General features: G+C 57.8%; 9 protein-coding genes and 2 long non-coding RNA genes across 24 annotated transcripts; 6 read left to right on the forward strand and 5 right to left on the reverse strand.

Moving 5' to 3' along the window:
* The first annotated feature begins 998 nt into the window (after positions 1–998).
* LOC124100872 (uncharacterized) lies at positions 999–4,554 on the forward strand. 3 transcript variants are annotated; one of them, XR_006854445.2, is made up of 6 exons: positions 999–1,196; positions 1,536–1,752; positions 2,830–2,946; positions 3,117–3,227; positions 3,541–3,671; positions 4,195–4,554. It is a non-coding gene; the product is annotated as an uncharacterized LOC124100872 (long non-coding RNA). The 3 variants fall into 3 exon arrangements; XR_006854446.2 differs by lacking the exon at positions 3,117–3,227; XR_006854444.2 differs by lacking the exons at positions 3,117–3,227; positions 3,541–3,671 and having other exon boundaries at positions 1,004–1,196.
* Positions 4,555–6,758: 2,204 nt separating this feature from the next.
* Slc8b1 (solute carrier family 8 member B1) lies at positions 6,759–25,602 on the forward strand. Its single transcript, XM_046456536.2, is given in 16 exon segments — positions 6,759–6,780; positions 6,783–6,913; positions 13,117–13,269; positions 13,340–13,392; positions 13,713–13,770; positions 13,875–13,980; positions 14,050–14,217; positions 14,750–14,857; positions 16,244–16,303; positions 16,385–16,515; positions 17,880–18,021; positions 20,243–20,364; positions 21,685–21,838; positions 22,404–22,484; positions 23,181–23,248; positions 25,275–25,602. Coding segments are annotated over 16 exon segments (1,755 nt in total). The 3' UTR covers positions 25,473–25,602.
* Positions 25,603–26,317: 715 nt separating this feature from the next.
* On the reverse strand, positions 26,318–83,018 carry Tpcn1 (two pore segment channel 1). 3 transcript variants are annotated; one of them, XM_046456535.2, is made up of 28 exons: positions 82,807–83,018; positions 74,387–74,617; positions 54,393–54,520; positions 49,327–49,503; positions 48,265–48,378; positions 47,549–47,679; positions 46,825–46,913; positions 45,348–45,382; positions 44,890–44,948; positions 44,615–44,714; positions 42,444–42,560; positions 42,114–42,238; positions 41,400–41,448; positions 40,946–41,009; positions 40,168–40,212; positions 37,259–37,315; positions 37,137–37,190; positions 36,456–36,528; positions 35,129–35,236; positions 34,234–34,305; positions 33,626–33,715; positions 32,501–32,616; positions 31,818–31,864; positions 31,229–31,297; positions 31,056–31,140; positions 30,197–30,336; positions 30,008–30,088; positions 26,318–28,529 (listed from the first exon to the last, which is right to left on the reverse strand). In XM_046456535.2, exons 2-28 carry the CDS (start codon positions 74,496–74,498, stop codon positions 28,419–28,421), a joined length of 2,448 nt encoding a protein of 815 aa, XP_046312491.1. In that variant the 5' UTR covers positions 74,499–74,617; positions 82,807–83,018; the 3' UTR covers positions 26,318–28,418. The 3 variants fall into 3 exon arrangements, with proteins under 3 accessions (XP_046312491.1, XP_046312489.1, XP_046312490.1); XM_046456533.2 differs by lacking the exon at positions 82,807–83,018 and adding an exon at positions 77,271–77,425; XM_046456534.2 differs by lacking the exon at positions 82,807–83,018 and adding an exon at positions 77,257–77,423.
* Iqcd (IQ motif containing D) lies at positions 77,767–102,930 on the forward strand. Its single transcript, XM_046456537.2, has 5 exons — positions 77,767–77,890; positions 97,953–98,762; positions 100,539–100,772; positions 101,418–101,489; positions 102,410–102,930. Exons 2-5 carry the CDS (start codon positions 98,046–98,048, stop codon positions 102,797–102,799), a joined length of 1,413 nt encoding a protein of 470 aa, XP_046312493.1. The 5' UTR covers positions 77,767–77,890; positions 97,953–98,045; the 3' UTR covers positions 102,800–102,930.
* Positions 102,931–103,793: 863 nt separating this feature from the next.
* Positions 103,794–110,050, reverse strand: Rita1 (RBPJ interacting and tubulin associated 1). Its single transcript, XM_046456538.2, has 4 exons — positions 109,623–110,050; positions 109,349–109,485; positions 108,640–109,011; positions 103,794–104,798 (listed from the first exon to the last, which is right to left on the reverse strand). Exons 3-4 carry the CDS (start codon positions 108,945–108,947, stop codon positions 104,309–104,311), a joined length of 798 nt encoding a protein of 265 aa, XP_046312494.1. The 5' UTR covers positions 108,948–109,011; positions 109,349–109,485; positions 109,623–110,050; the 3' UTR covers positions 103,794–104,308.
* A 63-nt stretch (positions 110,051–110,113) lies between these two features.
* Positions 110,114–125,712, forward strand: Ddx54 (DEAD-box helicase 54). The gene is made up of 20 exons (XM_046456459.1): positions 110,114–110,319; positions 111,817–111,946; positions 113,853–113,923; positions 114,392–114,580; positions 114,696–114,745; positions 116,157–116,198; positions 116,298–116,393; positions 117,030–117,151; positions 117,228–117,289; positions 117,391–117,522; positions 118,495–118,705; positions 119,581–119,715; positions 120,066–120,296; positions 120,381–120,454; positions 121,099–121,311; positions 122,445–122,587; positions 122,672–122,785; positions 123,277–123,381; positions 123,710–123,822; positions 125,135–125,712. Exons 1-20 carry the CDS (start codon positions 110,146–110,148, stop codon positions 125,365–125,367), a joined length of 2,640 nt encoding a protein of 879 aa, XP_046312415.1. The 5' UTR covers positions 110,114–110,145; the 3' UTR covers positions 125,368–125,712.
* Positions 125,675–131,536, reverse strand: Cfap73 (cilia and flagella associated protein 73). 7 transcript variants are annotated; one of them, XM_046456462.2, is made up of 8 exons: positions 131,353–131,536; positions 129,846–130,044; positions 129,183–129,287; positions 128,691–128,891; positions 127,976–128,197; positions 127,573–127,731; positions 126,251–126,339; positions 125,675–126,160 (listed from the first exon to the last, which is right to left on the reverse strand). In XM_046456462.2, exons 1-7 carry the CDS (start codon positions 131,406–131,408, stop codon positions 126,256–126,258), a joined length of 1,026 nt encoding a protein of 341 aa, XP_046312418.1. In that variant the 5' UTR covers positions 131,409–131,536; the 3' UTR covers positions 125,675–126,160; positions 126,251–126,255. The 7 variants fall into 7 exon arrangements, with proteins under 7 accessions (XP_046312418.1, XP_046312420.1, XP_046312422.1 ...); XM_046456464.2 differs by having other exon boundaries at positions 129,846–130,035; positions 131,353–131,534; XM_046456466.2 differs by having other exon boundaries at positions 129,930–130,044; positions 131,353–131,532.
* Positions 131,537–141,297: 9,761 nt separating this feature from the next.
* On the forward strand, positions 141,298–164,882 carry Rasal1 (RAS protein activator like 1). Of its 4 annotated transcripts, none has more exons than XM_046456552.2 (21): positions 141,298–141,672; positions 144,549–144,605; positions 146,847–146,960; positions 147,063–147,124; positions 149,699–149,828; positions 151,589–151,670; positions 151,760–151,891; positions 152,913–153,001; positions 153,405–153,522; positions 153,617–153,770; positions 154,096–154,160; positions 154,425–154,537; positions 155,980–156,172; positions 158,702–158,839; positions 159,566–159,710; positions 160,747–160,919; positions 161,825–161,962; positions 162,038–162,173; positions 163,050–163,170; positions 163,882–163,958; positions 164,172–164,882. In XM_046456552.2, the coding sequence occupies exons 1-21, from the start codon at positions 141,608–141,610 to the stop codon at positions 164,309–164,311; spliced, it is 2,442 nt and encodes an 813-aa protein (XP_046312508.1). In that variant the 5' UTR covers positions 141,298–141,607; the 3' UTR covers positions 164,312–164,882. The 4 variants fall into 4 exon arrangements, with proteins under 4 accessions (XP_046312508.1, XP_046312509.1, XP_058439136.1 ...); XM_046456553.2 differs by having other exon boundaries at positions 141,468–141,672; positions 146,847–146,933; XM_058583153.1 differs by lacking the exons at positions 141,298–141,672; positions 144,549–144,605 and adding an exon at positions 146,130–146,243.
* Positions 164,883–165,893: 1,011 nt separating this feature from the next.
* On the reverse strand, positions 165,894–194,656 carry Dtx1 (deltex E3 ubiquitin ligase 1). The gene is made up of 9 exons (XM_046456503.2): positions 193,899–194,656; positions 179,636–180,326; positions 169,632–169,693; positions 169,209–169,370; positions 168,914–168,975; positions 168,363–168,521; positions 168,128–168,289; positions 167,938–168,027; positions 165,894–167,166 (listed from the first exon to the last, which is right to left on the reverse strand). The coding sequence occupies exons 1-9, from the start codon at positions 194,155–194,157 to the stop codon at positions 166,942–166,944; spliced, it is 1,872 nt and encodes a 623-aa protein (XP_046312459.1). The 5' UTR covers positions 194,158–194,656; the 3' UTR covers positions 165,894–166,941.
* A 15,343-nt stretch (positions 194,657–209,999) lies between these two features.
* Positions 210,000–220,576, forward strand: LOC131424633 (uncharacterized). The gene is made up of 3 exons (XR_009227985.1): positions 210,000–210,843; positions 216,315–220,243; positions 220,344–220,576. It is a non-coding gene; the product is annotated as an uncharacterized LOC131424633 (long non-coding RNA).
* A 1,315-nt stretch (positions 220,577–221,891) lies between these two features.
* Positions 221,892–255,770, reverse strand: Oas3 (2'-5'-oligoadenylate synthetase 3). Its single transcript, XM_046456483.2, has 26 exons — positions 255,501–255,770; positions 253,409–253,691; positions 252,889–253,064; positions 251,191–251,429; positions 250,119–250,272; positions 249,381–249,734; positions 247,956–248,238; positions 245,297–245,472; positions 244,645–244,889; positions 244,130–244,274; positions 243,283–243,456; positions 241,746–242,031; positions 240,940–241,124; positions 240,423–240,661; positions 239,627–239,774; positions 236,619–236,954; positions 235,779–236,049; positions 232,869–233,047; positions 231,581–231,816; positions 231,069–231,213; positions 228,515–228,688; positions 227,084–227,366; positions 226,354–226,541; positions 225,191–225,429; positions 224,177–224,330; positions 221,892–223,127 (listed from the first exon to the last, which is right to left on the reverse strand). The coding sequence occupies exons 1-26, from the start codon at positions 255,681–255,683 to the stop codon at positions 223,050–223,052; spliced, it is 5,553 nt and encodes a 1,850-aa protein (XP_046312439.1). The 5' UTR covers positions 255,684–255,770; the 3' UTR covers positions 221,892–223,049.
* Positions 255,771–256,683: the final 913 nt, after the last annotated feature.

The raw sequence follows: 256,683 nt of genomic DNA on the forward strand, positions 1-256,683 counted from the left end.
TAATATTTTTAACTTTTGCATATTAAAAAAAAAACTTCATAAGCAAAGTTGAAAGAGAACTGGGAAAAAAAGGAAGACATTTTAGAGCATGTATCATGAAAAAGGGCTTGCATCCCTAATATACGAAGAAATCTGAATTTTCATGGGGAAAACTGGGACTCCAGCAGACAAAGTGATTTGTTGAAGTCACACAACGGGAAACCGAACAGCGATTTGAACTCAGTTCGCAAGCAGCGTGGAAGCTGCCCGTTGTGGCCACCAGGGGGCGCACTCTACTGAGTTCCCGACCCTCTTAGTCACTCAACATAAGTGCGCCGCCTCCCTCAGAAAGGTCCTGTGTAGCAGCTGAACCCTGCAGACTGCCCCACTCCAAAGCTCATTCCCTGAGAGTACTGAGCCAAGACGATGTCATCATTATGTGCTCAGTTTTCTCATCTCTAAAGAGGGGCCCAAAACAGGACCTAACTCACAGGACACAGGGAGAATTAAGAGCTTGCACAGTGATGCCCAGTGAATGTTCCTCATCAGTGTTGGTGCCTTTAAGAACACTGTATTTGTCTAAGGTCATTGCGCCCAAAATGTGGATGACATTTCTCCTTGGTGTGTTCACACGCCACTGTAGACTAAAGTCACCATCTGGGAGGAAGGGCTTTGGCATTTTTCAATTTCCAGATGGTGTGCGGCAGTGGTCAGGCGCAGCGAGCTAAGAATTCCTGCAGGCTTAGGGCTTTTTGAGGGGGTTTGGTCCGGGTTTGGGCTTGTTCTGTTCTGTTTTGCAGGACTGGGGCTGGAACCCAGGAGCGCGCTGCCACAGGGCTGTATCCTTGACCCTTTGGAATTTTTACTTTGAGACTAGGTCCTGCCAAATTGCTGTCACTGACTTCAAACTTTCGATCCTTCTGCCTCAACCCCACCCCCACCCCCACCCCAGTAGCTGGGATCACAGAAAAAGCCCAAGGAGTGAAGCAGCCCAGGACAAAGGGCACTTAAGGTGAGCATCGGCCAATGGTCAAGTCACTTTCTAGAAGGATTATTCTAACCGAGATGCCTCCTAGCAATGCCAGTAAAGAAACTCTCACAACTGGTGCAGTCTGCTGGAAAGGTCCGGAGCATCCGCCCTGGGGAGGTGTAAGTAGGTGTCCTGTGACTATTCGCCAGGAGCTGCCAGGATTGGTGCAAACTTGCCTCGGTTGAAGGTGAGGCTCAGGAACCCTTAAGGAGCCTTCAGAGTCTCTGGGACAGAGGCTAAAACTGAAAGTTCTGACTGTAGCCCCGTGCAGAGGCCCACACGTGTAATCTGAGCCACTCAGGAGGCTGAGGCAGGAGGATCACAAGTTGGAGACCATCCTGGGCAACTTAGCAAGACCCAGTCTCAAAATAAAATCTACAAAGGGTTAAGGATACAACCCAGTGGTAGAGAACTTGCCTAGCATGTGCGAGACCCTGGGTTCAATTCCCAGAACTACGAAAATAAAAAGTCTTATTTTCTTTCCTCTTTAAGTTCCCCTTCCTGCTTCTGCTTCTGCCATCCCCAGGTTCCTGCGTGATTTCTGGGGCAGGCGCCCACACCCTGGGCCTCTGAAGCAAGCATGCTGAGCGTGGAGAGACCCTGGCCTTACCTCTGAGGGAAGGAGGACGCCCGGCCTGGAGAGTGAGTGGAGGCTCAAGTGCCATCTCTCAGACTGGAGTGCAATCCCATGTAGGCCACTTCCCAAAGCGTGCCCTGTGGACAGGCGGCTGCATCTCCCTGAGGTCAGTTTCCCTTCTCAGTAAAATGAGGTCATTGTTGCCTCCCCCTGAAGGATTTTGATGGCATGGGTGTGCACAGAATAAATGCTACTCTGCAAAAAGTGTATTTTGATTGACGTGGCCTTTGTTCAGAGGACAAGGACAGGCTCGGTCCAGAAGTGATGTTGTAGGAAGCAGTCCACCCAATGGGATTCGAGGGTCCCTTTCCCACCTGCCAGCAAATACAGCTCCCCTCTGTGGCTCTTCTCCTTGCCTAAGCATTCACTATTGGGGACTTCCTTGGACTGAGGCAGGTGACAATCTGTGTTTTCCAAATGTGGTCACACCTCGTCTCACATTCTCTTCCTACCATGTGACTTTGTCCGACCTTGCACGGAGAGGTAGGGTCCATTTCCTCTCCTTGAATCTGGGTGGGCATGACTGTAGTGCAAGTGACATGATGGGAGCATGTCACTTCCACAACTGAGTCATAAAATCCATCAGAGCTTCTTTGTTGTTCTCTGAAACCTTTGTGCGGTCCCCTGTCGGCCAGTCTGCGCCCCCCCCCCCATCAGGCCACCAGGGACTAAGAGTCCCAGAAATCAAATCAGCTCCCACAGAGGGATCCTGCGGAAAAGCACAGGACTAGATGAAGGAGGACACATCCCCAGGCAGCCCCCGGCCATCTGCCCCAGCCCCAGCCACGGTGACCACACACACAGGAGGCATCTGAGCCAGAACCACTAAGCTGAGCCCTTCGCAAGTTCAGGAGCCTCAGGGACACAGATAACAAAATGTTGTCATGTCAGGTCCCTGTCTCTGGGGGTGGTATGTTACGCAGCCCGAGGTGACTTATACAAGCATAGAACCCTTGTCTCCAAGGAAAGGAAATCAGCATTGTCCTCGGGGACGCCAGTCAGTCCGATTCTTTAATTCTCAGTGGTACATTAATGAGAACGAGAACAAGCTTCCATTTATTGGACTCTTTCACCCACCAGGCACTGCGGTGTGGGCTTTGCTCTGCGTATAGAATTTCAAAGAGCCCTCCCCACAGCCCAGTGAGCGAGGGCCCCAAAGTCCTGCTTTGTTCTCCGCTTCCAGATGAGGAAACCCAGGCTCAGAGAGAGGACATGACTTGTTCCCAGTCAAGTGGCTGGCAAACGGCAAAGCTGGGGTCTGAAGCTGGGTCCGAGTGACTTCTCAGGCGGCTCCTACCAGGTACCACTGGCCCTTCCCTGCCTGGAAAGAGGCCCTGACTGTCCACCGTGCGCGGTGAACCAGGGGCTATCTTTCAGGCCTCGTCTGTCTCCTTGCCATGTCCCCAGGTTCCTCTCCTCCCTGGACCTCTCCAGGGGTCTCTCAAGAGACACTCATGCTCCCCCTTGCAGGCCCCCAATCCAGTCCAATCCTGGGAGACAGAGAGGTTGTGACCTGCCTAACCAGTTGACCTACCATGGTGACATTGAGGCCTTCCCCTGGCTGGGCGCCTGAATCCCAGGGTCAGAGCCCCTTAGGGGAGGAGGACTTTGGCTTCAAACTCAGCAATTCTGGAGCTACTTCCCCAGGCAGCAGGTGGCAGAGGGGGAGGGGGCCAGCTGACCCCAGAACAAGTTCAGCACTTGATACAGGCATCCATGTGCTTGCTGGCTGCCCAGACATGGGGACAGGTTGGACCTGGGCCCTGCTATGAGGATGGGGCACACAGGCACCTAATGGCCACACTGTAGTAATAATGAGATAAGAATGACAACAGTGTCTTCCATTGAGGGAAGACCCCAGGGGGTAGGTACCACTGTCCTCCCCATTTTACAGGGAAGGAAACTGAGCTCAGAGAGTCTGAGTAGTTCTAGAAGGTCACACGGAAGCCTAATGCTCTGTGATTCCAAACTCATGCTTGGGACCTCGTCACCCGCCGGGATGGGAATTAGAGGCGGGCACTAGAGGTAGGGAGCCCCACGGAGAGTGCGGATGGAGAAGAAAGCACAGTCCAGGGGGAAGCCTTGAAAAAGGGATGCTAGCAAGGGAAATAGGAGCTTGGTCAGGAACCTCACCTTGAGGCAGATGTTTGCAGATAGGTGACTTTTGAGTTGGGCCTGAGTAAGATGGGCTGGGCCAGGTGTGGTGGCTGAACACACCCTTGGAATTCCAGTGACTCAGAAAGTGGAGGCTGGAGGATGGGAAGGTAGGAGGCCAGCTTCAGCAGCTTAGTGAGCCCTATCTCAAAAGTAAATAATAATAACAATAATGGAAAAGTTTGTCAGGGGGAGGAGGACGGGGGTGGCATGGGGCAGCGGCTTGGAGGAGCCCAGATGTGTGGCTGTGTGTAAGGTCTGGGGGTGTTCAGGGAATGGCTAGCCTCTGGCCCAGGGTACAAAGGGGTGGGGGTTAAGAGGTCAGAGAGATGGGATGAACTCTGTCACTTTGGAGATGGGACAGCAGGAGTGGCCCTGCCCCCAACTGCCTCAGGTCCGGTGCCAGCCCCTGCAGAGCATAAACGGCATGCCAGCAGAGGGAAACAGGAGCTTCATCAGGAACCTCAAATCGGGGCGGATGTTTGCAGATAGGTGTGGCCTTCCCCACTCGGGATCGTCCCTAGTTCTTCCCATCGCCTTTCATTACCAGGATCCCGCCCTGGGAAGGGAGTCTCCCCGTTCACCCTCTAACTGCTCCCTCTCTGGCCTCCTGCTGCCTCCTGCTTCTGCTTTCGTGGTGAAAGCAGAACCAAAGGCTGGGGACAGAAGGGAAAGTGGACAGCAGGATCAAACTCGCTCTTGCCCCCCCCCCCACCTCCCGCAGCCTGTACCTTTAAGGGTGTGGGCGGGGCAATGTGGAAGGGCGGGGCGAGCTGGGGGGCGGGGCGAGCTGGGGGGCGGGGCGAGCTGCCCGGCTGACTCCGGGCGGGGCGCCCTGGCCAGCCGCGCGGGGCGGAAGGTCGGGCGCGCCCCCGAGGGACCGGGAGGCCGCGAGGCCCGACGCGGGGAGGCGCGGAGTGTGCAGATCCCAGGCCCGGCCCGAGGTAAGCGGCGCCGCCCGCCCGCTGCCAGCGGACCCGGCACCCCAACTTCGACTCCTCAGCGCCCGCCCCGAGTGGAACTGGGCAGCAGAGTCCCGAGGGCTCGCGCCCAGAAAGCGCAGCCCCCTCTCGTGTCCCCGTCCCTTCGCACCAGCACTGGACCCGGGGACCCGCCACGGGAGGGGCCCCATCAGTGCTGATTTGGGAAGTGAAAGGAAGTCGGCGGCCAGTAGAGACCTGCTGGTCCTCGTGCGCTGGGACACCAGGGGCATTGACCGCACGCTCCGCGGGCCAGCATGTGTGTCCATTTTACAGATGAGCCATTGGAGGCTCCGAGAGAAGTGACCTCCCCGAGGCTGCACGGACAGTCCGCGGCAGACACCCAACTGCCAGGCGGGTGTTTTTCCGTCCAGGTCGCTGCCAGGTGGAGAGGCTCCAACTCGCTTTGGAGTCCAGGAGGACAGCGCATCTGGTCAGCAGGTGAGGGAGCTCCGTGCCACAGGCGCCCCCTGCGCCCTCAGGTCCCCTTCTCTTCCTCTGGGCCTCCTTCTCCTCCTCCACCTCCTCCTCTTCCTCCTCCTCCCTCCACACTGAGCCACCAAGACATTGAGAAACATCTGTTCAAAGAATCACCAAGAAAAAGAGAAAAAGAAAAGATCGACATCGACCTTGTTTTTCCTGATGGCAAAAATAAACAGACTCACCCTGGCCATGTGGACCAAGTTCTCCCAGTTGAATTGCTTTGAAGGAAAAATGAAGCCCTTATCCACGGTTGTTAAGGGACAGGCAGATGCCAGCACCCAGCCCCCTGCCACTGCCAGGAGGCCGGTGGCTTTGAGCAATTGACTTCCCTCTGGGCCTCATTTCCTCACCAGAGGAGCAGATGACTTTGTGGCTGACCACCTTGCCTTGTGACCTTGGGTGGGCTGCAGAATTCCTCTGAGTCCCAACCTCTTAAAGCAGCAAGGGTGATGGCAACTGGATGAGGGAGAGGTGGCCCAGAGTGGGGACAGGACTGACTTCACCGCATCATGTCTCAGTTTGCTCTTTTGTGAAATGGGAATGAGAACAGGGTTTTGACTGAGTGCGGTATTCTGGTAAAGGGCTTAGCACTCTTGTTTTTGGTCCTGGGGATTGAAATCAGGGACACTTTATCAGCTCTTTTTCTTTTAATTTTAATGTTAATGTTTTTTTTTAGTTGTAGTTGGACACAGCACCTTTATTTTATTTATTTATTTTGGTGTGGTGCTGAAGATCGAACCCAGGGCCTCACACATGCGAAGCAAGCGCTCTGCCGCTGAGCCACGACCCCAGCCCCTTCTTTTTCATTTTAAGACAGGGTCTCACTAAGTATTTATTGATTTATAATAATATTTATTATTGCTGGGTAAGGCTCTGTCTGCAATCCTCCTGCCTCGGCCTCCCCAGTCGCTGGAGTAGTAGTTGTGTGCCACGCACCCTGTGCTCTTGGCTCTTTTATAAAACAGAATGACAAATTGCTTAGCAGGCTGAGGGACTGATGGATGGCCTCTCAGACTGGCAGCCACAGGCCAAGGACATCCAAGAAGATGTTTGCCTTGATTCTGAGGAATTTCTGGGTCCCCACCACTGTTACCTACCCCCGAGGCCCCGGAGGCATGGGTCCCTGGAACACCCTTCCAGCCCGGGTGTTCCCGTCTCAGCCCTGATATTCCGGGGCCAGGTGTCTGTGTGTCGGGGGATGGGGGCAGTTTTGGTGGAGACTCCCTGGGGGCTGAGGAAGGCCACAGTGTGACCTGCACGCCACATGGCCAGGGCCCTGACTCTGCTCACCGAGCTCCATCTGCACTGTGGTTGGGTAGGGGGAGGAGGGAGGGCAGCACCTTAGCTGGTCTGAAGCCACTCTTGCTGTGTCCTGGGATCTTCCGTAACACTGTCCCCTCTCTCACTCCGCCCCCTAGGCTGCTGGAGCCCCTGCCATTGGAGCTGACTTCCTACAGACAGGGAAGTGGAGCGAGGCTCAGGCGCTGTGGGGTCAATGGCCAGCAGATGGCTGGGTCTCCCGGGGCGCTGAGACGGCTCTGTGTGCTCCTGATGGCAGAGACAGTGTCTGGGGCCTGGGGCCCATCAACAGGGACCCACATCAGCCCCCCATTTCCAGCCCTGGCTGTGAACCAGACCCCCATGGCAGATGTGAGTATCCAGGCAGGAAGCTGGGGTCGGGCAGGGGTGCATTCATTCCATTAACAAACATTTATTATTGCTGGGCGTGGTGGCACATGCCTGTAACCCCAGCAGTGGGGGAGGCTGAGGCAGGAGGATCACAAGCTCAAAGCCAGCCTCAGCAAGGGCTGGGGAGATGTGTATAAATGAGCATCCACTATGTGCTGGGCACTGAATGGAGTCCTGGATATAACAAAGAAGAACAGACAGACATCCTGGCCTCCCTGTGCTGATGGTCTCCTAGGCAGGGACAGACAGGAGTAAGCTGGTGGCTTTCCGATGGTAACAAAGAGTAGATAAAGTGTTCAGCAAAGAGTAGATAAAGTGGTGCGGGGAGGGGTATGAGGTTTCCAGCGACTTCAGGTTGGGTCACAGAATGTTTCTGTGAGGAAGTGACCTTTGAGATGAGCCCTGAATGGAGAGGGAACATTTGGAGGGAGAGCGCTGGGGCAAGAGGACCAGCAGGTGCAAAGGCCCTGAGGTGGGAGTGAGCTTGGTGTGTTCCTGGAGCAGCTTGGAGGCCAGGATGGGCTCAGGGTGAGTCAGGGAAGACCGTCAAGAGGACCAGGAGGGAGTAGCGGCCAGTTATGAAAGGCCCTGTGGGTGGAGGCTGGGGGTGACTACTTTAAGGCAGTTGGTAGCCCCTGGAGGGTTTTAAACAGGGGGAGGTCAGAATCCAGTTTATTTGTTCAAGGGACCTCTGGTTGCTGTGGATAGAACGGGTTGAGAGGGGAGACGTTGGTTGGAGAGAGAGATGGGGGACGCTCTGGTCATCCAGGGGCACAGGGCAGGTGTGAGGGACAGGGACCAAGTGGAGGGACAGAAAGCAGGGCATCCTGCTGGGTCAGGTGGGCACAGTGGTGAGAGAGGTGGCGAGTAGTTCCAGGCTTCCGGCCGGATCAACCGAGGGCCTGGGGGTCCGTGGACTCAGACAGGGAGCCCCCGGAGGAGCCATAAGGGTCCTGGGGTTGGAGGCAAGAGAGCCCCTCCAGCGCCTACTGGGCCCAGCGATGCCTCCAGGGGCCCCATGTCGCCCCAGCCTGAGGTCGCCCCAGCCTGAGGTCTGCGGGAGGAGGGGCCACAGCAGATCCCAAGTAGGAATGAAGGCGGGGGCTGCTCACAGGGTCACAGGGTCTCCTCCACAGGGGTCAGGCGTCTCCTCCAGCAGGGGTCACTGTCGGCGCCCACACTTGGAGCCAGGGGACAGTTATGCCCGGTTCACAGACGGAGAGGTGGCTTGTGGTTGTGAAATCGCTGTCTCTTGGGGCAGGGAAACAGTGATCCCTGTGCAGACGTGGGCTGTCCCAGGGTCCCATGGAGCCTCAGGAGGGGTTGGGGGCCCAGGAAGGAGGGAGTGACCCACGGTTTACAGGAGCCCCACTGGCGGCCCTGGGGGCTGGGCGGTGGGGACAGAGGCGGGGATCAGGGACACCCTGGCACAGGCGCACTGGTGAGGTGTGGCAGTGGCCCTGGGACCGAGCCTGACTGGGGACTTGGGGGAGCAATAGGAACAGGATGTCCAGAGCCACCCGGGGCCTTAGTGCAGGCTGGCTGAGTGTGGCCTCAGCACCTGGGGACAGGTCTGTTGTGGGCCACCAGGGTCTCTGGGGAAGGGAGCACAGCTGCAATGAGGGTGTCGGTGGCCAGATGCTGGACACTTGGGCTGACCCTGGAGGTCCGAGGGGCCAGGACAGAAGATCAGTCTCCCCCTGGAGAAAGGGGGCGCAGCTGATGTCACTGAGTACCAACTGTGGGCCAGGAGAGTCTCTGGACATGGGTTTCAGGGGCCAGGAACATGACCTGGGGCAAACCCAGACCGCTGCTGGCTTTTGAACAAAAGAGAGCTCTCTCCATGACGCGGGGAATTACGTGATGTGCATACGAGGGTCCTAATTACATTTTCTTTGAGGGGGTACCCGGGATGGAACCCAGGGGCGCTCCACCACTGAGCCCCATCCCCAGCCCTGTTTGGTATTTTATTTAGAGACAAGGTCTCACTGAGTGGCTTAGGGCCTCACTTTTTGCCAAGGCTGGCTTTGAACTGGCGATCCTCCTGCCTCAGCCTCCCGAGCTGCTGGGATCACAGGTGTGCACCACCGCGCCTGGACTTAATTACGTTTCTGTTGGAACGCGGCCACACACGTCATTCACGTGAGCCCACGATTCTGTGCCAGCCCCCCTGTCCTGACTGCATTTGCCGGAGGAGGTGCCTTGACAGCTGGGGACATTCGGGAAAGACCCCTTATGAAATCCCAGGTGCTAACGAACTAAACAGAAAAGTCTTGAAGTGTCCCCTCAACCACCCGGTTGCTTAATTCTTTGGCTCTTGGTGGAGCCAGGGTAGATTCTGGCCACCTGTGACCCCACATTAGATCTTCAAGCAAAGGCAGAAGAGCATGTAAGGAAACATATGTGGCCCCTGTATAGAAACCAAAGCCCAGAGACGTCGAGGGGCTTCCCGAAGGTTACACAGCAAGCTGGGTGTCACTCAGGCCTCCCCGTGTGTCCTGCTGACCCTGTCGTCCACATGGCCCTGTTGGTTCAGGGTTGGGAGCTGAGGGCCCTGGGGACAAATCACACCTGTGGACTTCTCTGCTGGGTGGCTTCTGCTCTTTTCTTTTTGGCAGGATTTTGTTTTACGACTTGTAGGTCTTGGGCCTGGCATGTGCCGTTCACTGGCCACAACTCCAAGCAGTCTTCTGGTTTTAGATCACGGGCCCGGTCCCTGCCTTGTCCACCCTCACCCCTAGACGTGGTATCCCGTGGGGTCTCCTGAGGCAGAGACTCAGGAGGTCAGAGGAGGCTGGGAAGTCACCAGCCTGACCCAGAGCGCCACCAACTGAACACAGAGAGAGCTGGGTACGGTAGCGTGGACCCATTATCCCAGAGACTCAGGAGGCTGAGGCAGGAGGATCCCAAGTTGGAGGTCAGCCTTGGTGATTTAGCAAAACCCTATCTCAAAATAAAAAAAAATAAAATAAAAAGGGCTGGGAATGTAGCTCAGGGTAAAGCCGCCCTGGGTTCATCCCCAGGACCAGGAGGGGAAGAGAAAGGTACAAATCCAAAGCGTGGGGCTGAGGGTGAGGCTCACCGTGGGGGACCCGCTCAGCCTGAGGCCCCAGGTTCAAGTCGCAGCACATCCCCCACCAAAGACTCAGATGATAATGTTGCCCCTGATATTTACTGAGCACCTACTGGGTGCTGGTCTGGCCATGATTGGGTCACCTCTATTTTCCTTATCAGGGGGTTATTGTCCCCATGATTCAGAGGAGGGAACCGAGGTTCATTTCTTTGCCCAAGGAAGGACTGAATCCTGTCTAGAAGGACTCAAGTCAGAATTCCACCCCTGGGCCCGTCCTGAGGGGCTCAGTGTTCGCAGCTCAGGGCAGGGCGATCACTGCTGCTGGTGGGGACGTGGCTCAATGGAACAGGAGGTGACCCAGGCAGCACCTGCTTCACTGGGACCCCCACCCTGGGTCCTCCCTCTCTGGGCTGGGTGGGACCCTCTCCTGCCAGAAGCCCCCTGGGTGACCTCATTCCCTGGGAAGTCCCTGGGCCCCAGCAGAGCGGGGGCCTGGGTTAGGACAGGGGTGAAGCCCGTCCCCCCACTGGGCAGGAGGGCTGGCTTTGTGTCGGAGTGCGAGCTGCGGCCGTGGACCACTCACCCCGGCCTTTCTCCCTGTGCTGGGGGCGGACGGCCTCACCCCCGTTTTCTTGCTGGGAACAGTGGTTGGCCACCCAGAGATGCCCAGGCTGAGGTTGTGACCGTCACACCCCCACTCCAGCCTCCGGAGCAGACTTTTTCCATAAAGGACCAGAGGAGAAATATTTCTGGTTTTGTGGCCACATGACCTCGGCAGCCGCCCTCTGGGGGCAGCATGTGAATGAGGGATGTGGTGGTGCCCAGGCAACGCCGAGGGACGTGGACATTTGGACTTTGTTTAATTTCACATGTCATGAGGAAAAAAAAAAAAAAAGAAACACTTTGTTTTTTCTTTTCTTTCCGAGCACTGGGGATTGAACCCGGGGCGCTCTACCCATGAGCCACATCCTCACCACGTTTATTTTTTGAGACAGGGTCTTGCTAAGTTGCTGAGGCTGGCCTCGAACTTGCCATCCTCCTGCCTCAGCCTCCCAGGTCGCGGGATGGTGGCGTGCGTCCCCGCACCAGGCAGCTTGTCTAGTTCAGGCAGTAGCCGTGCTGACAGGGGCGGATGTCGTGGACAAACCTTTGGGACAAGTGGGAGGAGGAGCACGTGTAGGCTCCTAGGCGTATGGTGACATTTCTAAGGTCATCACCATGACATGGGAGCTCCTACAGGTCAATAGGAAGGGCCAGCGGCGCAGCTCAGCGGTGAGCACCTGCAGGAGTGTGCACGAGGCCCCGGGTCCCTCGCCAGCCCCAACTGAGCCCCAGCGCCCTGGGGAAAAGAAGAAATACGTGTGGCCATCGGCTCATGAAGGGAGTGCTGGGCTTCCCGGCCGCCGGGGGCTTGTAGTGACAGCCCTGTGACCGTGGCGGGGCCAGACTTCCCGTGGCCAGGACAGGGGCAGGTGGAGGTCTGCTGGTTCCCCTTTCTAGTGCGAGAGCTTGGGGAGGGGACTTTGGCAAGCTCTGTTTCAGTGACCGTCCCTCTGTCACACACCATCAGGGCCCCGCCTGTGTTTCGGTGGGCTCCCTTGGCCTCCAGAGGTCGGTGTCCTGCAGGACCGCTGGGCACGCTGGGCACGAGTGAGCTGGTGCGTGAACTCCCGCTCCCTGGCCCTGGCCCGAGCTCCTGCAGCCCAGGGCTGGTTCCACCCCACTTCCCCCACGTCCTCCATTCCTTCCTGAAACACCAGGCCTGAGTGTGCTCCTAGAGGGCGCCCAAGTGGGACAAGCTGTGACTCAGCACTGTCACTTCTAGAATTCTCTCCCTCAAAATATCCGCATGTGTGCCTGGAGAGTCATATGCTAGGAAGTTGGTGGTCGCTGATGTTGGAAAATGAATCACACCATGTGCCCGGCTGTAAGGAAACGGTGGCCATGCTTGTCTGTCGTCCATTGAGTGAAAACTGCCGCAGTTACTAAGGGCAGCAGTGGGCCGAGGACGGTGGTGGTTAAAGCCAGCAGCTCAGAGCTGGCGCGGTGGGGCACACTGTCATCCCAGTGACTCAGGAGGCTGGGGCAGGAGGATTGAAAGTTGGAGGCCAGCCTCAGCAACTTCATGAGATTCTGTCTCAATGAAAGAGGGGTGGGGGATGTGGCCCAGCGGTAGGGTGCTCGCCCAGCGTGTGCAAGGCCCTGGGTTCAACTCCCAGCTCTGGGGAAAATAGCGAAAACAGCTCCGGCTGCAATCCGCTCTGCCCCCGAGTGGACCTGGGACATGGCCTCAGTCTCCCCGTCTACATAATGGGCATCAGTATTCCTACCTTCTTCATAGGATTGTTGTGCAGATTAATTTAAATATGTTTTATTCGATTTGTGCTGTTTTCTCGCAGTGCTGGGGACTGCCCCTGAGGGTGCTCTACCCTGAGCCCCAGCCCCAGCCTCTTTTCATTTTGACACAGGGTCCCACTAAGTGGCCCAGGCTGGCCTTGAACTTGCCATCCTCCCGCCTCAGCTTCCCGAGGAGCTGGGTGAAAGACACTGTGCCTCCATGTTGAGATCACCAGTCTGTTGTGTCTTTTTGTATGTGAATATGGACATATCTGTTCCTTGGTGAAAGCAAATTACAGAAATGAGGCTTAGAGTGAACTCATCCCGCAGACAGGCTTGTAGGTCAGGTGTGCACACAGACGTCACAGAACCGGCAGGCGTGTGTCAGGATGTGCTCCAGACTGATCATGCAGGGGCCACTGGGGACAGGGGAGAGATTCTGGAGGACGGGATGAGAAGAGGGGTTCTGGGGTCTTGCACAGGCCGTGGTTCAACCCTGACACTGCAGAACAACAGCAAGAAACATTTTAAAACCGTCTCGTTTTGTTTCCTTTCGAAACAAACATGTTTGCCTGAATTATTTGCCTTAATTTCAGACACGAGTTCATCTTTCAAAATAAAAGTGTGCCGTTGGCTCTTGGAGGACCTGGGGGTCCTGGGGACAGGCCAGAGGAAGGTCACATCCTCCAGCTCAGAGGGCCCTGGTCCAGCGATCCTCTCCATCTCTGTCCCTGGTGTCCCCTGCCCCCTGCAGTGTCGCAATGTGTGTGGCCTGAATGCTTCTGACCGCTGCGACTTCGTCAGGGCCACCCCCGACTGCCGCAGTGGTGGGGGCTACCTGGACTACCTGGAGGGCATCTTCTGCCACTTCCCCCCCAGCCTGCTCCCTCTGGCTGTCACCCTCTACGTGAGTCTGGGCTGTTGGTGGGGGGACGGTGGCTCAGGAGGGCCTGGGCTCCACTGTCCCTCCCCCTCAGGTGTTCTGGCTGCTCTACCTGTTTCTGATTCTGGGAGTCACCGCAGCCAAGTTGTGAGTCTGACCCTGGGCCCGCCTGCAACTGAGTGGGGAAGTGACCCTCAGGGATGGCCCCTGAATCCTGGGGGCAGGGGATGGGGACCCAGGGCAGGGGGCAGGGGGCAGGGGGCAGGAGGACATGGGCAGGAGCAGGGGACAGGGGATGGGGTGGGGGGCAGAGGGTGGGGACGGGGTAGAGGGTTGGGACCTAGGGGACAGGGGCAGGGACCCTGGAGTGGGGCAGGGCCGGACAGGGCAGGGGGCAGGGGCCCTGGGGCAGGGCCGGGCCTGGTGGCAAGGTGGCCAGGTGGCGAGGTGCCCTGTCTGCTCCCCAGTTTCTGCCCCAACCTGTGGGCCATCTCCAGCGTCCTCAAGCTGTCCCACAACGTGGCAGTATCCTTGACTGCTGGGCCTCCCCTGGAGGGCGGGAAGGTGGGGAGGAGGCCTGGGGTGGCTCGCGGCAGAGAGGCCCTGGTGGACCCTTGACCCGTTCCCATGGTGTCACCTTCCTGGCCTTTGGGAATGGTGCCCCAGACATCTTCAGCGCCCTGGTGGCTTTCTCGGACCCGCGCACGGCTGGCCTGGCCATCGGCGCTCTGTTCGGTGAGTATGGCCCTGGGCGGGGGGCTGGCAGCGGGGCGTCCCTGGCTGAGCCTGGCCGCTGTCCTCCAGGCGCAGGTGTGCTGGTGACCACCGTGGTGGCCGGAGGCATCGCCATCCTGCACCCCTTCCTGGCCGCCTCCAGGCCCTTCCTCAGGGACATCGCCTTCTACATGGCCGCCGTGTTCCTGACCTTCACCGCGCTCTACCTCGGCAGGGTCACGCTGGCGTGGGCCCTGGGTGAGCAGGCTCAGGGGACAGGAGCCATCCCTGGGGTGGCCAGGAGCTCAGAGACGCGAGAGGTGGCCGGTGGGGTGGAGGGTCGACTTGATTCCAGGGACGGAGCCAACAGGGACTAAATGGCCCCAGTGACCAAAGGGGCAGGAGGGGCCGTCCAGAGCATCCACGGTCCCCACTCCTGACCAGGGGCACAGCCACATCCCGGCAGAAACACACCCTCCCGACGGCTCCAGGAGGGCACGTCAGGGGACCAGCAGGGACCTACAGCCCGGGAGCTGGCACCAGGCGCTCTGTGGCCGAAGGCAGGGCTGGGGCTGGACAGGGGTCACAGGCCCTCGAGATGTGGTCCCGGCAGGAAGGGAGCAGGGCCGACTCTCAGGCTCTGACCTGTGGCCACCTGGGCGGGACCCGGTGCCCCGGCCTGGGGTGGTGAGGCCCACAGGACGGAGGACGGGCTCCATCTGGAGCTGCCAGCCCTGGCTGGTGGCCCCTGTGGCCAGAACGACACTTGCTGATGTCCCCCTGAGCGCAGGTTACCTGGGCTTTTACGTGTTCTATGTGGTCACCGTGATTCTGTGCACCTGGATCTACCGATGGCAGCGGAGAAAGTCCCTGGTCTACTCCATGCCGGGGACACCAGGTAAGTCCCCAGGAGAGGACCAGGGGGACCGGGAGCGCCAGGCCCCTGAGGGCTATCTCATGTCCCTTGAGGCCCATCTCCTCGTGGTCACACCCCTGTCCCTCCGCCAGGCCCCTCCCTGCGCTGGCTCAGCCCCCCGCCTCGCCCGCTGGCCCCCCGTTCCCTGGCTTCCCGCCATGCCGTGGCCAGCGTCACTGCCACATGCCCCAAGGCCCCGCGCTGCCCTTGGAGCCTTCTTTACTTTTGATTTTGAGACAGGGTCTCGCTAAGTTGCTCAGGCTGGTCTTGAACTTGGGAGTCCCCAAGGCGCTGGGATGGCGGGCGGCGCCACCTCGCCCCACCCCCCTTTTACTAGGAAGGAGGCAGCCTGGGGGGTGTCAAGCCCCCGAGGCCAAGGAACTGGAGGAGCACAGACAGGAAGGACCCTCAAACCCAGACCCCCAAGGCTGCTCCCTTACCTCAGTGCCAGAAGGGACAGCTGGGGACCCACAGCCGTCTGCTGTCGGCCCTCGTGTGGCTGGTGGACGGTAGCTCCAGAGGGCAGGACGCTCCTGGCGCCGAGCAGGTGCTGGTAACTCCTCCTACGGGAAGTCTGCCGAGATTTTCCCTCCCTCTCCTCTCTGCCAACTGAGCTGTCAGAGCTTGTCCTGTCACGTGTCACCCCCGTGCTTTCCTACAGCCCTGTGGGCTGGGTGCCAGGGGATCTAGGCCTGGAGAGGGAGAATTAGGGCTGCAGCTCAAGGGGACCAGTTTCCTTCCAGGCCTGGAAGAGTCCAGAGCCTCCTAAGGAAAGTTCCGACTAGTTGGGACCATACAGGGTTCCAAACTCCGCACAGTACAGTACTGAAGTCAGTAAGTGGGACCCAGGTCGTCTTCGGATGTCCTTAGTAGGTCAACGCTAGTTCCGCGTACTCGCACTTTGTGAGCTGGGCGTCCTGGCTGGGGACGGTTTCCTGAGCCTGCCCGAGACGGCGGAGGCCGAGTGGAGCTCAGTGATAGGGCATCCCCTGGCACACGAGGCCCTGGCTCGGTCCCCAGCATCAAGAAGAAACAAATACAGGGGCCTGACTCATGCTCCCCTAAAATGGCCCTGGCCTGCCGGGTGTGGTGACTTACACCTGTCATCCCAGCGGCTCGGGAGGCTGAGGCAGGAGGCTCTCGAGTTCAAACCAAGCCTTAGCAAAAGTGAGGCGCTAAGCAACTCAGTGAGACCCTGTCTCTAAATAAAATACAGAATAGGGCTGGGGACGTGGCCCCGTGGTCGAGTGCCCCTGAGCTCAATCCCCGGTACTAACAACGTCAAAAAAGGCCCTGTCCTGGAGTGTCCCCCAAAGTGGTGCCCGTGGTCTGGGCTCTCAGCTCAGCCCCTGTGGACACCTCCTGCAGAGACGCAGTCTGATTCCGAGGAGGATCCTGTGTCTTCCAACACCAACAGCTACGACTACGGTGAGTCCCGCACCCTGGGCCCACCGGGTGGCCGAGGAGGGGCCCTCCAAGCGACCACACCCACGCTGCCTCCACACACAGGTGACGAGTTCCGGCCACTGTTCAACCAGGAGGAGAGCACGGCCCGCATCCTGGTCCACGCCCTGAACCCCCTGGACCTCAGGGCATGGAGAAGCAAGTCGGTGTCCTGGAGGGCCCTCAAGGTGCTCAAGGTGCGGCCCACTGAGCCCTGGCCAGTGCCTGACCTGGGCACTGCCCTCCATGAAGGACAGAGAGAGGGAGGAGGGGACCTTCCCGGTGAGGGGGCCAGGGCTGGGGCGAGGGAGGGGTCAAGGCCTGTTCACCTGCTGCTTCTGAGGCTTGGTGTCCCCGAGGTCTAGCTCCAAGCTGGGTCCCCAGGACATGTCCACCACTGCCACCTTCCTCATCTGGCCTCAGCCCCTGTGGGCTCCTGGAGGTAACCAAGAAACCTCCAACATGGACATGTTTTAGGCCTCCTCAGTCCTGGGGGCAAATGGTGAGCTGTTTGCTTCCCACGGTGGCTCTGGGTGCGTCGTGACCATGGGCCAATCACGATCCTCAGAGCCTCAGTTTCCCCCCGTGTAGTGGGGATGGTCCAGTGCCTTCCCCCTGGTGAGGCTGTAACAGCAAGTTGTTCCCACTGCAATGCTCAGTAACAAACGAGCCCAAGACTCTCATTCACTTGCAGTGACAAGGGTGACTATTGCCGAAGGTCTAGTGGTGCAGGGCGGCCCAGGGTCTCGTTCTGGGCCCAGTGGGCACCTACCGCGTGTTCTTTCCTTACTGGGAGAGGGCACAACACACGGTGCAGGAAAGGCCCTGCTCCAGCCACACTTGCCAACAGTGCATGTGTGAGGGCCGAGCGCAGGGCCTGGGGTAGGGCGGGCACCCCATGCTGGTGACTGACTAGACATGGCTAGAAACAGGGTGCTGTCCACCCCTCTGGGTGGCTGTCTACGGGTTCCTTAGCCTCTCGGGCCTGCTTCTGAATTATTTATAGTCCCTGTCGGGGTCCCATGGTAGGGTGAATAATGACCCCTGAGGACACCATGGTCCTGATCCCCAGAGCCCGTGGATGTGCCACCCGATGGGAGAGAGGGCTTTGGGGGTGTGGTCTGTGGTCTCGAGATGGGGAGCTTATCTGATATTCTGGGGGGTCCTGTGTAATCACAGGGTCCTCGTCAGGAGAGAGGGAGGCAGAAGGGTCACATCAGAGGAGGAGTCAGGAAGGTTGGGATGGCATGAGGCCAGGAGCCCAGGGAGGCAAGGGGTCCCTGGGAGCTGCAAAAGGGGACGGACAGTCCCCTGGAGCTTCCAGGAGGAACACGGTCCTGCTGACCCCTGGGCCTTGGGCCCTCTGCCTCAGAACGTGCGAGAATGCACTTGGCCGTCTTCACTTGCTCAGTGCTCAGTGATGGGAACTGTATGTGCCCAGCCCACGCTGTCCCGAGGGTGCTTCTGTGCTGGGTCCTGTTCAGGGGCTGCCGAGCTCGGTGTGTGGCCGGCCAGGACTCGGCCTCCCCACCCACACCCTCCCCCCTTGCCCGCTTGGCAGCTGCCCGTGGAGTTCCTGCTGCTCCTCACCGTGCCCGTCGTGGACCCAGACAAGGACGACCGGAACTGGAAGCGGCCCCTCAACTGCCTGCACCTGGTGGTCAGCCCCCTGGTCCTGGTCCTGACCCTGCAGTCGGGGGCCTGTGAGTGTCCCACCCCTGGGCTGCCCCACATCTTCTCCCCGGCCACAGCAGGCAGGCCCCGGGGCAGCAGAGTCCAGACCTGGAGCTGCCTCTGTGTGCCCAGGCCTTAGGGACCCCAGCTGGACGCTTGTCCAGGGACCTTCAGCTGGCCCAGGCCTGCCGGCTGCAGACTGCGGTCACGTCCACCCTGGCTTGGTGTCCCCTACGTTAGAAGGGGGGGAGAAGGGGGAGCCCAGGGTTCAGAGCCCCCAGCCTGTGTGAGGCCCAGGCGCTGTCCCCAGCCCGTAAAAATGTCCAGCTAATCAGAAAACAAGACCTGTGGAGATTCACACCAAACTTTAGATGTGGCCTTCTCAAGCTCTGGGCCCTGGAGGCCAGGCTGGCCAGAGCCAAGAAGGGACACCCCAGGGACACCTGCCGTCCAGACCAGCTGCCCAATGCCCTCCTCGCCTCGGGGTGGGGGCGCCTGGCTGGCTCAGCACTGTCCTTTGCTGATGTCATCTGCTGGTCCCCAGGGCATCAGCATCCCCCTGGCCCAGAATAGCCTCCTCATGTCTGTCCCATCCAGTGGAGGGGACATGGGTCTCATCAGACATCTTCCAACTCTTGCCGTTCAGATTTCTTCCTGTTGTCTAACTTTAGTGCCTCATGGTACTCTTTCCCCTCCATTGTCCAGGCTCCTCAGGAGGCTGGGAGGAGAGGACACAGCGTGACCCTGGGGCTCTCTGTCCATCGCTGCCTCCATCCCCGTGCGCTGGGCGCCCTGCCTGGCCTGGGAGCTTGCTTTCCCAGCCCTGTGGTTGGTCTGGTCTCGCAGGGCCAGGGGCCGAGCCAGACCTGGGGCAGCTGGGCAAGGCTCTGCCCCAGCAGGTCCCCAGCCCCTCCCTGGCTCCCTGAAGAGGGGGTCCAGAATCCTCCCCGCTCAGGCCAGCTTCTCGGCCGCCTCTCAGTCTGCTCCACTGGACTCCATGTCCCCAAGTCAGCTCTTGAGTCAGACAGAATCACTGGACAGGAAGCCCATCACCTGCACCAGCAGGATTGGTCTCATTTCCAGAAAATCCATGGTCCTGCGGAAACAGACGCAGTGGACCTAAGGCCCCTCCTCCCATCCTCCTGGGCCCGGCTCTGAGCCGCATGCACATGGGGATTGGCAGGTGATGGAAACGTCCCCGAGACAGGAGAGGATGGAGCAGGGACCCCTTGAGGTGCCATTCTGGGGCGTTCAGTGTCTTGCCCACACATCCCTGATCATCTGGTGGTGGCAGGTCCAGCCTGGCCCAGGCCCATTCCAAAGTGCTGCCCTTCACACACTGTGGTCACTCCCCTGGAGTCCTCAATGGCTCCCCAGTGCCTCTTAGAGGGATCCCGTCCCTGGCTCTCTGGAGGCCTCTGGGACTGGAAGGCAGCACCTCCCGGCCTCTCTGGGCCCTTCCCTCCCCAGCTCTTCCCTCTTCCTGGGCCTCAACCCGGCCCTGCTGCTCGTTGGGCTCCAGGGAGCTCTCCCTGGTCCCTGCCTGCGGCCACCCTCCAACATTCCTCTGGCACAGGCTCGGCAAGTGCTGGACAAAGGTCTCACCCAGGTGGCACGTGCCAGAGCCAGCACTAGCAGACACTGAACGCTGTCGGTCACCTGTCGGTCCCCTCTCGGTCACCTGTCCCGTACTGTGTTCAGGACTTTGTGAACTTAGCCCCCCTCAGTTCTTACGCCCACCAGATGTGAGAGACCAAGAGCCAGACCACAGAGAGGACCAGGTCTTAAGTGCGTGTCTGGGCGTTTGGACCTTTGGCTTTCTTTGAAGCCGGTACCACCTCCTGGTGGCGAAGGAAACTCGGGGGTATCCCCCTGCGGAAGGCCCCTTAGTGTCGGGTGCGAGGCTCTGGAACCTTCCCCTTGCTGATAGGAGAGGGCCGTGTGGGGCTGCCCGGGGGTCCGCTGCCCGCCCGGGAGCCACCTGGGAGCTCAGCCAGGCACTGGGCTGGTCGTGATGGCTGCGCGGAGGTGGGGGCGGGCACCGTGGGCACAGAGGGCACAAGCTTGGCCGGGGTTTTGCGTGACCCATGGAAGGCAGGGACCGGGCAGGCAGGGCTGGCCGGGGGAGTATCTACCGTCATCCCTGGGGCTGGGACTCCCGCCAGATCTCGGGGTCCCCCGTCACTCTGGGAGCCCCAGGAGCAGTGTGGGCAGGTCCTGCTGGGGCTGCAGCGCTGGTCTCCTCCGCAGATGGCGTCTACGAGATTGGCGGGCTCTTCCCCGTGTGGGCGGTGGTGGTGATCGCGGGAACCGCGGTGGCTTCCGTGACCTTCTTTGCCACCTCCAACGAGGTGCCCCCCAGGCTCCACTGGGTAAGACTGGGGCCCCAGCTGGGCGAGGGGCCCTCGGTGTCTGGGGCATGGGCCGGTGGTCACTTTCTCCTGTGACGGGGACCTGAGGGCTCCTGTCCGAGTCGGGTTATTTGGGGGATCCTCTGCTTTATGGAGGTGCAATTCCCAGGCCGCACAGTTCCTGCCCACCCCGCGGCAGTGTTGGTGTGTCCAATGGGGTGGGGTGGCCATCGTCCCCGTCCATCCAGGACGTCTTCACCCCAGGGAGAATTCAGCCCCACAGAGTCAGCACCGTCCCCTCCCGGCCTCTGGCACCTGCGGCCCCACTCTGGATGCTGTGACATGCGGATCTCACCCTGCAGCACGTGGCCTCGTGTGCTGGCTCTGTGCTGTCCTGGGCAGCTGGGGGGCTGCCTACCCCCCATGGTCAGCGCCTGTGTGAAGGGCTCTGTGTGGAAACCCACTCTCCTGTCCTCTGTGCACAGCCCTGGGGTGCCGTTGCTGGGGCAATGGCAGCTGTGTCTGCTTCCTGAGGACCCACCAGTCTGTTCCCAGAGCTGGTGAGGAAGCATGCTCCCTGTGGTGACACCGGGGATGGGGGTCTGTGTGGCAGCTCTTCCATTCCCTGCAGTCTCGCAGGCCAGGGACTTTCAGGCAGTGCATGTGGACTTCTTCTTCAAAAACCCCCTCAAAGTTCTCAGGCCGGGGACATAGCCCAGCAGCACGGCCCTTGCCTGGCTCGTGGGAGCCCGGCTCCGTCCCCAGCACCAGAAAGAAATCATTTAAAGGTTTTCATATGTTATATTTATTGACAAAATATGGTTTGCTTTGGGTTCTTTTTAGCAACTGGGGCTTGGACCCAGGGCCTCCTGCTTGCTGGGCCAGGTCCCATCCCCGGCCCTTTCCAAACTTTTGTTTTGAGATGGGGCCTCGCTAAGTGGCCCAAGTTGGCTTCGAGCTTCCGTCCTCCTGCCTCAGCCTCCCGAGCAGCTGGGGTCCCGGCGCCCACACCTGCTGCTGGCCGAGGACCGTGCTGTGTGACTGCACTTACACAAGTGTCATGACAGCAGATCCGTGGAGATGGGTGCCGAGCCCTGTGGTGGGGGTTGGGCGGGGTTGGCGGGAGGGGGCTGTTGGGGGTGATGCGTGGCATTTGATGACAGCTATGAGGAACCCTTTCCCCCAAAAATGACCACGCTGACCCTTGCCGAACACCTCCCTGCGCGGGCCCCGGTCACGTTCTCGGCTCCCTCTCTGCCTCTCGTCTCATCCCATGGATGCGAAGTGGAGGCTGTGTCCTGGTCACTGGCCGGGTCCCAGCAGGGTGCGTCTCCTCCACAGCTCTTCGCCTTCCTGGGCTTCCTGACCAGCGCCCTGTGGATCAACGCGGCTGCCACGGAGGTGGTGCACATCCTGCGCTCCCTGGGCGTGGTCTTCCGGCTGAGCAACACAGTCCTGGGGCTCACGCTGCTGGCCTGGGGCAACAGCATTGGAGGTGACTCCCCGGGCTGGGTTCTGGGCGAGCAGAGTCCCGTCCTCAGCCCCAGCCAGAGGTGCATGTGGGCAGCGGTCTGTCTTCAGCATGTGCACTGGGTGACATGGCCTGAACTGTCCCTGAGCCAGGAAACTACAGAGTCTCTGCCTCTTCCCCAATCTCTGACACCTGGGCACTGGGTAGCTTCTTTGAGTTCAGGCAAGATGCAATGCCCACTGCAGCCAACCATGCTTAATACAGCTACAGCAGCCAGGTACAGTTGGCCAGGTTACGCACTGCATCCGGTCATCCAGACAAGGGAGGGGGGACCTAAAATCTAGGCCTCCCTCCACTTGGCTCTCGGGGCAGCTTTTCCTGATCCACAGAGGCGCTGTGTGGCCGTCCCCTCCCGCAGCAGGTGGGACTCGGGTGAAATGTGGGTAGCAGCAGGTCATCCTGTAGCCAAGTCAGTCCTGCTGGGAGGGCGTGGGAAAAGTGGGAGACTCCTGTCCCCGGACACCGTGGCCGCGGTGTCTGGTGGTGAGGAGCTGGGAGCCACCTGCCACTCAAGGCCCCGCTTCCGCAGACGCCTTCTCAGACCTCACGCTGGCCCTCCAGGGCTACCCGCGGATGGCGTTCTCCGCCTGCTTCGGGGGCATCATCTTCAGTATCCTTCCGGGCTGTGCTGGCCAGCGCTGGGCGGGGTCCCAGGGCGCCGGGTCCTTGGGCTGCGGGGAGTCAGTGTTCCCCGGGCAGCGGTCTCCCCTGGCCCTTGGCCTCTGCGGTGGAGGGACAGGTGGGGACAGAGTGTGACGGGCGGCGAGCTCTGGTGAGACTGTGCCAAGCAGGCAGGGCCAGGTCTGCCCTGGGGCTGCTGTTCCCGGGCCCTGGTCCGCCTGGGCAGAGGGCAGCCGGGTGGCCCCGGGAAGAGGGCCTTTCTCCTGGCCACCTTTCTTTGGTGGCTGCTGGGGTCCAACCCAGGCCTGTGCACGAGGCCAGCCTCACCGCTGGCTGCCCCCAGCCCTAAGGGCTTTGAACCCGCCGTCCTGGAGATGGCCTTGACCCACGCCACGCACTATCCTGGGTTCCCGGGGACTGTGGGTGGCGGCTCCCTCTGCGGGGCTCACGGTGCCGAGCCCTCCTGACCCCTCGTTCCGTCATGAGGCCTGAGTGCGCAACGCGCTCAGCACACCCTCTTCCAGACACTAACCCTGGAGCCCGGCTCTTCCGTGGGGCCCCTGGACGTGGGCAGTAGGCACAGATGACAAAGCCAGGCTCCTTCTGGCCCTGGCACCCCAAGTCCCAGCAGGAGGGCGGGAGGGTCGTGGCCGCTGCCCCGTGGAGCTTCCTGAACTGGCTGCAGACATCCTGGTGGGCGTGGGGCTGGGCTGCCTGCTGCAGATAGCCTGGGGCCACGTCCCCGAGGTGAAGGTGAGCGGGGGGACTCGGGGGCTTGGGGGGCTCGGGGGGCAGAGCGTCCCTGGGTTCAAAAACAAATGAAGAAGAAGAAAAAAGGAAAGAGAGGGAGGGAGGGAGGGAGAGAGGGAGCGGGGAGAGAGGACCTGGGCGAGGACAGAGGAGCACCCCACAGGGCCAAGAGACCCTTCCCACCTCAGCGACTCTCATTTCCTGGGGTCGGGTCCCAGGAACTCTGAAGTGAGAATTATCTGCTGAGTTGAAACAAGCGCATTCCTTTTGCGTCGCCAAAGCAGCTAGGAGTCAGAGTGGGACTCAGGCGGCGCCCACCTACTGGCCCGCTGGGTCCAGGCCGTCCTGAAGTCTCTTGGCTGTGTGACTTTGAGTGAGGTGGGACATCTCTGTGCCTCAGCTTCCTACCTGTAAAATGGGGTAGATGGCCCCTCCAGGCCTCCCAAGTGGGGACAGGGCCAAGCTGATTGCGGGTCCCAGGGCTGCCCGCGGGGTGCTGGGAGGAGGAGAAGGCAGGCACCCACGGGTTTGGGAAGGTCAGAGATGCACAGTGGGTGGCAGGTTCTCAGGGGCCCTGTGGCCTCCTGACCCCTGGGGGGTGTCTGGGAATGTGCGGGGTGCTGGGCCCTGAACCAGGGACCTCTCCCCCCATGCTGAGCCAAGCTCCCGCCCTGGGCTGCACCCAGCCTGCGCTGCGTCTTCACCCAGCTGCCCATGCGGGTGATGTCAAGAGACTGTCCTGACAGGCGGGAGACAGGGCCAGGCTGGAACAGGAAGGACTGGGTGACGCAGGTGGCTCCTGTGGCCAGATAGTCGAGTTCTAGAGAAGAAGGTAGCCAGGGTCTGGGCAGTGCTTTCTCCTTGCAGATGAAGCCTGAGGCCAGCAGAACCTGACGGCCGCCTGCCCAGGCTGCCCGGGCTGCCAGAGAAGGAGGGGCGTGGGTGGCCGAAGCTGGTTTAAGCCCTTGCAGGGGAAGCACTGGGGGGCCAGGGGCTGGTGGCTGGTGGAGACCAAGTCGCTCCCCAGTCTCTGGGAGCCAGGGGTCCTGAACAGACCCTCTGCTGCTGACTTGCAATTCGTGGCCCTGCGTTCTGGCCAGGCCGGCTAGCAAACAGCTGCGTGGGCTTGGGAAGTTGGCTTCTCGGAGAGGCGACACTGCTACACACGGTCAACCCCGTGGGCTCCAGAGCTCCCTTCTCATCATGGATTCTAAGGCCATTCCGAATAGAGGCACTAGGCCCCCGGCCTGTTCCTTCTCTTCTGTGTATGTGTGTGTGTGTGCGCGCGCGCGCGCACGGCCATTAGGTTGTGAGACATAAGGGACACCAGGTTGGGCAGATGTCCTTGGGACTGTCAGGGGGAAAACACAAGTTGCTCTTTTAAAAAAAGATTTTTGATTTTTATTATTTATCTTGCGGATTGAACCCAGGGCCTGGCACATTCTAGGCAAGCACTCTAATTTTTTGAGATGTGGTCGGTCTCGCTAAGTTGCCCAGGCTGGCCTTGAACTTGCAGCCCTCCAACCTCAGCCTCCCGAACAGGTCACAGGTCACTGCGCCTGGCCGGCTTATTTATTTTGAGCTGGAATCTTGCTGAGTTGCCCAAGCTGCTCGTGAACTCCTGGGCTCTGTCCCAAGTCTTAGCTTCCTCGACTATAAAACGGAGGTGATCATAACACCTACCAGAAGGGACCACGGTGGCACCGAAGCAGCCAGTGCTCCCAAGGCCCCCCACACAGAGACCCTGGGTGGAGCCTGAGCAGCCACCGTTCCTTCAAAATGCTCACTTTCAATGTCATCACAAAGGCTCAGCGTAGAACAGCTGACAGGGTTGTAGGGCCAGGCCCACTGACATTCTGCTACGGTTGCTTTATTATCTGTCCATCCATCTGTCCGTCAACCCGTCCCATTTCTTATGAGAAGCTCCCAGGCAGGTGGGACTGGAGGTTGCTTCTTCTGGGGTCATGGCTGGGTCCCCGGGTGGGGTCCACCCCCATAGGTGGCCCAGGCGCTGTCTTGTTCTCCACAGCTGCAGCCCGAGGGCCTGCTGGTGTGGGTGCTGGCCGGCGCCCTGGGCCTCAGCCTGGCCTTCTCCCTGCTGGCGGTGCCCCTGCAGTGCTTCCGGCTCCGCAGGACCTACGGCGTCTGCCTGCTGCTCTTCTACCTGGGCTTCCTGGCCGTGGCCTTGCTCACCGAGTTCGGAGTGATTCACTTGAACAGGACATGACCAAGGCCACCTGTGGTGTGTTGGTGGCACCGAGGGGGCTCCTGCAGCCTTCTGCTGGGGACTGGAGTGGGCAGCTCCGCAGGTGGCTCTTGCTGCCGGGGCACATCAGCGGAGCCCTCCGGCCTGGACCCCAGCCCCGTTGCTGGCCTCTGGGGAGTGGCCTGGCTGTGGCCTGACTCCAGCGGAAGCCAGACCTCCTGAGTGACCCAGAGTCCTCAGAGGGAAGGGCTGGGCCTGGGGCAAAGGAATCGGCCTGGCTGCGGCCCTGGCGACCTGCCCTCCCTCTCGCTGGCCTTCGGGCCTCCTGCTCCCTCAGGTGACTCGGGTGAGGGCCCAGGTAAGCCCCCGGGTGTCGGACCCACAGGGACAGCCCGCGGAGCTCTCCAGTTGCCAGGTTCCCAAAGCCACAAGAACCAGGCGGATCAGCATATCTGCTCAACCAGGACTGCGCAGCCCTTGGGCCGTGGCCCTGGACTGTAGAACTCGGGGCTCCCCCGCTGCATACCAGGAGTTTGCCCACAGGCCTGCACCCACCTCAGGGAGCGCCAGGGCCTCTGGCCTTCTCAGGAAGCAACTGCTGCCCACTGCCCTATGCCCTTGGTCAAGAGGGACTCGCCACCTTTTTCCCAAATAAAAAAAAAAAAAGAAAAGAAAACAGGATTAAATATTTGAAGTATTTTCTGAGCAGCCACAGACTCGGCCATCCTTCTGCAGCTGGGACCAGGTGGTGACTGGCTGGTGGCAGGCCCCTTGGCAAGGCTGGGGCTTGGGGCCTGGGACGGCCACCGTGGGACCTCTGCCCTCTCCCCGACACAAACCACAAGCCACGAGGCAGCAGCCATATGTACAAAGCAGAGGCTTTTATTAATGCGCCAGGAATCCAGGGACACGGCGGGTCCCCAGGTAACAAGTCACCTGTACAAGACCCCGGCGCCGCCCTGCCGTCATACAAAATGATTGTCTGCGAGGTGGAGTAAGGCTGGGTGGGGAGAAGCAGGGGGCAGGAGGCGTCCTCCCCAAAGTGCCACCGCCTCACCAGGAAGGGTGCACAGGGCCACGCTACCCCTGCCAGGCTGTGACCCGGAGGGTAGCAAAGGCCACCTGGTCCCCTTCAGCTGTAACAGGTGAGGGAGGCATCTGAGCTAGAGGAGGTCCCAAGACACTCAGGGATCACATCTGGGGTGACAGCTGTCCCCTGCTTGGTGGGAGGGCTTGAGGGTCAGCTAGACAGGACCACAGGGAACCCTGTGGAGACAGCTGTCCCTAGTCCCCCCCTCCTGTTGGCACACCTTGCCCACCTGGTTCTGACTGAAGCCAGGGGCTCTGCCAGGCCAGGGCTGGGAATGGACTGGGCACCCCTGGAACAGGGCCGGCCTCCTGTTGGGGGCTCAGCCCCCGGGTAGAGGAAGGGACTAGAAGGGCCCTGGGTGCTCAGGTCAGGAACCCCTGTCCTCCTCTAGCAACTGCCCCCTCCCTGCTTCCAAAATGCCCGTTTGAATACACAAGGTAAAAGGCACCCGGTTGTGCAAATGAAGTCCCTTCTCTGGAGAGAAGGGTGTGGCCTGGGGCTCCACGTTGAGCTCCCGCATGGCCAGTGGCCCTCCAAAGACCAAGAGGCAACGTCAGCCTCCTGACAATCCTGGGATCGCGGCTTAAGGACCCAGTTTCCCCAAGGGCTTTAAGAGCGGACCCCCCCCCCCAGGCCTGCAGAGGCTGCTGCAGGCCGTGGGGCCATGGGGATCAGGCTCCCTGGGATCAGGCTCCAGGGCCCTCTGTCCACCCCTTGCCCCCGGCCACAGGAAGCGTGGAGGTGGCTGGAGCCAGGTTGACCCAGGACGCCAGGCTGGTGCCTGCTCCTGGCCGTCTATCCTCCCCTGCGTCTGCTGGCACCTGCCTGGACAGCTGGGCCAAAGCCCCCTCTGACCCCACTCTGCCACCACCACCAACACTGCCTTGCTCGGACATCCCGGGACGCCCATGGCTGAGTGTTTGCCTGGACTCCTGGCCAACCAAGGTCAGGCCAAGCCCACTCTGGCCTCAGCGCCCAAGGTGCGGTGGGGGCTGTGCTGGGGCTGCCACTGCTTGTCCCCATGATTGTCCCTGAGTGGCCTGCTCCAATCCAGCAGTGAGGATACACACACGTGTGAAGGGCCACCGCTGTCCCCGGCACAAGCTGCCACCCCAGCGGATCACAAGGAGAGGGAATGAGCCGAGAGGTCCCTCAGGAACCGGCCAGACCCTGGGCCTCTCACCTGCCCCTCTTCTTGGTGGCCTGGATTCTGCACAAAGTCACTGTAGAAGCACATCCAGCGACAAGGTCTGGACCGCAGGGTGGGAGGGGCTCGGGGCAGCTCAGGGGGCAGGATCCCAGGCCAGCTAGTGCATCTGCAGCGCCCATCTGGCTCCTGAGAGCTGCCCGTAGGCGTGACCTTGGTCCTCCTCACTCTCCCACAGGTCACAGGCGTGGCCCCCAGAAGCATCTATGACACCATCTTTGACACTGCCAGGGGCACTTGGGTTCCTTCCTTCCTTAGTGGTTTTGTCCCTAGAGCCAGACACAGGTGCTGTGACAGGGCCACGGGGTCAGTGGGGACACTGGTGGGTGGAAGCCTGCCTGTGAGCCCAGCAGGGACATGGGGCGGGGGGACTGGCCTTGTGAGAGTGGCCTGGTTATCAGGCCAGGCTCAGGGGGTTCCGTAAAGGGGCTTCTGGAGCCCTTCACAGCGGCCGAACGCACTGGCCAAGGCCTCAACCGGCCACCCTGGGGTTCAGGAAGACGGGCCGGGCGACCCCAAGGTCAGCTGGTCCTCGGCTCTCCTCTCTGCAGGTGTGTGCATCCATGTGAGGCGTCCATGTATGTGATGCGCGTCCCCACGTCATCTTGGTGCATGGTGGGAAGGTAATACTACGTGTTATTGCATAGAAGAGACGGTGTCCCCGCTGGGGCTAGGTGACGGTCTGGGAGCGCGGGCGGCCACCGGGGGGCTGCGGGGCGGTGGGGATGGTGACGCTGCCCAGATGCTTCTCCTGCTCCCGAGCGTGCTCCTCGTACCACTCCTAGGGAGAGACGGCGTGCTGAGGGCCACCCTCCCCGCCCGCCCTGCACTGCCCCCGCCCCAGCTGGGGGATGGGGCAGATGTGCCGGCCCACCCCCTGGGCTGGACCCCTGCCCCACCCATGGGAGTCCTGGGGTACCACCCTCCCCCAGAGGTGGCAATGAGGCCTCTCTGTGCACAGAGGTGGGCACCCTGCTGGTGATGGAGGCCCACCAGTAACAGTGCCCACCCACGACGGGCATTCATGAAGGGATCCCCGGGGCCACCCCTGAGCTTGGCACAGTGGGTCCCCACCAGAGGAAGCCCAGGCTCCGAAGCTGTGTGGAGCTGGGGTCTAACCGCCAGATGCTGCTGCCCCCCGAGAAGGCAGTGAACAGTTCGGAGGGGTCCACTTGCCCCCCCCCCCAGGCCTGTGTGGAGCAGTAGACTTCCAGGAACTGGGTATGTGGATGATGGCGTTAAAGACTGTCACCCCACATTTTTAAAAGAACCCGAACCACAGACTGGTGGGTGGGAGCCTGCCTGTGCGCCCAGCAGGGACATAGGGGGGTGCTGGCCTTGTGAGGGTGGCCTGGTTATCAGGCCAGGCTCGGGGGGTTCCGTAAAGGGGCTTCTGGAGCCCTCCACAGCGGCAGGGACATAGGGGGGTGCTGGCCTTGTGAGGGCGGCTTGGCTCGGGGGGGTTCCGTAAAGGGGCTTCTGGAGCCCTCCACAGCGGCCGAACGCACTGGCCAAGGCCCTCAACTGGCCACCCTGGGGTACAGGAAGTACCCAGGTACCCAGGTCACCCCAGGTTCATGCCTCTGCCGTGGCCTCAGCAGAAGGGGACAGAACTACAGACAGACAGAAGGGCAGCCTTCTCCCAGAGGGGATCCCATGTGCTCCTGAGCACTCGTTCCCACTGCTCTGTCCCCTGTCACAGGTGGGAATGGAACCCAGAGCTGGGCCCGACACTGTTTCCATGTCTCTGACCCTAAGCTCACTGGGCACTGCCCCTCCGCCCAGGAAGGCCAACTAGACTAAAGGGCATCGGTGTCAGGGCCCACGTGGCGCTTGGGTACTTAGCACAGTCACCAACATGGAAAGGTGGGAGACAGTGGGAAGGAAAGAACTGTAACTTATCTTTTCTCTTAAAAACAAAACAAAACAAAAACAATCGGCCAAACCCCGCAGCAGGCCATGCGCAGGGGGTCACTCCCACTAGGTGACGCTCGGCTGCAGGTGAAGGAAGGCGGCCTCTACTCTGGGCAGCACATCCTCGTCCAAGTGGCCATGTCCCCAGCCCTCCCTGTCCCTCCTGCTGTGCATAGTTGAGGCTGCAGCTCCCGCTCAGAGTGACAGGTGCTGGAGACTCATCAGGGCAGTGGCACCCAGAACAGGCCAGACGGGTGTGGAGGCTGGGCCAGCAGTCCGACCCGACACCTCAGGCACTGGCGGCCCCTCCAGGATGCCGCTGGGCAGGGTGGCCGTGGGCCCTACCTGGATCTCCTCCTGGTACATCTTCAGGCTCAGGTCGCTTTTGGTCCTCGATCTCCGTCCCAGGAACGTCAGGGAGTTTTGCTGGAGAAGGGCGAAGGCTGCTGGATGTGGTTGCAGGGCCCCCTGCCACCCAAGAGTGCCACCGACACTTGCGGGGAGGGGAGCAGCCATGCTAACCCCGCCCCTCACCTGGTACTTCTCCATCTGTGAGAGGGTCTCGAGCAGCCGGGTGATGTCGGAGGCGGCCCCGGGAGCCCCCCGGTAGAGCTCCAGCATGGCCACCAGCTCCTCTTTGGAGATCTCTTTCTCCAGGGTGATGCCACTGTCAACTGCAGAGAGGGGTGGCATGGAGCCTGCAGCTCTGCAGCCACCTCCCTGGGGCCCCCTGCAGGGTCCCATGTCACCCCCCTCCACCTGGCATCTGGGACCCCTCCCTTCTGCTCTGGGTGTCAGCTTCCTGCAGACAGAGGCCTCGGGAGGGCCAGATTGTTCCCAGAGAGAGAGGGGACACGTGGGGACCGGTGCACAGGCAGCTCTGGTGGAGAAGCTGGAAATAAGGGGTCAGTATGAAGAAAGCTGGGCATCTGGGGGCACCACCTTCCCAAGGCCGGCGCCGGGGGAGCCCCGCTGGCCTCTGCCCAGTCGACTGCGTCCACAGCGCCTCAACCACAGTGGCACAAACTCGATGTTCAGAAACGTGGCGGAACTAACAGAGGAAACGGTTCCTACCACCTCCCCCGGTCAGGCCGAGACTGGGCTGTCCACTGTCCCTCTGGTTCCAGGCTCTGGGGGCCAGGCAGAGGGACGAGGGGTGTGGCTGCCACACCAGGCCCTGCTCTGTCCAACCTTATAATGTGACACGCACGTCTTTAGTTTAAAATGAGGTTGTGAACACTGTTCTGCTATCAGATGGTGGAAAATCAATACAAGGAGGAGACCTAGGCAGGAGGGTCCCGAGGGACGGACAACCATGGTCAGCCTGCCAAGGCTGAGACAGACAGACAGACAGGCAGAGGGGCAGCAGTGCCCGAGACGCGCCCCAACAGACCTTCCGAGCCCTGGTTCTGGCGGCTGTAGTTCATTCGGAAGACGAAGGCTTCCAGGATGAAGGCCACAATGATGGTCATCACCACCTGGCCAGGAGGGAGGGGGTGGGTCAGCGGCTGTGAGCACCCTGGGAGCCCAGTTAGGTGCTGTGGCCCAGGCGCGGGCAGGGCCTACCATGGTCACGATGTAGAAGGTCATGAAGTACAGGCGGCTCCAGTGGGAGGTCTGCGAGGTGACCCCTTCCTGTAGAGCAAGCGGGGAGTGGGTAGGGCGACTCCAGGCTGTCCCTGGCCCTACCCAGGACCAGGCCTCCCCACTCAACAGACCCGTCCTCATTTGCTTTTGCTTGTGGAGGACAGAGGAGAGGGTCCTCGCTCCCCTGGGTCTTAAACTTCCTTCCCACCATGGAAGCCTGGGGTGCGACCCGGGAAGGCCAGTGGCCCTGGGGTCTCTATCAGAAGAAGGGTGGGCTTGGGGAGCTCAGAGAGGGGGACGTGTGCCCAGCGCTTCCCTTCAGAGACAGCATCTCCCCACATGGCCCAGATCCCGCCTTGGCTTTCTGAACTGGGACCTCAGGCTACACGGCCCCTCGATACCCACGTGGGGAGACAGCCAGGCTCGGGCAGCATGGGGCTCGGGAGGGGGAGGGCGATGCCAGCCTGTGCCACGGCCCCTGCTGAGCCTGGCCAGCCTGACACGGGCCTCCAGGCCCTGCGTGGTGAGGGGCCCCGAGGACGGGGGAGCCCCGGCGCCGAGCCCTTACCATGATGATGTACCAGTTGTTGACAACCGTGAGCTCGAACAAGGTCACTGCGGAGGGAGGGGAAGGGGCATCTGATCAGAGCCCTCCTTCCAGACAGCTCAAGGCCACTCCCTCCCCTGGACACAGGCACCAAAGCCACAGAGTGGACACAGGCAAGCCTCCCTGGGCACCTGCTCCGTGGGGAGTCCTGCCATCTTGGCCTTTCCCCAAAGGGCACCCCCTTTGCCTCGACAGCCCGTGACAGCCCAGGGCTGGGGCAGGTCTTCCTGGGTGCAGACCTGCGCTGTCAGGAGGGGCCCCCTTCCCCACCCAGCAGGACCTCGTCCCTCCACCCCTGCCCCCATGGGGGGAACAGGACGGAGCTGGGGTAGGCCTCAGCCGGGGCAGCGTAGGACCCTGTCACAGCATTAATGTGGCTGGGTCCCTCTGCGGCTGGCACTGTGGCCTGCACTCTAGTGCCAGCCTGCACCCTCCCAGCTGAGGCGTGAAGTCCTTTCCCCCAAACTGGGGAAGTTTCAGGTAAAGGAATAAAATCTGGTGGCCAAGGAGCCCTCGGCCTGGCCTGGACTCCAGCCCTCCAGCAGGGCCAGAAGGGACTCCACAGAATGGTGGCCAGTGGTTCAGGAGGGACAGCCGTGCCACCTCTGGGGCCTGCGGTGACAAAAGAGCCGCCCCTGGCTCACCGAAGCTGTTCAGGATATTGTCAAAGTTGTTGAGGTAGTAGTAGCCCTCCTCCACCACGGTGCTGTTGCCCTCTGTGCGGTTCAGCCAGCGGTAGGCGTCCGCCACCGTGCTGGTGCTGGGGAAGCGGGAGCAGGCGGGTCAGGACACGGCTGTCATTTCCGGACCAGCTTGTGTAGACGAGGCCCGGCCTGGCTCTGCTGTTGGCAGGGACTGGGTTTCCTCCCAGCCCTCTCTGGCCCCTGACCCTGCTGGCTCTGCCCCCAGCTGCCTTCACCAGGCCTCTCACAGCTCCAAGGCCACCTCTGCATGTGCCCAGCCAGAGGGTGGCTCCAAGGCGGCACCTTGCTCCGGGCTCCCAGAGCTTCACCCCTGTGAGGAGGCCGACTTCCCGTTCCCCACTCGTCCTTTGTGGCCCTTCTGTTAAGTTCCACGTGGACACTCTGGAAAGTCAGCTTGGGCCACGGGGGCTTTTCAGAAGGCAGGGACCTGAGCCTCTGGCCAGTGGTGCCACCTGGCCACACAGCTGGGTCATGCCCTTGAAAGAGCTCCTCTGCTGTAAGGCCTGCGCCTGGCCAGCACAGTCTCCGGCCACAAGCTCAGCTCAACAGTGTCCACATTACTTTATTAGCGCTTAGAGAGGCCACACTGCCGCACCTAAAAGAGGACACTGAACTGAAAGGTGACGGCAGTGCCTGCGGCCCTGTGAGCTGGCTCAGAAGGAGCAGGGCAGGGCGGTCACCGGTCTCCCTCCCACTCCATCTTGAGCCTCGCAGTCTTCCTGCCATGTGTCCATCTGTCCCATCCTAACAGGCTGCCCCTAGGTCCCTGGCCACTCCTGGAAGGAAGTGACTCGAGCCACTGTGGTCTGGGGAAGGGCAGCTGCAGGCAGCACAGCTCCTGAGCCCTGCTGGGGCCCGGGGGACTTGCTCCGATCCCCTCACCCGAGTTGACCCCGTCCAGAGCCCCCCTGCGGCGCCGGGCTCCCTGAGCACCGAGAGCCACACAGAACCACCCCAGGCCTGCAGGTGCCGTGGCTTGACAGGGACCTGGAGGCCGGGCCAGTGCAGTCCCAGCTGAGGCCGAGGCGCAGGCGGCAGGCCTGGGGGGTGCAGCGGCTGACTCACTTGCAGCAGTTGGGGTAGAGCAGGCCGCAGAAGAACTCCATGCCCACGATGGCGAAGGCGTAGTAGAAGGTGAGTAGGGTGAGGCCGAGGCTGGGGGCGCAAAAGCACAGGTGACGGGGGGCCAGGCGGGGCCGGCTCCTGCGGTGCCCGGCCTCCTGGGACCCTGAGCTGACTGCAGGAGAGGCATGCCCCTAGCCAGGCTAGCGACTGGACCGACTGGACAGACTGGACCGTGCCTGCAGGGGAGGGGCCTGCGGCTCCCGCATGGGGTAGGACGGCTCAGTGCAGGACTCTAGGGACAGGCGCCCCTTGGCCAGAGACTCGCCCTTACCTGTGAAGGCAGGTCACAGGTGCCCTTACCTGTGGACGCAGACACGGGGGTAAGTGAGTTGGCAGCTCCCCGCCCCCCTACTAGATACTCAAGACAGGTCAGCAGAGGAGAACGGTGCCGGGGACCTGTGTGGTCAGATCGGCCTCCTTCGAGACCCTCGACCCTCGAGTTCCAGTCTTTCCTGGGCCTCCTTGCCCCACTACCACCCAACTCCTGGCCCCCACGGGGCACGAGCCTCCTGGTGCCTGGACCTGCGGGCCAGGAGGAAGGGCAGTACCTGGCCATCCGGGGCAGCAGCTCAAACATGGTGTCCAGCACGTTGCGGTATCGCTTCTTCAGCTTAAACAACCTGGGCAACGGCAGAGCTCCGTCAGGCATAGAGGCAGGACGCGCCCAGGTGGGGGTGCAGGGCCTCATGACGCATGCAGCTGAACGGGGCCCCAGAGTGGACGGGACGCTGCCCCTGGGGTGGAGCAGTGCCACGTCTCCTAGGGCATCACGGGGGAGGAGGCAGCAGCCACCATCCACCAGTTTACAAATGAAGCAGGTGGCCTGTGGGCAAAGCCCTGCTGTGGAGGAGGGGACAGACACCAGGCCCACAGAGGGGCTCATCAACAGAGGGTGGCAGCCTGAGAGGAGGGACATGCAGGCCCAGCCTTGGACACCACAGCAGCAGGCTCTGCCTCCATGGTAGGCCCCGGCCGCCTGCCTCCCTCCCTCCAGGAAGGAAGGACGTGGGACTGCAGGTGGGCAGGCGGGGAGGAGTCCCCACTTCTGAGGGGCCCAGAGAGGCAGATGCTGTGGGTGGAGGGGACCCCATGGGGAAGACAAGTCCCCTCCCATAGGCGGGCCAGGGAAGCACCCGGCGCCCTGCGTGTCCCTGCTGAGCCAGTCTGACTGACGACTCTGGGCATGTGGTATGGGTGGTGGCCGAGCTCCCATGAGCCAGGATCTGGGGCGCTCACATGGCCAGGAACACGGGCAGCGTCCCGTCCACTCTGGGGTCCCATCTAGCTGCATGCGTCATGTGCCCCAGGGGAAGGCAGTGGCCCTGCTCAGGCTGTGTCTGTAGGGCTGTGACATCTGCAGACTCCAGCCCCAGGTCTCGGGCTCATTCTGGGTCCCTCCACTTCCCCAGAGTTCACCCTCCCTCTGTCCCCAGCCCCTGTCACCTTAGCAGCTGGAGGGGACGCAGGACCACTATGAAATAGAAGGGTTCCATGTTGAGGGCCAGAGCTAGCAGTCCCAGGAGGGCGAAGGCCGTGACAGAGAAGTCGAACCTGGTCCGGGAGAGAAGCAGGGGCTGCCAGCGGCCCGGGGGCCGGGGACCCTCCTCCATCCACTCTCAGTCTCTAAAAGCCGGGCCCAGCAGGGCGAAGGCAGGCCACGAGGGGCCACGTCCAGCCAGGCCCAGGGAGCACCCTCCTGCTGTCTTATGGTCACTGAGGTCCAGCGGGCCAGGCCTGTCAGTGCAGGTCCAGGGATCAGGCCTCACACGAGCTCTGGGGGACAAACACCTGGGGGCTCTGCAATGGTCTAATGACAGAGAGCAGCAGGCACGGCCTCTGCTGTGCCCAGGACCTCTGTCACACTGAGGCCTGTCCATCCCAAGAGACCTTGTGAGGGAGAGAAGGGGACTCCGGCGAGACCCCCACCAGAGTGGGACACTGGCCCTTCCCTCAGACACACATACACACAATCTCCTGGACTTTCTGGCACTTTCTCTGAGTGCTGGGGATGGAACCTGGTGATTCCTTCCTGCTAGGGGAGCGCCCAACCGCTGAGCTGGTCCCCGCCTTTCTCCTTCCCCTGGGAGTGGTCTTCCAGGTGGCCCACGGGTGGCCCACGCTGGTCTTGAGCCTCTGGGCTCGACCTCCCTCCCGCCTCGACCTCCCAAGCTCTGAGGCTGCAGTGCCCCCACTACCCTCCCGTCCTGGATTCCTCTGGTAGACTGGCTTGACTCTACCTAAAACACCACACGTCACAGGTGGGTGGCCTTCAGTGGGAGGGGAGGGACGCCTGAGCTCAAGGAGGGCAGGGTGGGGCCCTCGCTGTGGGCACTTGGTTTCAGGAAAGGAGGACAAGACTCCAGAGGGGCCTACGGGACCTCAGGGCCACTTCCTGGAGGGGGGCTGGTGACGAGGGGCTTCTGACAGGAGCTGGGCCCTGGGCGGCCCTGGGCTGTGCAGAGCTGCTCCAGGGAAACAGGCCTACTGCCCTCAGCCTTCCCCCCGCGTCCCAGGGGGGACAGGATGGCAAGGGGACTCGATGGCAGGGCACAAGGGAGGACATGATGGCAGGTCACGGGGAGGGGACACAATGGTGGGGCACAGGGGGGACAGGACACAATGGAGGGGCACAGCGGGGACAGGATGGCAGGGCCCAAGTAGGGGACAGGATGGTGGGGCGCAGGGAGGGGACACGATGGGGGGGTGCAGGGAGGGGACAGGATGGCGGGGCACAGCGGAGACTCCAGGCTGGCAAGAGTGGCCCACTCACAGGTTCCAGCCTGAGGACAGGTACTCCACGGGGCCCAGGCCAGCGACTTTCAGGAATAGCTCCACCCCGTAGACTGTGGACAAGGCGGCGGTCAGCACCCCGCGCCCCCCCGCCCACTCGGCTCAGGCGTGTCCTTGGGGATCCCAAGGCCTCAGGGCCTGGCCCAGATGGGGGCTGATGGGGCTGCCCCGTCCTCTTTGGGGATGGCCCAGAACCCAGGCATTTGCTGACACACTCCCTGGGCACCTCCCATGCCAGGCGAGGTGTGGGCACCAGTGGGCGACGCTGGGCCACGCCTGCTGGCCGGGCCTGGGGTCTGGGCAGTGAAGGGGACAGCATGGTGTCAGGGAAGTCCCTGATGGGACAAGGAGGCCAGGCAGAGAGAGGGGCGAGGAGCTCACACAGAAGGAGCCTGGGCACAGGCCGAGGAAGGTGTGGGTGTGGACAGCTCGCGAGTCTCCACGCGTGTGAGCAAGGACAGCGAGAGTGGCAAGGGGCAGGCTTGCCAGGCCTGGTGAGCTGGAGGCCACTGTGCTGGGGGTGGTCAAACCTGGGCCCTGGACCTGCCCCGAGGGCGAGGAGAGACCCGGAGGAGGGACAGGGCTAGGCTTCCGCCCCCCTCCCCGAGGGTCCCTGTTTGGGGAAGCCAAGGTCCCTGGCTGCAAGGCTCCGGGAACTTACTGGTGAGAAAGACCAGGTAACTCCAGGGTACGCGCTTGGAGAAGAAGTTCCCGCCTGAAAGACAGAGGAGCCCGCTCAGGGTGAGCAGCCAGCAGGGAGGGGGCACCCCAGCCTCAGCTCACCTTTCAGCATAAATGTCTCCACGAGGATCCACATCCCGTTGACTGCTACCACCAAGTCTGAAATAGGCCACAAGGGGACAGAAAGGACAGGGGGCTCGGGACCCTGCAGTGGCAGCTGCGTCCCTGGTTGACTCCTGGAGAGCTCTGGGGCGAACAGAGAACAGGGCCACCCCACCCACTGAGGGGGAGCTCCCTCCTGCTCAGGGATCTCACTGTGGAGCCCAGTCAGTAGGGCTCCACTCGGGGACAGCCAGGAGTGCCACAAAGCCCCCTCTACGTCACCGCCAGGACACCAGGAGACGTCTGGACTATGCCCCGTTGGTGTGAATGCAGGGCACATGCAGGGGGCTGAGGATGGAAAACCGTCCCCTGGGGCGTCTGTGAAGGACTCCGTGAGCTACTTGGCAGAGGTGCAGAGCACCGAGCCCCTCACCCAGCAGGCCCTCGGCCAGGGATCCCCCAACAAGGCACTCGCCAAAACCCAAAAGGAAGAATACAGCCAGCGGCTCCTGGCAGTGCCACTTAAATGGTCACGCAGGCGCTGGATGAAAGATCACTGCTGGGCATAAGGCAGCCTGTGACTGGGGTGAGGAGGGAGCCGGTGGGGCCTCTAGGACAGGTTCACTGAGAAAGAAAGTGTCCAGTGTGCCGCTGTCGGCTTCAGACGGGGAGAGACACCTTACAGGGTTTAAAAATCAGGAAGAAAAACCATAATGAAAGTCACCCACAGGGGAGATGACAGGGAAAGTCTCAACTTCCTGAGTGTGTGTGTTTTGCAGATCTGACTCGGAACCATATAAAGAGTCTACATAATCAGAAGCAATCCCCCAAAATCAAAAACAAGATGAAACAAAGGAAGACAAACGCGTATCCACCCAGAGGAGGCACCGGTGAGCCAAACAGTGGCAGAGTAGCCCAGAGGGATGCGGCTAGTCCCCACACCCCTGGGACTGTGCTGGGACTGATTGACTATGCCAGTGGTGTCGGGCACCTGTGCGTCAAGACTGGGGGTCCGGTCGTGTCAGATTGCTGGAGTGAGGCGGGCACCCCGCAGTCCTGAACACTGAGTATCAGGATGAACACGCAACAGTCGTTATTTACTGTTCTGTTTATTTACCTATTCATTTTGGTACTAGGGATTGAGCCCAGGGGCACTTAAACCACTGAGCCACATCCCCAGCCCTTTTTTAAACTTTATTTATATAGAGACAAGGTCTCACTGAGTTGCTCAGGGCCTTGCTAAGTTGCTGAGCCTGGCTTTGAACTTGAGATCCTCCTGCCTCAGCCTCCCAAGCCATTGGGATTACAGGTGTGCGCCACCGTGCTCCACACAGTTATCTTTTAAAAGGTAATATGCTGGGCTGGGGCTGGGGCTCAGTGGTAGAGGTCTTGCCTCACACGTGCAAAGCCCTGGGTTCGATCCTCAGCACCACAGAAAAATGAATAAATAAAAAAGTATTGTATCCACCTACAACTAAAAAATAAACATTTTTTTAAAAAGGTATAAATGCTAGCCACTTCTGCTGGGAGCCATTAGCCAAGTAAGTATGACAATTTCCTTGCCAGCGTACCCCATGTTGCAGTGACATTGAATGTACTTAACCTTGCTCAAGGACCAAGGCAGATTAGGGTGTTCCCGGTTTTAAGATAATCTTGTTTAGGGCGTTCCCAGTTTAGGTTCCAGGTTTAAGGTTTAAGATTATTCCTGCTGGGAATAGGGCGTATCCTGCTGCCTGAGTTCCCCTTGAGTTCTCACGGGATTCAGACAGTATATTTTGGAGGTAGAAGCCCAGTGGAGGTGGATTTGGGCAGAGAACGTGGATTTGAGAGAGAACGTGGATTTCCCCAGAACGTGATTGTAGACGGCTGGTGTGAGTTCGGGAATAAAGAGTTGCTGTTTGAATCTACAAGCTGTGTGGTGGCTCGTGATTGTGTGCCCAGCCAGACTGCGGCACACTTCCATGGAAAAGCCTAGTAACCGTCACCAATCCCAAGCCAGCAGCACCCCCAGCACGTCTGACTGTGGTCTCTAAACACGACTTCCTGCTAAAGGGACCGAAGCTCCTTGCAAAGACTGAATCTGCTTGAGCCTGTAGTCTGGTTCTGTCCAAGAGAATCTTCCGTGGTGATGGAGATATTCTTATCTGTACAGTTTGGTCACGTTTTAGGCTACTGAGCACTTGAAATGCTAGGGGTAACTGAGTTTTTATTTTAAATTAGCTTAGAAGTTACTAGCAGAGTCTTGGTATCCAAATGACAGGAAATACGCACCAGGGGAGCATGCAAAACCAAGAGAAAGGACTAACAGCCCCATTTCCTCAACTGAACACTGCAAGAGGGAGAAAAGAAGAACAGGGCTTGGTGGCACATGGCTGTCATCCCAAAGGCTCGGGAGGCTGAGGCAGGAGGATCTCGAGTTCAAAGCCAGCCTCAGCAAAAGTGAGGCACTAAGCAACTCAGTGAGACCCTGTCTCTAAATAAAATACAAAATAAGGCTGAGTTCAATCCCTGGTACCCCCCCCCCCCTGCGCCCCAACAAAGAGGGAGAAAGGGATGGGATTCTGCAGATTCAAACAGCCTGAGGAGAAACAGCAACCTGTTCTGGAACGTCGGATGAGGAGCTGGAGTGAGGGTCCAGACCACCAGGAAGGCCTGGCCTGCGGTGACATCTGCCGTCCCGGGTGCTGGCACACAGAAGCGCCGGCATGGTCTTCCTCCCTCCATTACTGACTGACTGACTTAGCGCCAGGGAGGGAACCTGGGGCCTCACACACGCTGTCCACTGAGCTACACCTGCTGACCAGGCTGGGCATCTTCTATAGTCAGACGCACAACTGTTTCCCCTCTACCGTGCAGGACAGCAAAGGCTCAGGAGGGAAGGGCCCAGAGCAGGGACAGGCCACACTTACACATGAAATACTGGAAGGCCTTGGACTTCACCAGGATGTTGATTCCTGTTTGGAGAGGAAACGTTCAAATGAAATCCTCACCTGAAGGACACCGTCTCCAGCCACACACTTCATGGACAGGTCAACCAGGACATGGATGCCAGGGGCTGCAGAAGGAGGGCCTGCCTGAGGGAGCCTGTGCTTCTGCTTGGACCCCAAGGGGACGCACCTGGAGCCCACAGAGCACAGCCAAGCTGTGTCCACTGTGGGACTTCCGCTGCTGCTCCTCAGCCCAGCCTACCTGTCCACCCACCCATTCAGATAACAGTCATCCATGGGGCAGAGAAAACCCATGCCCAGCGAGGGCCCGGCTGTGGGAAGCATCCCAGTGTGCACGCGGCAGCTCAGCCTTATTCCCAAGAGCCCAGACCTAGGCTTAGGCTGTGACACAAGAAAGTCCTTGTGGGCCAACCACACACCTATACAGAACCACCAAGATTCAAAGTCCTCTATTGTTGTAAACACACCAAAAAATATCAGAAAGGCCCAGGTCAGAGAGCCGAGTGGCCATCTTGGGGTGGATAAATTTCACTTTCTTCCAATGAGCTGACTTTCTAGATTTTCTTCAATGAATACTATTGCTTTGGTCTAAGTGAGGAAGCATCCAGAAGGTCCCGCTGCTGTTGTGCCACGCACACTGGGCTCTTGCTCTGCACCAGGCCACCTCCACGAATGTCTGCCTGTGGCCTCCGAGACCCCCGCCTGCCCCAGCTGTGGGTCACCCTCAGGTGGACCTCACCTTTGAAGATGAGGAATGCGGTCCTGGGAAGCTCATCGAACCAGTGCTCTCGGTTTCTCTTGACCTGCGGGGCAGTGGGCGCAGGAGTCAGGCCAGGGCGTGGCCCCTCCTCCCTGCCAGCGCAGCTGACCCAGAACAGCTGAGTGACAGCAGCACGGGCAGCCATGGGGCACCTGGAGTGCACGGGGCTCCTGCCCGACTTTCCCCTGGTCCTGGACTATCTCCAGGGGGGACTTGCTCCCATAGGTGAGCCAGGCACCTGGGAAGCTGGGCTAACTCACCTGACGTCACAGAAACTGAATGCGCTTAACCACAACCCTGCGTCACCACACGGGGGCTGACGTGGGGGCCGGGCCCTGCTGTGCAAGGTGCCAGGGCTGCACCTCTGAGGCCTCCGTCCCCGCTCCCACTGGGCACCCACCTGCCCGCCCCTCGCCCTCTCCCGGGTACTCGCCTTCCACTTGAGGGCAGCGACTTCATAGATGTCATAGAAGTCCTTCAGGCTATGAGAGCAAAAGGAGGAGGCACACGCTAGCACCACCCCGAGCCCCAGCTCCCGCACTCACAGGGAGCAAGGGACAGCTCGTGAGTCCCAGCATGTCCTCTGATCTCCTGTCCCAGGGGACTTGGGTCACCCAATCAACCAGCCCTGCTGACTGATCCCCATGGTCCACACTGATGCTGACAGTCTCCACGCCCGAGAGCAGCCACAGAACACCGTGATTTCGAGATGGACGCTTAGCGTCCTCCAGCAGAGGCCCCAGGGGAAAGGCTGGACTGAGCATACCCCAGTAGGAGGCTGCTTCGGAGCCTCAGCAACAGCCCGGAGACCCTTCTGCCCACCGAGTCCTTGGCTCAGTTCTCTGCACTGTGCCGGGCGCATGTGTGTGCGCATGTCCACCCCCTCCACCCACTGGAGGACCCCTGCCCTGGGCTCCAGTGCCACGGGCTGGGCCAGGGCAGACGTTCCTTTTTCATCCAGCCTGCTTGGCAGTTGGACCTCTGTGACTCACAGAGGGATCCCGACACATACCACCCACCCGTAGAAGCTCAGGGACAAACGGAAATCTAATGAGCCTCTGCCACCTGCTCCCGCTGCTCTGGCGCCCCAGCTCCTGGGGTGAACACCATGTCTGGCCGCGCTGCCCCCACTGGCACTGGCTCTCACCTGAGCAGAGGTGAGTCGCTCTGATTCAGGGCCTTGAAAGTCAGAAAGCGCTCCCGGGCGCTCATCCGGGGCTTGTAGAAGCGCATTAGGCCTTCGAACTGCCTGTAGGAGATGCCCGCGGGCCTCTGGGGGGCGGAGGACAGGAGGTGGATCGGGGATCCAGCCCAGACTGTTCCCCACCCAGGGCAGCCAGGCTAGACGCCAGCACACATCCCAGGCCCTGCTCCTTCTCCCTGGCAGGACTCTGGTCTGCGAAGTCTCTGGCCCCACAGACTCAGGGGCTGCTCCGGGCAGGGGCAAAGCAAGGCCCACCCCTGCCCGCTCCCCTACCCGCTGGCTGACGAGGAGACGGTAGGCGTGCTGGATGGCGGTCCTCCTGTGCAGCAGCAGAGACTTGAACTTGCGCTTCTCGATGTCACTGAAGGTGTCGAACACCACGGCCAGGAGCTGCGGGGGAGGCAGAGCCTGACTGTGCGCCCTGCAGGGCCGGACCGGCAGGAAGGCGTCACCAGTCAGCCGAGGGGACTGGAGACCCCTGCATGCACCCCAGGATACAGGACTCTGGTGGCTCTCCACAGGAGCCATTCACTGTGGGCCAGGGACAAGCGAGGGGACAAGGAAGCAGCAAGAGGGGCAGGAAGAGACATCATGGCGGTGTTCTTCCTCCTGCTCCCAGTACTTGTGCGTCAGGGCTTCATGGGTGGCACAGAAATAAGGGGAGGAGGAGGCCGTGCTCCACGAAGCAGCCTCAGGGATGCCTGGTACCCTCAGCTCAAGGACACCAGCTGCATTACTAGAGGGCAGGGGGCGGGAGGGGGAATGTGACAGAATCCCTTTCTGGAACACCCCATCTTTCACAGGCGTTTTGAGGGTGCTCTCCTGCCCTTCCAACCTTCACATCGATCCCCCATTTACTCTGTGCAGGTCACGATGAACGACTCTTCCCTAGCTGGGCCACACAGCCAATATTTCAGGCTATGAAGGCCAGGTGGCTGGCCGCCACTCCCAGCTGGCCACACCAGTTGTTCTGTGAAACCAGCCACAGAAATGAGCCAGCGGTGGGCGTGGCCATGTGACAATGGAACTTTACGACCTGGAGTGGGCCAAGTCGCTAACCCTTGCCCCAGACTGTTGCGCCCACGACATTATATAATTTTTGGTTTTCACCCACGGTCCCTGCCCCGACTGCCTCCCAAAGCCAGCTACAGGAGGGAGAGGTCCTCCTCCCCGAGATGGTCACAGGAAGCCAAGCTCCCGTCCAACAGACCACGGCCCCTCGCCTTTCCACAGGCAGCTGTCCTGGGGCCTGGAGGAGAGGCCGCCCCAGAGAGGCCGAGTCGGGCGGCAGGGCAGGAGACAGTTGAGGGCGTGGAGGCTCCGACAGCATCCCTGGGCCTCCACCCTGCGTGGCTGCACTTATGTCCCTGAGTTCTGGAGTACCTCCAGGTGGACGGGGTCAGTGCAGTCAGGTTACAGGCCACCAGGTGGCCTCAGATGGCTTACTGGTGGAGAGAAGGCTCCTCCCTGGAGAGGTCCCAGGAGCCTCTGTGACTGTGGTGTGAGTGAGGGGACAAGCCCTTGCTTTTCCCAACAGACAGTAATAAATAAGTCACAGGGTAGGGCTCACGCAAGGGGGTGGGAGGTCACTGTCTTTCTTTTAAAGTTGGTCATAAAAAGAAAGTATCTTCTTTTTTTTGAAACTAGAAATGTCTAGATTTCACAAGTCTGCCCAGAGAAAGCGTCTTCCATGTCCATCTGAGCCGGACTCCGTGACAGTGTAAAGTGCTTTCTGGAAATTGACCAATAAGCCTAACAGGCTGGGGGCAGCTCACTGGGGAATAGCACTGGCCAGCACCCGGTCCCAGGCTCACCTTCAGGGACAAAAAGCCTCCTGCCAGCTCTGGCGCTGATGCGTGGTCTCACCCAGCGCTGGCAGGGATCTGGAGGACAGCCTTGTGGCCAGCCTCTCTCAGCAGGCACCCCCAGAGCCCTCAAGTGCTCAGGGTGCACGTCTCCTGAGTGGAGGGTGCTCCAGCCAGATCCTGGGGTTCCTGATGAGCGGGGCACAGGCACACAGTGCTCCTGGCCTGTGGGCACAGGGTGAGGGTGGCTGGGCAGGGCCCCAGGGTCTGCCCACAGGGCCACGCTGGGCTGTGGCTGGGGCTCACTCCTCTATTGGTCTCACACTTGCAGTTTCTGCATCTGTCGCAGTCACAACAGCCCCTGGCGGGGGGTGGGGTGGGGTGGGGGTGAGGTGCTCCACCCTCAGGTCTGAAGTACCCTGCAGCCTGGCTGGGCAGGGTGGACGCCAGTCTCCAGGGTCACTCTGCCTGTGCTTCAAGAATGACAAGATCCCTGAGCAGCCCTGGCCTGAAAGCCGGCACCGTCGGCAGCAGCACTGACCCCAAGAGGATGCCACCAACAGGGGGACCTGACACAGTCCCCAAACATCACACCTGCCAGGAGCCTGGGCCCCACCCGTGGCCCGCCCAGCCTCTTACCAGGTTCATGATGAAGTACAGCTCGATGGACAGGTACACGATGAAGAAGGCGCAGGACCAGGGACTCCGGGCGTAGGCGGGCATCATCACATCTGGGAAACTGACGCGCACAGGGTCAGTTGCGGGGCCTCCAGGGACATGCCTGGCGCAGGACAGTTCCCTGCGCAGCCCACGCTGGGCCCCGAGGCTGAGCCCCGAGTGGAGCATGGCGGCCGAGGTGTGCAGTGCCCTTGGCTGGGCCCACGGAGGACGGAGGGGAGGGCGCGTGGACTCACTTGGCCGTGGTCAGGAGGACGAACAGGCTGACGATGCTGTCCTCCAGCGTGTGGAAGTACTGCGGGAGGTGCAGGGACACGTGAGGGCACACTATGGCCAGGCCACCTGCAGCGCCTGCCCTGCTCACCTGCTCCCCTCCCCTTGAGGAGCCCCTGGGAGGGCTGAGCATGGAGGCACCCTCTGGCAGGGGCAGGCCACCAACTTCGGGGGACATGTCTGGGCAAGGAGCCTGGTCCCTGCACTGCTCTGCCAGTGTCCTGGCATTCCAGGCCTGGTCTTGGATGCCCTCCTCAAGGGACAGGAGGGACTGCCTCGGCCCTGAGGTGACCAAGAGCTCAGGTCTGTGGCTCTCAGGGGCCAGGAGCCAGGCAGAGTGTCCCTTCCCAACCTGCCTCACGCTCACTCCAGCCCCCTTGAGGGACAGCCACAGGAAGAGACCGCGGCCTCGGCTGCTTACCGGGTCAGCAGGGTTGGAGGAGAACAAGTAGAAACCTGGAGGGTGGCAGAGGAAGACCAGAGGTGTGAGAGCGGGAGTCCCAGGGCCAGGAAACTGAATGTCACACACGTGGCGGCCGCTCTAGGCCCCAGGCGTGGAGGGGGCTATGGGCCCAAGAGGTCATGCTGTTTGAAGGAGCTGGTGCACCGTGCTCTGGGGGCCCACTGCCCCCGGAAATGTGCCCAGGATGGACGGCCTTTCTTTAGAATGGCTGCGGACCTGTATTTTGCGGAGTCTGGGTCTAAAGAGACGCCCCAGGTCTGCAGACCAACAAAGCCCATCTGGAGGCTGGATCTGGAGCCCTGGTCTGGAGGACAGAGTGGCCAAGCCAAGTCCCAAAGGGGTCCGGCTGCTCCCCTGAGCCAGGGTCCTGGGGAGGGGCACCCTTCCTGTCCCAGGATGAGCTGTCCCAAGTCCTTGGAATCCTGAGTGAGAAAAGGGAGACTCTCCACCCTCAGATGCAATCTGTCCCCCGAGAAGCACAATGTGATTCACCCAGGGCAGGTGGGAGGAGTGGGAGGACACGGTTCAGGACTGGGTGGTCATGAGGGCTCCTTGGTTCTGGGGCTGTCACCACCCAGGGGTCTCTGGAGACATGCCTCTGTGGCATGCTAGAACCCACCATGAGCCTGGGCCAGGATGCCAGGTCACACTGCCTGTCTAAAGAGCCCAGACTTCTTCCAGGTGACAAAGGCCGGCCCCGGGGGGCCTCCTGTGAGGCTGGATCCTGAGCCAAAGGCGCAGGCACATGCCGCAAGGGAACCAGGGCACCTGCGCTGGGCAGCACCAAACCACGCGCTGCAGCGGGTCTGAATGTGGCCAGTGTCCACAGCAGCAGACCAGGGGCACGCCCACTGTACTCAGGGCAGCGTCGAGGAGCTACGTCTGCACGTATCAAAAGGCATAAGCCCAATGGGCACAAGAGAGCAACCTGCCACCCGGGCTGCAGTGCCCACCTGGGGTTCTCAGCCACGTGGGAGGCCCAGGCAGGAGGGTCAGAGGTACGATTGACCAGCCTGGGCAACTCAGTGAAACCTTGTCTCAAAATAAAAAAGCGGGCTGGGGACACAGTGCAGTTGGTAGAGGGCTTCTCTCACACGCACAGGCCCTGGGTTCAATTCTCACCACAGCAAAAAAAAAAAGGCCTGGGGATGCAACTCAGTGGTAGAGAGCTTAGGGTTCAACCCCCAATGTTGCAAAAAAAAAAAAAAAATCCAAGAGGCCCCAGAGACCCCCTCGAGTGAGATGCAAGAGGATGGAGCCAGCTACTGACTGGGAACCACCCTCACCAGACGCTGGGTCTGGGGCAGCCTCCAGGACCGTGGGCAGTACCTTCCCATTTCCAAGCCACCCAGCCCACGGTCCTTGACGACAGCAGCCTGAAGGGACCAGACACTGCCCACTGCGAACGTCTTCCTGAAGGGCACAGGGCGCTCACCGAGGATGGCGAAGATGATCATGAAGAAGAGCAGCAGGAGCAGGATGTCCATGAAGGGGGGCAGGGACTGGAAGATCTGCCGCAGGTTGCTAGGGAGAGAGGGGCGGCTGGGCTGGGGGCTGGCCCGGGGCGGCGGGCAGGAACAGGGCAGGTGTGGCAGACACAGCACCCGTCCCCGTGGCCCAGGTGAAGAGGGCCTGCAAGTGCGGGAAGGGCAGCAGGCCAAGCACAGGGCCTCGGGCACCAAGGTCAGCTCCCAGAGATACCCCAGGGCCCGCCCCAGGGACGTGATTCCCACCCTGCCATGGGCACAGAGGAGGCCCTGCTGGCCACTGTCACCACAGGTCCCCCACGAGACAGTCTTGGATGGGTCTCCAGAGACATGTGACTCTGGGTGTGGGCTGGCATCGGTGTGGTCCTGGAGCCTAGTGAGGCGCCAGGAGGGCCTGCCCGATCCACCACGATGCTTCACATGGCCACCTGCTGGGATGGGTGCTGCTGTGCCCAGCAGGTGACAAGCAAGTGGCACGCTCTGTGGGGAGCTAGCCCCAGAGGGCAGCAGGCAGGACGGACAGGGCCCTGGACGTGGAGTCAGGGAAGCTCAACCCACAGGACCTGCCTGCCCGTGCCAGGCCAGCAGGGGCTCCGGGCCCCCGGCTCCACAGGCCAGAGGTCAAGGCCGCCCGCAGCAGGGCCCATCCACACAGCCTGCCCCGGGCCTTACCGCCGAACGCCGCCGCAGTACCGGCAGTCCACCAGGAAAATGCAGCGCAGGGCCCGGGTCACCCGCACATGGGACGTCTGCCGCACCAGCACCACGATGGCCTCCACGAACTGCACCACCAGGACGCAGGTCTGGACGGCAGGCCCAGGGCGTCCGTCAGGCCACAGCCGGCCCCCACCCCAGCGCACCCAGCAGACGTGTGGCCCCAGGGGAAGCATTCCAGGGACTGCTCCCCACCACAGCCCACCGTCACCTGCCCTCAGCATCCACCAGCCTCCCCCACGTCCACTCCCACCAGGAGGCCCTGGAGGTCTGGGCCCAGCCTGACCTCAGCTCCCTGGGGACATTTTCCTAGACAGGCGTGCACACTCGTCACACTGCCGAGCAATACCCTGACTCGCCCTACTGAGGCCTCCTCTGCCACACAAGAGGTACACAACGCTGGGGCAGTCAGTGTGGGGCCAGCAGGCTGAGTGGACCCCTCCCTTCCACCTGGTTGCATGTGCACTGTGCAGGGCACACACCTACGGTGACCCAGAGTGTGCCAACATGGAGCTCCAAGACTATGCTGGTACTCCCAGGACACCTGGGGACGTGCCGAGGCTGGCAGGACCCTGGGTGACATCCGTGGGGGATTTTTAATCAGTCCAAAGATACAGGTTTGAAGCACCCAGGGGAGAAACAGGTGCCACACGACCGGCAGACAGACACGTCACCTTGACCATGGTCCGCTTGTGCCGGACGAAGGTGTGGAGGCCCAGCCACCGCGATTTCATGCAGAGCTCGAACACCACCACCATCAGCGCAAACAGCTCCAGGGTGGCGTGGACCTGCAACCAGGCATGGGGCGTGGCAGGCTACCACCCAGGGTCACCTGTCTTGGCCCCACACCCAGGCCTGCCAGGGCCCCTTCCTAACACACACATCCCTGGACGCGGAGCGCCCCAGAACATCTCCACACATGGACTGTGCACCTGGCGAGAGGCCGGGGCCTAGGGCGCGAGGAGAGGAGCAGAGGGGTGACAAGACTCCCATCTAGTTCCAGGAAGGACGCCATGAGATTTACAAAAGACCCAGAGAAGAACATTAAAGCAGCATGGAATAGGAACTTAAAAACCAAGGGGACAATCCAAGAGTCTGAGAGACCAGGCTCTGAGCACAAGTGGCCCCTCAGTCTCGTTCCCCAGTTGGCACCAGGACAAGAACGCAGGGAAGGCCCTAAATGAGCCTCGTCTGCTCAGGGTGCCATGTCCTCCAGGGGACAAGGTTCCCCTGAGGAGAGAGAGCCAGCACCAGGGGCAGAGCGAGGAGGAGCGGTGGGGACGGGGTAGCCGGGAAAGGGTCACAAGGGCCTGGGGCCCAGGCTGCTCAGCGAGGGTGTCCTTTCCTGTTCCTGCTTGAGCAAGGGACATGGCACTTCCACACACCACCAGGCCCCGTGCTGACCATGGGCTCTGCTGGGCAAGGTCATCTGTGGGACTGGACCGTCCTCCTGCCACCGGTGGCCCCAGCTAACTGCCTTCTTGTCGAGGTTGGAGACAGTGTGCAGGCAGTGGGGTGACCGAGGGGTGGGTACTGGTCCTGAGGGACACCAGTGGGACCCCTCCCTGACAGACTCCCGGGGAGGCTGCTGACCCCACTCACCCAGTGAGACTGTGGGGTCCTCAGGGCTTCAGTGGCCGGGCTTGTTTCAGGTCTGTTGCAGCCCCTGCCCTTCTAGAATGTTCCCTCCTGCTGTCTGCCCCAGAAAGCCCCACTCGCTGGACCCAGGCACTCACGTAAATGCCGAGCCGGAGTGCAGGGACGGCGGGCGCCTCGCACAGGGACAGCAGCAGCAGCAGCAGGGCGGTCAGCAGCTCCATCAGGTAGAAGAGGTGGTTGTGTACGAAGAGGTAGGCCCCCAGCGCCCTGGCGTCCTTGGGGTGGGTGAAGAACTTGTCGTTGTTCTCGCCTTCCTGAAAGGACGGGCGTGTGGGCGCGCCAGCCAGGGTGACTCCGGGTGACCCAGAGGTGCGGTGGCAGGGAGAGGGGCAGGCCCAGGCGAGGACTGGGAAGAACTCGGGCGCAGCTGGCCCCGCCTCACCCCCTGGACAGGCCAGAGAGACAGCAACTGCTCAATACCCAGGGACGGTGCGGTCCTGGAGTGGGCGCCGAAAGCCCACGTGAGAAGCAGGACAGTCAGAGGAGGAGTCCCGGGTCAGGAGAGCCTTGACCAGCCAGCGCGCTAATCTCCTGATAGGGATGGACTCGGGGTGACGGGGGCAGGGGGTGTGGCTGAGGAGGGGGGTTCTGGGGGTGCCCCGGGTTCACGATCTGTCCAATGTCCAGTCTCTGCCCCCTCTGCTTCCTGGAGCCATTTTCCCAGCTGCTCCCCTGGGCCACGTTCTTCTCCCACGAGGTTCTGCCTCCCCTCAGGCCACCTGTGGACTGAGCCCTCTGAAACCGGGAGCCCCAAATACACTTTTTCTCCTCTAAAGTTGTTTTTGTTGGGTCTTCTGGTCACAGCAGCAAAGATGGAAATTATCTCAGCGTTCACAGGAAAATGAGCCAACACCGTGCCTTTAGGACCCTTCAAAGCACAGGGAGAGCTGCCTGGCGGGGGACCCACCGACTCTTATTAACTCAGGCTGCCAGCATCCTAATCCCATTTTTTGGACAGATGATAATTGCACTTATTTATGGGGCATGATGATGTTTGGATATAGGATCTGTTATGGAGTGACAAAATCAACTAATCAATACTCACCCCTATTCACCTTTTTTTTTCTTTTTCTTTTTTTTTTTTTTTTGTAGTGGGAACATTTAAAATCTACTCTCTAGGGGCTGGGCTGGGGCTGAGCAATAGAGCGCTTGCCTTGAGGCCCATCCTTAGCACCACATAAAAATACCTAAATAGATATTGTGTCCACCTACAACTAAAAAAAGTAATTCAAAAATTTTTTTAAATCGACCCTCTCAGCAATTCTGAAACAGACACACTACATCATTAACCACGGTCACCACGCTGGACAAGGGTCTCAGGGACTCAGTCCTCCTGTCTGACGGAAGCTTTACTACCTCACCTGCTCTTCCTGCCCTGGTGACCCCGTTCAGCCTCCACCTCTGCAACCTCAGTGTGAGGCGGGCAGCGCCGCCTTCCTGTGGCGGCTCACTCCACGTCACATCTCGCTCTCCAGGTCCATCCACGCTGTCACAAATGACAGGAGCTGGTCCCCTTTCAAGGCGCACAGTAGTCTACCACAGGTTTCTTTTGTCCCTTCACCTCTCACGACTCCTGGCCCCGCACCCTTGGCCACTATGAGTGGCTGCAAGGACCACGGGCGCGCATGTCTCTCTGACACACCGACGTCAGCCCCTCTCAGAAGGGCCCAGAGGTGGGACCGCAGGGCATAGCAGGTCTGCTTGGCTTCCTGAGCACCTCCAGGTTTTTTCACATCCCGCACGTGAGGGTCCCTCCTCGGCCTCCTCACCAGCACACACCCCAAGGCCACTGCTGGCCCTCCTTGTTACCATCAGCCTTTGGGGGCTTCCTTATGGTCCCTGGAGTTGGTGGACACAGTGTGAGTGGGGGGCGTCTGGCTTCAAGGGTCCATCCCCCACCTGGACAGCCAACCTCAGTGGCTTCGCAGGCACTTCCCCAGCCGCTGGGCTGCGGGCACTGGCTCTGTCTTCTCGAGTGGCGGAGGCTAGTGCCTGCCTCTGACCCACAGCAACCTCTGGAGACATTTCTGGTTGTCAGTGTGAAGGTTGAAAATGCTCCCGGCAGCTGCAGGGTCCATCCCAGTGACCACCCTCGCCATCCTCACGGAGGCTCCTCCTGGGAAGGCCTGGGCTGCGGCTTGCAGGGGACCCGGAGCAGGTCACTTCCTGAAGCTGACCCGCTGCTGCCCTCCTGAGCAACTGCAGACCAGCGGGGGGGCCACAAAGAGCCCACACCTCCAAGCCAGAGGCGGCAGGCTGGTGCAGCCTGTGGTCTGTGCAGGGCCCCAGGGACAGGGACAATAGGCACAGTGGCCAGGAAGCTTCTCGGCTGAATTACTTTAGAAAATGTGACTCTTGCGCAACTTCTCCCAACAAGTGGCCCGGAAGTCAGAGGAAGGCACTGCCGCAGGGGCTCCGACTTGAACTCCAGAACCTGGAGGCGCCGGACAGGAGACGGGGACACCGTCTCACCAAAGAAGCCCGAGGAAACCCTTCCCGGGGGACTGGGTTCCGATCTGAGCCTAAAGGACAACACGGGGCTCGTCTCCTGCCTGCTGGGCGCGAGCCACTCGAGGACACGTCAGGAAGGCCAGTGGGACGGCCTCTCCGCTCCCTGGGGCTCAAGTCCACACAGACGTGAGTGCTGGACATGTGGCTCCCGAGGGTGAGGCACTGGGGAGGAACGTGGGAGAGGAGGAGAGGGGACCATGGGCACCAGCCAGGGCCACCAACCCTCACACACCAGCAGCTCGGTGCAGGGGCCCCGCTGCAGCTCAGCCATGGGCCAAAAGAGGAAGCCACCTGACACCAGCCGACACTCCACAAGTGGTCACCATGCTGCCCACGGGGACCCAGGCTGCCCAAGCTTTTGTTCCCTAAAACTGATGCATGTTTTGGTAAAAATAACTCAAATAACACACAGACGTAGAAGGTGGTAAGACGCCCATCAGGGCTGGGGCTATGGCTCAGTGGTAGAGCGCTCGCCTTGCACGCAAGAGGCCCTGGGTTCGTTCCTCAGCACCACATAAAAATAAATAAGTGAAATAAAGGTGTTGTGTCCAACTACAACTAAAAAGTAAATATTAAAAAAAAAATAGAATCCCATCAGCCAGAGGTCACCAGCCCTGTCCTAGGTGAACACTTTCCAGATGTGTGGCTCTGCACATGCGCGCACACTCACAAGCACACTCTCATACACATACACTCACATACACACATATACTCACACATGCACACTTGAGCACACACGCATACATACACGCACGCACACACACACATGCACACACTCATGCACACACACATACACACACGCCACGATAGGTACATAAAACTTTCCATAAAAATGATTGCGACACATCTGATGCTCCATCACCTCTATTTCCACAAGTACCATGGCCAATTTCAAGTGGATACAATGTGGCCAGAAGGACAGACGTGCTGGGGGCTGTGTGTAGGCTGACCAAGGACAGCCCAGGCTCCACCGCTGAACCATGCCCCAGCCCCAGATGGACACTTTAAACCCACCCTGGGGACTTGCTAGCCGGGGCCTGGGCATCGCTTGGCCTCTCTGAACCTCCACTGTAAAGCAGGAGGTGATGATGCCAGCCCAGGCACCTGGTGTGAGGACAAGCAGGTGCCCCACAAAGTCTCCAAATCCATCACCAGCACTCTCCCCTGCTTAGGGAGAGAAGGAATTACCAGATTCCCGAGTCCCTGGCTCTGACCTCAGGGAAGGGACACTAACAGGCGGGCCCAGCTCCCTACAGCGTCCCTGCACTGTTTCTATGGCCTCTACTTGAATCAAACATCTGCAGAGGAACCAAGGCACCTGCGCAGCTCTGTGTGAAAACACAGACACAGACAGACAGCTGGACAACACCGAGTGGACACCTGGACTGAATGACATCTTTTTTTTTTTTTTTTTTTACATGACAATACAAATCCTTGCAGGGGAGAACTGCTTCAGAGAAAAGAGATGAGGAAAATCATCATTCAAATGAATTTAAGAAAAATCCTATTCTTCACCCAAATCCTCACTGAATGGACACCAGAGACCAGAATCTGACTGTGACAAGATCAGGCACAGAGGCCGAGAGGCTGGGCTGGTGGTGGAGGGCAGGTCTCCAGGGAACAGACTCTTGCTGGCTGAGGAGGCCCCAGGAAACGCGACCCCTCCCACCCAGTCGCCTGTCCCCCAGTCTCTGCAGTAAGAGCGCGGGGTCACCATGAAGAATCAGGGAGCACGACAAGGGAACAAACCCAGGCCTTCACAACAGCTGAGTGAAAGAGGCTGACTCCCCTGATGTCATCTAAAGTCACTGGGATGACATTTACATGAGGTCATAATACAAGAGAAAAGCGTGTGCTGCGCACTATTAACAAAATGCAGACTATGGCTCGGGGTGTGCTCGGGGTGCAGCGCCTGCCCAGGTAGCACAAGGCCCTGGGCGCCTCCCTGACAAAGGACACCAGCGGATCACACAGCCACAGACAGCACGTGACTTGTTTTGGATATGGAGTCCTGCTCTGTTCCCCAGACTGGCCTTGAATAGCTGGGCTCCAGCAGGCCCTCTCCTGGCCTCCTGAGGAGGGGGACTACCAGAGTGACCCTCCAGGCCTGGCTCTGCCTGGCGGTGGCTTGGTTGGTTTTCTTAGGGGCACTGGGGTGGAGTCAGGCTCCTTACCACTGAGAGTCACCCCAGCCCTTCTCATGTTTGATCTGAAACAGGCTCTCACTCAGTGCTGGGCTGGCCTTGACCTTCAGCCCTCCTGCCTCCTGAGCGGCTGGATTCCAGGTGGATGCCCCTCGCCTGGGTGTGCGTACTTAATACAGAAGGAAACCACGGGGACAGGACTGGCCGGGTGCCCGTTCCTTCATTTCCTCCTCATCCCTTGGTTTGTGATGACGAGCATGTATTACTTTTACAGAAAAGCATTACTGTCTTATTTTACGTGGTGGAGGTGAGAGCAGCCGCAGGCTGGATGGGAAAGGATGAAGGTCCTCAGTCCCCTGTGGCCGGCAGACCTGCCCCAGGACCGGCAGACCTGCCCCAGGACGAAGGCTATAAAGCAGGGGCGCCCGGCAAGTCAAGAGGGCAGCATGGGGACTCTGCTCCCCAGGGGCCGGCCAGGAGACACTCACCTGGAGGTAGATGGCTGCCTCTTGATAGTTCATCTCCCAGTTGTGGCTGGAGGGGCTGGAGGGGGGGCTCTCTCCACCAGAGACCAGACTGGGGGCCCGGGAGTCGTGGGCGGCATGGCTGCCCCCATCTGCATGGGGAGAGGAGAGACATTAGAGAGCAGGCTGCAGGCAGAAGGGCCAACAGTCACCGCCCGCTCACACACACCTGTCACCTGCAAGGCAGCGCTCACCCTGTGTGCTAAGGACAGCAAGAATCGCGAGGGCTGGCCACCGCTCAGTCTCTCTAAAGTGAGGAGACAAGGACACAGGGGGTGCAGTGCGTGGGGAGGAAGCCCACCTCTGCTTATCCTCACAGAGAGGAGCCCCGAAGGAAGGAGAACTCTGAGGTGGGTGGCCTGGGGCGGCGAGGGGGACCTGGGGCGGTGAGGGGGCCCGGGGCGGGAAGGAATGGCAGGGCCCAGCCTCGGGGGTCCTCTTTCTGTAGACTTTTGTTGAGATCCTGTTTCTGCAAACATCTAAAGGCCTGGATGTACCCCTGAGGCAGGGTCAGCCGCTGCCTGTCCTTGCTGACATGGGCGCCCTCCTTCTCCAGCGCCTGCTGGCCGCTCTGGGGAATGCCCCCTCCCTGCCCTGTGTCCACACTGCCTGGCTCTGGCTGAGCCACCCTGGCTCCCAGGCAGGTGACCTGGGCTAGGCAATAAGAGCCCCCATCCTGCTTGGCACAGAGTGGTGCAGGTATCGGTGCTGACCCCTGCCCAGCCAGCCAGGGCTGTGCTTGGAACTCCTCCCACACCAATTCAGGGGGGCTCTTTCCCTCCTCGGCTGCCAAGAGACGGACATCAACAGAGAATAGCAATAGCTGGAGATAAGGTGGCTGCACCCTGGGGATCCTTAACTTCCAAAACCCGAGGCGATAGGATCTGAGTGTGTTTGAGCTGGATTTGTCTCAAGAATGTGGAGTCTCCACTGAACTCATGGGAAACCAGGGCCCCAGGAAATGGCTCTTGGCCTGTGAATTTATTGGGGAGAAGTGAATCGAGGGTGAAGATTCACACCCTGGATGATACATCTGTGATACACCTGTAAGAAGATAAGGAATCGAGGGTTTGGCTGTTGCCATGGGCACAGTTGGCAGGAAGCCAGCAGGTAAGGTGACAGCCAGCAGGAAACAGCAGGAAGACAGCACTCACGGGGCTGCTGGTCATAAACAAAGGGTACTTCTGATCGGGAACTGCCAGGAGAGGGCGGCCTGCCGGGCCATCTGCAAAGCCCTGTCCCTCCCTGAGTTTGCAGGCAGGAGCCAGCGTGTGGGCAGGGTGTGCCAACCCAGGATGCAGCCCAGGAGTCAGGGAGGGCACTCCGGCGTGGCGTCCCCTCTCCTAGCAACCTGTCTCAACCGTGTCTTTAAGTACCGGCCCTGTCCACAGAGTTTGAGAAACATAACTATAGACCGTCCCTGCCCAGATTCTGGTGTATCTTCTGCCGTCCGACACAGTGACTGTCACATCTGGAAGGACCCCGAGGACCGCTTCACTGAGGCACACTTCTCAATGGGGACACTGAGCGTTGAGAAGGGTGCGATGCATGTGGTGCAGTGCGGTGCAGTGGGGCCAACGACCACAAAGCCAGGTCTCCCGGCTGCCCATCTAGAACTTTCCTCAGCACCATCATTCATCACTCACTCCTCCCAGAGGGACAGGAGGATGGCTCTACACACCAGCTGTCCCCCACAGGCCATCGTGGACTGACAGCATGCAGCTGTGGGACCGGTTTAGTAACTGTGACCCCAAACAAAAGTGACAGGTGGTGTAGAGACTGTCCCTCGCCCTGGCCAGAGCTTCCAGACATACCCCACGGGCCACAGGTGACTTGTGGACAGGCAGAGGGCTGTGCGGGTCCTGGGAGCGTGTCTTCCCTGGCCAGCAGTGGGACAGCCACGTCAGCAGAGCCTGGGGCGGCAGGGGCCTCAGGAAGCCGGAGGGTGGTCCCTCCCAGGGTGCCGCAGGACAGCCCGGGCTGGGCGTGCCTGGACCACAAGCTCTCTGAGAACATGCATCACGAATATGTATCAAATTTTAACGTCTAAATAAGTATAAGAGTTTAGGGCAACCGAACAACAACCGTAAAAACCTCTCCTCGGTGGCTGTGTGCTCTGTCTGTGGGGGCCTGAGCCTCCTCTCTGGGCTAGAGCAAGCCTCTCCTGCTGCCTCCACCCCAGAGCAGCCTCTGGTGGCTGGATTCTGGATCTACTGTAACAGCATCCTCAAAACCCCAGGCTGATGGTACCTCTCCTTTGCCCTGGCAGGTCTCCCTGGGAGACGGCTACAACCCTGGGTTACGGGGCCTGTGGAAGGCCCCCAACACCCCTGTGGTCACCTTGTCCCCGCCTCCCTCCCGCTGGATGACTCCCTGTCACTCTGGAACATGCCTGGAACTTTCCTCCTACTGGTCCTTGCACCTCTGGTCCCCTCTTCCCTGCCTGGCCCCACCCCCACACCGGCCTCTCGCACTGCCTGGTGCTTCCTCGGGTGGCTGCATTCCCACATCCTCACCTGGGGGCCTGTTTCCCTGCCTGGAACGTCAGCTGGGGACAGGGACGTCTGTCTTGTTCACTGTGGCGCCTGGAGGCCCAGCACAGTGTGGGGCAGGAGGCACAAGGGGTGAACCAGGAGACCCTGCCCTAGAAACCCCACATGCTGCCACACGCAGCGGCGACTGAGGCAGGGAACAAGAAGCAAGCGCTGGCCCAGGGGCCTGGGGAGGATGGACCACCCAGGGACCCAGAGAGCAGGGGCAGCGCCGAGGGGGCGGACCAGTGGGGACAGGATCTCTTTGAATTTGTAAATATCATTCTTCTGAAAACTGGCTGCGGAAAGATGATTTTCCACATGGTAATTCAGGGCGGAGGCTTAAAGAGAGAAGCAAAGGGAAACTGGGAAACTGGCTGCAGAGCTGGGGAGGGAGCTGGAGAGGGCCAGGAGGGCAGGGGAGGGGACTGGGGAGAGAGCCAGGAAGGCAGGGCTCCCTCCAGAACTTTGTTCCTGCTTCCAGCCACAGGCCTCCTTGCACTGCCCCAAAACAGAGCCAGCAAGCTCTCCAGCCCCCCGGAAGGCAAAGCTGGTGGCTTGTTTGTGACTCTCACACGTGGGGCTGACAGGCCTGGGCCACGTGGCTGAGGGGCTTTTCAAGGAAGCCCCAGGTGATGTGGAAAAGGCTTCTTCACCCGGTGCCTGTGGCTGGCTGGCGGCACATTTAGGGATTACAGAGAGGGCTCAGCGCAGGCAGGGTCCGCCCCCCCCCATTCCTTCTACACAACAGCCAGGTCCAAAAGCACTTCCTAGGCTGCGGAGGCAGAGCCGCCACCCGCGGGGCTCCATTCCCTGCTCCGCTTCCCAGGCTAAGAAGTGCCGAAAGGAGATGGAAACTCCCCAACTGCCCGGGGTCTCAGCAGCTTCCCAGGGGGAAGGGCAGCTGAGGTTGGGGCAGGAGCCGAGGGTGGTGCAGAAGCCGCAGAGGGGGGAGGCCAGGGGAGCGCTAGGTGGGTGGGACCCCACATGGGCCTGGGCATTTAGGTGGGGCACTGTTGTAGGAGTCCTGCTCCTGGGACTGATCAGGGCCAGGCCTCCGGGTCCTCAGAGAAGCACTCCCCATGGCTCTGATGGGTTACTACCAGGCGAGAGGACCAGAGGACAATCTGTCTGATGGCACAGAAGGCCCAGTCAGTCGCTCCAGGTCCTCTGCCTGTGCTGTGCAGACCCTGGCGTTGCCTTGCAACCCTGCCCTGGCATCCTTCTGCCCACCGAGCCCAGAGCCTGCTCTGCATTTCCTGGAGAAACACAGGCTCCAAGGTCGCCACGCAAATGTCGGGGGTTCACACCACACCACCCTACTAGCTCCACCCTGTGGGCTGGGAAAAGCCTCTCCGGTGGGGACTAGTGGAGGCCAGGTCAGAGTCGACCCCGTAGGACCTCTCTGACCTAGTCCTTGCCAGGACAGTGCTTCCAGGTGACCTGCGAGGCGAGGAGCAGAGCATACCATAAGGGCCCAGCCGGAGGAACAGGCCTCACCACAGGGTGGGCGGGCCGCTGGGCCTCCACAGCCTCGGTCAGGAGCAGGGCAGGAAGCCCCTGCCTCTGCATTTCCGCCTGGTCTAGAAGGTGGCTGGGCTGGAAACTCAGAAGGAAGGACAGAGGATGCCCATGGCCAGAGGGAGAAGCAGCCTCTAGGCCCTCGCAGCAGGGAGCGTCTCCACGGGAGGCTTCGGAAGGCCCAGGATACCACTGGAACATTCCTGGCAACCAGGAAGAGCACGGTGCCTGGGGGAGCCCCACAGAGGGGAACAGCGCGCTCTGTACTCGCTGTGCCCAGGCAAGCGCTCTACGAAACCCAGGCTGGCAGACTGGCATGCCCCTCAGGCCAAACCACGGCCACTGAAGATCCAGGAGGCCCCTGCCCCTGATCCTCCCTCCTCGAGCTTGGCAGTCAGCCCAAGGAGGTGAGCCTGCGGCCACGGGAGGACAGCGGAAAGGAACGGGAAGAAAGCGCTGAGCTGACAGCATGGAGCTACGACCCCCCACACACACCGACCCAGAACACAGGCAGCTGCACGCAGAGCAGGCGGCCAGGGTGACCTGCCTGCACAGATGGCCTCGCCCCTCCACTGATGTAACAGGCCCAGGCTCTCAGCAAACAGCTGGCTGCCCTGTGTGGAGCCTCCAAAAGGGCCCTGTAGAGAATCCAGAGTTTCCGCTAGCTGGAGCCCAGCACGCGGCAGCGCCCTGGAGCCACTGGATAAACAGAAACAGCTTCCATATGCCGCCAGGAGTGCGCCAGGCAGGGGGCGGGGCAGGCCCGTGCCACCCCCACCCGCAGGTGCTGGGTCAGCTCCGCTGGGTAAACCCCGGGCCTTGGTCTTAGGCCTGGGGACAGAGGTCGCTTTGAATAAACCCACAAGGGTCACTTGGCAGAGCGCGAGCTTTCTCGGGTGGAGTAACACTGGGGCTCCAACCCATTCCTGTCTCCACCTTCCTCCATCGCACTTTTTAAAATGCTCGCAGCATCACACACTCATACCCCCACCCTCGCGCCCCTTCCTCCACTAACCCTCCCCACCCCCCCACCCCTCTCTCTCTCTCTGTCTCTCGGAGAGGGCATTGGTGGTGTTGCTGGGGATGGAACCCAGGGCCTGGTGCACACCAGGCGCTGCTCCCCCTGAGCTCCGCCCACAGCCCGTCACACATTCTTGAACACCCACCCCCCCACACACACATACATCCTCTTCAGACAGGTGCAGCCCTAGATGCCTCAGGTCCCCTGCTCATGATGTCCCTCCCCAGAGCTGCCCTTCTCCCAGCCGCCCCCCACCCCCCCGCCTCCCCTGGAGCTGGGGCAGGAGAAGCCCAAGCACAGAGGTGAAGCCCACAGAGCTCTGGCCTGCAGAGACCTGCGCCCAGCAGACAGCGAGCGCCTGGCCACCCTGGGCAGTGGCTACGGGCCCCACTCTGGGAAGGCACTGGAGGAGAGGAAAGGAATCCCGGTGCTGCTGAGCTTCGCAGGCACAGGTGCCACAGTGCTTCTGTGCGGCCAGCACTTCAGGCCCCAGATGGAAACAGAGTGGGGGTCCCAGGCGGGAGAGAGGCCGCTCCCCTCCTCCTCTCTGTAACCGGCAGCAAGATGGTGGAGAGCACAGCCACGCTACCCTGCAAGCCAGCAGAGGATCAGCGGGCAGGAGACCCCAGCAAACTCCCTGACCTCCAGCAAGGGGAGAAGTGGCACAGAGCCCTCCCGGATGAATGGCTGGCACGGGCCCAAAGCCTGTCCTGCCAAGGCTCTGCAGAGGCGGAGAGGAGGCCTGGCAGAAGGGCTCTGGCCACCCTCACTGTGCTCACCTGACAGGCGCTTCAGTGGTCAAGTCCAAAGGAACCATCCCTGGGGCCAGTCCTGGAGGGCCGTGGCAGGACAGGGCCAGAGGTGGAGAGCAGGCAGCTACACAGAGGAGGAGGGTAGGCAGGCACAGGCCAGAGACCACAGGCCCCTGGGAGCCCGGAGCAGGGACACATGAAGGCAGCAGGGCTGGGAGGCCAGGGAATGGATGTCACCCCGGGAAGCTGCAGCCTGTGGCGCTGCCCCCACACTGCCACAGGGCTGCAGACACAACCTCGGGAGACCCTGCTCGTCTCCTTTTGGTTCTGGGGACTGAACCCAGGGGCGTTCTACCACTGAGTCATGTCCCCAGTCCTGTTTTTTTTCTATTTTGCGCAGAATCTCTAATATGCTGAGGCTGGCCTCCAACATGCAATCTTCAGCCTCTAGCTGGATCACAGGCGTACACACCTCTGTCTAGAAAGGCTAACTCCTACAGCCAAACACGTGGCTTGATTTAAGGAGGTATTTATTCAGCACCTACTGTGTACCAGCATTGTACTGAGAGCTGGATTAGAAAATATAAACCTATGACCATTTGTCCCCTTGAAGCTCCGAATATGGAGGTGACAGAAGGAAGGAGAGTCAGGCACACTGAAGTCGTTCATCAGTTACAAGGGTCTAAAGGCTGCACTCACTCTGGACAGCAGGCAGTGTCGGGAGGCCTTCGGGGTGGTCAGTGTGGGGAGAGGGCGCGTTCCAGAACAGGGCGCGTTCCAGAACAGGGCAGTCAGGCATGAGGCACAGAGGGGCACGTGACAGGGCACGTCTGGGGAGCTGCAGAGGCTCAGCGAACCAGAGCCCAGGGCCTGGGGCAGGCAGATGCAGTGGGAAGTGACGGTGGAAGGACAGGAAGACCTGCACTCAGGGCTGGCCAGGCACCTGATGCAGCTGCAAGGTTCTAGTCACCAGCACCCCTGAGCATTGCAGCACCCCTGAGCCAGACACGTCGCAGCCCCAGCTTGCTGAGCAGCACCTCAGGCCCCGAAGACTAAGTGACCTGCCCCAGGTCACAGAAGAAGAAGCCGCAGGGCTGGGGTTTGAGCCCAGGCAGCCTGAGCTCCCACCTTCTCTGCCCCTTCAAGGCAGCTGGGAGGCAGCTGGGCCGTCCGCCAGGTCACGAAGGCAAACTCGAGCCACTGGGTTCTCACGGCGGACACCCTGTGCAGGCAACCCGTCTGCAAAAAGCCAAAGGAGCTGGTCTTGGTCAACTCCTTAGCCATCTACGAACACCATGCTGGGCAAAGCCACGCACCTGCAGGGCACGCTATGCTCCCAGGGACCCGAGGGTCACTTTCTTTTCTTCTTTTTTTTTTTTCTTTTTGGAAATAGAGATGGAACCTGGGGACACTTTATCACTGAGCCACATCCCCAGCATTTTTCATTCTTTGAGACAGGGTCTCACTTAGGGCCTTGCTAAGTTGCCTAGGCTGGCTTTGACCCTCCGGCCTCAGCCTCCCAAGCCGTTGGGATGACAGGTGTGCGCCACCGCACCCGACTCTCAGGATCATCTTGTTGTCTACTCTTCCAGTTACCCTTCCCGGGGTGGAGAACCATGTGTTGTCTTGCCGATGTCCACTGGAAATTCTTGGTGAGGGAGGACATGAGGGCTCCTTTGGTCCTCGAGCGTCAACCTGGCCCTGCACGGCCTGCTCCCCAGCCGCAGGTATTCCAGGACACGGAGGGCTCCCTGCCCCCATATGTTCGAGGTGCATGCAGAATACTCGGGATTTCAACAAATGCTGGTGTGGCCCAGGCTACACACACACACACACACACACACACACACACAGCACGCTCACCTGGCGGCCTCCCAGTGAGGAGCCAACACCTGTGCAAACATCTGTCCTGCCTTCACTTGGAAGCATCAGAAATGCTAATTGAGAACTGAGCATGGGGATGGGGAGGAAGCCTCCTCTCCCCTCGCCCTGGTGCTCTATGGCCCCTGCGAGACGGCAGCAGACACGGCGCAGCTCAGAGCACAGTCGGCCAGACTCACCCTGCACCAGGGTGGCCAGTGTGCCCACTGATAGGCCCGTGAGCCGGGGCTAGAGCTGGGGCCACACAGTCCATTCCCAGGGGGCTGGCTGGACCCAGTAGGTGGGTATGAAGCTGCTGTAGGTGGCTCTGGGCACAGGACAAGGGGACACCACAGGGAAGTGAACACAGGAAGGAAGCCCGTGTCTCGGGACTTGGTAGCTTGGGCACCTCATGTCTCCAGGGAGATGAAAGCCTGGGACAGGCGGTGGCCAGGCACTGAGCCAGTCTTCCCTTCCTTTACCTCAGTTTCCCTGTCTGTCAAGTGGGGAGCGCAGTCCACAGAGCATCGTCAAGAAACAACAGCAGAGACCAAGAGGACAATGGCAGGAGGTGAGCAAGGCGCAGAGGCACATGCCTGTGATCCCGACGGCTCAGGGGCTCGCAAGTTCAAGGCCGGCCTCAGCAAGTTAGCGAGACCCTGTCTCAAAATGCAAATAAGAAGGGCTGAGGGAGCGGCTCAGCGGTAGAGCAGCCCTGGGGTTCAGTCCCCAGTACCAACAGGGAAAGGACAGCAGGCGGAGGCAGGGTTCTGGTGCTGTGCAGCCCATATGGCCAGGACCTGCCTACTGTCCCCCGGCTACTACTACGAAACCCTCAAGGAGATGCAGGAAACCAGGAAGTGAGGAATTAACAAAAGGCAGGAAGGGCTCCAGTTCCCAGTGGAGAGGGTCCTCTGATCACCACTCAGGGACTCAGAAGAGGGCAGCGTACATGCTCTGCTGATGGCAGACTCCGGGGGGGCCTCAGTGGCGTTCAGTTTCCGGCATGGAGCTGGTACCGGGCCTGACACGCCACTTCCCACTTACCTTTGTGTCCACCTGGCTGCAAATACTCTTGCCCCCATTTCACAGAGGAAGAAACTGACACCCAGGAGAAACAAGCTCAGCAGCTCACTCGATGCTGCTCAGCTACCAAGTCACGACCGTGCAGAAGGCCACCAAGGAACTGTCAAAGTGCTGCTGAGTGGGGACAGAGCCACTCTCCAACACATGCAGGTTCCCATAGCTAGGATTCCCCAAGCTGCCCCGCAGGCCTCTAGGCCCCCCCAACCCTCTGCCTGGCCCCCAGGAGGAATGGCAGGTGCGGAGCAGGACCACGCCCACCGGCAGCCCCGAGGCTGGAAGACGTGGACTGATAAACTCTGAGCCCAGGGGACACTTCTAGACTGGCCGCAGGACAACCGTGACTGTCAACAGGCAGGCCAGCAAGAAGAGGGGACCCTCAAGAGCCACGGAGAGAAGACACCACGCCTGTGGACGACCACCCACAAGTAAAGCCATCGCATCCCGCAGCTTGGGCGGCTTCCAAGCCACTACCACACAGACGCGTCACCCGGGCTGAGCTCCAGCAAGAGCCGAGGGAAAAGAACAACGGGAGGAAACGGAACCACCACCTGCCAAAAGGAGGCTGCGGGCAGCTGGGGGACAGTGTGGTGCGGGGCGCTCAGTGTGAGGGAGGGTGGGGTCGGCACCCGTGGACATGGCATCCAGACACGAGGGCGCCCGGCCTGGGAGCAGAGACCTGCGCTCCATCCACCAGGCGGCTCCGGGGGAAGTTCGGCCCGCCCTGTCTATTTCCGAGCTGGTCACATGTCACTGAGCCTCTCCAGCACCCCAGATGGTTCCAAGGGCTAAGCTGTGACAGAGTCACCCAAGACACTGGATGTTTTTGGAATCTGGTGACTCACTCCCAAATAGGTCACTCCATGCCTGTTTATCAAGGGCCCAGGGTTTGCGTACCCAAGACCTGCCGCTGCCTTTGTAAAACCTGGACTCCCAGCAAGAGGCTAAGCTGTGTCACAAATCAGCACTGAAGCAGCAGCCGGCAGCTGAGGGCACCTTCCCGTCCCATCCCACCAGCCCTCACCGTGGGAGTCAAGTAGACGGCATAAAGAAACCCACAAGCCGGCAGAGCTTCCTCTGAAGGGAATGGGATTCACAAATGCCAACGTGACGCTGGGTGACTCGAGGGGCACTGTCCACACCACACAAGGCTCTCCCTAGCTCGGCCGCACAGCCCCCATCACTCACCGGGATCCACCATCTGTATAAGTCCACACAGCACATCTGAGCGGCACCCAGTCCTTCCCCGGGGACGGAGCTGGGAGCGAGCGGCCTGGGCATGGGGGGCAGGAGGCTGAGGGACATAGCCACTGCGCACAGTGGGCAGGAGAGGCCTGGAAGAAAGGGCTCAGTCTGCAGCTAAAAAATGCCTGCAGCAATACACCTGAGGCCAGAGATACCGCAGGCCCTGCAGTGGAATTGGTTTACTCAGGAAGATAACGGATGATGCGCTTATTAGAGACCTAGCGCCAGCCCCAGGCTTGAAGACTTTGGAGTGAGAGAACAGAGGCCGGGGAGGCCGCAGGACCAGAGCACAGGTCTCCAAGGACTCTGCCTCACTCCACTCAAGAGCCTCGGCACGCCTGGCAAGTGCCACCTGAAGGCCCAGCAACTCGGGAGGCTGAGGCAGGAGGATCCAAGTTCCAGGCCATGCTGGGTGACTTGTCAAGACCCTGCCTCAAAATGAAATAAAAAAGGGCTGGGGGTGTGGCTGGGTGGCACAGCGCTTCCAAGCATGCACGAAGCCTGTTTCAATCCCCAGGACAACACCCCAAAACAAGAGTCGGGCCAAAGAGGTGATTTGCATTTATGGCTCCTCAGCTACTCAGCACTGAGCATGGAGCTGGGGGCGCTCAACCACGGAGACACATTCCCAGGCCCTTTTTTTTCTCTTTTGAGACAGGGTCTTGCTTAGTTGCTTAGGGCCTGAATTGCTGAGGCTGGCCTTGAGCCTGCAATCCTCCTGCTTCAGCCTCCCTCCTCGCTGGGATTACAGGTGTGTGCTATGGAGTCTGGGTGGAGAGATGCTCCCAAGGACCAGGCCCCACAACAGAGGAGGCAGGGCTCTGACCGGGAGCAATAGAGTCCTTCGTGGCCGGCATCTGCCTGGCCCTGGGTCCCACCAACACTTGCTGAGGACGAGCCATGCTGCCCGCCCTCCGACCTCCCCACTCCCACTGCACACCTGCAAGACAGGGAGGGACACCTCTACTCTGCAGGGACTATAGGACAAACCACTTAGACACCACTGCACCTGCTCCTGACAGCTGTCCCCAGCCCCCACTGCTCTGCCAACGGGGGACAAGGATGGCTCCAAGGAAGATGTCACTTAATGTAGAGTGAAGGCCACTGGTCTGCACCTCCTGGATTCGCTCTCGGGCCCAGGAGCAGGGAGACGCCTGCACAGCTCCCCAGGGAGTCTGTGCAGCATTCTCCATGCAGCCAAGGCTGGAAAGCCCCCGAGAAGCTCACCTCCTCGGAGTTCACCAGGCAAAACTGAGCCTTCTGTGGGAAAACGAAATTCCTAGATTATGCAGACCTTAAACATAAAGGCTGGGGGCAGTGGTCCATGCCCGTAATCTCAGTGACCCAGGAGGCCAAGGCAAGAGGATCGCAAGTTTGAGGCCAGCCTCAGCAATTTAAGGCCATCTCAAAAAAAAAAAAAAAAAAAAGACTGGGGATGTAGCCCAGGGTAAAGTGCCTGTGAGTTCAACCCCAGCACCAAAAAACAAACAGAAGACACTGCTGCTGGATCAGTGCCGGGCTCTGGCGCCCGCAGCCAACAGGCACGGAGAGACCCAGAACGCACGTTAGGATCTGAATCCACATACAGGAGGAAGGGAGACTTCCCGAGGACAGGTTCTCCATCCAGGGGAGAGGAGGGAGCCTAAGGGCCCGGCTGTGGGCTGCGCGGATGGAGAGCTGCCTGGTCAAGCCCAGGTCAGGACGGATTGTTTGGGTCCCGTTGCTGCACGAGACAAAGTGGGCACTTATCAGCCGGAAGCAGTGAGAAGCGTTTGTTCAGCCAGGAGAGCTGCCGGGGCTGCACTGAGGGCAGCGCCTGATGGGGTGGGGAGGGCAGAGCAGAGGTGGGGCAGGGCCAGGCACAGCCCACGCCCACCCCGGCCCACCTGGCTCTCACGGGGTTCCTCCTGCCCAAGGCTGCCGGGTCTGTGCCCCAAGAGGCACCGCGGGCCCCAGCGAGGGTTCTCTTCAGTTCAGCATCATCCAGCCATTTCCTGAGTCCCTCTAAGAGGCAGGAGCAGCCGGGGGCTTCAAGACCTGCACACCCACCCAGAGCAGGGAGGCACTGTGAGGCTGGTCAGGGAGCCAATCAGAAGAGGCCAAACCTGCACCCCCGCCTCTGCGGCACAGCCTCCACTCCCCACCTCCAACCTCCAGAAAGAAAAGCTGCCCCTGCTCAGGGCTGACCCACCCAAGGCCTCTGGAGGGTTACCATGGAAACAGCATCCAAAGTTGGCCAGTGGCAAGAGGCTCTGCCATCTCATCACCTTCTGACCCCACACAGTGGCTCTGCACCCACTTGACCAGGCCAGCTCTGCCACAACACCCTAGGCATCCAGCTGGCTCCCACTGACCTGTGGCCTGACTGGCTGACGCCTACCACGCACAGGGCCGCACGGCGTAGGAGGCAGCGCCGAGCTCGCTATGGAGCACGCTGTCCTTGTAGCCTCAGGACAGTTACAAGAGGCGGTATTGGTGCTGGTGTCACTTCACGGATGAGGAGACCAAAGCTTGGAGAGGTCCCGACCGGCCCAGGCTCTGGTGGCGAACAGCAGTGCTGGGTTCAAACCCGGCGTCTGACCCCAGGGGGCCCTCACCATCACCAGACCCAATCCCCACCAGCCACTGTCCACAGCCCTGGCTCCACCTTCCTACAGCACCCTGGGCACACGCCAGCTGCCACTCCCCCAGGGCCCGGCTCCCTGGCTCCCCCACGGCACTGTGCCAGCAGAGTTCACCTGGGGATGGCATGCAAACTCAAATGCACGGCGGCACCAGGCAGGGGAGGTGGCGTGGAGTCCGGGCTGTGTAGGAGGCAGGGGAGGCTGCTCGTGGCTTGGCAGCCTGTTCCCTCTTAGAGCATCGTTTGGGCCAAACAAAGCAGGCACGACCGTGTCCTGGGGCCACCACCAGGCCACCCAGTCTGGCCGCTCATTTCCAATCACCCTGAGGCAGCCTGCCCCTCTCCAGCAGGACACCCCCACATCCCAGCAGGGTCGGTCCGGTGGGACAAGGAGAGCCCCCGCCCTCCATGTTCAGCTCCCGGCCCTGCTCCCCCTCTCTGTGGGACAGTCTTTCACTTCCTGTTCATCAGCCCTTTGCTATTTTATTTAAGAACTGCAAAACCTTATTTTAAAAATATGCCTTCCTTACAAACTGAAGACCCGAGGACGCTCCTTTCCTCCACCACCAGACCAGTTCCTAAATGTGGACCCCAAAGAAAGTCCCTAGTGTAAGAACCACAATATTTAAACAGGTGAAAGACGACACCCACAGGCATCCAGGCCCATCACCACCCCTTTCAAGACAGCCCACTCATCCTCTGGGGGGGCTTTCCTGCAGCTCCCGACTCCCAAACAGGCAGACGCCGCCTCCTCCCCCGCATCCCGTGTCCCCGCCCACACTCCTCCTGAATCCTCCTGCAAGCCCAGCTGTCCCTGCAGGGAGGCTGGGGCAGGAGGACAGAGGGTCTGAGGCCACCCCGGGCAGCTCAGGGAGACCCTGTCTCAGAGTAAAACGGGCTGGAGATGCAGCTGATGGCTGAGTGGCCCTGGTTCCATCCACAGGACGGGGGAAAAAAACACAAGAAAGCCAAGCCAGCCCCAGATGTGCTGCCACTCACTCGCTCCAAGTCCTTCCTCGTCCCTCCACGTACCTCCATATGGTGGTAGTTCATGAACACAAAGGCAAAGTGAAGGAGCCCCTGGGAGACGGGCCGCTGCCCTGCCTGGCCCACCTGACACCCTGACCTGCCCGGCCCCCGGCCCAGGGCTCTCCCTAGGCCCAGCGCTCAGAGGCAGACCTCTGGGTCCAAGGAAGGCCACTGCTTTCTTTAATTTGAGATGGTTTGTCCTGAGCAGAAGACAAAGGCTGAGCTGGCTCTAGGTGGGGGTGGGGGCAGCCGACTGGGCTTCACTGAGTCCGGATCAGCTGCTGGGGTCCACAGACCAGAGCCAGGTCAACGCCAGCGCTGACTGCTCTTAAAACATGTGGAGAGTGTCTACAACACTAGCCGAGCCCAGCGGTAGCTGCCCTCCCAGGGCACAGTCCCAGGGACCCAGGGGAGTACAAGTCACTTCCTCTGGATGGTGAGTGGGCTAGGGGGGAGGAGCACTCCTGTAATGAGCCAAGCACCCCCATCGAGGAGCCAGCGAAGCAGAGGGGTCCCTGTGTAAACGTGACACAAGCCCCAAACCCGTCATCCAGACAGCCGGGGACATTTCTCTGGCAAGTGTGACGCAGGGTCATGTGCCACTGGGAAGCAACCGCCCCACTGTCCGTGTGGCCCTCTGATCTGCCCAGCCAATGCCCACTCCCCCTCCTCCGCCTTTCTCTTCTGGCTCTAATCCTGGCTCCTTCCAGTTTCCATTCCCAGCCCGAATCTTCTGGTTCCAACTTCTCCGATGGGACACATACGCCACTGTCATATGGGACGCCCTGGGGAAGGGCAATGCCAGGCTCGAGCTGGGGACAGGTCTTCCCTCGTCTGGGGGCCCCACACCCATCACATAAGGCGGTGGGTTTGCTATCCAGGCATGGACGCCATGGACCAGCGCCTGGTATACAAGCTTGATTTCTAAAAGAGAAAAAGTAGAAACCAACTTTCCAAGAGAAACCCTGGACGCCCGGCTCCTTGGAACAGCTCCCCTTCAAGCGGGCTGCCCCTGGGTCTTGCCTGCATCAGGAGACGTGGGTTCAGGTGGGAGCCGGGGAGGTTCCAGCTGCCAGGAGCCTCAGTGTCCTCTTCTGCAAGATGCCCTGAGGGCACCGACCTCAGAGAAGCACTTGGAAGACGCCGAGATGCAGACAGCACCAGCAAAGTGCTCACCCAGTGCCAGCCCAGAGCAGGGGCTCGCCAGCCACCGTCACGGTGACCGCTGAGCACCCAACAGGGCAGGAAGGGCCCGCGTCAGGAGATGCTCCGACAGGGCTGCAAGGGGCCCCGGTGGGCATGGAGAGCAGCTCCTGGGCTCCCTGGGAGGGGCCATCAGGGACCCCGCTGCTCCCACTCTGGGCGACTGTGCTGTAATCTGAAGCAGCCCCACAAGGACCCTGCAACTGCAGCCATCGAGGCCCTGCTGAGACCCTCTAAGCCCTGTGTCCCCTTCCTGACTCGGACGCTGGCTGCTGACGGTTCTGGCTCGTGAAACGCTTTCAGAGCACATGAACTCAGACCTCCCCAGGGCCATCATAAGGCGGCTACCTCCACGGCTACCACCTCCACGGCGGCCTGCTGTGCTCAGAGGGCAGATATGGCATTTAGTGACCGAAGGGCGGGGGGCCCAACACAACAGACAAGACTCCCGGGAAGAGACCGAGAGCCATGGAAGTGAAAGACTCAAGTCCCTGCTACAGGGCGCGGCTCTGCACTGGGGGCTTGGTGCTGCCCAGCATTCTGCCCTGGCAGACCCTAAAATACCAGGGAGGGACTCCAGCAGGGCCACAGGCCCCCTCCAAGAAGGCAGAGGACACCTAACTGCTGCCTCAGCCTCTGTGGGATGGCAGCCACCTCGGGGTAATAAGTAAGGCAGAAAGGACTCGCGCTCTGGCCAGGGTGGGCAGCCCTGCTCACGGCTGGCCTTCCAAAGCAGCAGCGCTGTCTCTGACCACGATCCTAAGGTCACTGACTGGCCCAGTGCTTACCCCGCGATCACATGTGAGGCTCCCAACCCCAGCCCCAGCAGCCTGCCTGGCAGAGGCCACCCTGACCCACACCACAGAGCCTGTCTCAGAACCCACTCTCTCAACCGCGCGCTCAACGGTGTCACAGTGAAAAGTCCCTTGGGCACCCTGCACCCCTGGACAAGCACGAAGGTGACGCCCAGTCTGAGGGACAGCCAAGGCCAAACTTCTGGAACCCGCCCCGGCTCACGACCCTTGGGAGCCGCCCACAGCTTCCTCCCAGCTCCCCTCGGCCACATCTGCAGGGGTCAATAGCTCTGGCCAGCCTTGGCCGACCTCAGGCCCGCAGGCTCTGGCTCCGGAACTCGGGAGAGGAGCCGGTGTCACACGCAGGCTCCGGCCAGGTACAGCGACCCAGGAAACTAACTCCCCAAGGTACAGCGGGTGTCAGGTGAGGCAGGGGGAGGCAGGGGAGCTCCCTGCTCTGTGACCTTGGCCTCACCCCTAAATGGCTTGTCACCCGGAAACCAGGAACAACCCAGTACCACCAGCCCGGCCACCGCCCTTCCCCATCCAGAAAGGGCATGGGATAGGTACAGGACACCTCAGGCAGCAGCTGGGTTCAGAGGGCACAGGAGGGAAAAGCTGGGTGTGACCAGCATCTCCCCAGGGACCCCCACCCCACGCTGCCCCGCCCACCAGCTCAGTGGAGGCTGCTGCTCATGCCCACAGACCGCGCCACCGCGGAATGCCCTGCCACCGCGGAATGCCCTACCAAAGGCCAGCACCAGGGACGGCTTCAAGGTGACTCCCGACTTCCAGGCTCCTCTGCTCCTACCTGCCCCTGTGTCAACCTGCCTGTTCGGCCTGTGAGTCACTCATCAGCATCTCGGCAGCCACTTGTGGACCGGCAAGCCGAGGATCAAATCTCACCCGCCACACAGGAGAAAACGCCACCTTCTGGCTTCCTACAGGGACAAGGCGGCCAGCCCGACTCTCCTGGGCACCTGCATCTGACAGAGGTGAGCAGTGTCACGGGCTCAACTGTGTCCCCTCAAAATTCACAGGCTGAAGCCCAGAGCTCTAGCACCTCAGAATGAGGCTGCATCTGGAGGCTGAGCCTCAGAGGGTAAGAAGGTACGACGAGGTCACACGGGTGGCTCTAACCCTAGAGGACAGAGTCCTTATCAGAAGACAGACCCATGGACTGAGCTGAGGACGCAGCAGAACACAAGGAGAAACCAACCCTGCCGCCACCTTGATCTTGGGCCTCGGCCTCCAGGCGGCAGCCCCCTCGTCCCTGGTGCCTTGAGGCCACCTGGGCAAACTGACACAGAAGCAGGCAGAGAAGGGCGCCCAGCTGCAGGTCAGGACAAGAGCCCAGGCTCCACCAAGGCTCACACCATGGGAAGCTGGGTTGGTTCTTGCTGACCTATGCCATGGTGCTGCCAACTCCAGTGACCGCCTCTGTCCTTAGTCCCCCAAGGGTTTGTGGTCATGGACTGGTTAGGCTAGGGGTCTCCTGGAGACTGCTGGGAAAAATAGGAATCGGCCACCGGTTAGGAGAAGACAGAGAAGACGCCGGAGTGGCGCTGCCCATCTGGCCTTCCGACAGCCGCCACGCCCACCAACTCCAGACCCCGGCAAGCCGGACCTCTGCAGGCACTGAGCCGCGAGATCTGGAAATGCGGGGCCCAGTAGGTGACCAGATGGTTTAACAAGTAATCGCCACACGGTGGGCCACTGGCGAAGACGGACAACTCATCGAGACAGCGAAGCAGGAATGAGCAGCCAGTGACCAGCTCCGGCAGGAAGGGGAGAGGCTCAGGGGAGGCTTCAAAGAGAAGGCGTCGCAGGGCCTCCAGGGCAGAACTGGAGTCCACGTCCAGGCGGCTCCCCAGCGAGGCGCAGAGGGTTGAGACAGCAGTGTGACATTGTGGGACAGGACAGGAATCGGAAGCGGCCAGGCAAGAGGACAGTGGAATACACAAGGATTTGCAGGCCAGCAGGACAGCCGGGCTGTGTCCTGAGGGTGGGAAGGTCCCCAGGAGCTCCCAGAGGAAACTCGGCTGCAGACGGGGCGTCCAGACAGCAGGCCTGAGGGAGAGGGTCTGTGCCAACTCCCAAGCCGGACCCAACTTGGCCCTCGCCAAGGCCAAGCGGGCCTCCGGGTGAGTCCCTGTCCTGGGGCAGCCCTGCTATGCTCCCCAGTCAGGCCTGGGGGTCAGACCCACTGGTTCTCCCGTTAGCACTTGAAGAGACAGCGGCACTAAAACCCTGCAGAGACACCAGGGCCTGGAGGCAGCAACCTCTCTGTTCTCGAGAAACAAACCAAAACGAGCCACCAACTTCAGCAAGGGAGAACGGCCTCGCTGGGGCCTCACTGTCTCCCTGGCCTACTTCCTGCCCATCAGGCTCTGTCCCCAGTTCAAAGTCTGATCTTGACAGGAGCTGGGTTGATCTTCCCACTTTTATCCCGCAGGACAGCCGGACACCCCACCTGAGTTCCAAGGCTTTATGGGGATTTATAAGATGCAGCAGGGCTTCCACTTAGAATCCGAGCCGGGCCATTGGCAAGCCCCACCTTCCAGCCCACTCTCTGGAGCATGTGAGGGCTTCCCTGGCCTGGTCTGTGCCTGGACCAGTGACCCCACCTCCTCAAGGCCACTTCTCTACACACACAGAGGATGACAAGAACCACCTTCAGATCATCTGATAATATTTACAAATGCTAAGAGCCCAGCTTGTACTATGCCCTGGGTTTGATCCCCAGGAGGAAAAAAAATCTTAAAAATTAAATAAAAAGCTAAGGAGGGGCTGAGGGTGTGGCTCAGTGGTAGAGAGCTTGCCTTGCACACATGAAGCACTGAGTTCAATCCTCAGCACCACATAAAAATAAATAAAAATATTGTACTAGCTACAACTAAAAAAAATTTTAAAAAAGCCAAGGAGTTGCACTCACGTTTATTAAAACCTTATGAAGAAAAAAAAAGAAAAAGAAGAGGAAGGAGGAGGAGGAGCAGCAGAAGCAGGAGGAGGAGGGGGAGGGGGAAGAGGGGGAGGGGAGGAGGAGGAGGAGGAAGAGGAGCAGGAGCAGGAGGAGAAGGAACAGGAGGAGGAGAAGCAGGAGGAACAGGAGGAGGAGGAAATGTGGGGAGACGGGAAAGAAACCCAAGGCAGATTGTCCTAAGTTCAAATCTCTGCTCAACCACTTGCCAGCTCTGTGGCCTTGGCAAAGTTACTCCACCTCTCTGAGCCTTGGTTTCTAACCCAGTGAAACAGGGAGCATTCTGTACCTTGCAAGGGGATCTTAGAAAGAAAACAGCTGGAGCCAGAAATTGGAGCCACTGCTTTCTTGGCCTGGTGGCGCTAAAGGGAGATGTGGCGTGTGTGCTAACCCTCCTTCAGAGGCCAGCCCCGCCACCCCAGATGGGGGTGAGCATGCTGCAGTAAAGACAGGCCTGTTGGTGGGGCACACCCATGCCCCCAGTGACAATGCTCTCCTTCACGTCCCGGAGTGGTGGCTGAGCTCTCTCACCCAGCTGCGTCTCCTCTGGACAAAGGAGATGGGAGAGCCAGGCTCGGGCCGCCTGGTTGCAAGTGGGAACAAGGGCAGACGGTGTCCGTTGGCTCAGGAGCCCTGACACCTTAGGAGCCTGCTGGAAAGGCCAGTTATTCTAAGCATCTGAGCTGCAGCCTGCGCAGAGACAGCAGGCGCCTTCGGGAGCAGGACCAGAATGCATCTGAAGGCCTCTCGCTCTGCCAGAGACTCACTTAAAATTTTAAAAATTTAAAGCTCACCACCTCTCTGGGGTTCACACTGTGCTAGGCTTTGGTTCCGAGGAGGACAGAGTAAAACCCCAAACCCTCAAATCAATGGACAGCGATCGATGCACCCCCTCCACCCTGCCCGGGCTTCACAGGGACTGAGTGGGAGCCGAGAGAAGCAGTCAGCGCTGCTCCTCCTGCCAATGGTTCCAGATTGGGACAGACGGAGGCTGATGTCGAAATCTGTTTCTTTTTTTAACAAGGAATGGGACAGGGAAGCTGGCCAAGGAGCAGGTTGGCCCAAGGTCCCTGCCAAGCACCCATGGACAAAAAGCCAAGGCACTGCAGGTGTTGGGAGGGGGTGGCCAAGGCCCACTGGGCTCCGGGAGGCACACAGACCCCTGCCTGGGCTCCACAATGGTGGGGCTGTGGCACCAGAAGCCTCAAGTGCGGGGCCAGGTGAAGGGCACTTGCCTCTTCTAGCAGACCAAGGCCCACGTCATCTGTCACCCTGAAATCGAAAAGCCCTGGTCCCCGCCGTTCAGTCCGTCTTACTTTTGCTGGGCAGCTCCTCTTGACCCAGGCCGTTGGAGGGAGCCAGAGGGGCACTGCCACCCTCGTCCAAGGTCAGGATGAGGGGCACGTCGTCATCTAAGCTCACGGCCATGGTCTCCTCCCCGAGGTCCTCAGGAGGCAATGGCCAGGGCTTCACACAGCTGCTCTTTCACAGCCACTGAGCCAGAGGTGCTTCTCAGAACCTCCTCCATGAGGGGCATCTTCTAGAGTCTGGAGAATAAAAAAGAAAGACAATTATTAAAACGTAGCCAGAGAGGACGAATGTGTTCTGGATTTGGTATTGGTGATGGCGGCACGACCCCATGACTGCCCTCGAAACCACTGAATTATGGAGGCTGTGGTAAACGCGCAGTGCGTGAACTATTATCTCGATTTAAAAATAGTCACAAAAGTGTCATCGCTTTATGACACGGGGAAGGGCAGCCACAGAATGAAAAGTGCAGTTAGGGGAATGACATCTGGAGAGTGAGATAGGGCTGACCGGTTCCACCTCCACCCCTCTTCACACTTAGCTGGGTGTGACTGTTGTAAAGATTTTGAAGACAAAAAAAAAAAAAAAGCATTAAAATAATTAGTACTTAATACTCAGTGAGTATATCCTCTGTACAAGTAAAAGTCAACTGAAGCCTCATAATCACCCTAGGGATAGGTACAATTACTATGACAGTTGCAGAAGGGGACACTTCAAGCACAAGAGAGGTTAAATAACTTTCCTAAGAACACACAGCTAGAACGCCAAGCTTTGAACCGTGCAGCATGACCCCAATCCCATATTCCCAGGAGGCTACAACTCCTCCAAGTCCCCAAGCTCTTGTAGTTAGGCAGCACCTAACTTCAATACTAATGAAGAGTTAGCATAACAGGTCATCACTTTTTTTTTCTTTTTAACTAACAACTTCAAGATTGGTTTTACTAAGCAGCCTCTGAGACACACACACTCTCAAGATTACTCTGGACCATTGTGGTAAGCAACATACTCCCTTCTCATACAGACACTGTTCTCCTAAGATTTAGATGCTTGAGGAGGAAAGAAAAGAGGAAAGTAATTTTTTTTTAAATGATGTCCATATCACTCAGCAGAAGTACTCATCCCTAACTCCCAATTTAAAACACTCAGATCTAGCCTGTTAGAGTTTCTATTTATACCTCCCCATTTCCGCCTAGGAGGGCCAAAAGAAATGCCGAGACTCAGCAGATCCATCTAAAGACCTTTGTAGCAAGATCTTTCCTCGACTGTGACCTCTGAGCTCAATCAACATTGCCTCCAGATGGACCCACTGAATGGCAACTGGGCAATTTTCTTTAATGAATCACCGAATACCTCTGAGCAGATCTCTGTGCATCACAGGGGAACAGCACATCTTTTTTAAAACAAGGAGGCAGAAGTAGATGGCTAAGCCTGTAGCTCTCCGCCCTGCAGACTTCCTGTGACAGGATTTTTTTTTTTTAAAGTTTCCCCAGATCTGGGGATTGTTTGCTTTTAGATCTCACTAGAGGGAAGCAGAAGAGGAAATCTCAAATGAGACCCTACCTAATATTAGGCTGTCTTAAGAATGATGCTTCATTTTGGTTTTGGTTCAACATTTTTTTTTCTTTTCTTTTCTTTTTTTTTTTTTCCTTTTTGGTGCTAGGCCTCAAATATGCTAAGCACATGTTCTACCACTGAGCTGTATCCTCAGTCTCTGTTTTAACTTTATATCATGGATATTCTCAAACAAAAGTAGAAAGAATATATTAAAGAACTTCCTTGTAGACATTTCTCAGCTTTGATAATTATCTCTGTTATTACTTTGAAGACAGGAGACTATTAACCCTCTCAACTCATCAAGGAGAGGTTTCTAAACTCTGTCACGACAAAGTATCATCACAGCGAGTAGTGTTTGTGTTTTAGCTGTTTAACACACGCATGCATTGCCCTAGCTCAGTGGCTCTCAACTGGGGTGATGTGGCCCAGGGAACACTAACAAGTTCTGGAGACATTTTGATTGTCATAAACTGGGAGTGATTGTTAGTAAGCAGAGGCCAGGGGTACCACTGAGCAGCCTATAATGCATAGCTGAGACCCCCACACACCCACAAAAAGGATCATGAGGCTCAAAATGTGGACAGTACTGCTGCCGACAAATTCTAACACCCCTCTTTACAGATTTGGAAACTGGGTCTTAGATTGGTCAACTTGCCCAACTCCCTAAACAGCAAGGAAAGTTGTGGCAGCCAGATTTCAATTCAGGCAGTCTGAATTCAGGGACTCTCCCTGCTTAAACCTTACCTTTTCCTCCCAGAACCGGTTCCCCAATTTGAATTCTAACCCATCATTTTACAGAGAGAAAAATGAGGCCCAGAGAGGGGAAGGGAATTGTCCAAGGTCACACAGTGGACCCGCAGAGCTGGAACTCGGGACTCCGGGGTCCTAGTCCACTGCTCCTTCCACAGGCTCCGACTCTCCCTCTACAGAGGACCCGAAAGGTCACCCCTGGAGAAAGGGGACACTGAGTTGGCCAACACCGGCCGTCCGCTGGGGCAGCCTGCCCCAGGCACGAGTCTCCCGCGGGGTCACCTGGGGACTGCGGGGAGATGAGCGAGCTGAGGAAGGAAGAGGCAGGAGCGCCAGCTCCCGGTGCTCCAGGCTCCCATCAGGGTCCCCACGCGAGGGTCGCCCCAGGAAGCGGGAGGCAAAAGGGGTGCAAAGTGCCAGCCCAGGATGGAAGGGAGAAGCACCGCGGCGACTTCCCCGAGGTCGCCCTGAACCCCCCTGTCCCCACCCACACCCGCTGCCCTGCCGCGACCCCTCACTCCGGCAACCTTTGACCCCCAACCCCTGCCCTCTCCCTCCTGCCAAGCCCCCGCACCCTTGGATTCTTACACGCGCCGCCCCAGGAACCCGGACCGCACACCGGCGTCTGCACAGCGCAGCCCAGCCCGCCGGCGCCGCCACCAAAGCCCCGAGTCCAGAGCTGTTGCAGCCGCCACCGCCACCGCCACTTGAGCTGCTGCCACCACAGCAGCTGCGCCAGCTCTCCGATCCGCCGCCTACCGGCCCCTCAACCCCGCCGTCCCGCCCCGTTTCCCTTCCGCCGTAGCCTATTGGCCACCCGGGCTGCCAGATGAGCTCTGATTGGTCAAGCCTCGCGTCCTTCCGCAGTTCTCGCCCACTGCTGGCGCCGGACTCGCCGCCCGCCTCTCTGGGAGGAGGTGGAACAAAGAAGCTCCGCCTCCCTCCCCCTCCCCTACTCTCCGCGTTACTCACTCGGCCCGAACCCGAGGGAGTCCCAGGTCTTTCAATTGGTGGAACGTCAGAGAGACGACGATCCTGATTGGTCAGAACCCAGGAGGTGGAGCTGACAGAGAGAAACCGGGAATTGAACGGTGAAACGGAAAGTCTGTCAGACACCGAGTCCCGCCTTCTGAGATTGGCGGGTAACCTAGCAACGCAGGGACCACGGAGACAACAGTGCGTGGAGAAACCTGGAGCCCTCGGAGAAGGTGAGTAACCGGGCGGGGAAGCGTCCGCCGGGAGAAGGGTGGAGTGAGCTCTCGTCCAGCCTCCTTTGGCCCCCATAGAAATCGGCAGCCCCATCCCAGCTTCAGTATCTTTCTCCCAGCCCCTGCCCCAGTCTGGACCTCCCTCTCGGTGCCTGCGAGGACCACAGGGCATCTTCTGGGACCTGCCCCTACTCTGCCCCTTCCACCTGTCCCTTGCAAGGCCCTCGTCCCCAGACCCGAATACCAGTCGATAGGAGGCGCATCACACTGAACTTACTTCAAGTCAAACGTAGATGGAGGTCTTAAGGGGGTACTTTTTAAGTCTGGCATCATCCCACCTAAGGACGTCACGTCCCCGAATGAGCATGCAAGGAAGGCATCTCGTTGGAGAGAGTGCTTAAATCAGAGTATTTTGGGGGCTGGAGGTATATATAACTCAGTCAGCGGCAGAGTGCTTGCCTAGCATGTAGGAGGCCCTGGGTTCAATCCCCAGTACCACACATCCCCTTAAAAAAAAAAAGTATTTTGATTATACAATTTATGTCTTTTGTATTTTGCAATCCTCCTGCCTCAGCCTCTCCAGCTCATACATTCTTAAGACAAAGAGTTGCTTGTAAGGATTAAATGAGATAAGGCTATAAAGAAGTTGGCATGGGCAACATAGTAAGTGCTCAGCAAATAGTGGCAACCGGTTTTTTTCCCCTAAAATACATCTGGACTTAACTCTCCCGGCTTAAAAAAGATCTGAGGAAATTCTCCTGGTCCCTACCTTAAATATTCAGGTATCTACTGAGTGCCTACTATGGGTGCTGGGGGTAGAGCAATCAATTTAAAAAGCTCCATTGCTCCCTTCATGGAGCACAGTCTAATATGGGAGATAGTCAATAATGAAACAGTGTAGTATGAATGGAGAGTAAAGAAGTGGAAAAATTCCCTCCTCAAAATGCAACTATATAGTCCATTCATGGATGGATGGTTAAACACACTGTGGTATATCCACATAGTGGAATATTATTCAGCCATGAGACAGAATAAAATTCAGAAATATGCTACAACATGGGTGAAACATGAAGATATGCTATGTGAAAGGAAGTCAGACACCAAATGACAAATTTTATATGATTTCACTGATATAGAGTGTATATAATATATATACACACACACATAGAGACAGAAAGTGGAACAGTGAGGAGTGGACAGTGGTGGTGTTTGCACATAAATATGAATGCAACAATCTTAATGCCCCTGAACTGTACCCTTACAGATTGTTAAAAGGGTAAACTTTGCTATGTTTATTTTACCTGAATTAAAAAAAAAAAAAAAAAACTATGAAGCTGAATAAAACTTCCCACTGCGCCTTCAGCACTCTGAAGACTGACCAAGGGCCTAGGACACGCTGGCGTGTTCATGAACCCCACTGAAACTGAGCTGGTGGTACTTACCTAGGCCTTCTCTGAACGCCCCCACCCCAAGCTCTGGCATGAGAGTTCCATGAGGGCTGGCGGCCCGTGACAACCAGCAGCGTCCCTGTCACTGCCTCCTGGGTCTCCCTTGATGTAGAGCCTGACTGGCTAAAGTGGCACTCTGTATCAAAGAGGGCCAGTGGCTCCCACGGTCCAAGGTTTAGTCCTAGCTGGGCAAATGCTGGGCAGCAGACTTGGAGTTTGGGAACTGAGACGGCCATGGGCCTTAATAAGGCCAGCCACATACACAGCCCTGGCCAGCGGAGCCTGTGTAGACTCGCAGACGAGAGGCCAGTGGGCCCAGAAGGAGCTAAAGTTCAGGGTGGACTTGAAGATTGCATCTGCAGCTGAGAATGGAAGACTTACAGATTCAAAGTATTTAAGCACAAACTCTTACCAGTTTGGGGCTGAATTTTAAACTATAAGATACAGGACCACAGAAGAAGTCAAGTTTAAAAAGGAAGGAAAACGCCAGGCGCGGTGGCACACACCTGTGATCCCAGCGGCTCAGGAGGCTGAGGCAGGAGGATCACCAGTTCAAAGCCAGCCTCAGCAACAGCGAGGCGCTAAGCAACTCAGTGAGACCCTGTCTCTAAATAAAATTCTAAATAAAATACAAAATAGGGCTGAGGGTGTGGTTCAGTGGTTGAGTGCCTCTGGGCTCCATCCCCAGTACCCAAAAAAAGGAAGGAAAAAATTAAGCGGAGTTGCACATTTAGAGGACACTGACTTGACAGATTTAGTGCAGGGAGTGACTGAGCCAACTCGCAAGCAAAACAAGAGCAACTGTCAACAGGGGAAAAAATTAGAATCACAGTTGCTACAATTATTGTCTGAAATTTCCAGCGTTCAACAAATAGTTGTGAGATGAGCAAAGAAAGAAGAAATGCAAGCATACTCCAGAGCAGGGGAGGACAGAAACTATCTGTCTCCAGATGTCTGATTTATAGACAAAGACTTCAAAGCAGCTATTTTAAATACATTCAAAAGAAACCAGGCTTAAATTAAAAGAAGGCATGGAAACAAGGACTCATCAAATAGAAAATACCAGCATATTTTTCTCATGTTATCTCTTCACTAAAAAAATAAAAGATTGTACAAAGCAGTATTTATAGCATGATGCTGTTAGATGTATAAAAAACGATATGATATTTGTGACAATAACTGGACAAAACTGGACTGGGGATGTGGCTCAGGAACAGAGCCCTTGCCTGGCGTGCATGAGGTTCCATCCCCGACACCGGAAAGAGTTTTAAAGACAAAAATAAAGAAAGAGGAAGAAGAATCACTGCACCAACATTCTTTATATTACCAAAGTTAAGCTATTATTATTCTAAAATAGACTGATAAATTAAGATGCACATTATAATCCCTAGATCAACCCCTAAAACTAAAAAAAATAGCCAGGTGCATACCTATAATCCCAGCTGCTCAGGAGGCTAAGGCAGGAGCGTCCCAAGTTCAAGCTGACCAGGGCAATGTAGCAAGACCCCTACCTCCAAACTGTGAAAAGGCTGTAGATGGAGCTCAGGGGTAGAAATTAAGGGGGTCCAGTCCCCAGTACTGGGAAAGCAGAAACAGGAAAACCTCAAAAAATATCTTTAAAAAGACAGGAATTTTAAAAATGCACTAAATACTTATTTAATGTAATAAAAGGCAACTTAGCAGGGAAACAAGACTATATATATGAGAGGTATAAAAAAACAATAGAATGAGGTGGAGAGCCAGCAGATATGAATAACTGCATGTAAATAGATAAATGGAAATGATAAAAACGTTGATCTAAAGGTGGGGATGGACAGGCATACCTTAGATTTGAAAGATACACATAGTTTGAAAGCAAACCACTCAAGGTGCCGCAGCTACAGCTACGATACTATCAAACAAAACTAAGACAAGAGATATTATTAAAGCTGGGGTTGTGGCTCGGTGGTTGAGCACTTGCCTAGCATGTGTGAGGCACTGGGTTTGATTCTCGGCACTGCATAAAAATAAATAAAATAGAGTCCATTGACAGCTAAGAAAATATTTTTTTTAAAAAGAGAGAGATTATTAACCCAGTGAAGAACACTTAATATTGACAGGAGGGTCAATACACCATGAAACTGCAGCTAGGCTGACCTAGAAAATTAGAGAGTATACAAATTACCCAAATTAGGATGACAGAAATTTGGGCTGGAGCTGAAGCTCACTGGTAGAATGTGTGTCTAGCATGTGTGAGGCCCTGGGTTCCATCCCCAGTACCAAAAGAGAGAAAAGAAAAAAAGAAAAGGTTTACAGAAATAAGAGGTTTTATTTTATTTTAATTTTGCACATGCTTGGCGAACACTGAGCTGCATCCCCAGCCCTTTTTATTTGCTTTTGAGACATGGTCTCACTAAGTTGCCCAGTCTGGCCTCTAACTTGTGATCCTCCTGCCTCAGCGTCCAGAGTCACTGGGATTATAGCCACACGTCACCATGCCCGGTGTCTTACAGAAATTAAAATTATAAAAGAATAGTATGGACAACTTTATACCCAAAAATAAGACAAATGAAGTAAACGAATTATTTAAAATGACTCAAGAAGAAAGAGAAAATTTGAATAGACTTGTAACAAGAAATTGAGTTAGAAATTTAAAATCTTCCTTCAAATTAAAGCCCAGGACTAGGGGTCTTCACTTTGAATTCCATCAAATACATAAAGACGAAATCATACTAATCCTACCCAAACTCTTTTAGAAAAGAGAGGCAGAGGAAATACTTCCCTTTGTCCTGCCCAAGCTGGTTTTCCCAAGGCCGAGGCAAGGAAGAGATATTATGGGCAAAGGAGCTATGCAGCCAGGGGTCAGCAGACCAGGGGCCACGGACCAAGTCTGGCTTGTCACCTCTTTTGTAAATAATGTTTTATTGGAACATGACAACCAACTTATTTACCTATTATTTATGCCTGCCTTTGCCCAAGCAGTAGAAGAGGCTACAGTAGGCACAAAGCCAAAACATTTCCTACTTGACCCTCTATAGAAAGAAAAAATTTACCAAGCCCCGTTACATGCCAGTGTCCCTCAAGAAAATACATGCAAAATATTAGCAAATCAAATCCAGCAACACATAAAAAGGATCATACACCATGACCAAGTGAGCTTGTTCCAGAAACGCAAGATCAAACCCCTGAAGAGCAGTTAATCAGCATGTTAATAGAATCAGCAGAGAAGCTGGAGCTCTCTCTCCAGTACTGCTGGTAAGGACATCAAAAGGCACAACCCATCCGAATTATGGTCTGGCACTTTCTTTAAAAGTTAAACGTAAACCAGGCAAGGTGGTGCACACCTGTCATCCCAGCAGCTCAGGAGGCTGAGGCAGGAGGATCGTGAGTTCAAAGCCAGCCTCACCAACTTAGTGAGGCCCTAAGCAACCCATGCCAGAGAAATGGGCCTCATCCTGTGCTCTGTCCTCACCTTCTTCCTCTGCTTACCTTCAGAATCACTGCCTTGTCCCTGTTGAGGCACCTTCGCTTTTCCCGCGGCCCATGGTGACAGCCTTCTCAGCCCAGTCCCCCTGCTGTCTTGCACCTACCAACCTTTCCACCACACCTAGGCCCAGGCGGCGTATCTGACCAGGCCACTCACTTGGGGCCTAAAACTCTTTGGGTCTCTTAGCCTCTTCCTCTGGAGCAGGAAGGGAAGCAGCCATGCTGACTCCTCTAACTCAGCTGAACCAGACGCCTACTCCCTGTCCACCTGGATGGGGGTCAAGAGGAAGTAAGAAGCAGAACCGGTGTAACCACCAGGCCAGGCCGGAAGGCCAAGCAGTGACAGTGCGGTGCCATCGGGAGGTGGAGAGGACGCTTCTCCAGGTCACTGTTCTGTCATGCCCCACCTGAATGTGTCCAAGGCAAGAATCAAACCCAGCATTCCCTCTGCCAGACGCACCCTCTGTCTGGAGCCCAAACAGTCTTGGGCTGAAGGCAGCCTTAATCGAGGTTGTGGAGGCAGAGCCTCCCTGCCTCCAGGCTGACTGGCCACCCCAGAGCACCCAGCCAGGACTCTGGTTCAGCCAGGCATTCCTGCAGGGACACATTCCAGGCAGATGTCATCCGGGTAAATGCCAGGCTTTCAGCTTGGGGTTTATCCTCTGTCCCAGCAAGAACTTAATTAAAGGGCTGAGTCTGCCCCGCTTGCTCAATTGCTAAATTCCCACGCATGTCCCTCTGTGCCCAGGAGAAGGGCTCAGGGCAGTGAGGCCAAGGCACCACTGGTCTTTGCCTCACTGAGGGGTAATGACCCCTCACGGTGAAGAGGGCCTGAGGCTTTATGTCGTGAGGGGGCAAAATTGCAACGTATGCAGTCGAGGGGAGAAATAAAGAATGTCCATGCACTTCTGCCCCTTTCAGTGCTTTATTCACTCAAATTACTCCATACAGTTTCACTCTATAGGTTCTTAATCAAGAAAACGACAATCCTTAAGGCTGGGCACTGCAATAGACATAATCAATCCACAGCAAACAATTCTAGATGAATTCTAAGCCCTGCAAAACACACTTAATCACCATAGGCTAATGACAGACATTTCCTCCATGTGCTAAGTTCAAAAGTCTCAAGCCTTAGGCTTTATGTCCAGCAGATGCACACTCACTCAGACCACAGTGACCAGGTCTGGAACCAAGGCAGGCTTTTCCTGGCATGGATTGGATGACCGGTTGAGGAGGGGGTCGTAGGGAGAATTTGCTGCTCTCACCAAGGTCCAGATGAGGTGGTAGAGTTTGAGAGTGGTGAGGATCACACAGAGGCTCAAGAAACAATGACAAGTGATGGGATGTCGGGTCCTCATCAGGCTCTTCAGCTCGAGTGCTGCCTTGATTTGGCTGGCTGAATCCCTGTTCATGTGCTCTAATATTTATACTAAATTTGGGGGGTTTTTGACCCCCCTTTCAATTCTTATCAGCTACCACCAGATTTCTCAGTGACATCATTTACCCTGGGGTCAGAAACATCTGGTCTGGTGGTCTCCACCCTGATCTTTCCCTCTGATCAGGCCAGGACAGCCTGCCAGGGGCTTCACTCTGTTTATCAGGGTGACGGGAAGTGACTTGTTTGAGGTCATACTGGAGGGCTCTGTGGGTGTGCCTGGGGAGATTGCAGGTTTCAAATTGGAGTTTTTAAAATGGAGTTGCTTAGGCCCAGGCCTAAGGCCATCCTCACACTTTACCCAGCTTCCCGTCTCTTCCCTCTTCCCTCCTCTACCCAGCCCCCTTTTGATGTGCCTGGGACAGGTGGTACCTCCCATTCTCCTAGAGATAAGGAACTTCCCAGGGTTGTTCCAAGAGCCTCTAGCACGTAGGGTAGCACCCCGCTCTCCTAACACCCAGCAGGTAAGCCCGGCCCTCCTTCTAGAGGATGGTGACTTTAGATGGACAGAGAGCAGCCCTGGGCTACATGGGCTAAACCTGGGCAGAGACTGGCCTCTGGGTGGGGCCGGGAGTGGGCTAAGGGAGACCATGGTTTCTAGACCAGCGTTCTCAACTAGGGCAGCGTCCGCCCCCTCTGCTCCCACCTGGGACATTTCATTTGGCAATATCTGGAGACATTTTGTCTCTAGCTGGTCAGAACCAGATAATGCTGTTGGCATCAAATGGGTGGAGGTCGAAGATGCCAGCAAACTCGCTGACGTCAGAGGAAAGCCCCAGAGCCACAGCTGTCAGCCCCGTCCCCAGTAGTGCAGAGCCAGGAGCCCGCTCCCGGCTGAGGCTGTCGTGGAAGGGAAACGTCACACGTGCACGCGCACACACACACTCACCCTTTCCCTTCAGGCCCCAGTTAATGGAACAGAAATTACAAAATGAAGAAAATCAACAACATTTGAAATACAGAAATATAGAGCATGGAGAAAAGTTTGACCTTAGCTTTCAGATTCTAGCAGCTGGTGACATCCAATGGCCAGTCAAATGCCCTCACCATGGGGACTCGCAAACATTTTTTTTAAATCCACAAACCAGACAAAGAAACGTGTTTCCCTTCCCAACCTAGCACGTTTATTACCAGAGTGTCAGGCTGAGGTGTCACTCAGTGGTAGAGTGTGCTGGCCGCAGTGTGGCCCTGGGTTCGAGCCCCAGCACACACACGATGAGACGAGACCCACTGCACTCACTTCATGAGGCACAGCTGACATTTTCTACGTCGTTGACTTGAATGCTGGTTCCAACTGGTGAACTGATCTCACTGCCCCCTCAGGAGTTGCAACCCTAAGACTGTATTTTTTAGAGCAGTTTTAGGGTCACCGTGAAATTCAGAGATTTCCCAAGTCCCCACCCTCAGCATCGGCCAGTGGGGAGCACCTGTGACACGTGGCCCACCTACACTGACACCACTGTCACCCAGGCCCGGGGTTTGGGTTAGGGCTCATTTGCAGTGTCATACAGTGCGTGGGTTTGCACACAGGTACAGTGACTTGTGCCCTCCATCACAGCACGTTTACATAGTATTCACTACCCTAAAACTCCCCGGCTCTGTCTGTTCACCTCTTTCTCCCCAACACCCTGGCCTCCACTGGTCTGGTACCAGGGATTGAACCCAGGGGCACTTGACCCCTGAGCCCCATCCCCAGCCCTATCTTGTATTTTATTTAGAGACAGGGTCTCACTGAGGTGCTTAGGGCCTTGCTTTTTTGCCAAGGCTGACTTTGGACTTTCTATCCTCCTGCCTCAGCCTCCTGGGCCTCTGGGATTACAGGTGTGCACCCAGGTCCACTGGTGTTTTTACTGGCTCCTAGCTGCTCCTTTTCCAGAATGTCGTATGTTGGAGTCATCCAGCATGGGGCCTTTCTAGATTGGCTTCTCTTCCCTAATATATGCATGCAATATTCCTCCTAAGTCCTTTGGTGGCTTGCTGGCTCCTGTCTTTTTAGTGCTGAAATAACATCCCCTTGTCTGGAGATGCCACAGCTTGTTCGTCCACTCCCCTCCTGAAGGACATCTTGGTTGTTTTCAAGTTCTGGAAGTTACAAAGAGAGCTGCTGTAAACATCTGTGGCAGGGGCTGGGGATGTGGCTCAAGCGGTAGCGCGCTCGCCTGGCATGCGTGCGGCCCGGGTTCGATCCTCAGCACCACATACAAACAAAGATGTGTCTGCCGAAAGCTAAAAAATAAATATTAAAAAAAAAACAATCTCTCTCTCTCTCTCTCTCTCTCTCTCTCTCTCTCTCTCTCTCCCTCTCTCTCTCCCCGTCTCTCTCTTTAAAAAAAAAAATCTGTGGCAGTGGGGAGCGGTGGATAAGCAGGCAGAAGTTTCAACTCGGGGTAAATAACAAGTAGGGCAATTGCTGGATTGAATGCGAACAGCATGCTGAGTTTTGTAAAAAATGACATCAAACAACCTTGCAAAGTGGCTGCCTGCTCTGCACATCCTCCAGGGAGGATGGCGTTCCTGCCCCCGTTCTCCCAGACCTGGTGCCCTGCAGTGTCCTGGCTTTGCATCTGTGTGTGTGTTGAACCCGGGCCTTGCAGGCGCTAGGCAAGGCAAGCTCCCCACCACTGAGCCACACCCCAGCCCTGGGGCCATTCTTCTAGGTGTATAGTGGCTATTTTTTCAAGTGGAGAAAGTTTATTTTAGAAATCTCTAAACTTGGGGCTGGGGCTGGGGCTCAGTGGTAGGGTGCCTGCCGGGCACGTGTGGGACACTGGGTTCGATCCTCAGCACCACGTAAAAACAAATAAAGATATTGTGTCCAACTACAACTAAAAAAATATTAAAAGAAAAAAAAAGAAATCTCTAAACTCACTACTAGGAATTTCTTTCTGAAATAACCAAAATTATGTCGTCTACGGGTCTAGTTAACCAGAAATGAACATTTGTAAAGGCCACTATAACCAAAAGAGGGGTTAACCGCCCTGATTGGAAGGTGGAGGAGATGGGGTCCTGGCCAGTGGCTGGAGGGAGCCCGGCCCTTCTCCACCTCCAACAAAAACGCAGCAGGAATGTAGAAATCAGCCAAATTAAAAATAGAAATAGTATAAAGGAGCCACCGAGGTTCCGTTTAGGCTCTTTGTAAACCTTCCTGCTCCAGAACATTATTTTGAGGAAAAGTACATCTTCTATTTTAAGAAGGCCTCAGGGCTGATACTGGATGTTATCTTGTAAAGTAGCAATAAAGTCACACAGGATTCCCTGTCACACAGTCCTGTCAAGGGGGCTCCTCCCTGTCCCCACTTACAGCAGAGGGAGCCAGAGCCTGGCCAGGTGGGGCATCTTTCCCAAGCCACAGCTGGAAAGTTGGAGCCTTGGGACCGAACCCCAAACTAGTCTTCTCCAGGGGGCTCTTGTTTTTCTCTTCTACTGCCGAGGTGAAGAAGAAGCCGGAAGCTCAGCCGAACGTGCCCAGGCCTTCGCTGTGGTCAGGGGCGTGAAGCTCTGACGTTACAACCAAACTGCTCTGGAGGCCCTGGAGCCAGGGCCATCGGCCACCCCGACAGAGGAGCCCCATCTCCAGTGCTCTAGCACTCAGTGTCCCCCGCCACCCGGGCACCTTTGGCCAACCACTGCCGTCCATAAAACCTGGGCCCTCAAAAGGGACAAGAGAGGTACTGTAATGGCTCAAAAGTGGCAGTAGAAAAACATATCCTCCTAAACTATGAAAAAGAAAAAAACAATTAGATTTAGATCTTTTTTTATTCTAGAATTCTCAGCCCTGAGCATGGGGATAAGAGACAACCCATAGTCGAACCTTGGCTCACAGCTTTCACTGCTAAAATGTGACTGTTTCCTGGCTCTAACTGGGGACATAACAGGTTCTGTGAAGTAACAGTCCCCTGTGGTGCTTGCATCTCCCTGCAAAGAAGCAGGCCTGTTGGTAAATGTGGACTTGCCGTCTCTTCGTTCATTCAACAGCCGTGTTTATTGAGCATCTACTTGGCAGGAGTTGCTTGGGATTGTGGTTTTCCTTGCTTCCCTCCCTGTACGGCCCCTGGCTTTCCCCGGCCTGGGCCAGGAAGGCTCGGGTAGAGCACAAACAGCTCTCTAAGGCCAGTGTGTTGGCAGGCTGCGGGGGCTTCCTGACGCCAACAGGAAACCCTGCATCCTCAAGGCGAGCTTCTACCCAGCCACTAGCAGGTAGATTTGGAGGTAAGTGTCCAGGAGTCCCATTCCTGAGTCATAAGCAGAGTCCTGAGTCGTGAGTCATCAGCAGAACATGGGGAGTAAGACAGGCAGGTAGTGGGAACTGTTCTGCTAAGGAAAGCCCAGAGCTGTCAAGAGTCCACAGAACCAGCGGTGCACGTCGGGAATCCATGACCCAGCTTGGTTCAGCCTGCCATGGTGCAGAAATCACAAAGTTTTCATTAAGGTAGAAAATAAGAGCAAAGACCATGAGCTTCAACTCGTGAGAACTGCTGTCTCTGCCACCGTACCCCAGCCATGGGCCACCCTAGGTCACCCTCCTAGCACTCTCACGTGGAAGCTGAACGTGGCCTTTGTACTGTCCAGCCACAGGAAGGAAGATGGAACGGGGCCAGGAAGCTGCAGCCAAAACCCAGTGAGGAAACCCTTCAGTTGCCCAGGAGCGCACATGCTGGGGATTCTCAATGGGAAGTGCCACTAAGGGAGGGTTTCTTTACTTGGTTCTATTAGTTCAAGTTTCTCCCTTTCTTTGGTATTGGAAATTTGAACCCAGGAGTGGTTAACCACTGAGCCACACCCCCAGCCCTTTTTTATATTTTTTTTAGAGACAGGTCTCTCTGAGATGCTTAGGGCCTCCCTTCATTACTGAGGCTGGCTTTGAACTCAAGACTCTCCTGTCTCAGTCTCCCCATGCTGCTGGGATTATAGGCATGTAATATCTGTCACCATGCCCAGCTTTATTTGGTATTTTGAGGCATGTTCTTGATAAATTGCTGAGAGTGTTACAAAGGTGCTGAGGCTGAGCCAGGAGTGGTATCACTCACCTGTAATCCCAGCAACTCAGGGAGGCTGAGGCAAGAGGATTGCAAGTTCAAAGCCAGCCTCAGCAACGGCAAGGCACTAAGCAACTCAGTGAGACCCTGTCTCTAAATACAATACAAAATAGAGCTGGAGATGTGGCTCAGTGGTCGAGTGCCCGTGAGTTCAATCCCAAAAACCAAACCAAACAAACAAAAAAAATAACAAAGTTGCCGAGACTGGCCTTGAACTTGTAATTCTCCTGCCTCAGCCTTCTGAGTCACAGAGATTATAGGTGTGAACCACTGCCACCTGGCTTCAGGTCTTGTGTGTGTGTGTGTGTGTGTGTGTGTGTATGCGCGTGCGCATGCATGCGTGCATGTGTGCTGGGGGTTGAACTCAGAGTCTCATAAATTCTGAGCATCTCCTCTATCCCTGAGCTACACCCTCAGCCCTAGGTTTCTTTCTTTTTGGGAGGTGGGGGTAGGTACTGGGGATTTAACCCAGGGGCACTTAACCACTGAGACACATCCCCAGCCCTTTCTATTTTTTATTTTTTTACTTACAGTTAGGGCCTCACTAAGTTGCTTTGGGCCTTGCTAAGTTGCTGAGGCTGGCCTCCAACATGCTTTCCTCCTGCCTCAGCCTCCCACACCACTGGAATTACAGACCTGCACCACCACACCTGGCAAAAGTGACATGTTTTCCAGTTACTATGGAGATATAAAGTTTCCTTTTTAATAAAAAGAACTTAGGAATGAAAGAATTCTTTAAAAAATTGAGTTGATCATAGTGTGGCTCTGTGTGTGAATCTGGCAGAAACCACAGCAGTGGCCTCTCAGGGAGAGAAACTCGGGTGACACTGAATGGGAACGAGCCTTCCTGGTCCCCAGCGGCCCACAGGGGGAGCAGGTGTGAGGCGCATCTCGGTCAGTTCACAAGAACTTCCAAGTGTTCTCTCGGGATTTAAACTTTTTTCTCTTTTGTTGTGGTGGTAAAATATGTAACATGAAATCTGCCATTTTAAGCACTTGAAGTATTCGATTCAGTGGAATCAATTACATACACATGGGGCTGGGGATGTGGCTCAGTGGTAGACGGCTTGCCTACGTGTGTGAGGCACTGGGTTCAATCCTCAACACCACATATAAACAAATAAATGAATAAAGGTCCATCAATAACTAATAATTTTTTTAAAAAATTACATACACACGCTGTGCGACCATCAGAACCTATTTCCAAATTCTTTCATCGCCCCCAGGAATCTGCGCCCCGTAAATGCTAACCCCCCTCTTGCCCTGCAGCACCTCCCACACCCTGGCTCGATTCCCTTCCTGACGGTCACACCGTGGGATCAGGCCCTGGTGTCCCTGTGGCCAGACAGGTCTCCGCCTCGGGGGCTCAAGCTGTCCTCCTGCGCCTGCCTCCTGAGTGGCTAGGACTGTAAGGGCCAGCGATCTCCAGCTTTTCTGACATATATATATAAAATTAACATATATACTTTTTTATTTTATATAAATATAATTATTATAGTTTGTAATACATTATATTATTCTATATTTTCATTTTATTATATTTTATCTTAATATAATCATAATATATTTTGTATTATAAAATGATACAATGATTATATATGTACATATGATATTTGTCAATTTTACTTGTGGCGCGGAGGCCAGAGCAGGGCCAGAGCATGCTGGCCACCACCCTCGCTCTGAACAGGTGACTTGACTTAGCATATTTTCAAGGTCGCCCATGTCATAGCCTCGCCACTGGGTGTGAATATAGGACACTTCCTTTATCCCGTCATTTGGTGACGGACCCTTGGGTGGTTGTTCTAGTCAGCTTTTTTGCCGCTGTGACTAAAGACCCACCAGAACAGTTGTGGAGGAGGGAAGTTGGAGGGCTCCGCTCCTCGGGGCTTGAAGTGAGGCAGGACGTCAGGCAGAAGAGTGTGGCAGAGGGCAGCAGCTCCCGTGGTGACCGGGAAGCAGAGAGACCCCGCTCTCTGGATACAAAATATGCACCCATAGCCACGTCCCCAAGGCCCTCCTCCTCCAGCCTCAGCCCAGGCCCCCAGTTACCTCCCAGTGAATCCCAGGTGGGTTAATTTACTGAGTAAGTGAAGCTACAACCCAATCATTTCTCCTCCAAACCTTCTCGCACTGTCTCACTTCGAGCTTTTGGGGGACGCCCCACGTCCAAACATAACAGTGTCTCCCTCTTTGGCTTGTAACTATCGCTGCCTCCCCACGCACAGGTGCCCCTGCCTCGTCTCCAGCGCTTTTGGTGGACACCTAGGAGTGGACTTGCTCTGTCGTATGGTGATTCCAGCTGTAAGTTTTTGAGGAACCACCGAAGTTTTTTTGCACAGTGACTCTCACTTTCCAGTCTCACTGGTTGTAAATGACGTTCCAACTGCAGGACATCCTCATCCACACTTGCTATTTTCCACTTAAAAAAAAAAAACTGCAGCCTAATCCTAGTAGCTCAGGAGACTGAGGCAGCAAGATCATGAGTTCAGAGCCAGCCTCAGCAATTTAGCAAGGCCCTAAGTAACTTATGGAGACCCTGTCTCAAAATAAAATACAAAAAGGGGCTAGGGATGTGGCTCTGTAGTTTAGTGCCCCTGGGTTCAACCCCCAGTAAATAAATAAATAAAATAGGAAAACTGCAGCCATCCTGGGGAGTAGGAAGAGGTATCTGGTAGTTTGGGTTTGCATTTGCCTGGTGACTGATGGTGCTGGGCATCTTCATGGGCTTATTGCCCAGTCGTATATTTTCTTGGGAGGAATGTCTGCCGTGTGTTGTGTTGTTTGTTTTTACAGTGTGTGGGGGGCAGACCCAGGCCGCCCTGAGCCCAGGCTGCCCTTTCTCCATGTTTTAATCAGGTTGTTTTCATTGTTGGGCTTTTGGGTTCTTTGCTAGACTCTGGCTGGGGAAGCCTCATCAGGTGTGTGATTTGCAAGTCTTTTCTGCTGTTAGAGGTCATTGCTTTACTTTCTAGATAACATCACTTAATGCACAAGGACTTTAGAGTTTGGGATTCCAGTTCATCTATTTTTTCTTATGTGTCTCACTCTGTTGATGTCATATCTAGGAATCCAAAGCCAAGTCCAAGTCGTGAAGATTGACTCCCCTGTTTTCTACTGGGAGTTTTATAGTGTTTCAATACTACTTCTTTCTTTTTTAAAGAAATTTTTTAGTTATACATGGACACAATATGTTTATTTTGTTTATTAAGGCTGAGGATCGACAGCCTTAATACTGTTTCTAAACACATTCTGCCATCCTCCCACTCAGTATCAAGACCACCCCTCCCCCATTGCCATCACTTCCCTATCTCCTCCCTACTGACTCTGGAAGTCTGGCCCCTTCCCACAAAGTTCCTGCAGTCCCACGAGTGGCGACCAGCAGCCCATCACAGGAGCAGGAATGTCCCTGCCTCCCTCTACTGAGGCCATCCTGGGTTATGTTTTGTTGGTGGTACTAGGGGTTGAACCCACAGTGCTCTACCCCTGAGCCATGTCCCCAGCTCTTTTTATTTTAAGACAGGATCTCGATAGGTTGCCCAGGCTGGCCTCCAAGTTGCAATCCTCCTGCCTGAGCCTCCTGAGTCGCTGGGATTACAGAGGTGTGCCGCTGCTCCCAGCTGAGGTTGTTCACACACACACACACACACACACACACGCGCATGTATAAAATATACCTCAACCAGGAAACCTACACACACGTATGCATTATTGTTAATTATGTACATATACATACATTTATATATGCATGTGTATATGTACTTACAATAACAACAAATAAGACTAGATATGATTATGAATATATATTCATATTTCAGGTATTTTCAAATATTTTTTAGTTGTCAATAGATTTTTTACTTTATTTATTTATATGTGGTGCTGAAGATTGAACCCAGGGCCTCACACAAACCAGGCAAGTGCTCTACCACTGGGCCACCACCCCAGCCCCTACAGTTTTATTTATTTATTTATTTTTAAAAGAATATTTGACTTATTCATGAATCTTATTGAATATTTTTTTCCCTGTGGTGCCAGAGTTGAACCCAGGGCTCCTGCCCTCTGGGCAGGCACTCTCGGGGCAGGCACGCGCCCACTGAGCCCCAGCCCTGCCCTGAAGTTCTTAAATAGCTCCGATGCTCGGGAACTGAATCTTAAGCACGGCTGTTCTCGAGGTCTCTACTTGACAAGATTCACTGAAACTGGCCCAGAAATCTTATTCTACTCTGTCCACCATAGAAGTCAACATTGAAGTCAAAACACTGCTGGGCACAGGGTACACGCCTGCAATCCCAGTGACCAGGTTGCTGAGGCAGGAGGATCGTGAGTTCGAGGCCAGCCAGAGCAACTTTGTGAGCGGCTGTGTCTAAAAAACTAACTAGACTGCACGAAATACGGGCTGCGGGATGCAGGTGCCTGAGCCAGCTGGCCTAGGCTGAAATCCTGCTCGGTGGCTTACCAGCTGGAGTCCTCACGTCTCTCTGCTCCCCGTCCTCCTGGGTAAACTGGAGGTCACAGTGGCACCCACCTCTAGATTGGGGGGATTATGGGAATCCACTCACAAGGCCCGGCACGGTGGTGTACACCTGTAATCCCAGCCACTTGGGAGGCTGAGGCAGGAGGATCTCGAGTTCAAAGCCAGCCTCAACAATTTAGCGAGGTGCTAAGCACCTCAGCGAGACCCTGTCTCTAAATAAAATACAAAATAGGGCTAGGGATGTGGCTCAGTGGTCAAGTGCCCCTGAGTTCAATCCCTGGTAAAAAAAAAGAACAGCGTTGGAAAGTTCTGGAGAGTTAGCTGACACTACTGTGGAATTCCTTAACCTGAGACCCACCCCACTCCAGTCCTGTTGGTTCACCACCTCTGACTCTCTGGGTGCCACCGCTGGACTTGGAGGGTGCTGGTGGGTGTGGGGCCTTCTTCCCCTTTTTCTCTCCAAGGGGAAAAAAAAATAGATCACTTAGCTCAAGTCTTTTTTATTTTTTTCCCAAATGCTCTGAGAGCGAAAGTAATAAAATATCCAAGAGGCCCATTTAAATGAAGCCGAGGTATAATTTGCATGATAAAGATATATTTCCATTTATAAAGTTCATCAGCAGAATTAATGACAAATAAAGGGAAGATCCAATTAACGTTCCCCCGTCCATTAACCATCCTGCCTCACTCAGGGCAGGAAGCTTAAAAGGGGAGGCTGAAGTTGGAAATGATTTAAATATTAAGGCTGGTGGCATTAAAAGGGACATGAGATGATCACATTAGAATTCAAGGAAAAGAGATTCTGCAGCGATTTTGTCAGGGAGTCAGACACGATTCCCCCCAAGTCCTAGCTCCACCGGGTCTTTCTTGTCCACCCAAATGAGCTGTCAAGAGCTGACGGGCGCCGTCATAATCCAAGAAAACAAGTTTGCCCTTTAAAGCAGGGGAGGTAATTTGGCTGAAAGCAAATTGGAAACATTTCCTAGAACGTCTCACGTTTCCAGCCTCCGTCTTTTGATGTATGCCTCAGAGCTCTGGGGGACAGAGGGGAGAAGAGTGCTCCTAAGTGCTTCGTTCACATGCATTCTGCAGCCTTGGGGTGAAGGTCTGCATCCTCTGAGAACCCCAGGGCTGCCCCCAAAACTTTATCTTCAGGAAAGATCTCAGAGGAACTGAGGACATTGACTGGAGAGCAGGAAGTGGGTGGGAATCAAGGGGGTGCAGACAATGTGACATTCTTCACCTCCCTCCGCAGCTCCCGAAGAACCACCTGCTAGTCAGGGAGCCAGACATACAGCACCTTGCTGGCCTCTTTCTTCCTTGTTCTTAGTCATCACATGTGTTTTCTTTCTTTCTTTTCTGGGGTACTGGGTATTGAACTCAGGGATGCTTAACCACAGAGCCACATCCCCATCCCTATTTTGGATTTTATTTAGAGACAGGGTCTCACTGAGTTTCTTAGAACCTCACTAAGTTGCTGAGGCTGGCTTTGAACTCGCAATCCTCTTGCCTCAGCCTCCTGAGCTGCTGGGATGACAGGGACACGCCCCTGCACCCGGCTCCAGTGTTTTTCTGATTCCTTCCTCTTTCTTTACTCTTTGGTTTGGTGAATTGAAGATGAACTTCTGTGGCTTCAGACACCACTTCTTCGCCTTTGCAGCTCCAGCCCTAGGGCCTTCTGATCCTGTGTGGTCAGTGCTGGGAGTTGAATCCAGGGCCTTGCACAGAGTTGTTGCTGGTATTTTTTCAGCTAGGAGTCTTTGATCACAAGTAACAGAAACTGGCCCTGGCTAAGCAAAATGCTGAAGGAAAGGCTGAACCAGGCCTCAGAATGGACACTGGTCAGGAGGTTCTGGGGTCTTGGCAGCAGGAGCTTCAGAAACAACCTGAAGCATCAGCTCCCAGGGTTTCAGGACTCATGCTCCTAGGAGAGCCGGCTCTTTGATTGACAGCCCCACCAAGACTGCTGTGAGCTTCCTGTCACTCTGACAAGATGCTCAACAACTTCAGAAGAGGAAGGGTTTATTGGGCTTGTGTTTCTGGACTTCAGTCCAGGGCTTGTGGGCTCTGTGTGCTTGGACCTGTGGCAGAACAGGACCTCATGGTGGAAGCACTTGATGAGGAGATTGCTTGCCTCACAGTGGCCAGGAAGCAAGAGATCAGGTGCAGTGCCCATGCCTGCCATCCTAGTGACCCAGAGGGCCTAAGCAGGAGGACCACAAGTTCAAGGCCAGCCTGGGCAACTTAGTGAGGCCCTCAGGAACTTAGTGAGACCCTGTCTCAAAATAAAACATAAAAAGGGCTGGGGGTGTGGCTCCGTGGTTAAGCACCCTGGCTCAATCCCTGCACCAAAGGAAGAGTGGGAGCAGGTCCAGTCTCCCCCTCTAGGGAGACCTAGCCCCCCAGGGACCCATCTTCCTCACACCAGGCCCCACCTCCTAGGCCTCCACTCCTCCCAAGAGCACCCCAGGCTAGGGACCAAGCCGATGGCGCCTGGGCCTTGGAGACGTTTCTGCAAATCACAGCAACTGCCCACAGCACGGGGGAGTGCCTTCCCCCAGAGAGAAACCTGGTGCCGTCACTGACGTCTGGGTCAGGGAAGGCCCAGACACCACCGTCCACCCTCTGCTCCAGTTAGGCAGCCAGGACCCCGCGGTGACACAGCCTGCGTCCTCCTCCCCTCCAGAGTCCTCCACGGGTCCTGCCGTTCTCTCCCCGTCACCCAAATTCAAAACTCTTCCCCACTCTTCAAGTCCTAGTGACTTTTTAAAACATCTCTCACATCCACAGGCAGAGTAGGAAAGTGGAGAGCACAGGGTGACCCCGAGTGGACATCTCTTCCCAAGGTGAGGGCCAGGGTCTTCCGTGCTGGGTAAATGGTCAAGGTCAAGATGGAGGAAGCCCTACTTCATTGGAGCTTACTTCTTAGAATAGAGAGGAGACAGTGCACAGGTCCACCTTGGGACCCAGGTGGCGACCCTCAGCCTGGAGAGAGAGTCTGTGGGCAGAGGGGAACGGGCGAGGAGAGAAGCTGGCGGGGAGCGGGGGGTCCATCTTGGTCCTGGTACATTGGGAGGCCCGCTGACCCTGAGCCATCGCCCCTGGGTGGGTGCATCTGAACCACCGAGTCCCTGACCTGGGACTTATACCAGTCACTTACTGAGCCCTCACGCCTGGGCCTTGTGCAGGAAGGGTCCCGCCATCCTGGGAGACTCTGAGCCCACCTGGGGCTGTTCCAGGGCCAAGCCGCTGAGCCTGTGCAATGGGGGACACAGGTCAGAACTGCTCATTGCCACCTAGGTTTTTCTGAAATGGCCTTTTGAATAAGCCGTTTTATTTTGTAATAATCGTCGATTTACAGAAGCATTGCCGAGCCTGCAGGCCATGCCTGGCTCCCGGAGGCCGACGTCCTATCCAGTCAGTCCACGGTGTCACTAAGGGAACAAGGCTGCTAACTCCACCGTGGGGCTTGATTCCTCTGGTTGTCCCACTGATGTCCCTTCTCTGTTCCAGGATCCAATCCAAGATCTCATGTTGCATTTTGAATGAAACCATTTTTTAGGTTGTATTTGGAGTTACCCTTCAGTGCTCGCCGGCCCCGGCCAGCCATCTTTTAAAACCACCCCTCGAAATCCTTGGAAATGTGCTGTTCCTAGTCCTGCGTGCCCTGCGCTCCGTGGTTTGTCCTGTGCCCATCCTGCTCAGGGTCTTCACAGGGGACGCCTGCAGGCCGTGTGCCTGGCTCCCTTGTCCATGGGCTTCCCTCTGGTGTTGGTCCAGGAGCGACTCTGGTGTCTGAGCAGAGCGGGAGGAGGCAGGAAGGGGCTGCTTCCCATCCCTCCACCTCAGGCTGCAGGGCCTACGAGCCCCGCTCTCCTCCTCTGGGAGCTGATGGCTGTGGCTTGAGCTTCCCATGGTGACCCAGGTCCCCAGCTCACTCCCTCCCATTAGCAGTAGCTGGGTGGCTTCGTCTTCCTGGGGTGGCCTTGCCACTCTGTGCCACCCACGTAAATCCTTGATTAAAATCCTCACAGCAGGGTCTCTTTTCCCGATGGTGGCACTTGGCCCTGTGACTCACCTCTGTCTGGGCCCTGCACTCTGGTGGCCCAAATACCACCACAAGGTTCTGTGGGAAAGTGCCCCCTCCCCATGAGCTCCTGGGCCCCAGGGCTCAGCGTGGCACTGAACACCGCCTCCTTCCTTGCAGGACTGCAGGACACAGTAGAAGCACAAAAGCCCCTTGGCCCCCCAAAGCCTCCATCTCCTGGGGCCCACGAAGCCGGGGAGGACTGCCAGCGAGATGGCCTTGGACGCCCTCGCTGTGATCCCTCTCCACCAAGGGCCCTCCTTCAGCAAGATGCCCCTGAGGACGGAGGCGTGGCAGAAGCCAGGCAACCTGGTGAAGCCTCCGGTCCCCTCCAAGTCCAAGCTCACCACCATCGAGGCCAAGAGGATCATGTCCGTCCTGGATGAGGCCATCTACAAAGTGGAGCTGGTGACCCTGCTGTCCTACGCCATCACCCACCCAGAGGCCCTGGAGGGGATGCCCGGTGAGGGCGTGGCGGTGGCAGTGAGGGAGCACGAGGACCTCTGCCAGGTGCTGCTGGGGACCATCAGCGACCTGCAGGAGAAGGACCTGCAGCTGCAGGCGGAGGAGGAGGCGTGGTTCCAGGACTGCCTGGCGGCCGCGGCGCAACTCAAAGCCAACCTGCAGCCTCAGATGCAGAAGGTCCGCGACTCCAGCAGGGACATCCTGCGCCTGCTGCTGACCGACCCCTTGGCGGCCAGGCTGCTGCGGCTGCAGGCGCTAGGCAGGAGCCCCGAGGCACAGCGCTTCATCGAGGGCCTGGAGGAGCTGCGGGGCTTCCTGTTCGAGAGGCTCCTCACCAGCCCCATGGAGGCAAGGGACAGAGCCCAGTTCATCCAGGACATCACCAGGTGCCACCGAAGGAACCAAGAGGTCATCGGTGCTCTGGAGACGGAGCTGACCGCGAGGATGAAGAACAGGGACTCCGAGGTAAGGCGCCGAGGCTCTGGCAGGCTGGGTCCCCACTCCTCTCCTCTCCTCTCCTCCCCTAGGGGCGGGTCACAGGGCCCCCGGGAGCACGGGGGTGGGCGGGGGGCAAAGGCTCGTGAATATCAGGCTGGGAAGTGCGAGGAAGGGCAGTACGGGGTGCTAAAGGATGGAACGCGGGCGAGGCCAGAGGGGCCAGGGACCCAGAACTGGAGACCTGCAGGACAGGCGGGAGCAGACCCAGCCCGTGGCGCAGAAGAGTCAGTCGTGGGGAGCAGGGAAGCAGGGTTTGTGGCCGCCCAGCCCATGCTGCCACCGTTCCATGTGACTCTGCCTGAGAGCAGCTCGGTGCAGTGTGTGCCCATCAAACTTTTCTCACAAACACAGGTAGCCTCCTGGGTTTGGAACCCCAGGCCTCAGTTTGCTGAGCCCTGATCCAGGTGGGGACAGTGTGTGCCTAGATCCTGAGGTGGCAATATGCCTGCAGTGCTCAGAAACCCAGGGAGCCAGTGAGCAGGGAGGGGACCCAGAAGGGCCTGGAGAGAGGGCAGAGAGTGGCCCACCCCAGGGATCCTGCTACGGGCCAGGGCGGGGCAGGCGGAAGCCATGGGAAGGTCAAGAAGGGACCTCACCCACAGAGAACCACCTTCCTCAGACCAGACCACCCACACCTTGGGCTTTACATACAGTTTTCTTTCCAGGGCTTTCTATCTAGATCACCTATGAGGTGACTGCATTTTTAGCTGTAGCCAGGGCCCTCCTCTGCCCCAGCCAGCCAGAGTGGCCTGTGCCTTGGCCACGCCCGGCACAAAGAGAGGCCAGGACAGGTCCTCTGTCTCTGGGGCACAGTCTCAGTCAGATGCTCTGCACCACAGCGTCTCCGGGAGGCAGCTGGGAGGTGAGGACTCCTCCACTCCTGTCCACCATGACCAGGGGGCGAGAGAGCCAAGGCCCAAGGCAGCCGCCCCTGCCCCGCAGTCCTCACTGGGTCTGTCCCTTAAGACACCCCTTGGAGGTGTCGGAGGAGCCATATGATTACTGATTTGGAGCTAGCCCCCCACGAGGAAGCAGGGGCCCTTCTCCTGTGTCTGGCACTGAGCCTGCATGATAGGGGGTAGATATTTGGGGGTGGGAAGGGTAAGGCCCAGAGGTCCTCAGTTGGGGAAGGTAAGATGGGAGAGGCCACCATCTAGGGACAGGGCGAGGGCCACCGCCAGCTTTGTGGGTCCCGTCCAGGTGGTAGAGCCAGCATGGGATTTTCTAGCTCTGGGGTCAAATGCCATTTTTCCAGATGGGCACATGTCACTATGTCATTGAGTATCAGTGGAAAATGAGACAGTGTCAGTCAAGCATGTCATGGGGATTCTCAAGCAAAGTGCTGAGTGCCGGTCATGCTGCTCGACCTGAAACCCACACCTCGATCACGAAGCCTTGTCCCGGGACAGGCTCCCCATGTCGCCCCGCCCTGGTGTGCGCCCAGGGAGTCAGTCCTGAGCCTGCGGCCGCTGCCCCAACCCCAGGCTGCCAGCATGGGCAGGCACAGCCCTACGGTGGCCAGAGGGGACCCAGGGTGTTGAAAAGCCGCTGCAGCTGTGCACAAGAGCACTGGCCTCCCTTGCCATCAAATGTCCCTGTCCCTACCCCTCATGGGTCCAGAGCAGGACTCAGCGAGGAGGGTGGCAGGTGGCATGCCGGGCCCCAAGGGAAGGGCAGGGGTGGCGCCCGTCTTGAGCCTGCTGGTGACGGCGTGGGTGTGACTGCCACCCTCCTTCTGTGCAGGTGGAGAAGGAGAACTTTGTGATCCAAGAACTGAAAAACCACCTGCACCAGGTGCTCAAGTTCTCCGAGAGCAGCCTCCTGCGCACCAAGCAGGAGGCCGAGAAGCAGCAGAAGGCCGACTCCCGGGTGTCGCAGGCCAGGCTGGCCAAGCTCCAGCAGGAGATCCTGACCCTTCGCTCACAGTACCACAACCTGGTCATGGAGAACCGGGAGGCCGAGCAGGCGCTGAGGAAGGTGCCCGCGGGCGGGGGACACAGGGGATGCAGAGGGACCTCTTTTCTGCTTCCAGGAGCCACTGATCCTGGGCACCATGGTTCCTGCCACTCAGCACCTTGTCCTCAAGGTAGCACGCGGTAGCACGTGTCATTGCCTCAGTCCTTTTTCTGGCTGAATAACATTCTGTCATATGCCTGTGAGCTGATCCTGTAAAAGCACCTAGATCCACCCAGTGGCTTCCCCTCTCCCTTATTTGAGAATCCAAAGCTTCACGGTCACCCCTTCAGTGACACTTGGGTGTCGTCAGGGACCACTCCCATCCTGGCCACTCCGTTCTAGCCACACAGGCTCAGTGTGTCTTAAACAACTCAAGCCTGTTCCCACCTCAGGGCCTTGGCACCTGCTGCTCCCCCTGCCTAGAGTGTCCTCGGAGCCACTCCTGACAGACCACCCACTAGCTCTGTCCCTTGAGGCAAGCAAGTGAGCAGGTCTGAGCCTCGGTTTCCTCATCTGTGAAATGGAGGACGAGGCTGCCGTCGCGGCACAGCAGGCGAGGCGGGAGAACACTGCCACACAGGGGCCCGCGTGCAGTGCTCAGGGCTGTCTGGGCCGGCATTATCCCATCAAACCATGACTGTGGGCTTTTGTGGGTTTTTTTTCTAGAAAAAATATAAAGTGGAGACAGAAATCGAGAACTGGATCCAGAAGTATGACTCGGAGATGAGTGAAAAGCAGGTATTTGTCACTAAGTCTCTTTCTGGTGGCTTCCCAAGCCAGATCCTTGAGGAATAGGAGGAATGGAGGAAAGGTCCCAGGATGGTCCCCGGAGCAGCCCCGCACGTCGTCTCAAGGGCTCCTCCAGGCTGGGCAGAGAGGCCAAAGTGGGCAAGGAAAGGCCCCAGGCTGCGTAGCCAAGGGAAGCGCCTGCACCGAGGGCTGGCGGTCCCGGTGCCCCCTGGCGGCCACATCCTGTACTCCACCGCGAGAGCCCACAGACGTGTCTCCACCACAGTCACTCAGCCGGCTTCCACTGAGATGAACCAGGTGCTGGGTTCAGCAGTGAGGAAAGTCCCCACTGTCACCCGAAGGTCCCAATTTAGTGTCACTTATCAGCTGAGTGACCTGAAGCAAGGGACTTTACTTTTCTGAGCTTGTGCCTGCATCTGATCTAGAGGCAGTGGAGGGGCTTCAGTCCCCAGAGCAGGGTCTGCAGGAAGGGCCGGGGACCCATAGCCTACAGATTTGGGAATCCCCAAGCGCCCACCCACTTCTGAGGTAGGGAGGCCTGGGGAGATAACATCAGCCCATGTGGCTCAAGGCCAGCTCTGCTGTCAGAAGAACCAGGGGGCATTGTCCTTCTATCTGACTGAGTGCCCCTGGGAGGGGCGCCTTGGGGCTACAGCTCATTTCTCTAGTCCCTGTGAGGGTCCTGTGGCCGGGGTGTCGCTCAGTGGTACGGCACCTGCCCAGCATGGCTCCCTCCCCAGCCTCGAAAAGCCAACCAACCAAAAATGGCCCAATAAGGGTCGTGGGTTCCTTGTGACAGCGACCTTGCCCACCTAGCCTTGTCCTGTTACTGGAAGGAAACAGGAAGGGGGAGGGGAAGCGGAGGGCATCTGTCACAGCAGGAGGGGCCTGCCGCCTCTGACCCCCAGGAGGAGTACGAGGACCTGGACCTCATCCACAAGGAGGAGAAGCTGCAGCTGGAGGAGCTGAAGCTGAGGCACGCGGTGCTGGTGGAGGAGTTCTCCCAGATCCTGGCCGAGAGGGAGGTCAACGCCAAGAAGAGGATGGAGGCCGAGCGCGAGATGCTGCGCATGGTCAGGGCCGCCACGCTCATCCAGGCCGTGTGGAAGGGCTACCTGGTCCGCTCCATGCTCAGGTCCAAGAGGAAGAAGAGGGTCAAGGGCAAGGGCAAGGGCAAAGGCCTAAGCCAGATCAAGGGCAAAGGCCTGGGCCAGGTCAAGGGCAAGGGCCAGGGCCTGGGCAAGGAGAAGGGCAAGAGCAAGGGCAAGGAGAAGGGCAAGGAGAAGGGCAAAAAGTGAGCCCGCCCAGGCTTCGCCTGCCCCCAGGCCTCACCTCCTCCCCAGACCAGGCCAGAGGCACCAGAGTGCAGAGACCGCCATCCAGGGGGCTTTGTTTGTTTTAAATTAAAAAACATTTTTTTAAAACCACATTCAAAGGAGCATCCTACAAATGAAGCTGTCTTTATTTGGCTGTGGGCTGGGTGCTGCCTATGGGTGCCCACAGGTGCCCAGCTCTGTGTGCAGCTAGGTGTCCATCCACAGGCAACCATTCCCTCCTTCAGCCCCAGTGGGAAATGAGACCATGGACTGCAGCCCCCTGTCCCAGGCTGGAAGCTGCCAAGGCTGTGACAGACACATCACCCACCTGGGCAGAGCAGGGTGTGGGTCACAGCAATCTGCAGGGGACAGACCAGGACCAGGCAGGGCTTTGGGCTGCCCTGGCCCTGCCCTGGGATGGTCGGCTTGCCCTCCAGCCCGTGTAAGCTCATGATCCAGATGGTGCACACCTGCAGCCTCCTGGCCCCCAAGAAGTTGAATGCGCTGGGAGCTATCACCTAGCAACCTCGCTGCTTTTTTTCTAGAAAAATCTCTTCAACTCTCAGGTTTGCAGCTCCCCACCCCAGACGGTGGAGACTGCAGGTGGCCCAGTCCCGAGGCTCCCAATGGCCTCCCACACACTGTGCCCTGGTGCTGGCCACCAATCATCCCGATGGACTATGGCTAGCTTTTGGTGTAGATGACAGGAAAAACAGGCATTTCCAGCCCTTGCCTGTTAAAATGGGAAGGGGGAAGCCATTGAGAGGTGGATGTTTCAAGATAAAACAGAAGCAATCCTCTGAAAGTCCCAGGAAGTTCACAGGGCCCAAGTTTAAAAGCATGTTTGTACCGCTGTCTACTTCCCTTGTGGCCCTCTGACCCCTGCAGGCATTCACATCGTGCCCTCGTCCTGAGGGCCTGAGCCCCCAAACTTCAGGAGCCAGGAGCCCCTGGCATCTGCGACACGTCCCCACACTGGCTGTCAGGTTTTCCTTTATTTAAATCAAGTCAGGCCTAACAACGGCCTATACCTAAGAAGGGAAGAAGCAAGTGACACTCGTGGCCTTGATGAGTGACTGACACATTTCATACATGGAAATAAACACATGAATGTTTAAATGAAAAATGTCCACCCACAAGGCCCTCAGATGCCCTCATGTTCCCCCACTGAAACGCAGCCCAGGAAAACACCTCTGTGGCCACCGGACCCCAGAGAAGGCTGCGTCCTCAGTAGCAGGCTGGTCCTGAGGGAGGAGGAGGGACCCTCCATTGGCAATCTGCACTTGGCCAGCTGGAAGTTGGGGGGCCTGGGTTGGCACTGCTTCAAGTGGCTAGGACTGGGCCAGAGAGTCAATTCCAGGGTGGCCGTCCATCCACATCAGGGGAGAAGGCAGGAAGGACAGATCGTCAGGGTGAAGGGATGCACAGGAGAGGCTGGTCTCCCAGGGGACCCTCACGGGGTGCCAGCCAGGCAAACCTGATGTGAGAAGCTCACTTCCAAGGGGGCTTTGGTTTCTGGGTGGCCCCACCTTGGCGCGGGATGGCAGGCACTGAGGCACTGACTGAGCAAGCCCTAGGAGTCACCAGGGGACTCCGGAAGGTGACCGCCGAAGTAGAGGGCCTGGGGGCCTGGGGTCCCTCTCCATGGGCTGCGCAGCCAGCGCTGGGGGTGTTCAGGTGGGTGAGAGACTGGGAGCGCCCCCGCCCCGGGGGGTGAGGGGCTCCGCGGCCACCAGAGGGCAGCTCGCGGGCGTCTGCAGCCACCCTGGGCCCCATCTTGGAGGGACCAGCTGGATGGATGGCTCGCAGCGGGGTCTCCCTGGGGCGCGGCGAGTGGCCGCCCCTGGGGGTGGCTGGCGGAGTCCAGAGGAGGGCGCGGAGCTTGGCGGCATCCCCCTTCGCCATCCCAGAGGCCTCCGGGCCGGCGGGTCGGGAGCCAAACAGCGACTCATCGCAGTAGGATGGGGAGCGACGGACAAGCCTGGAGGGAAGAGCAGGCAGTGAGCTGCGACCAGTCCCCCAGCGCCGCGGCAGACCCCGGGGTCCCCGCGGCCCAGCTCAGCACGTGCAGGGAGGCCACTGTCCCCTTCTGTTCACTGCCCCTGGGAAGCATCCAGACTCCTGCATCCCGACCCTCCGGCCAATTTGCATTTCCCATCCTTTCAGCTCTGATTGGTCCAGGAGCAGGCACATGACCCAAGTCGAGCCAATGAAAACCTGCCTTTGGATTTTTGAGGAAACAAGCAGAGAGACCACTCCTGCCAGCTGGCCTCAGCCTTGCTAGGTCCAAGCAGCTGGTGCCAGGGCACTCCTTTCTGGGGACAGAAGACACGCAGGGGAGGCAAGACTCAGAGCCCTCATGACAGCGTGAACCCCTGTTATACAGGCCCCAAGTGCCTTTTTTTCTGCTGAAGCTAGTTTGGATAAGTTTTCTGTCATTCGCCCCGGAGAGTTCCAATTACAGTTGTCCCATGCAGGGGGACTGGTTTCAGGAAGCCTCCTGAAGACCAAAATCTGTGGATGCTGGAGTCACTTGTGTAAAATGACACAGACCTTGCATATGACCTACACATGTCCTCCCAGATAGTTCAAAATCACCCCCAGATTACTGACAACAATTACTTATGAGACCTCATCAAGGTGACGATGACGTAAATGGTTGTTGTACTATATTGTTTAAGGAATCATGGGGGGAAAAAGTCTGTACATTATTCAACACAGATGCAATTATTTTCCCCAAATAGTTCTGATCCACAGATGTGGAAACCAAGAATGCAGAGGGCCAACAGGGATTCAACCAGTTCTTTTGTTTTTAAATACTATTAGTTGTAGATAGACACAATATCTTTATTTTATTTTATTTTGGGGGGATTGGGAATTGAACTCAGGGGGACTCGACCACTGAGCCACATCCCCGGCCCTATTTGTATTTTGAGAGACAGGATCTCACCGAGTTGCTTAGGGCCTCACTAAATTTCTGAGGCTGGCTTTGAACTTGTGATCCTCCTGCTTCAGCCTCCTGAACTGAGATTGCAGGTGTGGGCCACTGCATCTGGCCTTATTTTTTTATTTTTATGTGGTGCTGAGGATTGAACCCAGTGCCTCACGCATGCTAGGCAAGCGCTCTACCACTGAGCCCCAGCCCCTAGTTTTTATCCTTTGCCTTCCTCCCATGAGGTTCTCTTCTTTGCCCCAGGGGTCTTGTTGGTCCTCTGCAGTCCTATTGTCTCTGGTTGTATTTGACATCGAGCTGGCCAGTGCCTGGCTGACAGAGGATGTGTTACGAAGCCAGCTGGGCCATTCCACCAGAGCTTTTTGCAGTGTGGGATACTCACCGAGGACTTCTCTTCTGCGGGCCCAGGGCTCAGCACGTCACATGCATTATTGTTTAATTTCTCACAAAGTGCAAACCGAGATATCAAGATTAATCTCATTTTGTAGATAAGGAAACCGAGGCACAGGTATCCTTTGGATCTGGACTGTCCCCCAAAGGCTGGTGTTGAAGGCTTGGTACCCAGGGCAGCAATGTTCAGAGGTGGGGCCTCTGGAAGTGACTGGATCATGAGGACTCTGACCTCATCTGTGGATAAATCCACTGGTGGGTTCATCATTTGAATGGCAGCAGTGGGAGGTAGTGGAAACTGGAGGAGGTGGAGCCTGGTCACTGGGGCTGTGCCCTGGAAGGGCATATTGTGTCCCCAGCTCCTCCCTCCCCCATCTCTACTTGCTGACCACCGTGAGCTGAGCAGCTCTGGGCCACTATGACCTTCCACCTCGAAGCTTTGCCTTGCGACAGGCCCAGAAACAACGCAGCCAGTCAACTGTGGTCTCAAGGCCTCTGAAACCCTGGGCCAAAACAACCTTCCTTCAGTTTCCTCAGGTAGTTTGTGATCGCAACAAAAAACTAACGCAGCAGGGTAAGGCCCCATAAGAACACGGCAGAGACGAGACTCAAACCATGCCTGGCTCAAGGATCCAAGCTACTGATTGCTAAATCACACCTACGTGCTTTCCAAGTCTCTATTCTTAATCAGATTCCTTTGGCAATAATTTATATCTATTAGGTGCCAGGCCCGTGGTGTTTAGGCAGAACTGAGAGCACTCAAGCCTCTGAGAAGGCTACTTTTGCTTCTGGGTTTAGCTGCTCAAACCACATCTGTCTGTTGCCTGCATTTGTATAACACCAGGGTTCTGGCTTAATGATGTCCCTATCTTCTACACACTCCTTAACTTGTCACATCCAGAAAATTCCATGAGCATGGGGTCCAGTGTCACCTCCATTGTCATGGACAGCATGCTTCTGTTGATACTGCCTCCAGGCACATCAGCATTCCAGCGACTTTTTGGGTGTCAGTGACATTCCACTGACACTTGGGTGTCAGTGTTGTTAATCTCAACACGACCCTGCTTCGAGGTCTAGAACTATCACTCTCAGCCTGCCATGATGCCTGGATCCTGCTCTGATCTTTGTTGATTTTAGTCTCTTCACAGGTAACATTTCCACTCTCATTTCTCTATCTGACACATGCCCTCCACCGCCTTAGAACACCCTAAAATTGAATTGCCCAGTGGTTTAGTCAGCTTTTTCACTGCTATGACTAAAAGATCTGACCAGAACAGTTTTAGGAGAGGAAAAGTTTATTTGGGAGCTCATGGTTTCAGAGGTCTTAGTCCACAGACAGCCGGCTCCAGGTGCAAGAGTGCAATGGAATGGCCCGGCTGGCTTCTAGATGATCAAGAAGCAGAGACAGAGAGACTCTACTGCTCAGTTACAAAATTTATGCCCCAAGGCCACACCCCCAGGGACCCACCTCCTCCAGCCACACCCTAGTCAGTTACCAGTTAATCCCCATCAGGAGACTAATCCACGGATTGGATTAAGGCTCTTATAACCCAATCATCCCTCCTCTAAACCTTCTAGCATGGTCTCAGAGTGAGCTTTTGGGGAACACCTCCCAAACCATAACAGCCAGTTGTTATGAGCCAAATTGTGAGACTGTAATGACGGGCCCCTGATAGAATAGGACTGGTGTCCTTAAGAGCCCCTAAGAGTGCATACCTGCCCAGGCTGCGAGGAGACAGTGACATGGCCCTCAGTGAGCCAGGGAGAGAGGCCTCAGGAGAAATGAGACCTCCAGCACTTGACGGGGACCTCTAGCTTGCAGGGTTGTGACCAAACACATTGGTGTGGTTTAAGCCACCAGCTTGTGCTATTTTGCTCTGTCGCCTGGGTAACGTACTAGTTTTCTGTGTCCTTGTCCAAAACACAATTACAAATTACAGGACACAGTCCTGTGGTTCACAACTAGAACCTCCCGCCAGGCTACATTAATTTGAAATAATCCAAATAATCTAATTATAATTAACTAATAACTGTTAGCAACAGCTTCTATTTTTCTGACTTGTTCATAAAGGGTAGCAAGACCCATTTCAAAATGACTTGCTGAAATTCTGAAACAGAATTTTTTTATCCTTTCACATATCAATCGCTTTAATACTCTACAACTTTCTCTATGATCTTGGGAAAGTCATCTGACTTCTCTGGGCCTCAGGTGTACATCTACGTCATCTGAAGTTGGGGGTCCCAACTTCACAGTCATTAATATGACCATTTACTGAGAGCTTCCTCAGGGTTAGGTTACAGCACCAAGCACCATGCACCCCTCCATTCCATCCTCTCCACAATACTACCTGGTAGAAAAAATGCAGCTCAGAGAAGTCAAGGTGTTAGCCCAAGGTCACACAGCAGGCAAACAGCAAGGCTGTAACAGGAACCCAGGTGACTACACAGAGCACAGGAGTGCATCTCCCACCCTGGTTACCTGTACTTGTTCTTCTTTTTTGGCGTAAGGGTCGGTGTGCTGCTCCTAGAGGGGGTGGTCTCACAACTCCCCTTGGACAGTGAGGCCTGTGATGGTGATGCCCTGGTGACCGGTCCTCTGATGCTGTCACTCTTCTGCACCCAGGGTGGGTCAAAATCTGGTGGGGGGGGCCTGGGGCTCACAGGGCTGCCAAACAGAGTCTCATCCACGTAGGACGCCTTGGCCTTGACCCGGTAGCCACCCCGGCAGCGGTGCTGAAGGTGGAGGGTCTGCATCCCACTGACGGCCAGCTCCACGGGGGTCTTCATGCTGCCTGGGGTCCTGGGTGACAGCAGGTTCCCTCTGCCGGCCAGGCCCTGCCTCTAGGGCTCTCTGTGAAAGGGGTCAGGTGGCAGCCCTGAGCCAATAGCAGTGCAGGAAGACTGGCAGTCCCTGAAGTCCCCATCCTCATCCCAAGGGCAAAGGGTCTAGTTCTCCCAGGATGAGTCCTTCTCAAAGGGGAGCAACCAACCCAGGGGCATTCTAGAAATTTGTTCCCCTTCATGATGGGAAAAGGGTACTCTTGGCAAATATTCAATGAGTAAATAATATGTGCTTCACAAATATTTGTAGAATGACTAGGGGTATAAAGGCAGGCCCCAACTAGAAAAAAAAATTAGGGTGGGAGGGGAGACAGGGGGTCAGGAGAGTCAGGTGATCCCAGGCCTACCTCGTGCAAAGAGCTTTACAAACATTGTCTCATTTAATCCTCTCAACAGCCCCCGGAAGTAGCTTTTATCCATTTTACAGATCACAAATCAGAGGCTTCAAAAGGTGAAGTCACACATGGCGGTCCTGCCTAAGAAGCTGAAACAGGGGAAGCATGAATCGAACGTGATGGGCAGTCCGAGCCTGTGTGCTTAACCGGGATTCGCACCCTCCTCACATGCGGTGATGCCCAAGTCCGAGCCCAGGGTCTCTGCATTCTTGGGTTACTTTCCTACCTGCGCGACTCGGCTTGCGGACGTCGGGGACACCTTCAGGTTCCCCCTCCCCGCGCCTCCTTCGCGCCGGGTCTGGACCCCTCGGCGGCGCGGCGGGGCTGCTCGGGCACCCGCAGCGCGCACTGCATCCAAGTTCCTAATCTGCAGCCTGGAATGCCAGGGGCTCGGAACCCGGGGTAGCTCAGGCCGCACCGACACGGGGCGCCGCGGAGTCACTAGGGCCCCTAGCGACGCGTGCTCCGCGCGCGCATCCCGCAAACAGCAACCAGCGAGCAGCTGGGCAGACGCGGCGCGGACCATAGGCGCTTGCGGGGAGTGTCCAGTTCCGGCCGCCCTGGAGTCGCCCAAAGCCACGCGAAGGGCCGCGCGCGCAGCCGGGGACGTGGGCACAGGCCTCCTGGGCGGCCCGAGCGCCTACGCGCCGCAGAGGGCGCGCGGCCCCGGCACCGCCCCCCTCCCGCCCCGCGCAGTTGGTACGTCCCGCAGGCTCCGCCCCCTTCCGGGTTCGGAGCGCCGGGCCCGCATGGCGGCCGGCAAGCGCGGGGCGGCTGGACCTCGGTCGCCAGCTGCCATGGCCCAGTGGAGGAAGAAGAAGGGGCTCCGAAAGCGCCGGGGCGCGGCCTCCCAGGCCCGCGACAGCGACTCGGAGGACGGCGAGTTTGAGATTCGGGCGGAAGATGACGCCCGGGCGGGGAAGGTAGGAGCGTGCGGCTGGCGCTCGAGGGGCAGCTCCAGGCAGCGGCCCACGGCCGCAGTCGCCTCGGGAGGCGCGGGGAGGGGATCTGTCGCGCCAGGACGGGGCTCAGGGCCGCCCGCCGGGGCACACGGGCGGCAGTCGGGCTCAGTCGCAACTCGCGGCCGCAGCCCCGCTCCTTTGGCGCCCGGGCCTTCGGGCCTTGCTGCCGGCCGTGGGTCGCGCGCTCCTCATTGGCTATCTCGGCTCAGGGGGCGGATCCCCATTCCCAGCCGTCCAATGAAAAGTGAGGGTGCGGAAGGTCTGACAAAGTTTGGGACCGTCTTGGGAAATTGAATTACGGGGATGCCAGACCCGAGTAGCTTGAGACAGTGACGCCTCCAGGCCTCTGGGAAACTAAAAACAAGCTCATCTCGTGTTTGTTGACCATTTATTATGTCTCAGGCCCCGAGCTGAGAGCTATACGAGCCTCACCCCCGCCTATGGCTAACTATTGGAATCCCCATTTTCCCTAGGAGGAAACTGAGGCCTCCAAAGGTTAAAAAACTTGACTAGGATCACACAGCTAGAGTGAGCGCAGCCCGCACTCAAACTCGGGGTGATCTGGCTCTAAGGCCTGTGCCATTCCACTACCGAGTGCCAAATGAATGCAAATGAGTGTGGACACCAAGCTGCCAGAAGAGCTGCAGCCCGTTGCTCTCCACAGTCCGGTGCCCAGCTGTGCCTGGCACGGAGTAGGCCCCGAGTATGGTGATGAATAAATGGGCATTTATATGAAGTGAAAAGACTGCACCCCGCGTAGGGCTGGGATAAGACCTCATTCCATTTTCCCAGCCCGGCCAGCGCCTGGCACTAAGTAGGTGCTCCAGTGGGTGTCAAGAAATTACTAGAGGCAGTGAGGATGCAGGCAGCATAGGTGGTGAGTGAGGAGGAGAAGTCAGACTGTGTTGTGGCACCAGGGGTTTTGCTGTGGCCCAGCCCTGCACCACTTGTGGGATGCAGGAGAAGTTGCTTAACCTCTCTGTGCCCCTACTGTGTGGAAGGCAGGTGATTATATGTGCTCCAATAATTATTGAAAAGATAACTACACCGTGTCCATACATGCCACTCATGCAGTCAGTGTAGCAGGCGCTTGTGGTTCCGGATATCTTGCTCACCTTTTCATGACAAACTATCCCTGTTAAGGGCCATGTGACAAATCTTAGGCTTTTTGGGACTGTATGAGGTCCTGGTTTTCTTTGACCTTTTTTTTTTTTTTTTTTTTTAATGCAATCCTTTAAGATGTGAAAAACATTCTTAGCTCACAGTCTGTACAAGACAGGAACAGAGTTGGAATTGGGCCCCAGGCAGGGTGTCTGCAGAGCACACTGGGCACCCATGCTGTGTCCTGGCTCAGCTGAGAAATTGATGGAGCTGGAGAGACAGGCCGTGGGCAGCCCCCCCTGCCTCCGGGGTCTGACTGCTTGGAGTGATTGTGCCTGGTCTGTTCTCTTCTCCCAGCTGGGGCCTGGCAGGCCCCTGCCCACCTTTCCCACCTCAGAGTGCACCTCAGATGTGGAACCAGACACCTGGGAGATGGTGCGAGCCCAGAACAAGAAGAAGAAGAAGTCTGGAGGCTTCCAGTCCATGGGTGGGTGCGACCCCGGAGCATCCAGGGCTTCGGGGAGCAGCAGCAGCAGGTTTCTGCCCTCTGCACTGAGCTGCAGGGTCTGCTCTTGGCCCAGCACTGTGCCAGGGGTTAGGTGGACTAGCACAGCAGACCTGGAGACCAAGGCCTTCAGGGTCTTCTGGGGACAACAGGCCTGAAGCAAGGAGAAAGCATGCAGAACAAGCCCCAGAAACAGTGACACGGTGCAGGCACAGCTAGACAGCAGAGGGTTTGCTGTGTGACAGCATGGCATGGCAGGGGGGCAGAGGTGGGGAAGGTGGTGGAGCACCTGTAGCAGAAACAAAGCTGAACCCTTCTATACCTGAAAACCTTCAGCTGCTGGGGCAAGGATGTGACATCAAGATCAATATGTTCATAATCCAGCCAGGTGCGGTGGCACACACCTATAAGTCCCAGTTCAGGAGACCGAGGAGGCAGGAGGATCGCAGACTCAAAGCCAGCCTCAGCGACTTAGCGAGACCCTGTCTCAGAGTAAGGGATAAAAAGGGTGAGGGCTGGGGCTGGGGCTGAGTGGTGGAGCGCTTGCCTGGCATGCTTGAGACACTGAGTTCGATCCCCAGCACCACATTAAAAAAAAAAAAAACCCTCAATAAATAAACAAAATAAAGATATAAAAAAGGGGGTGGCTTAACAAGGCTCTAGCAACTCAGCAAGGCCCTCTTTCTAAATAAAATACAAAAAAGGCCGGGGTGTGGCTCAGTGGTTGAGTGTCCCTGGGTTCAGTCCCTGGTATGGGAAAAAAATCATAACCATATATATATGTAATATTATATATAAAAAACCTTAAGAAAGGACAACTTTCCAAGTGTGACCTGAATCATGTAATTTGATTTCTTTTGGTTAGATACATGTATGCCAGAAAGCGCTAAAATAAATGCTCTGTCAGGAATAAATTCGCAAGCTATGGGACAAAGGGTCATCAGCCCTAGTGTACAAAGAACTTATGAATCAGTAAGAAAGCATCCTGAGGGAGAAGTGGGCGAAGAGAATGGATGGTCAGTTCACAAAGGCAGTCCACACCGCTGAGCTCAACAACAATGTGCTAAATGTCATCAGTGACCAAAGGAGAGCCAAACAGGGTCTCGTGTGCCTTTCTGAATCCCAAAGATGAAAGACTGGACCCAAGCTGCTGGAACTGTGCTCTCGAATCTCAAGGGCGCCAGCTCCCCCAGCCAACACCCTACTGGGCTCCAAACCTCCTCTCCAGCACTTGAGCTTCACTTCTCAACACCCGCGCTGCGCCTGTCCTGGGCCCTTGTCCCTTAGCATCTTTTTTTTTTTTTAATTAGAATTTTGAATGAAAAATACAATACAGCGAGTGTCACGTATCTGTCACCTAGCTTCAACTGACTTCAACACTTACCTCCTCACCAGCTTGGTGATTCTGAAGCAAACCCCACATCCTCTCAAGGTGTCGTGATCACGTCACACAGGCGCCTTTGGAGACCCTTGTAAGCTCTTGGCATTATGAGTGGGCTCACACCGGCATCCTCATGAGCTGTGTCCACTGCGGTTGGCAGGACCCCCCACATACACAATGAGGATTAAACCTGGTACCTGGGGGACTTCACCACTGAGCCACATCCCCAGCCCTTTTTTATTTTTTGAGTTAGGGTCTTGCTGGGTTGCTAAGGCTATTCTCAAACTTGCGATTCTCCTGCCTCAGTCTCCCCAGCACCTGGGATTACAGGTGTGCATCCCCCGCAATGGCCAGACTTGCCTGTTAAGTCTCATTTACTCTTTAAGATTCTGCCTTACTGACGTCTTTTCCTGGGTATTTGTCTCTCCATGAAGCAGTCATCTGTCCTGTAGGTTGTTCTGTGCCCTCCGGGGCCGCTCCAGCCCTGACTGTCCCCGTCTCCTGCAGGCCTGAGCTACCCCGTGTTCAAAGGCATCATGAAGAAGGGCTACAAGGTGCCGACGCCCATCCAGAGGAAGGTAAGGGCTGGGAGGGGACACGTCGATTTGCCCTCCTCTCTGGCCTTGTGATGGCCACCCCTTGTCCCAGGTGTCACAAATCTTGCCCCCTGTTCTCAAGCTCACCCATTTCACAGATGGAGGTCGTTGGGCCAGCAGAGTAGAGGCTTGGCCCTGGGTCATGCCCCCTAGGACTGCCAAGCCTGCCAGGCCGCCCACAGGACCCGACATCACCGGGGTCATGGGCTTGTCCTCAGCTGTTAGCTCCTGGGAGACTTTCCTTGGGTCCTGAGGAGGCGGCCTAGGAGGAGGTGGAACCTAGCTCACCCTGAAGAAGGCTGCCCCTGGTCCCAGGAGGCAGGACGGGTGTCTGCAGGAATGCCATCAGGGCTGCGACAGGCCCTGCCCATCGCTGAGAGCCCCTCTTGAGCCCACTCCCCACTGGATTGGGCGGGAACTGACCACCCCGCCACTCGCCTGTGTCTGCAGACCATCCCAGTGATCCTGGACGGCAAGGACGTGGTGGCCATGGCCCGGACCGGCAGCGGCAAGACGGCCTGCTTCCTGCTCCCCATGTTCGAGCGGCTCAAGGCCCGCAGCGCCCAGACCGGGGCCCGTGCCCTCATCCTCTCGCCCACCCGGGAGCTGGCCCTGCAGACCATGAAGTTCACTAAGGAGGTGCGTTGGGGTGAGGTCTGCAGCTGGGGCTGACCTGGGTCCCCGGGGGCTGTGAGCGGGGCGGGTCCTCTGGTGTCACCCTCTCAAGCGATTTCTTTCCTTTCCCTCTCCACAGCTGGGCAAGTTCACTGGCCTCAAGACTGCCCTGATCCTGGGAGGGGACAAGTAAGGACCCTCTCACCCCATGCCCTGGTCCCCCTGCACCACAGTCACCAGCGTGCCCACATGCCCCTGTGTACCAGGACGTTGGATTGACCAAGCCCCTGCTGCTCAGCCTAATGGCAGCTTCTCTCCATGTTCAGACCAACTCACACGCGCAGGCGAACGGAGGGTGCTGGAAGGGTGGCCCACGGCACGCAGCTCAGGCGGGTCCTGAGGTTCCCGAGCGGCGGCTCCTGGCTCCCAGGGTCAACCAGGCCTGGGTGGTGTGGGTGCCATGCTGAGGGTCGATTCAAAGTAGCATGTGAAAAATGAAGGCCTGACCCAGGCGAGTGCGAGAGGTACGCCTGTCATCCCAGCAGCTGGGAAGGCTGAGGCCGGAGGATCGCGAGTTCAGAGTGAAACCCTGTAATACCAAATAGGGCTGGGGACATGGGCAGTGATTGGGTGTCCCCAAGTTTAATCTCCCGTACCCAAAGGAAAAATGGAGGCCTGGGAGCAGCGGCTCACTGCCAGGTGTGTCATTCCTTGGGTGTTGCCTCCCCCAGGGAGAAGGTGCCCCACCTGTTCACAGACGGCCGGCTGCGGAGGTGAAGGGCCCAGGGCCTCGAGGAGATTCTGCAGTAGAGCTGGGCTCGGTCCATCCTCCCGCCTCTGTGCAGTGTCTGCTCCAGGCAGCCCCTGCGTTCTGCCCTCCGGAAGCCGCTATTATGGTGGCTCTCAAGTCTGAGTTTCCCTTCAGTGAAATTTAATTTAATTTAATTTTGTTTTGGTACCAGAGATTGGACGCAGGGGTTCTTAACCATTGAGCTACATTCCAGCCTTCTTCGTTCTGTGTTTAGAGACAGGGCCTCCTCTCTAAGTTTCTGAGGCTGGCTTTGAACTCGAGATCCTTCCCCCTCAGCCCCCTGAGCTGCAGGGATTACGGCGAGTCCACGGCACCACATAGGGTTTTCTCTCTCTTGTCTGTGACTGTGGGAAGGCCCAGCCTTCCTAAGCTATGCCTGTCCCAGGATCCTGGCTCCTTTAGGTGCCCCATGAATACTGTAGAGGAGGACTAACTTGAGATTCATGCCCCAGGGGCAGGCACGGTCAGGCACCTGGGTTCTGGTTGAAGTGGCAGTGCCTGGGTTAGCTGCTGGGCAGCACCGTGGGTTAGAAGCAGCCCCGGACTGTCTCGAGTCGCGGTGGGGAAAAGGCGGATTCTGAAGGCGAGCCTGTATTTTCGGGAGCTGTTTGTACATCCCAGCTGGTACCTTTGGTCTGGGCCGTGCCTTTGCCCAGCGTCTCAGTGGTAGCCTTTCCCCAGTTGCAAGTCTAGGATCTGTGTCCCTGGAAAAGGGTGTGGGGACTCGCTGGGCGTTTGGTTAGGGGAAGGGCAGAGACTCTTCTGTCAACCGGACTCTCTTCTCCCCAGAATGGAAGACCAATTCGCAGCCCTGCACGAAAATCCTGACATGTGAGTTGGTAGACCCGGGCTGATGCCAGTGGCTGGTGGATGGCAGGGGACTGTGGTGGTGCCGTGACTGGGGTGACCTTACCTGTGCACCCCTTCCAGAATCATCGCCACCCCCGGGCGGTTGGTGCACGTGGCTGTGGAGATGAGCCTGAAGCTGCAGAGCGTGGAGTATGTGGTTTTTGATGAAGCCGACAGGTGAGGCTGCGGCTGCCCCCAGCTAGGAAGGAGAGGGTGCAGGGCTGGCCGGCCAGGGGGAGGGCTCTGTCCAGAGAGACCTGCGTGGCCACGGTCTCCAGACATGGGCTGCAGATCACAGGACGTGCCGGATCTCATCTGGGGCACCTTGGACCAATATTTTTTAGTTTTACATTTTAAGAATATTAAAAAGAATAATTAAGGTCTAGCATGTGTTTTCAAAGAGATCAAAAATAGCAAAAGAGTCGAGAGCACGGACTTGAGCCAGAAAGGGGGGACCCAACCCCACTGTTTCTTCAGCTTTGCGAACTTGGTCAAATCATGGGTGACCCTGGGCTGAGGCTGCCTCAGGAGGGAAGAACAGCACACCCAGGGTGCCCTGGGGAGGAAAGGTGGAGATTTATGGGTACCGACCCCTGCGCGGGGCTCAGGACACGGGCAACAGGGTGAGAATTTCAAGGTCATTGTCACTTAGGCTGAAGTTGTGCCTTAAGGAAAGGGCAAGTTGAGTTAAACATGAGAGTTGGATGCCAGCATAGGTGGGGAGGCTGTGGCCGTGAGGGTGGCCATGAGGGTGGCGGGTTGGCTGGGAGCTCCAGGTGGACCCCCCAGCGCCCTGCGCCCTCCCCCCTCCAGGCTCTTTGAAATGGGGTTTGCGGAGCAGCTGCAGGAGATCATCGGCCGCCTCCCCGGGGGCCATCAGACGGTGCTGTTCTCTGCCACGCTGCCTAAGCTGCTGGTGGAGTTTGCCCGGGCAGGTGAGTGGCAGGGTGACTCGGGGGGAGGTTGTTTGTCCTGGCCCTCGGTGACCCCGTCTCCCCTGTGCCCCCACAGGCCTCACGGAGCCCGTGCTCATCCGGCTGGACGTGGACGCCAAGCTGAACGAGCAGCTCAAGGTGAGGCCACAGCGGGCCCCTTGCTCAGGCCCGTGGCTTGGGGGGAGGGACCTTGCAGGCCCGTGGCCAGCCAAGAGCCCACCAGCTCCCTCTCCCCGCAGACCTCCTTCCTCCTGGTGCGCGAGGATACCAAGGCCGCGGTGCTGCTGCACCTGCTGCGCAACGTGGTGCGGCCCCAGGACCAGACGGTAGTGTTCGTGGCCACCAAGCACCACGCCGAGTATCTCACGGAGGTGAGTGGACCTGGTGTGCCCTGGGGTGGGGAAGGGAGCAGCGCCATCTTCCTCCTGAGTCTGGACCTGCTCTTCTCAGTGTGGCCACCAGAGGGCGCAGGGCCGGCGCTGCAGGGAGGGCAGGGCTCTCCCTTCCCTGAGCAGATCCTGAGCACACAGAAAGTCTATGTGGTCGCTCCGGGTCCTGGCTGCCTGGGCACAGCTGTTCACAGCCCCTGGCCCGGCTCCATCCATCTGCTTTCCCCTCCGTCAATGCTGCTGTGAGCCATCTCCCGGCCATCCCGTCACTCTGTAGCCGGGTATCAGCCTGCAGTGCGTCGGGCACAGTTCACACCCATGGGGGTGCGGAGTGCCCTGGGAGTACAGGCAGTTCCGTGGCTTGTGTCAAACATGGGTACCAGCGTGACCCTGTCGATGGAGTCCCAGTCGCCCAGGAGGCCGCGGGCCCTGCCCAGCCCCTCACTGCCTCCCGCCCCTCAGCACATCTGGCCCTGTTGTCCCAGGACGCGGCTCCTGATCCCCTCGCTCAGCCTCCCCTGTGCAGCTGGGGTCACCCGTGCGTGAGGCCAACAGCAGTTCTTAGAGAACAGTGACGGTCACCTGCCTGCTGGGTTCCGGGCTCTTCTGCACATAGTGCCGTGGGCTCAGTCCTCAGAACAGGGCCTCCGTGAGCAGCGCGGCTTTCCCCTCAGCCCAGGGCAGGGAGGCCCAGAGAGGGTCAGCCCAGGCTGTCCCGGTCAGTGCTGGCTGCCTCCAGAGGGAGCACTCTGCGCCCGCCACCTGGGCAGGGGCCGGCCAGAAGTGATACTGGTGAGGGTTCCAAGTTGGGGTCACTGAGCAGAGCCAGGTTTCAAGCCGGGGGTGCCAGGCTGTGGGCCGGCAGGGCTGGCCTCTGCACATGGCGCCCTGCCCGGCCCCCGGCCCAGAGCCTCCTTCACCTCCCTCACCTCTGTCCTGCCCTCCTCCGAGCAGCTGCTGACGGCCCAGCGGGTCAGCTGTGCCCACATCTACAGCGCCCTGGACCAGACGGCCCGCAAGATCAACCTGGCCAGGTTCACACATGGCAAGTGCTCTGCCCTCATCGTGACCGACCTGGCAGCCCGGGGCCTGGACATCCCGCTGCTGGACAACGTCATCAACTACAGCTTCCCCGCCAAGGGCAAGCTCTTCCTGCACCGCGTGGGTGAGCAGCGAGGCACCAGGCCTGCTGGGAGCCGGGGCGTGGGGATGCAGCCGGGCAGGTCCTGCTGGGCAGCGCGGCTCTGCTTCTGCAGAGGCCACTCGCCCTATCCTGGGCTGTGTCTTTCTCTTGCTGTGGCACTTGACAGCATGGCCTTTCAGTCTCCTCGAGGTCCCCTCCCTGAGACTCCATGTCCTTGGCTACCCCAGGGGCCGTCTCTACCCGTCTGTCCTACACAGGTCGTTCCTGCTCTGTTGGGCCGGGACCCGGGCTGCCTCCTCTCGGCCCTGCCTGGCACCTGCTCCGTTAACCTTTCCCCAGGGCTTTGCTCTACCCCGGCCCCGCCTTACCTCTTTGTCACAAAAGTCATAGCGTGTCCGTGTGCTTGGGTCGCCGTTACAGAGCACCAGCTGTCCCCTGGGATGGAGGGCCCACCCTTCTTGCACGGCCTTGTTTTAAGTAGTTAGAGCAGCAGTGCCACTGTGTCCCGTGGAGGCCACATTTGGGGCACTGGCCATAGGGACTTCAGCATGGCTGGGGACACAGTCCAGTCCCCACTCACGGTGGGAAGCTGACGGGCGCCATGTCCCTTGTGTGCTGCTTGGCCTGTATGGGTGATGGTGCCTTAACAGGTGGGGAGACGGAGGCCAGGGGGGTGACTAGCTGGCCAGGTGGCAGCCGGGTGGCAAAGTGGGCATGGAACCCTGTAGTCCTTTCAGAGACCCCCCATCACTGTTCCTATTGCTCTCTGGTGACAAAGCTGTCACCGTATCCTTTCCTCCGTCCCCATAGAATATTTGTAACACACTTCACCCTTTTAGCCACTGCGAGTGCCCAGCCCAGTGGCTGTCATGCTTGAACTACCATCTCCTCCTCAGGCCGTGTGGCCCGCGCTGGCCGAAGTGGCACAGCCTACTCCCTGGTGGCCCCAGACGAGGTTCCCTACCTGCTGGACTTGCACCTGTTCCTGGGCCGCTCCCTGGCCCTGGCACCACCCCACCAGGAGCCTTCAGGTGAGGGGAGGCCGGGGCAGCACGGAGGGTCTGTGGTCCATGGTGCATGTAGGTGGGCGCCCTGTGCTGGCCTTGGGAGGCGGCAGGCTGGATCTGACCCCAGGAGAGGACCGCACCCGCCCCCCAGTGCTGGCAGAGCCACGGTCAGTGCATCAGTAATGGCGGCCGCTCTGCTGGGACTTCATGTACACACACAGCAGCCGCCTCGCCCGTGCTGGCTCCTGTTCTGGCGCACTCAAGTCTGCTGTGGCAGCTGTTCTAACAGTGACTGCTCGAGGCCTGCGGGGGCGCACAGGGCCAGGGCAGGTGGGCCAGCAGCTTGCCCCTCAGTGCACCCTGTGGGTTGGCAGGTGCTGCGGGCACCGACGGTGTGCTGGGCAGGGTGCCGCAGAGTGTGGTGGACGACGAGGACTGCGGCCTGAGGAGCACCCTGGAGGCGTCCCTGGAGCTGCGGAGCCTGGGCCGCGTGGCCGACAACGCCCAGCAGCAGTACGTGCGCTCGCGGCCAGCACCGTCGCCCGAGTCCATCAAGAGGGCCAAGGAGCTGGACGTGGCAGGGCTGGGCCTGCACCCCCTCTTCAGTGAGTCCCGCCCCGGAGCGGGGGGGGGCAGGTGGCAGCCCAGCCCAGCCCTGCAGCCCGGTCCTCACGCCCTCTCCCTGCTAGGCGCCCGCTTCGAGGAGGGGGAGCTGCAGCGGCTGAGGCTGGTGGACAGCATCAGGAGCTACCGCGCACGCTCGGTGAGTGAAGGGGGCAGGGCACACAGGTCCTGCCAGGACCGGGATCACAGGGTGCTGCTGGCCCCTGGGGGACCCCGCGACAGGGTCCATCTGCGCTTGGGGTTTCCCAGCCCTCAGCCCTGGCTCGTCGGCTCCCAGAGACGCCCTCAGTCCGGACCCTGCTGGGCCACTGCAGGCCTTGTGGGGCAGCTGCGTCCCCCACCTCCAGAGGTGACTGAGGCTCACAGTGGGAGTGATGGGCCCTCGGCCTGCTCGGGCCTGGATGCTCGCCTTCCCCAGCCCGCCTCCCTTCCTTCCCCTTGCTCTCCCTGGACACCCACCTTGTGTACCTGGAGTGGGGTGCACAAAAGCAGGGAAGGTCGCAGGCAGCCTGCCAGCCAGCAGCACACAGAGCTGCAGAGTGCCCGTGGGGCGCACCGACTTGGGGTCTAGATGGACTGGGGTTGACAGCCAAGCTCTGGCTTTCCCTAGCTGTGTGACCTGGGGCAAGTTACTCACCTGCTCTGGGCCTCCTCTCTCACTGTGAAATGCAGTTAACCAGGGTGCCTATCTAGCCCCCGGGAGGGATGTCCACAGAGGGCTCACCCAGCTGGCGAGAGTGGGCAGGGGGCCCATAGGCAACCAACTTGGTGTCCCCTGCACAGACCATCTTTGAGATCAATGCCTCCAGCCGGGACCTGAGTAGCCAGGTGATGCGTGCCAAGCGGCAAAAGGACCGCAAAGCCATCGCCAGCTTCCAGCAGGGACGAAAGGAGCGACAGGAGCGTCAGAAAGGTCTGGCTGGCCCCTCCCAGCGCTGCCCTGCACCTCAGGAGCAGCCCGAGAAGGAAGAGGAGGTCGAGGGAGAGGATGTGGAGGTACGGGCGCGACCCGGGGCCCTGGAGCTGGGGCTGGGGGAGGGGTGGTTACGTCCCAGCAGCCCACAGAGCTGTCCTTGGGGCTTTGGGCCCTCCTTGGGGAGGCACCCATCTCTGTCCTCTAAAGCCCGGGGCCCAGGCTCAGCGTCTGCAGAGCACAATCACTCAGGGGTCCGGGGTCAGACATGTCAGACCCAGCAGCGAGGCCTTGGGCCTCCCCGCCTGAGGGAGGACAGACCAGAGGGAGGGCGCCACTGCCCGGTTGGAGGAGTGGGAGGGCCCAGGGCTTGTGGTGAGCAGCCACCGCGCCTGCCCTAGCCCTGAGGCGCTGTGTGTGGGTCATCGTCCGTTCCAGGCTGAGGCTCAGGCAGGTTGGAAGGGGCAGAGGAGGGATGTGGGCAGCAGCCAGGTGACAGGAGCAGCATCAGATAGTGACCTCTGAAAGGCAGCTGGAGGATCGTGACAGGTCCTGAAGTGTCCCACTTGCCTGGCAGAAGGTCCCTGGATGGTGACAGCACCTGTCTCTCTCTCTGGTCCCGTTGGTGGAGGATTTGGTAGGCACAGGCATAGCTGAAGGCCCCAGTGAGTACTTGTGTGGAACAAGCCCTGGCGCAGAGACGCTAGGGCTTCGCCTCGGTCACACAGTTTGGGGGCCAAGCTGGGACTAGAATGAGAGTCTCAGAGTTGGCACCCTGCCTCCTCATCCATCCTGCCTCTGATGGCCAAGGCAGGGGTTATGCTGTGCGTGCAGATGGGGAAATGGGTCCCACGGGAGACCTGTTCACCAGCTAATGAATGGGAACGCCATGCTGGGCACGGTGGCCCACGACTGTAGGCCCAGCAGCTTGGGAGGCTGAGGCAGGAGGATCAATTCAAAGCCAGCCTCAGCGACTTGGTGAGGTTCCCAGCGACTTAAGGAGACCCTGTCTCAAAAAAAAAATAAAAAGGGCTGGGGATGTGGCTCGGTGGTGAAGCACCTCTGCATTCAATCCCCAGTACCCCAAAAATGGGAAAGCCAGATTTGTAAAGCCCCTGGAAGCTCTGGACCCTGAGCTCTGGCTGGGCAGTGGATGTGGAGAGCTGTAGTGGCTCCCCAGGAGCCACAGTTGTGACGCTGGGCCTCCTGCCTACAGCATGTCTTCACAGAGGTCGTGGGCCAGAAGCGGCAGAGGCCAGTACCTCAGGGAGGAGCCAAGAGACGGAGGGCGGAGGCCCAGCAGCAAGACCAGGAGTTCTACGTCCCCTACCGGCCCAAGGACTTTGACAGCGAGCGGGGGTGAGTGATCAGCTGGGTCTTGGGTGGGCACCGGGACCCTCTGGGCCATGTCATCCCCCCTTACCTTGCACACCCTCCCTTCAGGCTGAGTGTCGGTGGGATTGGGGGAGCCTTCGAGCAGCAGGTGGCTGGTGCCGTCCTGGACCTGATGGGGGATGAAGCGCAGAACCTGACCAGAGGCCAGCAGCAGCTCAAGTGGTGAGTGCAAGTGGGCGTGCCCACGGGGGGGGCTGTCTGCTGCAGCCCCCCTGTCTGTGCCCCATGAGGTCAGGATGGTGCCCCTTCCTTGCCTGCCCGCCGGTGATCTGGTCGCACACTGCAGGGTTCTTCTTGCCAGCTCTCCTGATAGGCTTATGACCAGTTTTGCTCATGAGGTCTCTCAGTGCCACTCTACCTGGGTCACAAGCCAGGACTTGTCGGTGGGGATTGGAACCTTCCAGGAGGACCCCAATCCCCACTTCAGTGCCGATGCCAGTCCTCTGACCCCCTAACCCCCTTTGAGACCTGGGCTGCCAGGGAAAGGTGAGGTGAGGTGGGCAGAGCACCTGCTAGGCTCTGGGCGTGGCAGCACTGCTTTCCTTTGATGGCCCAGGGCCCATGCAGGGACCCAGTGAGGGAACAGGCCCCACAGGGAACCTGGGCGTCCCAGGCCATCTCCCTCATGGCAGCCCCACTAATTCCTCTACCAGGGACCGGAAGAAGAAGCGGTTTGTGGGACAGTCAGGACAGGAGGACAAAAAGAAGATCAAGACCGAGAGCGGCCGCTACATCAGCAGCTCCTACAAGCGGGACCTGTATCCAGAGGGGCGGGGTGGGCTGCTTCCTTGGGGGCCTCCTGTGCCAGGGGCCTGTACCTGCTGGGGCGGGGCCAGGGGCCGGGCGGGGCGGGTTGCTTCCTTGGGGGCCTCCTGTGCCAAGGGCCTATACTTGTTGGGGGCAGGGCCAAGGGTGGGGAAGGGCCAGGGTAGGGGCTGCTTCCTGGAGGCCTCCTGTGCCAAGGACGTGTACCTGCTGGGGGCGGGGCCACATGGTTTTGCCGCCCCGGCTCCTATAAGCGGGACTTGTGTCCGCTGTAGTGGGCAGTAGGGTACCACGTGAAGTTTCCTTAACATGCCTTCCCAGCTACCAGAAGTGGAAACAGAAACAGAAAATTGATGATCGTGACTCAGAGGAGGAAGGGACATTTGACGGGCGAGGTCCAGCCCGAAGAGGTGGGAAGCGAGGGCGTGGCCAAGGTGAGTAGCAGGGCGGGGAAGGTGAGCACGCTGGTGGACAGAACAGGTATGGTCACGTTAGGGAAAAGCAGGCACAGAGAGGAGCCCCAGGTGGGCACTGCCAAGGCCTGGGAGCTCCCACTCACCAACAAGAGCCTGCCCCCAGGCTGGCTGATTGTGGGGCTCATAACCACTGCCCCTGTGAAGTCCTTCAGTGGACTTGACCTGGGCTCCCCCAGTCACTAGCACCCGCTGACAGGCACTGGAAGAGCTGTGCTGCTTGGTGCCTGTCCCTGATCCGCCCACCTCAGGGGGTGGCGCTGGGATGGCCATGGCACAACCATCTTGCCTGCACCAGCCTCAGCTGCTGGCGGTTGGACCTGGGGGAGCGAGTGCGGGGAGATTGTCTTGGACGCTGGCAGGACTGGGGTTCTCTCTGGCAACACTATAGAGTTCTTTTTACAAGAGCTGACGGTCAGGAGGCCGCTTTGGTCCAGGGAGGAGGCGATGGCGGTAGGTTGGGAGATGTCCCTGGAAGTGAGGGCTGGCTAGTATACCCCTGGGCCACCTGGGCCTTGGTTGATTTGATCCACCTTAGATGGGATCAGAAGTTTGCCAGAGTCTTTAGTGACCACAGACTCTGGCATGGACCGGCATGGAGCAGTCCCTGGGGCAGACCCCTGTGTGCAAGGCCCTGGGGCAGCCTTAGGAGCAGAGAGGCCACTGCCTGCCCTCCGACCCCACTCAGTCCTCCTCATGCTCTAAAGGGATTCATCTGCAGCTGGACCCTTCTAACCCTGCCCCCAAACACTGCGGGTTAGCCTACTGTTAGGGAGGTACAGGCTGTGTCCTAGACATGTCACACATGACCTGTGGGTCTAGGAGACAGTGCCTACTTTATAAGCAGGGAAACGAGGGTGAGGACAGGGACTGAACACAGGCTGCCCGGCTGCCTGCCACCCTCCACCTGGATCCACCCCTGGGGAGAGGGGAACTTGGCACCATGTCCCAGGCTCCCTTGGGTGGACTTAGCCTCTACTTATCTCCGCAACCCAGTGGGGCTGGCCGCTGCCTGCGCTCTGTGCCTGGGGCTGCCAGGGCCTGCCTGTCTCCTGGCCGGGTCACAGGCCCACTCCTCTGGTGTCCTCCTGCCAGTGCTGTCTCCTCTGTCCCCTCCTCCCTCTCTCCGGCTGCCTTTGACTCTCCTCTTTCCCTCTCCCTTCTCTCCTGGTTAAGTACCCACTGCATACCAGCCACTGGGGGCCGCAGCATTGAGCAGGGCAGGGACAGGGGCAGGGAGGAGCCGCTCAGCCCCCGATTCATGTCCTGGCAGGTGCATCCCAGTCCCGCGCCCCGGGTGCCCCCATAGGCCACGTGCGCTCCGAGCTCAAAACCAAGCAGCAGATCCTGAAGCAGAGACGCCGGGCCCAGAAGATGCGCTTCTTGCAGCGCGGGGGCCTCAAGCAGCTCTCCGCTCGCAACCGCCGCCGGGTCCGGGAGCTGCAACAGGGCGCCTTTGGCCGGGGTGCCCCCTCCAGGAAGGGCAAGATGAGGAAGAGGATGTAAGGACCAGGACTCAGCCCGCAGCCTGGCCCCAATGTGGACACGAGCAGTCATTTCCCATGCGCTACTGGGGGGCTGCCTGCAGGAGCTTGTGCCCTGTGGGAAGGAAGTGCCTCTGGCCACAGGGGCAGCCCCTGCCTCTACCAAGGGACACTGGAGTCAGGCCTTGGAGCCTGTGTAGGAGTTCGCCAGCAAAGTCAGGCAGGCAGGACACAAGGTGGCAACTGAGTCACTGCTGCTGCTGCTGTGAGTTCTGGGTTCAGAGGTCATGGTCATATGGTCCCAGCCCCGAGTGCCTCAGGCTCAGTGATGGTTTTCAACATGATAAACCTTTATTGAGTACCTCTGCGCGACCTGAGTGTAGAGTCTTCTTGGGGAGACAAGGGGGAGACACAGGTCGTGCAGCTAATGTGGCAGTTGAGAGTGTTTGTGTACGCCCCATGTGATGCCACCTGGGTCCCCTGAGGTTGCTCTATTGGCTCAGAGGGGAGTCAGCTGCCTGTGTGGGCTCAGGATAGTCAAACTGGGGCCACAGGGCCAGCTGCTGCCCTCTGGCTATGAGAGGTCAGAGCCATTCTGCTTCTGTCCTGCTCAGAGCTCCTGTCACCCTGTTCAGGTTCTGAGAGTCAGGAGCCTCCAGTGGCTGCCCCTCAAGATGGCCCGTCCCTGGCAGAGTACAGAGCTGCAGGCCTCTGGGTAGGGGGTACCCCGCACGTTGCCCTTGCTGGTCCACCTTGATCATACCAGACACGCATCTAGACACTGCGGCCTGGGCAGGCACAGCTCCGTCTTCCTCCTGGGAAAACAGGTCAGGGTGGCCCGGAGCCTGTACTCCTAGGGAGTGTGGGGCCTCCTCCCAGGGCTGGGTCCCTCAGCTCCTGCTCACCTGGGTCAGGGCTGGGAGGTGGCGGCCACAGGCTCAGGCAGGCGATGTCTGGCCAGCATGGCAGAGAGGTCCAGGATGAAGAGCTTCACCTGGGGGACCGAGTGCAGCCACGGCACATCCCAGCCTTTAGTGGATGGCCAGCCTCCCCCCTCCCACAACACCTGGGAGGCTGCGAGGCAGGGGTGGGGGCCGGAGGCCCCAGTATGGGGCAGCAGCAAAGCCACCTGGTTCCCAGGGCTGTTCAGGGCAACTCCTCGCCAGACAGTCCACGTTCCCAGTTGTTGGTGTTCACTCCTCATGTCACCCTTTTTTAAAACCCGTTATGTCCCAGTGTCCTATGTATAGGACTGAAACCGAGCAACAAAGTTACCATAGAGGTGTTATTTATCACTCAGTTTATGTTTCCATGTGTGTCCGTGTCCCAGATGTGGGGTTCGTTGGGTGGGGCATACTCATTGGTTTGTGATCTGTTCATCTCCATAGGTGGGTGACCCTTCTTTATTGTAATTAATATGAACATAATACTAAGAATCCATAGATCCACTGTCATAGGTGTTGGTGGCCAGCTCACCACCCACCATCCCTGGGCTGCCCTCAGGTTTCTCACCTAAGTGAGCATCTGAGAAGGGAACCCTCCAGCAAAGATGGAAAAAGCATAATGAAGTTGCCAGGTGTGGTGGTGCACACCTGTAACCCAGCAACTCTGGAGACTGAGGCAGGAGGATGGGAAGTTTGAGATCTGGACAACTTATTGAGGCCCTATCTCGAATTTTGAAAAGGCCTAGGAATGTAGCTTGGTGGCAGAGCACTCGTCTAGTCTGTGCAAGGCCCTGTGTTCAGTGCCCAGTACTGCAAAAAGAAGAGGCCTTGTAGGCCATGTTGTGTGTCCTACGGCCTTTTCAACCTTGAGAAGCCAGGTGTGCTCCGTCCACAGGGACGTTTAGTGGCGCCACTGGGCGGAAAGGATGTATGGTGCCTGATCTGTGCTCAGGCTCCCTAAAGAGGCCGAGACCCCTCGTGCCAGAAGCAGACTGTCAGAGTGTACACTTTCTCAGAGCTGTCACTGAGACTGGGCACAAACCTGGGGTGTCCAGCAGGCACCTGACACTCGACACAAGATGCCCTGAGACCCAGGGGTATGGGGCTGTCTTCTGCACAGCAGGTCAAGGTCACCGTCAGAGCCGAGATGAAAGGCAGGGTGCTTGGGTGCTGATGGAGCCTACATCTGGGGCTAGCGCCAAGCTTAGCCAGAGAACGTGTTGTGGTGGGAAGGTTTTGAGGTGTTTCTGAAGAAGGACATGACATCACGGGGGAAGCCTCACCTGCTCCAGCTGCCCCTCAGTGTCTTCAATGTCCAGGGCTGGTGGCTGCCTCAGGTGCTGGCACACTGTCTGGAACAGGTTGAGCGCTGACATCCTCGCGCGGCCCAGGAGCAGGGTCTTCTCGGCTGCCGTGTTCTGGATCTGAATCCACTTAGATTCCTGGAGACCATACACCCGCCGGGCTCCTGGTTAAGGCGGGAACGGGTCCTCCAAGGGCTGGGGCTTCCCCCATCCACCTGCACCAGACAGGTGCACCCTCGGAAGGGAGCTCGGCATGTCACGTGCCCCCGCGGGCCAGCCCCTGGGGCCCCGTAGCGCACTCTCACGTCTGACACCCCCCTGTTAGCGCAGCCCGCCCCTCCGGAGTGCACGGTGGCGCCTGGCGCCTCCCGGCAGGCCGCACCCACTGCAGCGCGCGCTCCCGCGCGGACTCCAGTCGCTCACGCAGCTCTGCTCGCCGCTGCGCCTGCGCGAGGAGCTCGTCCTGCTCGCTGTCCCGCAGCCGCTGGAGCTGCGCCCGCGTCGCCTCGAGCTCCGCCAGCCGCTCTCGCTCCGTGAGCCTCAGGGCCACCTGCGTGTCTGCCAGGGTGTCGAAACGAGCCACCAGCTCTGGGACCTCCTGGAACTGGGACCGGAGAGGGATTCCCTTGGCCCTCTCCTCCGCGCCTGGGCCGCCAACGCTCCAGCGGCGCCTCGATTTGCTCAACTGTGAAAGGGGGGCGTCGCACCTCGCTGGCCCCAGGGTGTCAGACGTGAGCCCCACTCCACCTTCCGACCGCCACCATCAAGCCTCACTGCCTGGTTAACATTCGTTCCTGGGTTCATTCAATTAGTGATACCTGTTGATTATCCGGATTCTCCCCACCTGCCACACACATTTGCCTAATTGTGTGACATCGGCTGAGTTGACTTTCTGTAAAATGGGGTTGACACTAACAGAACCCACTTTACTGACTGTGGGGATGATTCAGGAACAAAGCGTGCTGCCGGTATACAGTGAGTACTCAGTAAGTGATGGTTCCTGCATACAGTCAGCGCTCCATTAGTGCTCCGTCCATGCCAGGGGACTCTGTCGCTGCACGGTGGAGCTGGGCCCCCGGCTGCGCTCCCCAGCTCACCTCGGGCAGCTTTTCCAGCGTTCGCTCCAGCAGGCGCGCGCACGGCTCCAGCCTCTGCAGCCGGCGCTGCAGCCGCGCGCGCTCCCGCCGCAGCTCCTGGAGCTGAGCCCGCAGCCGCAGCACCTCCGCCCCCTGGCGGTCCGCGCGGTGTCGCTCCTCCGCCGCCCGTTGCAGCGCGCGGCCGCGCCGGATCTCGGCGTCCTGGGGAGCGGGACCCGCGACCGACCCATGCGACTCGGGAACTTGCGGAGCTGGAGCTCGCCGCCGTCTCCTCCTCGCCCCGATACGCACGCTGAGCCACCAAGGGTGACAAACACCCGCCCGCGGGCCAAGTTCGGCCCAATCTCAGATTTGGGTCCCTCGCCCCTCCCCCTCCTCTCAGGCTGTCCCTTTTGCGTTACTAAACCCATCCTTTTACTTGTGTGGACCCCTGGCCCCTGTTGGGTTGTACGGTGTGGGTCCCTGTGACTTCCCCCAGCCGTCACCACCTACCTGCAGGAACTTGTCAAAGCGGACAAAGGACCCCTTGAGCTGCTGCTCTTTCTGTGCCAGCTCTGCCCAGCGCTGTTCCAGGGCTGTCATCGCGGTGTGGAACTCCTGGGGGTGAGGAGCGGAGTGGCTCTGAGTTTGGGGATTCAAGTCATCCGATGCTTTCAGTTCACATTTAACCCCTCGGATCCACTGTCCCTGCTCGGATCTGGCCACCGCTCCCCCGCTCCAGGAAGAAGCCCAAACACCCTCCTGTAGCCTGAAAGCCTGTGTCCCTGCCCTGCCTGGTCTCAGCCTCTCCTCCTGAAACTGTCATCCAGCCACTTGGTCATCTGTGCTTTTTCCTTGCCTCCCTGTCTTTGCATAGGATGGTCCCTTTTGCCTGTTTCTTTCCCCACCTCCCGAACCCATCTCCCCTTGCTGAATAAGCCCGCTTGCCCCTCTGCGAGTCCCAAGACCTTCCTCCAGGAAGTCCTCCTTGACTTCCTCTGGGCTCCGACGGCCTCGGCCCAGTGCTCCCCCTCCCAACGATCCCCATCTGGTCACTTGTCTCTTTTCCTCTCTAGACTGTAAGCCTCCTGAGGGCAGGGACTGTGATAGCACTCCAGATCCCAGCCCAATGCCCAGCACGCAGTAGGTGCTCAGTGCACCCACAACCGCTCTCACTTGATTCTCCTCTTGACAGAAGAGGAAGGCAAGGCTCAGGATGAGGACGTGCCTGGTCCGAACAGTCTCCCAGAGGAAGCTCACCTCCCTCTGGGCCTGCAGACCCCGGTCTGCAGCTGCCAGCTCTTTCCTCTTTTCCAGGAGGCACAGTACGGGTGGGAAGTGGTCCACACTCTCCTCCAGTGTCTTCCTAGAGGGGCTCGAGAAGGAGGTGGAGGTCAAGGAGGCAAAAATCAGGGCTCCTCAATTCCACCCTCGAGCCCAGATGTCCCCGCCAGCCACCACTGGCTACTGAATTCTTCACTCATTGGGCGGGTTGACCTGAGCGCCCACTGTGTGTCAGGACTGCTCTTGGTGCTGGGGCCACTGCAAAGAAGACAAAAAAGAAAGTCCCTGCCCCCCCCCCCAGGAGCTGGAATTCTCCTGGGGCACAGAAGATCAAGCTAATCAATTATAGTACTGGTAGGGCATGGCAGACCCCAAGATGACGATGTAAGCAGACTAGGGGAACTTCGACAGGGAGTCAGGAAATCCCTCTGCGGAGGGGACAGTGAAACGGGGGGGGGGGGTTCCCAGAGGAGGGAGCAGGCCCTGTGGAAGTCTCCAGGGGACAGAGTCCAAGACAGCCATGCCAAGACCCTCAGGGAAGGGATGGTGGAGGCGGTGAGGCCAGAGAGAAGAGCCAGGAGGTGGGAGGCGGGGATTGAGAGCAGAGGTGCCCAGGGCAGGTTGCAGCGGGTCACGGTGAGGGAGGACTTTGGCTGGACCCTGAGTGGGATGGGAGCCAGGAGGGGCTTTGAGCAGAGAAGAATCTCCTGTGGCTGTTGTGAAAAGAAAAAAGAAAAAGAAGAAACTTGGTGCAGAGCTGCCCAGTGACCAGCTCCGGAGATTCTGCAGAGAATGCAGTGGGTCAGGGAGGGCTGGGGAGGGCAGGAGGGCACTAGCTGAGAGCAGGGCAGATGGAGGGCCTAGGGGGTGACCTCAGTGGGTGAGGAATGGTGTTTGAGGGAAGGCTGTGGGGCCAGCAGGTGGGGTGGGGGACCAGCTCCCTCCTGGGCCGAGCTCCGGGGTGACCCTGTTAGACCCAGTCAGGGAACTGGCCAAAAGTAGCAGGGTCCAGGTGACCTGCTCTCCCAGAGGGGCTAGACTAAGGTTTCATTTGGCAAGGGTTGCCCACTGTGATCTGGGACACCCCCACCGACCCATTTTGCAGATGCTAGGACTGAGGTTGGGACACTCGGTGGCACTGGCCAACTCAATGCAGGCACTCCTCCCCAAAACGCAGTTTCCCGGTGGGGGAGCAGCTCAGGGGTCACCTCCCTTCCTCCCCACCTTGGGGCAAAGGATTTAATGCCTGAGCCCTCGCGGAAGTCGCGGTTCCTCTGAGAACCTCAGCTTCTTCTTTCTCACTGTGAACTGTCCAGAGGAACGGGGACCCAGGGGCTGGGGGAGCAGGCGTGGGCCACCCGCCCACCGCTGCCTTCCTCCCTGTCTGCGTCACACTCACTGGGACAGCTTCTCCTGCAAGACCAGCCGGAAATAGTCCTCCCAGGGCACTGCCATCGTCCCCGCGCTCGCTCGCCTCGCTGCCTTTGAACCTGCTAAAGTCTTGCAGGAGCCTACGAGGCCCTGGGAACGCGGCCGCGCGCTCAGGACTCCCAGGAGGCAGTGGCCGAACCGGCCCTGGTTGCCTGGGCAACCAACGACACAACATTCCATTGCCAGGCTGCGGCCAGGGGAACCCGCCCTGGGAGAGGGAGGAAGGGAGGGGCGGAGGCGGGAGGCGCTCCCCCCACCCAGCTCCTCCACCTCGGGTGCAGTGGGGAGGGGGGTCCTCCACCAAGTTGTTGCCAAGGGAGGCCGGCGTGGGGGCGCACGCCTGTCATCCCAGCGTCTTGGGAGGCTGAGGCAGGAGGATCGCGAGTTCAAAGCCAGCCTAAGTAATTTAGTGAGGCCCTGAGCAATTTAATGAGACCCTGTCTGTAGATAATAATTAAAAAGAGCTTGGGATCGGTAGTAAAGTCCCCCGCAATCAATTCCCAGTACTGAAAATGAATCAATAAATGAATAAAATATAAAACGGGCTGGGGACGCCGGCTCAGTGGTAGAGCGCCCCTGGGTTCAATCCCCAGTACTGAAATAAAAAGAATTTGCCACACTGGCCAAACCTCTTCCCGGATGGGTGGGCCTGGGCCTCACTAATGTGCCTGTGTGTCCACTCAACCATCCAAAAGAATGTTAGGGTTTAAAAAATAAATAAAATAAATAAATAAAAATGGCTGGGATGTAACTCAACATCCTGGGTTCAAACCCTAGTATAGCAAAACAGACCTAATAATAATAATAATAATAATAATAATAATAATTTTATTTTTGAGCATTTTGCATTGATTTGCACATATTTTCTTTCTGCATGATCTGATGTCAAGCTATAATAAGATACATGATCTCATTTTTTCTCTCATTTTTTTGTACTGGGATTGAACCAGGGGCACTTTACCACTTAGCCATATCCCAACCCATTTCACAGTCTTGCTAAGTTGCTGAAGGTCTCACAAAGGTACTGAGATAGGCCTCAAGTTTGCGATCCTCCTGCCCCAGCCTCCCAAGTCTCTGGGATTACAGATGTGCACCACTGTACCTGGCTCATTTTTTTTTTCTTAAATAAAAATTGGAGGTATGATGTACATGTAATAAAATTCACTTTTTCTACATATGGTTCTTCGGGTTGAGGCAAATGCATAAAATTGTGTAACCACCATCCCAATCAAGATAGGAAACATGTCCATCGTCCCTAGAAATCCTGTGCCTGTTTGTAACCTACCCAGCTTTTGGCAACCACAAGGCTTGTTCCCTGTCCTTGACAGTTTCTTCTTTCTCGAAATATCATAGGTGGGCTTACACACGGGGTAGTCCCTTGTGTCTGTCTTCCTTCAATTAGCAATATTCATTTGGTATTTGTCAAGCAGAGACACAAATCGTAAGTCCATGATTTTTCATTGCTGAGTAGTATTTATTCTGCAGTTTCTTGATTCTTTCCTCAGATGGAGGACAGCTGTGTTGTTTATGGTTCTAGTCAAAAGCAAATACACCCTGCATTGATGTACAGGTTTTGTGTGAACATAAATTGTCATTTCCCTTGTGTGAGTACGTAAGAGTAGAATTATTGTTGACTTGTCTGTTGAGTGTATTTTTAACGGTATCAAAAACTGCATGTAATCCCAGCAGCTCAGGAGGCTGAGGCAGGAAGGTTGCCAGCCTCAGCAACTTAGTGAGGCCCTCAGCAACTTAACGAGACCCTATCTCATAATAAAAAATAGAAAGGACTGCGGATGTGGCTCAGTGGCTAGATGCCCCTGGGTTCAATTCCTGTTACAAATAATAATAATAATAACAACAACAACAACAACAACCAAAGAAACTGCAAATGGTTTATCAGAGTGGGTCTACCATTTTTTTTTTTCCTGTTTTCTCTTTTGCAGTGCTGGGGATTGAGCCAGGGCCTTGGCTTGGGTGGTATGTATCTATAGTCCCAGCTTCTTGGGAGGCTGGCACAGGAGGCTCCCCTCAGGGTGGGTGTGGTTTGAGGCCAGCCTTGGCAACATTGCCAGACCAAGAAAGGAAAGAAGGAAGGAAGGAAGGAAGGAAGGAAGGAAGGAAGGAGGGAAGGAAGGAAGGAGGGAAGGAAGGAAGGAGGGATAGACCCAGCCAGGGCTTAGCTCTTGTAGACACTGGCTCCTCCCCTGAGCTAGGCCCAGGCCCTATATGGGAGGAGCTTAATTGGCCTTATGTTCATTTCTAGGGTTTGGCAACACATTATTCCACAAAAAATAGAATAAATATATTGATGATTGAAGCAGAGGAGGGCGTTACAGAAATGGAGGGGCTTGAAGAAAGGGCAAAGAGAAATACAAAGCACCCTGGCCATTCAAAACTCCTTTCCTTCCAAGGCAGGGAGACAGGCTCGGAAGACCCCCTGAGCCAACGTTAGGTTATTTCAGGTGACTTCTTTTGTGTAGGGATTAAAGCAGCAAAACTTCATTACAGTGTCCGTGGACACTGGCCTGTTTGGGAAATTTAACTTGTTATCTCTCTAATCCTAATTTCTGGGAAGGTCAGATAAACCGCTTAATTTCATGACTCCATTTTGATTTTTAGTTTGGTCTGTGCAGGAGCTGAGTTCCATGCCATGGCCTTCAGTCGTTTGTGTTTAACAGTTTTTATGTCCCTCCTGCACCCCTGGCAACCACGCATTTGTATAGTTTTGTCCCCTCAAGAATGATATAGTCTGGTTGATGGTGCACACCTGTCATCCCCGCCGCTCGGGAGGCTGAGGCAGGAGGATCACAAGTTCAAATCCAGCCTCAGCAAAAGAGAGGCCCTAAGCAACTCAGTGAGACCCTGTCTCTAAATAAAATACAAAATAGGGCTGGGATGTGGCTCAGGGGTCGAGTGCCCCTGAGTTCAATCCCCTGTACTAAAAAAATAAATAATAAAAAAGATAAAACAATCTGAGATGAAGCTGAGTAGTGAAGCTCCCCTGGGTTCAAATCTCAGTCCAAAAGGAAAAAAAAAAGTGTTATATAAATAGAATCATACAGTATATATGGGGTTTTTTTGGTTTTTGATTTTTTCTTTTTTTCAGTGCTGGGGATAGGACCAGGCTCACCCTCTCCAGGCCAGCACCACCCAGAGCTCAGCCCAGCCTGCCCACATCTCACCCTGTTCCAGTTGGGTTATGTTTCTGTGCTGAGTTTTGAGATTCTCTCTGTGAGAATTCTTTATATGTTCTAGACGCCTATCAAGTTATTCTGAGTAGTTCTTGGTGGAACATTTTCTCCCCCTCTGTATTGTCTTTCCATTCTTTTCTGTAATATACCACATTTTAAACTTCTTTTGTTGTTCTTGTTCTTTTTAGTTATACATGACAGTAGCGAACATTTGAAAATTCTTCATTTTTATTTATTTATTTATTTATTTTGTGACTGGGGATTGAACCAAGGCATAGTCTACCACTGAGTTATACCCCAACCCTTTAAAATTTTTTTTTGTTTCTTTGTTTCTATTTTTATTATTTATTTATTATTTGTACTGAAGTTGAACCCAGGGGTGCTTTACCATTGAGCAAGATCCCCAGCCCTTTCTACGCAGTGAGAACGTGCAAAGCCCTGTCTTCTGGCTATTTTGAGATATACAAAGCACGTTCCTCCCACCGAGCTCTAACTTTGTAGACTTGTGGGCCTCGCTCTGACTCATCCCCACCCCAGGTCCCCTCCCAACCTCTGGTGGCCACCATCCCTTTCTCTGCTTCTGTGAGGTCCACACTGTCAGCCTCCCTCTGTGGGTGAGGACACGGGGTCATCTGCCTCTCTGAGCCTGGCTTATTTCACCCAACACAGTGTCCTCCGGGCTTGTCCCCGTTGGAAATGACAGGATTTCTCTTTTTATGGCGAAATAATGTTCCACTGTATCTTTGACCCTTCGATTGCTGCCGAGGTTGGTTCCCTCTCGGCTCTGGCTGGCCATACGCGGATCTTCAGTGCACTGACTCCTCTCCAGCCAAAACCCACTCAGGGGCAGATGCTGGAGGGCTGGGATTCTATTTTCAGCGTCTTGAGGACCCTCCTGGCTGTTTTCAGTTAGGCTAATTTACATCCCCACCACTGGCTAGGAGCTTCCCCTTTCTTGGAATCTTTGCCAACGTGTGCTCAAACTGGGGCGAGGCGATGTCTCGCTGTGGTTTTCCTTTGCATTTCCCTCTCACATGGTCTTTTTGCAAAGCAACATTTTTAATTTCGACGAGGTCCCATGTTCTGCCCTCTCCTGGCACCTAGGGTGTGTTTGGTGCAGTTGGTATTGAGGCCACTTGGGTGTGGAACTCCCTCCCCCCTCAACCACAAGACTGCAGACATGTGGGGGCCCTTCTTGGGTCTTTCCCTCCCCAGCCCCTTTTCTTTCCTTCCCGCCTCAGGGGACGCTGTCATTGAAGGCTGCTGTGTAGCCTGTCTAATTTCTACGCTCTTAGACAACTTTTGCAATTTTTTATTGAGCACCTACTATCTACGCCAGGCAGTATAGGTGGATGCAGAGTTTACAGCAGCAAACAAGATAATACCTGTCCTTGTGGGGCTTACAGACCAGTGGGGAGGTCAGAGGAATCAAACAACCCAGCAATGTGTCATTACACTGTGAAGAGAGGGGCAGGGAAGCTCAGACCTGAAGGGTCAGGAGGGCAGGAGGAGTGGTCCAGATGGAAGGGACAGCATTTGCAAAGGCCCTGGGGCAGGAGGGTGTAGCTGTGCTCCTACAAGAGAACAAAGGTCTGTAGGTTGGTGTGGGGCACAAAGGGGTAGGTCAGGGATGGAGAGGGCCAAGAAGGGGCCAGATCTGTGCTACAAGTGACCACAGAGGAAGCACCAGGGCCCAGTGTAGTTAAGGACTCCCCTGAGGACCCACGGCTGAGAAGCGTGGGAGCTGATGTTAGTGTGCTGCCCTGGAGTGGCTCATGGCTTAGCATGGAGGAGGGAGTCCCCAGGCTGGAGAGGGGCCCTCAGCTCTAGGGGACGAGCCACACCACCCCCAGGCCTCAGCGGCCTCTCTGTTAAACAGGGACTGCTTCTAAGTCCTCTGCCATGCTGTGGGGCTGGTTCCAGGCTCCTGCCAGCTCAGCCTCCTGCCGTCCCTGTCCCCACCTCCTGGGGGATGGGTTTGGCTGGGCTGCTGAGTGACAGTAGGACACCGTTTCCAGCTGGCCTGGCCCTTGGCCACAAACCCCCAGCTCTGGAAATATCCACTGCCCCACCCCCAGTTCAGGCTGGGTGGCTTCCCCTTCCTCTTCTCCATTCTGAGGCTGGGCAGAGGGGCCTTCCGGGAGGGAGCCGGTGCACCGGGAGACAGACACCTTGTTTTCAGGGAGGAGGGGAAGCAGCAGCCCTCCCTCCTGGCAGCTGGCACAGGCGGGTTCTGGAAACCCTGCCCGCTCCTCCCACGCCTCCTCGGGCCTGGAGTCCCGCCCCGCCACCACAGGCAGGCTTGGCGTTTGCCCCAGCCTCGGCCTCAAAAGGAGCCTCACTTCCCAGGAGGGGAGGCTGAGGTCTAGAGGATTGAGAGTGGCGACGTGCAGGGTACGAGGAAGCCACCCTCATCAACACCGAGAGCAGAGAGGACAGAAAAGTAATAGACCGCGAGAGGGACAGACAGACCCGCAGACAGACGGAAAGAGGCTGGCCCCAACCCCCCGGGGAGCCGAGTTCTGCTTCACCCAGCGAGTGTGGCGAGTCCTCTGTGCCAAGAGGCGTGGGAGGTGCGACATGAATCAGACGTTGTCCCTGACATTTAGGAGATAAGATGAGGATGTAGATACCACGGAACCAGAGAACAAGGACCAGGCTGGGAGCTGGGCCAGCCGGGCACGCGGGCAGGGGTGGCGCTGTCTGCCCGCCCCCTCCCGGGGCTTCCTGTGGGCCGCGCACGGGCTGCCCAGGAAGGATGGCGGCTCTTCAGAAACTGGAGCAAGCATGGAGCTGGAGTTTCTCTCTGCTGCGGGGCTCGCCCTGAACTCCTGGGCTCAAGCGATCCTCCTGCCTCAGCCTCCCGAGCCCCTAGGATGACAGGCATGCGCCACTGCACCCAGCTTAATATCTATTACTTTTGTCCATTTCCTGCACTCTTCTGAGAGCCCCAGGAAAGCAGAGTGGAACTGTCCCCTCGCTCTATCCTCATGGTCCAGGACACAGCAGACGCTCAATACGAATCTGTTGAAGAGTCAGTGACAATGACACACACACACACACACACACACACACATAGACTATTTTATGGCATTAAGATCATGCTTATTTAAGTTGAATGCGATGTTTTTCCCCTCACCATCTTAAAAAATATTTTCTTGCCATTAAATATTCTTTGAGAATATCCTTTTTAATAGTCATGTAATATTCCACTGCATTGATGCTACACTGATATCTGTGCTTGATTGATTGATTGATTGATTGATTTTGTGGTTCTGGGAACTGAACCCAGGACCTCAAGCATGGTCAGCAAGTATCTATCACTGAGATGCACTCCCAGCACGTTTTTAAATTCTGGGAGGACAGGATCTTTCTCAGTTGACTAGGCTGGACTTGAATTTGGCATCCTCCTGCCTCAGCCTCCTGAGTAGCTGGGATTACAGGTGTGTGCCACTGCGCCCAGCAGATAGATATCTGTGTTTTATGTCCTTTCACCTCTTTTCAGTTGTACTGGGAGGACTTATGTACTTATATCAAAAAAGGAAGATGAGAGGAGGTGGTGGGACTCGGGTGTGTGTGTGTGAAAGACTAAGGGGGTTGAATTCAGGAGTTTTCCAGAGGCCCGTGAGGCTGGGGAGTCCCATGTCCAGTGGTGTGTGGGTAAACCGACTCTCAAAAAAAGTTTGCCAATTTCCATGGTGTAAATTTTCCTATCGTGGCCAATTTTAAGTTCCCAAGGTGGTTTTACTGACCGTGGGGCTGGAAAGTCACGTGCACCTGAGGTCTTACCAGCAGGTGGGAACAGGCCTGCTCAGCACTGCCCGCGCCCAGGCTGACCCCCCTCAGCACGAGGAGCCCTCCCTGCTCCATCCGTGAGCTCTGGTGGGCCCTGGCTCACCTGTTAGACGTGGGAGGACATGGCCAGGCCTGGGCAGTGAGGCCCCCCCGGGCGGCCAGCACCTGATCCTGGGATCTCTCTATCAGATTTTTCAGCAGGGAAAAAATCTCCAGATTCCTCCAACTCTGCAGTCTGGAACAGCACTGATCCCTGAAAACTGGCGTCACTCATCCCAGGAATTTGGGGCCAGGTCTGGGGCTGCACCCCAGCCAAGTCATCGGCACCCAGGTGGCCTCAAAACCAAGCCACCAGGTGGGGCTCGGGATCAGGCACAGGTGTGGAATCAGGATGTCCCCCCATGGCCTTGACACTGGTGAGCATTTGCTGTATACTAGCGGTGCTGAGCATCTGACACTCTACTCCAGGCTCACATACATTCTGAGGTGGTACTTATATGAGTCCCAATTTACAGATGAGGAAACCGAGACACTAAGAGGGAGCACACTTACCTACAGATATCCAGGTCAGCATGACCTAAACCCTCCGCTCTTGGACTTGGAGGCCAGCACTGCACCCCCTTAAGATCTGCTGTCTGCAGCCCACAGGTGCCGACTACATAGAGAGCAGGCAAGAAGACGCTGTAGGTTTGCCTTTAAGGAGTTTGGTGGGGAGGAGCTTGACTGTTTCTTGAGCACCTACTATGTGCCAGGAAGGACACCAGGCACCTAACCTTCTCTCCTGACTAACTCTCATAATAACCCATGAGAACAACAGGCCTCCCATCCATCTTTCCCAGCTGGTGGCCCCAGCAGGTCATACCACCTCGGGGGACCACTCTTTCCCTTTGGCCCCTTGACAGGTGCTGTCCTAGGAGAACTCCAAGCCTCTGCCAGTCACCCGTCACAGCCTCTCGGAACAACAGGAAGTGGCCAGGCCATGCGGAACATTCAGGGAGCGTGGCCACTGCCCCAGGTGCACTGAGGGGTCAGACACCAGATGTGGAGCTGGCTCCCTGGGGGGGCCTGGCTGCCTGTAGCTCTGGTGATTCTCCCTGGGGGCCTGGTGGGGTGATGGGGAATGGACTCCCTGCTCAGCTCAGGAAGATGGGCCCCTCGGGATCCCCCAGGACTCCCGGGGTGCAGGATGGCCTTTCCCTGGTCCCAGGAGGAAAGGGGTCAGCCCGACGCTCCCACCCAGGAGGGGGAGGGGTGGCAGGACCCTGTCTAGCAGCTGTGGCCACATAGCACGTACTGGGTTCCTCCTGGATTGGACACTTACTTTGGGGGCAATCTGGGGTGATTGCTGAAGACCATGTGGGGGAGGAGTTTGACCACTCCTCTGGGGCTACCAGGGTTCTGGGTCCTACCCTGAATCCAGCCTCGAATCCTCCTGAGGGTCTGTTAATGCTGCAAGCCCCTGGGCTGCTTCTGCTTGGTCCATTTCCCGGGCGCGGCCACTGAGGCCCAGTCTCTGGGGCAGGAGGACTCACGAGGCATAACCAGCTGGGGAGAGAAGTCCAGGGCTCCGAATCCTTCCCAGCCTGGCTAGGGTGTGTGGGGGGAGCTCAGGAAGCAGACCTTTAGGTGGCTCCTGTGACCGGGCAGGGCACTCCCTGTCCTGCCGGTTTGGGTGTTGACTGTGCTCCGTGCTGCAGGGCCCTCCCGTTGGTGCCCAGCCCTGAGTGGACCAGGCTCCGTGCCAGCCTAAGAGGTCTTGAGCAAGTACACAATGAGCTGTCAGGAAAAAATAAATCTAAGTGTCTACCCCAAGACAGGCCCTTCTGCTCACATTATCTCATTAAAAACTTGTCACATGTACAAACCTGGAGCCATGGTAGCAGACAGAAAGGGAAGAAAATCTCTGCTTGTGTTGGAAGAGCCTCCTGGAAGCCTTCCCAGGAGACGTGGCATTTAGTTGGACCTTGAGGGACAATGATAATATCAAACACTCACTGAAAACTTACAAGGTGTCTATCACTGTTCTCAGACCTTGGGCACATTATCTCATTTAATTCAAAGCCTGGGGAGTGAGATACCATGTAGTCCCCACTGAAAAGATGAGGGAAAACCAAGCCAAGGCACAGAGGGGTAACTGGCTTTCCCAAGGCCATGCAGCCGCCAACTGGCAGAGCCAGGATTCGAACCCAGGAAGGCAAACCAGTCACTGACTGTTTTGATGTCTGCCAAGCCATTTAACTTCTCTGAACCTCAGTTTCTTTATTCACAAAATGGGGGCAACACTAAGCAGTGCGTAGAGCACCGAGTTCTTAGGAGGGCTGAGCCGAGATAATGCGGGACACTGCCTGGCACGCGGTCAGCGTTCCAGCGACCTACTGGCTCTTATCACCGTGGTGGCAGCGGTGATCTCCGAGCTCCCCTCCCCCTCCGGCCGTCGCGTCCTCCCCCGCAGTGCCAGCCCGTGACGTCTGAGAGCCGTGTCACACTCAGGGCTCATTGCAAACTAAGAGGAGACGGAGGGGGACGTTCGGGGTCCCTGGCTGGACTCTGGACGGACCCCCAGGGAAGGTGCCACTCTCTCTAGCGACGCCTCCCTCCGACCGCGGATGCCGCTCCTGGGCGAGCCGGGGAGGTTGCACCGGGAGGCGGTGCCTGGAGGGCGGGAGAGAAGGGACCGCACTGGATCGGGGACCAGCAGGTGACGACTGTGTCTCCGGAGCCCGAGGCCAACTTCACCGGAGCCATGGCCACGCCCATCACGGCCGCGGCCCCGCCCCACCTGCCGAGCCCGCCCGGGCGCACCCGGGTCGCCGCAGCCGGTGAGCTCCCGCGCGCCACCGGGGTGCCGGCAGGGGGCGCGCGAGCCGGGCCGAGGGCGGGCGGGGGACCCCGCGGGAGGCGGGATTGGGGGGAAGGACCTGGGCCTCCGGCCGCCCCTTGCCCGCCCAGTCGGTCCTCGCCGATCCCCAGGCGCCCGGCAAGAGCCGAGGGTCCCCGCCCGCGCGCCCCGCCTGTCCGGAGCGCGGCGACTACCTGTGGAGTCCGGGCGGACGCCCCCTCCCCGGGCAACCATTGCTCCTCCTTCGGAAACCTCCCGTCCAGCTACGCGCGTCTCGGACAGGTGGCGCCGGGACCCGGGGCAGGGCTGCCAGCTTGCAGCTGGTGACATGTAGGCGCCCCTGGTCCAGCCTCGGAACCTGGGCGCCCTTCTGCCAGCAAAGTTTGGGGCCAGGCGCAATGGCCAAGAGCAGCTCCCTGAATATCCGCGTGGTGGAGGGCCGGGCGCTGCCCGCCAAGGACGTGTGAGTACCCCGGGTGCCTGGGGGCGAGGGGCGCCAGGCGCGGGTGGGCTGGACTCGCCCGTCCCCGTGCGGGGAGCTTAGGCGGGAGGACGGGGGGTCTCGGCTGGGAGCAGGTATGGGGGCAAGTCCGCCTTCGCGAGGCCGGGCGAGAGGCCCCTTGCCCACCGCTGCCCTGGGAGGGGCACCCAGGATTGGCACCTGTTCCGCCCCAGCCCGGGATGGGGGCCTTTGTCCCTGGGACGTGCTGCGGGGATGGCCCCGGGGAATTCTATCCAAGCCAGGAGGGAGCTGCAGGGTGTCTTCCTCAGTCCAGGCAGGGGCCGTTGGAGCCTCTTCTCCAGGCCTGGGGGGTGGGGAGGTGGCCATGAGAGGGCCTCAGGGAGGAGCCCCAGAGTGTGGGGATCAAAAGGGCCCCAACAATCTGTGTGTGTCACCTTCAGGTTGCAAAGCATCCCATGTGGCCCTCAGGGCTCAGAGCCCTGAGCACCCAGTGTTGCCACAGCCCAGTGGCCTTCCCTGGATGTTCAGCCACTTAAAGAGTCAACTGCCCCTCCAGCCTCTCCCCTGCCCTTGTGATGGGGCTGGGGATCCTTGGGGTCCCCTCAGCCTCAGCCCCTGCTGTGGTTCCCCAGGCTGAGTCAGCAGTTGCTGAATCAGCAGAACGATGTGGGGGAGGGGCCATCCTGCTGGTCCTGAGGGTGGCAGCTGGAAGACAGGGGTGGAATCCTTGGGAGGGCATTTGCCGGGTGACCTTGAACCTGCTTCTCTCTGGGCCTGGGTCTCCCTCCCCTGGGGCTGAGGGAGCTCTGGATGGAGTCTCCATCTGGATCGCAGGTACAGCTGTGAGCTTGGGGGACCTGGAGGGTGTGCCTGTGGCAGGATGGGAGCAGGGACACGGGCTCAGAGCCTCTGCCCATGCCAAGGTTGGGCTCAGTCCTGCCCTAATCCCCCGAGCTGTGGACCCCAGCCAGGAGTACCCTGCCTCTGACTTCGGGAGCCTGCTGCCTCCCCGCCTCACACTAGAGCAACCCGGCCACCCCCTTTCCCATCACCACCCCAGACAGACTGCAATGAGAGCAAATGCGCAAGTGTTTCCTACGTCACCCTCTTTCTGGGACGTCCTCAGAGTTCCTGAGAAGTAGAGATTATGGACCTGGTGGGGCAGAGGCCAGGGGTGCGCCTGCCCATTGCTGGAGAGTTGAAGGGCCCCGGCCAGAAAGTGGCTGCCCATTTTGCTGAGGTCTGGCTCCTCTGTCAGTCCTGGGAGGAGGTGGCCAGTGTTGTCCCTGGGCCAGCACGCTGGCCTCAGCTTCTGCCAGCCAGGATGTTGGCCTCGGCTCCTGGTTCTCTAGGGAAGGATTTGAGGCACATCTCATTCCTGCCTCTCCCGGCCACCCCTGCTCCCTCGATTTTCCTGGTCTAGGTGAGCTCTGAGGTGGGTGATGACCCACAGCAAGGACAAGGGGGCCTCTTTCTGCCCAGCTGGGGATCCAGCCACCCTGCTTTTTGGGGTGGCTGTGCCCTCTCAGTCCGGGCATGTGGAGTGGTCATGATTCATGCAGGCTGTCAGTCATGGGGGCTCCTATGGCCAGGCCCTTCTGCTTTACTAATGGGGAGACTGAGGACCCCAGTCACCTGCCTGAGGCGGCACAGCTCAGCTTTGAATGCTGGCCAACGCGGTGCGCAGAACAGACTGGGCAGGGCTGCTTTGCCGCGCCTGAGCTGGGGCCATGGGAGAGGCCAAGAGTCTGGGGAGATCAGGGTCCGGACGAGGCCCGCCCCTACCCGATAGGGGCCTGATAAGGCCACTGTGCGTCAGAGCCCGGGGTTGACGTGTGGAACTTGGCTCCCATGAGGGACCTGGGGTCAGGCCGGGTCAATGGGGAGGGCTGGTGGGTCCCAGCAGGGGTGACCCATGGGTGCGCTGGGGAAGCTGAGGGTGGGTTCTGCCCAAGGGAGGCTCAGGGACAAAGAGCCCCACACAGGCCATGGAGGCCCAGGTGTCACTCAGCCACAGGGTCCAGAGGGTGGGGGAGCGGAGGCTGGGGTCACCCAGTCCTGCAGGTGGGATGGAGCTGGAGGGGGAAGGAAGTTCCGAGGTGGAGCCTGGAAAGGGGACCAGACGGTCCTGCCTCAGCGACCCCAGCAGCCGCGCGCCTGGCCTGCAGGACCTGGTGGTCAGGGCTGCCCTCTGAGGAGGTGCCTTTGGAGGAGGTTAGAATGGGGACAGCCTAGGGTTCCCTGTAACTGCTGTCGCGAGGAGGGCCAGAGCTGACCAGCTGCAGGAGGCCACACAGACGTCCCCTGGGGTCCCCAGCCTGTGCCTGTAGGTTCATCCTGCTGAGGATGGGGATTCTGCTCTCCAGGGAAACACCCCCAAAATGAAGATCTGGGGGACGGTGCTTGTCCCAGCAGGTGGCATGGGGGCCCCATCAGGGAGGGCTCGGGGACTGGCCCATGATCCCTCTGTCCGTCGGTCCCTCCAACCCCCAAGAGGCTTGTGTTCAGCCATGTCCAGTTTCTAGAACAGCAAAACAGAGGCCCAGAGAGGGGATGGGACCTGCCAGGCTTATACCACGGGTGGTGGCAGGGTGCAGCCAAGAGTCCGAGACCCTCAGTGCAAGCTCTTGGCCACTGCTCTGAGCTTCCTGGCTGTTAGAGTGGACTTTCTGGCTTCAGTGTTCCACTTCTGCAGTGGAAGCCCAGAGCCCATGCGTGTGGTGGGCCAGGCATGCTATGGGTCTTGCCTCTGATCGACATGCTGTGTGACCCTGGGCAAGTCTCCTCCCCTCTCTGGGCCTTGGCTCGCCCTACCTGAATAATGAAGGTGGATGGGAACTCCCACCCATGGGTATCCTTTCCCATCTCTTCCACAGCTCTGGAAGCAGCGACCCCTACTGCCTCGTGAAAGTGGATGACGAGGTGGTGGCTAGGTGAGGAGGGGCCCAGGGAGCTGGGAGGGGGGGGATGCCTTCCAGTCCTGGAATCCAGGAATGGGAACCCACATTTTAAAGAGGAGCTGGGAGGTCACTGTTACCCCACAGGCGATGTGTGGGCTGAAGGTGGCCACTCTCTGCCCTGGCCAAGGCTGCCAGCTGCTGTCCCCATCCAGCCCCACTGGCCACTGATGCCCTTCCCTGAGACCTGCGATGCTCCTGCTGCGTCCCTGGGGCTGACTCAGCCGCTGCCAGTCTGTGCCTCCCACAGTGGCCTCCCTGGGGGCGGGCACCACACGCTTGGCTGGACTGGCTGTTCCGGGCCTGCTGGTGCTGCGGGCACTTGTGCGCGTGTGTGTGAGCGCGTGTGCATAGCCCTGCCCCGCATGGCCTGCTTGTGAGTGTGGGTGTGGGTGTCGCAGAGCGGGTGTGAGTGCGTGTGACCACGTGTGGCTGTCCTTGTGGGTGTGCAGGCCCACAGGGCTGTGTGTGCCCGTGTGTGGCGTTTGACATGGATATACACAGGTGTGCACATGTGAGCACCAGGGCCCGCCTACTTGGTCACACGGGAGTGAACCCGCGAGGGTGAGCTGTCGTGTTCAGTGCACGGGTCTTTGAAGGGGGCGTGGCGCCGGCTGCGCGGGGCTCCCACCCGCAGCCGAGGGACAGCGCTCAGCCCCCGCGGGCCTGAGGCGGGTGGGCGGTTGGCGGAGGCCTCGGTTCCTATGGAGACGGCAGGATTCAGGATGCTTCTGGCGCCAGTTCTGGTCCAGATGGGCCGGGAGTGGGGGTGGGGAGGCCACCTTGGGGGTCAGCTGCAGCACCCTGGCTGACCTGCGTCGTTCTCCCTGTGCCCAGGCGCCCCCTGGCCCTGTCCCGTGATGCTGCCCCCAGACCCACAGATTGATTTTTCATGTGACCCTGGGCTGCTGAGTCCCCCTTTTTTGGGTTGTGAGGAGCCACCTGGGTCACGGAGTGGGGAGCTTGATGGGACCTGGGTGGGAAGACGCTGAGGTGGAAGGTGGGGCCGTTTGGGAGGACGGTGCCCAGGGCTGGGCATGGGGCGGGGGCGGTACGTGTGTGCACTTGCGCATGCGCTCTCCTTTGGGCCAGCAAGACGAGAAGGGAGCGCCAGGGAGGAAGCCCCCGATTTGCAGCCGTGACTCTGGGTGCATCTTCAGTGGGCTGAGCCGATTCTTTCTTCCCTGTTGGGTCAGAGGAAGTGCGTCTGCAGGCTGCCAGGGCCCGATGCTGCGAGCCCGTGCCCCTTGCCTGCTTGTCTTGGTCCCTAGCCCCCTGTGGTCACCCTGGCTTGCTGCATGCTGTGAAACCCCGGGTGCTTTGCCCCTTCTGATTTCACGGTGGCCCTTGACGCTCCCTCGTTTTCCACCCAACACTTTCCTGAAACGTTCGTTCCTGCCTTGGGGCCTTTGCACATGCTGTCCTGCCACCTAGACCACCTGTCCTCATCATCTTGCTCCTTTTTGCCTGACTAACTCCTGCAGGAAGACTTCCCCCTCCCCCACCCCTCTCTCCCGCACCTTACCCTCCTGGACACGTGGAGCGCCCCCCAATCACCAGGCTGCTCCTTCAATCTGGGTGGAGGCCATGGAGTGAAGGAGCAAATGGAATTGGGTGGGTGTGAGTGTGTGTGTGTGGAGGGTGTGTGTGTGAGTGAGCTGTGTATAGCTGTGGTTTGTGAGTGTCTCTGGGTCTTTGTGTGTCTCTATGTTCTGAGGTGTCTATTTGGGTGACTGTATTTATGAATGTGTTTCTAGAAATTTCTGAGCATGCATATGTGTATCCATACGCATGTGTCTCTGGCTTCCTTGGTGTATCTGGGAGTGTCTGCGTGTCCGTGTGTATCCCTGTGCATGTGTGTGTGCACACGTACTCATGCACATGTGTGTCCCTGGGTGGGTGCTTGTGGGTTCCTGTTGCTGTGACAAAATTACTGAGGAAAACCACTTGAAGGAGCAAAGGTGTATTTTGGCTCCAGGTTACAGGGTCTCAGTCCATGGTGGGGCCTCCCTAGCTTTGGGCCTGAGGCGGAGCATCGGGGCAGAGGGTGCGGCAGAGTCAAGCTGCCCGCCTCCCAGCTGCCCCTCAGTGGGTGAATCCAGGGGCAAGGGTGAGCCCCCGATCCAGGACAACAGCCTTTGGGGGACAGTCCACACCGGGCATGATAGCGTGCATCCGGGTCTCAGGGTGCCCAGCCTCCCCTCCTGCCTCTTGCAGAACAGCCACCATCTGGAGGAGCCTGAGCCCTTTCTGGGGCGAGGAGTACACGGTTCATCTGCCTCTGGATTTCCACCACCTGGCCCTGTACGTGCTGGACGAGGACACCGTTGGGTGCGTGGGGGCAGGCGGGGTGCCCAGGAGGTGAGGCATGAGGTCACCGCCCAGCCCTTGAGGGCTGCCGCTGCTCCCTGACTCCCCTCTGCCTTCCCGCAGGCACGACGATGTCATCGGCAAGATCTCCCTGAGCAAGGAGGCCATCACGGCTGACCCCCGAGGTGAGCAGGGGCACCCTTGGTGGAAAATGATGTCCGCTGTGGTTTCTGTCTTCACCTTCAAATTCAGTCCATGCATTGAGCAGTTCACCCCTGGACGTGGTTGAGCATCTCACTTCATCAAATGGAGCGAGATTTTCCTCCTTCCCAGGGACTCCGGCTTCTTCCAGGATGGTCAGCGTCTCGAGGGCCCCTCTAGAATCTTCTCCTCTTTCTCCCTCCCTGTCCCTCTCTGTCTCTGTTATGTGCTGGGATGGAACCCAGGCCTCCCACGTGCTGAGCCACACCCCAGCCCTAGAGATTTTCTAAACAGCACAAGAAATACGGACTGGGGGCTGTGAGCCACGCCTGTAAGCCAGCCACTTGGGAGGCTGAGGCGGGAGGATCCCAAGTTCTGATCTAGACAGGAAGATGAAGCGCCTCTCCCCAGAACAGGGCAAGGAGAGAGAGTGGCCCGGCAGTGTCCCCCAGTGGGAGCTGGACAGGCACGTGGAGGTGGCGGTGGGCGGGGTGATGAAGGTGGGCGTGGCCAAGCGAGGTTTCCCAGAGCACAGGGAGGAGGCGGCTCTGGAAGCCACTAGGGTCCAGGGGCCCCTGGGGACTCCTGCAGAGTCAGCCCTCGGCAGAGCCGGGTGGGGTCCACGGAGACAGCTGTGGATGCAGGCTGGAGTCTGGGTTTTTTTCCGAAAGCAATGGGGAGCCGTTGATGGTTCTTGAGCAAGACAGGGGAGATATGGGAGCTAGCTTATCAGAAGGAGGAGTGACAGCAGGGCCTGAGTGTGTCTTCAGGAGGTCCCTGTGGTTGCCTTGGGGTTACTGCTACCCGAAGGGACAAGGGTAGACCTGGGAGAGGAGTTAGGGGTCTGTGGCAATGATCAAGTGACAGGAAGCCGATGACATCCTGGATTGGGGGTGGGGACGTGGAGATAGATGCTAGATGGGGGACTTCTGCGTCCAGCAACACAGGGAACTTCAGACGTGCCCTCCTGCCACATCACGGGAGATCCCCAGTCACTGAGCATCCCCAGGATCTTGTTGGATTTGCTGTCTAGAAGGAACCTCCCTGAGTGTCTCCCCTCCTTCAGCCACAAGCTGAACCTACAGTGGGGGGAGGAGCAAGCCAGGGGACGAGGAAGGGTCTCCCTGGGAGCAGACGTCAGCATCCGTGTTGGCAGAGTCCAAGGTGTGGGCTGGGGGCACGAGGCAGTCACCCAGAACAAGGACAGCCCCTGAGACCGAGCCCCTCACAGGCTCCCAGGGTGTGCAGGGAGTGCCCCTCTCCAGGGCTCCACACCCCCGAGGTGTCCCACAGGGGAAGGTCACACAGACAAGATTGCACCGTGGATGATCACCAAGCGCCATGGGTTCCAGGGTCACGAAGGCTTCAGATTGTGTTGTTATGTCTTTGGTACCAGGGATTGAACCCAGGGGCACTCAACCACTGAGCCCCATCCCCAGCCCTATTTTATACTTTATTTAGAGACAGGGTCTCACTGAGTTGCTTAGTGCCTCACCATTGCTGAGGCTGGCTTTGAATTTGCGATCCTCCTGCCTCAGCCTCCCCAGCTGCTGGGATGACAGGCGTGCGCCATCACGCCTGGCTAAAAAGTCAAATATTTAAAGAAATAAAATGGGTAGCCACAAGAAAGACCGACATGAACAACAAAATGTTAAAGCAATAATTTAAAGAAAAATAAGCAGGTCTGGTTGAGAATGTGTGCCTAGCATGCGTACGGCCCGGGTCTGATCCCCAATAGCACAATGAATGAATGAATGAAAATGTGAATAAACAGGTGGATTTTAAAATGTAACCAAATGAGCTGGGTGCGGTGGTGCACGCCTGTCATCCCAGCAGCTGGGGAGGCTGAGGCAGGAGGATCGTGAGTTCAAAGCCAGCCTCAGCAACTTAGCGAAGCAACTCAGTGAGACCTGTCTATACATAAAATCCAAAATAGGGCTGGGGATGGGGCTCAGTGTTGAGTGCCCCTGAGTTCAATCCCTGGTACCCCTCCCCATCCCCCCAGAAAAAAGTAACTGAACAAAATTTTTCTAGAAAATTACAACTATTGAAGTCCAATACTAGGTTTTTAGTTCACCTTGGTTTTAATTCTAACCTAAACCGAGTTAAACGTCAGCTCATGCGGAGCTGCAGGGAGAGCCCAGTGAACCAGAGTCCAGAAGAATCATCCAGAATCCATTTCAGGGAACAAGGAGAAGAAAGATGCACAAGAGCAGGCAGAGGCCTGGAGGAGGACGGGGAAGGTCTAATATCCAATCAACTGCAGCTCCAAACGGGAGGAGAGGGAGTGACCTGGACAGAACAAAGAGCCCAGGGTTTCCCAGAGCTGGAGGAGGGATCCGGGTCCCTGACAAGGCTCCAGCTCTGCCCTTTCCTAGCTGTGAGGTCTGGGTCTCTACCTGGCCTCCCTCTTGCCATCTGAGCAGGGACTCACGGCGTCCGCAGGAGGAGGCTGCCTGGGCCCAGGCTCCACATGAGCTGCAGGCTCTGGGGTTTAAGCTAAGCCGGCGCCTGGTGCCCGTGGGGGCTCACTCAGCATTAGCGCCTGTGCCCTCCAGGGATCGACAGCTGGATCAACCTGAGCCCCGTGCACCCGGACGCGGAGGTGCAAGGTGAGGTCTGCCTGGCGGTGCAGGTGCAGGAGGATGCCCGCGGCCGGTGTCTCCGCTGCCACGTGCTTCAAGCCAGGTATGGCCCTGATGGAGGTGGCATGGGGCAGGGGGCGGGAGTTCTGAAAATGAGCAGGAACCCCTGGGTGTCCCCTGTGCCTGGCCTTCCTCCTCTCACCTGGTGCTCTTCTGAGCTCCCAGCTGGGATGCTGTGTGGACAACGGCCCAAGCTCAACAGATTGCAAATGGAATTACAATTTTGTTGGGCGCTCAGTGATTGGCAATAAGAGGCTAGACTCTCCTCAGGATGGCCAGGCAGACGTTCATCCGATTATAACCGACTCAGTTCAGACTGGCTGAATCAGAAGCGCTATTTTAATGGCTCATGGAACGGGCATGTAGCTTCTGGTATGGCTGGATCCAGGTGCTCACAGGGCGGCATCAGGGATCTGTACATGTCTTTGGCTCCACTGTCCTCTGTGGTAGCTTCTGTCTTAGGCAGCCTTTCCCAAGAGGGTCCTCGAGGTCCCAGGCTGGCATCCTACCAACAAGCTGCTCCAATTGACAGAGAAGTTCTATTTCTCACCATTTCCAAGTAGTGTCGGCTGGGTGTGGGACCCAGGCCTACTTTGGAAACCGTGGCCCTGTCTGCTTGGTGAGGCCTGAGTCACAAGCCCACTCCAGGGATGGAAATGAGAGTGCGGGGTGGGTGGTCCTGGCCCAGAAAAGTCAGTGGGAAGACAGAGACAGGGCCAGGGGACCCACACCTTCCTTCTCCCACTTGTCACTGTAATTCCCTCCTCCCTCACTCCCCACCCTCACTCTTAGGCCGCTGCTCATCCAGAGGGGGGAGGATCTCCATTTCTAGCTTGCTGTGTGACCATGAATCCCTTCACTGCCCTCTCTGGGCCTCTGCCTCCACCTCCAGGTCTCTGCCCCAGCGTGGTCCCAGCTGGGGCTCCAGGAGTCAGGATGAAGGAGCCTCAAGGAGGCAGAGCAGGCTAAGGAGGCTCCGGCTGTTTTCTGCCCGTGGCCCCCTCCCCAGCCGCAAGACTGTGCAGGAGTCTAGTGAGAGCAGGAGAGGGACGGTGGCTGTTGCTTAGCAACTGTGTCGGCTCCTAGGAAACCAAAGGCTTGGGATGCAGCAGGGCTGGGGAGGGAGCAGCCTGCAGCCCCCAGTGGGGGTGTTCCAGGATTTGGGGGCCTCAAGAGGGAGGGATGGGGATGGTGACTGGGGTGTGGCTTGAGTTGTCATGGCAATGGGAGGTACAGGGTCCCCGTCTCCTGCCTTCTCTTTGTTCCCAGGCCGGGTGTGGGCATACATGTTTGTTGAGTGAATGAGTGATTGAGGCCCACCACCCACTGGGCGCTGTGTCCTTGCCCTGTGCCCTGGGCTCGGCTATCTCCCTCTCCTTCACCCCAGGCCGTAGGATTGGTCTGCTGCTTCTGCCGTTTTCCAGATGAGGAAACTGGGGCTCAGAGAGGGGCATTCACTTTCCCTAGTGTCCCCCAGCCAAAGAGTCGTCCTGTAGGGCCTGCGGGTCGCCGAGGCCCCTCCCTCCCCACCACACCTCCGTGTGCTGGACCTTTCTGTGCCTCAGTTTCAGCTGGAAGAGGGGGACTCGCTAGTCCCTTCTCCCTGGGCGTGGGAGGTGCGGAAGCTCCTGGGTCTGCACAGGCCTGGTGGGCCCTGGCTGGGCCCCTGTGCAGAACCGCAGGTTGCCTTGGAAACCAATGCCATCGGAACCCGGGACCTTGAGCCCCCTGCCCAAGGTCCAGCTTGGGTCTAGGTCCTCGTGGGTCACGGGTGCCCTCACTTCTCCCCTCGTCTGTCCCCAGGGACCTGGCCCCGCGGGACATCTCTGGCACCTCTGACCCGTTCGCTCGTGTGTTCTGGGGCGGCCAGAGCGCGGAGACGTCGGTGAGCAGGGACCGGGTGAGCAGGCGGCAGCGCGGGCGGGGCGGGGCGGGGCCCTGCGCTGGCCCCTCACCACCCGCCCGCACCCCTAGACCATCAAGAAGACGCGCTTCCCACACTGGAACGAGGTGCTGGAGCTGCGGGCGACGCCCGGCGCCCCGTCCCCGCTGCGAGTGGAGCTCTGGGACTGGGACATGGTGGGCAAGAACGACTTCTTGGGCATGGTGAGCACCGCCCCTGCAGCACCCTCCGTGGCTCCCCAGTGCCTCCGGGGAACAGCAGGGTGACTGGGATGGTCCCTGGGGGGCGCATGCTCAAGGCTGACTATAGCAGGAGGCAAGAGTAAGTAAGAGGGAGGTGGATGTCTGCACTGCTTGTCCTGATGTAAAATGGTCCAGCGGTGGAAAACGGTCTGGCAGGTCCTCAAATCGTTGAAGATGGAATTCTCATATGACCCTGTAATTGTTCCCCTGTACACATAAGAGGAATGAAAACCCGTGTTCACACAAACACTTTGACATGAATGTTCATAGCAGCATTGTTGAGAGTGGCCCAGAGTGGAAACAACCAAGTATCCACCAACAGATGAACACAATGTGGTATGCCCATACAGTGGAATATTATTCAGCTACGAAAAAAGATAAAACACTGACCTGTGCACGCTACACCTCATAAGACTTGAAGACAATGAAAGTAGTCAGTCCACTGGAATCCAGACTATAGGATTCCACTGACAGAGAGAGGTGGACACAGGGCCGAGGTATCCGCCAGGGGCTGGGCTGGGGAGTGAGGCTTTCCAGGGAATGGGAAGGAATGTTCTGAGATTCATAGGAGGATCGCACAACCGTGAGAATCCGAGAATCCATGGAGTGCACTTTAAAGGGGTCAATTGAAGGAGTCTATCTCTAAAAACTTGTCATTTGACACAAGGGAAGGGCGGGGACTTAGGGGTCTCCTGGACTGTCTTGAAGCCTTTTGATGTTGCCGTTTGCATCTCTGAACAGCTGAAGACGACCCAGTCCAGTCTGCTGTCTCTAGCAGCCTGGTGACCCTGGGCAAGTCACACCACCTCTCTGGGCCTTAGTTGCCTCAATTGTAAATTCAGTGTCCCCTGGAGGCCCCAAGTTCCCTGGCAGGAGCTAACGACTTGGGACTGGGAGAGTGGAGATGACAGGTCCTGCCTCCGCCCGGTGGCTGGGCAGCCTGAGCTCTTCTAGGAGCCCTCTGAGGGGTGTGTCCCCACAGGTGGAGTTCCCGCCCCAGACCCTGCAGCAGAAGCCCCCCAGCGGCTGGTTCCGCCTCCTGCCCTTGTCCAGCGCCGAGGAGGATTCTGGGTAGGTGTGGGTGTGGGGGAGGGGCTGGCTGGCCCCTGGGGCGGGTCCCCGGGGGGGTGGGCGGGCCCTCGCTGGCCAGCCCCAGACAGTGCCCCTTATTCATTGTCCTCTGTTGGTGACCACATTTGTTGGATGAGCTGTGTCCAGCGTGTCCACCTCCCCCGTCCCCTGGCCAGGGGGCACAGGGGCGACCTTGATGTGCGCTCAGAGCCGAGGGTCCCAACACACTCGTTCTCGCTGGCCACGGGGTCTCCCGGGTCCTTCCCTGCCTGCACCTGCGGGCCTCAGTTCACACCTGCCCACACCTGTCCCCAGGTGTGCACGCCACCCAGGCTGTGACACCTGCCCAGGCCCCAGTGCCAGGGTCCCCCTGCCCATGCGTACTTGTGTTCTCGTCCCTCAGGGGCAGCCTGGGGGCCCTGCGGCTGAAGGTGCGGCTCTCGGAGGACCGCGTGCTGCCCTCGGGGCGCTACCAGCCGCTCAGGGCGCTGCTCCTGGACGCCGTGAGGGCGCCGGCCGAGGTGGGTGCGCCCCCTGCCCAGGGAACCCCATTTGGGCTCCTGGCTCGGGGGTCCCGGGCCCCGGGTCACCTCTTGGCTTCCTGTCCCTGCCCAGGAGGACACTGCCAGCCCCTTGGCTGTGCTGGAGGAGGTGGCCTCGGGGGACTGCCGTCGGGACCTGGCCACCACTCTGGTGAAGCTGTTCCTGGGCCAGGGCCTGGCCGGGCCCCTGCTGGGTTACCTCACCCGGAGAGAGGTGGCCCGCACCAGTGAGTTGCCGGCCTGTCCTCCAGGGGCAGAGTCTGCGGGGGCCCTGGGGCAGCACAGGGCCTGGGGCTGAGGCTGCGATTCCTTCCTGCGGGTCCCTTGCTGCGCACCCCCCAGTCAGCCTCCCAGGCCTAGGCCCTGGTCTGGCCACCTGGGAGCTGTGTGACCGCGGGCAGCTCGCTTGACCTCTCTGGGGTTGGTACTGTGAACAGAGTCATGTTCGGGTCTCCCTGATGCTTGCGGCCAGGAGGGTCAGGGCCCCAGTCTCAGGCACCTGGGCTCCGCTGGGTGCAGCCACCAGACCCAGTGACGCTCACCTCCCCGCAGCCGACCCCAACACGCTCTTCCGCTCCAACTCTCTGGCTTCCAAGTCCATGGAGCAGTTCATGAAGGTGAGTCTGTGCATCCAGTGGGGACAGGGCCGCTCCCTTGGGGACTCCCTTCCTCCCCTCCCAATGCCACCTGGGCCCCAGAGCTTGGCTGGCCTTGGTGGCACTGGTGGCTGAGCTGGGGTACTGGGGTTGGTGGCTGGTTCTCCTTGGGTGGTGCCCTTGGGCATGCCAGGCCCCCAGCCCTCTCCCTGCAGGGCCCCTGTCCCCAGCTCAGGGTCCCCCTCCCCGGCCCTCAGCCGCTCTGTGTGGTGCCCCTGCTCCCAGCTCGTGGGCATGCGCTACCTGCACGAGGTCCTCAAGCCAGTGGTCAGCCGCATCTTCGAGGAGAAGAAGTACGTGGAGCTGGACCCCTGCAAGATGGACCTGGGCCGGGCCAGGTGAGCGGAGCCCAGGGACTGACCCTGGAACCAGCCAAAGCCCCGTGAGGCAGGGAGGGAGCGGGCCCGGATGGAGTTATCCATGCCCCTCTGGGCTCCTCCTCCTTTCTTTCCAGAATCTTCTCCCCTTCTGCAGGGCCAGAGGAGCTGGTTGCTGGGCCCTGGTGGGGACAGCAGAGGGTCTCTCCTTCCCTTTGGGCCCTGGGCACATGTTCCAGCCTCCTCAGAGGCAGGCATGAGGCCCCCTTTTTACAGTTGAGGGAACAGAGGCTCAGAGAGGGAAGGCTGTCTGCCTAAGGTCACACAGCTGGGAAGGTACAAACACTAGGAGCTTGAGCCCAGGCCCTGAGCAGAAAAGCAAAGTCCATCTCTGAAGCTTCAAGCTGCGGGCTCTCCCCAGCTCGCCTGGACACTGGGAGACTCGACGGGCACCTGGGACCTGGGGTGGGGCAGATGCTGGAGCTGGTGGTCCTGAATTCCAGGGCCAGCTCTGCCACCCATTTGCAAGGGGACCTCTCTGAGCCTCAGCTTCTTTATCTGTTCAAAGGGAACAATCGGGCTACCTCATGAATCAGGTCTTCACTGGGGTTAGGTGACACAGTGCCAGAGGCTGAGCCCAGGGCAAGGAGGGGTTGAGAGCCTTCAGCCTGCTCCAGGGTGTTCTGAGTGTGAGGCCGGGCTGGGCAGACCCTCGGCCTCAGACGAGGAGGGAGACAGATGTGGGAGAGAGGGCCACTACCCTGTCATCTACTCAACAAAATGGCAGTTGGATGCCAGGCTCTGGGCCCAACATGGAGGAAACAGCTGGGAACCGAGGGGACAAAGCCCCATTCTCTGGGGGGGGCAGGTTATCATCAACCTGAAGGTCACTGGAGGTGGTCAGTGGGGGGGTGGGTGACACTGGGAGGGGCTCATGATACTCCTGGCTAGTGGCAGGGGACATTCAGGCAAAGGCTTGAAGGCAGCGAAGGAAGGAGTCATGTGGAAATTTGGTGGAAAAATGTTCTGGGCAGGGGGATCAGCAAGTGCAAGTGCCCTGTGGTGGGGGCAGGTGTCTCTCCTGTCCCCACTAAAAATGCACTAAACCAGGTTTGTGAAAAGGGGCATGTCTGCTTTGAGGGGGTAACATTTAAGCTGAACATAGAGACAAGAATGTCCCAGGCCAGTATAAAGACCCAGAGGTGGGAGTAAGCTCAGGGAGATCAAGCAACAGCAAGAAGCGCAATGGGCACACGCCTGTGATCCCAGCAGCATGGGAGGCTGAGGCAGGAGGATCGCCAGTTGGAGGCCAGCCTCAGCAACTTAGCGATACCCTGTCTTAAAATAAAAAATAAAAAGGGCTGTGCACAGTGGCTAAGTGCCCCTGGGTTCAATCCCTAGTACCAGTGCGGGGGCGGGGAGGTGTTTCCAGCCAGCAGAACAAGGTCTCTCTGGTCCCCCAGGAGGATCTCCTTCAAGGGTGCACCCTCAGAGGACCAGGTGCGGGAGAGCAGCCTGGGGCTGCTGACTGGCTACCTGGGGGCCATCGTGGACGCCATCGTGGGCTCCGTGGGGTGCTGCCCGCCCGCCATGCGCCGCGCCTTCAAGCAGCTGCGCGTCTGTGTGGCAGAGCGCTTCCCGCAGGCCGAGCACCAGGTGCGCCCGCGCCCGGGCAGGTGGGAGGTGGGGGCGGGGTGCGGTGGCAGCTTGTCGCACGGGGGAGCCGGTGCAGGGGTGGGACTAGGGCTGAGGGTTCAGGCAGAGCCCAGCGAGGGCCGGATCTTGTTTTCAAGGACTCGCGTCTTCACCTTCTGATCCAACCTTCACACCCGCCTCGCACAGCGGATCCCCGTGTTATTCCCATTTCCCAGAGAAGGAAACTGACGCCCAGGGCGGGAGTCACACAGCGAGGAAGGGCCGGGGCTGGCTCTGATTCTGTGCTCCTCGCCACCGATCGTGGAGTCGGTGCCAAGCAAGCCCTTCCTGTGTTTCAGCTGAGACAGGAGGAGGGGACAGGGGTGCTCTGTAGGAAGCGAGGGAGGTTCAGCCTGACTCCCTGCTGGCTAGGGCTCGGCCACCCTGAGACAAAAGGTGGGACACGCGGTTCAGGCAGGTGAGGTGAGCAGAGCAGACGCGGGGCAGTGGGGAGTGGCAGGGACTGTGGCAAACCGCGGCTCCCACGGTGTGTCTCAAGGGTCCACTGGGGAATGGAGGCCAGGATTGCCACATCCTCAGAGTGACGCTCTCCGAAGGCCAACCTCTGGATTCTCTGTGAGGTCTCTCGTTTATAAACGTTGGCACGAAAATCACCACCACAAACAGCCCCCAGACACTTTGCACCAGTCATGACAGATGGGTGGTTGGACTGGTTTAAGGCTCAGCACACCTCTGAGGCGGCTGTCACTGTCCACGCCTACAGATGATCTCAGTTGAGACTTTTTTCTTTTTTCTTTCTTTTTTTGTACTGGAGATGGAATCCAGGGGTGCTTCACCACGGAGCCATGTCCCTGGCCCCCTTTTTTATACTTTCACTGAGAGACAGGGTCTCACTGAGTTGCTTAGGGCCTTGCTGGGTTGCCGAGGCTGGCGTTGAACTCAGATCCTCCTGCCTCAGCCTCCCCGAGTTGCTGGGATCACAGGCGTGTGTCACGTGCCCTGCAAGACTAATGTCCACAGAGCCAAGTGGCAGAAACGCAGGCCTGAGGTTCACTTTGCAGGAAGATCTGCGACTCTCTTGAGTGTTGGAGACGCGGTGGCCCAATTCCCGGCGCCTGTCTTGGCACTTGTGCCCTCTGCCCCCTCTCCTCGACACTTCCTGCTTGAACACGGGAAACTGAGGCCCAGAGAAGTCCAAGCCCCTCCTGGAGGGTCAGGGACCCTAACCTTGTTTGATGCCCAGCAGGAGCGGCCCCTCTCCCCCACCCACTGGGAATGAGTGCGGGGTCCCCAGGCAGGGACATGCTCCCCGGTGTCCCGCTTTGCTAGAGTCTCATGGCTGTGGCAGGAGCGGCAGGGGGGAGCCTGCCCCGGTGGCCCAGCCCCAGGGAGAAGCAAATCCTTGCCTCCAAGGTGGGTGGGCAGCAGGACCTCACTCAGGCCCTGGAGGGTTGGGAGGAGGGTGCCAGAGCACCCCGCGAAGGACCCACCAAGAAAGGGGGCGAGAGGGACCTCGAGGACAGCCCAGGGGTCCAGATGGGAGGAGAGAGACCTTCCTTGGGCGCCTCCGGTGCCCAGCTCCTGCAGGTCCCAGGCAAGACCTAGATGTCCCAGGAAGCTGGGCCACGTCCTGAGGGCGTCGTGTGGGGTGTGGCTGCCACCCATAAATAAGCACCGGTGCATGTTGTCAGCTAGATACAGCCCGCGAGTGTGAGGGGGAGCCGGCTTGGGGAGAGTGAGGTGCAGCCGGGAGGGAGGAGCCAAGCGCCCCGCCCAGGCTGGCGGCATAGCGCAGTGCTCCCTCCAGCCTGCAGGGGGCAACAGCCAGGGGCAGGTGCGCATGGGAGGGGCTCTGGAGCCTGCTGCCCTGGGTTTGCTGCTGAGCCTCAGTTTCCTCATCTGGAAGGTGGGATAACAGGATCACCCCCCACCAGGTTATTTGAGGACTCAGTGTGGTGGTCTAGGTTTAGCTCTTGGCAGTGAGTGTGTGCCCCCGCCACCTGGTGTCGGATGGCCAGACGGTGCAGAAGAACACAGTTCCCACCCCCTGGGGTGCAAATCCTGGCTCTGCCATGTTCAGCTGTGTGGCCTTGGGGAAATGACCTTCCTTTTCTGGGCCTCAGTTGCCTCCTCTATAAAGTGAGGATACAATCCCTCGGAGGGTGAGCAGGAAATGCAGGGCTGTCTGGAGAAGATTCTGGGCTGTTGTTACCAGGAGTCGTATGTTGTTTCCTCCGCTCATCAGCTGTGTGACCTCAAACAAGTCACCTGCCCTCTCTGAGGTTCTGCTTCCTCCTATGTAAATCGGGAATAACGGTGGGCCGTGTCCTTGTCCCAGCAAGGGTGTCTGGCTAAGCCTGGTTCTGCAGTGTTGTGGTGTCACCCCATCTCCTAGCTGGAGGAACAAGGCTCTCCTTGGTGGGCTTGGGCCTCCGACCCTGTCCTTCCCTCTGCTCGCTTCCTGGTCTTCGCTGCCTGGGGTCCCGGGGCTGGGGGCTCCGGCCCCTCTCACCTGCCGCTCTCCCCCAGGACGTGAAGTACCTGGCCGTGAGCGGCTTCCTCTTCCTGCGGTTTTTCGCACCGGCCATCCTCACGCCAAAGCTCTTTGACCTCCGGGACCAGCACGCGGACCCCCAGACCAGCCGCTCGCTGCTGCTGCTGGCCAAGGTGCCGGCAGTGGGGAGCCGTCCTGGGCCCTCTTAGCCAGGGAGCAGCCAGACAGGAACAGCCCCGGAGGCCAGAAACCCCAGGAGACCCCAGAGCACCCCTCACCAGCCGCCCACGGTGCCTCCCAGTTTCCTTTGTTCATAAGGAAATCTCCACCCTTCGAGGAGGCACAGGGAAGCAGGCTAGCAGTCCTTCACACCTTAGTGTGAATTAGACCATCTTTGGCAAAGCGGCAGGAACCTGAGGCTCTAGTGGGCTCCTGAGTGCAGGATTGTTAGAGTCTGTAAACAACTGGCTGCGGCAGAATAACCGGGGGGGGGGGTGACGAACAACTTGTGTAGATTGATACAGCAGGAGTAGGAGCCGTTTATTGTAGGACAACAGAGGTATTTATACATTCCACACAGCTTATCTTAATTAACATAAACTAGATACATCAGTCAACCAATAAGGAATCTCCACACTTAATGGCTCGGTGGAGTAAATTCACAAACCACTCCCTCTGGCATTTTGCCAGGCACCATCCAGACTTGTTTACAGACTCTAACACAGGATCAGGCTGCCCTGGGTGGGTCTAGTCTTGGGAGGGAACAGAATAAAGGGACTGGGCTGTAGATTCCCAAAGGGGAAGGGAGGGAGGAACAGGTACCGCTTCAGGCCCTGATCTGGTTCCACAGAGGACCCTTGCCTCTCAGTGACCCTGGTGTCCCTGCTCCCCTGCCCCAGGCTGTGCAGAGCATTGGAAACCTGGGCCAGCAGCTGGGCCAGGGCAAGGAGCTGTGGATGGCACCCCTGCACCCCTTCCTGCTGCAGAGCGTCTCCCGCGTGCGGGCCTTCCTGGACCAGCTGGTGGACGTGGATGGGGATGAGGGTGAGTTCCCATGGCCCCCACACCTAGCGCATCACCCCACTGAGAGCACTTGGGACCTCTCCCCATCCCCAGGTCCTCAGCATGGAGAGAGCCTGCAGATCTGCTAGTTGCTCAACAAACATTTCCTGGCAGAAATGCTAAGTCCCAGAGATGAGCAGAACTCAGGCCTTGTCCTCTAGGCCATCTCAGCCAACAGAGGAGTGGGGCTTGGTGGGCACACCACGGGCAAATATCTATTAAGTTATATAACAGTCACCTTTGTGGGTGCTTGGGGTACAGCAGCAAAATGAGACCGAAGAAGATGCTGCTCTCATAGAAGTTTTATTCTAGTTTTATTCCACTAGAATAAAATGAATTAGCAAATTATGTGGGGGGTGAGGGAGTTGTAAGTGCTGAGGAGAAAAAGAGGTGTGTGGGGGGCCGTGTTGAGAGGAGCAGCAGGTTGAGCTTTTAGATTGGGTGCGCAGGAAGGGCATCACTTGGTGATATCAGAATAAACACCTGAAGGAGGACCGAGAGCCGTGGGGATCCTAGGAGGAGTGTTCCAGGCAGGAACAGCACGTGCAAAGGCCCTGAGGTAGGAGGAATGCTGCAGGGAGGGCCAGTGAGAAAGAGTGAGTGAGAGGGTCAGAGGAGCAGGGAGCCGGGTCCTTGGGGCCTCACAGGCACGGGAAGGATTTTTGTCTTTGACTTGGAGAGAAGTGGAGCCCGGGAGAGTCTTAAGCAGAGGAATTGGGGTTGAGTCCATTTTACAATATGGGTCCCAGGTCGCCAGGTAGTTCCAAGTCCCATGGGAGCAACCCGCCAGCCTGGGTCCCTCTCCAGGGGCTGGATCCAAGGGGTGTCTCTGGGCTGGGCTCCCCCTGCTGGCCGCCCGCGCCACTGCCTGCAGGTCCCTGGGTGGGAGAGGGGCCAGGGCGGGCCTTGGTCCTGTCTCGGTGGAGTCCAGAGCCTTGGAGGCCCTGGCAGGCCGGCAGGGCAGGTGGCGCTGGACAGAAAGGGCTCACTGATTCGGCCTTCCTTTCCCATTTCCCAGAGGCTGGTGGCCCAGCGAGGGCCCTAGTCCCGCCCTCGGTGACACTTCGAGAAGGCTACCTGCAGAAGCGCAAGGAGGAGCCGGCTGGCCTGGCCACCCGCTTCGCCTTCAAGAAGCGCTACTTCTGGCTCAGCGGGGAGGAGCTGGCCTGCGCCAAGGGCCCCGAGGGGCAGGTGGGGCTCGGGCTGCGGGGCGCGGCTCCCGGGGGCCTGCCCCTCCCCCAGCTGCTTTGCACCCAGAGGGAAACTGAGGCCCCGGGGCACCTTGGCACCTCCAAACTCACAGCTGGGGCCAGTTCGGGCACAGGAAGGGACAGGCATGATCCTGATCCTCCACGCGCCAACCAACGTCCTGCAGGAGTGTCCACTTCATGCACGGACGCGTCCTCCCGAGGTGGAGAGGCCCAGGGCAGGGACAGCGCTTGCCCCCGGGTCTTAGACTCGGGTGTGGCTGGCTGTGGAGGCCGCCATCCGGGCATTGGCTCGTTTGCTCATTCACTCAGCAAACATTCAACTGCCTCCTACCGCCAGGCCCTGTCCCAGGCAATGGCCACAAGGGGCTGGTATTCCCAGCTAACCCGGACCTGGACACATGCGGACCATGCGTTCCTGCACGCGCACCCACTGTGTGACTCATGCTGGTGGGGACCCAGTTGTCACTTGGATTTTATTCGTGTAGGTTTTTCTAGGCATGGACTCCCAGGGTCCCCGTTCTGGCTCCACCACATGAGTGGTCTCAGAAGGGTCTCTCTCTTCTTGGGCCTCAGTTTCCTCATCTGCAAATTGGGAAGAATTACAAACCTAACCTGAGCCGTTTGTTGGGGTGATTAAATGAGTTGATAAGTGGAAAGCGCTCGGGTCACATTCCAAGCGGCTTTGAATATGACCATGATGATGATGATGGCAACTGAGGCCCAGAGAAGGAAGTCACAGCCAAGGGACAAGGACACGGAGCGCAGCTATAAGGGTCCAACGTGCTCTGCCCTGGGGGCTCCACCGAGGCACACACCTAGAGCTGCCCCCTGGGCCACTCCGCCCCGGCCAGCAGCCCGCCCTGCAGAGACACCCCTCTTCCTTAGGAGCGCAGCTCCATCCCAGTGTCGCACATCCGCGCCGTGGAGCGCGTGGACGAGGGCGCCTTCCAGTTGCCCTACGTGATGCAGGTGGTGACGCAGGACGGCGCGGGGGCGCTGCACACCACCTACCTGCAGTGCAAGGTGAGGCCCTGCCCCGAGGGGGCGGAGGGCGCGCCTTGGCCACGCCCCGCCCCTGACCACGCCCACTCCTTGCAGAACGTGAACGAGCTCAATCAATGGCTGTCGGCCCTGCGCAAAGCCAGCGCCCCCAACCAGGACAAGCTGGCCGCCTGCCACCCTGGTGCCTTCCGCGGCGGGCGCTGGACCTGTTGCCTGCAGGCTGAGCGCCCAGGTGAGGGGCAGGGGAGACTGCAGGTTCTGCCCTTCCCACCTGTCCATTGGCGGGAATCCCACTTCCGTCCGGGAGGGCTGTGCAACCTTAAGCAAGTTACTTAACCTCTCTAGGCCCCAGTCTCAACTGTGAGATGGGGTGGACAGTAGTACCAAGCTCAGGGTTCCTGTGAGGAGTAAGTTAATAGGGCAGACAATTAACTGGAACAGAGTGGCTAGCACACTGCTAGGCCCGCAGTGCTCCTCAGTGCGAGGTGCTATTTTTAAGTACTCACTCTACGGGCCACCGAGAGCCGCAGACCTGTGCTGGCTCTCCAGGGAGCTGGCGACCGACCTTGGGGTCTGCGGCATGGTCAGCAAACCCTCTACCCCCGAGCTTCGTCTCCACCCCCAGCCAGACAATGTCAGTGCAACTTTACAAGCATCTACACGGGGCTTTGGGGGACTCCAGAGAATGCCCCTCCCCTGATCCAGCCCCGGGAAGGGGGTAGGGGGATCCAGGAGGGCTTCCGGGAAGAGGTGGCGCTAGCTGAGGCCTGAGTGGCGTGCAGACAGGGTGGGTGAGAACGGGCAGAGGAACGGTCTGAGCAAAGGCCCCGGGTGAGGCAGGGTGGGGTGTCTGCGCCCTGGGTCCCGGATTGTGGAAGGAGAAAAAGAAGAATAGCGAGGCTTTGGAGTCCAGGGAGCAGGCCTGGGGCTGATGAGAGTGGAGGCAGGGAGGCCAGGGAGGAGGTTCCTGGGGGAGCCCAGGGCTTGACCAGAGCAGATGGGGTGGGACTCCAGAGAGGGGTGCGATTGAGGGGCCCTGGCTTGGAGACGCCGGGCCGGAGAGGGGGGAAGGGGAGGGGGATCGACTGACGCTGCGTGTCCCCTTCAGCTGTGGGTTGCAGTCGTACACACTCAGCCATCACCCTGGGGGACTGGAGCGACCCTCTGGATCCCGATGCTGAGACCCAGATGGTGTATCGGCAGCTGCTTCTGGGGCGGGACCAGCTCCGGTGGGTACCCAGGGCTGCTGCTGCCATCGGCTGGGTGGATGGTCACGGTGGCCGTCCGTGTGATGGGTCGGTGTTGGTGCGGTCACTGTTTCCATGCAAACTGACTCAGCTTGCGGGTCGGGGGAACCCGGTGTCTGCAGGGTCGGGGCGGAGGGATCTTGGGGTCGTTCTACCTGACGCTCTAGAAACACGGCAGGGTCACATAAAATGAATGTGGGTCTTCACTTTCTCTTTATTTAGTGACAGAGGTTTGTCTTGGCTGGTTGTGAGTGGGTTCTGATGGCGGGACACAACTCCTGGGCTCCTTTCCTGGCCTCTGGATAGGGAGCGAGTTACTTAACTTCTCCGCTGTTCAGTTTCTTTATGGGGAAAGTGGGGCGGATAGTGGTGGCTCCCTCTCAGTATTGTCCTAAGGATCAAATGAGCCAAGCCAGGAAAAGCTCTCTGCAGGCCCTGGACACACAGCTTTCAAGTCCTTCCAACAATTATTGTTATGCTGTGTGACCTGAGGCAAGTGACTTCATCTCTCTGTGTCTTCGAGAGATCCGTGTCTGGCACACATGAATGTTTGCTGTGACGATGGTGATCGGAGGTGGGCACCTAGAACTTCTGCGACCAACAGGGAGCAGGACTGGGAATCGCAGACGAGCCTTAGGTCTGGATTTAGGATCGTTCTACCTGAGTCTTGTCTTTGTCCCTGTCAACCTCCAGGATGAAATTCCTAGAGGATTCCAGTCTGGACCCAGACCTGGAGGAGGACACGGGCAGGGGTCCTAGTGCCACCCTCGGTAAGGATGAGGCGGTCCTGTTCTCCCTCACAGACACGTCCCCATGGCTTCCCCAGTGGACCCCTGTGTTCCCCCTCCCCGTTTCCCATCCACTGTCACATCTGGGGACTTAGGGGCACAAAGCAAGTCTGCAGCATGAGAGAGCCATGGGACCAGGCGCTGTGGCCACCCTCAACCAGCCAGTCCCCTGCGGTCCTCTCGTCTCCCTCCCAGGGACCTGCCCCGAGGTCCTGGCTCGGCAGAGGGCAGCGGCGGCCCGCCTGCTGGAGGTGCTGGAAGACCTGGATCGCGCCCACCAGGAGTTCCAGGGGCAGGGGCAGGGGAAGGTGGCCCCCGGCCCCCCGGCGCCCTGAGACACTCAGGGCCAGTGTGGAAGGAGGAGCAAGGAACCCTGGGGCCTCCTCAGCGCACCCTGGCCCAGGAGCCTCCCCGTGGCTGTCCTGAGCCTCTTCAGCGCTGCTTCCTGGAAACTCTCCGAGACCTTTCTAGGCCTGTGTGCCCTGAGTCCAGACAGGCAGGTCTTTGGCAGGGGTCAGCCTTGTGCAGAATGAATGGAGTCTTCAGGTTGAATGGGACAGGAGAAGGAACTTGACTTTTCTGAGCCTGGAGCCTTCGTCATTGGACTAGCCTCTACCCACACCTAGGAAGCCAGTCTTGCCCCGAGCTGCTGGATACAGCTATACCTGGAATCCCAATGCCCCTGTGGCCTTGTCGCCCCCATGGGCTCAGCTCTTCCTGTTTTCACATCAGCTAATCCCTGTAACCTCACTGTCCTTCTGTATATTGTCCTTGCCTGCGGGCTCCAACCCCAGCTTCCAGAATCAGGTGCCCTCTGGGAGATTGGAGGCTGGGAGCCCGGGTGTGTCAGATTCATAGCCTGAGAGACCGTGGGCCAGCTCTTGCCGTGTATAAAATGTGGAGGGAGTGAGCTTTGCTGTGTGGCTTTTTTTTTTAATATTTATTTTTTAGTTTTAGGTGGACACAATATCTTTATGTGGTGCTGAGGATCGAACCCAGTGCCTTGCTCATGCCAGGCAAGTGCGCTACCACTTAAGCCACATCCCCAGCCCCTGGTGTGTGGCTTTCAATCTGGTTTCTATCGAGGTCCCTCGGGGGCAGAGGAGGGCCAAAGCCCACCTCTTGGGCTGTTTGCTAGAAATACAGATTGCGGGGTCTCTCCCAACCACGGATCCAGATCCTGCGGATTTGTGGTGGCAGGAATCAGGGTTTTCTCCAAGTGGGTGAACCTCGCGTCTGAGAATTACGAGTTCGGGCAGTGGGCAAGTTTCTCTGTTGGGGGTTAGGGTGAGAATTTTGAGAAGGAGCCACAGACCCTGGCAGAGCCGGAAGGGCCTCCAAGGGCGCATTTCTGGTTTTGCGTGGAGTGTGGGACTGAAGCCTACCTGGCCAGGCACCAAGCGCACCAGGAGAGTGCTATTCCGCGGGTGGCCAGCAGGGGTCGCCAGGAGCCACAACCTGCACCGCTGCCACGCCGCGTCCCGGCCTGTGGCTGCGGCTAACCTTTGACGCTTGGCGACCCTGGGGTCTGCCCTGTCTCCCTGAAGACAGAGTCTGGGGCTCCGAAGTCCCCAACGGGCTGATCACAGTGTGTCCTTGTTTCCCCGTATTTTCCCGGAGTCTCCCAGCCCGAGTTCCTCCTCTCACGTCACTGGGTCAGGAAGCAGGTGGGTGCACTACCTTTTGCTCTTGTGAAGTCGCTGTCCCCTCTGCCTCCTTTGGAGCTCGGAGGGTCTGCCTCTGCCCCAGCCACCCACCTGCCTTTCTGCTCCAGGACATGAGGATGATGGGAACCCTGCTCCTTCTCCAGCTGCCCCAGATGGTGGCCCTGAGGTTGCCATCACCCCCAATGTCCCTAAAGTCCCAGCAACAGGGACGCCCCACCCCCACCGCTTGTAGGAAGAGACGGGGCTGGGCGAGGAGGAGAAAGACCATTTATTTCTCCACCCACAGTGGGACGGGTAGGTTTTCAAAAGAGCAGTCGCTGGCGTCCCTTTAAATCTTGGCTGACGTCCTCCGCGGCAGCCAATCAACAGAGGCGGAGCTGGTGAGTTGCCTGGGTAACGGGCCCCTGGTTGGCCGGAGACTCTCAACCACCCCACCGCCCGCTCCCGAGGAGAGGGAAAGTAACTCTTTGCTGTCCGCTGTCCCTCGTCGAGGCGCTGGCCTGATCAAGGCCTCCTTTCGCTCCTCGATCCAGAAGCTACAGCCTTTGGGTCTCAAAGATGGGCGCCATCTGGCCAGGAGATGGGGCGGGAGGAAAGAAGAGCTTTCATCTGGGACAGACATAAGGCTGGAGATGGGACAAGAGGCGGGGTTCAGGGTCCCAGAAGGAAGAAAAGACAGACACGAGCACAAAATAAGATGTCCCTTGCCCCGGGTTGCTGTGGCCCAGCCCTCTGTAGGATTGGTCACCTGGGGCCTTCCTCCCCGGGACTTAGTGCGCAGCCCCGTGGGGGGCAGAGACGGGTGATGATACAGGGTGGGTGAGGCCCAGGGGTGGACTCCCGTGTCCTCCTGGGAGCCCCAGCAGGCCCCTTCATGCCTGCCATGGGTCCTCTGTGCAGACAAGCGGTACAGAAGCCACAGGGACAGACGTGGGACACACACGGGGTATCATGGGATCTTTCTGTCTCTTCTCCCCCAGTTTGGGGGCAAGTGGAGGCACGTGGGTGTGCGTGCATGTGTTCAACAGGACACGTGTGTTGGCGTGAGGGGAGGGTCGCTGTCTTTTTGGTAGGGAGGTCGCTGCGGTTGCCGGTACTCTTTCTGCAGCCTGTTCTGCGAGCTATGGTGGGAGCCCCGTGGCCTGTCCTCTTCCCATCATCCCAGTTGCCACTAGACAAGTCGGGCTCCACCTGCGGGCTCCTGCCCCAGCCCCGAGCATGGGCCACCAGGGCACACCTGGCTGAGCTAGGCGTGAGCCGCCAGGGCAAAGCAGGAGGGAGGGTGGGCAGGCTGGGCCTCAGGCCTTGGCAGCAGCCTCGGACACCCCCTGCGCGGTGAGCTCGGCCAGCACATTGTCTAGGTAGCTGGCATCTGGGTAGCCGTGGCCCGTGAGGTTGGAGCCGAACTCTGTCTTGTGATGGATCTCGTTCCACACCACGGTGTCTGACTCGCCCGTGGTGTTGGACGTGCCGATGGTGAAGATGAGCCTCCTCTCCCAGGCGGTGATGAGCAGTCTCAGCACCTGGGAGGCGGGGGCAGGTTGAGGTCACAGGCAGTCCCCACTCCTACCCAGCGGCAGTGCCTCCCACCCCCAGCCCCATCCTGCCTCCCTTCCCCCTGTCTGCTGTAAAGTAAGGGTCTCAAACGGGTGGCCGGTGGCTGTCCTTGGTTTAGACCCCATGCTGTATTAAATAGCTGCTTTGTGGATTAGTGGCAAACATTCAGAAGCCTGGAGATTCTACACGGAAAATCTCAATGTCTGGCTTCTCTTGAAAAAGAAAGCAAGCTGGGTGCAGTGGATGGTGCACACCTGTAAGTAAGCTCAGCTTCTTGGGAGGCTGAGGCAGGGGGATTGCAAGTTCAAAGCCAGCCTCAGCAATGGCAAGACACTAAGCAGCTCAGTGAGACCCTGTCTCTAAATAAAATACAAAAAAGGTCTGGGGATGTGGCGCAGTGGTCGAGTGCCCCTGAGCTCAACACCTGGTACTAAGAAAAGAAAAAAAAGAAAGAAAAGAAAAAAGATCAATATATAGTGTGGCGGTGGAGGGCTTGGACTGCTTTGCTGTGTGATGGGCAAATTACTTGCCTTCTCTGAAGCTTCATTTCTTTATCTGTAAAATGGGGTCCAACCTAGACCTCAGCAGGCTGGTAAAGAGGATGAGGTGTATGAAGGAGATGGTTGTGGTCAATATCACTGGGGTGCAAGGTTGGGGATATCGGGACTCCAGGCCCAGGCTGACAGTCGCTGGGGCCCCTGCCTGTGTCCAGTCCCTGTGCCCCCGTGGGTACCCACCTTCCGGCCCTTCTCGTTGTTGGGCAGATAGCAGTGGCGCGGGAATCCTCTGGCGGTGAACTTCTTCCCCGGATTGGGGTGCTCAGGGCCCTATGGGGAGGGGCGGCAGGGACTTAAGCCACAGCAGGTGGAGGACTCCGGTGGGGAAGGCGTTGGTTGAGGTGGGGGCCTGAGGGGCCGGTAGCCTCACCTGAATGCCCGTGGGAATGTCGTAGACGATTCGGATGGTCTGGGTGTCGGCAAAGCCGGGCAGCGAGTGGGGGATGAGGTGGAACTCCATCTTCCCAGGTGGCTGGGTCCCTGTCTTCTCCCCATAGATGGCTTTGCAGGTGGGGCACTGCAGGCTGCCATCCTGGGTGGGGGCGGGAGGTGTGAGTGCCCAGGCGCCCGCCCCTGCCGGCTCCCCTCCTGCCTGCGCAGCTCACCTTGTTGCCGTTGGAGTACATGGCCACGAGGCACAGCAGGTGGTACATGTGGCCGCAGCGGCCCAGGCGGCCCACGAGCTCCGGCCGCACGCCCTTGTGCCGCAGCACACCCTCGTAGCCCGATGCGGTGACAAGCCGTTCCATGCAGATGGTGCAATCCTGGGGGGCAGGAAGGGAATGAGCTCTGGGGAGGGGAGGGGCAGGACCTTCGGCCACCATAGGCAGCAGCCATTTGGCAGAGGAAGAGAGGACACCCTCATGTCCCAGAGGAGACGTCTCCCTCGCCCTCCACCCCCTCCAAATGTACTAATGGCTTAACTCTCAAAAACAAAACTTTAAAAACATTTTGGGGGAAATGTGACGTGAAATTTTCATGTCAATCTTCAAAAGATTGACAGATGCGATTCTATTAACCTCAAGCGCTTCTGGTCATCAAGAGACCTCACAGAAACCAAGTGGCAAGAGCCTGCTACAGGAAGGGACCCCTATTACCTAAAACCCAGAGAAGTCTGCAGTGGGGTGTGAGGCCCGTCCCCTCCCCAGGGACTCACCTCATCAGGTGGGTTTTTCACCTTCTGCATGTACCTTCGAACCACATCCTCGGGGTTCTTACCTGCAGGGGACACAAGAGGCGGGGCTTGAGGGCATCCGGAGTCTCATCTCTGCCCGGGGCTTGACTGGGGACGGGGTTAGGGATGGAGGGCTGCCCAGAGGTGCGAGGTTTGCTGGGGGCTAGCTATAATGGGAGTTCCCGAAGGATGGGGTGGTCAGGGACAGGGGAGACAGGGGAGGTGACAAGTCTTAACAAACTAGAGGCCGGGGTTGGCAGGATTGCGGAAGGCGTACTCTTCTTAAGGTGCTTCTTCTTGGTCTTGCGGCACACTCCGGGCACGCCGGGCACGGGCTTGACATCGCTCTTGCTGACCGGCGGCGGGTGCAGGATGGGCTTGGGAGCCCGCGTCAGGCACACTGGCAGCCCCGCCGCACACAGCAGGATCCCTGTCATCCCTGGGGGCGGGGCGAGACATCAGGGGTAAGGCGTCTCCCTGGCCACGCCCACACTCACGTATGGCCTTCCTCACTAATGGACAGATGCTCCTTCAGGGCCACGCCCCCATCGATTGTCCCGCCCCTGACCCCACCCACTGAGCCCCACCCCTAGTCGGAGCCTAGGGCACCCAATACTAGTGGGCGTTTTCCTGGATCCGCCCACCAGCAGCCAAGGATGCCAACTGCATCCTTCTGGTCCCCTTCTGGCCTGCAACCCACCTGCCAGGGCCGGATGGACCGGTCCGGTACCATTCAAGTTCTTCACCGGGAGCGCGGGGACACTGCAGGAATAAGAAAAGAGGCGGCAGCTGGACACCAGCCCCTTGACCCCATTAGAGGATCTCGTTTGTCTTGGGTTTCTGATCCCTGGGCACACCCTGATCTCTTGGTGCACGACACCATTCCTACCGTGGCATCCTATTTTGGGGTGTGGTGTGGTCAGGACGGCTGCGACTCTAGTGGGTTGCTCCCTTAGGCTTAGCTTAGACTCTGCACCCCACAGCCGGCCTCCTCGGTTCCCCTGGTGACTGTGCCCTAAATCCAACTATCAGTGATTTAGGGCACTAAATAGGCTCTGATGTGGATATATGGAACACTAATACCCATAAAACATCCTGGGAAAGAACTCAGGGATAAAATAAATTAGGAAACACTTGACCCTCTCTCGGAGAGTCTTAAGGAGTCTGAGAGCACCCCGAAGGCGCTGGTGAGTCCGTGTAAGGGTACATGGTCGGCAATAGTCCATCCAGGTCTTTCAAAGACATCTGATGATGAACATTCCTTCCACAAAATTCACCAACATCAGTGCTTGGGACTAAGGCAGCCCCTGGGAAAAAGTACCAGAGATGCTTCCGTTTCTCCTGAGCCCCTGCTCAGCCGTGAGCCCGGGCACATCATTCCGCCTCTCCCAATCTGCTTCCCCATCTGCAGCAGGGGTTGATGAGGTACCTCCTTTTTTGTTTGCTGTGAGAATTCAATGAAATTCCCCAAGTCCAGAGCCGAGCACAATTCCTAGCACCCAGTAAAGACTTCAAAGCATTATCAGCATCCTCACCATCACCTGCATCCTCACCGTCACCCACATCCTCACTGTCACCTGCATCCTCACTGTCACCCACATCCTGTCACCTGCATCGTTACCAACACCTCTGGCCAAGGGATTTTTCTGCTGAGCCTCCTCCCCTAAGTCACGGTGTGACTCCTCTCCATCTGAGAGAGGGAGCCATAGTAGGAAGGGCTGCTCTGTCAGCTTGGAGCAAGTCTCTTAAACTCTGTAAAGTGGAGGCTCACATGGGGGGCTGCTGGGGGGACTGGGCACCCGCCTGCCTGAATCTTCATGGCTTTAGCTCCGGCTGATGCAGGCGAATGGTGTCCGGCTCTGCTGGGCTTGGAGCCCAGGCTGGACATGTTGGGAAGAGCAGCAGCGTCTGAGGGCTGGGGATTCTCCTTGGGGTGGGGGTGGGGTCAAGAAGGGAGGGGACAGGGACAGCTGAAGCAGGAGCAGCAGCCTTTTGGCTGGCCTGCAGAGGTAGGAGCCTGGCCAATGCTGCCTGGTCACTTGTCCCCAGTAGGCACAGTTGGCTCGGGTTGTTGGCTGGGGTGCCTCTTCAAGCAAATGGTGCCCTTGGCAGGCTTGGGACCAATGTGGTGGGTCCAGAAACAGGCACACACACACATCCGCAGAGACACTGTGCCTACATATGCCTGGGAACACACACGCACGCACACACACACACACACGGAGGCACACACAAAACCTCCCAAGGAACACACTACACACATGCTTGGAGACACACAAACACTGTCCCAGGGAACTTGTGACAAATTAACGTGCACACATACCAGGGACCCACTTCCCTGCACACAGATAAACACAGATGCTTAGGGAAGACACTGAGCGGCAGGAAGCTGGGGCATGCTCACACACTGCCCCTCGTACACACAGAGGCCCATACGTGCAGACACGCTAACCACTGGGGGGACGCAGTTGGACAAGAGAAGCCAGCTCATGCCTGCTGGGACAGCCCCTGCCACGGCCACCTCCCTGGGACACATGAAGGACAGGCCCTGGGTCTCCTGGGACCTGTGGGGAGCAGATGGCAAATTGGGTGGACGGGCACTCGGCCCTGGCACAAGTACCAGCACCTGCAGCCCTCAGGTACTTGCTGTCCACCCATGGAGACGACAGACCCACTCACAGCACACAAGGGACACGCACACACGCTCTCTCCTGCCACACAGGTGCTCACACTCTGATCCACACCCCCACGCTGGCACACAGACGCCCAGCACAGAAGGCCCCCCCCCACACACACATAGTTCTCAGCTTGTGGCCACTCGGCCACCCAGGTGGGCTGTAGTTCACCCCAGACCCCTTCAGGGCCTGAAAAAGACATCAGGGTCCAGCCATGGAGGAGGTCCTGGGGTGATGTTGTCACTGCACACATCCCCTGAGGATGGCGGGGTGGGAGGACAGGCCCTGGGTGTCCCGGGACCTGTCAGTGCAGGTGGGCGAGGCGCGGTGCCCTGGTTTCCCATCTGTAAGGGGCTGGGTCTTGAGGGTCCACACGAGCAGAGCTCATGGCCGGTACAGGGGCAAGGGGAGGGCGCTCTTCTTCTGGCAACTCTGGGGCTCAAAGCTGGTGGGGCTGAGGATCCATCTGCCCTTCTCAGGTTGTCACAATCTCCCAGGACCTTCTAGGACTTCCTGCATGCTTTATAGGACAGCAGACAGGCATGTCCCCAGTGCTCCTCATCCAGACTCTGCCCTTCAAACACCTCTAGGCCGGGATCTGCCCACCCTTCTTCCTTGCTTTGAGTCTCATGAGAAGAGAACATCCCTCCAACCCAGGACCATCAATCAAATGGTGGACAGAGAACTCTTTAGCATGCATACCACCACCTGGGCGCCCCCCATGGCAGACATCACCAATCCACCCCAGCACTCCCTTGAGCTGAGCAGATCCCGCCACAGCCATGCAGTAGCTGCTCTCAATCAGAGAGGCCCATGGCTGCCGGGGTCTATGGTGCAGGCAAAGTCTGGCCCCACTGATGACCTGGCCTTGCTGAGCCTTTGGCCTGGGAGCTAGGCAGAGGGTGCCCCAAGAAAGTTTTAGACCTTGGAGCCCCAAAATATCTGAAAGCCCAGAAAGCCCTGGTTTACGAAAGCCAGTCTGGCCCCAGGAGAGGCTGTGAGCGCGTGTGACGGCGGGGCATTTTTACTTTTTTAAATGTACCCACTGCTGAACGAGGGGGACAGTCCCAAGGTGGCCCCCAGCCGTCTCAATCTGCAGGCCGCCTGCGAGAACCCTGGGTAGCCGGGTTCCCATGACGCCCAGCGTGGGAGCCGCCCAGGGCCCCCTTTTGATGTGGGACGTGCGTTTCCTCCCGGCAGTGAGAACATCCTCCGGTCTGGACACCGCTTGCCGCCGCGGGCCTCCAGAGGGGGACCACCGTCACCCCTGCCCTGCCTCCGGGGGGCCCAGCCATCAGGTCTGAGGAATCCTGCGGCCCTTTTGAAATCTGCTCTGGCCAGAAGCCAGATGGGGCTCATCCAGGGCAGGGATGCAGCTGCGGCCGCCCTTCTCAGTCCTGTATCAGACCTGGGTGCTCCTGGCTCTGGGTCCCCGTGGCTCCCGCAGGGCTCAAAACCTCTCCCCATCACCTGACCCTGTCTCCTCTTCCAACCCCGTTTCCTGTGTGTGCACCTGGCACTGCTTCCCTCCTGCCACCCTGGTGTCCCTGTGTCCCTCACTATGACACGCACATTCCCACCCCAGGGCCTTTGCATGTGCTGGCTCCGTGCCCAGGACACTCTTTCTCAGATATCCCCAGGGAATTGCTTGACCCAGGTCTCTGCTCAAAGGTCACCAAATTGGAGTGACGTCCCTGTCTTTGTCCTTACCTTACTTACTTTTGTTTCCATGGCATAACAGTTGCTGAGCATGTCCAGGCCCTGTGCCATCTGGCCTGTCCCTGCCTGTGACCCATCTCCTACCTCTCCACCCTCCACTCCAGACACCTCAGCTGCTCCTCCAGCAGGAGCACAGTCCCTTTACCAGGAATCGTACTGTGTCCTCCGTGGGAAGGAAGGCGTCCCCCCCCCCCCAGATCCCAGTGGCTGACTCCTCTCGGCTGAATGACACCTGCTGGGGCCCAGCTGTCTTGACCACCTGACTTCCCACCAGCAGATAAGCACCTAGTAGATGTTCAATGCACGCTCCTTGCAGGAGTGGATTCTGTGGGGCTCTTCCGAGCAGGTGACTCACGAGCACGTGCTTTGCTCGGGACACAGCCTCCTTAGACATCCTCTGCACAGGTTTGAAGTGACTCACAGAGTCCCAGAGAGCAATCCCCTGCAGCTTCCCGGCTCCAGGAGGTTCATTGCTGGCATTCATCAAGGTGTCACTAAGGGGCATCTGGCAGGGCAGGCCAACACCTTGCTCTAGGAAATGCTGCCCGGGCAGGGCTTCTGTGGCTAGGGTTTTGGGAGTGGCTACCTGAAGCAATTTCTCTTATCATGGATTAGAGGCTGAGGAAAAAAGAAAAAAAAAAGGGGTCCCAGGGTTAGTCTGGGAGGCAGGGATGGGCTGCATCTCTTCTCCCCGCCAAGAAAGAGCAGATGCTGCCCACTGTGGCTGGGAGGCAGTGCTCGGTAGGACGGGAGGATGCAGGGAGACCTGCTTAGGCTGTTTCTCACACAGTTCCCTGCCCGTGTCCATCCAGGTACTTCCACCACACGGTTTCCACTGCCCGCCTACACTATCCATCCCTGATTTCCCTCTGCCCTTTGGAGACACCTCAGAGGCCACCATCTGCACAGGCCTCTTCTGACCTGACCACAGTGGATTCATATCTATTTCTTCTTTTCACCCAGAAGGACGGTGTTTGTTTTTCTGAGGAGGAAAGCATTTTCTCTCTGTGTGGCTCCACCCTTATCTCTTCTACCAGATTGTGAGCTGCTAGAAATGTCTGACCCACGACCCGCCCTGTGACCCCAGGATTGACACACTATAAAATGCACTCTGGGTAAGTGCCAGAAGTGGGGGGAGCCAGTTAGGAGCCTGGTCTCCTGGGGGAAGGGGCTGGTGTCCTCAGAAACAGCGATTCCAATTTTAATTTCAAATGTGACTCCACTCCCAGAGACAAGGTGAGAGCAGAGACACCAAATCAACCTCGTACACACTACTGCCACCCACCCGGCGCCCATGGCAGGCATCACCAATCAATCCCAGCACTCCTAACCCATAGGCTGAGATGCAGTTTCACACTCCTCCCGAGGTCACTGCCACTGGGACAGCTGTGTTCCCAAAACCTATTTGTGAGGATTGCAGAGATGGGAGGTGACTTCACCTAGGTCCCCCAGCTGGCGAGTGGAGCAGCGGGCACCAGGTCCTGGGGTTTCTGGGTCAGAGTGCAGGATGACCACACCAGGTTGGTCTGGGACCATCTGGGATCCATCCAGACTCCAGAAGCCTCTGAGCCCCAGAGCTGGGCTGAAGCCTGGGGACCTGGACTGTGGGGTGGCTCAGCCCAGGGACGCTGGATTGGGGGCTGTGCCAGTGGGTACATGGCCAGGGGACCACGTGGTCCCTCCCTGCGGGTCAGCTGGGGTTCTATCTCCCACCGGCACCTGGCCCCTGCCCCTCCCCCACCCCATCCCCAAGACTCCTCACTCTCTCTGATGGCCGTGTCCAGCCCCTGCTGGCCTCAGGTCCCTGGCATACACCAGGCAGCTCCCTGGGGAGCCCTGGGCCCTGGCAGCAGTGGGTGGAGGGGCAGGAGAGCATGTCCATCTGCCTCTCTGTCAATGGACCCCTCCCTCCTGCGCACCTCCTGGAGAGGGATCTGACCGTGACTGGCATCTGGGGATCCGACTTCTCCAGAGGCCTGGGGGCTTGGGGGTCACCCTCTTTCACCGCTGGTCTCAGGGCCCCCCAGCGCTTGGCCAGGTGGGGAGGGAGGGAGGCTGCCGTTCCCACGGCCTGAGTGGCCACGTGGTGCAGCGAGGTGCAGGGAGTGCGGTCTGGCCTCCCAGGGAGCAGGGCAGGAAGTGCCTCAGGTGGGGGCTGGGTGGTGGGAGGCAGAGTCCCAGCCCCAGCACCAGCTGGGCCAGAAAAGGGGCAGGGGGAGGCCAGAGGCCGCAGGGACCAGGCCAGGCCAGGACTGAGTACTGAGTACTGAGTACCTTCTGGTCTATGAAGACCTTTGAGCCTATTATAGGTAATTCCTGGGAAAGAACTGCAGCAGCAAATAAAATCACGGCAAGAAATTTAAACCAAAAAGCCCAAAAAGAGGAAACCACCAAAACAACTCCCAAGCCCATCTCCCCACCGTCTGCTGCGTCAGCCAATGGCAGGAGGTCCTCAGCATCCAGAGAGAGATGTGAAAACTTAAAGGGTCCCTCCTTGGCCCCTGTTGGGTTGGCAGTGTTGCACAAGGTTAATACGGAGGGGAGGGAATGGGTGCAGACTTGAGGAGGCAGGTGCTTTGACATGAAGCAAAAACTGAAGACCAGAGAGGGTGATGGTTTCCGGTAGGTCACACAGCAAGATTGGGCTGAAGCTGGGCCCACACTTGGCCTTTGCAGGTCCGCCCCTTCCCTTGGACTCCCTGATACCCTCTGGACCATGGCTCAAAATGGCATGGGGACATGGGTGGGCACTTCAATACCCTGGCTAACTTGGGTTTTCAAATCGGGGTCTTAAGTGCTTGACCTTGAGCAAGTGTCTTAGCCTCCCTGTCCTCATTTGGAAACAGAGATAACAGGACCGGTCGTGGGGGGTTTCGCCACAGCTGAGAGGTGATGCGTGTAGAGACTGAAGTCGCGCCTGGGACACAGCGATGCTCAATAAATAGAAACAGGCCGCAGCTGTCCCTCTCCCCACCTCCCACGTGGGATGGAAACTCTGAGTCTGGTTCCCCTGCCCCACAGCTGTGTTCCAAAGTGCTGGACGCTGACCTGTCAGGAGACAGGACGGATCTTCCCCACCCCTGCATGTCCCCCAGGCCCAGATGGCCAGCTGGCTCCTGCCCCAGTACAGAGCACGTGGGAAAAACCTCCAGCCAGGTGGACACTCTGCCCCCACTGGCTGTGTGACTCTGGGCAGGTTCCCCACCTCCAGGTGGGGCCTGTCTGGAGAGTCCTGTGCCCCCTGCACGCTGGTCAGGGGAATGGTGGGAAAGCATCTGCCTGTCATTAGCTCTGCCAACTGCGACTGTTGAGAGGTGGTGGCTGCAGCTCTGTTTGTCAGATGGGGAAACAGAGGCCAGAGAGGCAAAGTCACTTGCCCAAGGTCACCCAACCAGAAGGGTAGGGAGAAGGGAGATGGAGGAGCTGAGGGGTGGAGGCCGAAGAGAGACGGACAGAGCCAGAGAGAGCAAGCCCTGGACGGCCAAGGGCCAGAGGAGACGCTCAGAGGGTGGCCAAGGGCCGGGGGGCCTGGCCCCAGAATTCTCACCCAGGACCTCAGAATGGGGCCCGCTGAGTTGGAGCAAGTCCTCAGGGTGGGTCCTAATCCAGCAGGACTGGTGTCCCTTTAAGGGGAGGAAACTCAGCACACAGTAGGACCTTGTGAAGCCTCAGGAGGAACCAGCCCCGCCCGCACCTCCATCTCAGAATTCCAGTGGCCAGAACAAGAGGACACATGTCTGGTGTCCAAGCCATTCAGCCGGAGGCACTGTGTCCCCACAGCCTTGGCCAGCTAACACGGACACAGGAGGAGGGAGGGGGAGGACAGGGGCTGAGGGGGGGCCAGGGTGCGAAGGGAGACACCCCCAGCTCCAGTCCCTTTTCACCAGGGGCTGCACTGGCCTCGGTTGCCCTGGCAACAGGAGGCTCAGTGTGGAGGAGGCGGGGCCTGCGCAGCGGGGTGGGTCTGCCTGTCCGCGCTCCGCCCTGGAGGCCCTTGGCCGGCCTGTGTGCCCAGGGTCTGGGGTGAGGCTGGGCAGCGTCCGCATTATGGGGGAGGGAGGAGGGAGGCCCGGGCAGTGCCCCCGCCTTTCAGGCCAATGTCTGAGCTCAGGGAAGGTCAGAAGTAGCTTCCAGGGGGACGAAGAGGGGCTGGGAAGGAGAGACCTCCGGCAGGTCCCAGGATGACTCCAGGGAGAAGCCTTCCTTCCCACCGTCCTCTTGAGCTCAAGAGCACTCTATGGCTCCCACTGCAAGGGGCACCGACCACGGGCTCCCTGGAGGCCCCAGGACCAGCTCTGTTACCCTATCTGGAAAGAACCTCAGCGCCCGCTGCCCCAAGGGAGCCTCCAGAACCTTCTGGATTCATTCCTACCCACCCCTCGGCACTCGTCCTGCCCAGGATGCCCTTCCCCCTCTGGCTGGTGCCCCACACTGCAGCCTGCATCCACCTCACTCCTCCTGCCCTGAGCATCCAGGCCTTCAAGTCCCCTTGAGATGCATGTGCCTGGAACAGCCCTGCTTCACATCTGCGCCCTCCTCAGAGGTCCTCCCTGACCACCACTCCCTCTTCCTATACTGTCCTGTCCCCCAGTTCTGCCCTCTCTCCAGAGGTCAGGTCCAAAGACTCCTTTATGGCCCTATGTCCACCTCCCTGGCCATCTGCGTGCTCCACGAAGACACTCACTGCATTGTCTTCTGCAGCTCCGTAGATGAGGGATAGTCCCCATTTGGAGAATTAATACTGGGTGAGAAAAGCTGAGTAATTCCCAGCCTGCCCTAGAACAATGGCTCTCAAAACTTTCACCAGTGATAGCTGGGCACGGTGGCACAGGCTTGTAATCCCAGCTACTTGGAAGGCTGAGGGAGGATCCCAAGTTCAAGGCCAGCCTCAGCAACTTAATGAGACTCAGCCTCTAAGTTTAAAAAAAAAAAATTTTTAAAAGGACTGGGGTGTGGCTCAGTGATAAAGTGTCCCTAGGGTCTGTCCCTAATACAAAGGAGGAGGAGGAGGAGGGAGGGAAGTGGGAGGAGGAAGAGGAGAAGAAGAAGAAGAAGAAAACACATTTCATCAAAGGCAAATTAATTTTGTCTGGCAAGGTCTTAAGTGTGTGCAGAAATGATGCGAATTTTAAGTTGTTGGAACTATGCTATGTGCCACTTTGTCCTATCCTACCCAATCTTGTCCTTTCTATTTATTACAAGGAGATTCTGGTGGTGATCCTGAAGGTCGTGCACTCAGGTCATTACTGCCAGTCTCCTGGGCTGTCCAAGGTGGTACAGATAGAGTTGGCCTTTCTGCCACCTCCCCTGGAGGACCACAGCCCACACCCACCTGTTCCTTCCTCTCTGGCCCAGGCTGAGGACTCTCAGTAGGAGGGTCAGGCGGGGCCCTCTGCTCAGATCCGGCCTGAGCCCCAGGGTGAGCAGCCAGCAGGAGCTCCCTGGCTCCCCAGTCCTGGGGCTTGGAGCACCTTAGCCCAGGGATTTCCAGACTCAGTAACGATGGGGTTCTTTCCCCCGTGAACTTCTGTTGGCAAAGCCAGATTGGACAAGGGAATTCCAGTGGTGGCGCTGCTGTGGCTAATGCGAGGGCAGAGGGCCCGGCTGCTGCTTGCTGGTCTTCCCTGCAGCCCCTCCCAGCCCCTGCGGCTATTCCAAGTCATCCCAGGGTCCCTGGAGCCCAGTTTGAAGACCAGCAAGTTAACCCAAAGTGATAGTGATACTTCTGGTGCAGGTTACAGGGAAATATTATGGGCAAGGGGCCAAAGCTTGATTCAGCCGTGGAAGAGCCTCAGGGACTCAGATGGGCCCCAAGGCCCCAAACTCACTAAGACAGCAGAGTGCATAGAGGAATCCTAAGATCTAGGCGCCAATCTCTGCTCTCCCCGAGTGACCCTCAGAAGTCACCACACCTCAGTCTCCCTGTCTGTACCATGGGAACGCTGAGTTGTTCCGGGGAATAAATGGGGACGCAGAGGAACTAGCTACAGAGGAGCACAGAGGCGGCAACCCGCAGTGCTTGCCTGGGGGGTGAACCGCATCATCTTGGGGAATATTTTGTGATTCAGGGACCTCACCTGTGCCGCGGGGATAGCAAGGATACTCACCTCACAGGTCCTTGTGCAGGAGATACATCCTGGGCAACGCTTTAAGGCCTCAGGTAAAGCTCCACACAGGGTGAATTCTTAAGGGTGCTACATTAATGGCCATTTGCATTGTTACTGCAATCTTAGCTCCGGGCTCTAGTGGGCGGCTGAGCTTTCTCCTGGCCTGCAGTGACACAGCCCCCTCCCCCAGGGCCCCGTCTTACCCGGGTGGGATGGAGGCGCGCGCGCTCACGCTGGTGGTGCGCTGGGGCCCTGGCCGGTTGAGGTTGTTCTGCCCGGGGGTGGGCGCGCCGCTGGGGGCGCTCGGGCTCCTCGGGGGCACCCCGGGGGGCGGCGTGGGTTCCGCGGGGCCGGTGGCGGGCGCGGCCCAGAGCGCGGCGCCCGCGAAGGTGGCGCTGGGGCGCACGGCGAGCGTGCCAGGTGGCCCTCCGGGCGGTGGTGGCGGGGGCGCGGGGGGCGCGGAGGGCGCGGAGGGCGCCTTGCGGCGCTGCGAGGCCAGGATGGCGTTGGAGGCGGCGCGCGTGCTGTTGACCAGCAGGCACTGCTGGCAGGAGCAGGGCTGGCCAGAGCTGGCACCCACGGGCCACGACTGCGACTTGGGGATGGAGCCCACGGTGAGCGGGTAGGCCAGGTCCAGGCGGCGGCGCAGGCGACGGCGGCGGCGCGTCTGGCGGTTCATCTGCGACATGCTGTTGAAGTAGATGAGGTAGCAGAAGCCGAGCGACGAGAGGTCGAGCCACGGGTGCTGCTTCTCGTAGGCGTTCTGGATGGTGATACAGATGTCCATGTCATAGGCCGTCCACGCGCCGCCGTCGTTCTCCCACTCCCACACGATGCCCTTGCCTGGCGCTGATGACGGGTCGTAGAAGTTTCGCCGCACAGGTCGCATGGTGCCTGTGATGGGGGAGGGGGCGTCAGCGCAGGGCAAGGCCTGCAGGTGGGTGGGGACTGCCAGCCCTGGTAGGGGTCAGGTCAGGTCAGAGGGCTGGGGGACAGCAAAGGTGGAGGGGCAGGGGGACTCAGCACAGGTCCCCAGGGGGGAGTAACCAAGAGGGGGGAGTCAGCACACGCAGGGAGGGGAGGGAGGTCAGCACGGGCAGGGGACCAGGGCTCAGTACAGACTGGGGGGTCCGTCTAGGCTGGGGAGAGGGAGGCGGAAGGTCCTGCGCATGCCTCGCCTGGCGGGTGGGATGTGAAGCAGAGGACGGGGTGGGAAAGTGAGCCAAGGCTCGGCCCAGGACAGCTGGGGAAGGAAGTCAGCAAGGCCTGGGGGGCCCAGGACAGTGAGCGCCCCAGCCACGCCAGGCGCAGAGGTCCTGGGGGAGGAGGGCGGAGGAGGTGGGGCTGCTTAGACCAGGCAGGACCCCACCAGCAGGGAGCCAGGCCAGGCGTGGAGTGGCATGCAGTTCTTGCCATGAGCTCACTCATTCACTCCGGTGGATCCCAGCCCTCCTCCATTTATTCATTCCATAATTCTTTCCTTCGTTCACTCACATAGCCACGCCTCCGTCCACATAGCCACGCCTCCATTCACATAGCCACGCCTCTGCTCACACAACCACGCCTCCTCTCACATAGCCACACCTCTGTTCACGTAGCCACGCCTCCATCCACATAGCCACATAAACACGCCTCGGTCCACATAGCCATGCCTCTATCCACGTAGCCACGCCTCCATCCACAGAGCCACGCCTCCACCCACATAGCCGCGCCTCCGTCCACGCACTCATGCGCTCCTTCCTTCATTCCGCAATCATTCCGCTAGTTGGTCCACACCTGCGGCCACCCATTACGCTTCCCAGTCACACCTGTGCCTATTCTGCAGCCTTAGTTCACACCTTCGTCCCTGCACCAGTCACGCCTGCGGTCCCCACCTCCTATGCGCCCCACATGCTTCCTTCTCTCCTGCGCTGTTCCACTTTCTCCGTCTGATACACTTTCCATTTTACCCACTTATCTTGGGTTCTGTCTCCCTCTGCTAGAATGTGACCGCCCCAAGGACAGGGGCTGCCCGTCTGTGGACATCCATGTCCCCAGCACTGCTCTCAGGAGATGCGGCTGAAGGAGCGGGAGAATCCGTTCGTGGGCGCACGGGTCCCTTTGGGTTGGGCTGCTCTTTTCCGCTTCAAAACCTGTACCCACACGGGCCTTCTCCATTCTCTCCTCCACTTATTAATTTTTTTCATTCATCTCTTTGTCTAGTTGTCCCTTCCTTCAACAAACATTTGCTGACTTGCTGCTCTTTAGAGGGCTCTGCTGAGCGCTCCTACGAAGCCCACGTAAGAGCCGCCGGATACCCGGCCAGGTGGGTACTAACGGGTGCCCCATTTTGTAAACTAGGGCACTGAGACTTCACTTCCAGCCAGCTGTTCCTCGTTTGCCGGAGCTCTGGGTACTGCCCGAGAGCAAGGCTCCATGGAACACTCTAGGTTAACCAGCGCTCACCCGAGGTCCCGGCTGCGGGACTTGGCAGAGCCTCTTTTGCTGGGTTCCTTTGGCATCTGCAGAAGGAATGCCTGGCCCCGAAGCCTCCCCAGGCCTCAGGGGCCCCATCATGAAAGTGGGGGTGATGTTAATCCATGACACATCCCTGCGCGCTCACAGAGGGCTGCTGGAAGGTCCCGTGTAGGGGTAACCCCAGGGCTGGAGGCAGAGAGCCTCATTTCAAGTCCCGACTTCCTGACCTTCCAACTCTGATCTCCACCTGCTGGGGGCCTGCCCTGACTGAAATCTTTGGGCTGCTCATTCTTGGACCCACAAACCTTGGACTCCTTCTGGATTTCTGCATGCACCTCCTATGTTCCACGTGTCCACAGCCCAGTCACCTCGCCTTCAAACACATCCCTCCACACCTGACCATCCCCCCACCTCACCCACCCCACCTGTGCCAAGCCATGCACCTCACGGCTTGGACTTTTGCAGGAGACTCATAACTAGTTTGAGCGACTGCCCTTGCCCACTGCCATCTGTCCCCACATGGCAGCCCCGAGATCCGGCTCAGCCTGTCACATCAGCCTCGGCTTTGCTTACAATCCCCAGCGCTTTGGGCTCCCTGCGAATAAAAGCCAAAGTCTCTGCTGTGACCTACAAAACCCCGCGCTGTCTGGCTCCACCGTCCTCTCCGACTTATTACCTCCTGTCCCCTCTCACTGCACTCCAGCCACCCTGGCCTGCTTGCTGTCCCCAAATGTCTCAAGCACTGTCCCTCCTCAGGGCCCTTGCTTCGGTTGTCTCCTGTCTGAATGTGAACTAGCCACGTCCCGGCGTTCTCAGGGCTGTTTTCTCCTTCGGGTCTCCATTGAGACGTCACCTCCCTGGGAAGACCTCTCCAGGCCCCCTAATAAGTGGGCTGCCCTGGGACAGCTGCCTGTCACCTTGCTTTCTCTCTCTCCCTGGCTCTTCACCACGGCCTGACATGACACGTAACCTGGGGCTCCTTCACTGTGTCCCCTCCAGCTGTCAGCTCCCAAGGTGGGGGTCTCAGCTGCTCTGCTCACCTCTGCACCCCCAGCGCCTGGGGCCCGAGAGCTGGGGAGACCGAGGCATGGAGCTGTGGATACAGAGAGGCGGGCGGAGGTCGTGGGGAGAGTGGCCCTAGGGAATGAGGTCCCTGGGCCCCTGCCATGTTCCAGACAATCTCAGGAAGACTCGGCCTCCGGGCCACCCCCACCTGCTGGCTGACTTATCATTTTAATTGAGTGTGCAAGGATCGATTTCTCCCCTGGCGAGGCTCCCCCGGGGCGGGACCAGGAGAGAGCCAGCTAGCGAGCAACCCCAGGTCCTTTCTCCACCTGCTCTGGTGCCCTAGTCCCCCTCTTCCAAGGCCTCAGTTTCCCCATCTGCAACAGGAGGGCATGTGACAGGCTTCCATGTCCTGTGAGCCTCAAGGATAAAAGTGCTGGGTCCCTGGGAAGCACAACCTGTTGGGGGGACAGGAAGAGATGGGGACCACGCTATCAAGCCCCGAGCTGTGAAGGAGGGTGGAGGCTGTGGGGAGGGGGAGAAGCAGCTCAGAAGCCTCAGAGGTGCAAACCCGGGCTCCACACAGAGCAGCGTCCTTATCTGTAAAGTGGAGGTGTTCATACTTTCCCCCAAAGAATTCCTGGGAGACAAGAAGAAAGTACTTAGCAGAGCACTGGGCCACATGTGATCCCATGACGGTCATCACACACAGCCCCCCACCTGTTCATCACCAGGGTCCTCTGCGGGCCCACCCCCTCTAGCAAGCCTTCCAGGGTCTCCCGCCATTGTTGGTAAAGCAGCTTTTGTCTTAATCTCCTTCACTGTTATGGCTTCTGGAAAAAAAAGGGTCAGGTCAGATTTAGGACCCAGACATAAAGCCAGAGGAGGAGCTTGGGGTCCTGGTGGTGAGGGAGCGGGGAGTGGACCTGCAGCTGGGGAGACCAGGGGCCCAAAGCTGGGTGCGGCCCCTCTGCAGCCCGGCCCCGCAGGCTGCTCTGGCCGCCATCGATTGCCTGCCTGTTTACTGGCAGTTATTAAGGGCTGTGTCCCTGGGGCCCTTTTGAAACCAGATTGGAACCTGGAGAGCGGAGTAATTAGGGCGGCTGATGCCCTCCCCACCGGGCCTCACCCCGCTGGGCCTCGGCTGCTGCCTGCCCCTCGTCCAGCTCTCCTGCCCTTGGCCGGCTGAGGACCAGAGGACCAGGCTGGGGGGAGCTGGCTCCCTGGTGACCTGCCTGGACTTGGATCTTGAGATTTCCAAGGGAGCACAGCTGGAAACCCAGAGGCTCCTCTGCAGTGGCCTTGGCCTAGATTTGCGGACAGAACAACGGTCTAAGACGAGGCTGGAGAGGAGGACGGGCACAGCCTTGGGCTGGTGGCCTGGAGGCTCGACTGGCCCTTCCAGTCATTCTGTGGGTGTCCTTGAGTGGCCCCCAGCACCTTCCAGCCTCCAGGACACCGGATCCACAAGGAGCCACATCCGCATGGGACGGCGGTGTCCAGCGCCCCCTTTGCAAGCCCCGTCTCCCTGAGCCGACTGCCTTTGAAGTCACTCCCTCCTTCCCTCCTTGGGTTTGAAGAATGTTTGGTTGAAAAATTCCACCCTCTTTCCAGCTGAACCCGGGGAGGGGCGAGGGCTTTGGTCAAGTGTCAGTGGGAGGACTTGGGGCTGGCCCCCGGGGACGGGGGTGTGGGCGGCAGAGAGGGAGGGAGTGTGGATCAGAGATCAGAGACCGAAGAGTTTGAGGATGAAGAGAAAGGAAAACAGGAAACCCAGAGGCCCAGACAGGAGGCTGAGGGGCAGCAAGAGCGGCCTCGCTGAGCCCCTACTATGTGCCATCTCACCCCGCCTGGATCATTCCCATTTTACAGCTGAGGAAACTGAGGTCCAGAGGGGGGAGGTCTTGGGAGGGTGAGGGCCAAGGGCTGGGAACAGTGGTTTCTGAGGGGTTCAGCTGAGCCTGGTGCTAGCCCAGGCAGGGGCCCCCTCCCTCAGCTGGCCTGCAGTGGTCAGTGGGGCGAGGTTCCTGCCCTGGCTACTCCGTCTCCATCTGACCCCCCCCCCCCCCACCTCGAGGAGGGGATGCGGGTCTCAGCCCCTGCCTCTTGGTCTTAAGAGGAAGCCAGTGGGTCCATGGGGGGGGAGGCCCTGAGCCCCCACCGCCTGCCCCTCGGCCTCCCAACCGTTCCTCCCCGGCCGGGCCAGCCTTGGCCACAGGGTTCCCCCACTCTGGGGGTGGCTTCCCAGAGGGAAGTGATCTCAGCCAGGGGCACTCAGACCCTGGGGGGAAGCGGGCCAAGGGAGGTGGTCATGGGACATCCTGTCAGGTGACGGGCCCGTGGCTGGGGGCGTGCCGGAGGTCCCCACATGCCAGGCCCTACGCTGGCCAGGAGCTCCCCAGGGGCCTGTAGGCAGGGCACTGGGGGGGGGGATTTAGGGACATATCCAGGGCCACTTGCAGGTGGCTGGTCTGACCAGAGCCCAGAGCTCAGTGGCCTCTGACCTCCTGGGTGTGCTCATGTGCCCATGCTCTGGAGGGGGACACTGAGGTGTGGCAGCATGGCTGTCTCCAGCCCCAGAGGGATGGTGATGGCCTTGGGGACGGTGGCCTCTCCCTCTGCCCTGGCTGGTGATCTGGGGGTGCCAAGGCCTCTCCCAACAGCACCCCTGCCATGGCGAGCCGTGCTCTCCCTCCGTGGTGACGGCTGTGAGGCCTGTGGGTCCCGCTCCTCCTGTGCCCGCTGCCCGCGATCAATAATCCCGCGGTGGCCTTCAGTTCCGTGAAGGTCCCCCAGGGCTCGTCACATTAAGCCGCGGCCCATTAGCGGCTTCTGCTTGGGATGCTCCCCAGCTCCACAGGGGCTGCCAGCCAGGCCGGGCGGTGGAGAGGGGGTGGTGGAGGCGATGGCGTCCCAGCCCACCTGGGGGACACCGAGGGGACGCCCGCTCTCAGAGCGGCCTCTCCTAGGAGGCTGGGCGTGCCCGAGGGCCAGGGTGGGGGCTTCCTGCACCCAGATCCCCACATATTGGATTCTGATGTCCTGGCACAGTGGTGACAGGCCAGAGTGGGACAGAGATGGGGAGGGGACGGAAGGGACAGACTGTTCTCTCCTGCCCCAGCCCTCCAATCTGCTCCTTCCTGCCCTTGTGATGGCCATGATCAATAATACTGAGGAGCCCTCACAGAGGGCGACCTCGTGCCAGGCACAGCTCCCAGTGCCTCCTGTATGACCAAGGGGCCGGTCTCACTTTTAATGTTGTTTTGTACAAAAGCTGAGTGAAACACAGAGAGGGAAACTGACTTGCCCAGAGTTACACAGCCACCGTGCTACTGCGCCAGGAGTGGGCTCAGCCGGGGGCTGGACTTCTATTTACTTCCACCCTCTGGCCTAAGCCACTGTGACCGCTCAGACCACTGCAGTCGCCCAGCTCGCGCCCCTTCACCCTGTGATGCAGTCCAACATGGCGGCCAGAGGGCTCTTCCACAAACCCAAGTCTGACCGTGGAACTCCTTAGCTCAACACCCATCAGTGGCTCCCAAGTGTCCTTGTGACCAGCTCAGCTCCCTAGCTCAGCCCTCGAGGTCCCCTGCACGCTGTCTGCACAGGCTGGCACTGTAACCACACCTGGACCCCAGCTGTTCCCATCAGGGCACCGTGTGGCCGTGCTTCTGGGTGTCTGCGCCTGCTGTTCCCTCTGGGTAGAATGCTCTTCCACCCCCGCCCCCATTTCCCACTCCATCTTCCTGGCTCAGCACAAGCACTCTGTCCTCTCCTCGGCCATCCTTAGGGGGCATCGCTCCCCTGCTCCTCGGGGCTCCCACTGAACCTGGCCCCTGCAGCAGCCCAAGAAGGCGCGAGGCTTGGGAGGGTGAGGGGTCTGTCTTCCCTCAGGTCCTGTGGCCCCTCCAAGGCCGGTGGCCTCAGCCTGGAGGAGTGACATGGACGAATGTCCAAAATATTCAGAGCCGTGACCACAAGATGGGCCTCCTTGGCAACAGGCATGGGAACACAGTCTCCATCACCTCATTCAAACCTCCAAGTCGTTATTGAGCACCTACTGCATACCTGGCGCAGGAGAAGCAGAGAGTTAGAAACCTCCCCCTCCCCCTCCCCACCCACCCCGCTGCCTGCAGCCCAGGCGGGGAAGGGGCCGGGAACAGGGGCCCAGAGGGAGAAACCTGGCCTAGGCCACTAAGGGCCACCAGGGGCCTAACGCCTCGGCATGAGTGAACCTTGACCCCAAGAACAGAGGCAGCCCTGGGCCAGGACTTTGGGTAGACCCTGGGTCCCCGGTGCCCCTGTGGGAGGGGGACTTGCCAGTGGCTCAGGAGGAGGCCACACGGCTGGGGCTGGGCCGGGACTATCCCGGCTGCCTCTCTTGATGGCCTGGTCCTTGGTTCTGCACTCAGGGTGCTGGGCTCTGGGTCCCGCTGCCAGGCTCCCCTGCACCCCGACACCGTCTGCCACGACAGCCTGGGCAGAGGGAGGTGGCAGCCTGGAGTAGCTCCAGAGGGACCGTGGAGGAGCCCAGAGAGGGACAGGCCCTTGGCCAGGGTGACAGAGCAAGGGCACAGCCATGTGGGACCTGCAGGAGACAGTCCCCTGCCTCTCCGCTCCTGGGGCCCCGGGGTCGGAAACGGCTCCATAGCCCAGGGACTCCCTTGGTGCCTGGCTTCCTGCATCGCCCCGTCACCCACCAGCACAGCGGTGCCCACCTGTCTCTTGTGGCATTCCTAGTGTCTGGGGCCGGGGCTGGCACACAGTAGGTGCTCACTGAACTCCTGTTGGGTGAACGCTGACCGCAAGGCCACAGGATGGGGTGTGGTTGGGTCCATATTCCAGGTAATGGAGGCTCTGGGAGGGAACGTGGGTCACCGCCCATCACAGGCACCCCCTGCCCACCCCCGCCCCATCCCCAGCCAGTGGCCAGCAAGAGGACTCAGAGTCTGACCCTCCTCGCCAGCAAGACCCCCTCAGGCACCCCGTCCCAGGGTTTGGCCCCCATCCCACTCCAGCCTATCCCTGCCTCAGCCCCTTCTCTACTCTCCTCCTGTCCCCTCCCTCATCTCTTGGTCAGACTCCACAGCTCCCTGGGAAAGAAGAGGCTGGGGAGCGAGGCTGGGGGAAGAGGCTCCCCAGCCTCTTGGGGATGAGGGATGAGGCTGGGGGGAGAGGCTGGAGGCTGGGGCTGGGGAAGAGGCTGGGGTGTGGCTGGGGGGCAAGGCTGGGGACAGGTGAAGGAGGAGAAGATGAGCGTTGAGAGGAGCCAGAAAGGGCGGTGACCCAGAATCCGCCCCACTCACAGCCTGGCAGGTCCCCGTGGCGCTGTCCAAGGTACCGGGCACAGGGGCAGCTGGCGAGGGGCTGTCCCCTGAGCTGTGGCCCTGGGTGTGCATCTGGGACCCACCGTGGGGCCTGCCCAGCAGGCCGCGGTACCCGCCTGCCCTCCTGCGTCATTGTGCGAGACGGGGGGAGCCTGTTAGTCCCCCTCCACCTGCGCCAGGCCCGTGATCCAGCAGGCTGGTCCTGCAGTGTGGCTCTGGGTCCCCAGGGCCTGGCCGCTAAAGGGCAGCAGCTGGCAGCCTCGCCGGCCAGGTCTCGTGGGTCCCAGGAGGCCCTCTGACCCAGGCTTCTGCTCTCCGCAGGCTGCGCTGGTGCTGTTCCGTCCCCTGGGAGCTCCTCTCTCGTTCTACCCACTGAAGCCCTCACCCTGGCACCCAGGGGTCCTCCTATAGGAAGGCCGCTCAGCTCCACCAGACCTCTCCAGTGAGGAGAGGGGAGTGTGTGCGCGCTTCCCACACTCTCTCATTTAATCCTCACTACAACCCTCTTGGGTAGGGGCTGTTCTTATCCCCATTTTACACAGGAGGAAACTGATGCTCAGAGAGGTTAAGTGCCTTGCCCACAGTCACACAGCCAGCAAGGGGCCAGGTTGGAAATCGAGTCTTTATCTGCTGGCCTCACAGGACAGAGGGTTCAAACGCTCTTCCTGTCTCTATTTGTCTTTATCCCCATTAAACTCTGAAATTGACTTAATGTTCCTGGACTCTGAAGATCCTGGCCCAAGACCCCGCCCAGGGTACTGAGCAGGCACCAGTGACTTTTAACTGGACGTGACGATGAACTTGTATCAACAGAGGCTCCCAGAACTGGACGAGCGGCTGCCGGCCAAATGGACGGGCCTGACATGGGGGGAAGTAGGCATTGTGATTGGGTGGCGGGAGGTGCCCACCTATTAGCTGGATCCACGGCCACCGGGAGCCGGACTCTTCCTGATCCCCCCACCGCCAGTCCTGGTTCCTCCCAAATTGCCTGCAGAGGGTCCCCAGGGGTCTCGTACCTGGGAGCTGGGCCCCGGGGGCCCCAGGTAGCTCTGGCTGTGCCTGCCTTGGTTCAGACCCTGACAGCCCCGGAGAACTCCGAAGGCATGAGCGGAAGGGGCTCTTTCAACCTTGGCATCAATGGCACCTGCCTTCTGTCCTGGGGGATTGTCTGGGAAGCCAGGGCTCCGGCGTGGGATCGGCAAGCTGTGTAACCCTGGGCAGGTCACTCACCCTCTCTGGGTCTCAGTCGTCTCCTTTGGAGTCTAAGTTCTCAGGTACTTTCCCTGAGAGCACCCTACTCTCTCCTGTAGCCCTACTTGGTCTCCAAAGTGAAGTGTCCTCAGACAGGACCTTCCCTGCTGGGCAGAGGGGGGCACAGGGCTGAGGGGGACATAGGCTACAGGCACCAGGGCTGAGGGGGGCACAGCCTACGGGGCAGGGACGTGGCTGAGATATGCTGAGACCAGCCCCCACCTGCCACTCCTGTCTGACAGTCCCGAGCGCCAGGCGCTCCAGGTTTGGGGCTTCCTGCACAGGATATGGACAGTCCCCCTACTGGCTGCCCCTGGCCTCGCTGTCCCTTCTGAAGAATGGGCGGGAGGCCGCTCAGAGGTCAGTCAGATGGTGCCTCCGCCTTTCCCTGGCCACAGGAGGTGGGAGCCGTCTGAGAGCCTGGGGAAGAGGCTGAGTCACCCCTCTGTCTCACCCTGTGGGGGAAATTCAGGGTCTGGCTCAGGCCCTGCGAGGCCACGCCTCCATGGCTGGATGCCACGCCCCCTGGGGAAGCCCACACCCCCGGGGGCAGAAAGCCCCGCCTCACGCCTTCCCCCCTGCTGGGGGCGGGGCCTCACCAGGGCCTAAGGCACCAAGCTCTGTCCGCAGGGCCAACCCCTCTGGTGGCCTGCCCGTCTGTGGCCATCTTGGTGTGTCCACAGACAAAGGAAGACGAGGACAGCTCTGGGGACAACTGAGCAAGCGTCTCAGCAGGAGTGTCCCCAGCATGGACCCCTCGTGCAAGCCAGGGAGTCTGTCCCCGCCCGCCTCTGGCTGTGCCCTCCAGCCCTTGGCCTGGGTCACCTCAGTTAGCCCGCCCCATCAGCTGGGCCCCGTCACAGCTCTGTCCCCATGGGGGGCTCTGCTTCCAGGGCTCCAGGCCTGGGGACCTCGAAGCGGAGCAGGAAAACAGCAGCCCCCAATGGCCAGGCTGTCCCCTGGAGCCCAGCCTGATGCCCGGGTGTCCTTCCACTGTCTGAGAAGGGTCAGGGACAGGGCATTTGTGTAAGCGGCAGACCACTCGCCTGGGCTGTGCACACATCCGCACACCCGGGGGAACTCTGCACACGCCACCAGGCTCATCTGTGCCACGGGGTGTCCCTGGACACCAGTGCTGTCTTACCCTGTGGGCACCTTATGAAAATATTAGAGGTCAGGGGTCACCGACTGCAGCCTGGGGGTCAGCCCACTGGCTGGCTGCTTCTGTATACAGCTCAGGTTCTGAGAATGGTTTTTAGGTTTTTAAACAGTTGAAGATTAATTCATGAGCTGGGAAGACAGGAAATTCATATTTCAGTGTCCACAACTAGTTTATTAGGACACGGCCACCGTCTCTCATTTGCATATCATCCTGTGACTGCTTTCAGGGTTGGGTAGTCACAGGAGACTGTTGGTCCCACAGGCCAAAAGACTTACCATCTGCCCGACTAGAAAAGCCTACCAGCTTCGTACTAGTGTCTCAGAAACACCAGGCCCTGCTCATATCTCTGCCCCCGCAAACGGAAAGTTTAGCTTCAATGAGCTTAGGGAGAATTTCATAAATAGCAAATCTAGACGCAAGCCTTGTGCATTTCAGCACATACACACAAGTTTTGGGTTTTATGGTTTTATGTTGGTGTTTGTGTGATACAAACTTTTCAAGGCTTAGAATCTCTTCCTCATCTCTCTCACATGTAGTGTGGACACAGGGTAGGTCCACACCATGGGGCATTAGTTGATGTTCAAGGGATCAAATAGACTTGGTGCTCTCTGGCAATCCAACCCCCTTGCTAGTGGTGGGGTACTCTTGCCCATTTCGTAGATGTGGAAACTGAGACCCAGAGAGGTGAGGACACCAGGCTAATGCTGCAAAGCTGCTCAGAGCAGAGGGAAACCTGATGCTTGGGGTACTGCCGGCTGGTCCGGCTCACCCTTGCACCGTGAACAGTGAGGTCAAGAGGTCCCTTCTTGACGTGGCTCTGCTCCTGGGTGAAGTGGGACAAAAATCTACAGCAAGTCTGCTGCGGGGAGGCAGCTTGCAGGTCCCTCCAGCAGATTTCCGGGAATCCTAGGTCCCCCACCAGCCCCAGCGGGTTCCGGGCCAGCCTCCCTCCCTGGGGGGTCTTGGCAGGCACCCAGGAGCCTGCAGAGAGATGAGTGGTGTTTTTCCCTTTTCCTGCAAACAGGGGCAGGTGTGGGGTGTGCAGCCCGGGGGGGCTGGGGGTGCAGGAAGTGAATGGGGCTGGGCTCCTGGGGCAAGGGGGGTGCTGTAGAGAGTGGGGGCCTGTTGAAGGAGGGAGCTGGGGAGTCTTGGGACCCAGGAACCCAGGCAGGGGTGCTGCCTAGAGAAGTGGAGGGCTTGGCCACAGGAGGCTCTGTCTCTGCTTCTGAGGACCCCAGCCCCCCCCCGCCCCCAGTCAGGCCTGGAGGATCCCTCACCTGCACTGGCTGAGCGCCTGCCCAGGGCCCAACGACCAAGAAAGCCGCTCCCTCTGCTCAGGATAAAGGGAATAGGGTTTGGGAAGCCCAGCACTTCCCACTCCTCCATCAGGGCCTGGGTGCTCCCCTGGAAGAACTGGCACGAGGACTGGAGGGTGACTTCTCCTACGCCCCCTGTCACAGGGTCCGGGTCTGAGTGTCTGCTCCTTGCTCAGGCCTCATCTTGCACTCCAAACACAACTGACCTGAATGTATTCTGCTCCTGCTTACCCCAGGACCTTTGCATTGACTGTTCCCTCTGCCTGGAACACTGACACTTCTTCTGACGTGGCTTCCTCAGACTGTCCTTCCCCGAGCACCCCTGGACGGGTTCATCCCATGCGGTCAGACCTGCGGCTGACTATCTGAATGGTCATGTGTTTGCCTGCTCCTTGGCTACCTGGGGACCTTCCTGGTAGGTTTCCCAGCCTTGCTAAGGACCTGCCTGGCTTCCTGCTGTGGCCCAGGGTCAGCACAGAGCCTGACACCTGGACAAAGGACCACAGGATAGAATGCGAGAATGATTGGTGCGACCTGGGACTGCCGCTGGAGTTATGGAGACAGAGACCCTGAGATGCCACCTCAGTAAGCCATTGCTGAGGCTCCCCCGGGCCCTGGGCTCGGGGAGCATGCTGTAGTGTCCTGCAGGGATCTGAGCAGTGCAGCCCAGCAGGACCTTCTGCAGGACTTTCTGCAGGGACGGAGTCTGCACTGTACCCTACACCAGGGCTCCTGAGCACCCAGAGGGTGCTGAGTGGGACAGGACTGAATTCTGAGTTTTCCATCACCCCGGCCACAGCCCAGGAGGCAGCCGCACGTGGTGAGTGGATAGCGTAGGGGCAGCCTGGCTCTGGAGAGGAGGAGAGCATCCTATTGTCCCCAAGGTTGTTACACACGGTTCTGTCACTCAGGGATTCACAGGCGCTTCCCCAACCCCCACCAGCCACTCCTCGGGCAGAGCTCGCCAGGGATTCTCTGGCAGCCTCCGAGAGGCAGGATCTCGCCACTGCTCTCCGCCCGCCAGGCTCGCTGGAGACCCCTGGTAGCGACTCCAAGAGCTCCCACCACAGTGACAAATCCGGGGAACAAGAGAGCGGGACCATCTTTGTCACCATCCTCACCGGTCACATCACCACCGAGCAGCGTGCCGTCACACCACTCCTGATACGATCACCAACACGCTGGGCACTGCCACCCATGCCACAGGGCCACCAAGGCCGCCACCAACACCGTGCCCTCCATCCTCAGCACCCGGCAGCAGTGCTCAGAGCTCTGCACCAGGACAACCACCAGCGTCACCACTGCCAGCTGATCCCACCATCAGATCCACCACCTCCGTCATTGTGTGACAACCCCCTGCCACCACGAGGGCACCTCTGGTACTCGCTGCTCCCTCGTCACCCCCACACCACAGGCTCCCTTGTCCCCCAGCAATGACCACGGCCGTTACCATGCCTCAGCACCATCCACACTTGCAGCCAGCGTGCCAGGCCAGCCAGGGGCCCTGGCTCGGGGCCTGCTGCCAGGCTGCACAGCCAGTCTGAGTTTGAATCACTCAGCTTCTGGGACCCTCGGTTTCCTCATCTGTGAAATGGGACTAGTAACTAGAAAAACAGGGCTGCAGGAGGTGGGAGAAGGGACACCCAGCGAGGCCAGGTGTGCCCAGTCCTTCTTCCTCAATGACAGGGCGCTAAAGCTCCCCCAGGGTCTGTGCTCAGATCCCTCCATGTTTCTTTGTTCCTCACTCAGCTGTGAGAGAGGGTTCTGTCCATTTTGCAGATGAGGAAAGAGAGGCTGTGACAGGAGACGCAACCTGCCCGAGTCCCCCAGCTTCTGCTGGGTTGCTGCCTGGCCTTTTCCTGGGGGATCAGCAGGTTTGGGGGTCCCAGGCCCCCTCTCAGGGCCGCAGGGTGGGATTGCAGCATTGGGGATGGAGGGGGCTGCTCACCTGTGTCCTGGCGGAACTGGTGCATGGACTGCAGGTCGATGATGTAGGGCACCAGCTGGGCGTCCACCTGGCCCAGGACCACGGAGCCGCGGGCGTCCTCCTTGAGCACGTTCTCGATGTGGTGGCACACGGTGGCCGTGTAGGGCCGCCAGCGGCTGTGCTCGTTCAGCCACTCCCACACCACCACCCGGGCCACGTTCTGCGGCGGGAAGCCCAGCCCGCTCCCGGGCACCATCACGCCCTGGCCTGGCCTTGACATGGCCGCTGCTGCCTCTGGGGCCAGGTCCCCACACGGGCGGCCCAAGTCCTCCTGGGCCCGGGAGCTGGAGGGGAACTTCGTCTCCCGAGGGGCGGCAGGATGTGGGCCCCTCTGCACGGCCCGGAGGCCTCAGTCAAGGGGACGTGGGGCGCCACGTAGGCTCCGAGGACCCCTTCCCGGCTGGCAGTCCCGGCCCGGGGACCCAGGCAGGGTCCTTCTCTGCGGGGAGGGTCCCCCGCGCCGGCGATCGAGGGAGGGAGGGAGGGAGGCAGCCGCCTCTGCTCCAGGTCCAGCCTCCTCCCTGCGGGCCTCGCTCCTCTTCCTCCCGCCACGCAGGGCCTGTCTGTCGCCCAGAGCCCGGGCCCAGGCTGCTGCTCCCCGCGGCGCTCCGCCAGCCTCTGCGCCCCGACTGCGTCCCAGGCGCGGCGCCCGGCTTCGGCGGGGCGGCTCTCCAGGCCAAGGGCCCGCCCCTCCCGACGGTCCTGTGGAAGGGGGCGTCCGTGTCCCCCAAGTCCCCTCTCCGCGTCGTCCGGGAAGGCCTCGGTGGTCGCAGGACGCACAGGGCAGGGATGCGGCGCGGACCCGCGGCCGATGCGCGCGGCTGGCGACTCCCGAGCTGGGCAGGGGACCCGGGCCGAGGGGGCGGGGGCCCGCGGCACGCCCCACCCCACTGGCGCTCGCGACCTGCGGGACACAGAGGGGAAGGGCCCTTTAAGAGGCGAGCGCGGCCCCCTCCCCCTTCCCGGGAGCATCGGGCGCCCGAGAACAATGGGGAGGCGCCGGGGGCGGCGGGGGCTCCGGGGTCGGGGTCGCGCCGCCCGGTGCCCCGGGGACAGGCCCCAAGGGGGAGGCCGGGGCGCGGGGTCCCGGATCCGCTGCCCGCAGAGCCTCCTGCGATGCCGGCGTCGCCCCGCACCAGGGCCCGCGCCCGGCGGGGACGCGAGGGGCGCAGGATGCGGGGTGCGCGGCGGCGGGCGCGGCCCAGGGCCCCTCGGGGACCGCGGCACCGCGGGGGCCAAGTCGCGAGCTGGAGGTCACGGCCGCCGCCCCGGAGCAGCCCCGTCCCCGCCCGGCCCGGCCCGCGCGGACCCCGCAGGCGCCGGGGGTGGGTCCCCTGCGCCCCGCGTCGCCCCGCGTCGCCCCGCGTCGCCCCGCGCTCACCGCCTCTCCTCCGCCTGGCTCGGCTCCGCTCGCGCCCAGCGCCGCCGCCTCCCGGGCTCCCCCGCGGTCCCGCCTCCGCGCCGGTCCCTCCCCAGCCCTCGCCGCCGCGCGGACACACTGCCCCGCCGACCGACCGACGGACGCAGGAGCCGCTGCGGCTGCCGGACGCCGGGATCCCGCGGGTGGGAGGCGACGGCGACCGCGGTCGCGCTCGGGAGGAAGGGGGAGGGGGCGGGGGAGGAGGAAGGGGAGGAGACAGCGCGGCCCGAGCGCCGCCGGCGCCACACGCGAGTCGCGGGGCACCCCGCATCTCAGCTAGGCCCGCGGGGACCCCGCGAGGCCGCCTGCTCCCAGGCAGACGAGACAGGGAGCGGGGTGGGGAGGGGTCGCCTGCTTAACCTCTTTGTCATCTTTGCATTGCGGCCACCTAGTCCAGGGCCTAACACACAATAGGTGCTCAATAAATGCTTGAATGAAGCAATAAGACACAATCTAAAGAAAGCTCTGGGGTCCCCTCGGTGTCTTCTCTCACTACTGTGGAGGGGGGGAAGGGGCTGGCAAGGGCCCTATGAGAGCCAAATGGAACCATGGCATCTGAAGTGCATGGACAGGAAGACTGAGGCTCAGAGAGAGGAAGACACAGGCCCAGGATCACACAGCACTTAGCGCAGTGCCCACATGGACACCCTGCCCGGATTCTGCTGCAGCACCCAGGAAGCCAGCCCAGGGCCCTCTTCCCCAGAGCACCCACCTGCTCCAGGTGAGAGGGATGTTACAGCATCCTGCCTCTCAGCTAGGGGTGGGGATGTGGCCAGGAATGGGGGCATCTTGGAGGAAGGCAAGGGCAGGCCCTCTACCATCTCTTTGAAAGCTACCTGCCAACCATAGGTGGTCAATAAATGCTGGGTGACTGGATGGAAGGGGAGGCTGGTGGTGGCAGCAGCTCGAGTGTTAACGGATGGTCAGGCCCTCCCTCCCGGCAGGCGGGATGCAGCTGGGGACACACATCAGCTGGGAGCAGGACGGACCACCCGGAGCCTGTGGGTGTTTAGATTGGGAAGGATGAAGGATGCGTCCGGGAACTCGGGCCTGGGAGGCAGATGGGGGTCAGTGGCCTGCTTGGGAGCCTGCCCGGAGCAGCTTGCGCTTCTCTGCCTCCCCAGGGCAGATGGAGATAAACTAGGCAAGGTCAGAGGCGGGCTGCTCAGGGGCGAGTTCCCAGAACCCAGCTGGCCGGCTGGAGGCCACTCCTGTGCATATGGTCTTTCCACCATGGGTCCAACCTCTGCTGCAGACTGGATGGAGTCCCGGCCAGAGGGCAAGTACAGGTCTGCAGGGACAACCCCCCCCCACAGGATTGTGGGGCTCTGGGACATTAGCCTTGGGCCCACCAGTGGCTTTCTGGGGGTCCTTAAAGACCTCTCCCCTGCTTACAGACTGTGTGTCTGCACTTTTCTGGGAGCGAGTGTCTGGCTTTGAGCAGATACTTTTCAAAGGAGGCAGGTCCTCAGAGGTTCAGGGCTGGTGGCCAACAACCTTAGGTTATAGAAGGGGCTCCGGGGGCCCCAAGGCGGAAAAGGGATTCACTCAAGGTCTTAGCAGCAACTTGAAAAGGAAACCTCAAGTCTCTGGGGTTTTCCTGTCTCATGCGATGTAGGTCTGCCCAGCTGTCTCCTCCTGCAGGAAGCTTTCCCTGAATTCACCCCATCTTCCTCTGTGCTCCTATGTTCACACCTTGACCTGACACCTGATGTCATAAACAGCCACTGCAGGGAAATCTGTCCCTGCTGGAGAGAACTCTCAGGGCCAGGACAGTGCTGCCGTGGCTGGTGCTCACTGAGTTATAGGTGTGGTTTATTGAGTGTCTATTACATGCCAGGTACCTATACTCTGCACCATTCTCTTGCAAGGTGTGTGTGTGGGGGTCTCGTCCTCATTATACATGTGGAAAACAAAAAAACTGAAGTTCAGAGAGGTTAGGTGACTTGCCTGAGTTCCCACAGAGACTGAGTGGTAGAGCTGCGGTTCTCAATTCCCATCTGCTTTGCACCTCGCAGAACACCCAGCTGTCTGTTGGGTGACTAAGAAACAGCATCCAGCTGAGGATCTGGTTCAGTGTGGCCCTTAGTGGCTCCTCTTGATGGGGCTGTGGAATATCTGGAAGTGCAAGGTCTCGCTCTCGGGGCACCTAAGAGAAGGGCGTTCCAAGTGGGGGGGGTGGATTGTGGCCACAGAGTCCACGGTCCGCTAGGAAGAGGGCTCAGAAACCATTGGAATGGCGAATGGGACAGGAGCAGTGCACCATGAACCCTCTCTCTCTCTCTCTCTCTCTCTCTCTCCCCAGCCCCACCCTCCCTCCTGTGTCCCTGTCATGCCTCCTGGGGTCCCCGTGCCAGCTGTGAGGGTCCAGGTCAGGTGGGAGCAGAGGGTCGGGTCCTGCATTCTGAGCTGCGCCGCTGGGGCGGGTCCCTGTGCACCTGTTGAACCCGCCTGGGAGGCCGCCATGGCTCTGCCGGCTCTGTGGTCAGTGAGGTGTCCACCTCACCTCGTGACCCTGCTTCTTCCTCCCCACGGGCGACGTGCAGTGACCTCACGGCTAAGAAACCCTGAGAGCCGGGACACTGAAAGGCTCAGTGTCCAGCAGAGGATGGCCGAGAGGTGGGCTCCTCCTTTGTTGTCTTTCTCCACCCTCCATCCTGTCCCCCAGGTCTCTGGCTGTCTGTTCACCCATGAGCACCTACTGCATACCCCGTCCTGGTCTAGGTCCGGCAGGGCTTGGGAGGGGACTCAGAACAAGGGTCATGTGCAGTTGGGATGCAGGCCCTGGGGGACCCCGTCCCCTGCCCCTCCTCCTGTGGGGTCGGTGAGTGGACACTTTGCTGAGTTCCTGTCACCTGCCACCTTCTGGGGCCGAGGAGGCGCTGTGGCTTCTCCTTAGCACTTGAGAAAAACTTACAGAGGAAAACAGGAAACAGAGAGAAAGGCTTTTGGGGCCTTTGGAAGTCGGAGTGTCCCGCTGGAGAGGGGCTGGCCAGGCTGCAGGACGCCCCGGGGCAGGTCCGCACTGGCACTCGGCGGAGAACTGGCGGTGGGACTCAGGAACTCCAAAGGGTGACAGCGCAGCTGGCCGCGGTGCGCAAGGAGGCGCTGCTCTGGTGGCCAGGGATCCCCGCTGGGGTCCCTGGGAGCAGGACGTCCCTGGCACCAAGGACCTGTGCCAGGAACACAGGACTGCGGGGCCCTGTCCCAAGAGGAACCTCAGCCCTGCTCCGTGGGGCCTCAGCGGGTCTGGGTGAGATGAACGTCCTGCCTGAGGGTGCGAGCCTCACCCCGGAGGCACAGGAGGCTCTTGTGGGAGGCCGACCCAGGTCTGACCCCCACCTCAGACAGGTAGTAAGAAGGTTCCTGAGTCATAACACATAGACTCTATCACCACCAATGTAGGTCTGTGGGAAATCAAAGCCCCCAGACGTCACCCGTGGGGTGTGACTTGGCACAACCCCGTTGGAAAACAGTCGGCCTTTTCTTCCCTAGTTAGGCAGATCCGTCACCTGTGAGCCAGCAGTTGGAGAAATCCTAGAGCCACTGCCACTGAGTCACAGGGAAGAATGTGCATAGCCGCTCTGCACACAGCAGCCCAAACTGGGAGACAACCAAGGGCTCATCTATGGAGAGGAAACGAAGGAACCATGTTTGAATTCCCACCATGAAATATTATGCGGTGCTCAAAATCAAGGCACGGTAGCCACACACCGAGATACGGGTGGGTCTCTGAGATAGAATATTCAATAAAAAACGTCCTGTTAGGTAAACAGGATTCCCTTTCTATAGTGTCAAGGGCACACAGGGATGTGACATTAACTGTATGAAAAGAAAACAAGGGTAGAATAAATCCAGGATTCAGGATGAGGATCACGTTGGGCGAGTGGGAATGGGATCCTGGGGGTTGGGGGCATGCGGTCCTTAGATATAAGTTCGGTCTCTAGCTTTTGTTTGGGTGGTGGCTTTACAGGTGTTTATGACATCATATGAATAGATTTACTAATTAAAAGCTGATGAGAGTGAATTATGGACCAGGGATTAGGGTTAATCCATCCTTTCATGAACCAGGGTTCAAGAAGCAAGCAGGTGGTGAGGAGACAGGAGCATGCTGAGGTGAGATGGGGTTACAATTTTAATCAGCTCATCAGGGAAGGTACCACTTAAGTGATGACTGAGCCCAAGCTTGAAAGAGGGGAGTAGAGAGCCATGGGAGATCAAGAAAGAGCCTAACAGGTGGAGGGGGCAGCAGGTGCAAAGGCCCTGGGGTGGGAGAGTGCTTGGCATCTCTAGGAATGGAAGGGAGGCCTGTGGGTTGGGGTGGGGGAATGTGGACATGTGTCCCAGAGATGGCTGCAGGGGAGGGAAATCAGGAAGCAGCCTTAGGAAGGGAAAGACCCCGCGAAGGTACCTGGATTCTGTGTGACACTTTTCCCTGAGATGGTCTGACCAGGTTTCTACTACCTGTAACCCAGCGAGTCCTGTCCAGCGGACTCCCTGACCCTGCGGCCAGAAGATGGTACACTGGGTTTCCTCCCGAGAGGTTTCTTAAGAGAAAGCCAGCACAGATTGAAGAGTGGATGCTGGTGTCACCAGGAGGAGGGGACACTCAGGGCGTCCTCATGGGGAGGGGGGCTCTAGGCACCAGGGACTCCACGAAGCTCTTCCAGTTCTCCAACAGCCCCACGGGCCTCATCCAGATGTTACAGGTGAGGAAACCGAGGCCCAGGGAGGTGGCGAGGGCACAGTGAGCAGCAGGGTCCCTGGCGCAGGGTCTGTCTGGAGCTTGGCACCCGCGGCGGCTGACCTATTTCCGGGGCTGTGCTCCAGCATCTTAGTGGAACCCATTTACTCCCCTGGGGGGTGGGGCGGGTGAGTCCTTGAGGCCTGCCCCTTCTTCCCCAGCCTGTGGGCTGTCGGGGGCAAGGCGCAGGGCACGGATCCTGGACTCACCGGGTCTCCGTCTCAGAGGGAAGGAGCCAGAGGAGGAATGCAGCTTCCTGGGGCCGCGGCTGAGGTTCTGTGCAGCTCGGGCTTGCAGAACCGGCCCACGTGGGCGGGGGTGCCCCCACAGGGGGGAGAGGAACCCTGTTATGTTCCCCCAGGTCCCTGCCCCTGGCTTCCCCTGTAGCCTTGGGGCAGGTCCAGTTGGGCTGTGAAACGGGAGCAGGTGCAGAGCGCCCCCTGGTGGTCCATCCCCTTGTATTCCTCGTATAGGGGTTTCCAGGTAATTTATTTTTATGGGCTTCAATTTTTTAAAATTGTGGTCAAAGTGCACAACATTTACCATCTTTTTTTTTTGTGTGTGGTACTGGGATGGAGCCCAGGAGGGTTCTACCACTGAGCCACATCCCCTTTTTCTTTTTGTTTTTAGACAGGGTCTCCCTAAGTTACCCAGGCTGGCTTCAACCTTTTAATCCTCCTGTCTCAGCCTCCTGAATCGCTGGGATGACAGGTGTGTGCCACCACACTTTGCAAGATCTGCCATCTTAGTCAGCTCTGAGTTTGCAGGTTAGTAGTGTTAGGTAGATTCCCAGTGTTGTGTTACCCATCTCCAGAGTGTTAACCTGGAAACACTGGCACCGTGCCCACTGACCAACCCCTCCCGTCCCTCTCTCCTCCCAGCTTTGGGAGACCACTGTTCTTTCTGTCTTTATGAACTTAACTACTCTAGTATCACTATAAGTGGAGTCATGCCGGGTTTGTCCTGTGTGACTGGCTTATGTCCCTGACCTGAACCTCAAGGTTCGTGCATGTTGAAGCCATGTCAAAAATCTCCTTCCTTTTTGAAGGCTGACTAGTACTCCACTGCATGCATACCAGTTATTTACCCATTAATCCATCGGCGGTCACCTGAATTGCTCCCACGGTGGGCTATTGTCAAGGGTGTTGTTAGAAGAAGCGTGCGCAAATCTCTCCTTGACACGCTGCTTTTGATTCTACCCAGGAGTGGGGTTGATTACTGGATCGATTCCTATTCGGAAGCCCTAACCCTCTGCTGACTGTACTGGGTCTTCAGGACCCAGCTCAGGTTAAATGAGGTCACAGGGATGCCCTGCTGATCTGGGGGCCTGGTGGCTCGCCAGCACCATCTGCAGGCACGGAGAGGCCCTCACCAGAGCCCAGCTGCCAGCCCTGTGGGGACTGAGGGCTACGGTGTGCCCAGCGAGAGGCTGAGGGTGTCATATGCTTGTTACCATCGAAACCTCACATCAGCCCAAGGGTTAGTGCCATCCACATCTCACAGATGGGGACACTGTTGAAGGGACAAGGAACCAGCTCCCGTCACTAGGGAGCAGGTGCTAGGTGCACAGGGCTCCCACATGGGTCTGTCTGTCTGCAGGAAGTCCCACTGGCCTTGGTGACAGTGGTGACGACGGTCATTGGGTGCTCACAGAACCCTGGCGCTGTGGCAGGACTGTCCCCAGCTCTTTGCACACGTCCCACCTGAGTTCCTCTCCACAAGCAGCCTCTGAGGTGCGTGCACTTTACGGACAGGAAACCACCAGGACCTCCAACTCCCTCAGAGTAACAGTGAGGGCCCAGCATTTGCTTCCCAGGTGGCTTGGTCATCACGGCGTCTCTGCGGAGGGGGTATTTAGCGGAGCAGAGCCCATGATTGACAGAGGGTTGAGGAGCCCCGGGGCCAGCCCTCCAGCCCCGTCCTCCCCAGGACAGCCCAGCCCGGCGTCCACACTAGACGGACCCAGACTGAAGCCTGGTTCCTGTCTTTGGTTGTTTCAGTTTGTCTTTTCAATTAGCATCGGGCTCCCAGAGAGGTTGTAAGGGGACGGTAAATTCTTACACGTCCTCATTCAGCTTCTTCAAACGTCAGGTGTGCTTCATTCTCTGTCTCTCTAGCTCCACACATGCGTGCACACACACCTACACCACGTGCATTTTTTCTTTTTCCTGTAATACTCAAGAATAAGTCACACAGGCGACACCCAGTTACTTCTGCACACATTTTTCTAATACAAGGGACTCTTTTGCTTAAGCACTGCACCATGACCATGGCGAGAAGGAGGCCAGGTGTTCTCTAATCTACAGCCCTTACCCAGAGTCTGCCCACTGTCCCGATAATGTTTGCTGGTTCACATCTAAAAATACCTTCACGACACCATCAACATGGGCCTTTGGCCAAACACTCGGACTCTGCTACCAAACTGACACCCGGAATCAGCCGTCCCAGCCGCCACGGTTCTGCATTCTCATCCTGGATATATCAGTCTTCAAGTTGCCACCTCAAGGTTACATTATGGCTGCTGAAGATCCGGAAATCACGATCTCAGAAAACAGCATCCAGACAGAGCAAGAGGAGAGAGAAAAGATTTGAAACATTTTTTTTTTTTTTGGCCCATTTCTCTCCTAATGGAAAGACAATCTTCCCAGAATCTCTCAGCAGAATCCTCTTGATGTTGATGTTTAATTGGAAAGAACTGGATCAATTACTCACCCACCCCAGGAGCACTTGTTGGCAGGAGGGCGCTGGACACCAGGATTGGCTTCAACAAGTCTAGACTCACCCTCTGGGGCTGGGTGGCGCCTTCTGGAGCAGGGACCTCGGGACGAAGGCCTGCCTGGAGCTCTGTACCTGGGTGGCTTGCCCGGTGCCCCTGGCCAGGCCATCTGAGAGGCTTCACCTGGCCAGCTAGATGAGGCGATCCAGCCGCACTGGAGGCCACGGTCATCTCCAGCTGCCGTCCACTCCTATCCCGTGGCCTCCCAGCCTGGGCTCTGGCCAAGCGGCTGACACCTGGCCAGCCACCTGCGGCCTGTGAGAAGCTGAGTGTGCAGAGGAGACTGCGGAGGACTCGCCGGGAGATTCCCGCAGCCAAGTGGGGGAGGGGGAGTCCAGGAGGTGGCGCCAAGGGCGGGAACACCCAGGGAGGTGGCCAGGGGGTGTTACAGGTGTTATAGGTCTCACGACGACGTGCGGGATCCTTCCCAAGTCCCCTCACCTTTATGACCTGGTTTAAGTGTCCCCAGAGGTAAAGGGGACAGAGAACACCGTCTTCACCTTCTAGACCAGGCGATGCAGGTCTTGTCCAAGGCCACTCTGTTAGTGCCCACCTGCCACTGTACCCGGTGACCACCCACTGAACTGCTTAAGCAAGACAGACCCCGCCCCGCACGGTGCTGGAGATCAGAAGCCTCAGGTCAGGGTCTGTGCAGGGCCGGGTCCTTCTGGAAGCCCCAGGGAGCTCCCACTTCTGTCTCAGTTCCCAGGGACCCCACTCCCTGGCTCAGGGCACCTTCCTCTGATCCTGAAGCCACCAACGTAGGCAGCAGGTCACAGGCCCCTTCCTCCATCTGACCTCCTGCCTCCTCTTACAGAGACCCTTGCGATGACATTGCAGCCCCTTGGGTAACCCAGGTGACCCTCTCGGGTTCCATCTGCAAGCCCCTCTGCAGGCCAGGCCACAGATGTGCAGGCTGGGGATCAGCCCAGTGCCCAGAGATGCTGCTCCCACACATCTGAGGATGAGGATTAGAGGATTTTGTGAGTGTCTGCTGGAGCCGACCCACCACAGGCCCTGTGGACCGTAGGTAGCTCGCTTTAAAAACCAAGACCAAGAGCCCAGTGCTCCCCGTCAACCATCTTCCACTATCTACCTCCAGGCCCGTCCCTGTCCCTCAGCCCTGGGCTCCGTGTCCAAGGCCCCTGCTTGACAGATGGCTGACGGAACAGGGGATTCTCTCCCGGGAACGCCAGGGCTGGAACTGAGCTGGTGGGGACAGCATGGATGGTCAGCGCTCCTGGGGACAGACGTAGCCCCCAGAGCCAGGGAGGGGCGGGACTGGGTGATGCGTGGGGAACTCAGGGAGCCCAGCAGACCTCGAGGCTGGAGTTGGGGGGTCCACAGAGCGAGGCTGGGAAAAATGACCCCTTCATTCTTACCACCCTCTCACGGAACTGCGGTTGGTTTCCTTCTGCCGTGAGCCCAGGGGTCTCATCCACCGTGGCCTGAGTGGGGTCTGCTACAGGGTCATCCACAGAGGTCACCTCTCTTCATGTCACATCACACTCACTGGAGAGAGCTCAAAAGTACTGCTTTGGGGCTGCGGATACAGCTCGGCTGGTGGAGTGCACAGGGCCCTGGGTTTAGTCCCCAGCACTGCAGAATAAAAACAAAACAAAATAATAAAGACTAAAACAAAATAAAACCAAATAACAAAAAAACTGCTTTCTTTAGTTGCTAGTTTGGAGTCACCGTGGTGATTAGACTGGAACCTTCTTTCAATAGGTGCCCATAGCTGGGCTGACGTATGGGGGAGGGGGCGCCCCTGCAGGCCTGCAGTTGAGGGGTCTCTGAGGTCATCTGGACCTTGGGTATTGCTGATGTCCCTCGTGCCCATCAATTCAAATGTGGAAGCATTGATCCCAACGTGGTGAGTGGGGCACGCACAGGTGGCCGCTCCTGCCCTTTTCCCTGGGCTAGCGCAGAGCCTGGGCAGGGTCTCTGGCTCCTGTTGCAGAGGGAAGGGCCGGAGGGGACGCACCCCAGCCTTCCATGTCAAGCCCGCGGGTCGCCCGGAGCTTAGTGGGTACAGGGTTGGTTGTTTTTTTTTTTTTTTTTGCCTGGGATGACAGGAAAGTTTTGCACATGGAGGGTGTGACGCCACAGCACCTTGAATGCGGTCAGCTGAGTCCATGTTGAAAGACGGTGTGAGCCGCCAGTCGTGTCTTGTGTATATCATATCACAATAAAACCAAAAATTAGGACAGGAAAAAGAACACGTGGCTGAATCCGCAGGAAGGGAAATGTCAGGAGTAGCTGCGTTGCGGTGACGTCTTGGAAACAAGCTCATCTGATGTGACATTTAACATATTCTACGTTATGTCCCAATTAACACGTTTTTACATTATGTTCCAATTGATCACCCGTGCTCACACCGAGACTAAATCAAGTCTGTGCTTCTTTCTGAAATTGTTCCCTTTGCTTGGAGACCCCAGGGCTGCACACACACATCGTGGGGGCCAGGAGGGACGTTTGCGAGGGCTCGGCTCACGGTGGTCAGCGGTTGGGAGGAGTTTGCCTCTGGACACGGTTTGCTTCCCAAAGATCCTAACTACACGGAACCCTGAGGACCCTCTAGAGTCAGAGGACTGGTTGCCATAGCACCCGTGACCAAGGACAGGGCCAGCTCCATAATGTGTGGGTCCAGTGTAGGGGGAAGGTGGACACCAGGTCAAAAGGCCTTCAGAGTCTCCAGGCCACTGCAGCAGGACGTCATAGCTGCCAGGGCTCCTCACAGCTGCCCATGGGCCCACCCAGGAGACGTCCCTGGTGGTGACCGAGGGCCACAGGTGCTAAGCAGGAGCTGAGAAGCTAGGTGTGTCCAGGCCGCAGGACGGGGAAAGGAGAGGCAGGGGGTGGCCCACGGTGCCGGGTCACTCCCTGACCCCCACCCCAGCTTCTCTCCCCGCAGGGCTCAGTCTGAGACCCAGCGGTCCCCTGCCCAGCTGGCCTGGCTCTGTGCGGTCTCCACGCTGCACAGTGGGACATCTGCTGGGCCTTTCCCAAAGAAAGGGAAGGCTTGGCCACCCCACCCCAAGTTTCTCTTACTTGGCCTTGAACAGTGCATCGAGTCTGTAGCTGTGACAGCCGTTTAGCAGGGACAGGGAACAAGCATGAGACCCGAAAGCCAGCAAGCTCAACCCCCCTCGCAGGGCCCAGGTCCGGGGTGGACGGGACAGAAACGCTGGTGTGGTCCCTGTGGTCTAGAGCATTCCATTCACCATCTCCTACAACGAAGCCTTGTCCAGCTCCATCTACCCCCGGGGGAAACTGAGGCACCCTGTGGCTTGGCCACGAAGCATCCCCAACCTCACGTCCCAGGGCCCGGCAAAAAAGGCTCAGCTGGGCACGTGGCCTCCGTGTCCCCTGTCCCCTCAGCAAGTGACCAAAGTCTCCCCGTGCTTCCTCTCGCCCCTGTGCACACTGCCCCGAAAGGCCCAGACTAGGCAGAAAGTTCACGAGCAAACCTCAGGCCAGGGACACTGCCTGGCCCTCTGGCCCTCTGTGGCAGAGCGCTCGCCTGGCACCTGGGAGGCCCTGGGCTCGATCCTCAGCACCGCATATGAACAAATAAATAAATAAAGTAAAAGGCCCATTGACCATTAGAAACAAAAACAAAAAAGCTGCTCTCAGTCAAATTGTCCCTGCTCAGGGGCAACATAGGCCCTGGGGCTCGGTGGCCTAGAAGGCTGGGAGTCCTTCCCCTCGATCCACCACCCGGTGCCACAGAGCTGAGCAAAGCCAGCGGCTGGGGGGACAGGGAGCTGCTCAGGCTCTGGTGTGGCCCAAGGGGAAGGGTCAGAGCGGCCACCAGCGACTGAGCACCTCCAAGAAGAGAGGCCAGTGCCGGGAGCCCCGCCCTGCCCAGAGCTGCCCTCCAGCCACCCCCGGAGCCTCGGAAGGACTTTCTGTCTCTGAATTTGAAATGGCAGGTATTGTCTGGCTTCTCACACAGCATGTCAGAGGCTCCCGGGCCTGTAGTGTGTGAATCAGAGAACTTTGCTCCTTTATGGTTGGATTATACTCCACTGTCTACACACCTGCCCTCTGTTTATCCATCCACCTGTGACTGAACTCTTAGGCTGTCTCCATGTTTGGGGTCTTCTGAATGGTGCTGTTGTGAACACTCGTGTTCAAGAATCTGTTTGAATCTTTGTTTTCAATTTTTTTGGGTCTCTATCTCCCCAAATGACATGGTCCTAGGGCATGACATGGTCCTGTGGAAATTCTATGCTTTTCTCTTTGAGGAACTGCCAACCTGGTCCACGGTGGCTGTCCCACTTTCAACCTCCACCGCCAACGTGCGGGAGCTCCAATATCCTCACGTCCTCCCCAACGGTTGTGATCTCCATTTTTTAGACAATGGCCACCCTAATGAGTGTGAAATGCTGTCTTGTGGTGGTTTAGATTTGCATTTGTCTACTGGTGGTACTTAAATAAGAATAGATAGCCTAGCACAGTAGTGCACCCCTGTAATCCCAGCATTTGGGAGGCTGAGGTAGGAGGATCATGAGTTTAAAGCCAGCCTCAGCAATGGCGAGGCCCTAAGCAACACATTACCATGTTGTTTTGGTCATACTAACTCCGACAAGCCTTTTTTTTTTTTTCCTTCTTTGTAGGGGCTCAAACCCAGGTCCTCGCTCGTGCTATGTAAGAACAGCGCCCCTAGCTCTGTACTAAGTCTTGAAATTAGCAAATGTGAGCTGCCCAACTTTGTTGTTCTTCTTCTCCTTCTTTTAAAGATTGTCTTGGCTCCTCTAAATTCCATATGGATTTTAGGATGAGTTCTTCCGTTTCTGTAAAAAATACCATTGGAATTTTGTTAGGAATACATTGCATCTGTGAGTTGCTTGCTTGGGTAGCATTTTTATCTTAGTGATATTAAAGCTTCTCCACCAGGGGAACAACATTCCATTTCTTTTGGAGGACCTCTAGATTATGTCTTGGAAGGCAGTCTTTTTCTTTTTCTTTTTTGTACCAGGGATTGAACCCAGGGGCACTTAACCACGGAGCCACATCCCTAGCCCTTAAAAAAAAATATTAAAGACAGGGTCTCACTGAGTTGCTTAGGGCCTTCTAAGTTGCTGAGGCTGGCTTTGAACTTGCGATCCTCCTGCCCCAGCCTCCCGAGCCTCTGGGATGACAGGCATGCGCCAGCGCACCTTGCTTGGAAGGCAATTGTTAAAAACGGGAATGTCTTCAGAAGTCCTAGGCAGGAATCACAGTGGTCACATTGAAAGACCGGCTTCCTGAATAGAGAGCGCAGAATGGCTTCAGAAAAACCTGGGTTAACTCAGCCGTCTGTCCAAGGCCTCTAGTCTGTGGGAGCCAAAATAAAGGGGGAAAATAAAAGACAAAGAAGAAAGTGGCTTCTGAGCCGTTGTCCCCTGTGCCTCTCCACCCTGGTGAGGTGCAGACGTGCAGTACGCAGAAGCAAGAGGTTGTTGACGATCAGGATCACGGCTCAGGCCTCCCCGCGGCTGACCACTTCCCAGGACCCTGCTTCCTGCTCTCGCTGCTGTAATTCCCTCCAGGGCCACGAGATGGCAGCAAGCGCGGGCCGCAGACGGCCAGGGTCCGGCTCGCGAAGCAGAGAAGCGGGCGGCGGCGGGGACGCGAGGAGAAGCCGTGGGACGGAGGGCGGGTGTGCGCGGGACCTGGATTTGCACCCGCAGCGGCCCTGGAGCCGTGACACGGGCACGCCTGGAGGAAGAGCGTTCGCGATGCCGAGAGCCAGCGCTTTCCTTCACCAGCGGGAAGCGGGAAGCAGGAGGGACCGGCAGCGCGGGCGGGCGGGGGCTGCGGATGGACAGCGGTGGCCCAGAGGGGTCTCGGCAGCTGCCTCATCCCGTCAGAGGGAACCCCCCGGATTCTAGAGACGCCCCACACAGGACGCACTGAATGCTCCACGGGCAGAGCCTGGCTCTCGGCGCGTGTGTGACCCCCACCCAGCGAAGTCCCCTGTGCCAGGACACAGTGGGCTGAGGGGGGGGAGGGGAATGGGGTCAGAAGTGAGGCCCAGGTGGCTGGACTGGGAAGCCCCGGTGCAAGTCCCAGCCCCGCCACCTCCTTGCTGGTTGACCTTGATCTTGGGCAATGACTTCACGTCTCCGGGCCTCGGCTTACTGTGGAGTGAGGCTGGGATCGGGTGGTGGTCACTCTTCGCTCCTTCTGGAAGCCGCGGCTTTGTAGACTGGGACATTGGTGATGAGAGGTCAGAGGGTGCTCTGTCAGCCACCGGGAGAACAGAGGGGCACTCGCAGGATCCGGGGGAGCCTCAAGGTGCACACGCCCAGGTGTGCTAGATAAGCCCGTCTTCCTCTTCTTCTAAAAAATCTAGTTTGTTTTCAGCTTCCTATTGATTTAGGGTAAAAAAGTCCACCTTGGTTATTCTGTGGGATTTCTTCTTCTATTATTATTATTATTATTATTATTATTATTGTGGGTTTGGAACCCAGGGCCTCCTGCATGCTCAGCACACAGCTCTGAGCTACATCCCTGACTCCTTCCCCCCACAGCACTTGGTGATCTTGGAACTTGGAGACCACTGAAATGTCCACTTTACTCACGTGGCCCTCGGTGACCCTTCAGGGGCTTCTCAGCGTTTCTTTTTGCCTCCTGGGACATGGGCCAGGTTGGGCCCTTGTTTAGGGCAAGTTTTGGCAATCACCCCTTCCATGGGGCTGCCTTAGAGTCCTGGTCCCATTTTATCTCAGCAGGTGGGGATGGCCGATCCCCCTACTTCACATCAGTGGCTCTGGAAGCTCACCCACATTTTCCCAGCCATTTGTTCTGTGTCTGTCTTGAGATTCTGTAAAAACAAAACAAAACAAAACAAAAACACCTATGTTCTATGTTGGGCAAAAGGGGAAATTAGAAGAAAGTGTGTGTGTGTGGGGAGACTCCTTAAATCACTATTTGAAATACAGTAATAGACTTTTGGGACTGGAGAAAGGTTGGGAGTCTTATTCAAGCTACTGGTTGATAGTTAGGGAAGCTGAGCTCCTGCAAACAAACCCTTGGAAACCCAGGACTAGTTCCCAGGCCTGGAGCCTCTCGGGCTGTCCATCTCTGTGCTGTTCTAGGCTGCCGTGGGAAATCACGTGCCTGATAGATGATCCCCAAATGTACCAGCTTGAAGTGACACTTAGGATCTCATGGTGTTATGGTTTGGATGTGAGGTGTCCCCCAGAGCTCAAGTGTGAGACACTGAGAGAAGGTTTAGATTGGGTCGTGGCTTCACTTACTCAGCAGATTAGTCCCTGATGGCATTGACGGAGTGGCAACTAGAGGTGGTGGGCTGAGGCTGGAGGAAGGGGTTCGTGGGGCGCGTGGCTGTGGGGTGTATATTTTGTATCTGGAGCGTGGAGTCCCTCTCTGCTTCCTGATCACCATGTAGCGGCTTCCCTCTGCCACACTCTTCCGCGGTGATGTCCTGCCTCCCCTTGAGCCCTGAGAAATGGAGCCGGCCTTCTGTGGACTGAGACCTCTGAAACCATGAACTCTCAAATCCACGCTTCCTCCTCTACAATCGTTGTGGTCAGGTCTTTTAGTCCAGCACTGAGAAGCTGGCTGACACACAAGTTTCTGTAGACTGGGTATTGGGCACCACCCCCTGGATTCCTGCCCTAGGACCTTTCTAGGTCACCATCAAGGTACCCGTGGGGGCTGCTGTCATCCGAAAGCTGGTCTAAGGCTGTGGGCAAGTTCTCAGGACCTCCCCTGGGGACCATCACCCCATCCCAGTTGCCTAGATTATTCTTCAGGAGCAAAGTCACCAGGCACAACTTGGAGAGAGGATGGGGATGTGACTGCCAGGAGGCGGCTCATGGGGCCATTTTGGAAGTGACCAACCTCCATTACTATAAAGAGCCAACTGTCGTCTGTTCTCAAAACTTAATAACGTCCTTGGACAACGGCTCAAATGAAGATTCCTGGACTCTCCTCCCAGGGCTTCTATTAGGTAAGTCTGGGACAGGGGCCAGAAATCTGTGTCTTTCATAAGAACACCAGGTTCTGATTCAGGAGGCCCCGGTGTGTTGCGGGAGTTCTGTGTGGATGCTCTCCTGTGCTGGACGGGCAGGGCTCTGGGGCCTGCATGCCTACAGCCCAGAAATCATGTGTGAAAATCTCAGCCCTCTGGGGCCTTTGGCGGGATTGTGATCACTGGCCTCTACTCCACTGTGGGGGAATGAAGACTGGTTTAACTCTTTAGGAGGACATTTTGCAATAGGGGACAAAATTTCATAGGCATTCACGTTTTTGACTCTTTTTAGGAACTTGTGCTGCCTTCTCTCCCACAATGTAAGATCAAGACGCCTACAGACAGGGTGTGCACTGAGGGCCGCTAACTCCTTTCCTGAGGGCTCCACCCCCAATGAGAAATCTTTTCAGATATACAAGGGATATTATGTTGTACATATAGATATACATACATACATTTTTTTTGGGGGGGGGGAAATACATAAAGTTGTCTGTCCATATATCTTGCTTTCTCTCTCTTTTTTGTACCAGGGATTGAACCCAGGGTGCTCTACCACAGAGCCACACCCCCAGCCCTTTTCATTTTTTAACTTTGAGACAGAGTCTTACTCAATTGCTTAGGGCCTTGCTAAGTTGCTGAAACTGGCCTCAAACTTGTGATCCTCCTGCCTCAGCCTCCCAAGTCACTGATTTCTCCTGGTTTTTAAGAGCTCTTACAAATACACACACTAGGAATATTAACCCTTTACCTGTGATCTCTACCGCAAACATTTTCTCTCCATTTGCAAATCGTCTTTTGTTTGTGGTCTTTTTTTTTTTGGACACCCAATCGTTTGGATTTCTGTGCAGTCAATTTCTCAGTGCTTACTTTTCTTGCATCTGGATTGTGAGTTGCAGTTAGAAAGTCTTTCTCGACTTCCACGTTAGGAAAGGAATTCACCTGTTTTTTTGATACTTTACGGTTTCATTTCTTGCACATATTTTGGGATGCAGTGAGAGTTGATTGTTAGATGTGCAATATAGGCATCTAGTTTTCTCTTCTTCTAATGTGTCGCCAATGATCTAAAAACAGTTCCTCGGAGCCCATCATTCTTAATAATTTTCTGATTTCTGAAGTTATCGTTGGTAAAGTCCCATGGGTGCTCCGTCTGTCCCTGGGATTTCGATCCCACCGGTCTTCCTATCTCTTTGTGTACCAGTAGTGCACTATTTTAATTTATAGGGTTTTTTTTTTGTTGTTGTTGTTTTTACTGTTTTCCTGCTTATTCTTGAAAGTTTATTTTTCTACACAAAATTTAGTATAGCTTGTCTACGGGGCATGTTGCCATTTTTTAAAAAACTCGGATTGCTTTAAATTTATACCTTGTTCAAGGGAAAAGAGACATTGCTATGGTGCTGGGTTGCCCCATACAAGATCCAAGCGTGTTTTCCTGTACCTTCAACTGTGCTTGCCGTTCAGGAATGTTCTAGAAGTGTTCCTCCAGTAGGTTTTACAACTTTTTTGTTATGTGGATCCCCAAGTATTTCAGCTTAGTTACTATCATAAGTGGGTTTCCCTACCTTTCTATCTTCTCGCTGGTTATTTGTGCACGTGAAGGCACTTGGCTTCCGCCATGTTATTTCTATATCTCGCTATTTCATCAAAGCATTTTATTGTTTCAATTTTATTGCTGATGATTTTGTTTTACAGACACACGATCACATTGCTTACAAATGGAGATAACTTCTTTCCAGTTTTTTTTCTCCCTCCAATAGACGGTATCTGATGGCTTGGGGTGAAGCCCTCCCCACAGTCCCGGGGTGGAGATGGACTGTACTCCCCGCATCCATATGCTGGAGGCCTGACCCCCAGGCCTTCAGAATGTGGTCTTATTTGGAAATGGAGTCGCTGCAGATGTAATTGATTAAGACAGGGTCATATTGGAGATGCTATTTTCTGTCTCTCTCTCTCTCTCTCTCTCTCGTACCAGGGACTAAACCCAGGGATGCTTTACCATTGAGCCACATCTCCTGTCCTTTTTATTTTTCATTTTGAGACAGGGTCTCACTAAGGGGGGCTGGCCTTAAACTTCCCATCCTCCTGCCTCAGCCTCCTGAGTTGCTGGGCTTATAGTTGTGCGCCACCGACCTGGCAGTTCAACCCTTAAGATATTAAAACTTTCTTCTGTCTTAATAGTTATTTCTTTCTTGTCCCTTCTTATTCTGCGTTTCTTGGTGTGTGTCTTCTGTCTTTTTTCTTATTACATTAGCTGGTGTTCTGCCTACTTGATGATTTTTTTAAGCAGGGTTTTGATTTATAAATTAGATGTACTGCTTTCTATTCTCTACCTCATCAATGTTTGCTTTTAACTTCATTATTTCCTTCTTCAGCCTCTGTTTTAGAATTTCTTGTCCTTTTCCCTGGCACTCTGAGCTGGGAAATTTTCCCTAATCGATTATCATCCTCTATTCTATGGATGAAAGCGTTGAAGGCTTAGGTATTTCCCTCTAATCACTGCGATAAGTGTGTCCCCAGATTGGCAGTATTTGAATTTTTATTATTCTTTAGAAATTCTGCAATTTCATTTTACGGTTTCTCCTTTATCTGAGAGTTGTTTAATAAAAAGTTCAAGCATTTCTAGCTGCAGATACCTTTTATAAAATTTCTTAATACTTTCTCCTTTTACTGAATTAAGACATGAGGATGTCATTTGTTATTTGTGTGTGTGTGTTGGTGGGCCTTTGATGAGTTCTAGTGATTTTTCCAGGTTTTCTTGAAAAGGTGTGTCCACTACCTGGGCTAGAGTCCAGCCTGCCTCTCTACGGTTCCCCGTGGACACATTGTTCAGATCTTTCACTTGCGCGTTTTCTCTGGCTCCTTGGACCTCCTTGTCCTGAGGGTGGGCTCTTGAACCCTCCTGTGCTTGTGGCGGTTTCTGTGTCTCCACGCATCTCAGGGCTTTGCTTTATGAGTCTGTGGCTGTTGCTATGGTGAACAGCTTCTCAGAGTGGTGACTATAGTGTGGCCAATCCCTTCGAGGAAACAGCTAAGAACTGGTTTGTCCAACAGAGTCACATGTCAAAAGCTTGGCCCCGTGGATGCCTTTAAAAAAATTCATGCTATGGTTTATGGTTCACGGTCACCGAGTCTCTCCCTTTGCCTGATTCATTCATCTCTCCCCTCTCAGCACCCGACATAGCCCAGGAAACACCAGATTCTCTCCTCAGCCAGTGTAGACAGGCTCGGCTGCTCCGACTGGCCCCTCTGGAAGGTGCACTGGGGTCTAGGTGGGCGGGAGCCAGCCAGGATGTAAGGTGAAAATCCTGGAGCTGCCTCTCCAACCGCCCCACCCTCTGCCCTTTCCTAGCTGACATCACCCAAAATGTCACTCAAAACTCACGGAGCTGTAACTGTAGCTTTTTCAAACATTCTGAAATCGCAGTCCTTGGGCATTCCTAAAATATATATATATATATAAATAAGTAAAGATCTGGGGTGGAGCTCAGGGCTGGGGTGCTCGCCTCGTGTGGGCAAGGGCCTGGCTGCATCCCTAGTACCTAAGAAGAAAACACGGGCGCACACACACACACACACACACATACACACATCTCCACACCTAGCCTTTCACTGACTTGGGCAGGCAGACTTTTGGAGATCGAGGAGAGGTATGGTTTGTGCATCTGGCTCCAGGTTCAGAGGGTTTGAGCCCCGCGGCCCGGGTCTCCTCCCCTTGGCCCAGGCCAGCCTCGCTGGGTGACGGGCCTGGGATCTCGCTGTGATGAGAGACGGGCGCCTCCCCAGCTCCTCCTGCTTCACTCTGCTCCACGTGGCCCCCCAGTGCCCTCCTCCCTTGGGCTGCGTTCTCATGACCTCCTCTTACGGCGCAGGCACAGCCATGTGTCACTTAACAATGGTGATCTGTTCTGAAAACTGTGTCGATGGGGGGGGCTCCTCATCCTGTGAACCTCCCGGAGGGCACTGACTCAACCCCAGAGGGCGGAGGACACTGGTCTCTTGAGGGATAGAGGGATGTGGCTGACACGGATGGCCCAGGCAGCGACCGGCTGACACGGCCGACTCTTTGGTCATTTTTCCTGCAGGGCTGGGGCTGGGGGGCGGGAAGCCAGGGCCTCATGCATGCTGGACGCCGGCCCTGCCCCTGGGCTCCACCCCTGCTGTCCTTTTTTTAATAAGCAGCAGCATGTCCTCATATGAGGATGAGAGCCTGGTACAGGGAATACTCAAACCAGTGACATCACCATTTATCGTCACCATCAGGTATCATGTGCCACACGTGATTGTAGGTGCCTGACTGGCCTTGCGGGAGGTCAGTTCCCACCAGCGTCACCATGAGTGCGTGTGTAAAGCTCTGCACTAGCACATCGTGAGAGCTGCGATGTCACTAGATAGCGAGGGGTTTCCAGCCTCATGACGAGACCACCCTCAGATATGTGGTCTTTTGTGGAAAAAATGACCGTCATCGAGGTACAACCTGCATCCCACACGATGCCTGAGTCCTAAGTGTGTTTGGATGAACTTAGATGAATGAACGCGCCCACGTCCCCAGCATCCCGATCAAGAGGTCATTCCGTCCCCCCAGGAACTTCTCCGTGTCCTTTCTAGCCGGCCTCCCTGACCACGGCCAGCCTTGACCGTCCATCCATCACCGAGTTCTGCCTCAGACACGCGTCTTGCTTTTTCTTGAACCTCAGGACGTGGAGTCACGCGGGCGCCCCCTGGAACCCCTGGAACATGGTTTCACCCTACAGCAGCCGCCGTGCCGCTAGCTGTGTCCCTCCTGCTGGGCCCGGTGCCATCCTGTCATGTGTGTGTGTGTGTGTGTGTGACAATACGGTTCGTCCCCTTTCTGATGCTGAGACCTGCAGCTTCTTTCTGCTCCTGGGCTATTATGAAGTAGGTCCAGGAGGAGGGTAGAATGACTCTTGGGTGGGTTATGTGTCCCCCGGGCATGAGCCTCAGGAACGGGTCTTACCCAGGGACGCTGGGGCGTGGGACCGGAGCTCTGGGAGGAGAAGGTAAAGGCCCAGGGAAGCAGATGGGAGCAAGGGAACCGGTAGCCACGGAAGGTGGGCAGCTGCCAGAAGCCAGAGGAGGCGTGGGATGGATTTTCTCTTTGTAGCTTCCAGAAGGTCCATGTCTGGTGAGCCTTGCTTGTAGACCAGTGAGGCTTGGTTTAGATTTCTGACCTCCAGGACTATAATAGGGCATTTTTTTTTGTTGTTAACCCACTAAGTCTGTGGTCATGTGTTACAGTCCCAGAAGAGATGAGTATGGGGCTGGAATTTCAGGTGCCTCTGGGTGTCGCGGCCTGGGGGCAGGCTGCAAGCACACGGTCCCTCTGCTCTGCCAGCTGCCATCCACAGGAGAGTGTCAGGAATGTGGGGCGTCAGCATTTAGAGACTGACATGAATCGGTAGGAGTTGCGTGGTGTCCTTTTGTCTCTTTTGCAGATTCGAGTCTCCAGTTTGCAAGAGGAAAGCCGCCCAGTGCGGGGAGGGCAGAGCAGGAGGGACAATGGACTTTTCTTTGCTCATTTCCTGTCGGTATTTTGACAAAGCAGAGATGAAGACATGTCCTCTCTCCTAATTCACCAGGAAGCTACGAGCTGCAACTGGGTGTGACTATTCCTGTTCCAGGGACAAGGACGGGGATGTGGGTGTCAGCTGTGCCCCCAGAGCCCCACATTGCTGGAGCGTTGGGAGTACAGTGGCTTCAGGGTGCTTGGCACTGGGACTGTGGAATGGGCAGGTCTGAACCTGGCTGCCCTTTTTCTCGCCTCCCTTTTCAGGACCTACAGACCGCGTGGCTTGGGAGGAATAAGAGTAGAGAGAAGCAGGAAGTTCTTGGTGCTTGGAGGTCTTCGGAGAGAGCCGGGTGCAGGTCAGGAGCCATCAAGGATTGACGAGACCAGGCTCAGTCATTGGTCCTGTGCGTCTGTTTACATCCACATTCTGGGTTCTCCCTCCAGTGCCAGGGATGAATGCCAACCATCTGCAAGTGCCCCACCCCGTGGTGAACTGAGTAACAGTCCCCATCCTTCACCAAGATGTCCATGTCCTGATCAGCGGAACCTGGGACAGTGGGGGTGGGTCTGGTCTAAAGGGTTTGAGGTGATAAGCTTTGGTGGGGCTGAGGTCATCCCAGCAGCCCTCCTGAGAGGAGGCAGGAGAAACGCATCCCTAGTCCATGGAACCAAAGAGGTGGAGGGATGCCAGGGGCCGGGCAGCTTCTGATACTGTCCCCAGAAGGAACCAGCCCCCCAACACCTTGACTTTAGCCTGGAGACTGTTTTTGGACTTTGGATCTCTAGAACCTTGTGCCATATAAAGTGACGCATGCAGACCAGGGACACCTTAGGGGGCCATTATCCTGCCTTCTGCAGCCAGAGACTTGGGTTCAATCCTGGCTCTGATCCTGAGGGACTTGTGTCTTTGCCCGAGTCCCCTCTCTCTGGGTCTCAGCTTCCTTTTACCTGGACAATTCAGAGTGTGTCAGGAGTGAGCGAGAGAGAGAGAGAGCTGGTGCATCTTTAGCAGGAGAACAGATTTTCTCATCCCACACTCAGATGGCTTATTTTTTTCTTACAACCGATTTTTGGCCTTCCTCACGATGAATTTCCATCCCTGGGGAATCAGAAGAGAGAAAAGAAAATTAGCCCCAGTGTTCCTGAGGACGGTCCAGATGAGGCTTCAGAGAGGAACCCCCGACCCGCAAGACGTCAGGGGCTTCACTCAACAAAAGGGCCGCTTCTCACTTAGGCCAATAGGGCTCAGGTCAGGACAAACCTCTCCATTTCTTGGAACCCATGAGTGGCAGGTCTCTGTGGCAGAGAAGATGGCGGGGAGATAGGCCAGCTCAGCCTATCTGCTCAGCCTGCAAGTCCGAGGCCAGTTCTGCTCACAGTTCATTGCTCAGAACCAGTCGCACTGAGATGGGTGGGCTCCCAGAGAAAGAAGAAGGGACCCCTTGGGCCGGGATCTACAGGCATGAGTGACCCGTCTCGCTTGTTCCTTTAGATGGAATGAAGAAACCCCCACAGTGTGCTGGCATCAGATCAACTGGAACAAAACCACAATTAATTTAAACATCACCATATTCCAAGGCTCACCCAATGTGTCCACTAATGATTCCCGGGTAGGATGGTCGACCCAAGGGGAGCATTCCCAATGATTGTCAGGGGACTTGATTTCCAAAGAGGCTTGCCTGAGGACCCACACATTTCTTCCCAGGAAAATCACATATAAAGTCGTGAACTTGACCCTGGGCCCATCATTTGTCTTCTCCCCTAGTCCACCTCTGGGCTGTCTGGCTGTTGCTTATGCCTTGCTTTTGACGCATCTAGAAATTCTTTTCACTATCAGAAGTGAAGAACCCTCGTGGGCGGAGGTGACGTCTCTATCTGCTCTTTGGCAGGGCCTCTTGGGACCCTTGTCCCAGGACCACATGATCCACCGGGTGACTGGAAGGCAGGCTGAGGAGACATGGCTGACTTCCTGTCTGCCCAGGAAGAGGAAACGGGGTGGGGAGAAGGTGGAGATGCTGCCCAGTTTCTGGTCTGAAACACAGGTTAAGTATTTCCTTGAAATAAGTTCTCTGGGCTTCCTTCTGACTTTGAGTTTTTAGTCATCTATTTTCCTCTCTCTGGATGTGTGGGAGGGGTGCACTTTTATAGATGACTCCCATTTTCTTTCCTCTTTTGAATGTATACTTAAAAAATAAAAAAGAGCTCCAATTAGCAGAGAAGGAGTGCTGTGGAGTCTTCCCTTGGAATGGAAACCCCGCCTCAAATGGAGATTCTCAGTTGGCTTCCAAGGGGAAGAAATGTTTCTAAAAAACTTCTAGCCTTGGGGAAAAAAAACAGAATAAATATGTTGCTTAGCCTGTGGTCATGGGAAATTAAAAGTTAGAAAGTTAAAACACACAACTAGGTGTGGTGGCGCATGCCCGTAATCCCAGCAACTCGGGAGGCTGAGGCAGGAGGATCTCAAGTTCAAAGCCAGCCTCAGCAATTTAGTGAGGCCCTAAGCAACTCAGCGAGACCCTGTCTCTGAATAAAATATAAAAAAGGGCTGGGGATGTGGCTCAGTGGTTGAGTGCCCCTGGGTTCAATCCCCAATACCAAAAACAAAATAAAACAACATTTAAAACACTGATAAACAGCGACACTTCAGTTCAATTCTTTCATGATCATTGCATTTTTTTGGTGTGTGTACTTCAGAATGATGGATTGTTCTGGAAATGATAAGAAACAGGTGGCTTTTAAGCTTCTTAGGCTCAGCCAGGTGAGAGTCCTACATGAGTTTAGCAGTCTCAGAAAGAAATGGGTGATCATTTTGCTTCTTGCATTAGTTTCCTGTTGTTGCAATAACAATTAAAAGGCACATATTTGTTATCTCAGAGCCTGCAGGCAAGGAGTCTGAAATGTGTCTCAGTGGGTTCAAATCAAGGAGCTGGGGGGCTGCGTTCCTCTCTGGAGGTCCCAGAAGAGGGTCTCTGCTCTTGCCTTTCCCCTTCCCAGATTCGCGGTCTCCTTCCTCTCCCAGCAGCAGCGGTGACTAGGATCTCCTGTCTCTTCTTCGGTGATCCTCTCTCACTCTGACTGGGAAAGAGTCCCTGTTTTAAGGGCTCATGTGTTTGGACGGGGCCCACCTGGATAAGCCCAGATGAGCTCCCCACCTCAAGGTCCACGGGGTTAATGGCATCTGCAAAGCCCTCTCCCTGTGTGGGGTGGCGTGCTTACGGCCCCAGGGGCAAGGCTGTGGACATGTTTGTGGGGGTGTCACTCGGCCTGACTCCGTGCTTTCCCAGGCTTTCTGGGGATTTAGCAGTATTTTCTCCCCCACCCTCAGCAGGGGCTTGGCCCAGCTCAGGTGGTCCCAGCTGTCCATGGAGTCCTCCATGATTCTGACATCACTCTGGCCGCAGCCTTCAAAAAGCCTGTCGACCTGCTCTCCACCTTGGGGACCGTCCCCCCCAGTCAGGGTTTCTCCTGAGGGCTGAAGAGGGACCCTCTGTGCTGCCCGCGTCCTCCTCTCCTTGCTGGAACCCTGCACAGCTGAGCCTTTGTCCTCTTCTGGTGCTTACTCCCCGCCCTGCGAGGGTGACCCCACGTTCTGGCCCCTTTGGGAATAGGGGACATTCCCTGGGTGCCTCGCAGCCCAGGGAAGTGCCACACCAGGGCTCTGGTCACCATCCCAGCTGGGTGGAGCTGCCGGGCTGCTCACGCTCTCATCCAAGCCGGATTCCTCCTTCGAGGTCTACACCCCACTCCAGGGGACCTGGCCCAACTCACACAGGGCGGTGCCAGGGAAGAGCTTCCCGTGCCTCTCCCTGTCCAGGGCTCTCCTGGACTCTGATGACCATGAATGACGGATAAATGGTAAGGCCTTTCCCGCCCAGATTTGAACCACCCTCAGTGGAAATGCACCAAAGCCCTCGCTATTCAGGCTCCTAACGATTCTTTTCTCCTTTTGTTTGAGGATTGGAAGCTGCGGACGCTTGATTACTGAGCTACAACTCCAGTCCTTTTTATTTTGAGACTGAGTTGCTGAGGCTGGCCTCCAACTTTGTGCTCCTCCTGCCTCAGCCTCCAGAGTCACTGGGATTACAGGCAAGTACCACCTGGCTCCCGGTGGTCCTTTTAACCACAAATCGTCCCCATTGGTGAGCTCATTCTTGGTCTGCTGCTCAAACTCTTCCAAATTCCTCTTGCCCCAAGGGCTGTGCTTCTCCTCTCTGCTTACTTTCCCTGATACCATTGGGACCGGGATGCTAGGGTAGCCAAGCATGAATCCTGGCCTTGGACCTTGACCTTTAGGTGTCCTTCATTGGATTCCTGCGACGATCCTGGCTCGTGTACCCTGGGGTTGGGAGCATGTCTACCCTTCCATGTTTCTGTCTGGGCTTCTCCCTGTTTTCTTCGTCTCTTTCTATGAAGTCTCTCTGGCCTGTGCATCTTCTCTGGAATCTGTTAAGTCAGTTCTTTTTGTGTCCTGGAGCCCATGATGGTGCCGAATTAAAAAAAAAAAATCAAGTTGGCAAGAACATTTACGGGACGGTCTGTGCCTCCGCCTAGAGGCACCACGCTGACCTCTGGGTACGCACCCCCAGGCCTGGGCACCCTGATCCCATGCTCTGCCTCTGATCTCCACCCTGCCTCCCCCTCTCCCTCCCACTGGTGCTGTGACTGCACTGTGGACCTGGGAGGTGATACTCCCATTGCGAGGTCCCGTAGCATCTCGTGTTGTGCCTTGGGGCTCTGCCTGAGCGTCTCATCCAAGGTCTCACTGGGACGGTGTTTCTGATTTTGCATCCTCTCTGCATATGTGAAAGAGAATTCTTCTGGGTAAAAGAATACAATTTCCTCATCAATATGGTTTCTTGTTTATCCCGAAATACAGATCGTACAAGAGAGGTCATTTGTTGACATCAGCTACTGATTTTTTTTTTTGAGAGAATTTTAATATATATATATATATATATATATATATATAATTTTTTTTTTTTTAGTTTTCGGCGGACACAACATCTTTGTTTGTATGTGGTGCTGAGGATCGAACCCGGGCCGCACGCATGCCAGGCGAGCGCGCTACTGCTTGAGCCATATCCCCAGCCCCAGCTACTGATTTTTTTTCTGCAAAAGGGTTGGTGCCCTCATTGCATCCTGCAAGGACCAAGGACTGCACGTTTGCCGGTCGCTGTGACGTCTAGCTTGGCTCCTAATGAATTCAACCCTCTACTGAGTGCAGCGAAGGCATTGGCATGAAAGTGGTGCATTCAGTGCTGATCCTCTGACACCCACAGACCATCTTGCAATTCAATTCAATTCAGACTCTAGCCTGGAGTGGGTGCAGCGGCCGCGGGTTAAGAACAAGGTCTCCAGCACGTCCAGCCTGACTTCAGACAGCAGCCCCGCATGGGCTCCCCGGGCTGCCCACACCTCTGCCTGACTTGGCTACAAACTTGGGGCTTTGACCCTGTTAGGTCTCATATGTCACTAGAATGACTCTCAGGACTCAGGAGAACACTTTGCTTGCAATCACCACTTTATGATAAAGAATATGAGTGAACAACCAGATAAAGAGAGACAGGGTACACTGAGCTCAGGAGCTCTGTCCCCTTGGTGTTGGGCATGCCACCCTCCTGAGACACTGTAGTCTTTGCCCACCAGGAAGCTCCAAAGCCTCATGACCTAGAAGTTTATATTGGACCCCACTGTTTGGGCAAGATTGGTTAGATCACCGACTGCACAACTGAGCTCAATCTCTAGTTCCCTCTGCTTCCTGAAGATCGGGGGTGTAGAAAGCTCCCACGCGGGAGGTCTTTCTGGCTTGAGAAGCCCCCCTCCACATGCTCTAAGTGCCCCTGGGGTCTCTGAGGCTCTTTCTCCTCCTTTCTTCTTGCAGTACTGGGAATTGAACCTGGGGATGCTCCATCACTGAGTTACACCTCCAGACCTTTTTATTTTGAGAAAGGATCTCACTAAGCTGCTAAGGCTGGCCTTGAATTTTGATCCTCCTGCCTTAGCCTCCCAAGTCACTGGGATCACAGGTGTGTGCCACTGCACCAGCTAGGAGTCACCTTCTTAGCTGAAATTCAGGGATGGTGGAGGGGGTTCGTTATGAATGCAAAAGACACTTTTGTCAGGAAATTCCTTGGTTTTGAAATTCTATGCCAGTCCCTGGGCACAAAGGCCGGGTGGGATGCTTTGTTGTCTCCTGGGTGGGTGGGAAGACAGGCAGTGGGTGGGGGGAGGAACAGCCCTGGGGAGCTGACCATGGCAGGACAGGGCTGGCGGGCAGCCGGCTGGGGGACACCACAGCAGTGGGGCAGGGAGGGTCTGTGCGTGGAGGGAAGGGGACAGACAGATGGTGGCTGAGCTGGGAGGTTGTGAGAACAGCTCAGAGTGAAGGGACCAAGGGCCAGGAGAAGAGCCTCACTCTGGGGGTGCAGCGAGGGTCCTTGAGGGGTGTAGAGAGGGCGGCTGAGGGCCGAGGCTTTTCAAGGTGGTCACCGGCCTCATGGGGTCCAACCAGGTGGGAGTCGGGAAAGGGCTCTGCAGCCTTGTTTTCAGGGGCTCCAAGACACCGGGGAGGAGAGGCGGGGCCCAGCAGGGTGGAGCGAGCCTGGGGGACCGGATTCTTTCAGAGCAATTTCCAGATGGCCTTAGAAGGTCTTCTAGCGCGTCACCTCTGGATGGAGTGGCTTCTGACCCAGACAGCAGGGTAGAGCCCAGCTCCGCAACTGCCCGGCGTCTGCACTGTCTGCAGGAGTGGACAGCGGAGGAGATGAGGGTCCTGTGCAGCGACGACCCCTGCTAAGGAGCCGAAGGGGAGGCTTGGGGACCGTATCTGGGGACGAGACTGTGGCCAGAGACACTCTTTTGGTGCTATCGGTTCTGGTAACAAGGGGAAGCAGGGGGATTGCTCTATAGCAGGGGTTCTCCCAGGGACAAATTCCCTCCCTGGAGGACAGGTGACAATGTCTTGTTCCACCTGGGTGGCAGCATCTGGGTAGAGAGCTGGGGTGCTGCTTAGCCCCTGAAATGAGACTCCCCTACCCCAAGGCCCAGGTGGAGAAGCCCTGCTGTAGAGAGGGATGCGGGCTGGGGAGGGTGGCCAAGGGTGCAGGCGGGAGGGCCCGAGGGTAGATCAGGGTGGCAGGAAGCCCCCACTCTTGGGTGACCGACCCAACCCACAGCCATGGTCATCTTCACCCTGGTTCTCTGTAGCCACGAGACCATTGTGATCCTCCTGCCTCAGCCTCCCGAGTGGCTGGGATCACAGGTGTGTGCCACTGTCCCCAGCCAAATCCCAGTGCTCACCACCCCTGGTTATCTTTCCCCTTTTAGTTCTTCCCTCCTAGTAGGGGGACCTGCTGTCTGTGGACACGCGGGGCCGCGACTCCAGAAACCCACTAAACAAGGTGGAGCCAGAAGCCACAAAGAGCTGCGCTTCCGTGGGGGACATGTGACCATGTCTGCAGACTTGGTTGGCTAGGGAGGTGGGTGCTTCTGGCACCTGCTGGGTAGAGACCAGGGTGCTGCTCAGACTCTTGATCCTGCTCCTCCGCCCCACCAGCAGAGGGCACCCCAGCCCTGACGTCAGCGGTGCTGAGGCCGAGGGAACCACACAGGGAAGGGCTCCAGAGCTGTTCTGGAGCCCTGGTGGCCTCTTGCTTGCCAAGATGTGCAGTGGTTACTGGTGATGGGGTGGGGAAGGGGACATGGCTGCTTTAGCTCACAGAGAAGTTCCTTGACTCGAGCCTGACATGGGATCGTCCCGGGGGGCCACTTCCTTCAGATCACCCTTACTGGCACATTCCACAGCTGCACGGGGTTTCCGGCCCCATCTCTCATGCAGAGAGAGGACAGCCACTGCCTGGCTTCTTTGGCTAGGAGATGCCAGCACCAGCGGTCCCCACCTCCTACGTCACCCGTGGGGTCTGCTGGGTCCAAGATCACAGGCCTGTAGGAGGGTGAGAAGGTGTGAGAAGCTGGTTAATTCCTAGAGGATTTCTTTCCAAACTGGTGACTTCAGAATTTGAGGCCCCGTCCTACTTACAGCAATTTTTTTTTTATACCAGGGATGGAACCCAGGGGCACTTGACCCCTGAGCCCCATCCCCAGCCCTATTTTGTATTTTATTTAGAGGGAGGGTCTCACTGAGTTGCTTAGGGCCTCTCTAAATTTCTGAGGCCGGCTTGGAACTTGAGATCCTCCTGCCTCAGCCTCCCTAGCAGCTGGGATCACAGGATCTGCTAGATGTTTTGGAAGCTGTTACTCTACACAGAGAGCACAGTGCCACTCTATGTCACTGTCCCCTCTAGGCCGAGTCCTCATTTAACCAAATACAATGTTGTGGAGCAGGTCCCCCTGCCCCCCAGCCCACCCGGCTTCCCCTTTCCTCTGTTCTCTCTTTCTTTTCTCATCCTGTTCCTCCTGCCTCTGGTGTTCTGTCCCCGCTGCTGAGGACACGTGCTGAGATTCCTTGTCTATTCTTGAAGGTCGGAAAGGGCAGATTAAACTTGACCTAGTACAAACCCCCAATAACAAATTGACCTGTGGAGGACAGCGTCCTTTCTGGGGACACTCTTCCAACGCCATCCTCTCAGACCTGCTGACAAACCCAGGTGGATAAGAGCCCTGCCCCTCTTCCTCCGGGGCAGCACTTCCTTCCGCCCCTAGGACTTTATCCCTGGGGACTGGGTGGCCGTGCTGTCAGCACCTCGCTGCTCAGGGTCACATGTGGAATGACTTAGGGTCCAGGGGGAGGAAGAGGATGCAAGAGCATCAGAGGGAACCAGTCAATCAAGAATAGAGGGGCACCTGGTTTTCTGGATCTGGGTCAGAAGGAATGTGCGCATCGTCTCGTCCTCGAAGTTGTAGTTGACATTCCAAAAGATGCAGAGCTGCTGGTACTTTGTGACCAGATCCAGGACTGTCCGGAAGCCTTCAGCGGTGTCAAAACTCTCCGACCCGCTGCCCTGCTCCCAGGCGTAGACGGTGAGCAGCTCCAGGGCGTACTTCGGGGGCAGAGACCCCTTGGATTTCAGTTTTCTTTCACACTGAGGGACAGGGAGGGACATCAGATGACCTTGGTAAGAACGCGCCCCAGGAGCTCTTCGAGGGTCCCATGGACGGCTGGGCCACGGAGGAGCGACGGAGTCACCATGACGCTGGTGGCAGGTGCTCTGCCCCGTGGAGGTCTAAATACTGTCCAGCAGCTGGGGCTCTTGGGACAGTCACACAGCCGTGGCCAGAACCCCACCAGGGGCTAACCATGGGCTGGGGCATGTTACTCGCATCATCCCCAATCTCACCAAAGCTGGGCACCATGATGTCCACTTCAGATGAAATCAGAAGGCGGGGTCAAGGGGAAGGACACTGCTCCAGGTCACACCAGAGCCCTCTGAACCGCCACACCCACCACCTTTGATTGTCTGGGACAAAGACCGCAGAGTCCAGTGTTCAGGCCGTAGGGGCCACAGCAGCAAGGGGCAGCTCCCGGAGCCGGGGTCGCGCGTTGGACGTTTGCCATCATGAAAACACTCGGAAAGGACCTTGTGTGCGGGACCGTGGAATCGAGCACAGAGGGGCTGCCCAGTACAGAAAGCGCAGCCAGCCTCCTCCCCTGCGGCTGCAGGCTGCCTGCCAGGAGGTGCCCGTGTCTACCCCCTGTGGAAACCGACCAGCAGAGAAGCCACCCTGGCACCTGCCAACCCGCGGGCCTGTCACTCCTAACTCCTGTCCTCCCTTGGTGGCTTGGATTCCTGCTGAATTCTTTGGCTAATTGATGGCAGGAGGCAGGGCATGCCTGGCCCAAGTAAATAAAGTTAGTGACAGGAACGTTACAGACACCCGGCTCAGCCATGGGCAGGTTCTCTGGATCGGCCCAGTCCCCAGCGTGGGAGAACGGGGCAGGGGCTGGCTTCCTGGCCACATCTCACTGGTAAAGGTCATGGCCAGGCGGTCAGCCGGGGCCAGCATACCTGTTTGTACCAGTGCTTCATCAGGCGGATCAAGTTCTTCAGCTTGGCGGGCCGGGAGAGGATGAAATTGCGCTGCAGTTCGGTAAAACAGGTAGAAAACTCTCCCCCCTGGAGGTCAGAGGATTTGTACAGATCGATGAGTCCAGCGTAGACCTGGGGTCTGGGTGTGGAGCCGGAATGCAGTTGACCTGGATAAAAGATTTTAAAACATTTTGTGACATACAATCCCAGGAAATGAGGCGGAACTGTACCAGAGTATTTGCATCTTGATGTCTAAGGCACAGGCAGCCTCTTCAGAGGAATGAGATGTTTTCTGAGGTTATTTCAAGTTCTTGGTCGATCTAGAACACAGCTGGAGACAACTTCCATTATTGAAGAATGAGCTTTGAACAGTGCAGCTCTGGAATCCACAAACCTTGGTCCCTGGGGTAAACCTGACCCCCTGTTTGTTTTGTAAATAAAGTTTTATTGGAACAAGGCTACAGTATTTGTCGATGTGTTGCTTATGGCCGTTTTCATATTATAAAGGCCGAGTTGAGTGCAGGGAGATACCCCGTAGTCCTCAAAATATAAATAATTGCTATCTTGACTTTTAGATTAAAAAAAAAGTTTGCTGGTCCCTCTTCTGCACTTTGCTTCTGTATTTGCTGGTTCTCTCCATCCCTGACCACCCACCACTTCCAGCATCTAGAATCTTCCTCCTCCAGAGCTGGGCTCTGGGGATGCTCACCTAGTGCGTTAAAGGCGGGCAGCACGTCAAAGTCAACGCTTTCGTTGACATTTTTGGATTTCAGAGAGAAGCTCAGCACCCTGGGGGCCTTCCACTTGGACATCTCGAACGTCACTTCGAACTGCGTCTTCTGCTGCCAGACTTCCAGCTGCCTGCGGATCTCTTGGACAACCCTGCCCCGCTCGTTTCTCTGGGAGGTGTAGCTCTGAAGTGTGCTGGGGAACACCACCAGGTCGGCGTCAGAACCGGTCTTCAGGGTCGTGCCTTTGGCGGCTGACCCTCCCTGGGGGACAGAGGGGGCGTGAGACCCAGGCTCTCCTGGCCCTTGAGGCCCTCGCCACCACGGTCTGGCACCACTTGGGGCTAATTCATGAGGTCACTAAGGGCAGCTTCCAATGAGGGTCCAGTGAGGGCAGAGTCCAAAGCAGAGCAGAGTGTTAAGATTTACAGAGCGTTAGGATCGGGTGCCCCGATCCCACCGGGGGACAATAGCAATGGATCCTCCACTTCTCATTTCCTAAAGAATCCTCAGCTTTCACAGATTTTCCTCAAAGACATCAAACTCAGGGTGATTGTTACGTTGTAAGTTCTCATTTGTTCTCTGAGGGGCCAGTCTCCTTCTGCAGTCTGGGGACCCCGGGATGAGTATTCATAACTAAGGTGCAGGGGTCAGTAAACAATCCATCAAAGGATAGACGGTAAGTATTTTAGGCTTTGGAGGTGCTTAGTTCTCTGCTACACAGCTTTAACTTCTTCTTAATCTCCTCCTCCTCCTCCATTCAATTTCTGGTGAAATTTAAGAGCTGTGGCTATGGGAGTCTTAGGTCATGGAGGGCATTCCCCAGGGGGGGATTATAGAAATGCCGCCTCCTCCTATCTCTCTGTATTTTGATTCCCAGACATGAGCTGAGTGGCTTGGTCCACCATATGTTCTGCCTCACCACTGGTAATGGGGACAATCAATCATGCACCGAAACCTCTGATACTATGAATACAAACCTTTTCTCTTTATCAGTTCATTTGTCTCAGGCATTTTGGTACAGTATTGGAGAGCTGACTGATACATGACCTTATTGGGGAAAAGAGTCTTTGCAGATGTAATTAAATTAAAGATCTTGAGATGAGATCATTCTGAATTCTAAACCCAATGGAAAGTGTCCTTGGAAGGGAAAAGAAGAAGACACATGTCAGAGAGGGGATACAAAGATAGAGGTAGAGATGGGACCGATGCACCTACAAGCCCAAGAGTACCAAGGATGGCCAGCAACCCTAGGAAACAGGGTGAAACATGAGCCCTAAAGACTAGCATCCTAGTCCCAGTTCCCTAGTCTCAGATTTCTGATGCAGGTTGAGTCCTGGAAAGCCACAGTGATGCCCCGTCCCACTTCTTCCCCTGCCCGCAGCAAACCTGGAGAGAAGGCCTGCACTCACCTTGATGACCTTCTGGACCTTGGTGGTCGAGTGTCGGAAGCAATCTTCTTTAAGGAATGTGCAGATGTCGTCCACGGCTCTGTGGAGCTGATCCAGGAAGTCTTTGTTGGGCTGGAGAAAGTCCTTGATGAACTTGTCCAGAAGGTGGCCGGGGGTCATGAAGAGTGGTGCTGGCTGGGAAAGTGGGGGACGCAGGGCTGAGCCTTCCTGGCGGCCAAGGGGGGCTGCCTTCCCCACTGTGCCAGCTCTGTCTCCGCCCTCCCCCGGTCAGCAGCAGCTGTCCTGTCTGTGGCCCTCAAGTGGCTTCACCTCAGGAGCACACCTGAGAGCTTAGGGTGTACCCGAATCCCCCGGGGGTGAGCACCCTGCTAGTTCCTCTAGTTACCACCTTGGAGAGATCTGGGTCCCGCTCCTGACGGGCTGGTGAGGACTTGGAGGTGGGGAGATGAGCCTGATCACCCGGCTGGTCCAGGGAGTCCCGAGATTACAAGGCAGGCAGGAAGGTTAGAGCTGAAGAAGGCCAGGCGGCCCCAGAAGCAGAGACAGAGACAGCAAGGTGCCAGGCTCTTGGCTTTGCAGGTGGAGGAAGCAAGGCCCAGAAGTCAAGAAACTTGGGACAGCCTTGAGAAGCTCGAAAAGCCCAGGAAACACATCCTTCCCCCGAGCCGCGACGCCTCGGTTCCGGCACAGGGCATGCCATCTGGGATTGCTTCTCCCCAGAACTGTAAGAGAGTCAACTCATGTTGCTGTAGCCACTAAGCTTGGGGCACTAAACAGACAGGCAGCTGCACTAAGGGGCGATGCACCCGTTGTTCTGAGGAATGAGGTCCTTCCCCTGCCCAGCACTGACCAGCCCATTGGACGTGCGAATGTTGCTCAGCTCCATGGTCAACAGCTAACCTTGGTTGTCCAAAGATATTGCAAGGGGACCTCAGAATTCTTGGGGTAGCTCCCCCTGGAGGGCAAACTTGGAAGTGCAGGGTTTGTGTGTGTGAGTGTGTGTGAGTGTGCGTGAGTGTGTGAGAGTGTGTGTGCACACATGCACGTGAGCATTCCTGTTGTTCAGCGGCTCCTGGGCTCCTGACTTATTCTCAGTAGCTGAGGGGGGGAGGGTCCCCAGTCTGGACACAGAGGCAGGAGAAGAGCAAGACACAGATGTCCAAAGCAGGAGCCCAAGATGGTATAGGGGAGACACAAGAACCAACGCGACCTGTGCTCTGGGATAGAATGTTCTAGAGGATATTCTCGGAGTACTGGACACGATCTAGAAATGGACTGGATTGAGACAGTAAAAACATATGAGCCCAGCGGCATTAGCTGGTGGCCTGGAGATTATGGAGGAGCAGAAATGTCCAGGTAGGAAGGTGTCTGGTAGCCTAGTCACAAATGTCCAGGTCTAAACTCCTGTGGTGATAGTGACATGCATGTCCTGTGGAAGATGTGGTCAATGTGGCACATCTGTGCAGCTGTGTCGGGGCCCATAGAGACCCGCTGGACCATCGCTGCCACTATTCTATGTTTGAAAGCTTTTCAGAATAAAACGTCATGAAAATTGGGGGGAGGGAGCCACGACCAGGATTCCAGAGCGAGGGGGGCTGGGGCTGGGGCAGGGCTCGGGGGTCCAGTTAGGGAACCTCCTCAGGCACGGGCTCCTTCATCAGGTGAGCTCCTTCACATGTTCATTTACAGCCCTCAGATTTCTTTGCAAAAGGGGTGTAGTTCCTGCCTCCCATAGAATTGGGGGTAAATCAGTCCCTTGTCTGCAGAATGCGGAATTTGCTCCATCTGCTTGTCCTTAGAAGATGAATTTTCTCAAGGAGGCAGAATAGTCCCAGTGGTCTGACCCGGGAATGTCCTCCATGCGTCGTCCCCTCTGCAGGCTCTGAGGGTACCGAGGGATCCACACCAGGACTGTCTCCCGGCCAGTCCCTCTGGGAGTTATCTCTGCCTCCTCTCCCCGACCTTCCACGCCAGCTGCATGGGGTGAGAGCCTGCTGGGCATCCCCAGGGGGGACCTGCCCCCTCTCTTAGGCTCTGCTCACATCTTCTCTTGGGGTCCCCTCTTGCTCTTTGTTCCCGTTTACGCCTCCCAGGCCTTCTGTGGGAAAGGAGAGCCCTGCAGTGTCACAGGTTGAGTCGCGTCCCCCTAAGAGCCGTCAGGGTTTTGACCTGCAGCACCTTTCTTGGAAATGGGGTCTTTCTGAACGTGGTCAGGTTAAGAGAGGTCAGGGTGGGTCCTAACCCAATGCAGCTCTTGTTCTTATGAGAAGAGAAACAGCTGGACAGACACACAGAGGGTAGAGGACATGGAGACACATGGAGAAGGACAGGTGACCATGGAGGCAGTGGTAACCAGAGGCTGCCATAGCCCAGGGAGGGCCAGCAACCGCAGAGGCCGGGGGACAGGGGGGATTCTTCCCCAGCGTCCTCAGAGAGAGCACGTCCTATACACACCCTGACTTGGGGTATCTGGCCTCAGGACCAGTGACCGAGCCAGGGGTCGGCAGGACCCTCCGACAGCCTGGAGCAAGCCGTGTGTGGAAAACCCTCTTACCAGAACATTCCAGGAGAGCCTCGGCGCCTCGCCGCTCTGCTTGAGAGAAGAGAGCCAGAGCCCGGCTTCTTCCTTCAGACGCGGCCAGGATATACCCTGTCTGCTCACGTTGTTGGTGGGGTCGGCGGGGTCCAGGATGACCGGCCTGCGAGTCCCATTGGAGGAAAACCCGTCAGTTCTGAGGACAGAGTGGGCAGCTGCCACCCAGATTTGGATTCCTGCGGGTCCCCTGGGCTGCTAGGGCTCTTTCTGTGACAGTCGGTTCTCTGGGCCTGTGTCCACTGCTTGGCAGGGAGGGTCCAACGACCGAGGACACAGGGGTTTCTCCTTCTCCCCTTTGCACCTCTGCCCCAGCACGGCTGCCATGTTTGTTTCTAGGACAAAGCGTGACCACAGTTTGGGAAGCAAAGAGCATGGGCCAGGTCCCCACTTTCAGCCCCCGGGGGCCACGGGGGAAGGCCTGAGGCCTGGCGCGCGGCCTGTGGGGGGAGACTGCGGGGCAAGCTGGCCACCTCTGAGATCGGAGCTGCTGCAGGAGGACATTCCTGACGGTCTCGTCCTCAAAGTCGTAGTTGACTGTCCAGTAGACGCACAGGAGGTCCTTCTGCTCGATCAGCCCCAAGACAGTGCGGACGCCCTGGGCCATGTCGAAGTCCTCGGCTCCGCACCCCTGCTCCCAGGCGTACACCGTGAGGAGCTCCAGGGCATACCCCGAGAACAAGGAGGAAATCCCCCATTTTTTCTGGCACTGTGGGAAGAGACAAGAGCAAGGGCTGTGCTGAGACCTAGTTCCCCCTGTGCCCTGGGGTCCGAGATCAAGGAATCCGGAGTCTACAAGAAGTCCCTGTCCCCACCAGAAGGCCTAACATTGAAGGCACTGTCCAACCCCAGGCTGGACAGAGTGTCGGGCAACCCCAACTCTCACCTACCCTCATGGGAATATAACTTGGTGTAGCTGTTCTGGAAAATTGTTTGGCCATAATGAAGTGAATTAAAAACTCCCCGTATGTATTTCATATGGATCCCAGGCTTGTAGATATACATATGCACATATGTGTTCCGTGTGGTTGTGTGAACACTCACACATGTACACAACCGTATGCTGACCCTAGAACCTATCCATGGCACCGCCGTGTGCCTACCCAAGAGAAATGAGTGTTTAAATTTATAAAAGACACCCAGGAGAATACGCAGAGTAACCTAATTCATAATAGCTCCAATTTGGAAATGACCCAAATGCCCATCAGCAGTAGAAAAGATCAATATGTGATATATTCACAAAATGGAACCATTGGAAACAAGAAAACGTTTCCGATACTTGCAACAATGTGGCTGAATCTCCCAAATATCGTGTTGACAAAAGAAAGGCGATGCAAACCCTCCGGAAACAGGCTGAGTGCGGTGGCCCTTGCCTGTAATCCCAGCAGCTCAGGAGGCTGAGGCAGGAGGATCGTGAGTTCAAAGCAGCCTCAGCAATGGTGAGGCACTAAGCAACTCAGTGAGACCCTGTCTCTAAATAAAATCCAAAATAGGGCTGGGGATGTGGTTCAGTGGTCAAGTACCCCTGAGTTCAATCCCCGGTACTGGTTGGTGGTGACAGATGTTGGAATAGGGGTGTTTGGGGCGTAATGGACCAAGGTGGTCTCAAGATGGCATCTGGGAGGCAGAAAGTGTTCTCCATTTTGATTGGGAATTGCCGATGAGGATGAACAATAACAGCAAGCTTTGGAACCTGGCTGGATGTGCATCATCTCAATCACAAGGAAGCACATCGTAATGACATGTTCAATTTGAAATTACCTGTTGGTACCAGTACTTTATCAGGAGAATCAAGTCCTTCAGTTTTCTGGGATACTTGCTGAAAAACTTCTTCCGGAGCTCTTCGAAGCAGACCGAGAATTCTCCAGGGTAGGCAGAGGTCTCATCCATGGCTCTTTTGAGATCTCTGTAGATCCAGGGGCTGGGATTCTCACTGAAGCCTATGGAGAGGGAAACCCGGGCTCAGAGAGGCAGGGACAATGATGGGGGACAATCTCTAGGAAGGCTGGTGAGCTTCCATAACAGGTGACTGCGACAGGTAGTTTGCTGATGAAAATCATCAGCAGAAATGACTAGAGAGGTAAGGGAGCAATGATAGGTGACATATAAACACATCTGGATCAACAACCAGGAGGAGGCAGGAGGCTTTTTGCTCTTCTGCATCCCCACAGGTATTTGCTGACTCCCAGGCAGGGTCCAGGGTCATTGGCAAGCAAGGAGGTTGAACAAAGAGCATTCTCCCCTCCCCACAGTGGTAATCATTGAGTGCTGACTCTCTGCTAGGCACGGTCCATGCCCTTAATGCAACATCACCAAACTATTCTTGATTAAGTGCAATTGCCACAGCTAAGTTACAGAGGAGGAAACGGGAATACAGACATGTCCAGTGAATGGACGGAGGGAGGGATGATGGATGGATGGAGGGAGGGATGATGGATGGATGAGGGTGGATGGATGATGGATGGGTCAAAGAGCCGGCATAGTTGTGGCTTGGGTGGAAGGCCCTGGGGAGAGGTGAGTTGCAGGAAGACTGCAGAACCTGGTAGTAAAGGGCGGCCAGGTTGGTTAGGCTGCTATCTAGTAAAGAGAGCTGTCAGTGAATTCCGAAGACAACCTTTATTGCTTCCTTCTAGAAGAGATCTGGGCTGGGGGTGTGACTAGGAAGAAAGAGCATTTGCTTTGCATGCACAAGGCCTTGAGTTCAACCCTCTGCCTACAAGGGAAAACAAAAGCAAAAACCTCTCTCTTGGCCTAGAGAGGGATCTCGATTTGGAACGTGCAGCTCTACCACCATCTGGCGGTGGCTTCTGGGTACCACAGGTGGGGAGACGTGCGTTTCTTTCTCGCACTGTCCAGGCATGACAGGGTGCACCCAGCAGAGGGCGCGCCGCTGCCGCCAGCCACGATGCCGGGAATGAGTGCAGAGCGCGCAGGATCCACTGTAAGCTGGACTCGCGGGTCTCTGCGCCCCGACTCCAGCCCGCGGTTCAGGCAGGCGCAGGCTCACGCCCTTAACATCCTAATGGCCCTGCAAGCTGCTGTCTCTAGTCCGATCTTACAGTCGGTGGACACGGGACCTGGTGGGACCAGACTCAGGGCTGCCCGGATGCCCTTCTCTCTGGCCAGGTCACCTTTCTGTGACAGGGAGTCCTCGGGATGGGTGTATGTCCTCACCTTATCAGAAGATGGGGGAACTATTGTTCTTCAAAGTCCCGTGCAATCCAGAAATTCCTTAATGATGAAAGGCACCCTGGCCAGGGGCTTGGACGCCCTGGGTTTTGATTCTAGTACTGTCTGTGCCTGGCCATGTGGCCCTGGGGACATCTTTTCCTTCCATTTCCCCACATGTGCAAGGGGAGGCTGGATCTCTGTTCTAGTATTCTTAAGTCCCTCCACCATCCACCATCCCTCCATCCACCTTCCCTCCATCCATCATCCTTCCATCATCCTTCCACCCATCATCCTTCCATTCATCACCTCTCCATCATCATCCACCCACATCCCTCCATCCATCTATTTTCTATCCATCATCCCTCCATCAATCAGAAGATCGATCGATCCATCCATCCACCCACCCACCCAACTGCCAAACAATGATTATTGATAATGAACGTTGTACTGGCATCCAGAGAAGCACAGGACGGTCATGTACCTGTCCTCATGATGGTACCATCTAGGAGAGGCAGAACAAGTTATCTGGATGTCAGTGACATAGCTCATGATTGGGGACACACAGGTCACTATCGGAGCCTACAGGAAGCGGGTCTAAGTCAGGCGCAGGAACCAACAGTGAGTTGGAGTTACCAAAAAATAAAAGGCGGGCAGAAGAACGTTCCAGATGAGGCCCCAGAGCCGGGGCCACAGTCTGGGCTGAGCGCACGTGGTAGGTCGGGCAGCAGACTGGGGTGGGGTGAGCCCGCAGGGCCACTAGGCCATCAGCGTCCTGCCCTGTGGGGATCTGGTCAAGGGTGCAATGGAGAGGGACAGAACCATGCTTGTGCTGGAACAGATAGAACCCATCTGCAGGGTGCAGAGGGAGAGGAGTAGGGAGACCCTCAGGGCGCTATGGCCACATCTCAGTGGCCTGGAGTAGGGGTGGGCGGGCGGGGGGGGGGAGGCAGATTGAAGGCAAGAGGGTCAGGACTGGGGGTAGCCAGGGCTGTGGGGGAGCGGGAGAGACACACTGATCAGAGGTGCAGCCCGGATTGGAGACAGGCAGGACCGTGGGGGCATTGGCAAGCAGGGGACACAGGAGGCAGGCAGGTCTTGGGGGGCGGGAGGAGCACCCACGGAAGGTGGTTGTCTTGCTCTTGACCTGGGAGGACGCAGGCTGCAGCCTGTCCTGCCCCTCCTGTCCCTGGGGAGCCAGCCTGGTGGCTGTGGACCGGTGGGAGCTGGGGAAGCCCGGGCCCTTCCTCAGACCCTGAGGAACCTGCGCTTCCAGAAGAGCCCAGGGGACTCACAGGCACACGTAGCTTGGAAAACCCAGCTTCCGATTCGAGAGTCTAGAACATTCCTGCCACCGTCAGTGGGGAGGTGGGAGGAGTTCCAGAGAGGAGCGTCAGCCAGGCAGGGGGCCCTTCCCTCCCGAGGGTCCCGTTTTGGGAAGCGCTGCTGCTTCCCCTGCCCAAGGCTACAGGACCCCGGAGGCTTCCGCCCGGGAGCACTCACCCAGAGCATTGAAGGCAGGCAGCACCTTAAAGGAGACCGTCTGCCACCTGGTGGACACCTCGATGTTAAGCTCCCCTCCGAGTCTCAGGATCTGATACCCATCTGTCAGCCCGAGGGCGAGCAGACGGGTCTTGAGCTGTTGCCCGATGATGTCGAGGATTTCCTGTTGGATTTTCTTCTGGTCCTGGAATTTTGCCAAGTGGTCGAGGAAGAGGACGAAGGTACCATCTGAATGGTTTCTCAAGATCGTTTCCCGGCTATAGGAGCCACCCTGCGGGTGACAAAGTAGCAGACGTGAGACCCTGGACTCTTGGAGGTTCACGGGGGACTCCAATTTGACTGAAAACCAAAAATGTTACCATAGCCTTAGAATTGAGTGGCAGGCATCCCTTCCCCACGGGTCCTGAACTTTCCTAGTGCTCCCTCCGCCCCACAGGCCCAGGACCCTCGGCCCCAGTCCTGGTGCCCACGGTTCCAAACATTCCTAAAGGATGAGAAACACCCTTCCTGCCCCTTGCTGATGAGAACCTCAGAGCAGCCCCGCGCAGATTCATTAAGACCCTCCAGCCTCAGTAGCTTCCTCTGTACAATGGGCCCACGGAACCAGTGACAAATCGGTTGTTCATTGATTTATGAACCGGTGGCGGGGCAGCCCTCTGCGGAGGACATCGGACGTTCAAGCCTGAAGACACCCTAAAGTGGGTACCATCTCCCCCGCCCCCCGACCGGCCCAGAGAGGGTGAGCAGCTTGCCCAATGCCATAGCGGGGTAGAGACAGAGGCAGCCGCGAGGCCCGCGCCCCTCTCCACCTCCAGCCACCCCGGCCGGGGCCATGCTCACCATGGCCACGCTCTGCACCACGGGGAAGGGCTGGATTTCCTTCAGGGCGGCGCAGATGGTCTCCACCGTCAGCTCGATCTGCTTCCGACAGGGTTCGGAGGGCTTCAGGTGGCTCTGGACGAACTCGCCCAGCTGCGGGGCGGGCACCGAGGACACCTGCGACTCCCAGTTGCCCATGGCGCCCTGCTGACCGCGGCCCTGCGCCCCGCGCACCGCACCGCTTTGCGCCGGGGGAAAAGGAAAGCGAAGCCCGCGCAGCTCCGCCCCCGCGGCCGCCCGAGGACCGAAACTCAGCCGAGCCTGTCCGGCCGCCTCTGCGCCGGAACCAGCCGCCAGCTAAGCGCAGCCCCCGGGGCCACGCGGGGGCTCCCGGGCGCCAGGTGTGTCCTGGGGCTCACGACCCGCCCTCCCTGGTCCTCAGGGTCCCCACCTGCAGAAAGTGGCACTTTTGTCACGGGGTCGAGGGGAGCGTTAAATGATCCCCGTCACGTGCTCAGAGCAGGAGGGACCGGGCGTGGGTGGGACGGAGGGAGACCGAGAAACGCAACTTCTGCGCACAGAACTGGGAAATCGAAACTCGGAGGGTTTGCCCCGCTGCCTCTGCCCAGCAGTGATTCACCCAGGAGGCAAAAGTCCCCAAGGCTCAAGGGGATCAGGACCCTCCCTGCTGGGATGGTTGATCTTATGCACCAACTTGGCCAAGCCCAGTTGCCCAGATATTTGGTCAAACTTACTCCAGATCTTTTTGTGAATGTATTTTATTTTTTCTGCTTTTTTTTTTTTAATATTTATTTTTTAGTTATCGGCGGACACAACATCTTTGTTTGTATGTGGTGCTGAGGATCGAACCTGGGCCGCACGTATGCCAGGCAAGCGCGCTACCGCTTGAGCCACATCCCCAGCCCCATTGTGAATGTATTTTAAAGATGAGGCTAACATTAAACCAGTGGACTTTGAGTTAGGAGACCACCCACCCAATGGGGCGGGCCTCACTCAATCAGTTGAAGGCCTTAATAGAAGGAAAGATGAAGCTTCCCTAGGGATGAGGGGGTTCTGCCCCCAGCTCTGGAAGATGTGCCTGGCCAGCATCCAGGGCCAACCCAAGAGGTGGAACCTGGGGTCCTGAGTTCCAGGCTTGGATTCCCAGCCAGCCAGCCACCCACCGAAGCCAGCCAGACGACTGACCGACACCCACGGAGCTCAGCACCTGGGGTGGGGAGGGGCTGTGCAGGTGGCCCAGACGGTGGGGCTGTCCCCATCCCTCAGCTGTGAGGGTCCCAGGGCTGAGTGGACGGCCCCTGGTCCTGTGTCCTTGGCGGGCATCTTAAGCAGAGGCCCTGGACAGCCGGGTGCCTAACATCCCGGGCAGAGAGGGCGCAGGGGCCTCCTTCCTCTGTCCCCTGGGGTGGGCCCCTCCTCCATCCAATTCACAGGTGGTGACTGTGGGGGACGCTGGGCTGGACATTTTACATTATTTAAAGGCAAAAACCACATCTGGATTGCCGTAGCTGTGAGTGACAGGAGCTGGCCCGGGCAGTCAGAGAGACTGTGCAGTGGGGATGTCAGTGTCCCCCACAGGACTTTCTGGGTTGGCCCAGCAGCAAGCCAGCAGGAGGGAAGTGGGTCAAGAGGACCCTAGTTCAGCACGAGTAGAGAATGGCCACTGACGTCTGGACGATCAATCTCTGAAGAGATTCGTGGCCCAAGAAAAACGGAGAGCAAGAGAACCACTCACACTGCATACGAGCTGCCCTTCTGCGGGGCCAAGGACGCTGTGCCAGGCACCTATTACTAGGCACAGGGGCGGGGCCTTCCCACCGGAGAAGCACTTCGTAGGCGACATGGAGCCTCAGGGTGAGATGGAGTCTGAGTGGTCATTGCTGTGCAGCCTGGCCGTCACAGGCAGAGATGCTCAGAAGGCAGAGGCCAGGGCAGGGCCCGGGGACGCCTCCGTGCCCCAGGTGTGCACTCTGGTGCCGAGACAGAAAAGAGCCCCCTGGAGCCCTCTGTCCTCTGCATCCAGGCAGACGTGACCAGCGGTTAGGGGACCTGCTTCAGAAGACTCCCCAAGTCAATTCAAATCAAAAGAGAGCTTTAGTTACCTGGCCAGGGACTGTCACCCACCGCAGAGATCAAGCTCTGTGGGAGGACAGCCGCTTCCTGGTCCCTCCAAGGAGGATATGAGGACAAAAGCCACAACTCAGTGACTTGCTGGTCGTCGTGTGAGCCAGCCAATCATAAAACATTGATCAGGAGGACCTGTGGGCTCCAAGTGACAAACGGAAGCTAACATGCATTAGCTCTGCCGCTCAGGGGCCACAGTCCCGGGTTCAGCAGGTGCTGGACAGTACCATCCTGAATTGGGCGGGGGTCGGCAGGCCAGAGCCTACTTCAAAGTTGTGTAGACCCACGGGGGCACTCACACCCAGGACACAGCTCCCCAGACCACCGCTGCACCCTGAATAGGGGACAATTTGTGGGTACAAAGTCCAGAAAGACAAATTTTTAAATAAGAAAACAGCTTTTATTTCAGTTTCTCAGAAACGGCTCTTGGAACAGTGTTTTATAGGAGGCACAAATGGAGTCCGAGGCCCGCCCGTGACAGTCCTTATAATGGTCTCGTCTCACTTATCAAAATCTCACATCTACAATCTGTATTTGTACTAGTCTATAACCTATGACTCGCACTCTTACTGATCCTATCGATCAGTTCACACCGCGACACAATCAACCCCAGCACTGCCTCTTTCCCTGTGCACAGGTTCCGAGGCAGGGGGCTGCCCCGGAAGGAGCAGGAGGGCTGGGGGCAGGCGAGGGGGAGATGGTCTGAAGAGCCACTGGGGCTGGGGTCCACTCCTGCTGTCCAGCACAGCCACTGACCTCCTGGACTTCACACAGCAGCCTGGGGGAGAGCGTGGCAGGAGACGCTGGTCCCCGGGGACTGCAGGACGGAGCCCTGGTGCCCGGCTGGGGCAGGAGCAGCCCCCCTGGTCCCCCCAGGCTCTCACCCTCACTGGCCACGGCCGGATGGCAGTGCCGTCCCTGTCCGTGCAGCACAGTGCAGACATGGAGTCCTCGGCTTCCTTGGCCAGCAGGTCCCAGCGGGCGCTGTGGCCCAGGTTGCCCGTCGGATCAGCCGGGTCCAGGATGATGGGTCTGCAATTCCATCCAGGGTCAGTGTGACTCCTAGTGACATCTAGGGCTGCCCCTGTGGCTTCGGCTGGACTGTCCTCTCCCCGTATCTGACACTGCAGGGGCTGGACAGGGCTCAGGGGCTCCTCTGCCTGGTGGCCCCTTGACCATGCTGCATCCAGGCAGACGTACTGATCCCCCTCGGCTCCGTGCTCCCCCAGGGCACGCAGGCCTTGATGCCTACTCCAGCCTGGCCGCCTCTCTCCCTCCCACATCCTGGGCCGACGTCACTAGCGGATCAGGCTCCTCTCTCTACTAAGGCAGATGACATCATGAGTGTCTTTAAAATGTCCCCCTGTATGGCCACTGCCCAACGACTAGACATGTGTCACGAGCTTGGGGACATCTCTTCTATCTCTGTGCCCATTTCAGAGAATGAGACGCCTCATGCTCCCTGGTGGCTCTGCAGCGAGCGCTGCCCTCAACGCGCTTCAGACAAACAAGGGACACAGTGTCCCTGGCCTAGGTCTCTCCCGCTCGCCCGGAGCGCGCTGATGCTAAAGGGCACTCACTGCGTAGCTGAGATTGAACTTGGGGTCCTGCTCTCTCTGCTCTGTGCCCTGGGGGTGGGGGGAGCCCCAGCCAGAGTCTGGGGACTGGGCTGGCCTGGACCTGGGCTTCTGAAGCTGCTGTCTCAGGAAGTCCCTGATGGTTTCGTCCTCGGCGCTGTAGTTGACAGTCCAGTAGACGCGGAGCTGGCGGTACTGCGTGATGAGCTCCAGGACCGTGCGGAAGCCCTCAGCCATCCCGAACTGGGGGTCCTGGCCGCCCTGCTCCCAGGCGTACACGGTCAGGAGCTCCAGCCCGTGCTGGGGGGGCAGGGAGCCCTTCCCCTTGGGCATCTTGTGGCCCTGGGGAGCGAGGAGAGTGGCGATGGTGGGGTCGGAGGGGCCATGCCCCCCCCCCCAGCACCTATGCGCCCATCAGATCCCGGGATGCAGCTGTCAGCCCTGATAATGCTGTGTAGGCTCCTGGATCCAGCTATGCCTGAAGCTGCCTAATCCAGGACTTTCTAGTTACATCAGTTAGAGGGGAAAACCGAGGCCCTCCAGCGGCACCCTGTTCCTCCAACCCAGGGGCCTGGGACTGTGCTAGGGGCTGTGGTGGGGGGCCAGTCCCTGGGCCGCACCTGGACCTGCCGGTACCAGTACTTCACCAGCCGGATCAGGCTTTTGAGCTTGGTGGGGCGGGAGACGATGAAGTCGCGCTGCAGCTCCGTGAAGCAGGTGGAGAACTCGCCGGCGCAGTGGTAGCTGCGGATGAGGTCCCTGTAGACCTGTGCGTGGGGGGGCCTGGAGCCCGCACCCAGCTGGCCTGGACAACGGGGAGGCCATGTGGTGCCATTGCCCAGAGTCTCCCAGCCACGACCCAGGAGGATGTCCGCGACCCCCCAGAGTGGCTGTCCCTGGGGTGGCCTGGGATGCCCTGGAGGCACCGGGGGCTCCGTGGGGGCAGAGATTGGTGGCAGGTCCTGGACCTGAAGCCTCTGGGGACAGCAGCACTGCAGGGGCAGGGGCGGAGGTCCCCCTGTGGTCTGTGGCACTCAGGGGCACTGCTGAGCACCAAGCTTGCCCTTTGGAACAGGACAGCGCAGAGACATTTCCACAGGAACCTTCCCCCTTCTTCTTCCAAACTCAGGCACCAAGTGAACTTAGATTTCGGGGGTTTTCTCACTCTGCACAGTGCATGTTGGTGGCATTTCTGGGGCCAGGATCCAGTGGCTTGAGTCCACTTTTATCACACAGAGCATTTTTGAGGGAATTAGAAAAAGGTGCCCTTTACTCTGCACTCTTCAGGAAAGGTGTGACAGACCTTCACACGGACAATGTGTGTGATGTGAACCCATGTAGCCCAGATGTGCAGTGCACAACCTCTACAACTGTGCCTGTCTGCTCCTGTCCTTCCCCTTCTCAGGCCTACACCCGGGAGCCTCACCTAGCGCATCAAAGGCTGGCAGCACGTCAAAGTCCACACTGTGGTCCAGCATCGTCTGGGATGTCAAGGAGAAGCTCAGCACCCGGGGGTTCTCCCACTTGGAAATTTCAAACTTGACTTCAAACTGCTGCTCCTGCTGACAGGCCTCCAGCTGGGCCCGGATCTCGGAGATGATCTCCGCCCGCTTATTCCCCTGCTCAGTGAACTGGGTGAAGCAGCTGAGGAACACCACGATGTCAGCGTCCGAGCGGCCTCGCAGAGCCGTGCCTTTGGCTGAAGAGCCACCCTGGGGAGGACAGGGGAGAGGTCAACCCCACAAGCACGGCTTGAGGCCCTGCACTTAAGGGCTCTGGATTCTGAGTTAGGAACCTGCTGTGTGACCTTGGGCAAGTGTCCTAACCTTAGTTAGGAGCCCCGTAAGTGTCTCACATCTTTCAATAGAGCAGGATCAGAAGAAAACACAGTGTGCTAGAAGTGAGTTAATCCCCTCAACAAACGCAAAACTTCTCCTTCCATCATGGTTTGGGGCTGGAGTGGATTTGAAAGTTTTTCTCTGTTTTTGCTCGGGCCTGTGGCTCTCAAACTTGACTGTTTCTGAGAAGCTTTTAAAAACAGCCAACAGCTGAGTCCCGTCCTAATTTGAGCTGGGATGGCACTTGGACATCATGTGATTCTAGGGTGAAGCCAGGGTTGAAACCAGGCAGCAAATCCATCCTCCTCGACTCTTATGAACGAGGAAGGGAGAATCAGAGAGACCACAGTATTTGCCTGGGGTCACACAGCACACCAGCAGGCCTGGACCCTCCGTTTTGACACTGTATTGAGATGACCGGGTCTCCACTGGGCCTGTCCAATTGTAAACTGAGGCTGTGTGAAGTGCAGAGGACGAGGTGATCTTTCATGCACACCCGCGTCCTTCCCAAGTGGGGCCAGCATCCTGGTTATGTCTGCGGGAACTGCCCACATACAGCTCCCGAAATCCAGGTGGGGCCACCTTCTGTGTAACCCAGTTCCATTCTGTCTCCCCAAGCCAGGCCTAGGAGACTCCATTCCAAGTCTTAACTTGAATTTTGAGAAAAAAAAAATTCCCCTTCCGAAAAGTAGAGCCATTTTTGTAGAATTGAATGGAAATTGGACTATGATTGTCACTCTGTTGTCAATAAATTTGTGCTTCTGCTTTAAAACAGTGAAACAAAAACAAAGCAGATCCAAGAGCTGCAGAGAAAAGCTGAGTCCTGATAATGCTATGTAGGCTCCTGGATCTAGCTATGCCTGAAGCTGCCTAATCCAGGGCTTTCCAGTTACATCAGTCGGTGCTTTCCTTTGTGTCCTTTGTTGAGCTGAGTGTCACTAGCAACTGCAAGAGATGTAGGCTTATCTGGACTCTGCCTCCACCATCCACCCATACCACTTTCTGGCTCCTTCTATATGCCTGACCTTGTGCAGCAGGCACAGAGAGGGGTCACACCCAATACTGGCCTGGGAGAGATCAGCCACTGGCAGGACCCATCTTGCCTGCTGCTCTCCGGGGACTCACTTTGACCACCTTGAGCACTTTGATGGGAGAATTCCGGAAGCAGTTTTCCCTCAGGAAGGAGCAGATGGTGTTGACAGCCTTGTTCACCTGAGCCAGGAAGTGGCGGTTGGGCTGGAGAAACCGGCTGATGAACTTGTCCAGGTCCCTGGCTGGGGTTTGGTGGAGGAGAGCTGGCTGCGAAGAGAACGGGTGGGGTGGGTGAGCCAGGCCGGCAGCTCTCGGGCTTCCTGTCTCAGGATGCCATCTCCTCTTCCCACAGGGTCTCCTGCGGCTGTGATGCCATCCCATGGGTCTCCGGCAGAGCCCAGCTGATGCTGGCACCATGACCTTGAATTTCTTAAAAATGGCAGCTGAACACACCTCTTTTCTTTATAAAGTTTTCTGGCTTCAGGTATTTTGTTACAGTAATAAAAACTAGATTAACAATATCCTTTCATGAGGTGCAGATGGCTTACCTCTTAGGTTGGTTTCCCTAGAAACCTCCTGATCAGGGGATTCTTGGGCACATGATTAATTGGGGCCATGCTCACAGAGAACAAGGGTAGCACAATAAGGGGGTGGGAAGGAGATGAGCTCGTGCCTGATCCCACAGGGAGCTTGGGAGCGTGACCCACATCACAAGAGTTGGTCCCACCTTGAGACAAAGGTGGGGTCTTTGTACGTTGTGTCTCTCAGGCACTGGATGAGATGGGACAACCTGTGCTGCTCTTGGAGGTCCATTCTCCAGAACAGGGGACAGTGGTAACCACCTCAGCCAACACTCCAGAGCTGGGGATGCCACACTGGCAGGTAAAGGGCACCAGGCAGGGGAGCCAACGATGTCCCCTCCCCAGGGCCTGCCTCTTACCAGCACATCCCAGGGTGACACAGGGGTTCTGTCCCCACTCATACAGCAGGCCTGGGTCTCGAGGGCCACTGCATTCTGGGCCAACAGCTCCCAGCTGCCTTGGCCCACGTTCCAGGTGGGGTCAGCAGGATCCAGGATTAGAGGCCTGGGGACAGAGTGGGGGGTGGGGGCAGGTGGTTGGGAATGTGGAGGGTCTGGGAAGAGGCGTGAGGGTTGGGGACAGTGTCAGGACCCCAGGGTTGGCCCAGTATTGCCCACATTCAGAAGGAGCCCCAGCTGGCTGCTGGCTACTCGGTGGCCCCTCACTTTGAGATATGGCCACCTACTGTGGTATAAAACTGGCTCTGGTTTTCTCCTTGAATTTCCTAAAAATGGCAGCTAAACATCAAAGTCCAGAGATAAGCAAAATGACTGGTGACCCCAAGCCTGCCCTGGAGCCTTCCTGGACACAGATGCCAGGTGACAGTGGGCATAGAGCACAGGGTGGAGGCGGGCACTGGGGAGCTGGTGTGCACCTGGGTTTCCGAAGCTGGCCAAGAAGGTGTGTTCTCAGGGCTGGGTCCTCAGTGCCATAGTTGTCCGTCCAGTAGACACAAAGGTCCTGGTACTGCTGGACCAGCCCCAGAACAGTCCGCAGGCCTTGGGCCATGTTGAAACTGTGGTTCTTACAGCCCTGCTCCCAGGCAAAGATGGTCAGGAGCTCCAGGGCATAGGCTGGGGGCAGAGAGGGGCCTGGCTGCTCTTGATTTTGAGCTGCCACCTGTCATGGAAGGTCAACCCAAGATCAGTGCCTGTGAGGTGGGAATGGGCACGGGCCTCCAGAGGATGCTCAAGAGTTGGGGCAGCGTGCAGAAGATGACTGACGGGCAGAAGGGCGCGGGCAGAGGCCTTGGGGTGGGAAAACATCAGGAGTGCGAGAAGTGGGGAGAAACCCACGGGCCACACAGAGACGGGGAACCCCAGCTACGTAAACGGACGTCTTCATGGAGGAAAGACACAGTGACTTCCGGATCTGGGCAGGAAAGGGAGGAGCTGGAGGCGGTTCTTCCGCTTGGGATGGCCAATGGGATGCAAAGGAGAGGAAATGTCTGTGCAGGGAAGGAGCTGATTGGCCTAGGCAGTTGTCATGACAGCACCGCTTCCGGGGGAGGGCCGAGGGGCACTCACGTGATGGTACCAGTGTTTCACCAGTAGGATGAGGTTCTTGAGCTTGGCGGGTCGAGTGTTCACGAAGTTCCTGCGCAGCTCTGCGAAGCAGGCCGCATGCTTGCCGTCGTGGCCGCCGCTGTTGAACAGGGCCGTGTACACCTGGGGCTGAGGTTTGGTGTCCGCTCCGAGCTGCCCTGTGGAAGTGGGACTGCTCATTGTGCAGCTGGGAATGAAGCTAGCAGCGCGCACCATGCATTCACCATTAGTGAAATGGATGACGCTCATTAATGCAATTAATTTCAACATTAATTATGTGACATTGCGATCAATCATAATATATTGCAACATTGGATAACAGAACTATCATTAAATTTTTTTTTTTAGTTGTAGGTGGACAAAACCTTTATTTTATTTTTATGTGGTGCTAAGGAGCACCCAGTGGCTCACACAGGCTAGGCAAGAGCTCTACCACTGAGCCACCCGCCCCCCCCACACACACCCTTTTTTTAGTATCAACCCTGAACTGGGTAGTCCAATAATTTTTACTCATACTGTGGAAGTGGCACATAGAAGTTAAGGTAATGAGCTTCCAAGATCAATAGGCCTGCGTTCAAATCCAAGCTGTGTGATTTGTGTCTTTGGGGCTCATCTGTAAGAGGGGGATCATAAGCAGCATCCACCTTATAAGGCTATTATAAGAAGCAAGTGAAATCCACATGTAAATTGCTCCAAACTGCTTTAAAAACACCGTGTGTTCAATAAGCATTAATTACTGCTATTATTCATGTTGTCATCTCCCAGGAGAGGGGAAAAAAAATCAAGGAAGGGAGAGGAAACTGGAATTGAGGCCCAGGCTCTCCTTCATTCTGGAATGAAAGAAAGCCTGACCTTTCTCCCTGAAAGGTGTCTCAGAAGAATCACCCACCAATAGAGAGAGGCCCCTGGGGACAGGGGAAGAAAGTCCCCTAAGAGAAACTGAGATCCCAATCCAATGCTGGATGCAGTTGTGAAATCCAAATTTATGGCCTGGTGGGGAAGTCCCAGGCTGTGGAGTCATCACCTAAGCTGGCCTGGGAATGAGTGAGGCCCTTGGAGCCCAGCTGGAGACAAAATGAGAACTTAGTCCCTTGAGGGATAGTTCTTCAGCCCACAGCAGAAGGAACTTCCAGAGGAAAAGGAAAGAAAGTAAAAGTTCCATATAATAAAGTTCCTCACAATAAAAAATTACAAACCACACAAGGAAATGATCCAGCCAGGGGTGGGGTGGGGAAGAGGGAGGGTATGGAGACACAACTGATGGGAGAATTTGTGATCACAGGACAATCCAAGAGACGGAGCATGTTTAAGGTGATCCAAAAAGATAAGAGTCACTGAGACCCCAATGGAAGAAATGAAGTCCAAGGGCAGGCAGCAGGTTGATTTGAGAAAGAGCCAAATAGAAACTTCTAGAAAGGAAAAAGTTCTTATTTTAAAAAAAATCAAGAATAGGTAGATGATTAGATGCATTTGAAAAGAGTAAAACGGAAAACAGATCTGAGCAATGAGAAGCAGGCAGCGTGAGGGGGGCGTTAGAGATAAAGAGTCGGGGACGTCATCAAGAGAAAGCAGATAACAGGGAACACCGGCAGAGGCAATATTGCAAAGGACCCTGGGAGACATTTCCCCAAAACTAAAGGAAGGGTTAAATTCCTGGACACAGGAGGCACCACTGATTCCAGACAGAATATGGAGCAGTCCGTGCACAGACGGATCACGGAGACACTGAAGAACACTGTGGACCAAGAAAGTCTCAAAGTCTCCCAAAAGTGGAGGGAGAGACCAAGCAAAAAGCCACACATATAAATAAAAATAGATTACATACAAAGAAATGACCATTAAAGGGACAACAGACTTCTCTTCAGAAAGGAAGAGATGTTATAGGACAGTAGACCCTGAGGGAAAACACCCATCAGACCCTTCAAGCAGGAAGCGGAAACAGAAAGGTTTTTTTTAACTCAAGTCTAAACCTGGAAAGTTCCAGCAAATTACCAAGAAGTGTTATCATGTGAAGTATACTGTTGGAGTAAAGTTAAAAAAAAAATAGTAAGTGTTTAAAGAAACAAAGGAACCAAACTCCAGACCTTCATTTGGAAACCCACATCCAAATAGTCATAGATCAAAGAGCAAAAGATAATGTCAGGATGCAGAGTACAAAATATACAGGCCCGAATGGACTGCTCCACATTCTGCCTGGAATCAGTGGTGCCTGTGTCCAGAGCCTCCTGCCTCAGCCTCCTCAGCCTCCATAACTGCATTTCTTTAGGACTGACAATGACTAAGATTCACTTCCAAAAGTCAGAAAACGAATCCTAAAGTAAATTCTCTAAAGCGAAGGAGGAAATGATACCATGAAATTTCCTTTACAATCCCCAGCGATCTGGGGAACTGTTACTGTTGGTAACTGTGGGTGGGTGGTATCTCTAGTTTCCTTTAGCCTGAAACCTTTCCTCACTAAGATCTGGGTAAAGCTCTACATCGGCTGAGATCTGCCTCAGATTTCAAAACTACCTCAAAGTAGTTTTCAGTGCCTGATTCAGTGGGAGACTTAGAAGAACGAGGAGGATGGCAGGTGGCGCCTATATGTGCTCCCTGGTCCCCAGGGTTTCTCTGTCACTTCCCCAGGCTCAGGTGTCCTCACCCACGGCATCAAAGGCAGGCAGCAGGCTGACATTCACCCAAGTCTCTGGGGCGGCAGACACCAGCTGGACCTGCAGAGCGCCAGGTGTGTTCTGCTCAGGAAACGTAAGGCGCAGCCCAGGGACTGGGTCCTGCCACCCTGATGCCAGCTGTGTCCGAATCTCCTTGATGATCTCCCCTCGGTGGCGCTCCTGGTCCTCGAAGTTCGTGAAGCAGTTGAGGAAGAGGATGAGCTCAGCATCGCAGCCACCCCGGAGGTTCGTGCCCCTGCCGAAGGAGCCACCCTGCGGAGGGAGGAACAGCTGGGACCAGGAGCCTACCAACCGCAGCCCAGAAATGGCTCTCTCGCTGATGGTGGGTCTTGGGGCACCTCAACAGGGCCAGACCCCATGAGCCCTTGACTTCTGACTCTTGGGGGCCCAGCAGAGAGCCAAGCTGTGTGGGCTTGCGCCTGCCTCTTTATCTAGAGCTGAGGCAGAGTTCACGGCCATGTGAGGCAGGGCCGGGCCGAGCCGCAGTGACCAGAACTTCAAGGCCAGCAGCAGCAGGGCCCACCACACATCTGGAGCAGCAGGTACAAGGGTAGGCTCCAGACCAGATGGGCCTCAAATGTGCTCTGTGGTCTGTTTCCATCAGTCAACATCAGCCCTTCCGTCCATCCGTCGGTCCATCATGCAACAGCATTTACCCACTTCCACGCACCGGAGCAGGTGGGAGCGCGTAAGTGAAAGATTTCCACTCAGGAACTTGCCTTCTAGCTTGGGGAGGGGGACGGGGACACAGTGGTTCCTGAGAAAATGCTAAGTGTTCCTGGAGGCCAATAGGCGGGAGGGGCTGGGCGTCCAGCCAAGATGGCCCTGGGAGGTAGCCTGCTCCACCCAGGGCTTCAAGGAGGGAGAGAGGCCCCCCCACAGAGCGCCGGGGCAGGTAGCAACCAGAGGGGGGGGCAGCCCAGGGCCACATCCTACAGCCCTGGAGGCCACACAGCCTCAGAAGTCAGGGGGCCCGAGCTCAGGAGGAAGGTGATGACTGTTGTGTGAGTGGTTTTATTTTTATTATTATTTTTTTAATATTCAAAACAAATCCTGGCACTGGACTGTACAGCGAGACCCCGGCTTGAGATGGCTGGATTGGGGTGGCCGAGAGTGCACCCCACACACTTTCTGTTTGTCACTTTGAGTTCCGTGTTCAACCTCAGGAATATGGGTGCATTATCATAAAGTGGCTTTGGGTTAACGGATGTTGCCCGATGGGGTTGGTGGGGTCCTGGGCACAGCAGGCAAGGCTGGGGCTGGGCTGGGTGAAGGTCTCCCTGGGCCTTCTGGTCTACCTCCGGCCACGCTCCAGGGCATCGATCCCCTGCGCGACCTCTCCCCTCTCCCGCGTCCCTGGAGGGCCCCATGGGATCCCCACCTGCCCCGCTCACCTTGATGACCCTCGAGGGCCTGTAGGTGCAGTTCTTGTGGAGGCAGCGCTGGAGGACCTCGATGGCCCTCTTCGCCTGCTCCTGGAGCCGTGGGTTGGGCTGCAGATGGTCCTGGATGAAGCGGTCCAGCTCCCTGGCGGGGACCTGGGCCAGGGCGGAGGCCGAGGCTGCGCCCAGGGCTGATGGGGCGGTGCTGGCGGCTGCGGCGGGCTCCGGGGCTGGACTCACAGTCCGACTGTCCCCTGCCCAGTGACACTCAGTGTCGTCCAGGCTCCTGCTGTCCTCAGGGGTCTCCTGGTCAGAGTCTCGCAGGACACAGTGGCCCAAATCAGAGCACTCAGCACGTGGGAGGCCCTGGAAGGTGGTTGGAGGAGCGCGTCACCGCACAGGGTCTCCATGCCACCCCCTGCCGCCATCGGTGGCCCCTTTGCTCAGATGAGTGACTGAGGCTCCGCGAGGGGAAGTGAGGGACTCGGTGCCTGTGGACAGACTAGAAAAAGGCGCCCTCTCGGGGGGGCACTGCAGAAGGCTCCCCCATGGTGGGTGGAAAGGCTGGGAGAGGCCCTGTGCTAGGGCCTCCTTCCTCTGCGGCCTCAGCCGGTGACTAGAGGCCACCATGCCTGCTGCTCCCACCTTCCAACTCAACTGTGACATGCGGCCCTGGCGCTTCGCGGATGCTCAGAAATATACCAGAACGCATAAAATGGGTGCAAGACCCAAGGGCCCCGGGAAACTCACCAGCCCCTCCCAGGGCTGCACCGGGCTCCCAGCTGCCTCCAGAAAGCACGGGTGGTGACAGCACGTCCGGGCCTCCTGGGCCAGCACATCCCAGTGCCAGGCTGTGCCACTGCCCACGTCCCATGTGGGGTCAGCAGGGTCCAGTATCACAGGCCTGCAGTTCCAGAGAGACAAGGTTCAGTTAGCAAGAAGGTCACCAGGGCTCTGGAGTCAGGCAGAGCTGGTTACAATCCCAGGTTAGTTATTTTCCAGCTGTGTGACCTGGGGCAGATGACTTTCCTTCTCTGAGCCTCAGTCTTCTCATTTGAAAATGAAGATAACAAGGCTCACTTTGGTGGAACTGTTGTAGAGATGAATTTGGAGCCAGGGTTCTGAACCCTGGCTGCGTATTAGGATCCCAAGATACAAGGACCATTGCTGGGAACTCTGAATTACACCCTGTGCTTTAGCAATTCCATTCCTAGGTCTACATCCATTTGATGCATACGCATCAAGATACATGCACGACACATGTGTATAACAGCCATATTTGTGATAGCTGCCAAGTGGGAGCAATCCAATTAGCTATCTTCAGTAGACTGGAAATCATATTGTCCTAAGTCCCTACTATGGAATACTAAGCAGCAATGAGAAAGAATGAACTCAATTAAATGAATGGAACTCAATGACTTAATGTTGAGAAAATAGAAACCAGGCACAAATGGACAAAGTGCACGACTCTATTCAAATCAGATTTTAAACCAGGCAAAACTGGACTGATGAAAATCAGAATGGGGTGTATCTTGTGTGTCGCTGACCAGGAAGGACTCACTGGGGTGCTGGGAGTATTCGGTGACTCTGGGTGGTGGTTTCATAGCCCTTTATAGTCGGTCCTCTAAATGGGCATGTTATCTGTCAGCGAAACCTTCACACACACAGTATGTGGCCCAGGCATTGTGAGATTTTTTTACAAGTGAAAAAGGATCACCTGGGGATCCTAAGGTGCAGCTGGGCAGCACCCCTGCTCCAGCACTGTCCGTCAGCTCTGCGAGGCCCAGGGACAGGAGAGCACGTGGCGGGTGTTAGGACGTACCTGGGTCTCTCCAGCTGCCTCCGCAAGAAATCCCCGACTGTAGGGTCCTCCAGGCTGTAGTTGACGGTCCAGAAAACACGCAGGCCCTGGTACTGTTGGATCAGGCCCAGGACAGACCGGAACCCTTGGGCCAGGCTGAAGGCGTCCTTCCCACAGCCCCGCTCCCAGGCGAAGATGGTCAGCAGCTCCAGGGCGTAGACCGGGGGCAGCGGCCTGCTCTGCGCCTCCTCCTGGAACGCCTGTGAGCAGGGTGGAGGGAGGGGCTCGGCAGGAGGAAGGGAGGGAGGGCCCATCCGTAGGCCCCTGGTGGCTGTGCCCCGGGGCTGGGGTCCCCGAAGGCTGAGCCTGGGGTGGGAGCTGGGCCAAGTCCCACCCCCGCTCCCCCAGCAGCTGGCCTGTCTCCCTGGGGGCAAGGGGTCACCAGGGCGGAGCCAGCAGGACCTGGGACTGTCTACCCCCCCACACAGATCCGGGGTGCTGGCCAGATGGCCGACTGGAGAGGAGGAGGCCGTTGGCACCCACGGAGCAGGGCACCAGGCCCAAGTGGGGCCGGGCAGCTGTCCACCCAGCCCTCGTCCCCGGTGCAGACACATGACTCCTGTTTCTGGGCCACGTATCTGGGGGTTCACATTTCCAGGAGTGACCAGCTCTATGCCGTGGTCAGAGTCGAAGCTTCTGGGCTGGCAGGGCCACTCGAGAGGGGGTGCTCTGACTTCCTTGGTGACCTGCCTGGCTGGTGGCCCCAGCAGTCCTGCTCTCTCTGCCCACCCTGTCTCTGGGGTGCGAACACACGTGTGCCCAGAACCAGATCCTGCTGGCATTCTCCTAGCACCCGGGTGGCCTGGCTAGTCTGCCCTTTTAACAAGCTCCAGGCTTCGAGCATTTCCTGTCCCCAAAGAATCCTATCTATGTGGGAAGAACCTGAGAAAGACCAATGCACCTTTTATATACAAGCAGAGGAAGAAGTCCAGAGGAGGTTAGGAACTTGCCCAGGGTCACACAGCATATCAGTATCAGAGCCAGAACCGGAATCAGGACCTCCTCCCACCCAGAACTCCCCAGACCTCCCTATGACGGGTGGTCCAGTGTGGGGACCAAGCTATGTGGCTCAAGATTTTGGGGAAACTTGTCCCTCATCTACAATGCACCAGAGTTTGTCAATAAAGCATGAATAGGGCAGATGGGTATTCCTGAGGCTGGGCTAGGAAGCTTACGAACTCCACATTACCTCATGCCGTATATAGAATATTCCAGACTAGACAAAGCCCTGAATGTGGAAAACAAGCCTTTTGGAAGGCAACGAGGGAGAGTCATGTCGGGAAGTCAGGATAAGGAAAGACTTCAGACATGGGAAAAGAACAAATAACTTAAGAAAAGATGACTACACCTGATTACATTAAAATTTGAATACTTTTGCTGACAAATGACCTTTAAGCAAAGCAAAATACAATCCACAGACGAGGAGAATACATTTGCACTATATCAAGTAAATAAGAATTAGCATCCATAATATATAAAGAGCTTCAACAACTCAACAAGAAGAAGACAGTTACGAAAGAAGATAACGGACAAAGGACATGAGCAGGCATTTTCCAGAAAGAGGCCATAAAAGGTCACTAAAAATAAGAAAATATTTCCAGTGTTATGAAAGCACAGAGAAGTCAAATATCTGGAGCCAGAACCTTGGCAGAGCTTCACCTGGCGGAACCAGTGCTTCACAAGCAGGATCAGGTTCTTGAGTTTGACTGGGCGAGTGTTCACAAAGTTCCTCCGCAGCTCAGCAAAGCAGGCCGCGTGCTCACCCCCCTGGCAGCCGCTGTTGAGGAGGGTTGCGTAGACCTCAGGTTTGGGTTTGATTCCAGGACTCAGCGTCCCTGGGGACATAAAGCACTGAGTTAGGATGGGCACTAAGGACGCAGGCCCAGCTCTGCTGGGCACTGGGAGGGAGTAGGGAGAATTCGGGTGGGAGGCGCTGGGGGAGCAGCTGAAGGAACCTGAGGTGCCTGGGTGGGGGACCAGCCTCTCCACCCAGGACCACAGACCCTTCTCGGCCCCCTCTGGTCCGAACCCGCCGTGCTTATTCAAGGAGCCAAGGCTCAGAGACAGGTATAGCTTTGCCCAGGTGGCCCAGCAAGTTAGTGTCAGGGCCAGAACTGGATGACCTGTCTCGCCCCCAGGAATCCTCCCCCAACGCTGGAGTGAGCCGGGGACCCCTCACCCAAGGCGTCAAAGGCAGGCACCAGTTTGACATCCATCCAGTTTTCAAGGTCTTCCGATACCAGCTGGAACCACAGGACCCCGGGCGTGTTCTGCTCAGGAAACTGGAGGCGCAGGCCAAGGATGCGGTCTCGACACCAGGCGTCCAGCAGCCCCTGCATCTCCTTGAGGATCTCCGCACGACGGCCCCTCTGGTCCTCATAGCTTTCGAAGCAGCCAAAGAAGATGACAAGTTCAGAGTCGCAGCCACCCCTGAGAGCTGTGCCCCGGCCAAAGGAGCCTTCCTGTGAAGGGAACAGCAACAGGAGAATCCGGCTCTCTCCACCACTCACGTCCACCAGCTCTCAGGCCAACCGGGCTGGGTGGAGACTGGGGCCATCAGTTCCAGGCATTTGGTGCCGTGAGGGAATGTGGCCAAGGCAGCCAGCTCTGAGTTTCCAAAAGAAGCAATTTTAACACATCAGTTCACGATTTTCAAATGTTGGCAACTCACTTTAAAAACAACGAGAAGAGTCAGGCATGAGAGCGCATGCCTGTAACCCCAGAGACTCTAGAGGCTGAGGTGGGAGGATGACAAGTTGGAGGCCAGCCTCAGCAATTTAGGGAGGCCCTGTCTCAAAATGAAAAATATGATGGGCTGGGGGTGTGGCTCTGTGGTTAAGCACCTTGGGGTTCAGTCCCTGGTACTCAAAGCAACAACTACTAAACACCCAGTAACTAGCGGGCAAGAGATGAGCTCTTTGCTCTGGATGGGTGCAAAGCTGTGGTGTAGCTCATGGAATGCCTGAGCCCTTTCTGATCAGCGTTTCTGCAAAGCTTCCCGCCTGACGATGAGGACGAGGATGAGGGACTCGACCTCCCAAGCCTCTGCTCTGCTTTGTCCTGGCATCTGACCCCTGATGTCTTGCAGGGAACTGGATGTGGTGACAATCGGTAGCAGATGATGGAGGGTGAGGCCGGGAGGGGGCACAGAGTTGCCAGCCAGTAAGTGGCAAGAGCCAGCTAGAGCCAACTGTCACCCCAGCTGGGACCCGTACTTATCCCAACCTCCATGCCAGGCCCCTATGGCCAGCGCCTACGCGGGAGGACTTACAGGGGTGGGGGATGAAAGCCCTGGAGCTTCCTGCTCCCACCTCCCCCTCCCAAGCCAGCCGAGGTGGCCGGGCTGTGACTTCCATCCAAGGAATCGGGGTCCCACGGCTTTGTCCTTATACATCAACTGACTTACCATAGTTTTGTTGTGAAGATTCTCTAACCTCGGCAAAAGCAAGGGGGAGCCTGAATTTGCCTTGCACCCCATTTCTGGCACCCACCTTTCCTCTTGGTGTGATTTCACCCACACTCCTTCTCGCGCATGCCGATGGCGATTCCCGGGAGCAGGCAGTGGTGTCCCTAGCGGGACTTTGGCAATGTCTGGATGGTGGGGGTGACCCAGCAGGGGAGCCCCTCAGGGGTCATTCTGACGTGGCTCCGGAGGCTGGGGACCCTTCTCTTTGCTTTCTGGTCCAGCCAGAAGCCCCGGGCTCATCTCCTACCGCTCTGTCCAGCCCTGGAAAGGGCCACTCTCCAAGGCCCTTCCTGGGGGGCTGGGCTCTGGAATTGAAGTTTACAGATGCCCCCTACGAAAATCCTCATAATGACTCTATGAGCTATCTCCTACCACCCCAGCTCACAGACTAGAAAAAGCGGCTCAGAGAGGTGCAGTCACTTGCTAAGGACACTCAGCTCAGGAGAGGTGGGGCTGAGATTAAACCTATGGACGCCTGTCATCCCAGCAGCTGGGGAGGCTGAGGCAGGAGGATGGGGCATTCAAAGCCAGCCTCAGCACAAGGGAGACCCTAAGCCACTCAGTGAGAGCCTGTCGCTAAATAAAATACCAAATAGGGCTGGGGACCTGGCTCAGGGGTCGGGGCCCCTGGGTTCCATCCCTGGTGGAATTAAAAATAAAATACAATAGAGCAGCCGGGGAGGAGCCCGTGCCCTCGGGGCTCGACCTGGCTCGTGTGTTAGCAGCACCCTGAGGCTGGACCAGGAGTCGCCCCATCCATAGGCCAAGTCCCCGAAGGGTCCCGCAGTGTCCCCAGGCCGCTCACCTTGACGGTCTTCAGCACCTGCAGCCCCGGCCCAGCGCCCCCTCGGCGGCCCCCGCGCTCCCTGAGGGCGGCGTCCAGGGCGCCCAGCGCGCGCCGCGCAGCTCCCACGAACTCGGGCGGCGGCTGCAGGCGGCGGGTCACCAGCCTGTCGAGCGCGGCGGCCGCGGTGCCGTACACGTCCATGTCGCTGGCCGCGCCTCCCCGCCCGGACCGATCGCCGGGTCCTGAGGATGCGCCGAGGCACCGGCGCTGCCGTCCCGGTCCCTGTCTGGTTCCCGCCCAGCGCCGCGAGTTTCGGTTTCGTTTCCCGTTTTCCTCCTCCCCTCCGTCCCCTGTGACGGCCGCGCCCGCTGCCCAGCCCGGGTCAGCGCACCTGCAGCTGGACCGAGGAAGGTGTGCCGGCCCTCCCGCGGGGCTCCCCGGCTGCCCACGGGAAATCGGTGACAAAGTCCGGAGGAAGCAACCCTACCCTGGCAGCCAGGAGACCCCAGTTCTGGCTAGCCTGTTTTGCGGTGCAGCCCATGTGAGACGCTTAGCTTCTCTGGGCCTGGATTTTGTTATCTGTCAAATGGAGGAAATGTGCCCCACAAGCTTGGAGAGAACTTGTCTCAAAATAAGAAGGGTGGGGATATAGCTCCGGGGTTAAGCGCACCTGGGCTCAATCCCCAGTACCACCACCCCCCCCCCCACCAAAAAATAAATAAATAAGTAAATAAAAAACAATAAAATAAATGAATACAAATTAAATAATAAAAATTAAAAAGATAATTTAAGGCAAGAGTTTCAGATTTTGAAAAGGAAGGGTTGTGGAGTCAGATGGACTTGGGTTGGAGTTGGTGCCTATCTGTACAACCTTGTGCAAATTACTGGCCTCTCCTGAGTCTCTATTTCCTCGTCCATAAAAATGGGATTATAGGGGCTGGGGTTGTGGCTCAGTGGTAGAGTGTTCGCCTACCACGTGCGAAGTTCTGGGTTTGATCCTCAGCACCACATAGAAATAAATAGATAAAGGTACTGGGTCCAACTACAACTAAAAAATAAATATTTAAAAAGCGATTATATTTATGAGCCATTACTAGACAGCAGGCATTGTTCCAAATACTTTATATTTAATCCTCATAAAAACCCTATGTGGGCTGGGGGTGGTGGCGCACACCCGATCCCAGGGGCTTGGGAGACTGAG

This window comes from Marmota monax, unplaced genomic scaffold (genome assembly GCF_021218885.2).
Source record: "Marmota monax isolate L192 unplaced genomic scaffold, Marmota_monax_Labrador192_F-V1.1 WCK01_AAM20220418_F8-fsc00185, whole genome shotgun sequence".
In the NCBI taxonomy this organism is placed as follows: domain Eukaryota; kingdom Metazoa; phylum Chordata; class Mammalia; order Rodentia; family Sciuridae; genus Marmota; species Marmota monax.

What these genes read in the sequence shown, in the direction of transcription:
- Ddx54 (XM_046456459.1), top strand. Translation starts at nt 110,146, where the DNA reads ATGGCGGCCGGCAAGCGCGGGGCGGCTGGACCTCGGTCGCCAGCTGCC. An exon ending in AGCTCCTACAAGCGGGACCT is followed by an intron (nt 123,382 to 123,709) that starts GTATCCAGAGGG and finishes ATGCCTTCCCAG; the next exon opens with CTACCAGAAGTGGAAACAGA. An exon ending in GAAGCGAGGGCGTGGCCAAG is followed by an intron (nt 123,823 to 125,134) that starts GTGAGTAGCAGG and finishes ATGTCCTGGCAG; the next exon opens with GTGCATCCCAGTCCCGCGCC.
- Iqcd (XM_046456537.2), top strand. Translation starts at nt 98,046, where the DNA reads ATGGCCTTGGACGCCCTCGCTGTGATCCCTCTCCACCAAGGGCCCTCC. An exon ending in TGAAGAACAGGGACTCCGAG is followed by an intron (nt 98,763 to 100,538) that starts GTAAGGCGCCGA and finishes CCTTCTGTGCAG; the next exon opens with GTGGAGAAGGAGAACTTTGT. An exon ending in CCGAGCAGGCGCTGAGGAAG is followed by an intron (nt 100,773 to 101,417) that starts GTGCCCGCGGGC and finishes TTTTTTTTCTAG; the next exon opens with AAAAAATATAAAGTGGAGAC.
- Dtx1 (XM_046456503.2), bottom strand. Translation starts at nt 194,157, where the DNA reads ATGTCAAGGCCAGGCCAGGGCGTGATGGTGCCCGGGAGCGGGCTGGGC. An exon ending in GAAGAAGCACCTTAAGAAGA is followed by an intron (nt 168,976 to 169,208) that starts GTACGCCTTCCG and finishes TGTCCCCTGCAG; the next exon opens with GTAAGAACCCCGAGGATGTG. An exon ending in ACAACGAGAAGGGCCGGAAG is followed by an intron (nt 167,167 to 167,937) that starts GTGGGTACCCAC and finishes CCCGCCTCCCAG; the next exon opens with GTGCTGAGACTGCTCATCAC.
- Tpcn1 (XM_046456535.2), bottom strand. Translation starts at nt 74,498, where the DNA reads ATGGCCGTGAGCTTAGATGACGACGTGCCCCTCATCCTGACCTTGGAC. An exon ending in GTCTCCTCGTCAGCCAGCGG is followed by an intron (nt 42,239 to 42,443) that starts GTAGGGGAGCGG and finishes TCCGCCCCCCAG; the next exon opens with AGGCCCGCGGGCATCTCCTA. An exon ending in CGTCCCCTCCAGCTGCTAAG is followed by an intron (nt 34,306 to 35,128) that starts GTGACAGGGGCT and finishes GCCGTTGCCCAG; the next exon opens with GTTGTTTAAGCTGAAGAAGC.
- Rita1 (XM_046456538.2), bottom strand. Translation starts at nt 108,947, where the DNA reads ATGAAGACCCCCGTGGAGCTGGCCGTCAGTGGGATGCAGACCCTCCAC. An exon ending in AAAAAGAAGAACAAGTACAG is followed by an intron (nt 104,799 to 108,639) that starts GTAACCAGGGTG and finishes TCTTCCCTCCAG; the next exon opens with GCTTGTCCGTCGCTCCCCAT.
- Oas3 (XM_046456483.2), bottom strand. Translation starts at nt 255,683, where the DNA reads ATGGACGTGTACGGCACCGCGGCCGCCGCGCTCGACAGGCTGGTGACC. An exon ending in AGGCAGCTGGAGAGACCCAG is followed by an intron (nt 250,273 to 251,190) that starts GTACGTCCTAAC and finishes CTGGAACTGCAG; the next exon opens with GCCTGTGATACTGGACCCTG. An exon ending in GGCTCTCCTGGAATGTTCTG is followed by an intron (nt 228,689 to 231,068) that starts GTAAGAGGGTTT and finishes CCACTTTCCCAG; the next exon opens with CCAGCACCACTCTTCATGAC.
- Rasal1 (XM_046456552.2), top strand. Translation starts at nt 141,608, where the DNA reads ATGGCCAAGAGCAGCTCCCTGAATATCCGCGTGGTGGAGGGCCGGGCG. An exon ending in AGAACGACTTCTTGGGCATG is followed by an intron (nt 151,892 to 152,912) that starts GTGAGCACCGCC and finishes GTGTCCCCACAG; the next exon opens with GTGGAGTTCCCGCCCCAGAC. An exon ending in CTGGGGCGGGACCAGCTCCG is followed by an intron (nt 163,171 to 163,881) that starts GTGGGTACCCAG and finishes GTCAACCTCCAG; the next exon opens with GATGAAATTCCTAGAGGATT.
- Cfap73 (XM_046456462.2), bottom strand. Translation starts at nt 131,408, where the DNA reads ATGGCAGTGCCCTGGGAGGACTATTTCCGGCTGGTCTTGCAGGAGAAG. An exon ending in TTGCAGGAGAAGCTGTCCCA is followed by an intron (nt 130,045 to 131,352) that starts GTGAGTGTGACG and finishes CTCCTTCTCGAG; the next exon opens with CCCCTCTAGGAAGACACTGG. An exon ending in GCTTTGACAAGTTCCTGCAG is followed by an intron (nt 128,892 to 129,182) that starts GTAGGTGGTGAC and finishes CCCGCTCCCCAG; the next exon opens with GACGCCGAGATCCGGCGCGG.